Source organism: Desmodus rotundus, chromosome 3 (genome assembly GCF_022682495.2).
Source record: "Desmodus rotundus isolate HL8 chromosome 3, HLdesRot8A.1, whole genome shotgun sequence".
Taxonomy (NCBI): domain Eukaryota; kingdom Metazoa; phylum Chordata; class Mammalia; order Chiroptera; family Phyllostomidae; genus Desmodus; species Desmodus rotundus.
The window spans coordinates 35,915,519-36,147,811 of NC_071389.1; the positions used below are offsets into that span (position 1 = coordinate 35,915,519).

Sequence of the window (232,293 nt, forward strand, 5' to 3'; positions counted from 1 at the left end):
TTACTAATCCAAGGACTATATTCTGGTTGGTCTCTTTTTCTCATACTTTCACCATTTGCTGGAATTAATAATTGCCTTGTTTCTCGTTTCTCTAGTTTTCTATGTTTCTGTTGCCAGTTCTCCCCAAACCCTTCAGATGGCCAAGTGCAGCACCTCCCTCTGTCTCTGCGTCACTGTGTACACGGCCAAGTGCACCCGAGTCCCTGGTGCAGCCCTCGGCTCCCCTGTCCCGGGTGTACAGCTGTCCGCTTGGCCTCTCCTTGACCTCTCCTGCCCTGGACTCTTTGTCGGCAGGGTCAGGTGTCTTCCTTTTTCTTGCTTTAGTCCCTCAGTTTAGTGGAGCTCACCCTTTAGTAGCTTTTTGAAAAATAGTGCACAGAAAATACTTCTGGCATGTCCAAAACTCTTTTTATTCTATACCTACCCTTGATTAATAGTTTAGCTGGGCATAGAATTCCAGGTTGAAAATTGTTTTCATTCAGATTTTTTTAATCCTCACCAGAGAACATGCTTATTGATTTTAGAGTGTGGGGAAGGGAGAGAGGGAGAGAAACATCATTGTGAGACACAAATATTGACTAGCTGCCTCCCGTACTCGCCCTGACCAGGGATCGAACTTGCAGCCTAGGTATGTGCCCTGACCGGGGATCAAACATGCAGCCTTTTGTTGTATGGGGTGGTGAGGTGATCGTGCTCCAACCCACGGAGCCACCCGGCCAGGGCTCATTCAGAGTTTTCAAGACTTTGGCTGTACAGTTGTCTACCTTTCTGCGTTGCTCTGAGGAATTCAGTGACAGTTTGGTCCATGTCTTTGTAGGGGCTTCCTGTTTCTTTTTCTCCTTCCCGCCTCCTTCTCTTTTTAGGCTTCTGGTCTTCTGGAGTTTTCAAATGGTGTGCCATGGTGAGTCTTTCGGAGAGGGCGCTCGGTGAGCCCTTTCAAACTGGATGCTCACATCCTTCTGTTTGGAATTTTTTTCTTATAATATTTCTTTGATAACTTCCTTCATTTACTGTTTCTGGAACTTTTATGTCAGATATATTGACTTTCTGGGTTGATCCTCAATCCTTATTTATTTTTCCCTGCTCTCTCCTCTGTTTGCCTGCTCTCTGAGACATGTCCTCAGCGTTGCCAGGCACACTTTCTGTCACAGGTGTCAGCTCCCTTGTTGGTTGCTTGGTTTCTGTTTCATTCAGCTGCCTGCATGGCCTCTGTTTCCCCAGGTTTTTTTCCATTGGCTCCTGGTGACTCTCACAGGCCCTAACAACCAATGGGAAGCTGTGCACCCAGTTGGTGCGGGGTGGGCACCACTTGCTGGCTGTGGGCTTCCCTGCGGTGATCGGGTGGCAAGTCAGCTTTCTGGCGGCGGCTCCCAATGCCTGTTTCCAGAGGTCTGTTGTTCCATCCTCCTGTCCTGCTCAGGGTTTGTGGGTCAGAATCCCTTCTGCTCCTGTCTCCTAGCGGGGGAGGGGAGTGGTAGGGGAGGACTAGTTGTCGGTATGGGTTGGGAAAGGGGTACCAGGGCATCTATCCGCTCCCACGCCGATTTTCCACTAGCCCCCTATTTTTAATCCACTCCCTGCCCCCACCTTCCTTAATATCTGGTGCCCTTGAGACCTGAGCACTTCTGGGCTCCGCGGGAGACCCTGCTCACATGCCACAGAGTGCCCTCCACAGACATGGAGCCGCTTCTGCCCCGCTAGCTCAGGCGCCACTCCCCCGTGAGCCCCGGCTCGCGTTGGCTCCTCTCCTGTTCTCAGGGCTGTTTTCAGTTCTGCACTGTCGCCCTAATGGAGTTTCAGGAGGAGATGAGATCAACGCTCACGTCCGGTCTCTCTCTACCATTTCAGTTAGACTGCGCTTGTGTCAGGCGGTCTGGGGCAGCCAAAGAAACATCATCCTCATTACAACAGCCAGTATTTATCCAGTGCTTGCTCCATTCCAAGCGCCCCGTTAAGCACGTCACAATGTATCATCCTCATGGGATTCTCATTACCGCCCTGTGAGGGCAGATACAGATGTGGAATTGGGCTCAGAAAGATGTGGAATTGGGCCACTTGCTCAGGGTCACCCATCATGACCACCCAGCCCGGTCACAGTCCTGGATGGTCCTGGCCCATGGCTGTCTCCCACCTTTCTCTCTCTCTCTCCCTCCCCTCCCGTCCCCTCCCCGTGGCATGGGATTGAACTGCCCTCTGTGCTCCCTCGCCCCGGGTTCTCGCTCTCAGTCCACACCTTCGCACGGACTGTGCCCCTGGAGAAGGAACAAGAGCCACTGGGGAAAAGCGTGCTCGTAAGCACGAAGACGGTCCCGGGCCCCAGGGCAGCGGTGAGAGCCTCAGCTCACCTCCCACCAGCCCTTTCTCTAAGAACCCCTTTCCAGGGGGTTTCTTTGGGGTTTCTCTAGACATAAAACCCTTTCCCTTAATTGTTTTGGTTTGTATAAAAGGTTTGCTTCAGCCTGTGCCTGAGATGTACACATTTCCCAGCCACTATTTTTTTTTTTTTTTTTTTACTCAAAGAGGACTGGGTTTAAAAAAATATATATATATATATATATATATAATTAGTGCCCAAGCTGTTAGTTTCCGGTCTCTTGGGTGGGACAGCTGACCCAGCGAGGGGCAGGGCTGCTGCACACCGACGGGAACCCCGCCTGTGGGAAAAACAAGAGACTAGGCATTGGGTGCTGCAGCCAAAGCCGGCCACTTTGCTAGGCTGCGTGGGTTCTGTCATCACGGGGGCAAATTCAGCGTCAGACTGTTTGTTTCAAAGTGATGGCTTTATTGAGATGTAGTTTGCATGTCATGCAATTCACCAGTTTAAAGCATACAATTCGATTGCTTCTAGCTCGTGCGCAGAAACCGCACGCCCATCAGCAGAGACTCCCATTCCCCTCGCGCTCCCGCCCCTGGACCAGCAGTGGTCTATCTCTGCCTCTGCGGGTTTGCCCACTCCGGCCCTTTCACAGAAAGGCATTATTTGGCCATTTGTGAATTGTCTTTGGAGCGATGTCGATTCGGGTCTTTGGCCCATTTTTTAATTGGGTTGTCTTTTTATTATTGGGTTGTAAAAATTCTTTTATCTAGATACGAACTCCTTATCAGATGAATGATTTGCAAATAGTTTCTCCCATTCTGTAGACTGTCTTTTCACTTGCTTGATGGTGTCCTTTGAAGCACAAATTTTTTAATTTTAGTGGAATTCAATTTACCTTGTTGCTGCTGCCTGTGCGCTTCGTGTCACGTTTAAGAAAATGTTGCCTAATCCAAGATCATGAAGATTTTTCTCATGTATTTTTTTCTCAGAGTTTTATAGTTTTAACCCTTTTATTTAGGTCTCTAGTTCTTTTATTTTAAAGATTTTATTTATTTGTTTTTAGAGAGAGGGAAAGGAGGGAGAGAGAGAGGGAGAGAAACATCAATGTGTGGTTGCCTCTCGAGCGCCCCCCACTGGGGACCTGGCCCATAACCCAGGCAGGTGCCCTGGTTGGAAATCGAACCCAGGACCCTTTGGTTCGCAGACCATAGCTCAATCCACTGAGCCACATCAGCCAGGGCTGGTTCATTTTGACTTAACTTTTATATGATATGAGATAGAGGTTCATTCTTTTGCATGTGGCTGCCCAGCTGTCCTAGCACCATTTGTTAAAAAGCCATTATTTCCCCATTTGATAGTCTTGGCATTGTTGTCAAAAATCAACCGACCGTAAATGTAAAGGTCTAGGTCTGAACTCTCGGCTCTACCGCATTTACCTGTGTCTGTCTTATGTCAGTGCCGCACGTCTCAGTAGTGGGCTTTGAAATCAGAGAGTGTGAGTCCTCCAGCTTCGTTCTTCTTTTTCGAGTGTTTTGATTTTTCTGGATTCCTTGAATTTCCATATGAGTGTTACGATCAGGTTGTCAATTTCTGCGAAGAATCCAATTGGGATTCTGTAGGGAACCGTTCCACGCGTGGGAAATGTGGCCCAGCCTCCACTCGGAAAAGCCAGTGGGGAGCGAGGTTCGAGGTTCGGCAGGCAGGACCCATGCCCACAGATAGGTTCTCCCGTGGGGAATCAGGCCTGCATTGTACCTAGACCGCTATGAGGCTTGCTCTTGCTAAAACTCCCTCACCCTGAATTGAGGCAGCAAATGATTACTGAGTATCTTTAACTTCCTAAAATCTGAGCTAAACCTCCCAAGTATGGAGTGTAACCAGTTCAGCCACTTTTCGCTTTACATTTGCAAATATCCTTCTTCTTTGATGTGATCAGCAACATCCTCTCCTTTGTTGTCTGTAAAAGGTAACCATCCAAAAGAAACCTGTGCATAGTAAATGAGGACCATCCTTGATGTAATGTGCCTAGAAAAACAATAAAAGCCCGCCCAGGCGGGGTCTCAGGCCCTCTCTCTGACTTAGAGAGCGGCCGCACAGCCCCTTTTTCTCCACAGGACTCGGTAGTCCACGTGTATTTGTCTATTGCTGCCACAGCACAGGATCCTGCGGGCCGGGATCCGCATCCGGATTCTGATAGGGATTGTGTTGAATCTGTAGATGAACTCGGGGAGTATTGCTATGATAACAATATTGAATATTCTAAGACATGGGATGTCTTTCCATTTAACTAGGTCTTCCATTTTTTTCTAAAGTGTTTTTATAGTGTCTGGAGTATAAGTTTTGTACTTTTGTTAAATTTGTTACTAAGTATTTTATTCTCTTTAATATTACCATAAATGGATTTTTTCTTCATTTCTTTTTAGGATTGTTTATTGCATAGAAATTCAATTAATTTTGTGTATTGATCATATCCTGTGGCCTTGCTATATTTATTAGCTGTAATAGTTTCATTGTGGGTGTCTTAAGATTTTTCTTTATACAAGATCATATCATCTGCAAATAGAAATAGTTTTACTTCTTTTCCAAAATGGATGCCTTTTATTTAATTTCTTTGCCTAATTGCCTCACATTTTTTGAGAGCCGCAGGCATCCTGAGCCTCAGTTGCTTCATCAGTAAGAATAGAGCGCTGTGTGCCTGTCACATTCTGGCCTCTCTGGGGTACGGAACTGCTTGCAGAGCCAGGCTCCATGGAGGCGGCTGCACAGCACCCAGGGTCCTGCTCGGCAGGGACTGTACACAGGTACAGAGAAGAGTATAACACCCCCTGGAGACTAGTGTGATGGACCTGTCCTCCAGTTTCAGCATTTCCAACTCCAGGTGTAGCCGGTTTCCACCCTCTCTTCTCCCCACCGCCTGCCTCCTACCCCCCACCCCCCACAGCTCCAAGTTAAGCTGAAGCCTGGCTGGCTGCTCCAGTTCTTTGCTCTGCCCTAGAAATTGCCCACTGGAGCCAAGTCCAATACCAGCCTGGCACTCCCCGGCCTGGGGGGGCTCAGGCAGCCCCACCCTCGGCACAGATAGAAATCTCCCAGCGGCAAAGCCCAGCTCAGGACTCTCTGCAGGCCTGTTTCCTCGCTGGCCTCTGCCTTGACGGCCCTTCTGCAGGGCCCCGTTGCACCACTGGGCCCCTGGGAATGAACCGAAGAGCTTTGGCTCCGCAGCCGCAGGGCTGACAGGGCTGGCAATTGCTTCCCGGTTCACGTTCCACTTGCATTTTCCCCCAGAGACACGATCACTTAGAAACCTATAAATCCCTGGCAGGGCTGACGGGCCAGGCAAGTATATAAATTGGGACTTGTAAAAGCCTAATGGTCCCCTCCGGACAGTGGGGGAGAAGGGTGTGTGCCAAAACTCCTGCGGACCAGTCCTGGCCACGTGTCGCAGACCCTTGGGGGCAGGGCGGGCACCCGAGCCCTGCAATTCCAGCTCCGCCCTGACGCTCCCTGCGGTTTCTGACAATTCATCTCTCTGAGCCTCAGTTCTATCCTCTGCGAAATGGGGTCATCACACGGACCTTTCGGATGTTGTAACAACATCACGTACGTCTCTAGGAGTCATAAGCGTGGGACGTAGTAGTTCTTCAGGAGACTGCCAGGCCGGATAGGGTGTGGCTGGGGACAGGAGGCCTGGGTTCTCCACTGTTGGCCACTGACCCGCTCGGTAACTGTGGGCCTGTCTTCTTTGGAAAACGAGGGGTTGGGTGGGGTGACCCGCCCACGAGTACTTGTTGTGGCCCTGCTGTGCACAAGGTTCTGTGCGGACAGGTCCTTGTTTCCCTGCTCCCATGTCTCCAGCTCCCTTGAGGTGTTTGCCAAGCGGGTATCGAGCACCTGCTGTGTTCTAGGAGCTGGGCAGTCAGCAGTGAGGACAGGTCAGGACCTGCCTTCGTGGGGTGTACGTTCTAGGGGGAGCTTCCCCCACCCATGCCCTCCACAGCGGGCGGGAGGGGGCATCCTCACGTATAAACCTGCTGTGCCACCCCCTCTAGTCCCTTGCTGGGCCCTCCCATCTCCAAGGGTTTCCTCATCTGTGACGTGAGCGGGGGACTGGTGGCCTCTGTGGGTCCCCTCAGCCCTGGCGGCCTGGGTCAGGAAAACAAGGGCCAGAGGGAATAGAATTGAGAGGCAGAGGGAGTCTCTGGGGGGCAGGTCCAGGTGAGCCATGCATCAAGGGGACCTGGGGCCTGGCCACGCAGGGCAGAAGCAGAGGTCCCCCACCCGTTCACCATGAGACCCGTGGCAGATGGAATTCAGGTGGAGGCGGGGTCACCCTGCGCCGAGGCCTCTCCCACCAGCACTCTTCTAGGATTCCCCCTCTCCCGCCCTCCGTGGCCCCTGCCACCAACACTCTGTGTTGTCTTGGGTGAGGCACTGTCTGCCTCTGGGCCACGGAGAATTAGGGAGACTGAGCCAGGAGGAAGCAGAGAGAGCAGAGTAAGGGGAGAGAGAAGAAAGATGTCCTCATCTTGGATGAGACCTTGCAAGAGAAAGAGAAAATGGAGGAAAAAGAGACAAAGGGAATGGACTGGGAGGGGTGGGGAGAGGGAGGGAGGAGAGAATTGGGACTAAAGGGTACCAGCAGAGAAATGGGGAGACAGACAAGGAGGGTGGAGAGACCGAGAGAAGTGCAGGGAATGAGGGGGAGCAGTAAAGAAAGGCAGGGAGGGACAGGGGGACGGAGAAACAGGGAGACAGAGACGAGGCAGTGGGGATGTGACTGAACGCAGGTCCAGCTGCCTGCTGCTACGAGAGCCCGTACTCGAGAAGCAGGTGCTGATGGAAAGGAAAGTGGTTTATTAGATGACGGCCATCGGGAAGATGGGGGACCCACGTCTCAAAGCCCACCTCCACCTCTCAGTGGAGGCAGAGGTTTTTGTAAGGGGCGAGAGGGAAACGGAACAAAGAGGTCAAGGGCGGGGGTTGCAAAGTTCTTCACATGCAGATGAGCACAGTCCATTCCGATAAGGCAAGTGGCGGTCTGGTGTGCATCATCCTGGCTTCCTGTCGTCCTGTCTCCACAGGTGAAGGTCAGCAAACCTCCCCGAACTGGGAGGCTTGCAGGTGGAAGTCTGTGTCTTTTGAAGTTGGTTCCTAGGATTCTCCTACAAACGCGCTGTTCCTCTACAAGCTGCACATTAGTCAGAGTCAGCACTTACAGAAACATGTCCAAAGAATGGTGGGTGGGCTACAACTCCCCACCATTACAGGGAGAAGGGCCGATCTCAGCCCGGACTGCAGATGGGCTGGGCTGCAGGGCCAGCTGCAGCGGCTGGCTGGCTGGGCAGGGCGGCGTGGTCACCTGGTGGGCCTGGGTACTGTCCCTGTACCTGGGTCCCCATGGGGTCCCCTGGGCAGACTCAGCTCCACCACCCTACAGGCCCCACAGGACCCCCCAGCCTCGGCCAACTCCCAGCAGCTCCCCAGATGAAAAACACCAATGTCTCCACTAGGCTCCACCCCCGTCTGTGTGAGGGGGCACAGGTGCCCCTCCTGCCAGTTAGCAGCAGCAATCACCATGCCCCTGGCATGGTGTGGACTCCCACTGGCCATGGTCCAAGCTTGGGAGGGGCAGCGGTGCTTTCTGAACAACGGACAAAGCAAGCCCTGGCTGGGGAGGGGCAGGCTGTCCAGTCTGTCCACAGCTCCTGCCCCAGGCACCTGGCCACTGATGAGCTCACCTCGGACTAGGAAGCAGACCTGGTGGGTGTCGGGGCATCAGGGCAGGAGGGCCCAGAGGAGGAGAGGAGGCTCAGAGGAGACCCTGAGGGAGGGGGCACAATCTCGTTCACAGCTCAGGGTCATGAGGAAAGCCAAGGCTGACTGAGCCCATGGTGTGCTGGGCCCCAGGCTAGGTGCCCACCTTCACCTCGAGTCACTCGTCTGTCTTTGCTCTCCCTGTTTCTCTCTGCTGTTTACTCCTTTTCTTCCTTTTGCGTTCTGCCATTAAATGGGACCCAACTGCTGGCCCTGTGTGTTCCACTTGTGGCTCAGCCCTTCCCGTCACTGACAGAGACGTGCCCTCATCGCACAGCTCGCTCTGCTTCTCTGGGGTGGGGGAGCCCTCACAGCGACATGCGGTGTTGATTCTGAGCGTCCCTGTTGCAGGAATTTTGCCACGACCTGATCCGTCCCATCACACCAGTGGGGGATGAGGCGAGGCAGCAAGGGAGCCTGCGTGGGAGTCAGAAGCCCGATCCTCCTCCTAGACCTGAGGTTCTAAGTGACACTGGGCTAGTCCCACCCCTGGGGGCTTGCACAGGGCCTGCTCTGGGAGGCTGGGGCCAGGAGAGGTGGGGCCAGGCTGCCCAGAGACCAGGGTTCGAATCTCAGCTCCATTCCTTGCTGGCTGTGCCTTAACTTCACCCTCTCGCCCTCTGCATCTGTGAAATGGGGTGACTCTCAGGCTCCTGCAGGAAACAGACAGCCCTCCGACTGGGGCCATTGAAGAGGGTGAGAAATGAAGGAACTACGCACCTGATGTGAACAGGGTGTCGGCGAATGAGGGACAGCACAGAACCCTGACTTCCCTAAGAGTGGGCTGTGCGGAGAGGGCCCCTTGACCTTCAGTGGGGGGCGTGGCCACCTGGGGAACCGTCTTCCCTCTCCCCCTCCCTCCCATGCTAAGCTCCTCAAAGGCTGCAGCCAGCCAGAAGCCAGAGGGAAGGGGGCCCCTGACACAGCCTCACAGGTGGGTGGGGACACAGAGCCGTGGACCATGCACCTGGTGGGGAGGGGACAGGCATGGGAGAGTGGAGTCGCTGGCAGCACACCCAGGACTGGCACAGAGCTGCACACACATGGTTAGTGCAGTCACGGCCGAGACTATGGGGCGGGCCAGGCACAGGTCGTAAGTTCTGTCACCACACAGCTGGGCAGCCTTTCTGAACCTCGGGCCCCTCTCCATGAGAAGGGTTGACGAGATCTTTCCTTCTCACTTTGCTCACCTATCCCGGCACGGGCTGCCGAGAGGAGATGAAAAACCTCTCATGGGGCCGTCAGGGGCACAGGTGAGGGCCCGGCACACAGTAGGTGCTCAGTAACATGCTCTCCCTTGCCTGTTTCACTTCGGCAGTTACGAGGCAGGAATTTTCCTTGAGGAATTTTTTTTTGACCAGGTGACTTTCAGGGTGACAGAGTGGGGCACAGGACGCTGTCCAGGGTATCTGCACAGGCCTGGATAGTGGGCCTGTCCCCAGTGCTGGGTGGCAGGAGAGAGACAGGTGGCCTGTGTGCACAGAATGGGCCTCCTCTCCTCACCCTCCGGCCATTCAAGGTAGGGTGGGGCTCTCAGCACCCCGGCCCGCCTGCAGGAGCCCTGCCTCTGCCCCTCGCCTTCCCTGCCTGCTTTACCCAAAGCCGCACCAGACGCAGCACGCTTTTCCACCCACTGAGAAGTCAGTGCAGATAGCAAAGGTCTGGGCCAGGCGGATCTGGGTTCCAGTCCCAGGCCCCGCCTTGGCCCTCTTGCAGGCCTGTCGGGTTAAGCCTGCCTTTCACTGAGGTCCCCAGGCCAGTGACTGAGGCGCCCACCCCCATGGGGCGGGGTGGGGGAGAACCCAAGGCCCTAGACGCCCGTGTGGCTGTCTGAGCCCCTGCCCACTAAGACCCCTCTTTGTCCTCCTGATCTCAGCCTTGAGGCTCCATCACTAAAACAGAGCCAGGCCCCACGTCTCATTTCCAGTTTTTAATGTTTTTCTTGTAAAACCCAAAGTATAAAACTGGCAGGGGATGGAAAACAAATTCTGTACACTTTATATACATGAGGTCTGTGATTTTAAAACTGTTGGGGAGAGAAAAGGAAGACATAGTGAAGGGTACGTCACAGGTCGCGGATCATGCGGGCACCGCGGAGCCCCCAGCTGGGCTCGGACGACTGCTCCCAGCCAGCGCAGGGCGGCCACCGCAGAGCCAGCGCCCCGAGTGTGTGGGGGCCTCCATGTGGCTGCTCAGGCTGGGCGCATGGAGGGTGGGAGCACACGGTGGGTGGGCAAGGTGGCATCTGAGGTGGAGGGCGGACGGCTGTGGGTCAGGCCTCTCTTCAGGTGTCCGTGTAGATGGAGGGGATGTGACTCAGGCAGTGGTCAAAGGCCCCATTGGGGAAGAAGCTGCAGTCCTCGGGGCCGCCGGGCACGACGTCTGCAGAGGGCTGTGGCGGCAGCGCGGTGGGGCCTGGGGCCTCGACCAGAGCCTCGTAGCCTGTGTGGGGCACAGGGTCCCGATGGAAAACTCAGGGGTTATGGCTCGTCACCTTTTCCCAATTCCCAGACGCCACTCTCCTGCCTAGTGTCCCCTTAATGAGCCTTGCTCTGACCCCTCTGCCCTTCCAGGTAAGGAGGGGAGGGGCTAGGCAGAAGGTGCCCTAGGCCTTGCATTCCCAATGGGCCCAGGGCAGTTGGGGAGGTAGGCACAGGCTGGCTTGGGGCGTCCATCACCCAGCGCTATGCTGTGGGGCAGAATGTGGGGGACAGGGGGTGTGGGGGTGGGTTATCACAGCTCTTGCCTGCAGGGGCTGGGCCCCTCCTGGCAGAAGGACCGCAGTCCATCCACCCTTTCAGGTTCCTCCACCCCACCAAACACCAGAAACCCAAAGGAGGGATCAGCACTCCCTGGGCGCTGACTAGGGGCTCGGTGAAGCCACATCTCACTTAAGCCTCACCACAACCCTGGGAGATGGGACTCATGACCCCGTCGTCGGGCTGAAGACGTGGCTCAGAGAGGGCAGTACACTTGCCTAGGTTCAGTGGGAGAGGTGAGCTTTGAACCCAGGCCCATCCAGCTCCAAGACACCTGGCCCTTCCACTGGACACACTGTCTCCAGGTGGGGTTAGTGCTTAGAGGCCCCTGGGAGGGGCGTGGAGAGGCCGCCTTGCCCAGGCCTTTGTGTCCGAACTATTGTCCTGAACTTCCGTAGCCTCAGGCAGCTGGGCCTCAGTCTTCCCATCCATGCAATGGGACCAGGCTGAACTACCTCGAGGCCCCTTGGCTCCACCTTGTTCAGTCTGGCGTGCCTAGTCTCAGCTTGGCAGAGGAGCTGTGGGTAGCGGAGCAGGGCCTGGAATAGGCACTGGATGCTGGGCTAAAGGAGGCCAGAAGGAGGCCAGAAGAAGCCCTACCTTGGTGCGAGGGCATGGGACCTGCCTCATGACCCCTCAGAACTACTTATTTCAGGCCTTACAGCTAAACCAAGAAATCCCACCCTGGGCTGGCTGGGAGCTGGGGCAGGGGGGATGGCTCGGTGAGAGCTAGCAGTGCTGGGGACAGTGGCCGGTGCCTAATCGCACACCAATCCAGGTCCGTGCAAACGTGGAACATGCCCGCCCTGTGACTGGGCATGCATCTGTCTATGGTGCATGCATGTGACGTGACCCCCCCCAGACATGCTTACACTGTACTTGAACACAGTCTGAGCACACAGATGGGGTTACATGGGGTGGGGAACATGTGTGTGCACACACAGATGGGTCACAGGGTGGGGACACAGGTATGTGCGCACAGGTGGGGCATGAACATCAGCACAAGCATGACGTGAGCACGTGTGTGCAGACAAAAGCATGTGTGCCCTGCAAGCTCCTTACACACTCATGGGGCTCATGCTGCCTGGACTGGCTCTGCCGGCCCCACATGCGTGTGCACACTGCAGTGCTCCTCAGACACAGGAAGAAAGAACATACACAGACACAGGAGCATGTGTGTGAACAGGAAACAGGGACCCACCGTTTTGCATGTGGTCCGTGGCCTCGGTACTTGTCCCTATGTCTTTATGCCTCCACCTCCAGCTTTGAGCACCCAGAGCTGCCCAAGGGTCCCCTGGGACAGGTCCTCAGGCTCCCCTCTGTCTGGGGTCCCATCCTGCCCAGGCCTGGTAGCTTCCAGCTGGCCCCGGGCCCTGGGACTGACCTGGGGTGGGGCTTGGCTTGGAGCACTCAGGGCGGGCCCACCTTACCCGTCTGGGCCCCTGCTCTGATCAGGACTGGCCCTGCTCTGAGCCTGACTCTGTCCGGGGCCTTGCCCAGCCTTCCCCTCTCGCAGGGCTTCTCCGCCCCAGCCCAGGGCCCTGCCGGGGAAGGCCCGGAGCCCTATTGGGGCACAGAAGCAGCACAAGAACAAGCGTGACCGCCAGGCTCTGTCCCTTCCTAGCAGTGTGGCCCTTCTGGGCCTCGGTTTCCTCATCTGTTAAATGGAGATCAGTATCTGTCTCAGGCTCTGCTGGATCCTCAGGTCTGTGACTGTGCCTGCACATAGTAGGTGTGCAGTGCATTTTCAAAGGGCACATCACCTAGGCTGTGAACTCCAGTCTGATCCTTGTCTGTACCTTCAGACACCTGCCAGAATCCAGGCACATACAAGCCGTGAGAGACTGGAGACAGGCAGGGTGCACATCCCCATTCTGCGGCCTCCTGGGGCCTCTCTGAGCCTTTAACTTCCGCTCTGTCAAGTGGGAGTGACCCTGCCTCATGGGGCTGTCCCAAGGCTGCTGGACAACAGGTATAAAGCACTCAGCTTTATTGGGTTGGGCCTTGGTGGGCGTTCAGGGAAGGGAGTCACGCAGGTGGGGCTTACCTGTGGCAGGTAAAGGTGCACTGAGGCTGTGGTAGCCATTGGGCCGCAGGGGGTTGAAACTGTGGGCCTCCCCAGCCAGTCCGTCCCCACCGGCTGCCGGCTCGGCCACCCGGTAGCAGTCGCCGTAGGGGAAGCAGTTCTGGATGGAGTGGAAACTGCCCTGGTACCCTGCGGAGGGGGGCGGCAGGGCCGGGTTAACAAAGGGGAAGTGCCCAGGGGCCCCCACACTGTCCTGTCCAGGCCTGGTGGGCGTGGCCGAGGAGAGCCCAGGGTGCAAAGGTGTGGGAGGGGCAGGGGGGGCCTCTCCCACCCCTGCCCTGCACCAGAGGGAGGGGGTGACACGGCCTCCTGTGGCTGCACCTGCCTCGAGTCATTTGTGGCGATGCTGGTGTGCTCTGGGGAAAGAACAATTGGCCCTCCACCCCCTCCCCCTCTGAGATACCCAATCACTTCTCTTTCTTCAAGCAGCAGGCTGTTCCCTGCCATTGCCGATGCTATTCCCTCCTGCAAGAGCCTTCAACACCTTATTGGTGGAACAAACTCTTTTTCACCCGCAGGAAGAATTTCCTCCAGGAAGTGCCTCTGACTAGGCATGTTGGGTCACCTGACTCTGGCTTCTCCTAGTTCGGCCCTCCGTGCCTACTGTCACTCCGTTACCCACGTGCCTCCCTCAGGGTGGTGTCCCGTGTCCCTTGGGCACCCTAATAGGTGTCAGCGTGTGTACAGGAGAGGCCCCCAGACAGAGCTTACCTTGTGGGCTGGGCAGAGGTGGGGGTGGAGGACTCTGGAAGGGCGGGTAGGGTGGCTTGCTGGGGAGTGTGGGGAAGGACTGGCCCCCTGGAGAATGGCTCTGGGAGGACGGTGGCAGTGGTGGTGGCCCAAGCCCCTTCAGTGGGCTCACCATGGGCGAGAGGAGGCTGGGTCCCAACCTGGAGAGAAGAGGGACAGCTGTAAGGAGGATGGGCTCTGGGAGAGGTGAGGGCCAGAGGCATGGCTACTGCTGCTTGTTTCTCTCCAGCAATGGGGGGCTCACTAGCTGGCCTGCTCTAACTTACAACAGTGCAGTTAGAAGAGGAAGATTTAATGTCTATGTTAAAACTGGAATTAAAAATTTAAAATCTTGTAAGTATTAGAGCCCCAAAGGAATCAGTGAAGAAAAACTTCCATCTGGTATTTAGAACTGACAGCAAGAAACACTGTTGATAAGCACATACTCCAGGGTTGAGAGAACTGCGTTAGAAACCCCGTCGACTCTCATTGGCCACGTGACTTCGGGCAAGATGCTAAATGTCTCTGAGCCTGGTTTCCTTGCTGGGTGGTTGTGTTCTCTACCTGACACACGGCAGCTCTCATTACCCAGGGCTGACTGCCAGCCTCCCCTGCCGGTCGGACACTGCCTGGGCGTGCCACTCTGGCCAGCTGGAGGACGGGCCCGGGGCAGCTCCTCGCCGGCGAGTGTCTCGCAGCACCGGGGGCCACCGTTCAGGGAGCCTCTGCCTACACCTGCGCCTGTGAGAGAGGTTCTGGTGTCCTTCTCACAGGTCGGGAAACCAAGTTCAGAGAGGTTGCCTCAGTTAGCCCGGCCACACAGCACCGACATGCAGTTATGGTGAGGGTAAAATAAATAAAGCAACGCAGACTAAGGACCAGTGGGAGGTCAGCACGTTCTTAGCCGCTCTGTGAGTCACTGTCGTCAAGATGAAGGGAAGGAAAACTGGCAGGCAGTCTGATGTCCCAGTCTGATATGGCCTTCACTGCGCTGCCCCCTGCGCCTTTAGTGGCCTCTGTCTCTGTCCCTGGCCATCTCTCCTCCACTTGAATCCATCCTGCGATGGGGCCTTCATCACCTCCCACTGAGTGGGCCGCCTACCTGGACCAAACGTCCCTGTAGACCAGGCGGTGGCCTGTTATCAGGCCGAAGGCTCCCAGTCTATGTGGCATTTACGCGCATTGCAGAAGGAGGGAGAGAGCGAGAGCTCGGTCTCCATTTTCTTGTTTGCACTTGTGGATTTTTTGGACCATCGATTAAAATACACTGCAAATTCAATGTCACAGCTCCGGGTGACCTTTGCAGGCAAGGCGTGTTCCCCGGGCCCACCCTCCAAGACACGAGGTAGTAACGGGACAGATCGGTGTCTCTCCGGGGAAGCAGGACTATCCTGAAACGGGAAGCAGGGATTTGGGGAGAGCACGGTGGGCTCCATGTCTATGGCTCTGCCGGTCCCACTCTGCTTCCTCCAGGCTGTGCACCCTGCTGTCTCCCCACCCCCCTCCCCCGCACACTGCGCAGTCACCATCCATATGTCTGGGACCCCAGCACTGCGCGTGCTCTGAAGGCAGCAGAAGGGGGCACTCCGCACTGCGTCCCAGCTCCCTAGCCCAGCATCTAACACCCTGCAGGCACGCTTCAGCCCCATTGAGTTAACAAACTGAATCCTCGTGAACGCGCCACAAACGAATCATCATCACTGACTACATTAACGTTTTTAGGCCTTTCTCACGGGGCCGTCGGGCAGGCCAGGGTCTTCTGCCATGCTCCATACGTGGTGGGGCGCTGCGCACAAGCCGCGTGCCCTCATAGCCAGTTCTCCTGGCCGAGGCCGGACCGAGGCGTGGCCAGGAGGGTAGATCCTCCTTTGGGCCTGCTGGGTGGTGCCCACCTGCCTTATGACCTTCCCGGCCTGGCACCCACCACACTCCAGCTCTCGCCCGGTTTCCTGCTGGCCCCTGCCCACAGGGAGGGCCTGGTCTCGGTCCTCTCAGTCCCACGGTGCCCAGCCCTGGGCCTGGCCCCCAGCAAACAGCTGATAAATACTAACCAACTGGTTTCTGAATTGTTTAGCTACAACACCCAGAAATTAACGGCACTGCAGAATTAAGAAGAACCCGATCTGAAGGGGAAAAAACATGCATTTCCAAAGTTTGTTTTTCCTGTCTCAAACCTGCCATAAACTCACATTTGCCACCTTCACAGCCAGTGAAATTAAACAGAACACGGCCCTCTCTGCAGCAGACGTGAAGGCTGAGCTTACGCTGCTCTACCTGAACCCTTTAAAGGGAAGAAAGCTCATCTGGAGCGCCTCTTCTGAGTCATGCAAATGACTCCTAAATCAAATATTTTTGCTCCAATTGGAACCTATAAAAATTAATATAAAACCTCACTGGCCTGGCAGACTCAGGGCTTCATACCTCGTACGGGGCCAGGGTAAAATACCACCCTATTCAGCGTCTTCTCGGAGCCAGAATAAATAAATTTGGTCATGAAGTCAGGCCCTCTTAGCATATTTTTGAGTGAATCAGATAATTCTGTCAAGCCATTTAAACGTCCCAGCAAACCACTGGGGAGCCTGGAGCGGCCTTCCCTGTTGACTTTGGCTAGAAGGGGAGGCTCAAGGCCTTTCCCCCACCTCTTCTCAGGGGCTGAAAAAAGAAACCCATTCAGGCTGGGCCCGGTGTCAGGCGTGAGGGCCCCTCTGTCCCGCAGCCCGGAGGAGCCCGGGCGCCTGGTGGTTGGGATGACTCGAGCCCGGCTCCTGCAGGCACGGGTGGGCGGGCGAGCCGGGGGTCCGTCTCGATCTTGTCATCACTCTGCCTCTCGTTGTGGGAATTCCTGACGGGCACTTACGCAGGCGGCAGGCAGGTGATGAATGAGGCAGAGCAGAGTGCACAAGCCCAAGTGGGGAAAGGCCTTGGTGGTTTATTTTTCTTTGGTTGGAGATGTTTGGGGCTGGCTGGTGGGTGAGCAGGTGGCCTGAGCCGGTGGGTGGGGGGCTGGTGTCCATGGAAGCTGTACCAGGTGACACGTGCAGAGTCGGGCACGAGCAGGGCCTCACTGCCTTCCTCCAGGAGGGGACTGTAACGCTCACTTCACAGAGGGGGACCTCAGGCTCGGTTTTCTGGGTTCCCCTTGCACCCCGTCAGGCTGCCTCTTTGTGGCTCTCCACGGCCTCCCACCATAGCCGCCCCTGCTCCCTGAACCCATGAACGGCACTTCTGCCCACCCACGGGCTCCCCCTGACGGCCCCTCCCCTCTCCGCAGCCAGAGTTTCCCTAAATCCTTCTTGTTCCAGGTCACTAGTGCCTTCTGGGGGTTCTTCCTGCCCGCCCACCAGCCCTGGCTCAGGCTGGCACCTACCCTCCATTCTGTGCTGTCCCTGGCAATCTCGGCCCTCGAACAGGCCTCGAATTCGCATCCCCAAGCCTGACCACGTGACAGCTCAGACAGAGTTCCATCACAGGCTTCCCGATCTGGCCTTGGTGACCTCTCTCTGGAGCTTGTCAACGCACGTGAAGATTCCAGTTTCCCAGAACGCACCAGGCTCTCACCACACTGCCTTTACTCTTGCTTCTTCCTTCCTCCCAACCTCTCCACTCAGCCGACTCCTACTTAACCGTGGAGGCCTGGCTTAGCATCCCTTCCAGGAAGCTTTTCCTGCCACCCTCCCCCACCGCACTGGGTTCTCCTCTGGGCTTCTACTTTCTTCTGCTTCCTCCCCTCAGAGCACATCTGTGTCGTCAACCCCTGCAGGTCTGTCCCTCTCCCCTCCTCACGGGGAGCTTCCCTGGGGCTGGGGGTCGTGTGTGGCACAGGCCTGCCCACACCAGGGGCTTAGCTGGACTTTGAATAAAGGAGGAGCAGAGCTAGGGGCCCTGGATGACAAATTTGATGAGAAAGCCAGGTGGGCCCCAGGCAGAGGCAGGCCAAGGCTTCACTTGGGGAGGAGGAAGGCTCTGGAGATAGGCCTTAGGGGACAAATTTGATCAAATCCTGCTGGTGGTAAGTGAAGGTGGCCGGGAGGGCAGGAGGCAGGGCAAGGAAACAGATTTTGGCAGCATAAGCGGCTGGCAATTAGCACATTCACCATTTACAGCCAATTAAGTGACCACAATGGGAACCACATTGAACGCAGGAAGAGGCTACCCCTCCCTGCAGTGACCCACAGCAAGGGCTCCTGGACAGCCCCGCAGGCCTGGCAGTGGGGCACAGCTGCAGCAGCAGAGTGCGGGTGAGGCCCAGGTGGGCAGTCCGCTCACCAAATGCAGTGTGAACCAAGGAGAAGCCAGAGTGTGGCTCCCGAGGGGGCCTGGGCGTGGCGGCCCAGAATGCAGGGGTCGGGTGAGGACACAGCGTTCCCAGGGCCACCCTCACAGGAGAGGAGAGGGTGCTCGAGGTGGGGTGTCAAGAAGCCCAGGGGCCAATACCATCTACCAGGTAGGGGTGCTGTGAGGCCCCAGTGAAATTGTGCACAGAAAGAGTCTGGTACAGACGCAGTACCTAGTTAAGTGCTGCCTAAACTCTGGCTATTTTCATGATCAGTAACAAGCATTTAGTGTGAGAGACGCCTGCCTTCCTCTGCCTCCCATGCAGGTCCCCGCTTAGTTCCCTGCAGGAGGGCTGGCTTGCTGTACATACCCATCCCTGGTGCTCTCAGCCGTGGGCAGAGGGGACAGATGGTGGGGACCTGTGGTGGCGTCCAGTGGGTGGTGCCTGGAAGGGACATCGTGCGTGGGGGGCAGAATGCCTGATGCGAGCCCATTATGGGGGGTGATGGAGCCAGGATACACACCTGCAGGGAAGCAAACAGATATTGCTGGGCTTTGGCTACTCTCTAGAGATGGGTGTGGACGACCCAGGAGCTGTACGCCTGCTTACAAGAAAGGTAACACAGGGAACCAGCAACGCTGTGTTAATAGAAGGTTAGGGGCCCAAACAGGGAGATGACAGTTCTGCTCTGCTTTGTCCGTGGCTTGGCCGAAGGGCTGTGTGCAGAGCCGAGGTCTACCCTGGCCTCAGAGGCCAGGCGAGGGCCGTCAGAGGCATAGTGCGGTCAGGCCTCGTGTGTGGGTCTTGATTGGGATGAGGGGACTGTATGGAAAAGGCTGCCTCAGACCTCTGGGGCTGTTCTGGGGAAGACGTGGCTGGCTTTGTGTATCTGCGCAGCCCCAGAAGCAGACGGGGATCGCGGAATGGAGAGAAGCAGACTGTGGCTCAGGGCAGGGCTGTACCCTCTACCAGGCCAAGCTGCCGTGGGGTAATGGGCTGCCTTTGGGGAAAATGAACGACCCGTCATCCTGGAGATGGGAAGCAGAACCCGCATGTCCACTGTGAGGCGCCCCAAAGAGAGCATGACCGAGGTAGCTGATGGCAGGCTGGCCTGGGAGACCTCCAAGAAAGGATGTCACAGGGGGCTGTACCCCCTACGAGCGTCCCAACTGAGGACAATGGTCAGCCATGCTCTTGTCTCAGCTTCCAAACCCCGCAGGTTGGTACCCCTTCTCACCTTTACCCCAACAGTCTTGCCTTCATGGGGAGAGTAAGTGGGTTAATGAATCAAATGGGCACTAGGTCATCAGATGTCACTCCAGCAGCCCACCTGAGGGTCTGAGTGTAGTTACCGAGGACAGTGATTCACGGAGAAACCCCAGCTAAAAAGGAGAATGAACCTTTCTGGGACTGGAGCCTGAGAGGGACAGAGAGGGTTGCACATTTTTGACATTTCTATTTTATCTGAAAAAATAATGGGGCCAATTTCGCACTCTTTTAAACCTGGCCACCTTTATTTGACTTTTAATAGAAATTGGCATCATTTTCTCAGAAATCAACTCATCGATGTCCTGGGAGGACTCTGTGGACCTGGGGGTCAGGCCCAGAGCTGCGCTGATGGTCCGCTCCAACCGGGCAGAGCTCACCCTGGGCCAGCTGCTACCTTTCAAACATCGTTCCGGTCATAATTGAGATAGACGCAAGGCTCTTTATCGCATCCCGAGGACCGTCTGAGAACACGTCACACTCTCTCATGGATGGGGTAGAGGACGGACTTTTACCTCCTCAGACGTTTTGGGCTCCAAGGCTCGCCCATCCCGGACTGGCCCGGACGGCCCAGGCCTGCAATTCGGGGAGCGACTGCAAGGAGCTGAGCAGGGCTGCGGCAGGGATGGCAAGCTCAGCACCTTAGGTGGCAGGGCAGGGAGCAACAGAGTGAAACTGTGGAGCTGACAACAGGGAGCAGTGGGGACAGTGGCAAAGTGGAGACTGTACCCCTTTAAGGCCTTTCCAATGAAACTGTTAAAAGACAAAACAAAAATGAAATACTGTGCCTCTGAGATCAAACAGTTTACAACACCAGGCCTGGAGCTGGAGCAGCAGACATCCTAGGGATGGGCTATACTAGCTGGCATTCCACACTCACAATGGATGTGCGTAATTAGTAACAGTTACTGTTAATTAAGAATATACTATGTGTGAGCTATTTTTCCACACTCTTTCCACACTATGTTTAACCACCTCAACAGCTGTCAATAGGGGGAGATAATTGATCCCATTTTAAGAACTTTAATGATTCTCTGAAAGTTACACAGTGGGCAGCTAATCAGGTCTCCCGAGTAATACCAAACCGAAGTCCACTGAAAGCCGGTCCAGGAAACGGCACGGGGCTCCAGACCAGGTTAGGGCCTGGATGTCTTGCTAGAGGCTCTGGTTCAGGCTTTGTGTGGGCTGGCTGGGAGACCCCAGGGCTCCGAATGGGTGCTGGAGGGCCCTCTGCCTCTTGGCCCCAGTCCTTACCCCCGCCTGGCTGAGGGACCTCTGCTCACAGGGCAGCACCGCCCGTCCCACCCGCCCCATCCACTGCTCCCTCAGCCGCATGTCTTTCCCCAGCTCGGTCAGGGAGGCCCTGGGTGGGATTTCTGTGGATGGAGCTGGCTCGGCACTGTTCCCGCTTGCTCCACTCACTGCTCTTGCTAGCACCACCTCACCTGCCACCTTGCACCAATGTGGGGACCTGACAGCTCGGAAGGCCTAGAGTCCTGATAAATCCTGTGCCTCCCCCTCAGTCATGCTGACCGCATGCCTCTGACGTCCTCACTGCCGTGGGTCGGCTGGAGGAGGCCTGCCAGGGAAGCTGCTGAGGGCTTCTTGTGCAGACAGCACATCCTTCCTGATGGGAAACAAGCCCACAAGAGCTTCCTAGAGTCAGACAATGAAAGTTCAATGTCACCCTCACCAGCTCCTCTCTCGCCCCCGCCCCCCCCCCCCTCTTCAGGACTCTTCCACCCTAACGCTGCTCGAATTTACCCCAGCTCTCCCCAGCCTTTGCTCCGCCCGATCCAGGTCTCCGTCTGTCCTGTCCGCTGAGGACGAACACATGGTGGGCGTCTGAGTGTGTGAATGGGGCTTGTTGTAAGTGTGAACAGACAGTGGGTGGAAATGAGGGAATCACTGCATCGTGAGGGGCAGCGGGAATGGGGACACAATGGGGCCTGCCAGCCTCTCCCCAAATCGTTCCACATTAGGCTGTAAATCAGCATCATCAATTACCAGCCGTGAGCGCTTCACCTCTGGCCCTAACATCTGTTCCCAACTGTGCCTCAGGCCTGTGCCCGGTGGCCCACAGCAGAATCTGGTGGCCGAAGCTTAGGGGACCCAGGTCTCCTGCGTTGTGGGCTGGGCCTTCCCTCCTTGCTGTGTGAGAAGCTGCTCGATGTCAGGGACCAGCACGGGGCCTGGCACACAGTAGGTGCTCAGTTTGGTGAAGTGTAGCCTTAGCAGCCGGGAGGCAGACTATTTGGTCAAGGGCACAGCCAGCAAGCAAATGGCCTGGGCCCAGATCGGGCCTCTGCCATTTTCCTGGCTGTGGAACCTCAGCAAAAAGTGGCCTGACCTCTCAGAAACCAAGTCCCCTCATCCAGGAAGGGAAGGGTGTACTGGCCCGTGCTTTTGGAGGGTTACGTTAGTTGCCACATGCTTGTATAGTACCTAGATCAGGTCCTGCACACGCTCAGTCCGTGTTGGCTGTGGCATTACTCTGAGACGGTAAGTAAATAGTGACTCTTCTCATTCACCATGAGCCACAACAATAACAATAGCGATGACACAATCATCAGTCACATTGGGTCTCTATAAGTGATCTCATCCACAATCACATCTGTCATCACAGAAGGTCTGGAGCTCACGGCAGGAAGACACCGCTCACTGTCTGTCCAAGTGGGCCTGGCCAGTGAGTGCCCTGTGCTGCCTCACCGTGGTGCTGCCTCAGCGCCTCCGCTTCTCATCTGCAGCCTGGGCTCCCGGGGGACGACCAAGATGATGTTTGCAAAGTGACCGGCCCAAATGAGTGCTCAAGAGGTGGTCGTTGCTGGCCCTGGCCCTTCTCCCTGAGATGAGCCCTGGGCGGGCAGCTGGGGGAAGAAGCTTCCCAGCTGGATCTGCTAAGGACTTCTGATGATCTTGGGTCCGTCCTCCTCTGGCCCGGGCCTGAGTCCCCGCAGGGGAAAAAGAGCGGGCCTACAGGACCTCTGCTGCAGGGCAGCCATTGCTAATAGTCACAGCCCTCTTTCCTGCTGAGCCTCAGAATCCCGCTCATCACAGAGTGCCACGTAGCAAACCTTCATCCCCGGGCTGGGTCATCCCTAAGGCACCTTCTTGCCCTGCTATTTCAGCAACTCTGACCCTGTGAGAAGCAGCCGCTGGCTGGAGGGAGAAGGGTGTAGACCAGTCCTCCTAGGGGTCCTCGCCCTGGTGGGCCTGTCTGCACTCACACCCAGAGAAAGGGTAAACACCTCCTCTTCTCAAGGCTGTTTTGGTAAGTGCTTTGGCAGTTTTAAATCTGCTGCTACTTCAATGCTGAGAGGAAAGAATAAAAAATTGGAAAATAAAAAATGTTTAAAATGGTTGGAGTAATTCAAGAAATCCCAGAGGGTGGGAAGAGCTTTCTGCTCCGATACTGCGGTTTCTTTGGGGGGGAGGAGGGAGAGAGCAGCTTCGTGGGGCTAGAATCCACAGGCCCCGTTGCCCTGATCCGGGTCGGATTCCTAGGCCAAGCAGCCAGGAACTGTCAGGCCTGAGACTGGCCCCAGGGCTCGTGGTGGTGGCCGGGACTTACAGGCTGCCTTGGCTGGACCAGAGGCTCAGAGTGTCTGGCTGGATGGGCTTTCAGGGACTCAGAGGTTGGGGGTGGGGGGTGTCTCTGGGCCACAGAGTTTAGCACATGAGCTGGAGGTGGTTATGGCCAAGCTGCTCACCCTCTTAGAGCCTATGTTTTCTCCTCTGAGGCGAGGAATGATGGTGCAGAGTCCACGGGGCCAAGCTGAGGCCCATGCCTGAACCCCAAGGCAGGTTCTGAAGGAAGTGAAGGAGCTGCCTCAGCGACGAGGAGGAGACAGGGAGGGGGCTGGCGAGGTATGAACAGAGGCTGGGAGGAAAGAGGGAGCACAGGCAGTTCAGGGAACTGCGTTCAATGTGCCGACGAGGGTGGGCCAGGAGGCCACCACGACTGCCTAGGCCTGGCGAGGCCCGGGGGCCAGGTGGAGAGGAGCCTGGACTTCAGCCTATGGCCCGCAGGGAGCCACAGGAGAGTGTGAAGGAGGGCATCCTTCAGCAAGTCTTGCTGACGTGAGCCCTGATGGCCCACAGAGCATCCCTGTCTTCATGCGGGGTGGGCAGAGTAAAAGGCCCTCCAGGGTGTGGGCCTGGCCCTGCCTCTGCGTGCCTACCTGGGAGCAGCTCCTGGCCCAGGGCTCGGCCACCCTTCCCGTCTCCGTCAGTCATCTGTGTGGATGCCTGGAGCTGCTGCAGGGCCAGACACTCGGTCAGGACGTCGGCCTCAGTATCGGGGCCCGCGTGCAGCTGGGGAGCAAGGACAGAGGGGTGTTGTTAGCACAAGGCCATCTGCCCTCCAGCGACCCTGGCTTTAGGGGACAGGGCGGGACGGGCAGTGGCCCCAGGGCTGGCCTTTCACCTCACGGTGCCTCAGGTCCCTCCTTTGTAAAATGGAGCCCACTGTGTACCCTGTGAAGGCAGCATCAGTTCAGGTGGGAGGAGCAGATGCTGAGATTGGATGTCCAGGGATTTTAAGGGGAACGTTTACGTGCGAGGGCTGGGCAGGCTGGGAGAGCCGTCAGACCACATGGCCGGTCTGACCCCATGGGAAGGAGGCAGGGAAAGGGGGTTGGTGGGTGGCCAGAGGGTCCTCAGGGAGCCAAAGTCTGCCAGCAGTCAGTAGGGGGGAGTCCTATGTCTGTCTCTTGGGAAGGGGTCTTGCCTCAGCATGCCTGCAGGCCACAGACATTAAGGTGGGTGTCATAGGGCAGCTGGGGCCTCCCAGAGGTAGCTGGAGCCCTGTGAGGCCTGTTCTCATGGCTGCCACAGAGGTGAATGGATGCAGTGGGAGGAAAACCAGTAAGTAAGTACACAGAGTCTTTCCCTCCTTCCTCCACTAGCCCCTACCCGCTCTCTTCCTGGCACAGGTGCAGCGGAAATAAGTGCAGGGCTAGGGACAGAAGACCTGGGTTCAAATCCTACTCCATCTCCTCTTACCCCCCTGTGTGACATTGGACAAATAATTTAACCTCTCTGGCTCTCCTCCCCCTGCCTGTGATAACAATAATCCCCTCGCCCCAGGCTGCCATGCGGAGTAACCAGTGATGGGCTGGTGTGAAGGGTTGGCTGATGCCAGCTGGCCGAGTCTCACACGGTCCCAGGACAGCGGGCCCACTTGATCAGCACAAGGCTGTGCTGGCAAATCTTTGTCCTGTGAACCTCAGCTGTCCCTCAAAGACAGACCAAAGCCTGGCACCTCCGAATGTCTTCACCTCTCCAAGTGGGGCCAGATGGGGACAGGGAGGGGCTGATTGGGGCCCTTGGGACAGTGGGTGATGAGGGGCATGCACCTAGATGGGAAGGGCCCCTTCTCCCAAGGAAATCCCGAAGCCTGACTACTAGAGCCCTGAAGTGGACTCGTCCAAATCCTCGTTTTACGTGGGACAAAACCAACCCATAGAAGGCGAGAGCCTTGTCCCATGTCACACAGCCGCTGAGGGTCAGCCCCAGGGGTTTTTCCACCCTCTCGGGCCAGGAGGGCGGCACCCAGGCTTGGGGCAGGCGTGCCCAGCCTCCCAATGGGCTCGTGGCTCCCTGACCCAGCAGCTGTTTTCCATGTAAATTAAGTTTCTGGCAAAAGAGGGCCAAGGCATGCCTTGCAGACCGCAATGTCGATCGGATTAGGAGCAGCAGGAGAGGAGAATTAAGGAAGAAAAGCATTTCTAATTCTCTCTGAAACGCAGCAGGGCTGCCAAGGAGCTGTCATAATACAAGGGTCGCTTTACCCAGAAAGATACATCATCCCCGATGGCTCTTAATGGATGCTTATTGTTGGGAAGTTTGCAGATCTGCGGCTCCAGGTCCCTGGGGCTCAGTGTGAGCCAAGCATGGGGCCTGGGAAAACCAGGGCAGGATTCTGGTCCTCAGGCACCAGTCCGCTGGGGACAGAAGCATCCCTGGCAGGGAGCCTGGGCCATTCCCTCCCTGTCCCCACTCAGGCCCCTCAACCTGAGGGCAGTGGAGAGAGCTCGGGCGCTAAAGACAGCTGGGTCTGGAATGGGACCTGGCTCTGTCACCTCCGCGCTGCGCCACTCTGCGCAGACTGGTGAGCTCTCCGAGCCTTGGTTCCTCCATCGCTCCAATGGGAAAAAATAGTGCTACTCCCTAGGGTTATAGTGAGGACTAGATAAGGTACCGTCAGTGAAGCAGCAGACAGGGCTGAGGTTAAGGCTCGGCCCTCCATCCTCAGGGATGTGGTGTTTTTACCGGGGAGCTCCTGGTGCCTGCTTTGCCTGCCCTCGGCTCTGCTGCTTCCCACATGCCCCGCTGTCTGCAGGATGAAGACCACGGTCTCAAACCTGGCTGTCTCCCCACCATCGTCTTTCCCCAGAAGCCTCCTTGCTCTGTCACCCGGTCTCTGCGAAGCCCATCCCCGAGGCTAACGTGGTCTGCTTTCCTCAGCCCCTAGGCCTTTCTCTGCTTTATTCACAGCTGTATCCACAGTTGTGTAAACAGTGCTTGAAGATTGGAGGTATTCTGTAAATCTTGCTCTTCCCCCTTTGTCCTCCTCTGTCATGCCAGTGCCCCCGGACTGGGCCCTGATTTTTCTCTTCACCCCCATGCCCTCCCCGACACTTAAGCATGCCCAGTCCTGTGGCCCCAGGGGCCCTCTGGGGATGTGGGTCAAACCCAGCCAGTTCGCCTTTCCTCCAAGCTGCAGTCCCATCCCTCCCATTGCACTGGGTCCCTTAGCAGCTCACATACTCCTTGTCCCAAACAGAACCAGCTTTCTCCTGCAAATCTGCTTCTTTCTTAAATTCCCTGTTCTGGTGAGGGGGACCACCATCCATCCTGCCCCCAAAGTCTGACCCTAGTGCTCCTCTACCACTCCCCCACCCCGCCCAGCGGTCACCATGCCCAGTCCCTCCCTGCCCCTGCTCCGCTCCAGGCCAGACCCCACCACCTCTCCTGCTCCCCAGCAGTGGCTTCCCTGCCTCGAATTTCCCTCCAACCACCCCCAACCCATTCTCCAAGTGCGCCCAGGGCCTTCCTTCAAGGTGACATGTCCCTTCTCTGCTTAAGACCCCTTGACGGCACCCACTGTCCTCAGGACAGCCCGAACTCCTCGGCAGGGCTTCGGGCCTCTCCCATCCGCCCCGCCCACCCGCCCCTCCTCCTTGCCCACTGGCCCTCACGCACAGTGTTTCAAGCTTCACTCTCTGGGATGCACTCTCTGTCTTTGCCTGCCCGACACTTTCTTCTTCTTCAAGACTTAATGACAAAATGCACCACCTTCTGCTCTTTTACTTTTGGACCAAGTGTTCTTCCATACCCTTAACATAGATTTGCTCACTGAATCCTCATGACAACCCTTTAAAGCAAGTCCTCGATTGCTGCCCCCCCCCCCCCCCACCGCCCCAGACAGCTGAGGGATGTGAAGAACAAAGGCACCAAGAGGCGTGCCCCAGGCCACCCGGCAGTGGTGGTGAGTCCGGCAGACCGGCCCGAGGGCACACCACGGTGCTCTCCTGCTGCTGGTGCCCTGCCTCCCACGGCCCTCCTGTTTGTGCTCTGCACGCCTCTATCGCAGCCGTTTTTTGTATTACACTGAACTAGCTCTCTGGGCCTGTCTCTCAGCGGCCAGGTCCCCGTGGAAGGTTTTCCATTTCTGCATCTTTGAGGCCTACGCACTGCCTGACATCAAATGTTCAATAAGTGAGCTGCAGCGAGTGGGCAGATGGATGAGAGAGGAGTTGGGGGCCCTGCCCGGTGGGCTGTGGGTGAGGAAGTGCACTAGGGGATGGGTGGGGGGCAGATGGTGGACGGCAGAGAGCAGCATCCTCAGGGTGTGGAAGGGAGAATGTATGCAAGGAGTGCGGGTGTCGGGCTTGACGCTGGACGTGGGGCTGGGAGGCCAGGGTGTGGGGTGTCTAAGAGGCGACCCTGGGACACAGGCTATCTTACCTTCTTACGCACCTGCTGCTCTTTGGCTGAATGGGCCTTCACGTGCTTGCGGAGGGAGCTGGGGTCGGTGTAGCGCTTGGAGCAGCCGGGGATCTGACAGGCGTACGGTTTCTGCAACATCAGAGGGGCAGGGGTGGGGTGAGTGGGAGGCCACCTGCCAGGTCTACAGTCCAGCGGTGTGGTCTGTGGTGGGGGCGACGGCTGGGCGAGGGGCAGGCTGCAGGCTCACGCCCTGTCCCTCCCTCCATGTCCCTGCCAGGGGGGTCTTGACTAAGCCAGCCCTGCCCGCAGGTGTGGGAAGGTGTTTGGCCTGGTAACGAAGGAGGGGGTCTGTCTCTATTCCACCCTCATGCTGGGACCCCAGGTAAGTTGCTTCTCCTCTCTGGGTCTCCCTTTTCTCCTCTGTGAAATGGGGCCCACTGGAGATTCTCCAGCTGGGTCTGAGAAAGCTCACCCTTGGCAGACCAGAGCAACAGCGAAGCAGCAAGGGGGCAAGGAGTGAAGCCTTGCAGAGGAGGAGGAGAGGGGAACAGAGTGGGAGAGTATGGGGCAGAGGGGCATGAATATGGGGTTAGGCTGGAGTATGGCGGGCCCCCTGGCTAGGGGCAGCTGACACCCCTGGCAGCAGCGCCAGGGTCCCCAGACAGCGCTCTGGTCCTTGCCCCAACAACCACGGGATGCCAGACAGGAACTGCGTCTCAGGCACAGACCTGGGTGGCCGGGCATCTGTGCCCTCTGTGTCCCTTACCCTCGGGGCCCCCGTTGCTCTTCTAGAACAAATCCATGCCCATTGCCTCCCTTGGTTCCTGCCTGGGCCCTGCCCTTCTCTCTGTGCCTCCCATCTCCCCTGGCACTCACAGAGCTGGCCACCCTCTCCCAAACCCTCCATGACTCCCCAGCACCCTTGGATACAGCCCATCTCTGGCCAACAAAGGCCCTTTTGTGACTTGGGCCCTGCTTAAGTCTTTGCCCCTCCTCCTGCCCCTGCCTCAAGCTCTTACCATCTCCTCTCCAAGCCCTCTTCGAGCCTTCTTCCCACCTCTCCCCACTGGGCTTCCCCTCCGCAGCCCTGTCTACCCTGCCCTGCTGGGTCTGTGCAGGCTCCTGCTCCAGCGGGGGGTGAGTCTTCCTCAGGGGAGGGTCCCTGGTGCCTTCCTCCCAGGTCTCAGCAGGGCAGGGGCTCCGTGGGTGTAACTGGACTCTGAGCTCTCCCACGCAGGCTTCCACAACACCCTGCCTGGGGACTGCAGCTGGGACTGGGCCTCGAAACCCTCCCCATTTCCCCTTTTTGAACACGTCCAGTGGTTCCGGTTCCTCAGGGGCCCAGCCTCCAGGCACTGTAGGGTCAGGAGCACGTTTGGAGGGGTGGCACCTCTTGGATTACTAGGGGTGGCTGTCTCCCCGTCCGCCGTGCCCAAGTGGAACTGCCCCCTAACCACAAGGTCACTCCGCCCTCTGGACTGAGGCAAGGTTAGTTGACCGGACTCAGGAACCTCATGGAGGAAGGGATGCGGAAAGAGACAACCGTACCTTGGTGCTGCCACGGAGAGTTGTCAGGTTAGAGAAACGGTGAGCAAAAAGAGAGAGACAGAGCAGTGAGAGGCTTGTCTCGCTGAAGGGAAGGGGGGGAGGGACGCAGTGCTCCTTGGACCCACCCCACCCGACCACAGAGGTGCAGACAGACGTGCCTGTAGACAGACAGACACACACGCACAGGACCCCTCTCCCATAGGCTTGACCCCCGCAGCCAACATCTGCGCAGATACACACACACAGCCCTCACCCCATCCCGTCTCTCTCTGCCCTGCCCTGGGCCCTGTCCCTTGGGGACGCATAGAAATCCACGTGCTCTTGTCAAAAAGCAGACAGAGCTCTGAGTGAGCAGGCACGCTTGCCCGCACGAGGGCACAAGGCCCAGCTCTGTGTTTGTCTTCCGGGGCCCGATGTGTGTAGAGCATTCCTCCGGCCTGGCTCCCCCACAAGCCCTGGGCAAACCCTGGGGGTGGCCCAGCAGCAGTCAAGTCCCAGGCCTGGAGTCACAGCGCCGGCTCCAAAGCCCTCTCACTAACGAGGGCCCTCCTGGGCATGTGTGAGAACTGCCTGCACAGCCCTCCAGCCGGGGCTCCAGAACTGTGCTCACGCAGGCTTGGCACGAGTGCCTGCGTGCCCGTCTTTCGGTCTCACACCCACCCTGGGGGAAGCATCTCCACTTTGCAGGTGAAGTCAAAGTGGATGCTTTGCCCGGGACTTCGAAGGAAGAATGCCCATGGCGTCCTACTAGGGTGCCTCCTCTCTGGTCTGCTGCCCTGAGTGGTCCAGCGAAGTGGGCAAAGGAGAGATCGTCAGGCCCATCTTGCCGATGGGGAAACAGGCCAGAGCAGGACAGTGGCCCATTTAGGGAGTTGGTGCAGTCAAGACTTGAACCCTGCACTGAGCGCCGGAGACACAGCCGGGTTTGGTCAGCATTCTGTCCTTGGGTCAGAGGACAGAAAAGGAGGGACTCGCATGTGCTATGTCAGGCCTCTGTGTACGTCATCACAGCCAATTCCCATCTCTCTCTCGTGAGGTAAGTGTTTGAGGAAACTGAGGCCTGGAGAGGGCAGGTGGCATTCCTAAACATCTGGGACCAAGTGCAGGGCCAGGGTTAGGACCCGGCTGGTCCTCTCCAGTCTGTTTCACCACTTTCCTGCCCGTGGAGAGAATCCCATGTTCTCTGGTGCCAGAGGGGAGCTGGGGACATGACCGGGTTCCCTCTGGAAAACAAGGCCCAGAGTACATGGGGCGATAACCCTCTGGGCCTCTGAACCTCGGGTGCTGGGAAAGCAACCTAGCCACGCAGAGCTGTCCGTGATGTTTGTGTGCAGATGGGCGCAGCAGGGTTGGGCTTGGCCGCTGTGCCTCCTGGGCTTCACCAGGACCTTCTGGGGCAAGGAAGGCCTGAGATAACCCTGCAGGCTCATTCTGGGCCTGACCCGACCTAACCCTGGAGCTCTGTTCACACACCAAGTGGGGGCCGGAGGTCTGTTGCTTTGGGGCTGGGGCCAGGAAATGCAGAAAGAAGCGGGGAAAGGGAGTAAGTCAGGGTGGGTGGCCCTGAGAGGCCTGGTGCTGTTGGTGCTGCCTGTAGCCTCTGGCAGACTCGACCAGGGGGCCGGGGCACCAACTGCCTCTCAGGGCCTGGGCTGGGTCCCAAGGGCAAGAGCTGGGTGTATGAGAAGATAATGCAAACAGGGATTTGTTGGCACACCACGTCACTGAGTGTCCCCAACACAGCCTGTGTTAGCACAGCCTGAGAGGGGGGAGGTGGTGGCAGGGGTTGGGTTCAGGTGGGGGACGGGGCTCTTTCTTTGTACCCTTGTCCCCTCTGCTCAGTTCCAGCCCTCCAGGGTGGCCAGCACACTGCTTTTCCAACAAAGGCCCTGGATTTAGAGTCAGACAGGCCCAGGTTTGCATCCCAGCTCTGCCACTCATCAACTGGGTTACAGTCAATGACTTCATCGGAGTCTCAGTTTCTCTGTTTGCAAAATGGGGATAAGGGTCCCTACCTCGTGGGCTGTGACCAAGACTAAACTGGGGGAGGGTTTGTGTGATATGGGGCAGGGGTAGGGGAGATGTGTAGAACATTCTGCCCAGGGCCTCACCTGGACCCAAACATGACCTCCCTTCTCTTTTCTGCCATCCCCTCAGGCCTCGAGCCCCCACCTGTGGAGTTCCCCAGACATCTGCATGAAGAGCAGAGACACGGGCAGGCTGCAGGCCCAGGTGTGGACTCTGGCTGCAGACCCATATGCTGTGGCATACAGGGACTGGGGTCCCCCCAGGCCAAATGTACCCCTTACACAGGCCCTTGAGATTGGTGTGAGGCCCACCTCTGAGGCAGCTCTGCCACTTTCCAGCTGAGCAGGCTCTGAAACTCCCAGAGCCCTGCTTTCCTCATCTGTCAAAGGGGTCAGTGACCCCCTGACCAGCAGAGTTGGCGTGAGATCATGGGAAACCGCAGGAGCGCTCTGTTAACCACGAGATCTGTATGCAGAGAGAATGCTTGGACAGCCTGTGGGAAGCTGCGGGTTATCTCATTGTCTGGCACAAACGAGGGAAAGGCGGTGGCACACAGGCACCTGGGGCCAGGTCCCTATTCCAGGGGCCTTGAGTCTTAGGCCCTGCTCACCTCATCTCCTCACCCATTGGACTCAAGGGGTAAAGAACAGCCTGAAGAGCCTCCGGCCTATCTCCGTGGAGGGGGTGGGGTGGAAGAGCAGGGAGGGCCTGTTCTGGGACTGGCTGACCACTCAGGCCTGGGGAGAGGACTCGAGATGACAAGCCCACCCTCTCCATGGGGAGATGCAAGGACGCTGTGCCCTGGCAGCACCCACGGGCTAACGCAGCGCTTCCCAACTGAGGGAGACTTTCCTATCTCCTCCCCAGACCTTTGGCAACGTGCGGAGAAATTCTGGGCTGTCGCAGTGGGAGATGGGAAATCACTGTCTAGGGGACAGAGACCAGGACTGTGCTAAACATCCTCTAATGGCAGGACTTCCCTCTCTCTCCAAACAGTCATTCTGCCGAAAATGTCCACAGGCTCCAGGACGAGGGCAGCATTTCTGTGAGGACCCTGGCTTCCGCCCTGCATTAGACGAGGCGGGAGTGTGCATGTCCTCCGCCCCCTTCCCCTTGGCCTCCACCCTCGGGCCTACCGTGTCAAGGTGGGTGCGCTGGTGCTTGGCGCGGTCGCTGGAGTTGCTGAAGGCCTTCTGACAGCCTGGGTGCTGGCACAGGTATGGCTTCTCGCCCGTGTGGCTCCGCAGGTGGATCTTGAGGTTCTCCAGCCGCGAGAAGGCCTTGCTGCAGCCTTCAAACTGTGGGAGAGGCTGGTGAGGGGTGCTCTGCAGCCCCTGGAGGGCCCAGCACCCAGCGGGGACATGGCCTCCAACATCCTCTGCCCTCCCCACCCCCACACCCCATCCAGCGCACGGTCTCCGGGCACCCTGGTTAGCTCCCCATGAAGTACTCAGCGCACAGACTCTATCTGGGAAGCCCTGGTAGGTCCAGAAAAAATGCACCCCTGGCTTAGAAATGGCCACTAGGGCTGGAGAGGACAGTGGTCTTTCCACCTGTGGGTCTGGAAAGATCGCCTCTCCAATGACATCTGGACAAAAACGGTTGCTCACAGCAGCCCCGCCCAGGACAGACGGGAGGCAGGTGTACCTTGAAGGCAGACAGCCCTGGATTGGACAGCCTTTGACCTGCCCATGCCTCACTTCCTTGCCTATAAACATGGGCCTGTGTGGCCACCCCTCCGGGCCGACATGAGGCCCCGGGGTAGGACGCTGACTGCCCCAGGGCTCTGTCCACCTGAAGCGCAGCGTCAGTGCTGATGCTGTCTGAACAGTGACCACGCTTGTAAACTCAGGGTCTTCGACTGGCCGTTTAGCTGTCCAATGCCCACCATGTACCAGGCCCCATGCTGGGCAGCACACGCAGCACAGACACGTGATGCCTCTGGTCAGAGAGCAACAGACACAGCGCCCTCCTCCTGTGGCCCCGGGCTGCCCTGATCTTGGCAGCCTCTGCCCAGCTCCAGCCTCTCTCGCTGGAGCCCCCTAACTTCTAGCCCTCCCTCCCTATTCTCCACACGGCTGCCCAGAGGAAGCCTCTGATGCAGAGACGCATCCTGCCGCTCTCTGCTTAAAGCCCTCCGGGCCTGGCATGCGGCCCTCCGCCCAACCCGCTCCCACACACGCCTTCCTGCCCCTCCTGCCTCCCACCGCACACTCCAGAAACAGCACAGGTCCACCAGGCAAGTTCAAGCCTTTGTTCACGCTAGTCACTCAGCAAGGAATGTCCTCTCTCTCGTAATAATCCATCCAGTTCTCCTCAGCCTTCAAAGTCCAGCTTGAATGCTGCCCGGTGGAGGCAGCCATGCCCAGTCCCCTTGTGGGGCTGGCTGCTCCTTCCTGCTTGTCCCACTGTCTGGCTGTGTTCCCTGTGGATGTGCTGTGGGTGAGGAAAGCGCCAACGCTGACCAGCAACTGCCCCTCCGTCCGGGCCTGGTGCTGGTGTTTAGCCACAGAACGGCCTGTGAAGTGTGTGGTCTCAGTGTGCCCACCTCAGGGATGCAGGCTTCCCGTGTGGTCACAGGACAGTGACAAGTCAGAGACAGGACGAAGGCCACATCTGATGCCAAAGCCCAGGTGGCTTTCTCTGCTACCAGCTGCCTTCTTGGGGCAGGTGGGCAGGGGGAAGTGGCCCTTGAGGAGAAAGAGGCCAGAGGAGGCCAGTTCCCTCTTCGGAGCCTCCGGTTCCATCCCCCAGGCGAGGGCGGAAGTGCCCACCAGGTCAGTGCCACATGCCCCACGCCTCCAGGCCAGTTCATGTGTGTCCCCGAGGGCTAGCGCTCCCACAGGGGCTCTTCCCACCCCCTCTGGGCTGACCTGCAGGGGGAGACAGGAGCTAACAGCCCCTGCCGTGTCTACGCTTGGAAGATGTGACTTTTCTCTTTCCTGATCAGGGCACTGGGTTCCTTTCTGCCCCAACCTCCCAACTTTAAAGATACCTTATCTGTTAGTGCATTCGTGGGCAGAGGCCAGAGGGGACTGTGAGCAGATGCAGACCCAGTGGTCCACCCAGCTTCCTTTCTCAGCCCTGAGGGGTCAACGTCCCCATCCAGGGCAGTTCAGCACACGTGGTCATTTTTAGTGTGGGCTATTCAGTTGGATAAATTGGCTGCAGCTCTGTGCTGGGTGAGGCACAGACGGAGGGAGAACCCAGATGCGGGTCCTACTCTCCAGGAGTGCAGAGCCTACGGGGAGGCACATGTGCCATCAGAACAAAACGCCGCGGCCGGAGCGGGGCCGGAGGGAAAAACAGGAGGGCCGTGGCAGCAGAGGCGGCACCCCACGCAGCCTGAGGAAGGGGAGGCGCCACAGAGTGGGGGACTGGGTAGGCCTGGAGAGACATGCCATCAGTCACACCAACACTGATGCGTTCGCTTCATTCGGTCGCTGGCCCAGCTGAGCCCTGAGCAATGACCAGGACACCAAAGAAGAATGGAGCAACCCACACTGAAGGCCGAGGGGAGGTCTATGGGCACTGCAGTGCGGGCAGGGCACAGCCCCTGCAGAGGCCTCTGTGGTTGCGTGAGGGCCGTGAAGTGGGCCCTAGTGGGTGAGGAGCCTCCAGGCAGAACACAGGCCAGAGAGTGGGGTGCTCATACAGCAGGCTGAAGAGTCTGAACGCCACCCTGAAGACAGGGGACCATAAAAGGACCTTACCAAGGGAGGGCACAGGGTCAGATATGCGCTTGAGGAAGACACCCCTCCCCTACTTTGGCTGCTGGTGACAGCTAGGGCTGGGGGAGAAGATTGGGGGGACAGGTGAGCAGAAGGCAGGTGCAGTGTCACAGATGAGGGCCACTGAGCCTGGACCCAAAGCAGAGGTGGTGGGTGGGGTGGAAGCCAGGCCAGAATTCCCCAGCCAGACGTGAGGACAGGACCCAGAGACAACCACCAGTTTGGGGCGGGCTCCCTTCGCACCTCGCCCTTGCAGGCCCGGCCACAACTGCGGGTTGAGCTCTGCTGGGGCAGGTCCAAGGCAAGCAGCCCACAGCTGGATTTTAGAGGCTGTTCTCCTTCCCGCCTCCAGATGCTGTGCCTTTTCCATGCATCAAAACCAGAAGGAGATCCTTTTGGGGAAGTGTACAGGCCACAAGCAGCTCCCCTTGCTCTCCTGCAGTGGCCTTGCGCCAAGCTCACCCCACACCGGGGTGGAGGAGCCTCAGCTGCAGAGTGGGCTGCCGCTCGGCACCCGGCTGGTCCCTTTGATCCTCTCTGGCCTGAGGCAGGAGGGTGGACCTCTGAAGCCGAAGGGCAGTAGCTCCTCACATGCTGCATGATTTTCCTGAGTCTGGAGGGTCCACTGGGCTCTGAATGCTGGCATGCATCTCCTCCCCACGAGGGTCTGTAAGCCTGTCTGGCCCACCCTGTCTCAGCACCATTGCTCCCAGACGCCTCGGCTGGGCCCCTTCTTCCCTTCCAACTCATTGACTATTTAATTGGTACATTTTTCAAAAGTCTGGGTCTGTAGCTCGGTGTTCACAGTCTTCCAGCATGGCCCCAAAGCCCCTCTCATCTGCGTACACCCATGTCACACTGTCACCAGGGGAGTGACTGACTGAGCCCGTCCAGAGTTTTCATCCCCCAGGCCTTCGCTGGAGCTGCTCCCTCAGCCTGGACAGCCTACCCTTCCATCATTTAGGGGACATCTACTAACTGTGCCCAAGCCCGCCCCAACCTCCTTGGCCCCCCCTCAGTCACACCCTGAGCCTGTGCGCTAGGTTTTCACTGCAACCCACTGCGGTCTCTCTCCATGCCTCCGGGCTCAGGGTTCCTTGAAGGCAGGGCTGGCATCTTTATTCAGGGGGCAAAGGGTGGGTTAGAAACGTGACTGAATGGGGGTAAGGAGGGGGGTTCTGGGGCCCGGCCGTGCACATGCCCCAGTGAGCTCACTTCCTCCCCGGTGTTCAAGTTACTGCACACCTGTGCATGTGCCCTGCCCTGTGCCCGTGCTGCGACCTGCCTCGTCCCACCCCTCAAAACTGTCCAGAGCTGTGGTGCGGGTACAACAAGCAGGTTGACCTGACTTGGGGGACTGTCTCTGTAGGTGGAACCAGAGGTAGCAGCAGGTGGAGGAGGGGTGCTGCCTATCAGGACTGCTCTGGGGTGAGGATGCTGCAGGGGCCCCTGACACAGCAGTACCCCCATCAGGGCCAGGATCCTGCTGTGTCAGGGACCCAGCGGTGTGTGGGCTCTGCCCATAGCTGCCTGCCAGGGTCCTGCAGTTGTCCCACTCGACCACTGCACAGATGGGCTAACGGAGGTGGAGAGAGGAGGACAGGAACATTTGGGTTCAGCACCCATGTGTGCTCACTCTGCTGGGCCAGATGCTGTCACTAGTGCGGTCTCCATCTTCTCCTGTGTGACAAATACTCTCCCCAATGGCCGGGAGCTGAGGCCGGGGAACGCACAGCCACCGGCACAGCGGTTACAGACACGGACTCTGGCGTGGGATGACCTGGGCTTGGGTCTGGGCTGCTCCGCTTAGGACCGATCCGAAGTGAGTCCCTCCGGTTACACTCTAGGTTTCCTCACGTGTAACACTGGGAGAGTTTTCCCAAACCCGGGCGTGGCTGTGAGGACTGAATGAGCTAATGCACGTTAAGTGCTTATCTTGACACCAGGTTCCTGTCCATATCGTCACTGTAACTATCATTTAAGGTCACAGAGCAGCTAAGTAGTGGGGTGGCATTCTGCCTCGGGTGGCACCTCCCAGGCCTGCTGCCCCTCTGCAGAGTTGGAGGGTGTGTGCGTGTGAGATGTCCCACTGGGCACGACGGGCTCCCTGTCCTCCATGTCCTGTTTCCAAATCTTACTCCTCACACCCTCTCTCTGTCCCCAGGTAACCCTGGGCTGTCCTAGCTCCGCCTCTGATGAGCAGGCTTTTGGAGTTCATTTCTAAGCTGTCAGTCTAACCCGGTCAGCCCCACTCAGGACCCTCCCGGGCTCACTGTGCCCCCTGACAGAATGGAAATATGGGTCTTGTTAGAGCAGAAGTGAAGTCAGTAGGCACATACCTGGCTTTGGACCTCAGTTTCCCTGAGAGGTGGAGGATGACCCCAAAGGCAATGCCACTATGACCCAAGGATGTAATGATGCTTCCAAGTGGTCTCAGGCCAGGGGGCAGGGTCTCAGGCCAGGGGGCAGGGCCTTCCTGACATTCTTCTCCTATCCTCCAGCCCCTGAGGTTCTAGGGCAGATTTTTCCCTGGACAGATGCCTTCCTTCCTGCTGTCAGAGTCCAGGTGAACAACTGTGCGGAGCAGACCTCCTGGGATGCCCCCCACCCAATCGCAAGGGTCGGGTATCTGTATGGAGGAGGCAGGGAGGGGAAATTGCTCCCACTGTGCCAGAAGGCATGAAGCCTGGACTAAGGCGCAGTGAGAACTGCCATCTCTTCTAGAAAGAAGTGACTCATCCATCCATCCACCCCCAACCTCGGCACACACCCTCATCTCTCCTGTCACGCATCCCTCCATCCTTCCACCGCCCACTTCTTTGATTCACTCGTTCAGCCTCTCATCTCTCTGCCCATTGATGCATATCCCCTTGCCCTGCTCAGCTGCCCCTGTGTGTGCAGGCGGCATATTGGGGGCTGAGACTTCAGGGCAATGAAGACCAAAAAACAAGAGAGAATATTAAGTCCTAGGAAGGGGCTGATCACCAGGGATCCCAGCTGGGGAGGACCCAGGGGTTGCTAAAACCTTTCTGGAGGAGCTGGGCCTTGAAGCCTAGGCAGAGTTTAGACAAACCAACTCGGGTGGAGGGCACAGGGAGACAGGGAGGGGTGGGGCATGTTCTGGAGATAGCTAAGGATCTGCTGGGCCGGAATGAAGGGAAGTAGGGAAAGGAGAGGTGGGGGTAGGAGTGGGAGTTCTGGAGGCTCCCTCCATTTGAACCCATGGGTGGCGGTTCCTTAAGACTCCCCAGAAACCACCCTGGACAATCAGTGATGTGGCCCAGCAAGTGGGGTGACCTGAGGCTTTTACCTGGGGGGCTGCAGTGCCGGACCCTCCCAGGTCTCTGCATCCAACCAGCCACCAAGCCAGGGAAATGCCACCTTGTAAATGTCGTTCACGTCTGCCCTCTTCTCATCCGCCCCACTGTCCTGAGCCGCTCCCAGGGCACTGCCCACCCAGGGGACTGCATCCGCGCTGCCTGCCTCTCACCCTGTCCTGTCCCACCCCTTCCGACTCATTCCCACATGGAATCTGGTATCCAGACCTAGGACTTACGCCTATGGGTCCAAGTACCTCTCGGGCTGGTGTGACCTGTCCCCTCCTACTCCCACACCGCTGTGTTTCAGCATCAGAGGGGTCTGGATGCAAATCTGGCCTCCACACTTCCCAGCTGGATGACCTTGGGCAAGTTCAGCTCCCTTGTTGGAGCCCGTATTTCTCCTCTTTAACGGGCACGTGTGGGCACAGGTGTGTGTGGGGGGTGCTCTCTGTGGCCCAGGGCCTAATGCTGTCTGTGTCCACCCACAGAATCACCTGGATACCTCTTATTCAGGTGAGTTTGAGACGCCCTGACTGCACTACCCAAACACACAACACACTGATCTGGCCAGAAGCCAAGGCTCACACACCATGGGTAACAGGGTGGCTACTGTGGGTAGGGGGCACACAGAGAGGGGAACAGAAACAAAAGGGACTTCAACAGTCTAGAAGAAATCTAAGAATGGCTGTCAGGTTTTTTAATTCACCTTAAAATTCATAAACACGAAAATACATCCTAAGATGAAACCGGGATGAATTCAGAGCAGTGTGAAGGGCTGGGGGCCACCCCCTCGGGACCTGTCAGTGTGGGGGGCTGTGTGTGCCGCACGTATCACATCCACACTCCCCGCTGACGAGGCTCTTTCCCAGCCACATTCTGCAGGTGAGGAAGCTGAGGCTCAGAAAGGTGGTATCACTGGCCCCAGGGCACCCAGCCAGCAAGTCAGAGCTGGGATCTGGTGGCAGGTCTGACTGATGTGCAAGGCTATCTGTGTGCATCCCTGGCCATGTTGGCCACTGCCTTGGGGCCCCTAGAGAAAGCACCAGAAACAGGGCTACGCTCAGGAGCTCTGGCTGGCCCATCTGATGCAGAGCCAGTGCAGGAAGGCAGGATGCCCTCCTCCTGCCTGGCCCCACCGAGAGCGGCGATGCCACCGCCCCGAAAGGAAATTCAAGGCGGCACAGTGGAGAAGAAAGAGCCCCGCCAATGCACAGAGCGAAGAGGCTTAAAAGGCCCAGTTCCCACATGTGGGGCGTGTTACCCAAGAAGATTAAAATAACGGGGGAAAAATACCCTGGGAACCGTGAAGCCCTAGACCATCTGGAGTTTTATAGTAACAGGCAGGGGGAAATCAGAACCTAATTGAAAAAAGTCCACTGCAATCCATTACTGCTGCGTGCAGCTCACAGAACCAAGGGCAGGAGATGAAAGACAGGGGAACCATCCGGAGCGGGGGAGCGGGTACCCTCTTTCCCTCCAAGCCATGCCCCGAGGACCCTTCAGGCTCTGGCTGGGGGAGGAGGGGGCACTGGGTCAGAGGTCAGACTCTGCAGGGCTGGGCTCCCCTCCTCGGCAAGCTGCGCTCTCTGAGTCTTTCCCTCATGGCTAGAAGGGCTAAGCAAGATCAGTCAGGGAAACTCCCGCTCCGTGACAGCTGGTGCAAGGCATGACTGCGCTCTGCCTCCGGGCCCTGGGGAAGGATGAGGGCCCTGCTTCACAGTGAGGTGTGGGACACCGTGCTGCTGTGAACTGGTCACGGAGTCATGCTGAGGTTTGTGCTGCCGCGCCCCCATGGCCACAAACTCGGGCAGGGCATCTCCCATCTCTGTCCTCATTTTTCTGCTCTCTAAAATGGGGGCCACCGCACACAGCTGCTAGGAGCAAATAAAAGAACGTGTCCAGCGAAGAAACTGGCACCTGGTGGGCGCCTGATGAACATCAAGTTTCTTCCCCGCGGCGGACATGGCCTGCAGAGAAGGCGGGCCCCAGCTTCTCATGCTCTGGCTATGGATCCCGACACAAAGGGCAAGGAGGGGGCTCGGGGGAGCAGGGCACGGGCGGGGGCAGTGGAGGAAATGCCTCCACTTTTGGCAGTGGCCAGTGACTTGCTTCTAAACAAACACATTTCTGGTTTAAGGGTAAAATATATTGGGTTACAACAGTCTGGCAGGCCACTCGGGGATCAGCTTCTCATTTTGTGCAAACTTTTAACTTACTTTGCAACAATGATTTGGATGAGAGAACTTTGTGGTGCCAGACCCTTCTCCGAGATGTCAAAAAATTCTATGTTTGGCCAGCTCGAAAGGCCAGCCAGCCGGGAGCTGAGGTCCATTCCTCACCCCACACCCTGGGAGGGGACTCTGGTTCTTGTCCAGTGGGCCCCCACAGGGTTTCAGTGAAGGTCTCCTCGGAGCCTTGTGCTTCGCCAGTCCTCAGGGGGGAGGTCAAGGCAGGAAGGGGACGGACAATTGTAGAGAGAGTCCTGGGAGGGGAGGCTGGAAGGTGCTGGCCTAGACTCTGCTCGGGGAGGGCCTTAAGGGTCCGGTCTGGTTTCGGGTGCACGGTGCCACCGAGTAAGTGAATGACGGGGCAGATGTGTGCCGGAGGGAGATGGGCCTGTAGCATCACAGTTGCTGTGTACCTGAGCCTGGGCCAAACTCTCCCCTAACTCAATCTGCTCGGTCCCATTAGGCCAGCACAGCAACCCCCTGCTTACAGAGGCAGAACGCAAGGCCCACGCATCTCTGTGTGGGAGCCCCAGAGCTCAGGAGGGATGGAGCCTGGGTTTGCCCCCAGGGCCCCAGCTCTGTGCCCTGCGCCACACTAGTGTCCTTGCAGCCACGACCAAGGGGGTGCCGTGAGATGCAAGGCCGGCGTGTGGAGCTCTCTGCATCTGCTTAACTCTTTGGGCCTTCGTGCCATCTAGAGAAGCTGGAGGCCGAGGGGAGGGGTGGGGACACACAAGAGGAAAGGGAGAAGGGGCAGAGGCATGGACACAGACATGCCTCCCTCCCAGAACTGGGCAGGTTGCGCCTGCCCCTGGAAGAGGTTCCCAAGAGTGGTGGGGCGGGGCTGCACACCCCTTGTCCCTTCCTCACCAGACCACACTAAAGGTTCTGGGCTGGTCCTGTCCGGGCAAGAAATGGGTTCCTGTTCCTGGCCAGCAAGGCCCAGGCCACCATTCCAGGGGAGTGGAGCTCCCCATCCAAAGTAGGAGGTGCAAGTGGGGGCTGAGTCTGCTCGCCGAGCAGCCAGGTGGGCTTCAGGGGAGCTCCCAGGCTGAGCGGTGGCTAGACATCATTTGCAATGTGCAGAGAAGCTCGGCTCGCAGCCAGGGCCCAGCAGAAAGCAGGCTGCACAGGATGGCTGATGATGCGCACACGACGCCACCAGCCACAGACCCGGAAACGCAGACACACATAGTCTGACCCCTCCCCTCCCTGCCAAGCCACATGTCAAAGACACAGTCCTAGGGTCCCAGGATTCCAGTTCACAGCACGGATTCACACACACACACACACACACACACACACACACACACACACACAGACTCATGTTGCAGAGACACACAGGCCAACACACACATGCGCAAGCACACACCCAAGGACACTCACGCCCAGGCCACACCATAGGCACAAACACACAAACTCCCTGACCCGGACACACCGACGCACAGCCTGAGACACACAGCCTGAGGCACCACACAGCACAGCACATGCCAGAAACTGGCCAAGGGCTCGGCACAACGACAGCCTCACGCTGGCATGGGTGCACGTGGGAGAAGACATTCACCCGGAGATGACATCCAGAAAAGGCTTCCAGCAGGTCAGTGGATAAAGACACGTCCTCACACCAATATCTCAACACCCAATACAGCCAGGTCTGTGGATGGTCATGCTCCCGTGTACCCCTCCCCATCTCCAGGGGGCCCTAGGGGAGGCTCTGAGGCTGTAGGCCCGAGCACTGGGCCCACTGTACCTCCCGACTTTCCTGGGCTGGCTTGGCTTCAGGGAGGGCACACACGGCCTGAGACAACACCAAGACAGGGCTGCAGGTCACCCTTTGGCCCCACTGACCTCTAGCCTAACGCCCACTCACCCTCGCCATGCTCCTGTCACAGGCCATGCTTTCCCACCTCCAGGCCTTTGCCAGGCTGTGTCCTCTGCTTACAAAGCCCTCTGTTCACCTGTCCAGTCCTCCCTTTCTGTCTAGGCTTCGCTGAGTCCTCAGCAGCCCCTACATTCCCCACTGCAGACCTCCTGGTTCTGCCGGAACCACACCCTGGTGCGGAGGCCAGACTGCCCATCTCTCACTGCTTGCCCTCCATGCAGACCCTGCCCACTCCCTGGGGCCTTGCCTGGGGCCCGGCCCGGCCTCCAGGAGCTCACCCCCAGGAGGGAAGGTAGGCACAGGCAGGAGAGCCACACGACAGCTACTCCACCTCCGCAGCTACTCCATTTCCACAGCCAACCCAGAAGAACCACTGGGTCTTACTTTCTGAGGAGACACTTCTCTAGATGGTGCAACGTCCAACCCTAAGAGCTGAGGGTGAGATGGTGAGCACTGTTTCAGGAGGAGGGGGAAGAGGGACCCTGAGGAACAAAAGGGTCCTCTCCAGCCTCCATCTTCCACCCTCCCCCAAATAAGAGTCCCCCACCCACAGCCTGGGCAGGGCGTCTCCCCACACCGGCACAGCCGGGGCTCACGTCCATGTCCTCCTCTTCCTGGCCCCTGTGAACCTCTGTGTTCTCACTGCAAAATGGGGCGACACTCCTGGCTTCAGACACCTGTTACGGACATCGGGGTGTGGCCTTGGTCCTAGGCCCAGGAGAGTTAGTCCCCTTTTCAGCTCACCTCCTGCATTCCCAGAAGAAGCAGCAGGGGACAGGTCCATGACGCACCAAACACCAGGGTTGGAAGGCCTGATTCCAGCCCTGGCTCAGTCACAGGCTGCTGTGTGACCTCAACCAGTCACCTGCCTTTCCTGGGCTTAATTTTCCCAGGGTCATCTGCTCGAAATGGGGCGGGGGGGTGGTGCCAGGGGGAGAATGTGCACCAGGGTGGAGCAGGTGGCAGCGCATTGATGCCCAGCGCTGCACGACCCACAGTGTCCTGGGGCTTCCAGAGGGGGAAACAGATCTGAGACGTTCTGCCCATCACATGAAAGGAGCCTCACATCAGCTGCTGGGAGTCATTACAGATGCACAACATGCAAAGCTCCCGTCCGAGGCCATGAGTGGGAGGGAGCACCCTGCCCTGCTGTGCACCTGACGCTCAGATCCCACCAGGACGTCCTGGGAGGCTCTGCGCCCCAACCTGGCGAGGGGGCAGTGTTCAGAACCAGGCCTGTGAAGGGCAGGGCCAGACCACCAGTGTGGGCTGCTCAGGGGCAGTGGGGAACTGTGGAGGTCATGGTGGGGTCACAGAGCCTGTGCTCAGTGCCAGGAGGCACGCTATGGGCGTGAAGGAGGTGAGTGACCCGTTCCTAGGTGCTCAGGCGCACAGCCAGGTGACTGCATGTTCATCAGGGCAGCTTGGAGGGGGTAAGATGGTTTCTAAGTGACCTTCACGGACATCCGACGGGTCTAAATCGGGTTGGACCTACCACCTGGGCCCAGTGGGATAAACAGGCCAGAGTGACCTGCTTCGGCACTGCCCCCACTCCCTCGCCCACCGCAGATTGACTAAGGGGCCCCAGGGTGGGCTGCCACGGGGCCAGTGACTGCACTCATGGTGGGTGCTCGGTCACAGTCAATGGCGGGAATGGTGGCAGCCCAGCTGTCACACTCGACCTAGCGAGGGAAGGTCAACTGCAATTAGGAAGGTCAACCAATTACTCAGACAGGAAGACCAAATGAAATCCAACCCATGGAGAGGATGAGAAGCTGGGAAGAGACAGAGGCAAACCTCTCCGGTAAGTGCCCCAGTCTGTGGAACACCCCTCTTCCCGCCCACCAGCCTCACGGCAACCCCAAGAGAGGCAGGACTGGGTCACAGAGGCTCACTCTGGGGCATCTCAGCAGCTGGAACCTGCTGCCAATGTCCCTCTGCCCCCAGCTGCCCCACTGTGCAAATGACATCAAGCTATAAGCGAGCACCTGGCCGATTGGGCCACGGAGGAGACCCCTGGGCCAGGTGTGCTGGGAAAGCCCCTTTCCCACTGGGCCTCAGTCCTCATCTGTCCAGTGGGTGCATACAGAATCACACTGTGCCTCTGCCCAGGTGCCAGAGGGAAGACATAACTTAGCAGAAAGCAGAGCAGATAGGAGCGGGTGAGTTCCTGGCTTGTGGGTTTCAAAATCCCACGCCCAAGGCCAAATGGAAAGAACTTTGGAGACAGGAATGAGTCACGCACAGTTAATATTTCAACAATTTTTCTGCCATAAACCCATCTGAGAATGCCCAACACTTGGCCTGGACAGAGCAGACTCTTGTGAATATCTGTTAGTGAGAGAAAGTACCAAGCAACAAACCAGCCAACCTTGAGGGAAGTGTGGGGCAGGGCAGGGAGACCTTCGATTTACTGGAGGCCAGGAGAGGCCTTGTGGGGAGGAGAGGCCAGGCTTCCTGGGCTCCTGCCCCTAGAATGATGCTCCAGTTAGGGTAGGGACACCCAGTGGAAGGAGGGCATGTGTAGATGGCAAGGGTGTCTAAAAATGGGGACGCTCTGAGCTCTGCCCTTTCACCCCTGGGACCTTGAAGCAGGGCTACCCCCAGGTAGGGCCCAGGCCCCTTGCAGGAGGGGCCCCAGATGTCTCTGGAGGCCCCGTGGTCAGAGCAATGGGGGAGATGGTGAGTCCCTCCTGCCCCGAGGCGACTGTGCAGATGGATGGGAGACAGTGAACTCTGGGGACCCCTGGGTTCAGTGTAAGCCTCCCACACCCCAGAACTTAGATGTAACTCAGAGAAGAGGTGGACACTGGTCTGTGACCTGCCTGTGATTTGCTTTTGCTGCCCAGCATCTGGGTGCTCAGAACAGGAAGAGGGTTGAGGAAAATGCTGTATTTACATTTCATTTCTCTCCCACTTGAGTGTGTGGATGTCAGGTCCAGACACGACATAAATAAAGAGACACCACTGTCTGTCCCCCTCATGGGGACATGGAAAAGAGAGAAGGGAGGAAAGCTGCCGCTGCAAGCTCTGAGTCAGCCTGTGCAGCACCCACCTGTGCACAGCCTCACCGACTCTCGGGGTGCCCTGGACAGAGGGGCTGTATCACCCTCTTTCACACAGAGGAAACAGAGGCTCCCACAGAGCCCGGGCTCGGGGCCCTGAGGAGTAGGGGCAGCATCTGGACTGGAAGCAGGGCTGGCTGACACCAAAGCCCTTGCCCCTGTTCTTAATCACGGTCAACAGAAAGCAGAGTGGAGTGGTATACAGATTTAGGGAACATTAGGCCAAGGGAAAGAAATTACTAGAATGAAAGAATTCAATGGTTCACGTCACCAGAAAGTAACAGCACTGGCTATAACCGCCACTATACCGTTTTTCAGATTCCCTGTGAGTGTATTTCCCTTAAGACCTAACTTCTCCAGCTGTCCAGCTCAACACAGGCTAGAAAACTCTGGGAGGGTCTTGGGGAGGTGTCCCAGCCCTCACCTGAACCCAGGACTCCCCAGAGTCTGAAGGGAAGCTGTTCCTCCTGCTGGGATAAACAGGCTCTCTGGTCTGCGCGGGAGCCTTCCATCCCTTGGGCAACGCGGAAATACCCTGTGGTCACCACACGAGAGAAGAGCCATGTAAAATGAAAAATATATATAACTGGATGATAAAGCGGGAAGGGGTCCTTAGGGAAAAGCACGCTGCAAGGCGCTTCTCTGAGAACCACGAAGGCGGCAGGGGGCGCTCTGGGGAGCAGGCCTGGCTCCACTACACTGGGACTCAGAGGGACACCTGGAACCCATCAGCATATGTCAGGAATAATGTAAAATTAAAACATTTAGCTTTGGCTTCTAAAATTAAGGAGGACAAAAAGAGAGGGATGCTGTTGTGCTGAGCCACTCAACTATGACTTGGGCGCCAATAATTTAGAGAATAAATCGCTGCTTTGCACTGGTCCAGCCAGGGCCCTTGGTTGCCAGCAGAGGCTGACCACTGAGAATGAGTCCACAGCTCCATCCTGGGCGAAGCAAGTTGGGGACCTGAGGGGGCTGGGGGCCCTGGGCCCTGGGCCTTCCACTGGCTCACTGCCCATGGCAGTGCCAGTTATATGCCCATCCTGCCCCTCACCTCGCTGGCTTCCCTGTTTCCACCCTGGCCATTGCCCCCAAATCATCTACCCTGCAGCTAGAGAGATTTCCTAAGTTACCAACCTGTCCTTGTCACTGCTCAAAGCCCACCGATGGCTCCCTGTTGCCCCCAGCCTGGGGTTTCTAGCCTCCCACTGCCTGAATCTGTGGGCCTTCCAGCTGTGGCTGGCTCCCCAAGTTCTCTTTCTCCTCTCGAGGCTCCAGTTACAAACTGACTTCTTGGGCTCTCGGAACTCCCTGTGCTCTGTGTACTTGCATATGCTGTCCCCTCAGCCCGGAGTTCCCTCAGGTGTCAGGGCTCAGCTCCAGTAGTGACTCCTCTGCGGAGGCTCTGGGCTTTGGGGCAGATCCGGGGCTGGGCTCCTCTCTGGGTCTATTCTGGCCTTGGGGCAAAAGCAGGGTGGTTGGGTCAGGCTGCATGGGGACCTGAGACTCACACCATGTCAGAACTGGCTGGCTCTCAGAGACCCTCGTGTTACATAGGTGGGGACACTGAGGCAGCCCGGGAGGGCAGGACTAATTAAGGTTTCTCCTGTGCCCCCAACTTTGGCTCCCTTCATAGGGCAGGCTCTTTCTGCTCTTGCATCTGGCGTACAGATGCTCCAGAGTCACCCAGGCCCGAATTCAAATCCCAGCACCCTCCAACCTGGGGACTGGCAGAAACCACCTCACTTCCCTGGGAGTCGGTGAATTCACTGGCATTACAGGGACGGTAGGAGGGTAGTGTTCGCCCTCCCGGGGCTGTGGAGAGCCAGCATCAGGCAACCACAACCCCTGGTGCAGACGGAGAAACAGGGCCAAGGCTACAGAGGACAGGGAGTCAGTGACAGGACAGAGAGAGAGGCTCCCGGTTCAGGGAGGGCAGTCTGGGCGGTCCCCAAAGCCTGACTGGTCCAGTGGGACACGAGAGCAGACTGCAGTTCACTCAGTCATTCACTAGCCACTCATTCATTTCCTCACTCACTCACTCACTCACTCAGCTAGGTGCACACTGCTAGATGCCCACAGCACAGTTAGTGAAAAAAGCAAGTTACCAAACAGTCCATGTGTTATGATTCCACTCTAGGAAAGAGTGTAATTATCATACACACAGAGAGAAGTCTGGGAAAAATACTCTAAAATGTTCAACAGTGGTCATTTCTGAGTGCTATAGGTAAGGGTAACTTCTTCCTTGTTATACTGTGCTCACTACTTTTCACTTCTTGATCCATTATACTTACTGCTCTATATTTTTTACTACTCTGTTTAAAGCTGAAGTTTAAAGAACAGTCACAGGGGGCAGTGTAATACTTCACAGACAGATCTAGGTTGCAGAACCACATTTCCTTCTTAGCTCTGCGTGACTCCGGGCGCACTGTCCTACGCAGCAGGCCCGCGGGACGCCCCCACCCTCCATGTGGGACCAGAGACGCTCACTCCCGTCCTATGTGATGCGAGCGAAGGAGTTCCCTCTGAACTCAGCTTCTGTGGAAATACATGGGGACAATATGGTGGCCTCCACGGGGGATCTGAAAATCAAAACAGACGTGGATGGTGACCAACCTTCAAAAACATCCAGGCGGGAAGCCCATGGTGATGGCTGCTGTGTACCTGCTTCAGGGAACCTGAGCCCCACCGCACTGGAAGCACCGGAGGACACAGCTGACCCCTCACGGGGCGGTATGACTGAGGAGTTCCACATGTGGTGGCCAGTGATGACTGAGGAGTCTCAGGGGACAGAGTGGCTGGTTTAATTAAATAGTGGTGACAGACGGGCCCCCTCCTAGGGCAGAGGGCATACAGGCAAGTCTGAGCCACAAGTGTGGACAGGGGAGGGCAAGGCTGCATTTTAATTTTACTCCTCAGCAGCAGCCACCAGCACAGAGTGCCAGGAAGGAGCAACTGCTCCTTTAACGTCCATCTCTACAGCCTCAGCCAAATGTCTGGGGCCGCATCTCTGAACCAGCTGGATGGGGTGTGTTTGGGCTTTGGATCAGGCAGAACTGGGTTCAAGTCCCAGCTCTGCTGCTTACTGGCTGTGTCCTTACACATTTTACATAGCTTTTCCTATCTACTGTTATCTTCTGGAAAACAGAGTTAACACTCCTTCCTTGCAGGTTTATTAGAAGGGCCAAATGAGTTAAGAGATGGCAGGGCCCACCACCTCTGGGGTTGGGACAGGGCTTCACCCAGCAATACGACATGCCGGTGATGGGTGTCACACTCATGCAGCTGACACCCTCTGCCTCTGCTCCCATCACTCTCTACCTCAGGTGCCCTTCTCCTGCTACTTCACCTGGCAAAATCCTGCTCATCCTCCAAGTTTTAGCTCATATACCACCTCTTCCAGGGAGGCTTCCTTGATTTCCCTACTTTTAGAGCTAGGCTCCTCAGGGATCTCACAGCCCTGTCCTTCCCTTATCACAGCCCCTAGGTCTTAGGATTCTAAGTGTTGGCATCTGTGTCCTTTTCTCCCACCTGCTAGGGGCGTGTCAGACACAGGATGGAACAGGTCCTACGGACTGGCCCCTCACTCCAGGGCCCAGCAGTGAACTGGAGACTCAGTAGGGACTCAGGGCACATTTGCTGATTAGAGCAACCTGCTCAATCAGGGTTAGCCACCCTGTCCCATTCCTCCCTTAGGTAGGGGAAAGGCTCCTTTCTTCTAAAATCAAAGAAGGTCTGAATTGGAAGGGGTGTTTAGGGAAGTCTGCCCACTTTACAGATGGGGAGACTGGGGCTGGGGAAGGAGAAGAGACTGGCTCGAGGCTTCCCATTAAGTCACTGGGGATGCTAAGACAGGGAGCCAGGTCTCAGACCCCCCCCTCCCACCCCGTGCTCCCTGACCTGTGTCCTTGGGGGCACACTCTCCTCCCACGTCCAGGGAAAGGGCAGTAGAGCCACCTCCTCCTGCATCCTCACAAAAGTAGCTCTTGACTTCTAGGTCCTGAGCATTTCGATTTTTCACTGCCTATTATTGCCTTCAATGAACAGAAGATATTACTTATCTCTGTGAGGTCCTATTTCTCAGGCCTTGACCCAGGCAAAATCCCCCTAACACACCTGGCCTCCCAGAACCTCACCAATAGCCACGGCCCTCTGGTGGGCTCTGCAGGCGCAGGGAGCACAGGGCTGGAAGCACAGGGCTCTGCTTTAAAATGCATTTCCTAACTGCGAGCACCACAGTGGGTTTTCATCATCTTTGGAACGACTGTAGTTTCTGGAACACAGACTTGGTGAACAGGGCTCAGACCAGGTCTGACAAATTCTATTTCCCTGCCTCTCCCTTCATGCTGAGCCAAACCTGGGCTGCCAGGGACTGCCAGAGAGGGACGACGATCATTACTCACTAGAACAATGTTCATAAAGTCCATTTCTATCTTACTATAGGAGCCAGAAGCAGCCCTAAGAGGTCCAACTCGAGGCTCTCTTTGTGAGCGGGCAGTAGGAAGGACTTTTGTTTTCTTATAAATCTATGCTTATTGTGTTTTCCATGTTTACTGCAATAAGCATATACAACTTCTACAAATATTTATATTTTCAAAGACTCAAGAACAGACTCTTCCTGCTTTTCTGACTCCTCCCTGCTGGCCCGCCTCTCTCTGCTTCTTTGCACAGGGGAGGTTTCTGCTGCACATGGACTGACTCTGTCCCCTCCAGCTGCCAACTCTAACTGGACCCTGGGCCTGCACACTTTACCTTCTCAGCAACTCCACATTTTAAAGACAGCTCTTGCCCAAGGCCACCCCAGGGGTCCTAGCTTACTGGGACCTGAATGAAAGTCTGTCTGATTCCAATGTACTTCCTCTTTTCTCCTATACCTCCCTGGGCCTCAGTTTCCCCATCTGTAAAGAGGAGAGGACTGAAGATGATTCCACAGGTCCCTTCTGGCTCTGGCGTGGCACACCTAGCATGACTGGCTTCTTTCACTTAGCACAATGACTTCAAGATTCATCCATGTTGTATAGCATGTATCCATACCTCATTCTTTTTTATGGCTGAGTAATATGCCACTGTATGGATATGACACATTTTATTTATCCATTCCCCAGTTTAGAGGCATTTAGTTTGTTTTCACTTTTTGTCTATTATGAATAAGGCTACAATAAACATTCATGTGCAAAACTCTATGTAGAGACATGTTTTCATTTGTTTTGAATATATACCTAGTAGCGGAATTGCTAAATCGTGTAAGTCTATGTTTAATTGTTTGCAGGTCTGTCAGACTATTTCCCAAAGCCACTGCACCATTTTACAATCCTGTCATCAGTGTACGAGGGTTCCAATCTTTCCACATCCTTGCCAACACTTCCTACAGATCTTTTTATACAAAAGCCACCCTAGTGGGCATGGAGCAGTATTTCACTATGGTTCTGATCTGCATCTCCCTGACTGCTAACGAGGTTGAACATCTTTCTATGTGCTTTTGGCCATGATTTTTCAAGGGAGAAATGTCTATTCAAATCCTTTGCCCTTTTTAAAATTGGGTTATTTTCCTTTTATTATTAAAATGTAAAGAGTTCTTCACATTTTCTGGGTACAAGTCCATTATCAGAAATGTGATTACAAAAATAAATTCATCTTTCAGCTAAAAATAACAACAGCCAACACTTATTGAGTGCTTGCTGTATGTTGGGCCCTGTTTTCAGTGCTTTACGTGTAGTAAGTGTTTTAATGCCCATGACAACTCTGCAAGGTAGGCATCCTTACTGCTGTAGTTGTTGTTTTTACCACCCCACATTACAGACACCTACGTGGACTCACAGAGCAGCACCCCGCTCAGGTCATACCCTGCGCAGGTCAACCATCTAGGAAGGGGCAAAGTGGACGCCCTGGGAATGTCGCGTGGCCTCCTGGGGCTACTATGGGGCACAGCAGCAAAACCCCTCAAAGGGGACCAGACAGGAGCCAGGGCCCCCAGGATGAGCCCATCTCACGAGGTTTTCTGTCTCCTTTGCCAACCTCAGGGAATCTGGGCTCTATTTATTCAGGAAGGATTCGGTTCCCGTACAGCCATACATGCTCAATTGGGTGAAAAGGGAATTTTCTCCCAGGAGATTCCAGACTCTGGCTCAGGAACTGGCCCCCTGCAAATCATGGAGGATGATGTTTTCAGCCGACAGTCCCAGAGGAGCCCTGCCCATTAACACATTAGCAAGTGAGTATCTCCGGCCTTTCTCTGCAGTCAGCCTGGGCCAGGAGGCAGAAGGCAGTGCTGGGGGAACACCAGGCCCAGAGGGGAGAAAGTCTTGCCATGAGGGTTTGAGGGTTAGGTGTGACTGTACCTAGAGCAAATGGGATCACACAGAGCCAAGTTCAAATCACCATTTGACATCTCAGTTGTAGGCGACCATCCAGGCTGACGATCAGGGAAGCTTTGTGCAAGAAGACGGCTAATGAAATATTTTTGCTATCAACAAGGATTAGTGGAAGTTCAGAACAACCTAAATATCCAAGAGTGTGAGCACAGCTGAGTACATTGTGCCCCAATCTGCATGATGGACTATAACACTGCTCCGAAAAATGATGGTTCCAATGCCAGGAAGTTTCTTAGACATACCGCTCAATTTATCAATGCTAATTATTTTCAGTAATTCTCTCTACAACCCCATTGGGAACTTGAAGCATAGAGAAGTGAACACCTCACCCAAGATGAGGGATGGGCCAGGATTCAGACTCTTCTCACTCTAAAGTCCTGGCAATGACTTTGAAGTCACCCCAGGCTAAGCACTTACTATGCTCCAGAGACCATGCTCAGCCTTGTCACACGGGGCAGGAACCAGCCCAAAGAAAACTTTCCTCCCTAGTGGGTTAGAGTCTTCTGTTCTTCTTGGTTTTGCAAAATTTCTAGAACATTCCCCATTTATACAAAGAAATTCAAAACATCCATACTTGGGGTGACAGTGAAGCCTGGGGACACTAGGAGGCAGCCCTTTGGGAACTGTGGGGGTCCACCTGCACTCAGCACCCCGTGAGCAGGACAGAGGCCTCTCTCAGATGGCAGGAGACACCCAGGTTGAGGAGGAGGAGTCCTCCTCTGAGGCCCAAGCCTCAGGCTGCTTCCTCCCTCTGGTCCAGCATTCTCATCTGTCAAATGGGGTAACAATCCCTGCCATGGCCACCCCAAGTGCTGGGAGAATGCCGGGTCAAAGGGTCACTCGACTGCAGGCAGCTCAGAGCCTGGGGACCAACGAAGCCTCATAGGCTGCCTTATCCAGGGGCCCTGAGCACCCATAGGCAATACTGCCAGCACTACGGCCTCTTCCATTTGTGAGCTCTGCAGTCTGGCCTGTTCCAGCTCTTCCTCCCTTGGCCTGCAGAACCAGGTCCCGCTCCTTGGCCTGACACTCAGTCGCATGTCATGACCCAAGCCCCACTTTGCTCTGATCGCCCTCCCCTACCCTCTGCTCTCCACGTCACAGCTGTCCTGAGGTCTCCTGCCTCCTGGCCCCTCTGCCTGGAATGTCCTTTGACACCAGTCCTCTCTTCACTCCTCCAGGCCCTGCTCACTCTCATTCCTTTCCGGGAATGTTCCCAGATGGCCCCCTGACTCGAGGAGAAGGTAGTGGGGGCTACAGGCTCCTGGGTTCAAATCATAGCATGGGTCGGCCTAAAGACTCATCTCCCCTGGCCAGTGTGAGCTCTGCTCTAACACCCCTACACCCAGCACACACCCCCACATCCAGCATCCCACCCACACCTACACACACACACAAACCCAATGCCAACACGCATTCCCATGCCCAATACCCATGCACATACAGAAAAGACTCTCCAAAATACTCCTCCAAACACTTGCATGCCTTCACCACCCCCCCCAACATACACATAACCGACACCCAGTGCAACGCCATCCACCCAACACACACACTGCACGTACCACACACATCCAGACACCCAACCTCGCCCTCAAACCACGCTCTCCTCTATAGGCACATATCATGTGTCCCCCAACTCCGATTCCAGCACATGCACACACACTCACTCAACCAATCACACGCACAGGTGCATATTGGAAAGGTATGTCTGAGAGTGCGTCATGGGACTATATACTGGGTGTGGGGTGTTCACTGGGTGTTGAGTGTGTGTCTGGGCGTGGGGTGGGGGTGTCTGGGTATGGTTTAGGTGTTGCTGTGTATAGTGGTCTGTGGGATATTCAATGCTATATGTCCATCTTCACCACATACCCCCCAACCACACCCCCAATAACACACATACCAGCTGTATAAACTCCCCATCTCACTCCCAACCCACACATGCCCCACTGCCAGTCCTAGACATGTACTCTGCAACTGTACACATTCCGATCACACTGCAAACAACTCCATGCATGCCCTCACAGGGTTAATCACACAAACACACATACCCACTCTCTCCCAACCCCCCAACGTTTAACACACACACAGGCATCAACTACACACACCCACACCCCCCACACACTCACTGCACCCCTTCCGTGCCCAAAGATGAATCCCCCTGAACACTCCTCTACCAGTTCCCCAGGCCTCACCGCATACCCCAGCCTTAAAGTTCATGGGTGGAGAGTGTATCCCCATGGGAGTGTGATGGGGCAGATCCCTGTGATTCTGCACACAAGCCCTGTGTATGGGCTGCCTCTGCATGGGGCACCCAGGTGGCAGGTGGCCGGGTAGCCCCCACTGGGCCTTCCTTCTCAGGTCCCCTGGCCACATTCCTGCCTGCTCCAGCGGTTTATTCTTCCCTTGTTCATTGGTGATTAAAATACTTTTAAGCCAACCACAAAGATTGTTGTCTTTCTTTCTTTCTTCCTTTTTTTTAATAAAAACCAACAGATGCATTTGGGGACCCTCTGATTTTCCTCCAGGGTGATTTACATGACCACAACCAGTTCTTGGAGAAGAAAAGCAAACATTCCCATGGCCTAATGGGAACAATTCCCCCTCCACCTTCCGTCCTCTCAGCCCCTGGGCTCATTCCCAGGCACGGCTCCGCAGGCTCCCCTCCATCCCGCCTGAAGGCCGAGGGCAGGAGGAGGATCTGGCTGGGCCATGGCTGCAGCCTCACGTGAGACTATGTCTAGGAGAGGTTTTCTATTTTTATTTTTATCATCAACCTTGGAGGAGGGAGTTGGCTGGGCAGAGACCGACTACCACAACGATGGAAAAGGAGACTCCCATTTAATCAGCCATTTGACACACTTAACGACCCTGGGGGGTAGGTACTAGCATTATCTCCATTTTATATACAAAGAAACTGAGCTTAGAGGGAATAAGCAACTTGTTCAGGTCTTCAACTTGTGGCAAGTCCCAACCAAGTCAACACAGAGCTGGCTTTCAAGCTGATTCCACAGCCCGAGCAGGAAGACTACCAGCTTTCTCTGCTTTTCTTCTCTGTTTTCTTTACCCAACCCAGCTGGTCCACACTGGCTGGTCTGGCCCATACAGCCGGTACCCCAACCCAGGGAAGCCTCGGAGAACACAGGTTGTGCTTCAGATCTAGGCACATCAGGAAAGGCCAACCAGGTCTGGAGGGACTTGCGGGGCTCCTCTCCCACAGGAGAGGAATCCAGTCCATGGCCCCAGCCAGGGATCATTCCCCTTGACTTACACGCCTGCTGAGACGGTGCCCCCTCGTGAGGCAGTCTTTCCTACCCATCCACCACCTCTCCATCCGACTGCGACCTAACCATCCATACACTCACCCATCCATCATCCATCCGATGTGGAGTGCCTACAAGATGCCGGGCACCAGCTGCTGGGGATGGAGTGGTGAATAAGACACATGTGGCCTCTGCCCTTGTGCAGCTCACGTGCTGGGGTGGCACGGATACCAACCGAGTGAGCAAATAAGATAATGTCTGACTATGTGAGTGCTATGGGGAACAGCACTCGGCCCTGCGATGTGGCCAAGGAAAGTTAGCTTCAGGAGTGTCATTGGAGCTGAGATCTCAAGGATGACAGCTTCCTTTTGTCAGATGAGGAAACTGAGGCACAAGGAGGTGGAACAATCACGTGGTGAGTAGGACTTGAACCCAAGCCCTTTCTTCGGGGTTTCCAGAGAACTCCCACCAACCCCTGTGGGGTAGCTTAACTGGGGTCCTGGCAGGCACTAGGGGCCAGGCTATTTACACAGCTTGCAAAAGCAGGGGACCAAAGCTCGCACGGGGTAGCTGACCTGCCCGGCCACACAGCACATCTGGGGAGGAGCCAGGGCTCGACTCAAGTCAGACACCAGAGGACCAATCAAGCAGCTCATTAGATCGGGAAAGTTTCCTCTTCTGATGCCAGTTTGCACTCAGGTTTGAGCCTGTTGGTGACAGGGACACTGGGTGAAAGGTGTGGGTATGGGTGGGTCACATCAGGGAAGCAGTGACATAAGCCCCACCAACCCTGACCTGTCACCAAGCCCCAGGAGCCCAGCTGTGAGAAGCTGGGGACACTTTCCTGAGAGCCACTGCCTCAAGGTGGGGAGCTGAGGAAGGCTCCCCACCCTGACAACCCTGCTGAAGCCACCGCTGAAGGACACTGTGCCATCCTCCCAGCCTCCATCAGGGCCTGTGAGGCTTGAAGGGGACACTCTCTGGGGTGCAGAATGGAAAATAAGACAGGGGACCTGGGGATTGGAGAAGGACTGGCAGCTCCCAGGCCCCTGAAGCTGTCTCTCTGGGCCATCTTGAATGCTGCCTACTGGTGGCTTCTCTAGCCTCAGCGATCCGCAGGGCTAGCATGTTCCAGAAAGCTCCACAGGGACTCTTAGATCCAAACGCTGCCTGTCCTTTCTTCCCCCTCAGGTGACTCGGTCACTCCCTCCCCTGCAGAGCAGGGTGTTGTGGTAAGGTGGTCTCCTGGGCCACTCTGATTCTGCACACCCTCTCCCTCAGAGCCTGGCTGTGGCCCTGAAGGCTGCAGAAAGAGACAGGGCATGGCCGCCCTGACTGCGGCACAGAGCAGGGACTGATGGAGACCATAGGGGGCTGTGCGGGTGCACTGTGCATGCAGATGCATTGTGGGTGGGTGTGTGCATGCGGGCTGTGGGACTGTGGCTGTGTGGCTGCGCTTCAGGAGACGCCCGAGAAAGAAAAGCCCTTGACCTGCTGGGCCGCTCACACTCAACTCCTGAGCCGGGCCCACTGGGAAGGAGCGCTCGCTCCTCGTGGAGGAGGGGCTAAGCTGCAGGCCATGCTCATGCAGCACCCACAGCCATGTCGACCACCCCGAGACAGTACCTGGAGCTCGGCGTGCTGTGTGCCCAGCACAGGACAGCCCCACCACCCTGCTCACCTCCCTAAATGACAAGGCGATCCTGCGGGCCGGGACTGGGACCAGAACCAAGCGAATCTGCTCAGCCACACTTGTGCCTCATTTGCTGGACACCCTGGATACTCTGTACATTCTGTCATCAAGTCCCCAGAACAGCCCCAGTGGTGGCATTATCATCAGGACCCCCGTTTTACAGATGAAGAAGCACAGAGCATTAAGTAACTGCCACATCGTGTGGCTACGCGGCGGTAGTAGCAGTGGGATCCGACTCAAGCAACCTGGCTCAAGAGACAGGATGAGGAGGCCAGGTCACTGGCACTTGGTGACCAACTAGATGGAAGCAAGCGAGGATGAGTTCACAAAGCCTCTTGGGTTTCTGGAGGAATGGGGTGGGGGTGGCAGCCCGTACCCAGATGCAGAGCAGCCACACCCTGTGGCTGAGGCTGGCTGGGGAAGGACGGCCCGCTGACCCCTTGAAACAGACAAAGTGCAGATCCCGGGGGTCAAGCAGCTACCATAACATATCCTGTCACTCCAACTTCATTTCTTAATACCTCCCCTAATTCACTTCCTGTAGGATCAGACAGACTAGGTAAATATATATATCTTTTTTTAAATGAAGCACGTTATAGAACCTAAATGGTTTTTATCAAGTTCTTTCCAGTATCTTGAAAAATTTCTGATTTCTAAATAATCCCTTATCTGTTCCATATGCCTCTCTGAAGCCTTTGTTAACAGAACAGCAGAAAACACATAAATAATCTTCCCTTTTGCATGAGCTTATGGTTGACTCCAGTTACTGCCAATCAAAGATCCTTAGAAGAGCCTCAAATCAAAGCAGGATGGAGACAAAAATGAGATGGGGATGGGGGATCTGGATGATGAGGGCCGGGCTGGGGGGCTGGCAGTGCCAGGCCCTGCATGGGCACTGCTGGTCAGGCTAGAAGGGCGCCCTGTCGAAGGCATGTGATGTGTCAATGATGTGACGGGAGTCTGGGTTCAGGAAGTGTACAGCATGTGGAGGGTGGTCAGCCAAAGGGCCCGGCATAGAGAGGGTAGCTCAGTGACCCCTGGAGGAAGGCCCAGGGTCCTGCAGAGTGCCATCCCCTGGGGTTCAGCCTCCTTCTGCCGCTTACTATCAGTGATCTTTCTAAAAAAGCCACTGATGGGAGCACCTCTTTGTGGATCTCCAACCAATGCCCCAGTTCTGCTGCGAGTGATCTGGGCTCTGAGTGCTCTAGCCCCAGCAGGCCTTTCCAGTCTCCTATCTGCTGCTCTCCACCCCAGGCCATCTGCTCTAGCCCAGCAGACTGCTAGTCATTCCCAGAACAAAACACTCATTCCCTCACACGGTCCCACCTCTCTTCCTAACAAACTCCTACTCCTTGGGCCAAACCACATGTCGACTTCCCTTGCTTTAGTGTATGGCTTCCCTATCAGACTTGGGGCAAAGTCAAGAAGGGAGTCCTATTCCTGAAGTGGTGCCCAGCACCAGCCCAGAGCCTGGCCCAGAGGCGCTCTTGGTAAAGGCTGAGTGAGCAAGAGGATGAACAGCCACCTTCCCCTGGGGTGAACCATTCAGTTACCGTGGTCCATTCAGGACCCTGATTGCGCAAGACATCCTCAGTGTGTATTTCTTTACTTTTCTGTCCTGGGTCACGAATCCTCTGGAGGCACCCAGCCTGTTCCCCACCTAAGTGACAGGAGCTCACTCCCTGCTTATGGAACAGAGTTTCCACTAGTGGACAGTTCTGGTCGTCAGAAACCTGTCTATACACTTGTACGTCATCAGCTTCCCTCCAGCGCCTACCAATTAACCCTGCCCCCCCCACCCCCCCCCACCCCCCACCCCCGCCCCCGAGGGTTGAAGTTGCAGTGAGGATGGGAGGGGCCATAGGAAAGACTGGAGACAGGATCTGGGTTTGTCTGTTTGGCCCTGGCACATGAGCGTAATTGGCTTTACCATGACTCAGCCAGTTCTGGGGAGTTCAGCACTGTGCTAGGCACTGGGGCAGTGGTGCACACAGCCGGTGCGTTAAGAAGGCCTCAACCATACGGCCTGTTCAGTAGGAGCACCCACCCAGCCCACCCAGCACCCACTCCAGGCCCTGCTGCCCAAAGGCCGCAAGCAATATACTACATTCTACTGCCCACCCCTGTTTCTGCCCCGGCCAGGCAGCCAGGCAGAGTACCAGCAAAGAGGCCAGTTCCCAACTGGATTTCTGTTCCTTTCAGAAACTCCAACATACATGACATTATTGAGTACCTACTGTGTGCCAGGACTTGTGAGGGGTACCTGCAGCCATTCTCCAGTTTGATTCCCACAAAGCAGTGTCTGCTATTCGTCCCAAGTCACATTCTGCTGTACTGGTCAGGTTATCGATGACGAAATTTAGGCTCAGAGAGGCTCCAGGGGTGTCCAAACTTTTGGTGTCCCCAGAAGAAGAGTTGTCTTGGGCCACACATTAAATACATTGTGACACGTGATCACAAAAAAAATCTCATAATGATTTAAGTAAATTTACAATTTTGTATTGTTACACATTCAAAGCCATCCGCAGGCTACATGCAGCCCACGAGCCACAGGTTGGACGCCCCTGGAAACAATTTGCCTGAGGTCCCATAGCGAGTGGTCGAGGGCCAGGATTGAAACCAGGTCTCCCTTCCCAGTAATTTCCTAGGGTCACTTTAATGAAGAGCTGGGCCACAGGGGCTCCAGGCCTTGTAGGTAAGCTGAGCATTGGGGCAGTTAAGAATATACCGCATTTATAAACGGTGAACGACTTTACAAGCCTCCAGCTATAATTTCATCATAGCCCAGGCCCTGGAAAGTCTGCATAATCCTGGAAGGCGCTGGGTTTCAGCTAAAAGAAGGCTGTGAACGCTAATTGGATCCTCGGTTACACTGTAAATCAGACCAAAGTGTGGGCACCTAAATGCAATCTTTTTTCAAACAGGCACTGTATGTCTTTACATTACTGTTGGCCAACCAGGGCCTTAAATAGTTTCTGTGTGACCGAGTTCATAAATCTGCCCTCGCTCCATGGCTGGCAAAAGCTGCCCGAGAGGAGACCATGCTCCCAAGGTAAACAGTGGGCTGGCAGCTGCCTCCCAGCCAGCCAACAACTAGAGCAATGGACGGGGGGTAGGGGCCTGCCCTGCCCTAGGGAAGCCTAAGAAAACGCTGGGCTTGGGAGAGACTGAAGGGAGCTGGTGCACCCAGCAGTCCATGGAGTTGTCACCCTAAGGTGCGGAGCCAAAGGAGCTCAGGCCCTTGGGAGCCAGTGGGTAGAACATGCTGGCAAACACAGCAAGGCTGGAGGCTGGCCAGGGACACTGGGAGGAACTCACCCCCACCGCGGACCTACTTAGAGCATGCAAATCTCTCCATACCCCTGGGAGGGTGGCTTCACTCTCCTCATTTTAGAAATAGGGAGACCGAGGCTTGCAGAGGTTATCCATTTGTCTCCAGAGACAGCAAGTGGAAAAGCCACAGTGTGGATCCAGGGCTGCCTAGTTCCAAAGGCTTTCTCCATGTCACACATGAAGAGAGGATGGGGTTACAGAGACCTTATGTGCCTAACCAATCTGTCCACCAGGCATGACAAGAACAGGCATGGTTATGAGGGCAACACAACAGTTTGAAGGTGGGATGAAGCCAGAACACAATGCTGGGGAAGGACTGAGCTTCCCAGATGAACGAGCAGAGGTAGCGGAGATGCTGGTGGTGCGGATCCTGCATGATGTGGTGAAGAAGACCCATTGTTTAGTCCTGTATTCATCATCTATCGGACACAGAGGATGGCGTGCCAGCCCTTACCAGGTGACAGAGCCGAGAAGAGTCAAGTGCCTGCCTTCAGGGAGCTAAGTAGTGAACAGAAAACAGGCACCAAGATTCCACCACACAGAGTTGAAACACAGAAGGAACCTGAAGACCTCAGAGAATGTAACCTACTAGGGAAATGATTGGGGCTGCACCTCCATGGTGATTCACGATGTACAGAAACACACTCCTGAGCCCACAGCTCACTCCTCTGCTCCTGAGAGATGAGCAGACTGAAATTCCTGCAGCCAGCACCCCAGACCATGAGCTGAGTGGCTCAAGATCACCCAGCAAGAACCTGCCAGAGTCACAACCCTACCCTTTCTCCTGAGCACCAGCCCAGCCCTCCCTACACTGCTCCTCAACCAACGGGCAGGCCCCCGACTCCACTCCCTTACACCCTGGTACGCCCACAGGTATTCTCATTTCCACCTCCTCCAACAACAACATAGCGATAATGATCATCCTAACTGTGATGCAAGATGAGCCTTTACCACTTAAAACCTCCATTTCCTAATTTGTAAAATGGAGGACTGATAGCACCAGATGTGGTGGAGGATTAAATGATATATTGCGTGTAAAGAACTCAGCACTATGAAATATCAACAGCATATGGCAATTATTCTTAAAATAACACTCTTGTGATGCTTTGCCATATATAATTTCCTAGGATTCTCATGACTACTTGTGGGGTAGTTGTTATTACTGTTCTTATTATTGGAGACTATTTTACAGATGAGGAAACTGAGGTCTTGTTTCTGGGCTCTTATGCTGCAAAATGACCAGATTATGCATAAAATATAGTTTTTGTTGAGTTGCTTGTGTCCTAAAAGGTAAGCTAAATCTGAGGCGAGGCAAGAAATGAAAGGAGGAAGCCATGAGCTAAAACTAGACTGGTGAGGAGGTAGAGGGGTTGCCCCGGAGCTGGTGTTGACATCAGGGCTGTATCAAGGTGTGGGGGCTGGCCCTGCATCTCCTAGACTGAGCTTGGGGACCTGGCCAGGGTTTGGGATGAGCTGGTGCTGAGTGCTCCCTGGCTTCTGGCAAAAGCCAACACTAGTCCTCTAGGGAGAAGAGCCTGTTCAATTCAGGCCTCCCACATGCCTGGAGACAAGGATCAAACCATCTCCTCACACTCAGAATTACCCAGCACACAAGGAGACAAGCAGAGGGGGAACCTGAAGAAACAACAAAACACAAAATTAGATGCCCCCCTTCAAGGAATTCCAATTTGAAGACTATCAGACTTAGAATACAAACTAACATGGGCAAAGTGTCTAAAGAAATTATGGAATCACAAAACATGAACAAGCAATAAGAGACCCTCAAAAACAACCAATGAAATTTGAAAAGAATCAAACAAATTTCAAAAGTTAAAAATGTAATTATTGAAATAAATTTAAAAAACCCAGCAGTTTAGACACAGCTGAACTGGAAGAGCTAAAATAATAATAATAATAATAATAATAATAATAATAATAATAAATAAAATGAACAATAAAATAAAATAAAAATAAAATTGCACAGAATTAAGACCAGAGAGACAAGCATCCAGAAAATAAGAGATAAGGAGTCCAGAATAAGAAGGTATACTATACTTTTAATCAAAGCCTCAAAAGCAACAAAGAAAGAGTGGAAAAGAAGTAATATTTCAAGAGATAATGGCTGATAATTTTCCAGGGCTGCAAGGAGGAAGAGGAAAAAGAAATTCACACTTACAGAACAGTGAAAATTCAGAACACCAAAGCAGAAGAGCATGAAAGAAATATGGAGAAAACAGATATCCTACAAAGAATGACAATTATATCAACAGGCTTCTCTAGAACAGAATGGAAGCCAGAGACAATGGAATAATATTTTCAAAGTACTGACAAAAATAACTGTCAGCCTAGAGCTGGGTATTTTAAGAACTGTCTTTCAAAATAAGGATGAAAGAAAAGATATTTTCAGATACAGAAACAGAGAGAGGAGGAGAGAGATACTAAAGAAACTTCAAAAGTATAAACTTCGGGAAAAAGAAAAATTCCAGAAGGAAAGTGTAAAATGCAAGAACTAATGATGGCCAAATATAGTTGTAAATATGTAGGAAGAAATAAATAAACATTGTCTTATTAAATGATAAAGCTCTCTAGTTTATGGTTGAAACGAGGACAGAACTAGAATCCTGCACGACAGTAGGATGTGAGTCTGGATGGAGGAACTAGAGACAGTGTTCTAAGGCTCTTGCATTGCTGGGGAAGGGGTTGGGGGGTTAACTTTAGGCTACTTTGGGTTAACAATGTATGATAAAATCCTAAAAATGCACCACTCTCGTGGGGGATATTGATAACGGGGCAGGCCATGTGTAGGGCCAGAGCGTATATGAAAACCTCTAAACCTTCTTCCCAATTCTGCTTTGAACTTAAAGTGCTCTGAAAAACAAAGTCTCTAAAAAGAAAAAAAAAATCAAAGGTTATTATTGAAACAAATGAAATAAGAGTGCACAGTTTCCAAACCAGCAGAAGGGGAAAAGTAATAAGGAGAGGGAAAAAACGTTTCCCTTAATCGATCATAAGAGCAAAACAAAACAAACAATGACAATACTAAACAAAAATAAAGAAATAAAAAAGGAAGCATGGAAAAAGCAAAAGTAGAAAGCAAAGTGTAAGCCATCAGAAACCCATCCAAACACACTGCAATCACAGTAATTGAAAAGGGACTAAACTCTAATTAAAAGAGAGCTCGTCAGAACGAACTACAGTAACAAGACAAACCACACCCCACACTATTTGCTAGTTATAATGAACACACCTAAAACATACGGGCATGAGAATGTTGAAAGTTAAAGAATAGAGTAAGACATGCCATGCAAATGAGATCCCAAACCAAGCTGGCATAATGGTGTTATTATTAGATAAGGTAGGATTGAAACAAAAAATGATTAGAGATGGAGTTGTCTAGTGATAAAAGTTTAAAACTTCTGGGAACCTAGTGATATCACAAATATATACAGAAATGCAAAGCCTTCCACCTTGGTGGGAGATTTCAACAACCTTCTCTCAATTATTAATAGGTCAAATGAAGAAAAAATTAATAAAGCTAAAAAAATTTTGAATAATACAAGACTTGTGATCTGTTGAATAAAATAAAATGTACACATTCTTCTCAACCACATATGGAACATTCACCAAATGCTTTACATAGTCATAAAGACTGATATTATGTAAATAAATGTTTCCAAGTAGAATGAAATTAAATTAGAAATCAGTAACAAGAAGGGAAAAATAATTCCCTATGTTTATAAATTAAAGACTCACTGAGTCAATCAAAGCACCATAATGGATATTTAAAATAGTTACTTAGAACTGAACAGTAATGTCAACATCACATGTAAAAAATTCTGAGATGCAGTAAAAGTAGCATTGAAAGAGAAATTTATTTTGTCAATGATTACACTAGAACAGAGAAAGTCTAAAACTTAATATGCTAGGTGATATATTAAGAAATTTCAGAACTTAGAAATGGGACAGAAAAATAAAATTGAAAAATATAAAAGGAAGAGAATAATAAACGTAAAAGTAGAAATTAATGCAGCACAAAGCAAAGATACAATAGCGAGAAACAACAAAGCCAGGCAAAGTTCTCGGAAAGACGAATCGAGACAGACCTTCTGGTGAAGTGAGTTTTAAAAAAATTGAGAGAAGGCACAAAACAAGTATAATATTAGGGGCAAAAAGGAAGACATAACTACAGATCCAGCAAAGATCTAAAAATTTTTTTAAAACCACTATGAATAATTTTATGCCAATATATTTGAAAACACACAAAATGGAGACATTCCTAGGATAGGGGGGTCAGACTTCAGAAGAAGTAGAAAGTCTTAAGAGTTCTATGCCAATTAAGGAAATTGGAACAGTAGTTCAAATTTTTTTTCACAAAGATAACATCGGACTCAGTTTTAAAGAACATGTCATTCCAATGTTATACAAACTCTTCAAGGAACATAAAAAAGAGGAATACTCCTTGACTCAACCTATGAGGCCAATAGAATCCTGATACCAAAATCAAATGAGCAAAGTATGTTAGAGTAGAACTATAGGCAAATGTCACTCATGAATAAAGATGTAAAAATCCTGAACTCAGTTATATAAACCAAGTTGGGTAGATTTTGAGAACATGAGAATGACTAACATCAGGGAAGTCCATAAATTTAACTCACCATATTTACGAATTGAAGTAAACTATATATGTTATAACCTCAATAGGCTCAGAAAGACCATTTGATAAAATTCATGGCTCATATATTCTAAAGTGCTTAGAAAATTAGGAATAAAAAGGAATGACTTGAGCAAAATAACAGTATCTCCTTCCACCACTCCTTTTCAACACTGAACTGGAAGTCCTAGCTAATGCAGTAAGACAAGAAAAAGAAATAAAAAGAACACAGATTAAAAAGGAAGGAATGAAAGTTTTCTTCCCACAGGTGACATGATTGTCTACGTAGAAAATCCAAAAGAACCAACACAAACATTACTGGGACTGACAGGCAATTAACGAGGTTAGTATACAGAAGTCAGTTACCTTCCTCCATGTCAGCAAAGAAAAATGGAATTGGAAACACAATACCGTTTACGTTAGCACTCCATGCAAATGAAATACTTAGGTGGAAATCTAACAAAATATGCACAAGACGTATATAAGGAAAACCATAAAACTGTGATGAAAGGAATTAAAGAAGAACTAAATAAGTGGAGAGATATTTCATGTCTATGGATAGAAAAACTCAGTATTGCCACAAAGCCAGCTCTTCTCAGCTTAATCTATACATTCAACACAACCCCAATCCAATACCAGGAAGGAAGTTATTTTGTGGATATGAATACCCAGAATAACCAACACGATACTGAAGCAGAGGGACAAAGTTGGAGGACTGATGCTTACTATAAAGATACAGTAATTAAGTCAGTGTGGTCTTGGCAAAACAATAGACAAATAGATCAATGGAACAAAATAGAAAGCCCAGCAGTAGACCCCCACAGATATAATCAACTGATTATTGGCAAAGGAGAAAAGTTAGTGCAATAGCAAAACATCTTCCAAAACTGGACATCCACATGCAAAAAACAAAGCTACATACAGACCTTACACTCTTCACAAAAATTAACTGTAACAGATCATGCACTTAAATGCAAAATGTAAAACTACAGAACTCCCAGGATATAACAGAGGAGAAAATTCTGATTACTTTGGGTTTGGCAATGATTCTCTAGATACAACACCAAAGCATGATCCACAAAAGAAATAATTGAAAAACTGGACTTAAAATTCAAAAAACTCCTGCTCTGCCAAAGACACTGTCAAGAGAATGGGAAGACAAGCCACAGACAGGGAGAAAATATTTGCAAAAGACATACCTGACAAAGGACTATTATCCACAATATATAAAGAGCTCTTAAACTCAACAATAAGAAAATGATCAACCTGATTTAAAAATGGGCCAAAGATCTGAACAGATACCTCATCAGATGGCAAGTAAACATATGGAAAGATGTCTCACGTCATGTCATTAGGGAACTGCAGGCTAAAGCAATAAGGACGTAGCACTACATGTCCGTTAAGATGGCTAAAATCCAAAACACTGAACACCAAAGGCTGGAGAGGAGGTGGAGCAACAGGAACTTTCATTTATTGCTGATGGGAACGGAAAATGGTATAGTCACTGTAGAAGACAGCTGGGTAATTTCTTACAAAATGGAACATCCTCTTACCATTTGATCCAGAAATTGGGCTTCTCGGTACTTACCCAAGTGAGTTGAAAACTTACGTCCACACAAAACCTGCAGGTGGACGTTTATAGGAACTGTATCACAACTGCCCAACCTTGAAAGCAACCAAGATGTCCTTTAACAGACGATGAGTAAATAAAACTTTCCCTGGTACGTCTAGACAATGGTATATTACTCAGTTTTAAAAAGAAATGAGCCACCAAACCATGAAAAGACATGGAGAAACTTTAAATGCATATTACTAAGTGAATAAAAGGCTACTTATAGTGTGGTTCCAACTGTATGACACTCTGGAAGAGGGAAAACTGTAGAGGTCAGTGGTTGCCTGGGGTCGGGGGAGGGTGGGTGAACAGGCAGAGCACCGAGAAGTTTTAGGGCAGTGAAATGACTCTGCCTGGTACTGTAGTGGTGGGTACCTGTCATCACACATTTGTTAAGCTCACAGATGTACAACACCAAGAGTGAATGCTAACGTAAACTGTGGACTTTGGACGATAACGATATCAGTGCAGGGTCACCGACGGTGGTGGCTGTGCTGCTCCAGCACAAGCTGCTGGTAGGAGAGGCCATGTGTTTAGGGGCAGAGGATACATGGGAACTCTTTGTACTTTCCACTCAATTTTTCTGAAAAACCAAAAATGCTCCAAAAATAAAACCTTTTATTTTTTTTTTAAAGGAATGCCTTTCAACTGATAGAGGGAATCTATAGAAAATCCTACAGGAAATGTTATATTTAATGGTAAAATGTTAGAAGCATTTAAAATCAGCAGTAAGACAAGGATGTCAACTATCACTGCTTCTTTTCAAAGAGAAAAAAGAAAAAGTATAAGGATTGTAAAGAAAGAAATAAAATCATCATTATTTGCATACATGAGAGTTTGTATAGAAATCCCCAAAAGAGCCTAGAAAGAGACTCTTCTTGATAAGAGAATCTGTCAAGATGGCTGGTTCTGAGATAAACATACAAAAAGCAATTGTATTTCTATTCACCAGGAACAAACAATAAAGTAACTTAAAAAGAGATACTCTTTAGCAACGAAAACAAAATAAACCTATGAATAAGTATTTAAAAGAAACGTATGTAATACGTGTATGAAGAAACATAAAATCTTGCAGAAAATCACTAACAAAGACCGTGTTTATAGATGGGAAGAACTAAAATCATAAAGAGGCCCATTTCCCCTAACTGATCTATAGTAAGTAGAATTCTAACCAAAGTCTCAAGAGATGTTACAGAAATTTTAAAGTTGACTCTAAGATACACATGGAAAAGTAAAGCCCCAAGAATAGCCAAGGAACACCTAAAAAAGACTGGAATGGGAGCAGGGAAATGGCCTTTCCTATTAGATATGAGCAAAAACTTGGTTTAAAACTGTGGTAATTAAGATAGTGTGATACTGACAGAGAGAAAGGAAAATTGACTTATGAAGCAGAAGCACCTAGAAACAGACTCGTAAAAGGTACAGAAAGTGATGTGTGAGAGAGAGAGAGAGGCACTGCAGATCGCTGGAGACAGGGTAGGCAACTAGATGGACGGTAATCCAGATGGAAGAAATTAAATTAGGGCCCTACCTCCCACCATACACTCTAATTCCGATGGATTAAAACCTCAAATGACAGTAACACTTTAAAAACCTTAAAATAAACCCTCCCATTATGATAGAAGAGGAACCATCTTATATCATAATGGAAGGATGTATTTCTGATATCAAAGTAGAGGAGGACTTCTTACAACAGACACAAAAGATACAAACAAGTAGAGAATAAATTGATACATTCAATTCATTAAAATTCGGACCTTCTAAATGTGAAGAAAAGGGAACCCTCGTGCACTGCTGGTGGGAATGCAGACTGGTGCAGCCACTGTGGAAAACAGTATGGAGGGTCCTCAAAAAATTAAAAATAGAACTGCCTTATGACCCAGAGATTCCACTTCGGGGAATACATCTGAAGAACCAATTCAAAAGCATATATGCACTCACGTTCATGGCAGCGTTATTTACAACAGCCAAAATTTGGAAGCAGCTCAGGTGTCCATCATTAGATGAGTGGGTTAAAAAGCTGTGGTACATTTACACAGTGGAATACTACTCGGCTGTAAAAAAGGAAGGAAATCTTACCATTGCCAACAGCATGGATGGACCTAGAGGGTATTATGGTAAGTGAAATAAGTTAGTCACAGAAAGACAAATACCATATGATTTCACTTATGTGTGGAGTCTAAAGAACAAAATAAATAAACAAAAAAATTGAAACAGACTTACAGATACAGAGAACAGACTGATAGTTGCCAGAGGGGCGGGGGGTTAGGGGTCTGGGTTAAAAAGGTGAGGGGATTAAGAAGTACAAATTGGCAGAAACTAATAGCCACAGGGATGTGAAGGGCAGCACAGGGAATACAGTCAATCATATTGTAATGGCTGTGCACGGTGCCAGGTGGGGACTGGAAACATCAGGGGAATATTGTGTAAAGGGTATGACTGACTAACCACAATGCTGCACACCTGAGACTAATTCAAGATAATATTAAATGTAACAAAAATTAAGATCTATTCCAGAAAAGCATCATAAAGAAAGACAATGTAAGTCACAAACTGGCAGAAAACATCAAGAATCCCTGTAAATCAATAAGAAAAAGACCAACAACTGATAGAAAAATTGGCAAAGGACATTAAAGCCATTTCACTGAAGAGGAAACAGGAATGGCCTACAAACTATGGAAAGGTGGTCAATCTCATTAGCAATCAGCCAAATGAAAATTAAGACCACCGCCAGATACCATTTCACACCCCCCCGGACTGGCAAAGCTGTGTAACAGTTTGGAGGAGGTGGAACAACAGAACTTCTGTGCACTGTGGATGGGGGTGTAAATTGGTACAGCCACTTAAAAAAAAAATTGGCTCTCTTACATTCTCTGAGCCAGCAATTCCATTTCTAGGAACACATTCTAGTGAAACTCTTCCCTTGGCCCAAGAAGACACATGAAGAATTTTCACAGCAGCATTGTGAACTAGCAAAAGCTCGAACAACCCAAAGGTCCGTCAACAAGAAAATGATTAAAGTTTAGATGATTCACACAATGTAATATTACACAGCAATAAAAATGAATGAATTAATAGCTATACACAATAATATAAACTCTTCAAAACTCTTCGCTTCGTTAAGTAAAAAAGTTACAAAGACCACATACAGTAAGGAACTGAAAACAATACATTGTTTATGGAGATGCAGGTGTAGCGAAAGGCCATGCTAAGGAGAGCAGAGAATGCTGGAAGAAAGTGAGCAGCGGTTTGAGAAATTCACGAACGTTCATTTTGCTGTGCTTTATTACTTATGTATATTTGCGTGTATTCTTTTGAATGTATCAAATATGACATACTTTTGAAAAATGTAAACATAAAACATAAGTAACGGCTCTGGGTCTAAACGGCACTGGTTCAAATCCCTGCATCTTTACTTCCCAGTGTGCGACCTGGCAAGTCTCTTTCCTTTCCTCAGCTTCCGCTTCTTTGTCCATAAAACGGGGATAGTGACACCTCCCTCCTGGGGTGTGGGGAGCCAATCCTACCTTAGCACCACATCTGGCATGTATGAAGCACTCAGTAATGTTCGCCGGTTTCATTATTACTATTAATAATGATAAACACAGGGGCAGGGCGGGGACCCACGCCACCCCCACCTCTCAATCTGGCGCTCCTCCTATGCTGCCTTTTCTACCTGACACCCCTGGGGGGGGGGCAGAAGCAGGGTGACTCTTTCTGGCTTTGGCAGAGGAGCAACTGCATGAGGTGGCACCGTGGTTGACAGCCCCCACGTAGTCAGGAGACGCTTACGTTCCTGGTGGATTCAAACCCTCAGAGGGCACTGCCATGGCCTCTGGCCCTTGGCGACCAATAACCCGGCCTGGTGCTGAGAGCTGTCGGAGGATGGCTGCCAGGGGACAGGCCGCAGGGCACGGCACCTCTTGGATGCACATGAGCTCTGGGACAGAGAAGAGTCTCTTCCAGGCCCTGTCGGCACCCTAGCCTGGAGCTGGGACAAGGGAGGGAGGAGTGCAGGTCAAGTCCTCCCGACTCAGGGATGGGGTTCCACTTTGAGTCTTGCCTCTGCTTGCTTTAGGGGACCCAGGCAAGCTGCTTCGGTCTCAATTTGTAAAACATATTAGTGAACTGAGATCAGTGCCCACCGCAGTACGAGCTCCGTCCCTCTTAGCCATTACTATTCCCTTGGGGACCCAGGCTCAGGGGTCATCGTCATTCATTTATGGGCCCTGCAACCCAACATAAATCATGTCTGTGTTCCAGGGCCCAGAGCAAGGCCTGATACAGAATAAGAAGCTTTAGGGATTGTTTGCTGAATAAAATTGCCAGGTAGCAGCCACACTTTGGGATGAGAACCTCATCCCTTCCCTTCACGGGGGAGGGAAGGTTCTGCCTGTTGGAAAGTCCTTCCTGGCACTGAGCTGACCCGGCTTCCTGACAGCTTCCTCCCTCTGAGTTTTGGGAATAGAGGAAGGAAAGTGGGAAAGAGAAGCCCACCCGCCCCCATTTGTTCCCACTCTCCAGGGCCCAAATCCAGCTCGCCCTTCTCAGTGGTGCTCCCCTGGCCCCCCTGGCCGGGGGGAATGATGGCTTCCTCCAGCTCGTAGAACCCACATTCACAGACACATGCCGTACAGACCCACAGAGATGTGCAGTCACACGGTCACACAGTCACACAGTCACAAACCAACACTCACAGCAACACACATGGCACCGTGGCTCCTGGAGACACGTTCAACCAGACAAAAGTGCCCACAGGTACTAGCATGCTGACATACACACGTTTGTGCGTATGCACACCCCCCACACACAACCCCACACACAACCCCGCGAGCAGATATAGTTAGAGACATGGGGATGAGCACCCAGACAGGCAAATGCATACAAACACGGGTCTTCAGAGGCACACAGGAACTCCAGTAGCCCGGGAGCCAGGCAGAGCTTCTCAAGCATAATCTCTGCTCCACCCATGCCATGCAAATTACCGTGCAAACTGCAAGACAAGGACAACCAGAGCGGCCATTGTGGAAGGCCAGTTGCTTGCACAGAGACCTCGCCACCCCCCACGCCACCCTGTAGCCTGCTCCAAGCATTCCCGACAGCAGGGTGCTGTGATCCTGGACAGGCCTCACCCTCCCCAGACCATCTGCCCTTCATCCTGCAGTCCTTGCTGTGAATTCCATCGAGGTCACTCTCCAGGAGGCCCTGCTCAAGCACAGCTCCGAGCCTCAGTTTCCCCAGATGTCACTGGACCTTTGGTCAATTTCCTTTGCAACTTCCCCACCCACCCTGCCTTTTCCCAGGTCCCATTCACCTCTGTCCCCAGCACTCACACATTGCTGGCCGTATTCCAGGGACTCAATAAGGAACTGTTGAAAGAATGACTGAACACCCTCCCCACCCCGGAAGACACCTGTGACAGACCCTCCTTTCTGGTCTCCCCTGGGAGGCCACCTGTACACAAATCCTCCTCTCAGGGTCCGCTTCTGGGACACCCACCAAAACACCCTTTCACAGGTGAGGAAACAGAAGCTTCAGAAAGGTAAAGTAACTTTCCCAATGTCACACAGCACAGCCTGCCCCTGGGGGTTAGTTCTGGGGAGGCAGCTCCCCCACCCCTCCTCTGGGGACGCAGGTGAGACGCCGATGTCCACTGGTTTCTAATATGGGTAAAGGAAGCAGCGCTGCTTTGCTGTCATGTCCAAGCCGCATTCATGGCTCTAGCTGTACCATTAACGACAGGCACTGGCGTCCTCACCTAGCCGTGGGGTCTAGGTGTGAATACAGTTAAGAGGAGGGGGGCTGAGATCTGCCAGGGTTTGAGACCACCCTGCCCAAATCTTGGGCTCCCAACCCTCTCAACAAATGGTGCGATCAGCCTGGGACAGAGTGGGTGTCCCCGTCTGGACCTGACATCATGTCAGGGGCCCTCATTGGACACCCTGGCCCAGCACAGAGGATTCTTGGGCCAAGTTGGAAAACTGCACAGCGCTCTCCAGCAACCTATATAAATCTGGAGGAAAGGGGTTGTTAAACCCTGGGAAACTGCAACCAGAGACACTAACCATGTTCTTGGAAAGGCCTCTAGAATCAAGTCATTACCTGTTAGTTAACACGAGGGGGCAGAGATTCTAAGTGATCCCTTGGCACGAAAATGTGCACGCTGGCCCTCTTGAGGCGCAGGAAGCACACACACCTACTTTCACACACACTGACACCCTCCCCCTCTCCTGCAGCTCGACCTTGGGTCTCAGTAGCCCCACAGACAAAGCCCAGGCTCCTCCCTCTGACAGAGGATGGAGAGGCGACCAGTCCCGCTCACCTCCCCACCACTCTGCATCACTGGCGATTCTGAGCCACTCACAGCTCGCACCTCCAGGCCTTTTCTTATGCTGTTTCCTCTCCTCTGGGTCCCCGTTTATTTTCCTTCAGGGCATTCACGACATTTTGTAACTCAGATCCTTGGGTCTATCGCTGCACTAGACCATGAGCGTCTCCAGGGCAGGGCTCCTTGCTGCACGGCCTACCCTCGGCACCAGGGAGGCACAGAGCAGGTATGCGGCAGTGCATGGGCACGGGCACACAGGTGCACGCACGGCCTAGGGCACTGGGCGTGGTGCAGCACCCGCCCACTGGAGGGCTTTGTCAGGGGATGAGAGTCCAAGAGGGCGGGGCGGGGGGGGCGGGTGAACAGCCTGAACTGCCCCTACTCTGCAACTCAGTGGGTCCACTGGGAAAGGACCATCCAAATTGTCACCCCGCACTGCCCTGACTGCGTCTGTTAGAAGTATGCTCTCCTCCAGATTCCGTGCTCAGCCCTTGGTTTGTGTTTCCTCAGTGAATCTTCTGATGCTGGCATGATTATCCATTTTATGGATGAGGAGACCGAGGCTCAGAGAAATGCTGGATTCCAAACCCCGGCCTCCCACTGCTTCAGGACACTCCCGTAGGGTTCGGTATCCAGACAAAGAATGTCACGATGGGGCCCTGCTCACGTTCCCCACCCCACCAGTGAGTACCGGAAGCTCCTACTCGTCACCTGTGGGCTTCCTGGGGGCCCTAGCCCACTCTGCACCTTCCTCTCTGACAGGATCGGAAGTAGGAAGTGGGGCCTTGCCAGGTGAATCTAATTTACACCCTGCAGTAACCACCTCAGACAGGTCTTGAAAAGCTGAAACCAGGGCCCGACTGTGAGAGGGGATCCCCTGGCTGATTTTGCCAACCAGTTGTCAGGACCAGCCTTCTTGGGCTCGTGCAATGTGGAGACAATTAGAGAGCCGGAGCTTTGAAGGCACGAGCCGAGAACTCCCTGACGGAGGTGTTGACTGCGAGCAGCAGACCCTCCTCTGTTCCTCACGGCTGAAGACCACACCTCATCTTCCTCGAGCGGGGCTCACTGTTGGCGCAGAATGGGAGCAGAGCTAGCTGGAGGAACACCACGCCACCCAGGAACAAGTGGCATCAGAACTAAGAGGAGAAGTGTGGCAGGGGAATGGGCCGCCCTAGGCATCACTACTGACCCTGAGTGACCCAGGGCATCACTGCTGACCCTTTGTGTGACCTTCTGCTGGCTACCCTACCTCTGCAGGCCCCTGTGTCCTCACTGGCAAGATGGGGCAATGGTCCCAAAGACATGAGGTTGTCGTGAGGATGATGTGGAGTAAAGGGCAGGAAACAACTCCAGGCATGTGAGGCAGGATTATAATTCCTACTGTACAGATGAAGAAACAGACCAGCCAAGGTCCTGGTGAGCAAGGGCTCAGGCCAGGCCTTGGACACAGCCCTGGATCCAGAAGCCCAGAGGGCAGGGTCCAGGTCTTCCTGAGGACTGGCTCCACCTCAGGCTTACTGGGATCCGAGTTCCGACCCAGCTCTTACTGGCTGTGGGACCTCCCCGCGTTCTGTCTTCTGCCTAGCATATGCAGACACAAGCCACAGAGCCCCTCCATCTGGGCCTGGTTCCCTAGCCCCTGGAGGCCTGGGCAACTGTCCCTAAACTCCTCCTTTCCCCTGCCTTCCCCAATCTGTGAGGTGAGGTATCTCCCTGCACACAGAAGTCAGGGAAGTGAGGCATGAGGATGCCTGCGGCTTAGGGTGCAGAGTCGGGATTCAGCAACTCCCACCTGGTGCAGGCTAAGTGGAAGAATGGGCTCCTAAGAAACCCAGATTACATGGTATCGCTCTAAGGAGTCATGGTAACTAGTGAAGGTGCCTTGTCAGGGGTCCGCCTGGGTGAGCTCGATGAAAACGGAGTCATCAGTGCCTGCTCCATTACAGAGACGCACACAGATACAGAGTATCCTGAGGCCAGGGTTTTGAATCCCAGTACTTAACTTTTTTCTGAGTCTTGGTTTCCTCATCCATCAACTGGGAGAGTAATACCAACATCACAAGATTCACTAAGACAACCTGGACCAAAGAGAGCACAGTCCTAACTAATGCCATGTTCTTCCCTTCCCCGCACTTTAAAGTAGCTGCTTGGGGTAGTTTAATCATTTCCCCTGCTGCATTCTTGGCCGTAATAGTCCTTTCGTTGTCACTTAATGCAAAATTGTACTCCTGCTCTCTCTTTGGGCCACAGTCGTAAAAACAGTCTGTGGAGACAGGATTAATGATAAACAGCTGCAGAGACAGCAGCTAATTACTGAACATCTATGTGGAGAACTTGTCTGTGAACTTCTTTCCAGGCCCCAGAAATAGTGTGGGAACCTGGATGAGAACTCCTTTCGGGGCCTCGGTTTCCAAATTCATAAACAATTGAGGCAGATGGTTGCTAAGTGCTTATCTGGGTTTGAGGTTCCATGAGCTGGTGGACACGGGGTGAGGCCTCTCCTTTACCCTGACACTGAAGATTGAGGAGGAAGGGAAAGCAGGGCAAGGGATAGGTGGGAGTAGTGAACAACCTGTGCTGAGCACCCACTGGGCACCAGGTGCTGTGCCAGGCTCTCTGGGCACACTACCCACCTTGTGTAACCCAGAAATGCCTCTTGGACAGCAACCTGCGCGATTCTCACCACAGCCCTGTGAGCTTGTTGCAAAAAACCCTCCCAGCACACCCCATCACTTCTGCCCCACCGAGCCAGACTCCCTCTCCCCTTTTTCATTCAATCATTTAGCAAACAGCTGTTGATCATATTACTTCCAGACAGTGAAGATGCAGCAGGGAACAAAAAACTCAAAACATTTAGACTTCATAGAGCTTACATTTGAGTGGAGGAAACAGATCACAGACAAACATAGGTCAGGTGGTATGAGGGGCAGAAAGTGGCTGAAGGTGCTAGACAGGTAGTCAGGAAAGGCTTCCTGGAGGTGGTGACATGAACTTCCATGAAAACCTCTATGGGCCTGAGTGAACAGAGTGGGGCTGGGCCAAGAGCATTCCAAGCAGAGAGAGTAGCCAGAGCCTGAGGTGGGAACAAACTTAGTGTGTTTGAGGAACAGCCTGGATCCATTGAGGCTGGAGCAAGAGAGGAGAATATGGAAGGAACTGAGGTCAGAGAGCTCTGCGTGCATCCTGCCCCTGCCCCTTCCTGTCTCCATGTCCTTCGTCCTGCCATGGGCCATGCTGGGAATGCAGGAAGATAGGTGTGGGTGTCTGAACATCTGAGTTCAAAGGCTAGAGGGCATCCTGGAGTCCATGCCTCTGTCTTGTATAGATGAGAAAACTGAGGCCCCCAAGGGATCTGATGACTTTCCTCGAACCACAAGGCAGTCTGAGTGCAGACCTGGGGAGGGAACTGAGCTCTGAATCCCTGGCCCATGCTCTTTATTAAGGCTGACTGAAGCAGGGCTGTGAGACTCAAAGTCCTCATTGCACTCATGAAGAAACAGGGGCCCCATGCCCTGCGGCTCTGGGTGCAGGGAGACAGTAAGGGGCTGGGGCGGGCAGGGGAAGTGAAGACTCAGGTCGGCGCATGTCTGCGTGGGCCCTTGCCCAGCAATCCATCATCGCGCTTTTCTCGTGCATGTAAGGAGGTGTGAGGTTTGAGCCCTGCCACAGTTAGGGTCTCCAGGAGTCTGCTGGGCGTGGCTTCGTGAGGCAGACCCTGCTGGGAGGGGAGGCGATTCTGACACGCGTGGACTGCACAAGCCACCAGCCATCTCCTGCCACATGACCTCCAGGGGGTCATCTCTCCACCCTGTGCCTCAGGTGCCCATCTCTCAAAGGGTGTAGCCGGGTTTGGGAGCAGCATCAGATGAGATTTCCTGAAAGGCTCTTCCTTGGTGCACACCCAGCACCAGCCAGGGCTCGTCAGAATTTGGGAGGCAGGGATGGCACAGATGGGGCCTGGCACACAGTCACTGCTCAACAGACGGGCGCTCTGCTGGTGGGAAGGGTACTGGGCTAGGAGGCAAGGGACTGGGCTCAGTTTTTTAGACTCCTTTTGCTCCATAATTTTCCATGAGCCAGGTCCTCTCTATAGGCCTCGGTTTCCACATCGGCAAAAAGCAAAAGTGCAAACAAGGCATTCACACTTGTGGCTCCCATGGGCCCCATCACCCCATCATCCCGTCCCGGGTACCTGGTGAGACGGGATGGGAGCTGGCGGTGGGGTTGGGAGGGGAGAAGGATCTTGAGGAAGGACCTGAGGCACAGTAAGCTGGTTTTCTCGCTGGGGCCAAACTCTCTTGACTTCCAATTGCTATGTTGGCAACTACACCATGTCAGAAATGACCCCATAGGCCAAACTGACTCCCAAAACTTGGAGTTCAGCAGATTCTGGAAATCACAGACTCGTGGTTAAATGAGGGAGGGGGGGGCAGTAGGACAATCACAGGGCAGGGAGCCAGGGCCATGAAGTCAAGTCCCGGGTGACACCTAGACAGGTAGCTTCCACTCTGTGGATTTAAGTGACCCTACTATAAAACAGGGATCCTGCCTCCTTCCCATGCATCCCTGGAGCACAGGAACCACCCATCAGAACTCTGCATCCTGGGCCCTGCCCAAGGCCTGACCTCTCCTGATTAGGTGCCAATGTTACTTTCAGTTCAAAAACCTATGCATTTTGGCTCTGATAAAACACAAAGAGGCTGGTGGATGGTTCCTCAGTTGAACCTACACTCACTTGGTCCATGTGCAGCAGATGCCTCCCAGTCTCACCCCCAGAAATGCAGTCCTGCAGAGACCTCCAGTCCCAGCATCCCATCTGCAAGAAATGCACAGCCCAGCACAACCCTGCCATCTGCCTTCTGAGGCTTATGCCCCCAACACACAGACTAACCAAGGGAGTCTGAGGTTATGTGGAGGGGACAAGAGCAGGCTGTGCTTCTTCAGGCAGCCACCCCCCGCAGCTCTTTGGAATCTGCCACTTGCCAGGTCAGAGTCCCAGGGATGGACTCTCATTTTATCGTTAGCCCTGCCAGAAGAATGCACGGCGAGGAGGCAGCACTGCACGAGTCAGTGCCGTAATCACTTACAGACCATGCTGGCCCCAGTCCTGGCAGAGGACGAAGATTTATTGTGGGGATGAATGGAAAACAAAGAACAGTTGTGCAAACTTTACGGAGCTACATTATGGGAACTGCCTTTCCGTTTCCCCTGGTAAATGTGCCGGACACTGTTTCCAAAGGGAACTGGGCTCCGCTACCCAACTGGGTGCAGACATAGCCTCGGCACGGCTTGCTGGGCTGAGCTGGTCTGGCCCGTGGTGCCCAGGCCCCGGCTGACAGCCAACCCCTGTCCTCTGGGGGCACAGCCAACCTGGGATGCTCTGGTGAATCTGGGGAAGAAGGCTCGGTCCTGGGCCTCCATGTCCTCATCTGCCTACTGTCATTCCCTCGCCAACATACCTGCCACACGACCGATATTCTCAATATTAACACTGATGGTGTCGCTCTCCTGTTCAAAACCCTTCCACCACTCTCCCCATGGCCCTCAGGGTAGAGTCCAAGCTCCTCCTACTGGATGGACTTTGAGGCCTTTTAAGGTCCAGTTCCAACCCATTTTTGTTCCCAGCTCCAATGCATGTAACGTACTCCAAGCACAAGAGGACACCTATGCTCCCCCCATGGGTCAACACTGTCACATCTCAAAACTTTTACATGTGCTGTTCCCTTTCCTTGTGGCCTGCACCTAAAAAGCTCCTACCCTCCCCTCAAAGGCCAGCTCTGATGGCATCCTAGGGAAAGTCTATTCCCTCCTCTGTGTCTCTGCAGCCCTGGACCAATGCCCTCGCCACCAGACCCTTCCCCACTTGATGCTGCACTCACCCCCTGCTTCTAGCATCGAACCTGGCACAGCGCGTGTCAATAAAGCTGTGCTGAAAAATGGGCCGGAGGGAGGGGGAGACAAACAGAGGAGCTCAAGGTTGTCTCCTAGGAGGGAGAGGGACACAGGTATAACCGAGGCCACAGGGGTTATTGGACACGTCACCCACTTAACAGATGAGGCCAGGACACAGGTCTGTCACTGCAACAGTCCATGTGACTCACGTGAAGTGGGCTCAGCTCACCCACGTGCCATCGGCGGAGATAGAGCCTGTTAGTTCTCAATCATGCAGCTCACCGTTTCCAGGATGTCCCTCTTGGAAAACATGGTCCGGACCCTTCTTAGAGTCACTATTGATTGTATCTGACTTTCTCAATCATTTCAATTCCATTTACATTTAATTCAAAAGCTTTCCCCCCCTTGTGTTATTTTAAATCCAATTCAGAGGTTTGTGTTTTTATCCTTAATTTTTTAATATTCCATAAAGCAGCATTCACAAACCTTGGCCAGCATTCACTAAGTGTGGTGTTCCCAGGAATTCTCATCTCTGGTTTGATGACTCAAAAAAAAAAAAAAAGAAAGAAAGAAAGAAAAAGAACAAGTGCTCCTGTTTTCAAGCACCAAGTATTTGCCAGGCATGAGGTAAACACTCCGTATAACTGATCTCATTTAATTCCCGCAACACTCCCCCCTTTACACAGACGGGACACTGAGGCTCAGAGAGGCCTTGCGACTTATGTGGATTTCACAGCTGGTTAAGGGGTAGATAGGAGATTTGAAATCCAGTGGTTATCCTATGTGCTTGGCTATTGATCCACCCAGGCTCGTAATTTAAATAAGATGGGAAGAGAGATGAGGTAGGAGTGGGGGTCACGGGGTGAATAGGAATGGGGTAAGCTGTGGGGCAGGGACGGAGAAGAGCACAGGAGAGCTGCAGGCAGAGGTCTAAAGACCAGAAACTGCCTTAGGGGGAACCTGAGGCTAACCGTTATATGCCTGGTGGGGAACCCATCTGGGAGGAACACGCCAGAGAGGGTGACTGGGTACCGAGGCAGGAACACTGGACTGGGAGTTGGGAACTCAGCTTGACCCCCTCTACGGAGCACTCTGAAGTTTGCAGATCCCAGCCCCTCCATCCGTTGAAAAGACACTTCTGGGGTGAGCAGCACAGGTCCCATCTCGTAGATGCACACACTGAGACTCAGGAGTGAGCGACTCATCTGAGACTGCAGAGCTAGCGAGCAGCAGAGCTGGGACGAGTCTCCAGCTCCACTGTCTCCAGTTCCTCTGCCCTTCCACAGGCACATCATCTCCATCTAGGTGTTCAGTTCCCCCCCTGTACACTGACGAGAGGGACCCTCGGGGCTCGGACCTGATGGTAAGGCTGGGGCTTCAAAAAGCCTGAGTTTGCTTTTTAAAAACGAGGGTCAAGAGGAAGGCATCCCACCTCAGGGTGCTACACTTTATCCCATTTCACAGCTCAGGAAACTGAGGCTCAGAACAGCCAAGTCCCCTCAAGGTCACACAGCCTGTCTGCGGAGCTGGGACTTAACGACAGTCTTTTCTGTTCCTTTGGAGACACTGGTGACCACATGGCCACTATCCATTTTAGACTCCCCTTTTCCTCTTTCCTAATGCAAACTGCTCGGAACAGTCATATCCATTTGCTGTGCTCTTACCGCATGCCAGGCACTGCGTAAGCACTTCATGCATAGCATCTCATGGAAGGCTGACCACAGTTCCATTCCCTCTACTTTACAGGTAAGAAGACAGTAGCTTGCAGAAGCCAAGTTATTTGCACACAATCACAGGGAGATAGATGGCAAGGCCAGGTTTTAAGGGGAAGCTTTTTTTTTTGCAGAAAAACTTCAAGCACCAGATTAGGGAGTGGACACGACCATCTTTAAGTCCCTCTAATCGTGTGACTTCACAGGAAACTGCTCTGGAGGACAGTGTCCAGGCAACCTTACACGGCCTTGGAGCAGAGGGGTTGGGTGGTCTCTACTAGGGAGCAGGCTCAGCTCCTCTGCCTCCAAAGCTGGGTCAGGTGTCAAAGAGCACATGGTCCCCAAGACACTCAACCATACCGGGAAACACTTCAATACAAGGGGCAACACGTTCTGAAAGGGCAGGAGACACAGAGAAAGAGGGAGCAAAGCAGGGTGACACTGGACCCGGTTGTGGAGGATAGTTAGGGATTTCCTGTTCTGGGAAAGGCATTCCAGTCGAAAGGACAAGCAAAAGCCAAGGCCCAGAGGACTGAAAGAAGCTCGAGTGTGCAAAGGCTCTCTAGGAGTCTGGGAGGAGAGGAAGCCTGGGGCCGGGAGAAATAAAGCAGGCATTCCAGGGCTACTGTTAACTTCCTGGGTGACAGGGGGCTATGGACGCCACCTCTCTGGGCTTCAGCTTGCCCGTCTAATAATAAGTAGACATGAGAACTGATGTGATCCCAGGAGGGACCCCAGAAGGGCTGTTAACGAGGCACATCTGGATGCCGACTTGAAGGCTGACTTTGCCCAGAAAGGTTTTCCTACCCAGACCCTCCTTCCCTGGAACCAGGAGAGACTCAGACCCCCATTTCCAAAGTGGTGGACTTGACAGACAACCTGAACTGGTTGGGCCAGCTTGGCCTCTCTGGGCTCATTTACAGCAGGCTTCTCCAGGGCTTTTAAACCATGTCCACTTTGTGGTATTTTTAATCTCTCCAGCAACCCCAGCCTCCACAAAGCAAGCTTGTTTTCAGGTGACTTATCTATTTTTAACATGAAATGCCTTACTCCTCATCCCATGAACACTCTTCCCAGACAGAACAAAGACCTGTCATGTCAGCAGGACCTGCAACAGGCCCCCAAGGTGCCTGGAGCACTGGCTTGGGAAAAGGAGTTAAGTACAAATGTCCTCCAGCAGGACTCCCGGAGGCCAGACTGGCTTTGATTTCCTTGTGTGACCCCAACTCCCTCTTCCTTCCCCACCCCTCCCAGCACCCAGGGTTTTGGTTCTCGGGACTGGTAAGCACTAAGGCAAAGCAACAAGAAGAAGCCAGAAGCCCCAGGGCCTGGCGCGCAGGTGATTCTTGGTGATGACTTGCTCAATGAGTTTCAGAACTGGAGATTCTCTCGATATTGGTAAGCAGACTGATGACTCTCTGCCTGGAGAGTGGCTTGGGGTCTTGGTGGGCACACAGTCTTTGGAGTCAGGCTGAGACCTGGGCTCAAATCAGATATACTTGGGCCCGAGCTTGAGCATGAAATGGACACACCTTCCCCATCTGTAAAATGGGGATAATATTCTAGTCTTCATGAATGTTTTGAGAGGAAGGCCTATATAAACTGAGAAACACCCAGCGAGCACCAGTGTTTCAACAATGTTCCTGTCCCCCTTGACCGACTTGGGCAAGGTTATGCAGCCAGGCCTCAAATCCTCAGCTCCTGGCTCCCCTCCCTCCCTCCATCGCTCAGCAATAATAGCACAAGAGTCAAGGGCAGTGTCCTTCCCACGGAGCCAGAAGTCTTGCATCACGTCATCTGGTCTCTGGGCCCCCAGCCTCCAGCTCCCAGCACAAGGCCCTGCACATGGGCAGCCTGCCCCTCGGGTGAAGCAAGTGTTTCGGGGTCTTCCCTTATTCATGGGCCACTTGCCCAGTGTGACCTTCCTCACCTGCTGGTGACCAGCCCTTTCAGGACACTCCCCGACCATGGAAGCCCATTTGCTGTGTGCTGCCCAGCCCCTCACCACCTCTCAGGGTCTGTCTTCTCTGGTAGACCTGCCTGCTCAGGTGTTTCAGGCTTCCAAATAATTCCCAGAATTGAGCCTGAGATGTTGAGGTGAGTCAGGGCTGGCTGCTGCCGAGAAACATGCCCAGCACACAAGACTGGTTGCAGGCCGTGAGGGGCAGGGAAGGAGCAGACGCCCAGGGACTCACCCACTGTGAGGAAAAGCACAGAGGACTCTACTCTTCGGAAGGAAGAGGCTGGGCAGAGGTGGGTTGGTGGAAGGCAGCATGGCCTGGGGAACGGTCCAGGCAGTTGAGCCAAGAGACAGATAAGGCCATTCCATCTCCTCTGTGAAATGGGTATGACAACTCATGGGTGGGCACAGCATGTCTCGAAATGCGTTCCGGCTCTCCCCTCACAGGACTTCCCGTGAGATACGATCCTAGACCGCCAGTCAAGCCTCTCCCTGGGTCTCAGCTCACAGCCTGGCTGGGCAGATGTGGTCAGGATCTATCCCCTGCCAGGCAGCAGACTGTGTGACCTTGGGAAATAACGTGGCCTCTCTGGGCCCCAGAGTTTGGTCAGTTCTGTTCTGAAGATGGAATATAGAATAGCCAGAATACAAGAGGCTCTGCATCTCAATAAGTAGAAACTCTCCCTCTACCTCTTCCACCCCCTCCCAGCACCCAGGGCTTTGTTTCTCGGGGTGGGGCAGGGTGGGGCTGAGGCAGAGTAAAAAGGAGGAAGCCAGGAGCTCCAGGATTATGGGAAATGAAAGTAAGTTTGGCCTGGGCTGGCCCCTCTGGGAAATGAGCAAGGCCCCTCGAGGAGGTCCAGTCAGGTGGCTGGTGTTCCGAGTATCTTGGCTGGTTAAGGCTAATCAGTAATGCTCAGCTTTTGGTTGGAAGCATTTCTCTGGCCCCAGGTCCAATGGCACCAGAGACAGAGTGGCAAATAACAGGGATGGGGACCAGTGGGCAATGCGGCTGCAGCTGCTAAAGGAACCCGGGCAGGACGGAAGTCCAGCCTGGAGGCTGTAGCTGTGCATCGGGACTACAAGGCCTCAGACCAGAACCTTGTCCCTGTGCCCCTGCCCCAGAACCCACTTCTGCCCCAGCCGCCCTGGAGAGACACACTGGCGCAGAGCAGGTGCTCTGCGTCACAGGCAGGCACGGGACAACAAGGCCAGCGGCATGTGTGGCAGCCCTGCCCGCCTCACCAACAGCTGAAGCTGCTGGAATTAGCTGACCTCACGTACTGACTGCCTACTGAGCCTCAGTTTCCTCATCTGTAAAAGAGCCATAAAGGATCCTGTCCTAAGTCCTAGGGCTACCGCACGGACCTCCAGAGGCGATCAGTGCAATGCAGGGGGCGGGGAGGGGGGGCGGGGGGGGATTAGCCAAGCACTTCCCTGGGTCATCTCTTTTAATCCTAAAACAGTAATCCTCAAAGGCAGATGCTATTATTGCCCCATTTTATAACCAAGTGTGCTTCAGAAAAGCCAAGTCACCTGCCTGAGCCATACAGCTGGTAAGTGGCAGGGCCAGGCAGGAACCTAGGTCTTGTGACTCCACACCTGGGCTTTTCACCTGTCTACCCACGGTTTCCACACGGCACTCACAGCTTCGGGTTACTGCTCTTCACGAGAGTCAGGGACCGTTGTCGTTCTTATCTCTTACAAACCCAAGGCTATGAGAGGTTTTCCTTTACGCTCTGTCTCTCTTTTTCCTGATGTGGAGAAAAGCAAACTACACAGTCTGCTAATTTCTGCAGTCTCAGACAATCAGAATTCCAACCGTCTGGGAGAGCCAACCTAAGAAAGCAAGAAATTAATCTTTTCAAAGTTAACGTCTTCGAGGCGTCGCGGCAGTATTTGGGTTGGACGTAACCTTGCTGTCGCAACACGGATGAAACTCCAAATTTAATAAGGCTAAGACAACTCGGACAACTCAAAAAACATAACAGGATATTGCAAAGAGATGAGCGGGCTTCCTCTGGATGGCGTGGACAGCCAAGGAGAGGGCAGGGTGGGGGAGGAATGGTGTGGTCTCCCCTGGCGGCCAGCAAGGTGGGTCCCGGTCCCAGGCCCGGCCTGGAGACTGAGAGGCCTGGGCCGAGGGGAGTGGGGCTCCTCCAGACACCTCAAGGCTGGCCTGGGGCGGGAGCAGAGGCTTCACAGTTAGGTTAAATGTAAACCAGCTGCAAGGACGGGAGTGTTACAGTTGAATGGGGTGGGGAAGGCTTACCTCATGAAAGAACCGTGGAAACGGCTGCTGGAAAGATAATAAAAGGATTAACTGCTATTTTAGTGGGCCATTTACTCTTCAATCAAAGTGTCTCATCTATTTCCTGTTCTCCAGAGGCTCTGGGTCCAAAATTCCTTTGTCTATTACAGCACATGGTAGCAGAGGCCTGTCATGAGAAATTAATAATTTTACAGGGAAGGGTGATTTTATTTATGTAGGTGCGGGCTGGAGACCGCCCCTTCCGAGGGGTTGCCTGCTGCGCCAGCATCTCAGGAAGGGGGAGCAGTCCCGCAGTGGGCAGGGGCAGCTCGGAGGAGACCTCTGCTACCAGCTCCAGATGGCGGGACCCAGTGGGGCGGGACCTATGACCCCAGAGAATCATCAGTTAGGCAGGAGAAAAGTCTACACGAAAAAGAGCACCACCGTTTAGAAAGATGTGGGTTCAGATTCCACTCCAGTGGTCACTAACTGTAAAATCCTGGGCTGGTTGTATTTATCTATTGTTGTTACTATTATCACTAGCATCACTAGCCTTTATTATTATTGCTGTTATTGTCCATCTCTAGCTGTGTGACCTGCATCAAATTATGTCATCTCTCTGAGCCTCAGTCTCCTCATCTGTAAAATGGGGGTTCTCGTAGTATCTACCCCATGGGGCAGTTGTGAGGGCCGCATAGAGTTACTGATCAGAATAGTCCCCCCTCATGTGGTCAGCACTCAGAAGCTGCTTGCCAGTGTTATCGCCGCAATCCCAAACCCCCGAAGAGGCAGGGTGAAGTGTGCTTACAGCAGCAAGTGGATGGCCAGCTGGAACCCATCGAACCTTTGTTTCTTCTCCTATAAACACTGTTAGTTTTACAGGATTCTTGTGAAGATTAAAGGGGTGAATATAGACACAGCGTTAACATCACCTCCTCCTTGAAGCCCTTCTGGGCCTCCTCTCCTTGAGCCTATGCAACCTCCATCCCAGAACTCATCACGGATCTCTACCCCCATCTCCCACTCATCCCTGACCGAGTGCCCCCAAGGCAAGGACCGTGGCAGGTCAGGGTCTGGGTTCCCAGAGTCACGCATGAGCCAGGTGTAAGCCAGTGTGTCCCGTGGAGTCCGCTGAACCAAACGAGATCCTAGCAGGAGAAAGAACTCTAAGAAGGTGCTGAGACCACACTGAGTTATCTGGGTTTCTCGGACCCTCTTGCTGGTCCTCTATCTACCAAACTGGAAGATGGGCAGGGAGAGCCCCAGTTATCTCCAAAGGCCCGATGTGCAACACAGATGCTCCTGGGTACTGTGATCCCACACGGGAAGCCCTAGTGGGAGAAGGGCACTGACCGCACCACGCCAGGGGTCAGGCTATGCAGCCACCACGCAGGCCCCCACAGACACCAGTGAGATCACCCACAGGGGAGAAGACATGAAAGAGAACTGTGGCTCAGCAGCTGGCAGCTCTGGGGTCTCTTGGGGAGACAGGGCCCCCGCGTCCTCCAGTGGCCCTGCCCTGTGATGTCTACTGCTCATCTCCTTCCAAGCAGGGACATGCCTTTCAGCAAGCCAGGTGTCACAACACCCCAAGTGAACTGGGGCATCCCCAGAGAGTAGCCCAGGCACCCGCTCTCCCTATAGCATACTCGAGGGCCAAAGGCATGTGATAAATGCAAATTCTCAGTCTGCTCCCTCCAGCCTCTCTCCCCGCAACACCAGCCACAGACTGTTCACTGCCCCTGACTTGTCTGTAAAGTGAACTCCCTCTCATCCTCAACACCCAGCCTCCTTGAAGCTGAATAGATGGGGCCAGTGGACGCCCAGCTCACAGCAGCACAAGCAGATGGGGACCCAAGGGCGAAGACCTGGCCCCTGCAGGGTAGAGTTTATGCTGCCAGTTGCCAGTGCTTCCTGCCCCTTCCCTGGCCCCTACAAATGCTGCCCTGGGCTTAGAGCAGGGACAGATGCATGCCCTGTTCCCGCTGTACCCCTTCCCAGGCTGAGCGCTCCATGAGGTGGGACCCAGTGACAGTGACAGCATACCAGTGGGAAGAACTCAACCTTGGCTATGACACTCGCCTATGGACCAGACACTGCTTTCTTCCTCTGCCTCATCAATGTCCTAATGGGTGGGCATTAATGGCTCCACCAGCCCTTCTACTGCAGGCAGGCGCCTCTCCTGGTGGGCTAGCTGGGCTTTGGTGGTAGGCATGGTGGCTCAGATGAGGGTATCAGGGACTAAGCCTATATTCCTCTGATTCGGATTTCTGCCACAGTGAGTGCAAACACAGAAATGTCAGAATGGCCAGAGGCTCGGGTGCCTAAAACACTGCAGGTGCTACCCAGGGCCTTATTTTAACCCTTAGTCATACCCCAAAGCCTGCCCCGGGGACCTACAACTCTCAGGCTGGATGCCTGTGAGGACCCGGTGCCCCTTACAGGAAGCCAGCCAAGCCTGTGGGCTTCTCCCGGAGGCCCAGGGAGCCTCCCTGGGAAGGTGAAGACCCAGCAGAACAGCCTGTTCCCCACAATTCATTGGGCCACCAGTCAGTGGGACACTGAGCGTGTGTGTGTAAGAGAGAACATGCAGAGGGAAGGCTGGCAGAGCCTACTTTGACCCCAGAGCACCTGTGTCACCTCCTCACCATGTGTGTGTAACACCAGGCCACGTAGTATACCTTGGGGTGAGAGATGGGGCACATGGCAAGTATGAGGGGCCCTCTGCCAACGTTCCCAGTGACAGGGGCACTGACCATCTTGACCAGTAGGCCACATCCATAGCATTCTTCCTTCCCTCCTCAACCACAGGGGATCTCAGCCAGCCCCAAGGGAAGGAGGCCTGGGTATGCCTCTCAGCCAGTGATGTGGGTGCTGCTCTGCCAGGGTGGGTCTGCACATGGCCTGGTGGCCGTGGGAACTCACCATGCACTTGTTGGGCTTCTCGCCCGAGTGCACCCTCATGTGGATGAGCAGCTTGTAGCGGGCGTTGAAGGGCTTGTAGCGGCGCACGCAGCCCGCCCAGAAGCAGGTGAAGTCCTCACCCTTGCGCTGGTCTATGTGGCTCTTCTCGATGTGCCGTACCAGCTCCTCCTGCTGCTCGTAGGCTGCACAGCAGTCCACCCAACGGCACGCCTGCCGCCCAGCCCCCCTCCCTGACAGGCCCAGGCCCAGGCCTCCAAGGCCAGGGCCTGAGGGCAACTGAGGCAAAGGATAGGGGGGCGGCAGGCCAGGCTGGTGAGGCCCGAAGAGCTCTGAGAACTCATCGGCAGGCTCCTGCTTCAGGAAGCCCGCCTTCCGGCAGGAATCAAGTTGCAAACTGCCCTCGTGACTCTCAGTGGTTGCAGGGCCGGGCTGGGCCCTTTTGTGGGGTGCCCCCAGGTCTCCTGGTAGAGGGGGGCTCCGGAGTCCATTTATGCAGGTGACGAGAGCAGTCTGGGAGGAGCGGATAATGGATGTGATGTCAGAGGAGGCACGAGGTGAGGAGGAGGCTGAGGAGGTGGGGGGCAGGCCCAGGAGGCAGCAGTGCTTCAGACCGCCCTCAGGCAGGTGGGCCTCAGGTTGGGGGCCCAGGCCGGAGCTGGGTTCGCTGCCCAGAAGGTAGCAGGAAGGTACTGGGTTGGTGAGGCCTCGGCCCGGGAGGTCCAGGTCTGTGCGTGGGCCGGTGGCCGGTGGGGCCCGGCAGTGGGTGGATAGGGGTGCCCGAGCTTCCATCATAGCCCGATAGACAGGCAGGGACTCCTGCTTGATATGCTGTGTGGCCGGGAGGCTGCCATTCATATACGTGGCTTGAGGTCTGGGTGACCTGGAAGACAGTGGCCAGAGAGGCCATGAGAGGGTGGGCACTCCACAGGGGGGAGGCCCAGGCAGGGGATGGCGAGGAACCTGAGGCTGAGGGCTGGGGAAGCCCAGAGCAGAAGAGGGAGGACGGGGGGGATGGAAGAGGGGCTTGCAGGGAAGGGAAAGAGAGGAGGGAGGGAAAGGGAAGAGAGTAGATATTGTAGTCTGGTCAACAAGGAAGAGTGTGGAGGGAAAGGGGGAGTGAGAGAAAGAGGAGTGGGCCGGGGAGAGACTCAAAAGAGGTGGAGGTCTGAAGAGGAGAATGCCAGAAAAGGCACCATTTCATCTCGTTACCAAGTGCAGCCCACCCCAGCCCCGGATGCTGTCCGGCCCTGCCTTGGAGGCCTCCCTAGGGTCTGCCCCGACTCCCTCCCTCTGACCTTCTAGTGAGTTTTGGAGGGAGAAGGCTGAGGCTGATCTTTTGTGGGACACCTAGGTTTGGTTTTTAAAATTCTGCTTACGTGTCCCTTGAATCTGTTCATTTTTGTTACCTTTCACAATTTCTAAGAATGCCAATAGTGTGATGTGTTGCCCCAAGCAGTCTGTCTTTTACAGTGTGAACGTCTGTGGGCGGGGTTTCTGAAACTCGCTCTTGGTGAGGGCACACCCTAGGAGTGACTGAGGGAAAGCTCCGTGGGTGGGGATGTCCCAGAATTTCAAGCCCAGACCCGGTGACCACAGAAAACAAAACTTTGGGGAGAAGCCATGGATGGGCAGGCAGGCCAGGTAGAACAGCACAGAGGAGGCAGGGGCCTTGGGTTCAAGGCCAGGTTCAGCCATTCCCAGCTGTGCACACGTGAACAAGGTGGCCTGGGCCTTGCTCCTCATCCCAACAGCAGAATGGCTCCACTGCTGTGGGTGAGGGTGGTGTGATGGGCAGGGCTGGGCTGGCTGAGGTGGTGACTTCATCACGCACATGGTACATGTATTTCTGGAGAGGGCACCTCCCCAATTTGGGAACATAAGTGCAGGTAGAGACACCAGGGTCTGTTGGTCCAGAGGACTCTGAGAAGGGGAGAGACTGGCAAGCCAACGCTGGGCCTTGGGTCAGAGAAGCCCCCACTGGCTGGCTAGGCAGAACAGGAAGCCTGCTTCTGTAACCAAACTCTGAGTAGGACACCCCGTCTGTCCTCAGACTTTGCCTTCTCTGAGCCTCCGTTACTTTGCCTGTGAAATGAGGACCTACCCTCTCGGCCTCAGAGGGTAGCTGCCAGGATCAAGTGAGAGGACAGATGCCACAACAGCCACCTGGAAAGGATGGCAGAACAAATGGTGCCATCGTTACTGCCGATATTACTGCCACTATTACCGCTGCTGACCTGGGGCTCTCTGCAGCCAGGCCTGTGGGGCTGTGGGGCCATCGTCTGCCCCTCCGTTCCCAGTGTCACTTCCTGTAGCTCCAACCCGTCCCTCTCTGGCTCTGCAGCTGTGGCATCCCCAGCTTCAACCACGGTGGAGGGGAGAGGGAAGGACAGAGGAGAAGGAAAGTCAGAGCCCAGAGCACTCAGAGAGCGTCGCCTCCAACCCCATCACTACAGGGTCAGGGAAAGGGCCAAGAGGGCACGGGTCTCACCCCTGGGCACAAGCAGCAAGCAGAGACAGGGCTGGGCCAGAACCCAGGCTCCCCTTCTGCCCTCTGTGCACCTCTCTCCTCCGCAGAACTGACCTGAAGCACTCCCTGGGTAAAGGCTTGGGGGAGGGGCTCTTCTGTTTATTTCCCAACAGCTCTTGAACAATTCTCAGGCTAGCTCACCAGAGACCTCTGTTCCCACCTGGGAACTCTGCTGACCTGAGAACGATCAGTGGAACCAGAGAGAGCTTGCATTCCGAGGTAGACAGCAAACCCTAACCCCCTCTCCAGGGCTGGGGATGCTGGGTCCACCATGGCTAGCAGAAAGCTCCAAGTAGCTTAAAGATCTGATTTCCAGGTTGTGATTGTGGAGCTTAACAAAATAAGTAAAAGCACCACTAGCGGCTCCTCACATGGTCGTAACCCTGGGGCCTGCAGAGGTGGGCACAGGCAGGGACGGGCAGCCAGGCAAGCCTTTGTTTCAAGCAATCCCTTTAAAACACAGTGCCAGGTTAAAGCAACCCCCACTAGGAAAAGAGAACAGCTGTAGCTTTCTGTGACTGAGTCACCCAAATAATCGACCAATCAACAGCAAAATCTCGAATGACAGGCATCAAGATGGGGAATGGGTAGCTCTGCTCCTGGTGTCCCACAGCTCCAAATGCCAGCTGACACAGCCCCTACTTGCCTTTGCTGTCCCTGTGCGACCAGGCAGCAGTTCAGGTTCTGCTCTGCCACTGAGCCCTGTGCACCCCAGGCAACTCCCATCACACCTCTACAAATTGTGAGCATGAGTCCCAGACAGAGCAAACGACTGCGGAGCAGCCGCTTGCGCCAGGTGCTTTCCCGAGGGCCGGCTGGCGCAGTCTGAGCGTAGCAGAACAATGCGTGGTATCTGCTGAGTGCATGAGCAGGTTCTTCAAGGGAGAGACCACCATCTGTTTTACACTTAGCGAAACTGAAGCAACTTGCCCAAGCTGTCAAAGGCAGTCAGTGATAGAGTAGGAATTTGAACCTGGATCTGTTTAAATAAGAGCCTGGGATTTTCCCACAACACTCTACTGCCCGGGGCCCCTGCTTCCTCATCTGTAAAATGATCTAATTTAATAACTATTATGTTTCCCAGCAGCCTCAACGTTCTGAGTCCCGAGGACTCTATGTGCTCTATCATTCTGGACCCTGGAAGGGAGCTGCCAGAATTGGGAAAATCAACGTTTTTCCAGCAGAGGCTCTAGAGGAGAAGAGGGTGATGTCAGACCTCATGAGGTCAGCATACCCGATGGTTCAAGGGCTGCAGCCTGGGCTGGGGGTCAACGCGCTCTCTCCATAGGCTATTTGCACGGTGCTGGGTGATGCTGGGGACTCGAGACAGTGAGAAGCCCAGGCAGGTCCCTGCCCTTAAGAATCTCCCCTTCCAATGGGGAAACTGAGGAGCAGCCCCTGAGGGAATGTTAAACTCTGCTGAGGGGTGGGTGGAGTAGTGGCAACAGAAGAGAGCGCAGGGGATCCGGAGGCCAACTACGTGGCAGATTCAAAGCAAGGCCAGGAGGCTGGTGGTGGGCAGGAAGGGGCCCGATCACAGGCCTGCACACCGTGTTTGCGCCCTCATCTTACAGGTAAGGACATGAGGCCTGGACAGGGTCCGCATCTTGCCCAGAGAGCCAGTCGTGGAGCTAGGACTCGAGCTGCGATTAACAATACATTCTGCTGCCCAGGGTGGTGGTAGGTAGTCATTTTAAGCACAGAAATGACAAAATCAGGACATTGCTAAAGTTTCTTAAAACTCCTCACCACTTGCTGGGTGACCTCCAGCTAGTTTTATAGTCCCTCTGGTCTCAGTGTCCCCACCCTAAGGCAGTTGTGGGTTGAATGAGTTAACACATACGAAGTGCTTGGCCCGGGTGTGGCAAATAGTAAGCGCTCCAGGATGGCCGCTTATTTAGCAGTAGGACCTGGGCTTCCTGGGACTGTGCGGATTAAGTGAGAGAACGTGCACAGGCAGCACTCACTTGGAAAGTGGGGGCTGTTTTACTGGTATTAGAAAGCTGGTCTGGAGACAAGGAGGTGGCTGACGTGGCTGCCACAGGAACCCAGGCGGTGGGTCAGGGTGCCACGGATGAGGAGGGGACAGCAAGAATGGAGAGGAGGATCCCTAAACACAAGGCAGTCCAGTGGGAGGGAGAGGGACCGGGATCTGCCTGGCCTGGGAGAGGGGCTGGGCCCTCTTTTTCTGTAGGAAAACAGGGGAGTCTAAAAGTGCCAGGTCAAATTCAACCACCCGGTGGCAGAGGTGGCAGCAACTTAGATTGATACTGGTGTAGGGTTCTGGGTACAGACTCTCCTGTGTCCTAACCTGTCAAAATGACATTCAAAATGACAAGTGATATTTCTGAAGGTCTCTATCAAAAACAAAACCCCCCACAATACTCACTTAGCTTTCCCTAGGTTTGCATAGCTTCCACCCTGAGGCAGAAAGAACTTCCCTGGAGAGAATGGATACTGCTGGGAGCCGCAGTGAATAATCAAGCAGATACCTGCGCTTGACCATTGCCAAACGAGGCACAACCTGGAAACTAAAGGAACTTTGGTCCTGTTATGTACTGAATTGATGTTCTCCTAAAATCCGTGTGTTGAAACCAGAACCCTCAACGTTGACCTATTTGGAGACAGAGCATTTAAGGATGTGATTAAGGTTAAATAAGGTCAGAGGGTGGGGCCCTAATCCTAAGGACTGGTGTCCTTGTAAGAGAAGAGACACCAAGGGCGTGCACACAGAGAAAAGGCCATGTGAGGACACAGTGAGAAGGCGGCTGGCCGTCTGCAAGCCAAGAGAGGCCTCAGGAGAAACCAAACCTTCTGACATCTTGATCTTGGACCCCCAGCTCAGAGAACTGGGAGAAAATAAATGTCTGTTGTGGAAGCCACTGATCTGTGGTGGTTCGTCACGGCAGCCAGGCAGACTAATACACTCCTATAAATCAGAGGTCTCGTTAACACCAAGGAAGGCCAGGGGGAACCTCGATTCTCCGAGAAAAATGGTTCCGCATAAAGGAGAAGCCATTTGATAATACCTCCCACTGGAAAGTAAGCACCATCAGGGAGATCTCGGCCTCCTTCATCAAGACAGCCCCAGCACCCCACAGTGCCTGGCTTATAGGAGGTGCTGGATACACGGTGAGTGAAGGGATAAATTGTGGCAACGGGGCCAGTTTTTAGCATCCCTCATCTGTGAACAGGTCTTAGGTCAGCAGCTCCAAGCACTGGGGTGAGGGCCCTCGGGGCCAAGGGGGTGGGTACAGAGACCTGTCTGCGGTTGACCTACGCCTGTCAGCAAACTTGGAGGGCACAGAGGCATGGGTGAGAATCTGCAGGAGGCAGATTTCAGCCCAGCGTGCAATCTAACAAAACAGTTTGCAGAGGTGGACATCGCTGGAAGTGCGCAAGCACTGAATGTGATGGTTACTTGCAGGTTCTGTGGATCGATGGCTTCTTTGGTCAGGAGATGGCCCCTCTCTGCTCTATGAGTAGCCCAAGGTATGACAGTATGAACCCTAAACTGAGTTTTCCTTCCCCAATGTACTCCAAATCTTCCTCTTCCTCTGTGGAAAGCCATCTCAGCTGCTGCTGCTGCAACAGGGAAACACACCTCAGTAACACCACCTTCGTCTCTCATGAGGCCCTGTAATGTAGGAGGTGCGAGGTCCACACCAGGCCGCCTCCATTGCGCTACTGGGCTCTGGCTGGTCCCTGGCAATTCTGTGCCTCGGTTTCCCTGTGAATCCCACAAGCCAGGCAGACTAGGTGAGGTCTGGAGGCCCTTGGTCCTTGGTTTCCAGGGAGTGTCCACGGAGGGCAGCTGATGGTGGGAATGGAGCACATACCTGCTGGGGTGGGGGAAATGGAGCAGCCTGTCACAGGCTGGGGGGAGGCCTCGGGGTGGTGGGGTTCCTGCTGGGAGGAACAGGCCCTGGCGGCAGGTGGGGCCAAGGCCCTCGGCAAGGTCCAGGTCCAGCAGGCTCTTCTCCGAGCCTGGGGTGCAGTGGCCGTAGCTCCCGTTCACTAGGTAGAGAAAGACAGGAAGAGGAGACAAAGTAAGTAGGGACAGCCTGCAGGGGGAGCAGGGAGAGGGCAGTCATCGGGTACAGCATGAAACAGAGCACCCTTGAGCCGACACTAACTGAACCCCTGCTACATCGAGGCACAGAGATGCCTCGTTTAATTCCCATAATCACCCGCAGGATCAATAACAGTACCAGACATTACTCTAGGTGCAGCAAGCACTTGGGGACTAGACAGACAAGCTCCCGTCTCTGGGAAGCTCAGAGTCTGTGATCCTCTCATCGATCACCTATTGCTCATTTGACAAGGTGCACGACCCTGTGCTAGAGCTGGTGGTCTAGAGCTTGGCTGCCCAGCAGGCTGAGTGACATTCAATGTCAAGGAGCAGGTGCTTACTGAACAGCACCTGTTGCTGTTACCACCAAAGAACAAGAACCTGTTCTTGTTCAATCTTTGTTGTTTTCCAAATTGCGTTATACCACAGAAATACAGCATACGGTTATTCACCCTCAGTGTCCTCCATGGTTCCTTGACAGCCTAACTACCTGCCTGGCCCAGCTACTGGGTTTCTGTGAAGACTAAGTGAGGCAGCAGATTGAGAGCCCTTGAAAAGCTCCAACACATGTAATAAAAATGTTAGGCATGGTTGTTGAATTACTTCCACTCCCTGGGCCTCAGTTTTCTCATCTATAGTGTGAGAAGGGTTAATTAAGAAACTATTTCTTCCTTGGGCTTTCTGCCCTGTCACCTGGCCAGCTTATGCAAGGAGAAAAGGACACACATGGGCTTGGGGGCCCTATGGACCTTGGTGTAAGCCTCTACTGCCCCCAACCAAGCCTGTGACTCAAACAAGTCCCTCCCCAGGCTGAACCTCAGCTCCCTGGTATACGATGGAGAGAGCCACGCCAGCTCTCCCGAGACACTGTGAGGTTTCGAGCACTGCGGTGCAGAGCCCCTACCACAGTGCTGGCACCTAGTAGGTGCGCCAGGAGTAGAAAGTGTCCTTATTGTCATATAGCACTTTGAAAAGCATGAAGTACTCTGGAGAGGTAATAAACGTTATTAACAGGCCCAAGCACTGAGAAAAGTAGTGGCACCAGAGCAGCCCTAACGTAAGGATGAGGAGAACAACAGAGCGCCGTTTGCTGAGCAGTGTGTGCAGCCCTGGGCGCCGGTCCACTGTAGCAGTGAAGCCTCCCCGCCGGCCTCTGAGGGAGGTACGCATATTATCAACCCCAGTGTACAGAAGAGAAAATAGGGGCCCAGGGAGTTAAATTATTCGCCCAAGACGACACAGCTAGTAAGAGTCTGCGCCTGGTCTCTGGCTCAGGTCTGCCAGACCCAAACCCCACATAGTAATCACTATGTAATAAAAAGTGGCCTCTGAGCCAAAAATCCAACCTCACCCTAATTCTAGCCCACCCCCAAGGCAAGACACTCTGAGCTAACTCGCCATGTGACCACGGCTCTAGACAGGCACCAGGCAGGCACCTGCCGGCACTTTACAGTTTGCAGATGAGAGTGCAGCGCTCTCAAGGTCCCAGGGCAGGTGAGAGGCGCAGACAAGTTTCAAGGTTCCCAGGCACAGGCAAGCCTGCTCTGGGGGGGTGGGGGGGGGGGCTTCCCATGCACGTTTGCTCAGAAGCTGCCCTCTGCATCACCTTCTCAGGCGGAGCCTGGGCCCGTGTCCTGCTGCGAGGAACACTTGCCCCCTCTGGCTTTGGCTGCTGAGCGGCCAGCCCTTCACAAGCTTATTTTTTAATAACTTGGTTGTTTTTTAATTAAAAAGAAATCCCTGGTAACAAATGCGAATGGCCTGAGCTAATGAGAGCAGGCTGCTGCTCGTTTAACCCTGTCTCTGCTTGGCGGCCTTTGCCTTTTCCCACTGTTTCTGCACGCGATTTTATTATCCCGCTGAGGCAAACTGTGGGACTGGGCCTCAGAAAACTGTGGATGATTTTACGACCACTAACAGCATTTGGAGCGGAGAGTGCTTAATCATCACACAGGGCTGTCCAGCAGGGTCTTTCTCCCAGAGTCTTCAGACTGGGGAGGCAGTTCTGAGCTTCCTTTAAGGACCCACCAGGCCCATGGAGGACCTCGGAGTCACTTACCCCGCTTCACTGAGGGGGATGTGTGCAGCCGTGGATGGTGGGCCCTGGGAAAGGCGCCGGGAAGTCCAGCATTTCTGAAGCCCTTGCTCATCCAGCACTTCCCAGGCGCCAGGCACAGTCAGTACTTTCCAGTGTCCACCCCGTGAGACGTTCTCATTACAGCCATTTTCCAGATTGTGAAAGCTGAAGTTTGGAGACATTAGGGGCCTTTCACTGGGCCCAGGGGTCTAGGTTTGACTCGTGGCCCCACCCAGATCTCTCAGGCTTCAAAGCCCAAGTTCAGTCCTGCTGCCTCTCAGCCAACTGATGAACCACTGGGGGCCCCCGAACAAGCATCCCCACCTGTGACTCCGATGAAGATCATGTTGGGTCACAGGGAAGCCAAAGTACCACTAGGACAACGGCTCTTAAACTCAGCCAGGTGGTAGGATCACCCCATCTACAGACAAGCACACAAGGGCTCAGGGAGGGGTTTGCCCGAAGTCACACAGGCAGAGGGGCCAAGGGGAGATGTGGGAAGGGATCGCAATTACTCTGACAATTCGGGCCTGAGGGCTTCTTCCCTGCTGGATACTTTAAGAGGTTTTCCTATAATAAATAGGCAAGCCAGCTCTGGGAGGGAGTAAGGAAGGAGCCCCTCGGGTCATAGTCTGGCACTGCTTCGGGCCCCAAGCCCATCCAGACATTGTCTGTGTAACCCTCACAGACCCTGGATGAAAGTGTGGGCCTTCCCACCTTGTGGGGACACATGCACAAGAGCTGGCAAGAAGCTGCCCAAGATCATGTGCCCACTGCTGGCATAGCCAGGGCCTATGCCAGACCCTACCCTAGGCCACCTGCTTTCTCAAAAGCTGAAAATTAAACCTGACTGTAATATGTTTCCCAGAGATGCTGCCACCACTGGGCAGAGCGGGTACTATCATTGTTGCCCACCCTGTTGCGCACCCTAAGCCCAAGTCCGCCGGGAGACCTCCCACTGCTCCCTGCCGGTTGGGGTGTTGCCTCTCTGTCACCAAGTGCAGCACAGGGCCCACCCTGCTCACTCTCCATGTCCAGGGAGTAAAGGTGGAGTCTCTCTCAAGAGAGAGAGTGAGTGAGAGGGCATAGCAGCCCTGCTGGCCTGAGGCGGGTGGGGATCCCCTGGGAAAGGGCTGCACCCAGCAGCCTTGTCTCCCACTGTGCCACAGGGGCCCAACCCTGGACCTGGCTTTCCCCACGTAAGTAAACTCTGGGGAAGGATTGGAGGGTGAGGGGGTCCTGTGTTCATTCTCACAAGTTGGTGAGAAAATCTAGCACAGCAGGGCTGGGACGGACTGACCGTCTATTTCATTATTAGATGAAGAAGCTGAGGCTCGGAGGGGAAAGGACCTCTTGGTCACATAGCAAATCCGTAACAGAGTGTGCACCGCTACCTCTGGGGCTGGGTAAGCGTTTGCTCTTCAAGTCTCAGTTTTCTTTTCTGTAAAATGGTGCAAACACCTACTTCACAAGGGTCTGGTGATAGTTAACAGATGATGAACACAATGCATTTTGCACGGTGCCTAGCTTACAGCAAGCACTTGAAAAGTAATGGTGATGATAATAATTATCTCTTCCATTTATCCCTGAGCTTGGGATGAGACCAGGATGCAGGGCCCTGTACAAGAAGCATTCTATCCCCAGAAAGGTCATGTCTACATGACCTTGAGACCTGATTCAAAAGGACAAGCCCCCAAGGCTCAGGGGTCACCAAATGCACGACCTGGCAGTCTGAATGAGCAAATATGAAGCAAATGTCTCCAGTTATACACCACAGAGCTTTGCAAATTACCGCAATGACTTGGCTATAAAGTGGTACCACATATAAGGTGACTCCCCACAGGAATTTTAATGCAAGCCGAAACCTGCCAAGTCTGCATGAGGGGACAATGATGCATTCAGCATCTCAGGCCCAGAGGCTGCCTCCCTGCAGTCCCAGGAGCAGCCAGCAGCTGGGTCTAGGGCAGCCACACGACTGCTCCTCGTTCACGGACCAGCAGAGCAGACTTGCAGTGTCCACCAAGCACCAGACCGGTGGCAGGACACTGCGCTGCACCGTCTACTACACATTGTGCGGCCATCACCTGTGAGCTTCATCGCAACTCTCAGGACTACGGCTGGGCAGACTTGGGCGGGGAGCGTGAGGGGCAGAAGGGCAAACAATTTGCCCAAATCACTCAGAAAACGTAGGGCTCAGACTCACACTGAATCTCCTGACTCAGCCATCTTGTCGGCAAACTTTTTCTGTAAAGGGCAAGACAGTAAATGTTATAGGCTTCGTGGGCCATACAGTCCACTGTCACGACTATTCAACTTGGACCATAGAAAGCGGCCATAGGTAATGGGTAAACAAATGAATGGGGCTGTGTTCCAATAAAACTTTATTTAGAAAAACAGCCCACTTGTTCTTGGACTGTAACTTGCCAACCCCTGAGCTAGGGCAGCAATTAGAGACAGGGATTTGCAGTTAGATTTTTTTTTTGTATCTGTAAAATGGGGAGAATTTTATGGGGTGGAGTTGATGATATGAAAACCACTGTCAAATACTGAATGCAGGGCTGGCCCCTGGTGGACATTCTATAAACAGAAGTGCCTGAACCTGTCTCGGGGGCCCACCCCCCTAGCCTGAGCTCACTCCTCCACCTGGGCGTTACCTCACACTCCCGAAGTGCTTTGCTGCTGTGCCGCACAGTCCTCACCCATCCAGTCAGGGTGGCCTGACACCTTCCAAGCCTTCTGAGCCCTCAGAGCTCGACAGAAGTGCACCCCGGTTTGCAATGTTCCCTGGTCTCTCCTGCCCTCCCTGAGCTCCCCCACCTCAGCTCACAGCAGTCCCGGTGAATAGCTGCCATGTGAATACCTTCTTTCCACACACCCAGCAGATGCCAAATACTCTTGAGCTCCACATCTCCACGACATCACCACAAAGTTGGGACTAGAATACTCTGTGCTGGCACGTGGATGCTTTTATCTGCAATTACATTCCTGCCTCCCCCACGAGTCTGTGAAGTCAGTCCTTCAGGACAAGGGTCTTGGGCCCCCAGAGCTGCTGAATGTCAGAGCATCCAGAGACATGATTTTGTCCAATTTACTTCACACACAAAAAACGGGGGCCCAGATGGGGAAGAGGCTCATCCTAGTCGCACAGCAAGCAGATTCTCTGGACACCTGGGCCCCACTGGGGGTACTCCCCTCACTCCTAGCACACGGTTAGACCCAGATGAAGTACCTGGGGACACTGGGGAAGGTGGATGGCTGAAAGGACTGTCCAAAGTTCACTTTCATGCCTACTATGTGCCAGATGCTGCCACTTAGGAAAACAGACCAAGCTTTTGTCACACACATACTTACCTAGGTTGAAGCCCTGGCTCCACCATTAACTTTCTGACTATCTGACCCTAAATGAGGGCCACCCTTCTGAGCCTTAGTTTCTTCATCTGTAAAATGAGAATAAGACACCCAGCTCCAGGGGGTAGCTGTGAGGATTAAATGCAGAAGTATGGTGACTGGCAGAGCCAGCACTGTGGTAAAGACCCCTCCTTTTTACCATCTTCACAGGCTGGGGAGACAGGGTCACGGACTACCTGGCTGATCTGTGTCTCTGGGAACGAAGAAGACCTGCTTTCCCAGGAAGTGAGCACCAGGGGCCAGAGAAAGTGGCCTTGGCCTCATGGGGTCTTGAGCCTGAGCCTGGGCTCTGCAGGCTCAGTCTGGTGCCAGGGTAGCCCGGGCACTAGACATCCCAGAGAGCAGGAGACACAGGGTCCCACTTCTCAGGCCCAGGGAGAGTGAGCAGCTCTCTAAGGATATATAACAGAGGCTGAGCCCAGGCTGCAACCATACTCCAAGCTCCTTCTGCCTCATCACACTGCCTTATCATCCCCTCTCCCCTCCCCACCAAGACCAAAGCCCTGGTGATCACAGTCCGGGGGTTCACGGTCACTGGAGGGGGGTGGGCTGTAAGCTTGGCAGGGCCTTTGGAGCTACAGAGCCTGATGCTCAAGGCCTCATGCCAGGTTTATGGTCACCTGTCGTCTCTTATCCCATATCACAAAAACTCCATAAATCCCCCTTTAAAGCTAAGCTAGATTTACAGGGAGTCAGGCCAGTAAAACCTGAGCAGGCCCACCTCAGGAAGGCATCACAAAGAAACCTGAATGAGTGAGCTCTCCACTCTGCCCCTGTCCAGGGCCAGGGAGTGAGCAGCGCCGGGCTGGTTTCACAGGTAGGTGCTGGCATCTCCGTATATAAACACATACATCGGCCAGGTTTTTCTCGGTCTCTCGTACTGCCACCAAACTAGCACAATAATTTGTTGGATGAAAAAATCAGAAAATATACCTAGACAACTATCAGAAAATAAATGACGCCTATAAGGCCAACGACCAGAGACAGCCACAGCATACATGGCAACACATGAACCTCTGTGGGATTTCCATATGCATTTCCATATATCGTTGACCAAAGAAACAAAACAAAACAAAAACAAAAACCCACAGGAAGATATACTTGTTTTCTTGTATTCTGCTTTTTTTTTTAATGTAATGTATCATAAATACTAAAGTGCACAGAGTGCCTGCCACATGCCAGGCCCAGTACTAGGCTCTTTCCATGCCAGTGTTGCTAATGCCATTTTCCAGAGGAAGAGTGACTTGTCCAAGGTCACGCAGCTGGTAAATGGTGCAAGCCCAGCTCTCTCGGACTAGAGGGCAATGCTGGCCCAGACAGGTCTCCACATCCTCAAGGGATTCAGAGTCAGTGCTGATTACTTTCCTGGAGTACTGGTCAGCCCAGGCTGTCATCACAAAATGCCACAGGCTAGGTGGCCTGGACGACGTATTTACTTTCTCATATTTCTGGAGGCTAGGAGTTTAAAATGAAGGCTCCTGCTGATTGTGTTTCTGGTGAGAACTCTCCTTCTGGCTTGCAGGTGGCCACCTGCTCATCATGTCCCTCATACAGCTTTCCTCGTGTGTGCAGACAGAGAGCAAGCGCGAGGGTGTGATGTACTCTGGCGTCTCTTTTTACAAGGACACTGATCCTATTGGAGGATCAGGTCCCCACCCTTTGCCTCATTTAAACCCAATTATTTCCTTATAGGTCCTATCTCCAAAAAAAGCCGCACTGGAGGTTAAGCTTCAGCATATGAATTTGGTGGGCAGGGTGGGGCACGATCCACGAACATCCAGTCCATGACGGCTGGTATCCATTCCCTTCCTCCCCTATAACAGGGTCCTGCATTTCCGTATCTACCTGTGGGACCTGAGATGAAGAGACAGTGTCTCACAGCAGATAAGAGTGCGGATTCGGGGGTCCAGCCAACGAGGTCCGAATTCTGGTTGTTAGCTGTGACCTTGTTAAGGCACGTGACTTAGCTTCTCTGTAGCACAGTTTATTGAAATGGGCTCAGGTACCATGTATGAAGTACCCCAAACAGCACATCTGGCACACAGTATAAGCACTGTGTAAATGTTGGCTCTTGCGGTTGTTCTTATTAATCCCACACCAGTGGGCTGCGGAAGCCTGAACTGATCAACACAACCTCGTCTCCCCAGCCACAGTGCCACAGTGACTGGCTCTGAGACAGGCAGGTGACACGAGTAAGTTTAGTTCGATAGAGGCCTGGAACTTCTGCTTGATGACTGAGGTAAGAACAGCCTTTTCTCCTCTATTTGTGAATGAGCAAGCATGTCGCCCTGGTAGCTAGTACAGCCTCCTTGGAAGTCGGTTGGTTGGAAGGCAATGTCAATGAAACAGGGCATCTCAACCAGGGCAGTGGAGAAGCTAAGCCACAGCACTGGTCGCACCAAGAACCAAGTAAAATTCCTATAGTGTATTACGCTTGTCTCAGATGTACTTTCTGCCACTCACATGCTTGTTAATGTAATATAAAGCATCCTTATTAATATAATATTCTTCCATAAAATAATTTCTATCTGCTCTGATAATCTTTGTTTTTAATTTGAGTATTTAGTCCATTTATACCCATTTTTAATTTTTTTTACTGTTGTTCAAGTACAGTTGTCTCCATTTTCCCACCACCACTCCCCCCCAACCCCCAGCTCCCACCCACAATCCTACCCTCCTTTGGCTTTGTCCATGGGTCTTTTACACATGTTCCTTGACAACCCTTCCTATCCTTTCCCCCAGTTATATTATTTACCTTTAAATTAACTTATATTTGGGTTGAAATCCACAACCTTACTACCTGCTTTTTATTTGTCCCACCTATTCCATACGCTTTTTCTCTCCTTTTCTTCCTTCTTTCAGATCAATCAAGCATTTCTTACTTTATTTTATCTCTCTATTAGCTTGCTAAATACATGTTTTTTTTATTGTAAGTGGTTATCTTAGCACTTACAGCATCTGTCCTTGACTTAATATCACCGTCTAATATAGAATAGTAGACTTGCTACTTTCTGAAAAGTGCAAGAATCTCAGGACTCTTTAACTCTTCTCTCTCCCTCTCTCCCCACCTTCCCCCCAGACTATTGTTGCATGTTTTAGTTCTCTATATATCTTTAGACCTTACCACATATTGTCAATGTTTTGTAGAGTCAATATTTATTTAAATATTTTCCTTCCTCCTACTTCCATACAGAGTCACCTTCCTTCTTTATGAAGGTTTTTTTAAACCTATGAGTCTGCTGGCGGGGAACTCTCTCGGCTTTTGTTTGACTCTGTTATTCTTTCACCTGTACTTCTGAAGGACACATCCACTGGGTATAGAAGTCTAGGTTGGCAGTTATAGTCTTTCAGTCTATTACAGATTTCTTCCACCGTCTTCTGGATTTCATCATTGTTATTGGAAAGTTATCTGCAAGGCTTTCCAAGATACTGTATCACTCTCCTCACTCCTGGCTATTTCCAAAATGTTCTCGTTGCGTTTAGTTTGCAGTACACTGACTATGACCATGCTGTGCCTAGTCGTGATTTTCTTTGTATTTATTCTGCCTGCGGTTCCTACGGCTTCATAAATAAGTGGCTTGATGTCTTCTGTCAGTTTGGGGAAATTGCTGGCTGTTATCACTTCAGACATTACGTCTGCCCATGATCTGTCCCCTATCTTTCTTGAGCAACAATGTGCATTAGACTCTTTCACCATGTCCTGTATATCTCTTACGCGGTTTCCTTAATTTCCCATCCTTTTTAAACTTTTATGCTTCAGTCTAGACATTGTCTACTAACCTACTTTCCTATTCATTAATCTTCTCTTCAGTAAGCTATTAGGAGGAAGGGTACCCAGGGGTCACCGCTGTCCTGAAGGAGACAGACACATTCACACGAGATAAGGCAGCTGACAGGAGGGAGGCTCTACCCAGTGCATCTCAGGACCCAGGGCTCCTTGTCCTCAGTGAGGGTCTGAGAGAGCCTCTGCCCTCCCCCTCTCCTACTGCAGCCTCCCATGCCTCTCCCCAATCCCCAGCTCCTTCTCTGGAAAGACTGCTCCCAGACCAGGTGCAAATGACTACTAGTGTGCCTCTGGGGCGGCGGCGGGGGCGGGGGGGGGTCTGCAAAATTCTAGGTTGAACCAGGAAGCGAACAACATATGCAGGGGCCCAAGGGCTGGCAAAAGAAAGCACTGCCCGTATTTCGTTGATTTAATTATATCCCAGGGGTGGAGGAGGGGTGGCCTCATGAAGAAACTCTGATATCCCTTAAAATTCTCAGACTCTGTTTCATCATACTGAGCAATCGTGATTCCAAAATTCAACATTAGAAATGTCCATGCATCTGGGACTCTAAAATTCTGTGATTCTCTCATTCTGAAACGATGCGACTTTATAAAGCTAAGCATTTACATTACTATGGCTCTAAGATTCTCTTATGTCGTGGATTAGACATAAAAAGATTCTCTGATTCTGAGGTTGCAAAACCCCAGACTTCTCTGATCAAAGGCCCATCACTTCCTGGGGTGCCCTGAGCCCCTCAGGAGCCCCTGCCTGGCCCGGATTACCAGGGAACAATAGTGATGGTCACCAAAACCCTTTGTTTTTGTTCAAGCCCCAAACAGCCAGGAGAGTAATGGGTGACAAGAAATCCAGAGGAAATGGCTGTTGAAATCTATAAAAACTTCTCAAACACAAACATTTCCATCTGTGTTTTTTCAGTAAATACAGAACCATAAATGTTTATGTCAGGCATGTATTTATTATTTCATGTTTGCCCCCCCACTTTTTTCACATCCTCCACTTAAATCAAGCTAATTAGTTAACTCCTATTCATGTCCGTGTTGTTCACCCCACCCCCACCTCCCAACTGCTAAAAAATATCTAAAGGAAGAAGGAAGACATGAGGGCAAGGAGGGAAAGGCACAGCTCCAGGCAGCTGGGCAGAGGGAGGGACATGAGATGCCAACATATTAAAATCCCCTCCCTCCACCTCGGGTCTCTCTGGGAAGGATCAGTTGTTCTGAGTGAGAAAATACCACCATTCTTCGGAAAGACACCTCGACCTCCAGAAAAGGGCACTATCAGAAATACAACGCAGAGCAGGTCCTCAAGAGACTCAGAGTTCATAGACACTGAAAAAGATGACTTGTTCCACAGTATGGGCAGAAAGGCAAAGCCTACTGGAGAAGTCATAGAAGTTGCTTTGGCTCCTGAAAAATCCCTCTTCCAGCTCTAAAAACACTCAGTTCCCAGGGCCCCTCCTCCAGGAAGCCCTCCCTGACCAACCCTGTCTCAAAGAGCTTTTTGTTGTATTTCTCTGCCCTCCCTGAGGACCCATAGCCAGTGCTCCAGTCTGCACCCTCACCTGCTGGGGCACAAGAGGCATAAGGTAGCAGGGATTCTCCAGGGTTGGGATTCTAACCCAGGGGACATACTGAAAATCACTGAGGGAGGGAAATTCTGGTGGTCACGATTACTGGGAGCCACTCATTTAGTGGGGAGGAGCCAGAAATGGACAGCTCATGGCCAAGGGTGGGTCAGCCCTACACTAACTTTTGAATATCTTGCCAGATATTCAAAATAACCATAAACAAGCAACCTGGTCATTTAAGCCTGAATACGGCTCCATTTTATAAATAAACACAAAGTGCTTTTTTCATGGCTTTACCATACACTGAATTTTCCAGGAATGGAACTGCCATGTAAATTGAGGAGAGGCTGCGCTGTGTTTTGTTTGGAACTTAAACAGGCGGTGTTCACCATTTTAAAAAATCACATCACCTTTGGTCACTCTGCTTGTGACGTTTGTGTGTCTGTAGCTGTCAAGCCCGGGGACGCTGTGACTTCTGGCCGGGTCACGCCTGAGTGCGTGTATGGGGAACACGCGTTACCTATGAGTTACTTCCCTTGCACTTCTCTGTTATAATGCGATGAAACAGTATATGGAGTCTTTAAGAGTTCTGGTACATGCCGGTTACGCTATCTATGAACTTTATTTCAGGAGGATAGAGGAGGCCCTGTTCGGAAAAGGAAGCGCTCTGAGAACCAGCGGTGGAGGCTAGCTCCTCATTTTCCACATGGGAAAAGCACGGTGTCCTCCAAAGCCCCACCGTGGGTGAAATGGGAGCCAGGATTTGGCCAAGTGCATCTGACTCGACAGTGCTGGGACACTGAAAGGACAGGCCTGTGTCTTTTTCTTTTTTCATTAAAAAAAAATCTTTAAGTTCCAGTCGGCATTCAGATGAACAGCACAGCAGTTAGACATTTCTGTAACTTATGAAGGGACCCCCCCACCACACCCCACCGCCCTAAGCCTAGTACCCGTGTGGGCTGGCCCGTGTCTTTGTATCTCTGAATCCCAGGGTCTGTTTCTGGATTCGGAAAGAGAGTTCTGCGTCCTGTTCTGCACCCAGAAGGACCCATGAGAAGGCAGACACATGATACCCAAGCGGGCTCCCCAGGCCCCACCATGTACTGGGGCCACAAGGTGGGGTGTGCCAGGTTGACTCTGGAAAGCCCCAGAGGAGTCTCAGACAGGTGCAGCTTCCTGGCACCGGCTGATCAGCCGAGACTGGGGGTTGAGACCCTGAGATGGAGCTCACCTCTCCACTCCCTTCCTCCCTCACCCAAACCTCCTTCTTCTACTGTGCTCCTTGTCTCAGCTCCTTCCTTGCCTTCAGACCCCATTTCCCCTCTGAACAGCTCTCAGTCCCTCCCCACTCCCCATCCACAGTCGTTGCCTCGGTTCAAACCACCAACAAACCTGAAAACAGTTTCTTCTCCTCCCTGAACACGATCATCCATTCGACCACAGCCAGGGTGATATTTCCAAAGCACAAAACTCTCACCCATCTGCCCTGTTCCTCACCCACCATGGCTCCCACCACCCACGAGATACCCTTTGAACTCCCGCACCAGGCAAACAAGACCCTGCACCCTGTCTGTTCCCACTACCCCATCCCTCTCCTGATGGTTTCCAACACTCCCCACCCTGCAGCTGGGCCCTGCTGCTCACGGCTCCACCCTGTTCGCCCCCTCTACCCCCACGCCCTTGCTGTTGCCCCCACCAAGCATGCCCTACTTCTTCCTCTGTGCATCCCCAGCCCTGTGCGTGTCCCCCGTCAAGCACCACTTGCACTGTACAGTGTGGCTCATGTGTAACTGTGTCAACTACCAGTTTGAAGGACAAAAGCAGAGAAGAACACACCAGGTGAGAGTTGAGCAAGGCCTTGAATGACACTTGAACCTCTGCTGCCAGGAAGGATGAACCTAGAAAGACAGAAGCCTTGTCTCTAAGATGCAGCCTCTGGGTGGGTCCACCAGGCCAAAGACCCCACCCCAGCCATTATGGCTGTATTGGCCGAACCCAGCAACTTCCCTGGAGAGCTGGGGGTGGGAACATAACGAACATTTCTACAAGCGTCTCCGAGGGAACATTAAGCAGCACTGAGCAGCATTTGCTTTCTAAACAGGAGCCTCTGGAAGGCGGGAGACTGCAGACTTAGCCTGGTGCGGCCTGGGCGCTGCTCTGGGCTGCACCAGCCCAAACAGGACCACACTGCCCTAACTTCTGAGGCTGCAAAGGAGGGTTTCGAGGCAAATACAGCTGATGGGGCACCGCACTCAGGGACACTCATGCTGGGCCACTGCAGAGGAGAAAGCCTGACCACAGGTCACATTTTGCCTCCATGGAGAGGGAGTCTGGTTCTCACCAAAATAAATGAATCAGTACTCATGTATTTTGGTCCAGTAGTCCCCACAGCCAGTCCCAACCTGCTTTCTCATACTTCTGTGTGAGAGTCCCAGGAAAGGTGCCCCTAGGTGGGGAAGCAGAGCCCCACATTCTAGGCTCCCCTGAAGACTCACTGCATGCCTTGGTTAGCCTCCAGCCCTCGGGACTCAGTTTCCATGGCCATATGACAAAGGAAATGGGCCAGAGGTGTGGCTAAATGTGCTCTCTTCTAGCCCCAGAGAGCCCTCACGAATCCCCTGCCAAAGGCTTCATGGTCCAGAGGAAGATGGGTACTGCACAGGACCTGGACCCCTCCCTCCCCAGGCCCAACATTTGGGATGCCTTGCTACCTGACAGGCCTGCTACTTCCCACAGGAACCCAATACTTTCTCTGACAGAGCCGAAGACTACCCACGCTGCACCCCCAAGCTCCGACCCTGTGCCTGGCCTGGGCTCTGGGACACAGAGATGAGCCAGGCACCAGTGCCATTCTCAAAAGCCCATAAACAGAAAAGGCTGCCAGATCAATCAGGGCCAGGACTGAAACTCCCCCGCCCCCGAGGACAAGGGAGCATACCTCCCTTCCCTTATCCTTCTTCCAGTGCAGTCACTGTCTCATGAAGCCTTCCCTGACCGTGCCACCCTCTCCTCTTGGGGTTGGTCACTCCCGGGCATGCTGGAATCCCTCCCCTGGAGCCCTTACCATGGGATGTAAGTGCTGTGTCTGTACCACGGAGGGCAGAGCTCTGTGCTCTATGTTTCAGCTAAGCCTCTCAACAGTCTTGCTAGATAGATCGAGTAGCCCATTTTACAGAAGAGAAAACTGAGGCCCAAGAAGGTGAAATGACTTCTCCTGAATAACACACACAGGAAGCAGACCTGGCATTCAATCCCAGGGCCAGTCACTCCAGACTACAGTCCTTGGCTGGGGTTACAGTGATCATCCCCTGCCCCACCCACAGGGCTGACGAAGGCCCAGGTTCCTAGGGAAACAACACGCTTCCTGAGGAGCATCCCTCAGTCATTCTATTGTAAGATGTCAGGGCTAACATGGCCCTAAAAGATAATCTAGTCTCAGCTTCCTATTTTACAGAAAAAGAATACTGAGGCCCACAAAGAGCAAAAGGCTTGTTCAAGGTCACACAGCCAGTAGCCAAATCAGGACCAGACCCAGGTGTCAGGATTCCCCAGTAGGCATTCACTCTGCAACACCCTGCTGGTGCCTCTTAAAGGCAGTACCCTCTCTGTAACACTCTCCTTGGCATCCTGGAGGAGATGGGACACTTATAGGGACAACTTAGTTTATGAGTTTCTCAAAGGTTCTCCATCATCTCTGCAAGGCAGAGGTCATCGTTAACGCCGCTGGAGAAAAGAGGCAACTGGGTCTGGGAGGTGACGGGGCCAGGCCAGGGGTCAAGCTGGGTCTGTCTGGGGTAAAGACAGGCTCTCTCCAGGCTGGGCTGCCAAACCTCATGACACTCCACATGGACTACATGCTCTATCTCATCAGTCCTCACCAAGGCCTGTGGGCAGCCCTGACCTGTGCCTCTGATGCCAGTCCAGTGCCCAGCATCTTTCCTCGGACCAACCCTGACGTCACAGTGCACCACCTTAATGGATGCATCTGGTTAGAGACTAGGCTGATTAGAAAATGCGCCAGAGGGCCGCCTGGGCTCAGGGCGTGATTTCCCTGAAGTCTGCCTGCGTTCTTCCCGCTGCCAGGTTTTGCCGAGTGAGCTGTGGCAGCTCACTGCCAAGCACGGGGACCCTGTCAGCGGTCTGGCCATGAATGAGTCCAGTGTTTGGGACCAGTCAACAAGATGGATGTTGTTTCGTTTCGGCTCCGCGCACCGTAAACATTCTGTGGCAGACGCAGCTCCAGGTGGCTCTCTGGCTCGCGCTCGGCAGCTGGGCCGGCTTGCAAAGGCCCATTAACAGGGACATAAACATGGAGAGCTGGGGGCTGGAAGGCAGGGAGGCCACTAGGATCTGTCCCGCTTTTGGAGACAAGAACACAAAGGCAGAAATCCAGGAGCCAGGCCGGAAGCAGAGGAAGGAGGAACAAGGCCCTACCTGGTTCCAATCCTAGCTCTTACACAGATCCCATGGGACCTTTGACAAATCTCACGCCTAGCCCTGGCCTCAGTTTCCTCGTCTAGAGAAACAGGAAAGGGCTCCACTGCCAAGCTGCAAGCAATGAGCCAACGGCATCAGCAGTTGCCCGAGTACAAGGACTGCATCTGATCCGTTTAGGGCCCAGCAGTTAACAGTATGGACTTCAGAGAGAGACACCTACCTGGTCTGGAATCTGGACTTTGCCATGCACCCTCTGGCAGGTAACCTAACCTCTCCAAGCCTCACTTCTCTTATCTGTAAAATGCAAACCGATCGGATTTATTGCACAGGGTTGATGTGAGGGTCAAATGAGATAATGCCCAGAGGTGCTTTGCCCAGTGCCCAGCACACAGCCAATAGAAGTCTCTCTCATTCTGTTAGTATTTGTATACCCCAAATCTCACACAGCCTCTCCCAGAGGAGCAGGCTCTCAGGATGGAGCGGGTGGCCAAGGCTGGGCAACAGCCAGGCCTGCTGGGATTCTCCCTTCCTGGTCTAAGATGATCTTTGAGTCCAGCACCAATAACTCGGCCTGCCAGGCGCCCATGTGTGCCTCAGCCTGGCCCCAGACATCAAGCCCCAGGCCCATGTGGGAGGCAGTCCAACTAGACAAACATCAAGTTTCCAAGAGCCAGTTGGCTAAAAATCAATGTGTCAAATGACCAATTCATCAAAAGCCAATTAGCCACAGATTACCTCGCCAAATGGCTACATTCCCAAATTAGCCAAACAGTTACCCAAACTTGTTTATTTGAACCATTTATAAAGATGACAACAATTTGTGTTGCAGGAGATGGCGCTAGTTTTAGTGAATTGGGAAAAGGTGTCTTTGCCGACGTGATGAAGTTAAGGGTCTTGGAATGAGGAGATCTTCCTGGATTATCCTCGATGGGCCCTAAATCCAATGAGGAGGGTCCTTATGAGAGACACAGTCAGAGAGGAGGAGACAACACGCGTACAGAGGCAGAGAACGGAGCGACGCGGGCCCGAGTCATGGAATGCCAACAAGCAGCAGACGCTGGAAGAGCAAAGAATGGGCTCTTCCCTGAAGCCCCCAAAGCCAGCCCCTTGATGCCGGACTTCTTGGGCGTCTGTTGTTGCCAAGCCACCAGGTTTGTGGTCACCTACAACAGCAGCCCCAGGAAACGGGTATATATTTTTAAATGACTGTTTTATGCCCTTTTCTGTTTTGCCAACTCTTACCCTTTTAAGGACTTTTTTGCTAATTTCTCAAGAAACTGATTAACTTTAGCTTGTTTATTTCTAGCAATTACCACACAACAGGGACACAGCTACTTAGCTACTTGTAAGTTTACACGCTCCTTTACCCGTCCTCTCAGACTCTTCACGGCTCACAGCCAACTTTTTTATTCTCTTTTTACGATTTCATATTTATGGTTAAAGTATATAAAATTTTATATCTATACTTTTTTTAATACGGTATAGTTGACATACAATGTTAGATTAGTTTCAGGTGTACAACACAGTGACTCGACATTTATATACCTTCTGAAGTGATCGCCATGGAAAATCCAGGATCCATCTGTCCCTGTACAAAGTTATTGCAATAGTATTGCTTATATTTCCTGTGCTGTGCATTAGATCCCCACAACTTACTTATTTTACAACTGGGCATTTGTACCTTTAAAAAAAATTAATAAAATGTAGCAATATATAAAAAGGATAATTCATCTTGACCAAGTGAGGTTTACCCTCAGAATGCTAAAGTTCTTGATTTATCAATATAATTCACTAATGCAAAAGAATAAAGGAGAGGAGCCATATGATCAGCTCAATAGATACAAAATAAGCAGTATCTATTTATGACAAAAATTCTCAGCATAGTAAGAATAAAAAATAATTTTTTCAGTATAGTTAAAGCACATCGGTGATAAACTACAGTTAATATCATGCTTAATGGTGAAAACGGACTGCTTCCCCTCAGACTGGAAACAAAGGAAGGGTGTCCATACTCACCACTCTATTCAGTGTTATGTTAGAGGCCCTACTAGTATACTTAAGCAAAGAAAAAAAAAGGCATGAAAATAGGAAAAAGAAGTAAAACTATTCTCAGACGACATAACTGTTTACATGAAAGTCCTAGGGAATCCCCAAAACCAAAAATATGAAGGAAATAAATTGATTTAGCAACGTGGCAGGACATAAAGTCAACATACAAATCAATTGCAATTCTATGCACTAGAGGAAATAATGGGAAATGGAACTCAAAGGACAGTATCACATGAAATAGCACCAAAAAACATAAAAACACTTAGGAACAAAGTTAAGAAAAGTTATTGAAGACCTTTACAACGAAAACTGCTGAACACTGCGGAGAGAAAGTCAAGAAGGCCTAAGGGAAGGGGGGAGATGTCATGTTGTTCATGGATGGTGGTTCAGCCCCGTTAGGGTGTTAGCTCTATCCAAATCAATCTTTACATTACTGCCATCCCAACCAAATTGCCAGCAGGCTTTTTGGAAAACTTGACAGGTTGACTCCAAAATATATGTGAAAATATTAAGTACTCAGAATAGCCAAAACAATATCGAAAACGAAGTTGGGGACTTACGCTGCCTGGTTTCACAATTTCCTGTGAAACTACGGTAATGAAGACAGTGTGGTGTTGGCATAAGAACAGGCACGTAGATCAATGGGACAAAAGTCTACAAATAAACCCGTGCTAATATGGTCAATCATTTTTTTTAGAAAGACGCAAAGACAAAACAATGAAGGAAAGAAGTCTTTTCAACAACTGTCGCTAGAACACTAGATCACTGTGTGGAAAAGATGAACCTCGACCCGTACCTCACACCACACACAAAAATCAGTTCACAAAGCATCATCAACTTAAACTTAGAGCTAAAACCATAAAGCTTCTAAAAGAGAGCACGCCGGAGGACAGGCAAAGTCTTCTTAGGTAGAACGCAAGACAGCAGGAAATACAAAAGAAAAAGTTGTTAAAATTGGACTGATTCAAAATTTAAAATCTTTGTTCTTTGAAAAACACCATTTAGAAAATGAAAAGGCAAGGCAGAGAATGAGAGAAAATATTCCCCATACATCTATCTAATGAGACTTGTATCCAGAATATATAAAAAACTCTTACAACTCATAATAAAAAGATAAATCACTCAACAGAAAAATGGGCAAAGGACTTGATTAGATGCTTCTCAAAGAAAAATATGTACACACCAGTATGCCCGTGAGAAAATGCAAAAATACTCTCCATCTTCAGTCATCAGGAAGACAATACAACACTAGCGCCTGAGATGTGAGTAACTGAACACCCGCGTCAGGGCTGGTCATTGCTGTTGTCACGGAGGCCGTCCTGCTGGCCTGCTCTGAAGAGAACACAAAGTGCACGTCCTCCTCTGGCAGCGCCAGGTCTCGAGGACACACCTGGCTTCACTGGACCTCCTTTTCTCACTTCCGAGCAGGAAGAAGCCAGAAAGAAACTCCTACAGGAGATGACACATGAGCTAAATCCTGAAACACTATTTGCCAGGAAGGCAGGGCAAAAAGAACATCAAAAATACAAGGACCAGCACTCAGCCCAAGACATGCAATGGCAGGCAGTGTTTGGGAGCTTGGAGTATTTCAGCCCTGCGACCTGGAATCCCAGAAAGATGGGCAGGAGCTAGGGCAGGTGAGGCCTGGTGGGCCACACTAGTAACCCTGGACTTCATCCTCTGTCATGATTGAGTCACAGATTCTCTCACTCGGCCCAAGTTTAAACCAAATCCCAACATGCAAACTACATCCATTCACTCAGTCAGTCCCTCTTCATTTAGTCACGTATTCATTCAACACTTACTGCACACCTGTCATAAACACTGTTGTCTCCCCAGCCTACACCGCATCCCCATTCCTAGCCTGGCACTTTCTCTGGGATGTACAGCCACCATAGAGTGAGCTCTTTCATGTGCCAGGAGCCAGGCCTGATGCTACATATGCAAAATCTTATTTAATCCTCATGTTTTCACCACTTTGCAGATGAAGAAATGAGAAGCTTGGAGAATAAGCTGATTCAAGTTCAGGCCTATCTGACTCTGACCCCCCACTCAGACCTACCAATCCATCTGTGCAGAAACATGCCCAAGGGCAGGCTGTGGGCCAGGCCTGTGACCCACACGGGGCACAGGTTGGAGACACAGGTGGTCACAATGCTGCCCTTGAGGAGTTCACACCTGCCTGCTTGTGACTGTCTCTCCCATTACTAGTGGAGCCACCTTTCCTCACAGTGGTCCAGGCAGGCCCCCAGGTACCCAGGCTGAGTGACCTTGGACTTGGTCTCACTGACTCCCTTCTGTAGGGCTGATGACAATAGATTCCCTGTCCTTTCACCTCCTGGTTGAACCACCAGGCCCAGAGTGGGGCAGCTCTTGGGAATGGCCCTTGCTAAGGTCCAGCCCCTCCCCTTCAAACCTGCACCTTTCTTTGGCATAACCAGACCCCTGCCAAACATTAAAGTTCCCATTATCGCAGCTAGTGGGGTCATTAATCCAGTTAGAGGCAAGTCAAATAAACAAACAGCAGATACAACCCGTAACTTCCCCAGGAGGCAGCCTCCCTACACCCCTCTCTGGAACTCCTGCCAAGTCTATCCTCAATAGTCTGCCAATCACAGGCTCTGCACGGTGCCACCTCACTCCAGGGACCCCCATCTCTGCTCCAAACACTCCTCAGTGGCCCTCACTGCCCAGGCCTGATGGCCCCCACCTACATCCAGGGGATCCCGGAGCTGGCTGAGCTAAGTTCTCTGCCTCCTTATCAGCCCTGAATTGCTCTGCCTCTACCACACTCACTGTTATGGACTGAATGTTTGTGTCCCCCCAAAATTCATATGTTAAACTTTACCCCCAATATGATGATATTTGAAGGTGGGGCCTTTGATGAGGGCATCAGGGTGGAGCCCTCATAAATGGGATTAGTGCCCTAAGAGTAAGGAGAGCTTGCGGCTCCCTGCTCTGCCCAATGTGAGGACACAGTGAGAAGGTGGTTGTCTGCAAACCAGGAAGCATGTCCTCCCCAGACACTGGGGTCCAGGTGCCCTGACCTGAGGGACTTCCAGCCACCGTTAACTGGGGAAACAAATGTGTGTGGTATTTCTATTGTAGCAGCCTGAGAAGGCTAAGACCCCTGCCTCGTCCTCAAACACTCCTCAGAAGCTTTGTATCTTCTAGTCTCTGGCCCCTTCTCCCAGGTCTGCACAGCTCCTTGTCACCTGGTCAAGTCTGGGGGTGAACGCTGCCTCATCAGGGAGGCCTCCCCGGACCGACACTCTGGGTATCTCACCATCACGGCTTCCTGCTTGACAACCTTCACAGCACTCAGCATTACTTAAAAACATCTTGCTTGTCTGTCCACATCTGTATCTCTGCTCTGTAAAAGGGGCATGGTAGTGGTCTGTTTTGACTACCACCCAGATCCCAGAACATTGCCAGGTCATAATAGGAATTCAATGAACCTGTGTCCCATGCACGAATCCTCAAGGCCACACTTAAATGACACGGCCTCAGTGAGACCTTCCTGGACACCCTTGCTTGGCTCCCTCAGAGATGCAGACCTCACCATCCCCCCACCTCCCCCTGGTGCTCGAGGGCAAGGCCATGGCTGATTCATCTCCACAACAGGGTCCTAACACAGGCACTGGCCTGCCACGGGCCTAATACATTTACACTGAATAAAATCAATGAATGCAATTCAGCTTCCCCACCTGCATTAAATGTGGAAAGGCTTCATAAACTGTGGAGTACATGCACACACACGCACACACACTCCAGGGCCTGACGGTCACAGGGCCTTACCACAAGTCTGCTGAACTGAATCCCCACAACCACAGCCACACGTTGGAACTGTGCAGCCACAGTTGGTGTGAGCCTTAACCACTCATTCATTACCTGAGCGGACCAGGAGGCAGAGGTTAAAAAAACCACAGAGTTGAGTGCCCCCAGTCCTGGGAGGGGGAGGTGCAGGGAGCTGCCGGAACATGTGAGCAGCAGATGGTCAGCCCTGCGATCGGGAGGGTTCTATTTCAGTGACAATTCATTTTCAGTAATTATCCCTCTCTCCTTTAAAGTCACCTAAGGCAGCTCTCGTGGGCACAGCGGACCTCTTCCCTGGGCGAACTTTCAAGTTATTTGCACTTTTGGAGATGCGTAGAATTAAAAGCAGATGTGCCAAATTGAGCCTCCTGCTTGCCGCTCCATCTCTGACTTTTTTCCCTGCTGGCCCACTGTAAATGTTTTTAAAATGGGACCCCGGTACTAGACATGTCAAACAGCTGAATTCAAGGTAGAGGAGGCTGCCAGCAAGGAAGACGGATGAAATTTAAAATCCCTTTCGACAGATTAACTAGAGACACTTTGAAGCCATAAATCATGCAGACAGTCTAGAAGAAGCTAATAATGGATTTCAGTTTTGTTCGTATTTATTATCTCGCAGAGATAGCAGAATGCAGGGCCACTGCGCCTGGCTGGGAAATCCACTGGGGACTTCCTAAGGCTGATTATCAGCCAGAGAGGAGCTGGGACAGGATGGGAGGAGGGACATAAGAACTTGCATCAGTTATGTTCCTGCTGTGTGCCAGGTACTGAGCTTGGCACAATTTGTTTTGTTTAAGCCACAATGCCAACCATGTGAAGAAGACAACACCATCCCCATTTTAAGGATGAGGACTTAAGATGCTATAACATAACTTGTACAAGGCCATGGAGTTCCTGGACCCTAATACTCTTCTCTCTCCACCAAGAAATATGGAAAAAGAGCCCAACATGAGAGCCCAGAGGACCTGAGAGAGTCAGACACACAGTGAGCACCTGAGCTCCTGCACCCACCTGTTCACCTCCCCCCCACTGGTCCTTTAGCCTTGCTGTGTGCTCTACCTGGGGTGCCTCCAGTGGGCATCTTCTGAGCTCATGCTGGAACCTGGCCTGGTCACCGCCTTGAGACGTGCCCTGAATTCCAGCATGTTTGTGTCTGTCTTATCCCCAAATGTGTTTGCCTTAAATAAGTACGACCATATCCATCCCTATGTCCTCCCACGGCGACACAGAAAATGCTCAGTGTTGCCACGTGAATCCTCTGCTGTCCCAGTACCCCGAACACCTGCATCACATCTACCAAGGGCAGGGGAGTGGCCAGGGGAGGAAACTAATATTTACGCAGTAGTCGCTGATTCATTCAACTCACGTGTTTTGTTTTTTTTAGAGAATGGGATTTTTAAAAAGATTTTATTTATTTATTTTTAGACAAAGGGGAAGGGAGGGAGAAAGAGAGGAAAAGAAACATCAATGTGTGGCTGCCTCTCACGCACCCCACACTAGGTTCCCAGCTCACAACCCAGGCATGGGGCCTGACCGGGAATTGAACCGGCGACCCCTTGGCACACAGGCCAGCACTCAATCCACAGAGCCACCCCAGCCAAGGCTCAACTCACGTGTTTTGAGTGCCCACTCTGTACCAGCACCATGGATAGAACCATGAACCGGAAATAGTGCCCACACGGACCTTACACCCCAGTACCAGGCACTTTATAAAACACTAATTCAACCTTATCAGCCCTGGGGGGAGGAACAGCTACAGCCACATACCAGACAAGGAACCTGAGGCTCACGGTGAAGCAACTAGGCCATGACCGAGTGAGAGGCACACCCAGGCCACCCACTGCCATGCTGCCTCTCTGCCAAAGGCCATCCCTGCACCATCACAGCCCTGTCCCACTCACCAACTCAGCAGGTCTAAGTGCACCTACTGTGTGCTGAGCATCAGGTAGTCAGTGGTACAAAATGCAGGATGGGTTTAGGATGGATTTAGTGACCAAAGGCTCAAATACAAGGACAGGAAATAACCTCCTGAGAAGCCAGAAGGGACAACCATCAGGGAGGATGACAAAGCAGAGGCCAAAGTCCTGTTTGCAATTCTCAATGGTTCTTTGTCCACAGCAGTGGACCCTGGACTCTAACACATCGGGATCACCTGGGGAACTGTTGAAAAATGGATTGGGCCCTACCCTAGATACACATCAATCAGAACCTGGGGGGTACGGGCTGGGAAGCTGCACCCTTATGAGTGCTCGAGACTATCCTGCTGAGGCCTGCCTGCTGCCAGCCCTACATATTATGTGGCCACCACCAAACTCCCAGAGAAAGTCTCACCCCTTTGGCCTGGCAGTGGCACATTCAATGCCCTTCACAGCCTGGCTCCCAACCACCACCTCTCTGGTCTGATCTGCCAGGGCTGCACGCATGTGTACACACACACACATACACACACACACACACACCCCATAGGATCTAACAGTCCAGGCCTAACGGCTATTTACCACTGGCCCAATATGCCGGAATGTGCAGCCCCACCCTCACCCTGTGCTTTATGCTCTTCCCTCTCCTGAAATACCTTTCTACCAGCTTCAACCTGCTAAACTCATGCCTACTTATCCTTCAAGGCCCAGCTCAAATGTTTCCTCCCTGAAGCCCTCCCAGTTCTCCTCTGTACTTCACAGCCCCAGGCATAAGCCCCCACTGAGCCCCAGCTGTCCCTGTCACTGGCTGGTTGGCTCCTCAGGGTCTCTCTCTAGCCCTCCCTCTAGCCTGACTTTCTGGTCCAGCAGCTGGCCCAGAGGCTAGCCCAGAATGGCGCTCTGGAAATGAATGGGGCATGAATGATGGTCATGGAGTACAGATCTTGACCCAAAGACAAAGAGGGGAAGGGCAAGTCTCACTGGGCTCCATTCTCCCCACCACGTTGCAGCCACACTGGCCTCGGCCCACACCGGGAGCTTGCTTCTCCTGCTGGGCCTCCACCCTAGCTGTTTCCTCTGCCTAATGTGCTTTGCCCCAGACAGTTCATCGGGACGGCTGCTTCTGGTCATTCAGATCCTCACGTCCTGTGAGAGGCCTCCCCTTGACCTCCCAGAGCCCCTCACTCACCATTCCCTCATCTGCTTCATTTTTCTACTGCTTGCTCATGGCCTGTCCGCACCACTGGAACATAAGCTCCATAAGGGCAGGGAGTCCCTTGGACTCAATAGATAATTGCTAAATCAACTGAACTTGATCATTCCTGCCTGGACAAACACACGCACAGGCCTGATACCTGAGCCTTGGGTTTTCCTTTCTGAGGTTCATACAGGGGTAGGCAAAAGTAGGTTTACAGTTTTGAGTACGCAGAATAGTTAGAGGCATCGTAATAATCACAACCTGCATGTCTTTTTCCATATGAACAACTGTTAACCTACTTTTGCTAACCTCTGTATATGGCTGACTATACATGTTCATTTGTGCTGCATTTTAGAAAAAAAAACTCCGCAAAATTTTAAAATCCCCTAATTCCATCTCTCAGATTGCTTAGATTTTGATATGTTCATTTTTTCATTACACCGATGTGTATGATTATGTCTGTGTATATATGCATATACATATATACATGTACAAATATTTAGCACTTACTACATAATGATGTTTGTTTAGTATTTGTCACACTCAATATCAATCACAAGCATTTTTCCCTTGTCACCAAGGACTCTTCAAAAGCCCCCTTTTGAACGGCCGCATAGTATTCTGTCACAGGGTGGCACCACAATGTATTTAATATCCCCTACTGTTAGACATTCAGGTTGTTTCCTGGGTTTTGCTATTACAAATAACGCTGTGGTGAGCACCCTTGAACATAAATCACTGTCTGCAACTCCAAATGTTTCCTCAGGATCACTTCCAAGAAGAGGAATTCCTGGGTCAAAGGGATTGAATATTTTCCAGGCTCACGGAACAGATGGTCAGACTGCCCTCCAGAAAGACTGTCCGGGCTTCCACTCCCCCCAGCGACTGGCGAGAGGGCCAACTTCACTGCACACGGCGGCAACGAGCGATGGGCTTTCCTTCATCTTTGCGGATCTGTGAGCCTGAACAGATACGTCGTTTTCATTTGGATTTTATTACTAGGTGGGAGCGGCACAGATTCGAAAGTATTTTTGGCTATCTGTATGTCTTCTGTCAACTGCCTATTCCTGTCCTTTCTTACCATTTTGGGGTTGCTCTTTTAATGTATTGAAGATACCAGTCTTGCTCTCTGTAGCAAACACTTCTCAGTTTGTTCATTGCCCTTTATTGATATTTATAAATTGTTACGTGTAAAAGTGCTCTAAAATCTCGCGTAGTTGTATCTAACAGTCTCTAGTTGAGATCACTTCTATGGGCTTTATGTAAAGCTAGTCCTTTTCCAAGCAGACACAAGATAAATATTTCCCTATAATGCCTTCTAATTTTTTTTGTGTGTGGCTTCATTTTTCACTCCTAACTCCTTAATCCAGCTGGAATGTATTTTGCAGGATAATGTAGGTGAAGATTTAACTTTATTTTCCCCCCAATAGTTAACCAATTGTCCCCATCTGTGTTATTTTTTTTCAAGACCCTTATGGCAGGGTTTCTACCATCTCCCTTAGTAGCACCATAGTGTGATAATAATCACAAGTAGCACGTGTATGTACTTATGCTTTATGAGACATTATTCATTCATCATTCATTCATCACATTTTGGTTGAGCGCCTGCTATGCACTAGGGATTATTCTAACTGCTAGGAAGACAGCAGTGAATAGAAGAGATAATAATCTCTGCTCTCGTGGAGCTCCCCTTCTGATGAGGGCTGTGAAATAAACAAAATAAGTAAGTAAAGTATACAGAATGTTAGTGATAAGAAAAAGATAAAACATGAAGGGGGACAGGAAGTATTTGTGGGAAGGAAGTACTTCTACATGGGATGCTCGGGGGAACACCCTCCCTGAGAAATGTCACTTGGGTAAAGACCTGAAGCAGGTGAGGGATTGAACCAGGTGGATGTCTGGGCTTTGGGGGAGGACATTCCAGTCAGAGGGAACAGCCAGTTCCAAGGTCCTGAGGTGGCAGGAGAACTAACATGTTCTAGGATCTGCAAGATGCCAGGGTGGTCCTGGCAGGGGGCTCAGTTGGTTGGAGCATCGTCCCACATGCCAAAAAATTTCAGGTTCGATTCCTGGTCAGGGCATGCATATACCTGGGTTGTGGGTTTGATCCCCAGTCAGGGTACATACAAGACTCAAACTATCAATGTTTCTCTCTCACATCTCTCTTTCTTTCTCTCTCTCAAATCAATAATAAAACACATCCTCAGGTGAGGTTTAAAAAAAAAGCAGCAGCAGCCAGTGTGGCTGGAGTGGAGTGAGCCTGAGTGAACGAACGAAGAGCGAAGACCAGAAGAAGAATAAGGGAGGGAGGGGTATGTGTGTGATGCACGCAGGGCCTCATGGGCCTTTGCACAGATGTTGCTTTTACCTCCACATCTGGATGAGATGAGGAGTTCTGGTGAGTTTTAAGCAGAAGAGCAACATTATTTATGTTTTAATACAGGGTTTGTTTGACCCCAGCACCACTGACGTCTTTGGGAATGGAGAACTCTTTGTTCTGGTGTCTGTCTTGTATATTGCAGGGTGTCTCGCAGCAGGAGCTCACGTGCACACACACACGGAGTTGTAATAATTAAGAATGTCTCCGGACACTGTCAAACGTCCTCTGAAGAGGGGCACAATGGCCCCCAGCTGAGAGCCCTGCTTCAACAGTATCACTCTGGTCCCTGTGTTGATGGGAGCAAAGGCAGAGACAGAGAAGCCAGCTAAGGAGCTACTGCAGTCAATCAGTGAGAGAAAATGGTGGCTTCAGCCAGGGTGGCGAGAAGTGGCTGGATGGTGGATACACTGTGAGAGTGAAGGCCTCTTGGATTCATTGACACATCAGCTATAAAGAGCGAGAGAAAAAGTCAAGGGTGACAACAAGTTTTCAGCCTGAGAATCTATTAGGATAGAGTTGCCATTTACCAAGACGGGGACCACAGGAGAAGGACCAGGTGTAGGAGACACTATAAGGAACTCAGCTGTGGTCGGTCATGTACAAGTAATACACTTTTTAGACATAAATGGAAATGCTGAATAGCAACTGGACTTACAGGTCTAGAGTTTAGGGGCCAGATCAGGGCCAGAAACATAACTTTGGAGCAATAGCACTGATGGTACTTGAAATACAGTGATATAGGATGAGACCACCAAGGGAGGAATATAAATAGAGAAAAGAGTCCAAGGACTCAGTTTAAAGGTCAGGGAGCTGAAGAGGAGGGGCCAGAGGAGTAGAAGGAAACGCAGGCATGAAGCTGGGGGAAGGAAGCGTTACAAGTGGAGTGATCAGCTGTGTTCAAGGCTGCTGACAGGACAACTACCATGAGGACCGAGAGTTACCCACTGTCCTTGGCAACATGGAAGTCACTACAAACCTTAACCGGACTTCCTGGGGGTGAGGACAGAGTGAGGGCCTGACTGGAGTCCACTCAGGAGGGCTGAGAGGAGAGGAACTTGAGACATTGGACAATGGCGGCCCTTTTGTTTGCTATAATGCATTCTCAGACTCCTCCTGAGCTCTTCTGCCAGCCTCTTGGCTGGCCTCTTATTGCTGTCAGTGCCACAGCAGACATTGTAGGCAGGCTTCCCTGCTTCAGGTAGGGGTGGCCTGACTGCACTTCCTACAAAGCAAGCACTTGATACAACCCCACACACCCAACCCTAAGGTGGGTGGGACTCAGTGCTTCTGGAGCAACCCTGACCAAGGGGTATGGGCACCCCTGAATGATACTTCCCCTTTGGCAGCACTCTGAGGTGCATTTTAAAAGCCAGCCCCTCAAAAGGTATAGCAGCTTGATAGTGCTCTCCTGATGGGCTCTCCCTCTCCATGCCATGTTTCATGCACCCATCTCTCATTTCCGCTGCCTGGGATCACCTCCCAAGGAAACTACCTGCACCAGAGGACGAAAATCTCTGACTTCAGGGGAGCCGGGCTAAGACAAACAGCAAGGAGAGATATGAGAAGGAAGTTGGAGGTAGACATGGAGTTAAGAGAGGGTTTGGGTTCAGGTTGTTTTTTTTTAAGATGATAGAAATAATAACAGGCTTGTATATATGCTGATGGGAATGGTCCAGGAGGAAGGCAGAAATTGATACAGGACAGAGAAGTGAGACTGCTGGGGTAGTGGCGTCCCTGAGTAAGTGAGAGGAGGATCCACAGTCCTATTTACAAAACTGACCATATGCTGGGCCACAAAACAAGTCTCAATAATTTCAAAGGACTGAAATGAACAGAGCATGCTATTCGACCACATTGTAAAAGATAATTAGGAACCTTATATGTTTGGGAATTAAGATACATGTCCCATAACCATGGGTCAAAAATATGGAATTTAGAAGATATTTTGTCTTGATTGATAATGAAACTTCTACATAGCAGAGCTTGTGCAATGCTGCTAAATCAGTACTTAAGAAAAGTTTGTGGTTTTTAATGTCTTTGATACCTTGTTAGAAAAGAAGTGTTCAGATTTAAGGAGTTAAACATTCATTTCAAGACATTAAAAAAAGAAGAGCAAAATAAAACAGAAAGAAAGAAACTGTACAGATATGGACAGAAACCAATAATACAAAAAGTATATATTCGATAGAAAAGATGGATAAATTAGCCTAAAACTGGTTCTTTGAAAAGACAAATAAGATTAACAAACAACTGACAGGACAGGTGACAAGAAAGGAAGAAGAACAAACAACTAAAATCAGGAATAAAAATAAGCTAACACTTGATGCTACAGGCAATAAAAAATGTTCAGAGAATATTATGAATAATATCTTTATGCCAGTAATTTTGAAATGTAGTCAAAATGGATGAATTCCAAGGAAAACAAATTTACCAAAACTGATTAGAGAAGAAATAGAAAACCAGAGTAGTCCTATAGACATTAAAGTATATAAATAAATGGTCTAAAATCTTCCCACAAAGAAAACTCCAAGCCCACATGGTTTTTCCAGTGATTTCTACCCAAAATTGAAGGAAGAAGTAAGTCTAATCTTATACTCACTCTTCCAGAGACTAGAAGAGAGAATATGCCCCAAGTTGTTATATACGGCTAATAAAACTCCAATATTAACCTCAAAAAGTACAGTATGAGAAAGGGAAATTACAAGTTAATTTCATCCATGAACACAGATGCAAAAATTCTTAAAAAGTACATGACCAAGTTGAATCCAGCTGTATGTAAATGGGAAAAATACATCATGGACAGGTTGGGTATATCCAAGGAATTCAAAGTTGATTTAACATTAGAAAATCACCTAATGCCATTCATCACATTAGTAGATTTAGAGAGAAAATAATATGAACATGTTTATAATTGCAGAGAAAACATTTGATATCATTCAACATCAATTCATGATTTGAAAAGAAAACTGTGAGCCAACATGAAAAAGAAAAGAACTTCCTTAATGTGATGAAGAGAGTCTACAAAAAGCCAACAGTAAATGTCACAGTTAGTGGGAAAATGTTGAAAGATTTCCTTTTGATGCCAGGAGCAAGACAAGGATGCCCTCCATCCTCCACTTTTATTATGTTCTATGTAGTAATACTGGATATTACATTCTGCAGGACCTAGCCAGCACAGAAGGCAATAAAAAAAGATTAAGGATGTATGAATAGAGCTGACATCCACACTCAGGTTTCTCTGATTCTAGGCCACACAGAGCACTCCCACCTCTGATTCCAGCCCAAGCTTAACCTTCCTTCAATCCTCCCCCTACTCCCTCACTCAGTCACTCAGTGAATGCCTGCTGGGCCTTCTGAGAACCAGACAATTTCTGCCTCACACTGCTCTGCACCTCTGGCGTGTTTCTGACTTCCCTTCCTCATAGACGGCATTGTCAGGGTAGGGACCACTCTGGTATTGCTCTGCAAGCTGCACTGTCCCAACCTCAGCTCCTTCATTTCCTTGCGGTCAGGACCAGGGTAGCTTCATCTGTGCCACAGCCCCTCACATACACCAGGGCCCAGCAAGGGCTTGCTGACTGATGAGTCAACCGAGTGTGATGGAGGCAGCAGGATCCTATCTCCAAGGCAGGGCCTTCCTACTTCACCACCACTTATCGGCTTCTTCCTTTCTTCCCTAAGAGAACATTCCTGCTGCTCTGCACTGGCTCTCTGCTGGGCTATGGGGAGAACACATAGCAGCACACTGAGACCCTGCCCCTCCCTGGTGGGCTGACGATGGCCAACCACGGTAGTGGGGGCAAGAAGGTGCCTGACCCAGCCTATAAGGTCAGGAGAGGCTTCCAGGAGGAGGGGCTTCTAAACTGAGCTCTAGACAACAAGTGGATGTTAGTGTTGAAAGAGGTGGAGGTAGGAGGAGGTCTGGGGCTGGGGAGCTCAGGTGGGTCCCTGAGGGTGGAGCACTGTGAGAGTCAGCAGGGAGCAATGAGACCAGAGAAGTGGCTCCCATAATGTGTGAAACTGTGGGCCCTCCCCCACCCCCAGAAAAATGCATGAACACAAACCCTGAAGCCCACCCTGGACCCCTAGGTTCTCTAGACTATGTCCTGAGAATGGCAAAATCAAACTGTTGCAGGTTTAGGGAGAAAAAGTACAACTGAAGTTCATTTGCTGTCCACTTTTACCTGGTTATTTTTCACTGGGATCCAAGATAACTGTTTCTAACCCCAGGGCAAAGGCTGACCCCCTAGCTGGAAAATACACCCCACTTCCACTGTGCAAGGGTTCCATAGGCCTTGGCTCATAGCATTGTGCAGAGCACTCCCGACAGAGGCCTCACAGTGACTCCATCTCCAGGAGAGAATGTCACCATCCCCCTTGTGAGCCCCACCATAACTCCTGGAACTGCTGAGCACTCACCATGTGTGAAACAGTGATGGACAGACATGTGCCAAACAGACAGGGGAGAGAAGGGTGACCCTGAAACAGGGCACGTGTGAGCAGAGGACATGGGTGGTATTTCAGGGGCCCATCTGCAGGGTCCTATGCCAGGACACTGACTGGACGTGCTTGGGAGAAGCTGGCCCCTGGGACAGACCGCAGAGTGCAGATGCTGTCTTGAGGGCAGGAGAGGCCCAGGACCCAATGCAGGCTCAGAGAGATCGCTTGTGGATGTGAGATGGACCAACAACCGTGCTGTTGGCTGCCATGATGTTCAAGGGGAGCCGGACCCGAGAAAGGTGATATAAAAGGGAGGGGGACTGGGCAGGGCATCTCTGGGGAAAGGGGGGTTACGTGTTTATTTTCATTTTGACAGATAATAACCATAGGCCTCCTTGTGCTGGACATTAAAAATGTAAAAAGGCAAGGGTGCCACCCGCTCATTACCAACACAGCCCCCCAGATGGGCATTGGCTGCAGGAAGGAAAGACTGAACAAAATAGTTATTGGCCCAGTGGAAGGGCTGCATCCAGGTCAGCCCAGGCCCAGAGCCTCAGGAGTCCAGGCTGCAACCTCAGCTGACAGATGAGGCTAGATCTGCACAGCATTAACCAGGGGCCATTGCAGAGTCCAGAAGTGGCCACGACTGTCCTGAACCTGGTCTATCCTCCCTCCTTCCCCAGTCTGACTGCCTCCCTACCTCAGAGAGTCACTGAGGCAGCACGGAGCAGCTGCAAGGGCCCAGGAGTCCTGTATCCATATCCCAGCAGCACAGCTCCCCTTGCTGCCGCTTCAGACCAGACAGCTGCCAATAAGCCCCCTTCTAACCCCAAATTTCACACACCCGGAGGACAAAGGAGGAGGCCAAAAGGAGTCAATGGACATAACACTGGGAGTGACCTTGGAAGGGAGAGGCCAGGGAGGCCAACCAGGGGGCTAGAAAACAGCAAGACCAGTGGGAAGGGAGCCACTGGGGTCCTGGGGTCTGCCTCAACCCAGGGGAGTCCTCAGGCAAGTCACAACCCCTCTTCGTGTGTGGACTTCCTCACCCACAAATTGGAGGCAGGGAGTGGGGGTGAGGGAGAGAGTTGGACCACATGCTCCTGAGGCCTTTCAGCTTCGCATCAACAGCACAAATCTCCACATGAAAGGATTAAAACCAGGACTTGCCACTGGGAACTGTGCGGCTTTATGCAAATCTTCACTGTCTCTTAGCCTTAGTTTCCTCATGTATAACATGGAGATAACAACACCATCTCCTTAAGATTGTTCTAGAGATGAAACTTCACCAGGTGACACAGAGCAGCCACATGAGGATGACGGCACTGTGCAGCATTACATGGAAGAAGCTGGGGATGGGGGGGGGGGAGGGTGTGGCTACTGGGCTCCACCAGGCCTGGCTGCCGCTCCCGGCTGAACCAAGACTGCTGCCCTCACGCCAAGCTGGGGAAACCTCTCGGGCTGCGGCCAGCTTCCCCCTTCATTCAGAGTTCTCCTTGGCCCCTGAGGGCTGCTCTTCTTCCCCACTCCCCTTGACTCTCAGGGTGACAGCTCTGAGACGGTCTGTCCATCTCTCATGGCTGGCAGGACCGCCCTATAAATCAATCAATAAATTCCAAGCAGACGTGCACAAGTTGTTTGGGTTGGAAGCCTGGTCCTTTTCTGCGGTTGCCGTGAAACCAGACCCTCTCAGGTGATTCACAATTTGACGGGGCTGGGCCTGGATCCACCAGAGGGTGACGATAATATTTTCTTTCCTGTCTTACCTCGGAGACAGGGTGGGGTTTTTTTCCAGCCCACTATCCTGAGCTGACAGCAAACCCAGCTTTACTCAGTGCGTATTTATAGACCCCCGGGCTTGGGGAAGCCGGTCGCAGGGACAGCCGGCAACGATGTGGGCTTCGCAGCCTGCAAATGCCCTCGGCCACAGGACTCCATTTTCCTCACAGCCACCCCCAAAGCCCTGCCCAAGGAAACCAGGAGCGTGTGCATGTTTTAAAAGCTGTGACTTTACTGCTGATGGTCCTAGGTTCAAATCCCAGGTCTGACACCTCACTGAGCCTCAATTATACTTTTGCTTTGTAAACAGAGATAATCTACAATACTTGACAAATCATAATGAAGTGAGGTTTAAGTGAAAATAAAATACACGACTAGCTTACACAGGGCCAGCGCATTTTAGGTATTTGATAAATTGTCACAATTAGTGTTAAAATATGAGTGCTCAAGAGAAGGGGCACAGCTAGTCCTATGACAGGGTCACCGCACAGTCCGAGGTTCAGACATCCGATTCCAGAGCCCGTGCTCATTCTCGGCTTTCTGCATAGTCGATGGGATGGATAGGCCCTCCCCTCACACAGAGGGCACCAGGGCAGCCAGACAAGGAGAAGAAAAGGAAAGAAAAATGCACCACAATGGGAGTGCCTGTGTGCTGGGCTCTGCCCTGTGAAGCAGGATGCGACACCCCAAAGTCGGAGTCGGGCTGCCGTGCCCAGCCCCAGTCAGCTGGCTCCCCAGGCAGCCAGGCTTCAGACAGGGCAAACACTGACTCACCTTTCTAAGGTCCCACAAACCCCCTTTATGAAGAATGTCCAGAAAGAAAGAAAAATATTTGAGTCTGCATCCAGAATAAGGTAGCAATTTTGACTACTTTTCATTGTAACCAAATAGGAAGAATATAAAAAAGGCCATGAGCCTGGTTTGAAAATACGTCAGTTACTCCACACTTTTTTAGCTAAAATCCTGACCTGCTCTTCCCTTGGTCTCGGTTTTTCATCTGCTGGCACGATGTCTGAGGTCCCCGGTGCTCTGCCCTTCCCAGGGGCCTGGATCTGAACCTGCCTGCCAGGCCGGGGCGTGAAATCCAGCAACCACAGCCATTGCTGAGCACTTACCAGGTGTAGGCACCATGCTGCACACTTACTCGGAAGGCCGCTCCCTCCCCACCACCGCCCTGTGAAGCAGGAAGCACCCTCACCATGCCCACTGCACTGGGGAGGAAAGTGAGCTTACAGAAAAGTTGAGCACCTGGCCCAAAGTCACCAGAGAGGTAACAGCTGGATTGAAACCCAGGCGGTCTGGGCCCTGAGTCACTCTGCTGCCCCTGCCTTGTCTCCCTGCACACACATACACAGGTGCAGACCCATACACACACTCACTCCCGCCTGTGCTGAGGCAGCGCCCAGAGATTGGCCTAGGGTTGTCCTAGTGAGTAAACTACACCAGATGACACAGTGTCAGAGGTGAGGCTGACACTGCCTCCCCAGCCTTAGGACAGACAGTGGAGAAGCTGCTGAGATGCAGACAGCGCAGGTCTCAGCCTGGCGCTCAAGGCCCTCTGCAGTCTGACCTCAGCCCACCTCTCACCAGACCTGCTCTCAGGGTACAGTCACACCCCAGCACCTACAGAGCAAACTGGCTCTTTGCTGCCCCTGGGCTTTCGCTCTCTGAGCCCTCTCTGCCAGGAATGTCCTTCCTCCCCCCTTTCCTTGGCAAAGTCCTACTCACCCTTCAGAACTCAGCTCAACAGCCACCTCCTCCAGGAAGCCTTTTCTGACTGCTACAGGCTATGTCAGTACCTCTTCTGGCTCTGGCCACCCTCGGCCTCTCTCCATCCCAGCCCTGATCACCCTGGGTTGACAGCTGTTACACACTCCCCCCTAGTAGACCAGGCTCTTCCAGGGCAGATATTGTATCTGTTCACCTGCGGTCCCCAGCATAGGGCCGGCCCAGAGCAAGCGTTCAGTGGGTATTTAAGGCTTGAATGAGTCAGTAACTCGAAAGATGGATGAAGCAGGGACGGGTGGCCAGAACACCTCCCTGAAGACCTGGCTCTGTGCCTTCCTCACTATGAAGCTCTCTGCACTCCCTGACAGTATTTTACTCACCCATCTTCCTTACATGTCTCCTTAAGAACACTTGTACCGACACGTTCTCTGGGCTGGGCACAGGGAACATGGAAATAACCCAGAGGGACTCAGATGGGCCGTAAATTGCAGGTAATAGTATTCTGTTTCGTTCCCCATCAACCACCAGGGCTAGAAGGGTGGGCCTGTGACTCGCACTGGCCACCTGCTCAGCCACAACAGTGTGGCCAGGTCAGGTAGGCCGGGCTGCCAGAGCTGACTTGGAGAAGAGATAAAAGCCCAGGAAACATGAGTGCACAAGGGAGTGAAGAGCAAGGGGGGGAGGGAAAAACATAATAAAAAAGGGTTCTTTTGGTATTTGTTTTCAAAGTCACTGACAAAAACCAGATTTGAAGTTTGGGGGGAAAAAAAGGGATTTGGGCCTTTCAAATTCCACTCTCCACTAATTGAGTGCAGTTTCCTTTGAAAGAGCCCCCAGCTCTTCTGAACAATCAGCAGCCCAGCTGGGACTCGACAGCCAGTGGCATCCAGGCCTCCTGGCTCCAGAGGGTCGCCCAGCTGTGTGAGCTCTGGGCGGAGGAACAGACAAACCGGCACTGGGACCGGCAAAATGAGCACCTGGAGGCAGACCCTGTGCAGTGCTCCTCCCGTGGAAAGGGGACAGACCGGGACTCGCACCCACGTCTGTCCGACACCAGTGCTTATCATTTCGCCATTGCACTGCCTCCCTCTCAAGGCGCGTATGGCTTATCTGAGGCAGTAGGGAGCCACAGCAGGTTCAAGTACAAAACTCCTGGAGGCTATGTTTTCTGAGAGGAGCAGTAAATTGCCTGATCCAACATCCTTGAGGCTCTGAGAATGAAAATCTTTACAGGGTTAGTTACTCATGTCAACACACACACACACACACACACACACACCAGCACTCCCTCCCCACTCAGCCAGTGACACTGCTCTGTTCCCTGTTCTTCTTCTCCCAACAAAGTCAGGAGTGCCTCCCAACTGAAGTCCTGTTAATCCCCTGCTTCCCCTTGCCAGGTCTCGGAGTATTTGGTCTTCGCTTCTCTTTGGGGCAGTTCATAAGCAAACGTCCCTACTCCCACTTCATATTTTGAGAAACCTAAACCCAAAGGCTGGAGAATCCCAGAGACCCAGGCCTGAGAAAATCCAGGGGCCTCACACCACAGCAGCTCAGACCAGTAACAACCCTACCTCACGTCTCACACAGAGGTCCAGAGGGGCAGAGGGACTTGCCCAAAGGCACATGTCAGTCCTAGTGTCAGTGGGATCTAAACCCAGACCTGCCTGTGAACCCCACCCCCTTTGCCCTGGTCCAGCCCATCCACCCTGACAGAGCCCCACTTGCTTTCCTGAGTCATTGCTCAAAAAGGATCTATGAGCAGCAAAACCAGAATGTCCTGGAAATGTCAGCTATACTACCACAAATGAATAGGGCTGCCATCCTTCAGCAAAGCTAGGCCTCCTGGCGTTTGCACATGCTATTCCCGCTGTCTGGAAAGCCCTTCCTTCAGAGAACTCGTACGAGGAGGTTTGCTCCAGCGCTCACCTCCTCCAGCACGTACTCGCTGCCCTCTCTTGTGCCCTGCGTGGCACAGTGTGGAATGACTCTGTCCATCTGTTGACGCCCATGGACTAGCTCCTCTGGGGCAGGGACGGTTTTCCTATGGCCATTTCCTGGTGCTCACAGAAGCTCCAGCAGCGTCTGGTGAAAGAGGAAGGCAGGGAGGGCCCGAGGAGCCGAGCACTCTAGGAAGAGTCCTGGGTGCGAGTCCTTAATCCATAACTTACCTACTGTGTGACCTTGGGAACTTACTTCTCCTCTCTGGAACTTGGGCTCCTCACCTGAAAAAATGTGGGTAACAAACTCTGCCCTGTGGGGTTGTCACACATACGGAATAAGACTGAGAGTATGGAGCTACTTTGCAAATTACAAAGCTTTAAATAGATAATGACAATAAAGGGTAGTGATGGTGATGGGGAACCTCAATGGCAGAGTGAGGGTGACAGTCCTAACCTGTCTTCCCGACACATCTACCTCTCCGCAAGCTTCTTGAGAAGGAGCGGTCTGCCTGTCCGTCTGTGCTGGGCATTGCCACAGCTAGCACCTCGGTTAATCCTCCAGCCCTGTGGAAGGGTGGCTGCCTAATAACCCCCTTTACTGAGGGAGCCACTGAAGCCAAGGAGTAAGGTGCTTGGCCCAAGTCTCACACTTAGGGCCTCGTCCCAGACCTTGTACTTTTCTGTGCCTCCCACCCTAGACTGAGCCCAAAACTGTCAGGCATGGGGCTTCACAGGCTGCTCCTGGGGCCAGCTGGCCAGAGCCAGGACATCTCAGTGGCCCAGCAGGTCCAGAGCCCCTTGGGCCAGGCCACACCCACCATGGTGAATCCCCGGGCAGCACACTGCCCACTTCTGTTCCCTATTATGATCTAGGACCAGTGCCCGTCAAATAAATCAGGCTTATGAAGTCTGATGAACAAAGATTCTGATGGTGGGATGCTGTAATTATAAACATCAGCAGCTCAGCAATCTGGAATCAGGGGAGCGTCTTGCTTTAATGGGGGCAAGCAGCAGAGCAGCTCGATTCAGATTGTTCTGCACATCGCAGACAGGAGGAGCCAGGGTCCTCTGCACCAACTTCCACTAGGAAGGTCAGCACTCCACTAGGAAGGTCAGGTTGCTGCCTGGCCTTCCTCCAATGGGCACCCCCCAACCTCCCCAGCCCCTGCCTTTCTAACACCCCACTGGGACTGCTCATTGCTACCCTTGCTCACCATGCAGTTTCACATTTCCAGGCCTTTGCAGAGGTTATTCAATGGCTGATGAAGTCCTATCCATCCTGTAGCACCCAGCTCAAATGCCACCTCCCCCAGGAAGCTTTCTGAGCATCCCACACAGTAAAGCATTCCCACTTCCTGCTATCAGGCTTGTCTTTCCAGCCTCACAGGAGCTAAGCTTCATCTTTTCTCGTGTCTTTGCATATGCCCTTCCCTCTGCCTTCCCTACAGTTCTAATTCCAACTCACTTTTCTCATCTCAAAGTAGATGTCATCTCCTCTGGGAAGCCCTCCCTGATCTGCCACCTGCCTGTATTGGGCACTGTCCTGGCCCCCAACTCCCTGCATTTGTTCCTGGACTCCAGTTGTCAGTTTGCATGTTTGTACCCATCCAAACCTGGAAGTTCTCTGTCCCTGGTGCCCAGCAAAGGCCTGGCACCAGTGGGTGCTCAGGGAATGCATGCTAAAGAAAGGTGTTCAATCCCCAACAAACACCAAGGGGGTAGGACAATCCAAGACCCAAAGACTGGGTCCCCAGTGTTCTGTCTTCTCAGACTGACAGGAAGACCCAGCTTCTAGTGACTAAATGCATGAAATGACTAAGAACTGCCAAGACCCAAACGTAAGGGGCTTCATATGGAAGGAATCAAGAGGACTAAGGAATGAAGTATCAATTGGAACGGATGCTTTATTATCCAAGCCATAAACCTGATTTACATTCAGGTTCCTTCTTTCCAGAAGCTCTGTAAAGCTTTACCTTTGCCCCAGCAAGCCTTGGGAACAACCTTCAGAGCAACAGGAAATCGCCCATTTAACTGGGGTTGATATCTGGGGGAGGAGTAGGGGGCAACCCGATGCTCCTGTCCTCTGGGTAGCCCTGTAGGTCAAGTCACCCGAACAAGGTGCAATGGGTGGGACCTGGAGACGTGGGTTTAAGTACAGACTCTGCCACACACATGGGTGTGGCTTTGACGAGCTACTCCCCCATCTGGACTTCAGTTTCCCCATCTTTGCAATGACCACAGGTAAGGAGGCGCTTAGGCCAGATCTAGTGCTTATGTTCAAGGAAGCAACATAGCACAGCAGCTGTGGGTTCGAATCTTACTAGCTGCCCGACTTGGGCAAGTTGTTGAAGCTCTCTCTGCCTCACTGCACATCTCAAACATGGGGAACGGTGTCAGGATGGCATCTACCTCCGAGGGCTGCTGTGAGCACTGAGGGGTTTCACGTTGAAGAAGAGTGTAGACCAGGTGTGGCACATGACGGCGAGCTTTCTCCACTCTGCTCCTGTGGGTCTTCCACCACCCTCAGCCGTCAAATGCTGACAAGTAGAGACAAGGTCCTTCCAAATCCATTGTCCAAATTCATCCCTCAGATGAGCTTGGAGGTACACAATGCTACCTCCACATTAGAGGTGAGGGTATGAGGCTCAGGGAGGGGCCTTAACTTGCCTGTAATTCAATGAACTGGGAGCCTGACCCTGGACTCCTAATGCCAAGTCTAGTGTTCTTTCCCTGATGGAAAATGTTCTAGACCGACTTGTTTTAAAAAGGAGGAGGGCAAAGTGGAGGTGTGAGGATCCCTCTTAGGGTCCATTCACATATACTGGAAAACATGTCTGAAAGGCACCGTTAGGGTCAGCTGACTTGCCTCTATTTCTCTCTGTCCACCCACCCCAATCAGCAGCTCCCACTGCAGGCATGCCGCCTGCACACCCTCCCTCACTGCGCCCAGGCCTCTACTCAGATGATATCACCCCGGAGAGCCCTCCCCATACAGCTAAAGGAGCACCCCACCCCTCAGTTTCCAGCCTCTCACCCTGCTTTTTAAAAAATCACCATATACTTTACTATCAGACACAATACCCAATTTTTCCTTCATTAAACAAATATTTATAGAGCACCTGTTCTGTACCAGAAACTGCTGTAGATGTTTGGGAAACGATAGTGACCAACACAGACAAAAACCCCTGTCCTCCTGGAGCTTACATACCAGAAGGGGAGATAAATCATAACTAATAATCATGACAAATATATGAAGTATATAGTATGGAAGAATGTGAAAATTACTTGAAAAAGTTGAGCAGTATAATACGATTAGGTGTGCCAGGGTGGGCCAGGTACAGCACTTTTAAATACAGTGTTTGGGTGGGTACCATAGATAAGGACAGGAGTTGGTCCAGCAGACACCTGGGGGAAGGGCATTCCAGGCAGAGGGCACAGACAGGGTGAGGGCCTGGAAGAGGGAGTGCACTTGGTGGAGCACAGGAAGGAGAGAAGCAAACAACGCTGTGGTGAGAGGGGTCCCGGGCCCGGGACCACCCTGTAGGCGCCTGCTCTGAGTGAACTGGGGAGTCACCTCGCAGTGGTAAGTATTGATGGCAGAAGAGTGGCAGATCGATTCAGTATGAAAAGATTATTCAGGCTGCTGTGTTAGAACAGACTGCCTTGCTTGTTTGCTGGTTTATGGTTTATCTGCTCCACAAAAATATGAAGGCAGCACTTGATCTGTGTTGATCACTGTTGATCTTCTCAGAGCCTAAAACGAGACTTGGCACATACAGGTGTTCAGAAAACTTCTGTGAAATGACCAGCTAAACAAAAAAACATGCACTCAATCACACTGGCCCTTTGGCTATTCCTCATACATGCTGAGCGCACTCTGGCCTCAGGGCCTTTGCACCTACTGTGCATTCTACCCAGAATGCTCTTCCTCCAGGTATCTTCATAGTTTATCTCCACACTTTGGATCTTTACTCAAGCATCATGTGAACAGTCAGGCCTTTCCTGGAAATGTTATTGAAGAGGAGTGTACCAACTGTCCCTCTCCTATACTTCCTATCTCTCTTCTCTGCTCAATTTTTCTCTGTTGCACTTGTTACCAAATGATGTACTCTATTTTCCTTTCTTACTATTTGTCTCCACCCACTATAAAATAAGCTATTGAGAGACAGAGATTTTATCTATTTCATTCACCAATTAATCTCCAGTATCTAGGACACTTGGTAACACAAAGCGAGAGCCCAGAAAATGCTTGCTGAATGAGCGAACAGCTCCTCCTGTTGGCTCTTTGATCAAGCCTCAGTGAACAGGGCAGACGACCAGGGCAGCCAAGGACTCCCTGCCCAATAGTAAGCCCCTATGGAAACCACAGCCCAGCAAGCAGAGGCCAGCGCAGAAGGAAGGGCCATGCCATCCGTGGTAAGCTGTGTCACACAGCAAGTTGTCTCATGGAAGCCACACAAACTAAGTATTGTCATCTCCATTTTACTCGAGGAAAACCTGAAGCTCAGAGAAGCTAGAATTTAGGAGGTGACAGATCTTGGATTTGAACTCAAGCCTATTTGATTCCTTCCAGTTCTCAGTCAATCAAAGCTTTCTGACCTGCCATGCCATGGTTGACCCTGCATTTGGTCCTGAGGAATACAGCAGTGAACAAGGGGGCCAGGGGCCGAGGTGGAAAGGAGGATTTTGTGGAGGGAACAGCACGTACAAAGGCCTGGAGGTGAGTGGTTCAGTCTGGATGAAGACCTGAAATAGGAGGTAGGAGTCAGAGCATGTCAGACTTTCCTCATGAGACACATTAGGAAGCTAGGACCTGGAGAAATGCCAGCAACGACCACAGTGAGGTACCATTTTGTGCCCACTTGACAGGCAAAAACTAGTGAGTCTGATAGTACCAATCAGAGGAGAGGCTATGAGCAACAGTATCTCTCATGCAGTGTTATGGGGATGTTACTGGTCCATTACTCTGGAAACCCAGTGAGCATTGTCTTTTAAAAAGAACTTATATACCATTCAGCCCATAGGTTCCATACCTTGGTGATCTTCAAGAGCAGGGGTTACTGAATTGGGATCTGCAGACCACAGAGATCAGCAAATGCTACAACCACAGCTTTTTTTCCCCTCAGAGATAAACATTTATCTGCACACTACTGGATATAACCCACATAAGCAAAGGGTCTTGGAAACCCTCAATAATTTTTAAGAGTACAAAGGGGTCCTCAGGCCAAAATCTTCTGAGAGCCGCTGCCCTAGAGAAACCTTTGCATACGTGCACCAGGAGATGCATACAAGAGTCTGCATAGCCGCACCACTGGCAATACCAAAAAGGAAAACAAAACTGGAACCAACCCCAACACCCACCCAATGGAGTAGATAACAGCAAGTATAGGATGGATTGTCAGTCATACAGTAGAATATTACATAGCAGTGAAAATGAATCAATTAGAGGCACCTGCAAAGATCAGTAAAATAATGCTGAATTGAAAAAGTGAATCCCAGGTCCAGTGCCAGTTCCAGCCAAGATGCAGGCATAGGGAGAAATGCTTCTCTTCCTCACACAGCCAAAAGAGGGATAACAACCAATTTAAAAACAACAGAACTCCAGAATATCAAACTGCATGGTACTCCAACAACCAAGGAGTTAAAGAAACATTCATCCAGGCCTATAGGAGGGGCAGAGATGGGCAACCGGGTGGGCAGAGAGGATCCATGCAAGGCGGCAGACTGCGAGGAGGGGCTGGCCGGCTGGATGACCAGGAAATTAAAGACTCAAAAGCTCTAGCTGTAAAATACTGTGAGGGTTGTGATGGCAGGAGAAACTCACAGTCTCACAGGAGAGTTGGTTGGAAAGTGAGGCTATAGCAGAGCGAGTGAGCAGCATTTTTCCCTCTCTCACCCCTCTCCCACAGAGAGTGCCACAATGCAGGAAAGAGGCATGCCCCACTCTAGCAAATACCTAAGGCTCTGCCCCCTTGTAACATAATGGGTGTGCCAAAACAAAGAAATATAGCCCGAATGGAAGAACAGATCAAAACTCCAGAGAAAGAGCTAAGCGACGAGGAGACAGACAACCTATCTGATGCAGAGTTTAAAACACTGGTAATCAGGATGTTCACAGAACTGACTGAGCTCGGTCGCAAAATGAAGAAATGAAGGCTACCCAAAGTAAAATAAATCAAAATATACAGGGAACCAATAGTGAAGGAAAGGAAACCAGGACCTAAATCAACAATTTGGAACAAAAGGAAAAAATAAACATCCAACAGGTGCAGAATGAAGAAACAAGAACTCAAAAAAACGAGGAGAGGCTTAGGAACCTCTGGGACAACTTTAAGCACTCCAACATCCAAATAGGGCTGCCGAAGAGGAAGAGCAAAACGTAGAAAACTTATTTGAACAAATAATGAAGGAAAACTTTCCCAATCTGGTGAAGGAAATAGACTTCCAGGAAGTCCAGGAAGCTCATCAGAGAGTCTCAAAGAAATTGGACCCAAGGAAGAACACACCAAGGCACATCAAAATTAAGTTACCCAAGATTAAAGATAGGGAGAGAATTTTAAAAGCAGCAAGAGAAAATGAGACAGTTACCTACAAAAGAGTGCCCATTAGACTATCAGCTGATTTCTCAAGAGAAACCTTGTAGGCAAGAAGGGGCTGGGAAGAAGTATTCAAGTCATGAAAGGCAAGGACCTGCATCCAATACTACTCTACCCAGCAAAGCTATCATTTAGAATGGAAGGGCAGATAAAGTGCTTCCCAGATAAGGTCAAGTTAAAGGAGTTCATCATCACCAAGCCCTTATTATATGAAATGTTAAAGGGACTTATTTAAGAAATAGAAGATCAAAAACTATGAACAGTAAAATGACAATAAACTCACAACTATCAACAACTGAACCTAAAAAACAAAAACAAAAACTAAGCAAACAACTAGAACAGGAACAGAATCACAGAAATGGAGATCACATGGAGGGTTATGGGTGGGGGGAAGAATGTGGGGGGAAGGTACAGGGAATAAGAAGCATAATTGGTAGGTACAAAATAGACTGGGGGAGGTTAAGAACAGGATAGGAAATAGAGAAGTGAAAGAACTTATATGTACAACCCATGGACATGAACTAAGAGGGGGTGCTACAGAGTGGGGGAGGGTGCAGGGAGAGGGGGAATAAAGGGGAGGAAAAAACTGGGACAAATGTAATAGCATAATCAATAAAATATACTTAAAAATAAAATAAAAAGTTCCAGTGCCTTAGCTCCATTATGTGTATGTTTTTTGTAGATACTCCTAAAGATTTTAATTGGAGAAATGGCCATATCTCAGAAGCACTATCAGAAAATAAATAAGTAAATAAATAAATAAAACAAAATAAATAGTCCTAGAATATAAAGTCAAAAATCAACCGAAACTGTATGTGTTTAAGCACAGACATATTAACTGTAAAAATATTGTTTTTTGATAAAAACTACTTTAAAGAAATAGAATGACAAACATAGAATTACCTCTACATGTAGGTAAGGATGAAAGAAATAAAACATAAAATAATTTAAAAGAGAGACAGAAAACTGTTATTATTCACAAATGACGATCAGGTCAAAAGAATCTAGAAATGAATGAACATTAATAAACAGATTTGACAAGGTCAGTGTATATAGGGTGAAAACTCCAAAATCGACTGCAAGTCTTTCTATAGTAGACAGAAAAGGAAAATTTTAAGATATGCAAGACCTCTACCTAGAAAATCACAAAACACGAAGACCTAAATGAATTGAGAGATATACATATCCATGGGTCAAAAGATCCCAAAAGTGAATCTGGAAATTCCAAATTTATTTTCCCAAATGTATCTAGATATTCAAAGCAATCCAACTCAAAATCCCAGCAGGCTTTTCATCTGTGGAAATTACCAGTCTAATTCCAAAATTTGTATTAAAATCCAAACAGCCAAGGCTAGCCAGGGTAATCCTGAAGAAGAATAAAGTCAAAGAGCTTTCACTGCTAAATATCAAGACTAACTGTAAAACTGCCATAATTAAGACTGTGAAGTTGGCACAAAGATAAATAAATATACCAATAAACAGAATAGAGAATTCAGAAATAGACCTGCTCACCGAACTAATTTATGGGCAAGGGAGAGTGAAGAAAAGAGCAGTGTGTTCGATAAAAGGTGCTGGCTAAATCAGATTTCTATGTTAAAAAAAAAAACAAAAACGCTTGACCTCTACCGCACACCATACACAAAAATCAAATCCAGATGGATTACAGATCTGAATACAAAATGTAAAACAAGCAAGCTTCAAGAGGAAACTATTTTCATAATTTGAGGCAGGCAAAGACTTCTTAAATAGGATACAAAAAACACTAATCATAAAAATAAGGATTAATAAAGTAGACTGTTTTAAAACTAAAAGCTTCTACTCCTCATAAGGCACCATGAAGAGAAGGAAGGACAGGCCACAGAGAGGGGACCGGTGTTTGTAGCACAGCTGACTAACAGAGCACTTAGATCTCTAGAACAAAGACCTTGCACACATCAAAAGGCAAATCCAAAAAAAAAAATTTAAGAATTTAAGGGCTTGAAGAGGCATTTCACAGAAGATACTATTCAATGGTCAAAAAAACATATGAATTGGTGCTCCCTATAATCGACCATCAGAAAAAATGCAAATCCAAACCGCAGCAGTACCGCCACACACCAGCAGAGTGGCCAAAATCTAAAAGACGAGCAACATCAAGTGTGAGCGAGGATGACGAGCAACAGAACTCTGCGGCTCCACTGGTGGGAGCGTTACGACAGTGCAGTCACTTTGGAAAACCGCATGGCGGACATGCTCCAAACAAGCAGAGCCGTAGCACACAGCTCAGCGATTCCACGCCTACACAGACACCCTACGGAAGTGCGGGGGGAGATGTATTCATAGGAATGTTAGTTGTAATGGTCAAAAACTGGAAGCAACCCAAACATCCACCTGCAGAGGAAAAGACCCATAAACCCGAACACTACACATCAGTGAGAACCAATAAGCCATAGCTATACAACAACCGAACAGGTCTCAGAAACACAATGTTGGGTGAAAGAGCGAGACTCACAGAGTATGCGCAGTACGACCCTAGCTATACAAAGTTCAAAATCAAGCAAAGCCACTCTGCGGGGCTCGAAGGCCCGAGGTGACCCTGGGGAAGGAGGCAGGGAGTGGACAGTGGGAGGAGGTGTGAGCTCAGCTGTTTGGGTGACAGTAATGTTCCTTCCTGGATCTAAGTATCGGTCTCACAGCTATGTTCACATAGTGATGTTCCCCAGGCTGGACACTTATGAGTTACGTGCTTTCTATATGTAAGATTTATTTGAAGGGAAAGTACAATTAAAACAGCATAACAGGAACAAAAGTTGGCTAAGTGATTATCTCTGGCCTGCAGGCGGGAACCCAGACAGGGGAGAGCACCTAGGAAAACGTATTTTCTCCTTAGTGTCCCCATGAAGGGGAGGTGGAGGGACAGGGAGAGGTGGGCACAGTAATGGACCAAAGAAGACAGCGAACACAAACTAGTAACTGTGCTTAATGCAATTCTATGCATTATTAAAAACACAGATACACAAAAAGGACTGTCCTCAAGGAAGAAATCATCGGCATCAGGACACCGCTACCCACCTCAGAGAGCCATGAGGCAAGTACGTGGGATAGCGCTCTGCCAAAGCGGGAACAAAAAAAATACTATTTTCTTGATTTTTATTCAGCTTCTAGAACAAGGCAGATCTCCAATTAATAATTACTGAATAAAGAGATGTTTTTTCCAGTTATAAAGTTAATGAGCCCTCGGGATGTCACGTTCATATGGTGACTACAGTTAACAATACCATACTGTATGTTTGAAAGTTGCTAAGAGATGAGATCTTAAAAGTTCTCATCACCAAAAACAAAACAAAACTTGTAACTATGTGTTGGATGTTAACTAAATTTGGTAATCATTTCATAACATATACTTATATCACATCATTGTGCTGTACACTTAAAACAAACACAACTTTATGTCACTCATATGCCTCAGTAAAACCAGAAAAAACAGATAGAGAAATGAATAGGTGAAGCCGGACATGCCCCTCGGCGCCTGTCTCGCCCCGCCCACCCACCAGCATCCTCCCCCCATGCTTACGTTTCTTTCTGGCTGGCACTGGTCTAATTAGCGCAGCTTCTAGTAAAACCCCCTCAGCACCCGCTCTCCAGCATCACACACTGGCCCAGGGAGCCGTGGACGTTGGGCCAAATGAGTTAACAATTTCCTTTCAGCCCTATGGCGTTTCTCAACCGTGAGTCCACTTTTTCACAGCCTGCAAGAGCCAGAGACTTTTTTAACAGTCCGGTTCTGGGCTGGATCTGTCACCACGACAGTAAAAAAACAAAAATTTTTTTTAAAGTTTAAGTGTATCATGTTCTTATAATAAATAGTTCGCCCAAAATTATTCATTCCACAAATGGGCAGAGCGATGCCTTTAATGCGCACATTGCGGAGGGCCTGTAACCAAGGCTGTTACTGGGCAGAATGTGGAAGTTGTTTTCTACTATTAAATAAAGGAAACAAGGTTCTCATTTTTAAATTAATTCAATGAAAACTATTAAGCAGTTGGCAGTAAATGCCTCACTATGTTTTTCCAAACTGATAACAATAAGAGCTCCCACTCCCAGTCCTGTCTAAACAAAAACACAAAATTAACCACATAATCTCCAAGAACGTTTTCCTTGGTGGTGGTGTTCAGAAACACGTGACCAAGAGGAGCATGCAGATCCAACCAAAAACTGAGACCCAAGTCACCGGAACACCATCTCTGGGTGAGTTTGGGTGAGGCGGTTGCTTCTTGGTGCCAAGGGGCTGGTGAGTGGAGTGCTGTGCTCTCTTTGTTCAACCATCTGTGGACACGAAGGGTGTGCTAGGTCCTGGGCTCCACCTGAGCACTGAGGGTGGGAGAGAATCAGCGTGCATGAGACAAATGCAAGTCCCCAAGGCCTTCCTGAGAAACGCAGTCAGCCAGTGCTGCCGGGGTACCACTCGTGGAGCACCTGGTGAAAGGAAAGGACTGCAGGCCTAGAAGTCCAGTACATGGATTTCAATCTCAGATATGCCAACTTTGTAGGTCGGTGGTCTCGGCGTCTTTATCTGTAAAATGGGGCTGTTCTGTGAATTTGATATGTCCCTGCTTGTAAAGAATCCAGCACATGCTTGGCGCATAGCAGGTGGTCCTCCGACACTGGGCCCCTTTGTCCCCTTCTGTGCCAACTCTGCACCGAGATGCAGTGACCAGAGTCAGCCTCTGCTCCCAGCGAGCAGACGTGCGGCATACAGTGGGAGCTCGGGGCAGGGGAGGCTGGATCCGAGGCTCGGGAGTGAGACCCACATGTGCCCTTCCTGAAGCGGGGAAGGGGTCCTTAGCTGCCAGCCACTCAGACCAGTGCTGACCAGGAAAGGGGTGGCAGGAAGAGCTGAGGAGGCCAGGCCAAGACAACATGGCCAAGGACTCTCTGGGATCCCCAGACCATTCTGGGGTGGATAGTTTATTCATCTGTGTCCCCCAGGCCCTATGACCATCAGTCCCCTGACGGCAGGGTTAATGTCTGACTCATCTCTGAGTCCTCAGTGTCCAGCCAGTCTGGGAACAGACCAAAACTCAGTGAAGGTTATCGATAAACAAACAAGGCCTAGACAACATCTTCTGTATGTTTCCTGTGGTTCACAAGGGAGGTCACCTAAGTAGAAGCCTTGATTCCTGTGTAATGCCGGCCTCCCACATCTCCCCTCTTAAAACTGAGATCCAGGGAGTCATGGGGGGTATGGGGGGGGACCTCTGGACCACAATGACATAAGGACAGGCTATGCCACCAAAAAGGAGGAAGGGGCGTCAACGAGCTTCCACTTCCTCACCTGTGAGTGGGGTGATGACAGAGCAGTCCTGCCTCCCGGGGTTGTGGAGAGGATCACATGACAGAACAGGAGGGAATGACAGGTGCTGGACAGGAGCGAGGCTCGCCATTTCCCTCTCCGCCATCTCTGTCTCCATCTCTCAGCAGATCTGATGGCGCACCGACTGAGGGCAAGGCCCTGGGGCCCAGAGGGCAGAGCCCAGGCTGGAGGTCGGACTGGAGGTGAGTGTCAGGGTCTAAAGAGGAGGAGAGGAAAGAAACAGACACGCAGTGCCTGGCACAAATGGGAGCTCAGTAAACACTGGATTGACAGACAAACAAATGGGAACGAATGGATGGGAACGAAGGAATGAAAGAAGAGATTCGAACCCCTAGTTTTCGGTTCCTCCTTCTCCCGTGAGGTGGTACACTGTGCCACACTCTTCTTGTAAAACTCACCACCCCCTCAAGTGTCTGTAAACAGCATTCATTACACTGAAGACACCCCCCTCGAGTCTCTGTCCTCATTCTGTCTCTATTTGTCTCTTCCTGGAGGTCTCTCTCTTCTGTCTCTGGTCTCTTTCTCTGGGTCTCTAATTTTCTCTGTCTTATTTTGTTTTTCTCTGCAGGCGGGTATCTCTCTCCTCTCTTGGTGCCTCTGCCTCTTTTTGGCCTTTCTTCCCTTTTTGTTTCCTCTCTCCTTCCCCTCGCCCCATCACCTGCCTGTCTTCCCAATTCCCCTGTGACAGCCTTGCTTCCCCCAGGCACAGGTGTGCCTGCAGATGTTTTATCCAGAGAGACCCTGCTTGTAAGCAGTGAGAGAAGATGGGGTGCGAGAGACACCCCTGTTGACAGGGGCATGGCCCAAAGCCCCGCTGCAAGCCAGGTCACAGTCAGGGGGAGACTGGGTGTCCCTGCCATGCACCCTCCACCCGTGCATCCCACCTCCTCCCCACCCCTGTGTCTCCCTTGACCCAGCCCTCCTGGGTGCCAGCAGTGGGTGAGGAAGAAGAGCACCCAAGGGAGAGGTCCCCACCTGGACCAGACCCTAATGAACAGGTGCTATGGGATCTAGGTTTTCCCTAAGCCAAAGTACTGCCACCTGGCCATGGGGCAGAAGCAGAGGGCTCTCTCTGTGAGGGACAGCACCAAATTCCACCTGGCTTGGGACTGAAACCAAGACATGCAAACACCCCAGCACGACAGCAGTGCTGGCCACCTGCACGTGTGAGCCCGGCACTTCTGTTTCCAAGGTCCTGACAGCCCAGCCAGCCACTTGACACTTACTGAGCATTCCTCTGTGCCAGGTGCAGCTCAGTAAGATGGACAAAAGCCCCTGCCCACGTGGAGCTGGCATTCTGATGGGGAAAATGGACAAAAAGGGATGTACATAACCAGAATATGCAGGGCGGTGGTGATGGGGCTGCCATTACTGTGAAAGGGGTGGGTCTGGGGCCACAGTATCCCCAGCTTGGTTTTGACCACATTAAATCTGGGGTGCTGCCCAACATGCAGATGTCCAGGGATATCAGCTTGATGTACAAGTCTGAGCCCCAGGGGAAGGTCTGGGCTGAGTGTACAAATTTGGGAATCATCAACAAATGGATGTTCTTCAAAGTCACAGCCAGAATGAGATCACTGGGAGAGTGAGAAGGTCAGTGAGAGGAGGTGGACCCACGGAAGGGTGGGAGGAGCAGAGAGGTGGGGAGATGGGGAGAGTGTGGTGTCAGGGAGGGGGGGGAGTGGGCAGAGGCTGAGAGATGACGGTGGCCTGGGTGACACAAAGGCCACTAAACCTTTATAGGAGCAGCGTCAGAGCAGTTGTAGACATGAAAGCCTAGCGTGGGCTCAGAAGAAAAACAGGACATAAAGTACAGCCACTATTCCGAGGAGCGTTGCTCTAAAGGAAAGGAAAGAATGAGGCGGTATCTGAAGAGGGAAGTGGGTCGAGAGGTTTGTTTTGTAATGTGGTAGAAATAACAGCTTGCTTATGTGGGGACCGCGGTGACTCAGCAGAAAGGAAGCACTGATGCTGCAGGAGCAGGCGGGCTGCTGGGGCCGTGCCCTTGAGCAGGTGAGCGGCGTCGGGTGCCTGGTCCCTTAGACACCCACACCCCACAGAGGCTGGTGGGTCGGGGGACCTGTGTTCGTTTTTCACATAAGGATGCTAAGGCTGAAAATGTTAACCTGTACCTCCACAATAGTCACCCGTAGTTCCCTGCCCCACCTGCCGCCTGCTTAAAACCCTCTTTTACCCCTAAGGCAGAGCAGGAATCTATATTTCAGCCTGATCCTTACATTTTTCTCATGCACACTAAAGTTTGACAATCATTACTCGAGACTAGTAGTCTCCAAACTTGTTTTACCTCATATTCCTATCAAGAGAAAACGTATTCATTTATAAATCACAGATACAAACTACTATTCTTATATATGAAGTCTGTCCACAAGAAGTCTAGCCATTGTTAATATAAAAAGAACTGTTTGCACAACATCGATGTAACCTGGCAGCCAAGGAGAGTGGACTCGAATGCACATGCGTGAACAATGACAACTTCACTGTACTCGTCAGTGAGGGCAGTACATGCTGTTGAGTGCGCATGTGTACTGTGTGGCTGTCACTTTAAAAATGACTGAGGGAGTAGAGCAATGAATCTGCATCAAATTTTGTGCTAAGCTTGAACATTCCTCCATGGAAACTATTCGGATGATTCAGAAGGCTTTCGGGGATGATGCAATCAGTGCAGCACAAATAAAAGTGTGGCACAAACGATTCAAAGATGGTTGAGAATCTGTTGAAAGTGATCCACGTTCTGGAAGGCCCGCCATGAGCAGAACACTGAGAATGTGGAACGTGCATGGGCTGTAATCAACAAAGATGGGCGACTAACAGTGTGACAACTAGAAGCTGATCCGGGGATTCCAAAATCTACCGTGTCTGAGATTTTGACACAGGATCTTGGCACGAAACGTGTCCTGGCAAAATTCGTTCTGCAGCTTCCGCTACAAGAGCAGGAGGGACACAGTGCTGAGTTGCCAGTGATGCTGGGAGAGCGGTGTGAGGTCCCGAGGTGCCAGCTCTGAAGGGGACTCAGGCATCATTGTCCTGTGTGCAATGTTTCTTGTATCTTCTTCAATAAATGTCTGGTTTTCATAGCATGTGGCTGGCTACTTTCTGGACAGGCAGCATATATATTATCAGAAACACTCTACCACATGCTAGGTGTATGGCCTTGGGCCATATAGTAACCACCTGTGTCTCAGTTTTTCCCATTCATAAAATGGGCCGTAATAAGAGCACCCACTTCACGGGGCTGTTGTGAAGACCACATGAATGAAAAACACGTGCAGTGCTCAGAACAGTGCCTGACACGTAAGATCATCGCCATCGCCGTCACACCAAAAATGAGACAGGCCATAAACATAAAGCGCGTCCTAATGTTCCTCCTCACCCCATACATGGTCTTGTTGCTCCAGCTTAGTGAAGGCTGGTCCACCCAGTGACGTCCTCCAAGGCAAGGACCACGTGTTTCTCATTCACCCTCTATCTGCCCAGCCAAGGGGCTGGCACACGGCAGGTGGTCTAAAGAACTGGTGCTGGAATAAAGAACCACCACTTGCTGAGGCCCAGCCACAAGCTGCCCATCACTCCGTCCTTGCAACAACCACCGAGGTGAGGATCGATATTCCACATCACAATGGGAGAAGCCGAGGCTCTGAGGGGTAACGTGCTTTATCTAAGGTCACAGAGCAAATTACAGCAGGGCCAGGGCCCACAGCGGGGCGGCTGGGTGCCTAGTCTCACAGCTAATGGCCTCTCCCTGTCACCAAGGGTGCAGGCAGGATACACTGCTGGGATGCGGCTGCTTCGGGGACAGGCACTGACTCTCAGCCTGATTGTCCTCCTGCCCCCAGCAGAAGAGGGAGGCATAGTTGGACAGATGTACAACGCCTCATAATCAGCAGAAGCACAGAGGAAAACAAAGCCTGGGCATAGGCAGAAAAGGCAGGAGGGTCAGAGAACCTACCCCGGCGGACCCACCCTACTCTACCCCAACCCCAGCGCGGAGCCCAGCCTGAGCCAGAGAAGCATCACTGCCATTTGGGAATCTGCGCCGTCCCTTCGCCTCACGCCTCCCTCCCAGCCAAGCAGCAGATCAGCCGGCAAGGCTACATTAACGGATTTCTGAAATGTCACCAAGAACAAAGCTCCCCTTTCTGCCAGCCCCTAGTATTTACAAGCAAGCACAAATCTGTGAGAAAATTCAATTGAACGCAGATGGCAGGAAATTCCTCTAAAATGACAGTGGCCAAATTCAAACCACAAGACATGAAAATAACCCAACATACTAGACATGAAGAACATATCTTATAGACTTCTCCTCGTGCGATTTGCAATCTGTGATTGATTACCAGGAAGACAGACTGCAGATTTATTGGACTTCTGTAGAACACGGATTCCATTTGCAACAATTAAACCTTCCGTGGTTGAGAAAGGGGTCGGAGGGGGCTAACGGGAGATGGTGAAGTTAAGGAATGTGGTGTGAGGCTGATAACGGCGGATGTTAGCACCTAGGGCTGGGTGTCTGCGGCTCAGGTACTGGCTGGCAGGGAGGGTGCAGGACGCTGTGCATCTGAAACCCAGGCACACGCCACTGGGTTGGATGTCCAGCTTGCGGCCCTGGGTTGGGAGCAGAGGCATGCTGACAGGTTTCTGAAGGGATAAGAACATGCAGATCTGTTGACCCTCTGGGTATATATGGCTATAGGGCTAGACCAGAGCTGTGGAGTCGTCCTCATAAAGGCAGTGGTCCTGGAGGTGCTAAGGGGAAAATGGACAACAGAATCAGTGAGCCGAGGGACAGTGACAACACCTCTCCCCATGCCTTGGACAAAAGACATCACTCATTTCACCATCTCTTTCCTGCTAAGCTTGAAATCCTTCTCATCAACACAATTCTCCAAGCAGCACTAGTAAATAGCCAAGCTGGGCTAAGGGCAGAAACCTGTTTGCCAGCCCTGGGTTGGGCTCAGGCCCTAGGGGGGGTGGGGGGGCCTCATGGTGTGTGTTGGGGGCTGGAGCACCAGCAGTGTGCATTAAACTCTTAATGATCTCTATTATCCTACAAGCTAGAGGCTCAGGTGTGTGTAGTGGGTCAGCAGTTGAGGTGAGTGCTAACAGTTCAGAGATTCAAATCCGTGCTACAGAGCTAAGTTTCTTTAGCACGTGGCTGATACCCACCATCTGGAAGATTCCACCTCCCAATCCTCGGAGGGGCTCTGACCTCTCCGAGGCAGATGGGGCAGGCGTTGCACGTGGACTAAAGATGGCCACAAATTCTTTCACAATCCTCCCATTAAAAGGTGAGTCTGCGCCCCTCTCTGAATCTGAGCTGGCTTGCAGCTGCCCTGACAAATGGAGCAGGTGGGAGCGAGGCTGTGCCTATTCATAAGCCTGCCTTTCTCAAGACAAGCGGCTTCCCTCTTGGCCTCCTGTTGCCCAGAGCTGCTGCATAAGTTGTCTGACTAAGTGGAACAACAAATCAATGTTTCTCTCTTTTTCTCTCTCTCTCTTTCCCTCTAAAAATCAATAAACTAAGAAAGTTTCTAAAACAAAAAAAATAAGGAAGTCTGACTACGCTGCTGGAGACACCCCACGGAGACTACATGGAGAGGGAGAGGGGCCCAGCTGAGCCCAGCCTCCAGGCCCCCCCCTCCCCCGCCCCGTGAACTAGCCTACAATCAATCTGTGCTGGACTCTCCACTCAGAACAGCCGCCAACTGAATACTGCCGTTGTGACCCCAGTTGATGTCCCATGGAGCAGAGGGGTCACCAGAAGAGCCTTGCTCCAAATTCCTGACCCACAAAATTGTGAGACATAGTGAAATATTTAGTGACTTAAGCTGCAAAGTTTTAGAGTAGTTATAATTTGGATCATCCACCCCTGTCCCCTTCCTCCATGTCCTCACTGTTCCCTCCCTCTCAGCCTCATCACCTCAGCCTGGAGGACCAACCTGGCCTGGTTTCCAGCTTCCCATCTGGTCCCCTACTAGCCACACTCTCCCTGGCTACCAGAGACCTTGTGAAGCCGAGGCTCTGATCACACTCAACCTCAAAGTCCTGTGGGGTCTGGACCACCTCTCCAGCCACCTGGCCCACCCCTGTGCTCACCATTCCCCAGATGGAGCACACTCTTGAAAAGGCTCCTATGCTGTTGTGTATGCTGTTCCCTCTGCCTAATGCTCTGCTCCCTATTGTCTGCTTGGCAAACTCCTATTCAACCTTCGGTGCCCAGGGCATTTGTTGGTGCCTCTGGGCTTTTTTAGCCTTCATTACCCTGTACTGTCTTTCTACACTAGGTGGGGAAGCAACTTGAGGAGAGGACAGAAGCTCTTGGGTTTTAGTCGTCCCAGTGCTAACACAGTACCTGGCATAGAACCCCATAGAGTTTCACTGAATAAGCTAATAAAAGAACAAATTTTGTTATTTGTTGTGCAGGTCTTGGCACCAAGCCATCCATAGGAAAGGAAAACATGAAAAGTTGAATTCCAACAAACATTTCTGATAAGCAGCACAGCGGTGATATGGAACCAAGGTCAGAGAGGGGAGAAGCCACGGAGGCTCGAGTTGTCGGGGAGGAGGAGGAGGAGAACCATGTGCTGTCCTAGTCTCCTCCTCCAGGAGCTGTCCCAGAGAGTCCTCTGGGCTGAGGCTGTGGCTTGCACTCCCAGTAGCTGCGCGCGCCTAACTGCACCATGGGGACTGCTCCCTTTCCCCACTCCCCACCCGGGGCTGCACCCACAGTGCCCAGCCAGGGGGCATCGTAACTAGGTTCTGGCTCTCCTCCTTCTGACACCTAGATAGGGATCAGCCCAGGGCCTCACCCAGAGCAGGTACGAAGAGGCTGGTTGTTGAAATGAATGAGGGGGAGGTTAAGGAAGCAATATGAGCAGAAGGAAGTTCAGGCCCAAAGAATGAACCTAGCCACCGTGGGGCACTGATCATGCACCACCGTCCTGGCTTTGCAACCCCCCAGCTTCCCCTGTGAACAGGGATGGTGGCAGGGCCAGTATGATAAGTGCCAGGCACAGAGTAGTGGGTACTCTGATAAACAGGAGGCTGGGCCTCAGGGATGACCCCAGGCCCTGAAGGCTTCCTGGTGCTCTGACCCTAGAAGAGGTCTCCAGAAAGGCCCAGGAAAAAGAAAATATTTCCAAACCAACAGCCAAAGGCCAGGCCTGGGCTTGGCTGCCACACTCAGGGAAGGAGCACTGGAGCAGGAGACCCAGGAGAACAGGTGACAGAGAAACTCTTGAGCACTCTTGAGCTTGTTGGAAACCCTTGTGCAGTTTGGCTCCATGCGGAGAACTGCCCAGCATGGGATGGGCTGATGAGACAGATAGTGAGTGATGGGCCCACGACAAGGCATTCAGCAACTGGGTCACCTCTTAAATTGAGAACGTTAGAGCGGGAGGGTCTTTCAGTCTTCCTCATGTAGCACCTGGGAAAACTGAGGCCCAGAGAAGCAAAAGAACTTGCTCAAGGCGACACGTTAAGTTGATGACAGAGCAAGACTTGCACCCTGGTCTCCCCACTCCCAGTCCAGACAGCACTCCACACAGGCCCTCCTCAGCTGACTCAGAGCCAGTGGCGTTTATGAGCAGGTCTCTAGACAAACTCCACCCCCAGGTCCCCCAGGTCCCTTCCCACTGACGCTGAATCCTTACTCCAAGGCTCTGCAGTACTGAGAAAACTGTGCCACCCTGGGAAAGTTTTTCAGTTACTTCAAGCCTCAGTTTGCTCATCTGTAAAATGGAAATAACAGGTCCTACCTCAAAGGTTTTATGTGAGGATTAACAAGCCGAAATGTGCTCAGAACAGGCCCAGAAGGTTTCAAGGGCTCAGTAAATGTGAGTTGTTAACTTTTTCTTTTTAACTGTTTGAGGCCCTGAAACAGAAGGGGCACAGCTCTGCTCCCTTCTGACTGGGTAGCCCAGGGAAGGCCTCTTTCACTCTCAGCCCTTTTGCCTCCTCCAAAGTGAGTGCAAAGGTCCTGGCCACCCCAAAAGTTCCTCACATCTACTTAGGCTGTCCTAGATACCCTCTAAGTTGGGGAGCTATCTCATTAGCCTGTGAGAAGCCTCACCCTTTTTCAGACACCTCAACATCCGAAAGGCATCAGGGCCTGCCTTGGGAGGCCAGGGATCCACTGCCTCATTTCTGTCTCCCAGATAGAAGGTCTTTCTTGGCTCACTTAGCCACCCCTCCACCCCCAATACCTCTCTTGCCCCCAGTCACCCTCCCTTCTCCGCAAAGAAGGGGCTTACTCTCATCCATAGAGTAAGAAGAGCTAATGCATTTAGCATGTACTATGTGCCAGGTAGGGCACCAGGCCCTTCACCTACGTAATTTTACCCAATTGTCACAGCAACTCAGGGATGAGGCTAGCATGCTCCATCTGTGCCCAAGGAAGCCAGTGTAAGGCAGGGGAAGTAACTGGCCCTGGTCTCCCTGGTATGTGGCAGAAAAGGGGGTGGAGCTCAAGTAAACATTCCACCCTCTGGTGCCTTCCAGAAACCCTAAGCTGGGTAGGGGTATAAGAGGGAGAGAGCTTGGAGCACTGTCTCCCTGACCCCTGGCCTGGGGTGGGGGAAAGGGGAGAAACTGTGTGGTTCTGGAGTGGAGCAGGGAGAGAGGAAAAGCACAGCCCCAGGGGCTGCGTGCATATTGGGACCCCTGAGCCCAGCCCAGCCTGGACATGCCTCTCATCTTCTCATCTGGCTGGATGGGGGAGGTGGGGGCTCTCTGCTGTGCTCAGGTTTACAGGAATGTGTCCCCTAGGGCTCAGTGGGGAGGAGCAACTACAAAGAGAGCAGTGGGTCACTGCAAATCAAAGCACAGTCCACCAGCAAGCCCGCTCCCCCAGCTGGACGGGGTGGGTGGGGGGCCCGGTTGGGTGGAATGTACGTTGGCAGACTCACGTTTGAACTGTGGCTCTACAATCCATCTACTGAGTGGCCTTGGCACAGGGTTGTATGATTAGGCAAAGAGATGCATACATATGTGTACATACATGTGTATTTTAGCACTGCCTGGCTTGTAGGACACAATCAGGAGAGGTACAAAGTGAGAACTGCTAACTGCTTGGGGATGAGGGACAGGGCTGAGTTCCATGCATGTTAGGAAGACAGGAAAGCAAATGGTTGGTAGAGATGCTTGAGGATTCTAGGAGCCCAGTAAAGGCCCCTCCTTTATACAGTCAAGAAAGTCAGAGAAGGCTTCCTGGAGGAAGGGGTATTTGAGCCAGGCAAGAGGTTGGGGGCTGGCGAGACTGAGGGCAGCACATTTGAAGCAGAGGGCAGAGGATGAGTTGAGGAGGCAGGCCAGGCCCGCCATGGAGGGCTTGTTTGATCATCTATGCATTTGGCCTTTGTCCTAGAACAAAATTCCCCAAAACCCTAATTTGCTTTCATCAAAAACAATCCTCCAACATTGAAACCCCCCCAAATGCATGGTCTTCTAAGTTCCTCTAGACTACTCTACAGAGACCCACACAGTCAGAGGACCTTAAAGGCAAGGAGCTGGGGAGGACATGACTGAGTGTCCAGGAGGCTAGGAAGACTACTGAGGGACTTTAAAGACCTTCTGATTTGAGGAGGCCCAGGAAGGTGCTGAGTTGTCAAGGTCAGACTGAGCCCAGACCCCTAGATGCCCAGCCCAAGGCTGCTTCTCACCATCACTCCCCACATGGTCTCTATTCTGCCCCCCTCTCTGAGGAAGCCCCAGGATACGCCCCAATGAGGGGCAAGAGAGTAGAGACAGTGGGGCAGACACAGCACAGAGATAAAAACTAAGCTGGGGAGGGGAAGCCCAGATATCACCTGCCATTTGAAAGTCCATTCAGCATAGGCTGAACATCAGAGGGGACAAACCTCCTGTCCGGATGTCTCAGCTAGGCTGTGCATTGCCAGACCACACTGCCAGGAACAGCAGGAGGGAAGGAGAGCCATATGTTGGGAGACAGACCTCTGCTCAATCAGGTAATGAGCTTCCCATTTCTGTAATCAAGTGGCCGAGCTGCTGCTACAGAAGCGAGGCCTGTCCTGCATGGAAGACTGAATTAAAAATGAAGATGCCATAAGGTCCCCACTCCTATTCTACTACGTAAGTCCCAGCCTCACAAGGTGGGACACCTCAAGCAAGTCACTGGAATTCTTGGGATCTCAGATTTTCTTGTCCACTGGGATGTCCATTCCCGGCCCTGTGAGGAGCCCTAGTGAGGGCGGAACGCAAGCACGGACATGAGGGCACTTTGCAAAGCACAAAGCACTATAAAAATGTGCAGCATTATCATCATTTAAAACAGACTTCCAGAGGAGTGAGCCCCACAGGACCCCAGAGAAATGCATCCTTCGCCTTCTATTGGAACCATGTGTTCCCAGGGAGGTAATGGGTGAGAAAGCACTTTGTAAAAGCAAATCCGCACACAAATGGTAGTTGTTATCATTGCCATTATCACGATGATGGGGTGATGACGATCGCTGTTCTCCCATCTCCTGGCTCAGGGACCCCAAGGGGCCCAAGGTAATCAACCTGTAGGTCCTGAAGGCAGACCTGTCACCTGTGCGGCGCCATCAGCCTCCTGGTTTGGAGGTGGCTGGGGGGCAGTTTCTGGCAGTCCCTAGAAGGGCCTCGTCGCCTCCAGGGGTGCCCCACAGGCACCCTGGATTCAGTCAAGCTCCTCTCCTCGCTGCCCCTATGCCTGCTCCTTCTTTCCCATCTCCACACACCCAGATCATCACCCCAGACTCCTCCCTCTGCCCCAGCCCCCCATCTGCCAGTCACCCAGAACAGTAATAATGACAACTACTACTTACTGGGCACTGCACATGTGCTGAGATTGGTCTGAGCCCCCTTCATGGCTGTCTCCCCCAGCCCACGAAGAAAATACTGTAAACGCCGCCATTGTATAGATGAGGAAACTGGAGCACAGAAAGGGTAAATAACCTGCCCAAGGTCACAGAGCTGGTAGATACTGGAGCCAGGGTCTGAACCTGGGCAATCTACAGCCAACAAATTGCCTCTTCCACCTCACGAATGTCTCTCACATCTCCGCTCTGCTCCATGACGACTGCCACCACCCTGGTTCAGGCCGCCGGCACCTCTCATTGTGGCCCATGTGACCACCTGTCTGGCACGTCCACGGTGAGTAACGCAAGTACTTGGACCTGGCTGGCTCTCTTCTAGGCTCCTGAATTCTGGCATAGGGCTGGGCCCAAAGCAGGCAGGCATGTGAGTCCGGAGTACACACAACCAAACCAAACCCGCTCTGGAGGACCGGGGGCTGCCGAGGCTGATGAGGGAGGGGCAGACAGCTCATGGATGGCTCCTGGGCGTCAGGCAAGGACTGAGCGCTGTCCACGCATCATCACACTTCATTCTCACAAGGACCCTCCAGGTACAATTGTGCTCTTGACCGATCAAGGCTCCTCCCACTCCACCAGCTGGAGACCTCTCCTCTAGACCACAGGGGTGAGTGACAGGCATGACTTAACAATGAGAGATGAGGCTGACCTGTGTTCCCCTCATTGCCCTTCACTGCTCTGTGCTCAGTTTCCTCATCTGCCCTGTGGGGTGGTCGGGGCAGCCAGAGGAGTGAACATCAGTGAATCACAGGCCGGCTCTCCTTCGTACCCTCTGTCCCTTTGCCTCCTCCTGTCCAACTGATTGGGAAAGGAGCAGAGAACCCGACTCAGAAAAAGAGGGGCAACCCAGAACGTGCTCTTCACCTTGTCAAGCCCCTGCCAGCCCAGGAGTCTGACATAACCCTGAAGGGGCCTGCCCAGTGCCTGTGCCAGGGGAGAGCCCCAGCCCACCAGAGACTCTGCTGTGCGGCCACTGGAGGGCTCTGAGCAGAGCAGTGACATCACTGGGCTTCTGTCAGAACAGGACAAGGCTGCAGGCAGGCCAAGTGGGAGCAGGGAGCCAGCCCAGAGGCGATCCAACAATACAAACGAGAACGATGGAGATGTGGACCAGGATGACAGCAGAGACAGGGTGAGAGGGCTCAGATTCTCCCGTGTGGTGAAGAGAACCCAACGAGATCTGGGGATGGATTCGATGTCGCTTTTGGAGAGAGAAAAGAGAATGGGACTCCAAGGATTTAGGCCGGAACAACTGGTAGGACAGTGGGGGAGCCTGGGACTATGGCTGTGGGGTGTTACCAGGAGTTCAGCTCTGGATGTGCTAAGTTTAAGATAGCTATTGGACATCCGGTTGAAAAGTAGAGCTAAGAGGCGAGGTCCCAGCTGGAAGTATAAATCTGGACTTTATCAGATGATGGTCAAAGCCGTGAGTGGGATGAGAGCACCAAAAGAGTGAACACAAACGAAGACTAGAACCCTGGAGCACATGAACAGCTAGAAGTCGGGGGGAGCAGGAACCAGCCAAGGCCAGTGAGAAGCAGATGCCAGGGAGGTAAGAGAACCAGGCGGTGTCCTCAAAGCAAATGCAGAAAGTGTTTTAAGGAGGGAGGAGTGAGCAACTGCGTCAGACACTGCTGAACGGTCAGGACTCTCACGACCTCCGTGAAGGGGATGGGAGTCTCAGTGGAGTAGATTTAAGAGAGAACGAGAAGAGAGAAAGTGGGTATTATACTCAGGACAATCCTGTGAGGTCAATATGACTTTTCTCATGGTTACAAATTAAAAACAACAAAACAAAAGAGACAGGACTAACCAGAGGGTCCAAGGTCACCCAGCCATCAAGCGGTAAAGCCAGGCTTTGAACTTGGGTAGGCTGGCCCTAGGGTCCCTGGTCTCAACCGCTGTGCTCTGCTGTCCCTTACTTTATGCACATATAGCCACCTGTTTATTGAGCCCCTGCTGTATGCCAGGGCTAGCTCTCTACAATCACCATCCCACAGCCCTGCATCTCCCCTCCTCCTGCTGCAGGTCACATCTTATTTCCCTACTGTGTAGATGGGAAACCCAGGCTCTGAGTTAGCCAGAGGTGAGACCAGTGTTTAAACCCAGGTCAAGCTGATTCCAACGCCTGTGCCCGTAACTGATAGCTTTCGAGATGGCATCTTGGGCCCCACTGGATCAGACACTCTGCTCGGGCAAGGACCAAGCCAACTGCCCCGACCTGAGGCCCCAAATCCCACCGGTTCACAAAGAGTCCAAGCACCATGGACAGCTAGGTCTTGGGTCCCTTCGAGATCTGGCCTGCCTCCTCTCCAGCCTCATCCTCTGCCCCACCTCCCAGTTGACTGTAGCCATCTCTGGGGATCCAAGCCCCAGCCTGGCAGACTTAAAGGCCAACACAGACAGGCATGAGTCCAAGCATAGCCCTGGATGGTGGAATACCCACATTCACCTCCGTGTCCTCTGCAGCCCTTTATCAAACCCCTTCCTTGCTGCTGGTCTTGGGCCAGACTGGGGAGCCAGCAGGCAGGGGTGGTGAAGTTGGACTCGGCCTTGCTCCAATGCCTTCATCCTACTAATCCTGCCCCTCTCCGCAGTCTCAGTCTGTCCCAGAGGCAGGGACCAGACCTCTCCCAAGATGTGACTCAGCTTTGTCTTTGTCCTTGGAGCACGTCACCTCCTCTCACGCACCTGGTGAACACTGACCGCGCTGCTCATCCCTACACTGCCCTTCCGTCCATTCTCTGCGGGAAACTCCTTCCCCTGGACTCAGAGACTGGGGCCCAGTTTCTCACTGGGAAGGTGTAGATAATGATTAATGTACACTTCTGAGCGCCGTAGTGAGGATAAAGGAGATTAAAGGGCTAAAAGCACTTGGGGAACTATAAACACTCTGCACATATGTGTGCCATCTCGAGCCTACCCATGAGTCAGTGGGGCCTGCCCACCCACAATGACACTTTTCAACCACAGCCCTCCCTAAACATGAGCTTCCTGATGGCCAGGATCCCATCCAAACCACCTCTGTCCCTCGCTTTTGCACGGCCACTACAGTTTACATACCACTTCCACGACTCTCGAGGTAGGCTCAGGGCTCTCATGTTGCCGTTGGAGACACTGAGGCCCCAGACCAAGGCAGTGCATGCCCAGGGTCTCCCAGCAGGTCGGCACTGGAGCTCTACCGTGGTTCAGGCCCTGACGTCTCTGGCCTGGCCCCCGGTCCTGCTGTTCTGGTGCCATCATCCATTCTCACCCGTGATCCCTGATCGAGGCTTCAAAACACCTTCTCACCTGCCTTCCCAGACTCCCATGCCTCTTTTGGTGGCTCTCTACTGCCCTTGCGTAAAAATCTAACTCATCACCATGGCTCTTGTGGCCCCACCAAGCTCTGTAGCTTCATCTCCCTCCAGACCCACCCCCTCCCTACCTAGCCCTGCTTCTCACCAGTGTCTTCTCCATGGTGTCACACAGAGAAAAAATAACCTATCCCACCAATTAAACTTTTCTGTTACACCTGGGTTTCTCAACCCCAGACTACTGATATTTGGGGCCACAGAATTCTTTGTTGTGGACTTTGTCCTGTGCATTGCAGAATCTAAGCACCACCAAAATTCTCTATATATGTTTGTATGCATACATATCACACATACATACATATATACACATATGATGAAAGCCAGGATCGGGTCTGGGTCCCTCTACCCCCCACTTCCGAAAGGCACACTGCATTTTACAAGGTGCTTCCACACCCACTGTCCCCTCTGACCCCCTTGCACTGCACACTGTGGATGGGGAGAGTGACCTGTCCAGGGTCACACAGCTGGTCCGGGGAAAGGGCTAGGCGTAGGTACTCTCTCAGCCAGTCTTCAGTTAGCACTAGTCCTTCTTTGCTTGTCTGGCCCTCCTCTCACATGTCCGCGACAGTCCTTGAACATGTTCTCTGTGCCTGGCCCTATGTGGGGGTCCTTCCCTGTCCTGGAGGAGCTCTAGGTGGAAGGCATGGACACAGAGATGTGCACTGAAGTGTCATGGGGGCCGTGATGGAGGACCCCCAGAAATGGGGTGTGAACAGAGCTCCATATCCTCCTCCCTGAGAGCCCAAGAGCCCCACTCTCCATACCTGTTACCAGCATGGGGCCTGAATCCCAGCAAGCGCACAGCAAGGGATAGCTTGGAGAAAGAAAAAGACAAAGGGAGGGACGCAAGATTGTTTCCTACCAAGTAAGACTGTGTCATGACTGATTCCCGCCCCCCCCCCACCCACACACACCCAGGCCCAGACTACGGTTGGGCACTTACCTAGGCTTTCATTTCCCAAACACTTATTGAGCATCTACTCCGTCCCAGGCAGCATGCTCGGTGCTGGACGCACTGTAGCGAACAGGCCAGACACCGCCCAGGCTCTGTGGGTCCTACAGGCTGCCAGGATGTCTGGGCTCCACAGCCCTCCTCCTGCTTTTCTCGCCCCACCCCCACCCCACAGTCACAGCATCTGTCCCTCGTAGACTGAGAGTTCCCTGAAAACAGAGGCCAGTCTAACTCCCCCGTGTCCCCACACCCAGCATCCAGCACGAGCCTGGCCCTGAGTGGACGGACCATTTACTGGTAGAACCCACAAGGGGTACACCCAAGCCTTGGGGGAGGGCTAGTCGGTGTGCTTTAGAGAGGACTCCTGGCCGGGCAGCTTGCAGCCCGGCCTTGTTTGTCAGACCAGCAGCAGACAGACACTTGAGGTCACACAGCCTCCACGACAGCACATGGAGATGACTGGGGTGGCTTTTTATCGGCTTTATCTAAGTAGCCCAAAGCATAAAACAAAAAGTGGCTCAGCAGCCACAGCTCAGGCAAGAATCCTATTTCTGGACTGTAGTCTCTCTCTCTGGATTCAATATTGAGCCAGCTCTGCCCAAGAAGAGCATGTCTGATGGGGACTGAGCGCTCTCCCAGCCCCAGCCCACATCTGCAGCAAAGGGAGACGGCTTCCCAAGTCACATAGCCCCCGGCCAGAGACGGACAGAATAACTTGGGCAACATAGGTTTTTCAAATGAGGCAACAATCCTTTAGACCAGCAATTTTTAACCAATGTGCCACAAAAATTTTTCAAACATGCAGTACCTGACTATTTAGTCAGGGGCACTGCCCTGTCTTCCCCTAGGTTGTCAAATGAAAAACTGACAACAGCCAGCATAACAATAGCTGTCTGCTGTGAATGAATCAAAACTATACCTATTTTTTTTGTCAGATTGGCAAAAAATATACTTTTTGGTGTGACGCAGAATTTTAGCAATTAGTTTGCGTGTGCCATGAGATGAAAAAGGTAGAAAATCACTGCTTTAGACTGTGAATCCCCAGAAAGTGAGACTCCTTTCCCCACAGCTCAATCCGATGCCTCCCTTTTCTAAGCCCTCTAACATCTGAATAAGTCATTTTAGACAACTACCTCGTTTTACTAATAAGACTGTTACAAAGACAGAGGTGAGTCTCGTTCAGTTCTTTTCTGCTCCAGGTCCTCGTATACAGAAGTGCTTAATAAAAATTTATGGTTTCCACATCTTAGCGATTCTCTCAAAGGAAGATACCACCCATCCAACCCCCAGACACCAGCCAGATGAAAATCCAAAGGGATAAACATCAAGTGCCACAGGAGCTTCCAGTTGCTACGTGCTGGGCCTCCGAGGCCTCCAAGCAGAGATCCAGCCTCCGTGAACGCTCCCAGGAGGGAACAGGTGCGAGGGGACATGCACCTGTTGCCACGTTCGTCCCCAACTCTGCTCCTCCCAGGAGATGAGCCTTGCTCGTCTCTGCTCCCCAGCACCCAGCACATCGCCTGGCCCACAGGAAGAGCTTCCTGGTTCTTTTTTAAATGAAGATGTTGGTCACACTATTCTACACAATAGTGAGTGAAGAGCAGGAAATGACCTGAATGTCCAGCAACAGAGGAAATATTCCACATATCGGGGTATGTCCCGGTCCTGAATCACTGCGGCCATTATTTTGAGAGGATGTAGCTCAGGAAGAAAGATTTGGGGAAGAATCATTGATGCCACGATTCAAAGTTTCTAAACCGTGCACTGTGGACAGAGGTCAGAAAGGATCAAGGAGTAGGGGAAACTGGTGATTTTGGGTGGGGGTGAATTTGTAAAAGAACGCATCTCATTTTGAACTAGTTATTGCTATAGTGTTATCAGTGAAGAACTGTTTTAAAATAATTTACAGAAAGAGAGGATGGTGGAAACTTGTCTAATAGCAGAGGGTGTAGAGGATGGAGGGTTTTGAAGGGTGGGGATGTTTGTATACACCAAGTCCACAAGCCAATGAAATCCGAAGCTGTATCGGCTGGAAAGGTTCGGGTGTAAAGACTGTCCGCCTGGCTGGGCCCAGGCGGGTCACCTGGGGCACGAGGCTCTGCTCCAGGCCCCATATTCTACAAGGAGCTGGGGTGCTTCCTTTCTGAGAAGAGCCCGGGATGTGGGAATGTTCACTGGCCTCCAGTGCCTGAGGCCTTACCAGTATCAATGGGAAAAGCTACAAGGGGTCAGAATTCACTCAGTGTAAGAACTAAGTATATTTGTTTTCAAGTACAGTCCACATACTATATTATATCGGTTTCAGGTATACAAGTAGTGATGAGACAGTGATGTAACTTCCGAAGTGACCCTCCCGTAAGTCTAGCGCCCACCTGACACCACACATAGTTACTTCAGTAACATTAACTGTATTCCCTGTGCTGTACTTTACATCCCACGACTGTTTTGTAACTGCCAATTTGTACTTCTTTTTTTAATTAAATTTACTGGGGTTACATTGGTTAATAAAACTATATAGGTTTCAAGTGTACAATTCTATAACACATCATCTGTATATTATTTTGTGGGTTCACCACCCCAAGTCAAGTCTCCTTCCACCACCATTTATCCCCCCCTTTACCCTCTTCTACCTCCCCTACCCGCTTTCCCTCTGGCAATCACCACACTGTTGTCTGTGTCTGTGAAGGTTTTTTTTGGTTAATCCAACACCTCTTTCCCCCAGCCTCCCCACCCCCTCTCCTCTGACAGCTGTCAGTCTGCTCTGTACCTATGAGTCTGTTTCTGTTTTGTTTGTTAGTTTATTTGGTTCATTAGATTTCACATATGTGTGAAATTACCATATTTTGCTGTGTTATAATGCGCACCTTTTTGCCCAAATTTTTGAGGGAAAAATAAGGATGAGCATTATACATGGGTATAGTGATTGCACACCATGGGTATAATAATCCTGTGTATAACACACACAAAATGTGGGTGCACATAACACAGGGGAGCGCAGTGAACATGGCAAACACGGTACCTGGTACGTGTCCCTCTGACCGGCTTATTTCACTTAGCATGATGCTCTCCAGGTCTGTCCGTGCTGTCACAAAAGGTAAAGTTTCCTTCTTTTTTACGGCCAAGTAGTATTCCATTGTGAAACACTAGTTCGAAAGAATATATGTACCCCTATGTTCATTGTGGGGTTACTCACAATGGCCCAGATTTGGAAGCTTCCATCAGTAGGTGAGCAGTTTCAAAAAAGCTGTGGTACATTTACTCAATTTGTACTTCTTAATTCCTTCACTGTTTTCACCCAGCCCCCCAACCCCCTCCCATCTGACAACTATCAACTTGTTCAGTATAAAAACTGTCTTGCAGGTAGCGAGCTCCCTATCACTAGTGTTCAGAGACAGAAGAACGCCCTTCCATCAAGAGTATTTTAGGGAGACAGGCAGACGAAATGTCATATATGCTATGGAAAATAAACATATGTATTGAGCACCTATATAAATTGGAATGTACTTTAAATATGTTTATATCATGGAATCTTCTTAAGATTTTCACAGAAGAGTAAACGAAGGCTTAAGAAGGTGAAATGATTTGCTCAAGCTTTCCAAGCCAGCCAAAGCAAAGCTGGAATTCAAGCCCAGATCTGCCAACTCCAAAGCTCCTTTCCCTCACTCCCAACTGGTAACTTCTTAAGTATTGCATTCCTTAGCAAGAAGAGACTCTAAATCCTTACTCAGACTTCCTCCTACTGTAAGATGAGGAAATTTTCAACTTCTCTGTCTGTGAGCTGTGGCCTGGAGAAAACAGTGGACCCTGGCCCAGCTGCAGAGGCCCCTCTGGGGGGTAGGAGGGCCCAGGCCAATGGCGTCAAGCCCTGCCTCCAGGCAAGTCTGACACCACCCTGCTATGCCATTCCTGCTAGTCCAGGTGCTAAAACAGAACAGTAGCCCACAGCGCATCCTGAGCAGTGTGGGGCAGTGGGGCAGAGCACCAGCTGAGTAATCCGGAGAAGGTCTGGCACCCATCACCTCGGACAAGCCACCCCACCTTCCCAAACCCTGCTTTTCCTCTGTGCAAAACAGAACCATTCTGCCCACCTGGCCCATCTCAGAGCTGCATGGGGTTCTGCCTGCAATGCCCTCTCACTACCCCGTCTGAGAATTCCCACTCATCATTGGAGACCCAGCCCCAATGTCACTTACTCTGCAAAGCCTTCCCTGATCACCTCCTATCCAGAGTGAGCCACTCTGTGCTTCTCTGATATTCAGAACATCCCCTATCCTTGGACTATTAATGTGACTATGGGCCTTGGAGCAGCTGCCACGTGCCGCACACACTGGTGAGCTAGACTGACAACAAGGCCTCTCTGCCAACTCAAAACCAACACGGCCTTTAAGATCTTGTGTTTTCAGATCTCTGTGAAGTCCACCTGCAGCCTCCGAGAGCAGGTGTCCCACCTGCTCCTCTTATCCCACCATGCCCTGTCACCTACCTCTTCCACACAAGCCCCGGTTTCCTCTCTCCTTCCTGTGCCACACACTAGCCAGCCTAGGGCTAGCCACCTAATGGGGCCATGCCTCCCCAAAGCTATCTGTCCACTAGCAGCAAGGGTGCCCCAGAGCTACTGCAGCCCACCCTACTCTCTGCTGGGACTGGCTGCCTGGCCCTCCCAGCTCCTCACCCCACCCACCAGGTAGAGGCGGTGTAGGCCTTCCCCCAGGCCCTGCCTAGACAGCCTGTCCCCGGGTGTCTGCCCAGCCAGGTCGCTCCAGTGTCTGGTGCATTCTTCCCTGGGCTGGCAAGCACGCCATGTTCCCCACAGTCTCGTGCCTATAAAGGCCAGAGTGGCGCCAGTGGTCATGGAAGCCTGGTTCCAGTCTGCATCCCCATGAGGCCCCCTCTGTCTCCCGGAGACCACGTTCAAATTTTCAGCCATAAGTATTATGTTTTTAACTTCCTATCCATACTGTCCCCACAGAACTTTTTTTATTAGTGGAACATTCGAGTGGTTTAGAGAGATAGTGGTGATAAAATGACTCTGAAAGTGCCTGGATTAACATTAGGGCCTCTTGCCCAGGAAAAACCCAGCCCTAGATACAAAGGAAAAACAAAACAAATCCATGCCTCCAGGTATACCACGTTGAGAAAATGAGCCAGCATGGAGAGGCAGCATAGTGCAGGGGAGACCTGGCTTCAAGCCCTTATTCTATCCTTATTCTATCCTTATCCTTGGTCTTGGGCAAGTCACCTCCAGGGAGACTTCCCTGATTCCCCTCATTGACCCCTATCTGTGGGTAACCATTACTCCTGGGCTTCCCCTACATCTCTTATTATACTGGGATTTCTTCCCAGTCAGGGACACGCAGCTCAAGGCTGGGGCAGAGGAGCACCAGTGGGCATTTGCTGGATGAACAGATGGTTAGATGGACAGAAAAGCAAAAGGACAAAATTCAACTCTCCGGGCCTATTTTTCATCTTTAGAACAAGAATTAAGCCTGTGTCTACTATATCCCCAGTGCCAAGCACAACGCCTGGTGTGAGGTGGATGCTAATGACCAAATGAAGGCAAGAATAAACAGAAGCCTGTGTGGCCTGGCTCTCAGGGCTGTGGCAAGGATCAGCTGAGACGGGGGTAAAAACACTGCAAATGCCTATAGGAGGGTGGCTGGATCGGGGCTGCCCAAAGTGTGGGCCACAGCCCAGCAGCATCGGCACAACTTGGGTACTTGCCAGAAATGCAAACTCCCAGGTCCCACCTCAGATCCACTGAAACAGATTCTCTGGGTACAGGGCCCAGGAATCTGGATTTTAACAAACCTGTCTGGTGACTTTTCCTCACAGGAAAGTTAGAGAAACACTGGTTTCGATCGTAGGTCTAAGTCCCTTATGTGTTCTGTGTCCCTATTTCCATCTCGGCAATATGAGGACAACATGTGCACACATGCTTGGGAGTCACGGGCATGCTGTTTTCATGAGGGTTGCACCGGGAGACCGGCCCCCAGGAGGCGCAGGAGGGGCACGAACCAGCGGACACAGCTCAGGCCCAGGAGAAAGGCATGTCACATCTGAGCAGGTATAACGACATGCTCAACGGTGTGGCCGGGGTCACGTGAGTGACACCGAGCTGCAGCTGGCCGGGGTCACGTGAGTGACACCGAGCTGCAGCTGTCCCCACAAGGGGTACTAGGAACCTACAGGAACCTGGAAGCTTCATTTTACATAGGGGGAAACTGAGGGCAGAGAGGGGCAAGACTGGCCTGAGGTCACCCAGCCAGCGTGGGTGAGCCAAGCCTGGGATACTGGCTTCTCAGGAGATTTCAAGCAGATTTCAAACTCACCTCAGCCCAAGAGCAGTGGGGACAGGCTGCCTGCACACAGTAGGGGCCAACTCAGCACCCCCAACCCACTCCTGGCCGGGAGCCTCACATGGGCTGATATGCAAGGTCTCATCTGGCAAAGGCTGGTTCTCTCGGGCCCCTGCTTTGCTTGGTAGGGGGTTAACGGTAGGAGTCTGGACACTCCAGCAACATGGAATTCCTCCAAATAGCTTCTTTCCCCAACCCTGACTCTTAAAAATCCCATTCATTCATTTACTCATTTGACAGTTATTCTGAGCATTTCCTGGGTGTCAGGCTCTGCACAAATGGCTTTAATCCCAGCGAAGACCAGGAAATTGCTCATATGGGATTATTATTCTGCCTTTAGAGATGAGGCTCAGAGAGGTTATGTGGCCTGCCTGTGGTTGCACAGCTCGAGAGAGGCAGAATAGGGTGGGCTGACACAGAAGCTCGTTCTCCACCTGTGTTCTTGCTGCTTCCCTGACTTAGAAGGTTGGGTTCGTGCCTGGCTGAGCCCCACATGAGTTCCTAGATGAGGCTCACTCTGAGTGAGCCCAGATTCCCCAAAGCCAGCTGGGAAAATACCTATCACTTAGGCTTGTCTGGAGAGACCGAACAAGAAGATGGAAACAAGGGAATTGCAGACTGCGGGTGTCGTTGTCTGCTCACTGCTCGCTACCGGCTACAAGACAGAGACCACCTTCTCAGGGGCCACCTCCTCACACCCCGTTGGCAAGGGGATTGTTTCCCTCGTTTTAACAGAGGTTTGGAGAAATGTAGCTCTCACAGAGGCACACAAAAGGAAAGCCTGGACTCGAATCCAAGTCTTCTGGCTCCCGGGTCAGCACCCCTTTCATCATACTGTCTTGTCACCTCGTTCACTGAACCTCCTCTCACAACCAACCCCGGAACAGCAGCCCTCATCACCCCTACTCCACGCCACCTCTTCTCTCTACCTGGCCCGGAGAGTCCAGCCTGGAGCCAGCAGCCACCAGGACCCTGTCCAAGAATCCCCAGGCAAAAGCAGAGGGAAAAAGAGGCACAGTTAATATTTAAAATTTCTTGAACAGAACCTTTTATTTTGAGGAAGAAATCATCGACTTGGTTCACAGTTCAAAAAATAATAATTCTTGGGTTTGGTTTGGGATTCAGCAAATTAACACCATTTGCTCTGGTTTGGGGTTTGAGGTTTTGGTTGAGTCTGTGGGAAGCAACAATTGGGGAACCTCATTCCACAGGCCCCAGAGGCGTTGGTCTCAGTGGCTCCATTTGAGGGAGAGGGAATGAGAAAAAAACATTCAGTCAGGAGTTCTGGTTCTCCTTAGACACAGTGGGCCCAGGCCTGGATGGAGAAGCACCCCTCCTTGCTCAGCTCTTATGTCCTCCTAGAGCCTGGCTATGCTGGACCAGCCCCCAGCTGCTGGGGGACTGCCCGGTGCCACTCCTCCCCACACTCTGGCACCTCCAAGCCTGAGAGTTCCAACCACTTCCCCTCAGTCTGCCCTGGGTCTTCCCCAATGATCCTTCCACCTCCCCTCTGCACTGGGGCCCCTGCGGGCAGGTCCCCATGCCAGGCACAGGCATGGCCATAGTAGGTCTGCAGCCAGATATCACCTACCCACTGGGCCTGTCGCAGACACACTCCTTAAGGAAAATCAGGCAGAAACAAGCAAGGCACCCAGTCCTTCTCCAATCCTCAGGCTGAGCCTTCCAGGGTTCAATGTTTGTGTCCCGGGGCCAGAAGCATCACCCATCCCAACCTCCCAGGGTGCCCTGTGGCACTCCCTAGAGCTGAGCCATGCCTGTGCCCCTCTCCTCAGCCTCACTGAGGAGCTGGGAGCTTTAATAACTACTTGAAGTTATTAAAAGTTCTCTCTCACTCTTGCCTCATACCAGAAGGAGTATGGGCTCTGGATGAACATACCTTCGAATCCCTACTAAACAGTCATGCAGCCTTGAGTGGGGCTCCTGGCCTCTCTGAGCTTTATCTGTGAAATAGGAGTATTAATATCTTTTTTTCCCCAGGCCTTTGGGATTAAGTGATGTGACACCAATCTCAAGGATTAAGTGATGCACACAGTAGGTCCCCAAGAAACCCATGCTCTCCTGCCTCCCCTCCCCTCTCCCAGAGTGCTGTGCGGTGTCTGCCTGTGAGGACAAGGCACACCGCCATGCACAGCTCACAATTACAAACACACGTGAGGGGTGTACTAACTTTCACAATGGGGCTGACAGTGCCATCCACAGGGAGCAGTTTGGAGATTAGTCATGAAGGGAGCAATGACTCCTGAACCTGCTTTTCACCAGTGAACCAGACCGGTGGCACCAGAGAGGCTCCTTCCATGCAGGACACGTGGTCTTCCCCACCTCCCAGGTGAGAAAATGGAGGCACAAAGGAGCCAGACAACACGCCAAAGTTGCCCTGCCAGTGGTGACAGAGCTGGGGCTGGAATCCGGGTCTGCTGGCCCCAGGGGCCCCCGGGGAGAGACACCCTGTAATGACAGCCTTGCCTCATCAGCACCTCAGCATGTTCCCCAAGTTCTGCTCCTGAGCCTGGCAGCTCAACACAGCACACCAGGGGAGGAAAAACAGCTCAAGTTTGGAAGGCAATAAAAATGTGTTTTTTCTCACTAAACAAATTAGTTTACATCTGGTGATGTACAAATAAATAGAGGGGCCATGTCCAGGCCCAGACCAGACATCTCCCAGGCCCTGGGCCCCGCTCTGGCAGGATCTGGCCCCCCGACCCCGCGAGGGACACCCTCACTTCTCACTTGCTTACACCTGTCTCTGGGACCTGTGTGCCTCCTCGCCTCCTCTCCCCTTCTCTGTCATCACTTTGAGAACTGCCCTTCTGCGGGAGGCTCCCCAAGTCCTTCTCCCAGCCAGGGGGGGAGCAAGGCCTCAGGGTGGCCCCTCCTGCTGTGAGGCCTCAGGCTCAGGGCATTGGTTTCCCCTCTGACCCTCAGTCTCCCTCTGTGTAAAATGGGGATGATGGCGTCTTCCTGCCAGAGCGATTGCGAGAATAAAAACACCTGAAGTCCCGACCACAGAGCCTGCCAGTTGGAAACCAGCCCCAAACGTGGGACTCCTCCACTGCACTGGGGCACCACAGGCTCCTGGGGAACACACTGTCTGTGGACAGCCCCGAGGTCAGCTGGGCTTGGGCCCCCCATGCTCCTGAGGCAGTGAGGGTCCCCACCAATCTGACAGTGCTCCCCACCCTATCAGTCCCTGGAAATGCCCTCCGCCCCTTCCCGGAGGCCCACACCGTGCACCAGCACATCACACTCCTGAGAGAGCCTGTTGACAGGAGCCTCGTGACAGGGTTGTCTCTAGGACGAAGAGACAAAGTGACAGCTTGAGAGGTACACTGACCTGAAGTGGTCAGAGGCTGTTCAGCTCCCCACAGGGTGAAGAACTGAAGCCCAGGAAGCTTAGATCAGTTGCCTGGCATCACACAGAGAGCCAGGTCTCCAGACTCCCAGCCCCAATGCCTTCTAAGTCACACCCATGAGACAGAGCTGGTGCCTGCCACCCAAGCCGTGATGGGGAAGCCTCCGTGGGGACGCACTAGCGGCACAGAAACATCAGCCCACAGCCTGTCCAAGCACCCACATCCACCAGGAGTGCCCAGGTCCCTTCAGATGTAAGGGTTACTTCTGGAGGTAAGGCTTCTGACCGCCAGAGCCCGCGATTTAAATGCACATCACTAAGGGGTGTGTGTGTGCATGTGTGTGCATGTGTGTGCGCGTGTGTAGTCATACCTGGTGCTATCAGCCAGGACACAGACGGGATTAGCTGGGGGCAGAGCGAGAGTGAAGCCTCAGGGTCTGGGGCAGTGAGAAGGGGCAGTGGCCCCTCCCTCCCTGGGCCTGTCTCTGTAATTGTAAAAGGAGCACACTGGACAACATCACCCCCAGGGTCATTTTCCTCACCAGAAACTCTGACTTGTTAGGGTCCCACTTTGCAGCCCTTTTCAGCCGTGCGGCAGGGTGTGCCTGAGGTCCTGGTAACCGGCATGAATCTGCAGCCAGGCCCGCTGCTCCTTTCCTAGTGACCCCTCCTCAGCCTAAGAGGTGATGCCCCCGCCTCTGTGTCTCCCTGTCACCCAGCCCACACCTAAAGCTGGCCTTTGGCCACTGCAGCCCTCAGGTTCTTAGACACAGTGGCCAGACCTGGGCGGTAGTGGCCTTACACCTCATTCTATCTCCCTCCCAACCCTAGGCCACCCTGGGCCTCTGGTGGGAGGGGACAGGGTCCACAAGGCGGGGAGGCGGCAGCCACAAATGCCCCCAGCAGCAGCTGGATGACTGTGGGAGCTGGGCCTGCAATTAAAATAAACCCCCAAACAGCCTTAAAATAACTACAAGGCATTTCAAGAAGATTGTATTGTTGAATTTACTGTTTGTTTACTGAGACAACCCGAGCCGGGTTTCACATGAAAGGAGGGGGAGACCAGATGTGAGGCTGAACATCTGACCTGCAGCATCTGCTGCTCCGGCAGGAGCCTGGCATGCCTGGGGGGAAGGGGCTGCCCATAAACGAAGACCCAGAGACCCAGACCCCTGCCCCAAGCCACAGGGGATGTGTGCCCAGCTCTGAATAACTGGTCTCAGTGATAGGCACAGGGCACACTCTTTGCCAGCCTCCCCGGGTCAGAGCCCAGAAAGCCTGCATTCTCCCTCCATTTGTCTTCTCCCCCCATTTATGCAGAACCTCAGGAGGGCTACTCAGAGTCAAGGGGTCCCAGAAAGAAGTCAAAATCACAGCGACGGAAGTTCCATGCCAGCTGCGCAACCCTGGACAAGGCACTGAGCTGCTCGGAGCGATTCCCTCAGCTGTAAGATTGGGACGGCACGTGGCCGCCTCCTGCACTACTGCGAGGAGGGAGCGGGAGGAGGTCTGGAAAGCCCCTGGCACCGAGCTGGCCCCGGTGCCGCGCCAGGAGGGCCGTGCCGGGCCCTCTTCTCTGCTTCTCCCCACAGCTTATCAGTCTTTTCTAGTAATGAGTGGCACCCAAGCTGCCCACCTGAGGGAGCCTGGCCTGGGGAGGGCTACCACCACATTCTGTGAACTCCTCAAGGTCCGGTACCAGGCCAGAGTCCCTGAGTCCCCAGTGCCCAACCCAGAGCTGGACACGGAGCAGTGTGGTTCCCAGATACCTGCTGAACGAAGGAGAGAGGGGGCAGGGAAGGAGGAACAGAAGGGGCCTCCACCAGCTCCAAGAAGGGTCTAATGGATTAACTGTCCATCATGTCTCAGCTACTAAAATCTGTTGGTATCAAATAAAGCTTTTGTCCTTAATGTCCTCACAAGGGAAGGCAAGGAGAGGCATTTCTGCCACACCGATTTCATAGGTTGGTACACTGTGAGACTCAGAGAGATTAAGGAAACTTAGTTCCCTTTCTCCAAATCCCTGTTCTTTGGCAGAAGGCGGATGCTCTCCACGTCACAAGCACGGGCCTGCTACCCACGGCACTGGTGCCAGATTTCAGCACTGCAGGGAGAGGAGACAGCCACAGACTCTGTTCCTGACAGAGCTGTGTCACCTTGGGCAAGGTACTTAACCTCTCTGAGCCTCCGTTTCCTTCTCTCATAAAGCAGAGGTAAATTCCATGACCTCATGAACATTAGAGGAAATGACGGAAGAAAGCCTGTCTGTGACCTGTAAAGAACATGGAAACCTGAGGGCTTACCACCCTTTACAATCACAGAAGGTTTTAAAACTCACATGGTCGGAAAGCAGATCGATCCTGTGTGGGGAGGGGTTGGGTATAGGCAAGTGTGTGTGATGCCCCTGGTAAGGTGCCGAATAAATGCGCAAAGGCCATTCCCAAACCAAAGCTGTTTAGGCCGTGTGAATGTATGCTGAGACGAATTTGCCCTAACAAGTAAGCAACAGGAACCAGATAGCAGCTCCAATGCCACTGCTGTCTATGAGCAGGTGAGCCATGTCTGAAGACTTGAAGATGACCATGGGCGACAGCTTTACCTCTTTCCATGTCCAAGGAGAATGTCTCCAACAGATGATGACACAGGCACCTGCCACGATCTGACACTCCACTGCAGCAGACGCCGGCCAGGTAGTCTCCACCCTGGACACGGCTGGGTAAATAAAGGCTTCCTGGGCCTGGGCCCAGCTACTCTGATACCATCTGCCGGGGTCAGAGGAAGGCCCTTCTTGCCCAGCCCCGGGCCCATACAAGCCTCCCAGTCCCCAAAATTAAGTCAGAGAGAAAACCTGAAGCACTCCTCTGGCTGCCCTGGGGTCCACACTTGCACTGGGGGAGCAGGGTTCTCTTCCGAGTTCGTGGCCACATGCAGATGTGCACCCAGCTCGGAGTAAACGGACCGGGTGCTGGGCACATGGCACACTCTTCATCGGAACCAGGGGTACAGCCCCTGGTGGGCGAAGACCATCAAGGCAGGGCTCCCGGGCCTCATATCTTCTGGTCTGGGCTGCTGCTCACTGCTCCAGGGATGATGCCAAGTGGGGTGGGACATGCTGGTCAGAGGCCAGGGAGGGGTCTGGGCCCAGCAGAAAAGACTTGGGGAAAATTCAGTGAAACTGTGAGCAAAAGGAGAGAAGTGGACGCTGCCAGGCTGGGTAAGTGTGTCAAGTCGAAAGCAGCCCAGAAAGAGAACACCTACATTCTCTCTGTGCTGACAAAGCGAAGGACTGGGCTTCCCAAACCTCCACAGCTCCAGGCTGATGACAGCTGTTCAAGGGCTACCAGGAAGGGGCAGGAGAAAGGGCCTGAGCCCACCAGGGACCATCCACCCCCCACACACGTGTGGGTGCCCGGGACAGAGAGAGAACCCAGACATGGCCCCTGCCCTCAGGGAGGTTACGACGAATGTCCCCCCTTCTCCCACATGGCTCAGAGGCTGAATGATGTGCTATGGGCCACACGGCTGCTAGGTGGTGGGCCTGGGACCCGTTCTCTGATCTCCCTTCATCTCCTTCTGTAGAGCCACAAGCACCCAGTCAGCCATTTGTTCCTGGTCTCAGGGACCTTCCCTGACCCCCACTCCCCCCACTCCCACACACTCTTGTGCTGAGTTTATACTACACTAACTTAAACCACTTTGTCAGCTACTTTGCAAGTGTTCTTAATCTCTCAACTAATTCATCGGTTCTTGGAGAATAAAGGAAATTTGAAATTGCTGTGCTGCATGCAATAAACTCTTGGCATCTGGCCGGCCAGGGCCATTCCAGGCGGATTCGGCACCAGCCCTGCACAGATGCTTCCTGTTGTAAAGGTGAGGAGCCTCTCTCCCTCTCCGCAGCCCCTTCCACAACCCCTAACCCGAGACCCACTCGGCAGCCATTCATTCTCGCCTCCAGCTGTTCAGCAGTCACTGACAGGGCTGACACCTGGCGGCAGGCCCTGGGCTGGGCCGGAGGGTGGGAGGTCAATCAGTCACAGTCCCGGTGTCCCTGTGTGAGGAGCCCACAGGCTGGTGGGGCCAAGGGCCATTTAGATGTGACTGAAATAAAGTGAATGTCATCAGAACAGGGCCTTTCTCTGTGGGTTACCTCTCCTCATGGGTTCCCATAAGCATGCAGGGACACCAAATGCTCAGGACCCTGGCTGGGGCCCTGCGTGTTGGCGCAAAAGGCTGGCAACTTTTCACAAGGGTGGATTTGGCATCACTCTTTAGCACCCATCCACGCTCCTGTCTGAAATGATTCTTGGTGAGCAATGATTTCAGTGCCAGAGAGGACAGGCAAGGAGGAAAAGAATTAGGAAAGGTCCTTTACCATCAGTCAATCTAGGAGCATCTGTCTTTCAGCAACAACAACAAATAGGGCCAAGGTAATATGTGAAATCACATGACCAGAGTGGAAAGGGACCGCAAGATCTCCTCCAACAACTCTGCCATTTTACAGATAGGGACACTGAGGCCCAGAAAAGAGAAGGGACGGCCCCAGGCCTCACAGAGAGGCAGGATCAAGACTCGGACAGGAAGCCAAGTGCAGTGTCCAGCAGAAAGACTGTCTTTATTAGTCCACACTGCCCTTGCCTCCTAGAGAGAGGTCCTGGAGGCTGAAGGAGGATGTCGGCCAAAAAGACATCCATACCCGGTGAGCTTCCCAGCCACATCTCACAATGAAGAGGAACTGTTGCAGGGAGGGTCCCTGAAAATGCTGACCACCTTGACACCCAGGCCAGGTCTACTGGAATCTCTTCTTCCCCCCGCAAAGCCCCCAAGTACCTTGCCTTTCTTTCCTTTGAACTTTCATTCAACAAAGATTTGCTATGGGCCTGTTATGTGCTGGGCACCATGGACATAATGATGAGTTGAAGAGATGTGCCTGCCTTGAGCTTAGAACCTAGTGAGGGTGCTAAATAAATGCATAATGAACTCTGTTAGTGGCATGAGGGGAGTACAAAAGGAGCTATGAGAACACAGGAGAGAAGTCAGGGAAGGCTTCCTTGCAGAAGTGGCACTTAAACTCAGAATTATGAGTAAATATTAAGTGAGCAGAGGGAGGAAGAGCATTCCAGGTCAAGGGAATAGCCTGTGCAAAGGCCTCAAGACAGAGGTAACTGCTTTGGTGGGGAAGGAAAGAAGACTAGTGTGACTAGGGTATGGAGCATGGGCAGCCTCACAGCACAAAGCCAAAGGGGAGTCAGGGGCCAGATCGTGCAGAAGGTGGGCCAAGGTATAAAACATGAGTGTTGTTCTGAAAACAGCAACAAACTAGTAAAGTCCTAAGCAGGGTAGGGGTATGTGATAGGATCAGATTTGTGTTACAAAAAGGTCACCTTAACTACAGTGTAGGAAACAGCCTAAAGAGAAAACAGGCAAACCAGCTGGGAGGTCAGTGCAGGTGGACTGGGGGGTGACAGTGGAGACAGAAAGAAGTGAGATCCAGGTCAGAATGACAGGGCTTGCAGACGGCCCGGAAGTAGGAAGTCGGAGAGAGGCCATCCTTCCCTGAGCCTGGGGTGCCAGTGAGGCTCAGTCCAGGCATGTGGAGTCTGGGGTCCCACCTCCTCACTCCCCCACCTCCCTGCCAGTGTACACTGCTAACAACCCCTGAGCGTGTAAGAAAGGCAGGACTCTGCTCTGCGCCCTGACAGCCATTAACTCTGTTATGACAGTCCTCATATTCCGTGGACATGACTCTGAACCCAAGCAGGCAATCTCTAGAGCCTTAGTGCCTCTCCAAAGGCCCCTTCCCACCAAGCCATGGAACCGGTGACCACGAGAAAAGACCATGGGTAGGAGTCCTGGGTTCAAGTCCCAGCTCTGCTTCTTATTTCCTGCGTGACCCTGGGTGAGTTGCACTATCTCTGTGGGCTCCACCTGTGAAATGAGACTATGATGGTACACCTACCATGAAGAGTCCTTGTGTAAATTAAATGTGATCGGGTGGTACAAATGAGTCAGCACCTGGCTGGCAGTGAGCACAGAAGATGGAAGCCAGTACTCGCCTTAGCAAACCTGTTTCCAGCACTGGCGGAACACCACGCAGAGGGCAGGTGTGTGGAATGAAGGAACAGCCCAGGTACCCAGTAAATGCACGTCAGGCAATGAGTATTACAGTCCTGAAGGGGTACACGGGAGAGGTAGTGAGAACCCGCCCCAGAGATACTCAAGCATGCCCAGGGTGGTCACTTGCTGGAGATGCTGCAGAAGGGTCGAGTGCTGGAGGGCCTGGATTAGAAGGATGAGGGCTTTGTATAGTCCTTCCCAAGCCTGAGGTTCCGTGGCTCTCTCAACCACCAGCCTGCCAGAGTGCAGACAATTTTTATGGCGCTCAGTTTCTTAATCAACCTTATTCTGCTGGAGCTGAAAGCTGACTCCTTTCTCCAAACTGGACATTTATGGGGCTGGAGGAGGGTCAGAAGAGTAGTCTGGATGAAGTATCCACATTCCAGCTGGGAGGTTAAGGGCTTTTGTGTTCCTTCCCTCTAAACCCCCAATGTTCCCAGCCAGGCCCGGAGGCATCCATGTCTCCCTCGATGGGCGCCCTCCCTTCCCAGACCTCTGTAGCCCAGCTCCTCCCCCCATCTCCAGTGGGAGCCAGAACCCCAGAGCATAACCAGGGCTTAGCACAGAGCTGGCACACAGTAGGCATATGTTTGTGGAGTATGTAAACCAAGTTCAGCCTGATTTCAGGCTAGCCCAGTCCTGCTCCCTCTCACTCCTGGGCTGATGTGGCCCCTCCATGGCCAGCCTGGGCCCTCTGGGGTCATGTATGGGGAGGACCAGTGCAGGTGAAGCAGCTAATCCAGGTCAGATCTACCAGGACAGCTGGTTGTCCAGAGAGATCCCATTCTCACAGAAGAAACAGCTCTGTTTCTGTCAGTGCCCCAAATCAAGAACCTTCTGTGGCTCCCCAGTGCCCAGATCACCAAGTCCACACTCTTCAGCCTGGGACTCCCATCTTCCCTTCCAGCAACTCTCCTTCATGCAGTCCAGCCTGGTGGAGCCAACTGCCTCTCCTCAGCTGGGCAGAAGGCAAGATGCCTGGAGACTCCTTATGCTAGCTGACAGACTCCGGGCACCACACCCCCGCCCACCAGCTCCTCTCAGTTAAAGTCCTGGGGCTGTTCCCAGGGTGGGCAAGCAGAGCCTGACCCTGCTTTGCTCTTTTCAGCCATGTGGCTTCAGGGACTTGGCTCTGCCCAGATCAGTGAACACAGCCTGACTTCTGCTCTGTGCCTGGACCTGAGCTGCACACACAGGACATGGAGAGGCGCACTGCCAGCGAGGGACACATGGTCAGGAGAGGGCCGGGGGACACACGTGGAAATAGACCATGACAACTCCTGTGGGAACTTAGAGGAGATAACTACCTGACCCAGGCTGGGGGTCAGGGAAGACTTCCTGGAGGAGGTGTAAGCAAGCAGTGTCCTGGAGGGAAACAGAAGACAGAAGAGGGTGAGGGAGGCATTTAACACAGCAGGAAGGGCATGAGCAAGCACACAAAGGTGGGAAATAGTGACCTCAGTGGATGCCAGCTTGCAGGAGCAGTCCTGTCCACGGAGGTTGTGGAGAAGGAGACAGAGGCCACAAAGAGGGGACCAGACTTCGACACACACCCCCTGCCACCTTCATTCCCATCAAAGCCCGTGGACATACCATTCCTTGCGGCTGCCCCACTGCAGAGCACCGCATCCCCAGAGCGCCGTGGTGTCTGCGCTGCCGGGTGCGATCTGTTATTATCCCCCGTCAGGGCTGCCGGCCTGTGTACATTCCTGGGTAATGACTCTGACCCTCCTCGGCAATGTTTAATCAGAGCCTAATCGACCCTGGCTTTGATCTGCTTCATTTTCTGCAAAAACCCCAGTACCTGATTTTAACAATCTGATTACCAGGGCTGGCTCTCCAAAGCCAAAATTACCCTTAGTTGCAGAGAGCCCTGCTGAGTTCTTTGTGTTTTTCTCCTCTCTTCCAATGAGTTATTTCCTGAGACAACTGTCACTTCCCCACTTGTCCGTGACTGTTTCCCTGACCCTCATCTTTCACATCCAGTCAGTCGCCAAGTCTCAAATAGCAGGCCCTGACCTACTCCTCCTCTCCCTGCTGCTGCCACCACCGCAGCCAGATCTGATCAGAGCAAACTCTGTCCCCAGCTATCTGGCAAGAGGAATACTGACCCTTCCAGCCTGACCTATGACCCCTCACCCCACCATGGACAGACACACCAACTCTCATCTACAGGTTCTGTCAGAAACATGCCCATTCCTCTGCCCCAACCCTTCATCTAGCTCACATCTCTCCATCATCCACATGCCCAACTCAGACTCATTCACCCCGCGCTGCTGGGCTGGCTCCTTTCAGCTCTCAGGTCCTTGGCTTCCCTCCATCGTCTCAGCCACCCCATCCACGGTCACTGTTTCCTCCATCTCCCCCACCAGGCTGCGAGCCCCTTCAGGCAGGGTCTCTCTCTTATTCCCCACTGTTTATTGAGGACTAGAGCAATACTTAACATGAAGCTGGGTTCTCACTATATGATGAATGGACAGACAGGCAGACAGAAAAAAAAAAAAAAAGAAGATTCCCTTGCAGCCCATTTTGGAGGCAGCACAGTAGAGGGTCAGTTCCCCCTGGCTCAGACCCATTCCACCTTCCATCAGCTCCTCGGCCTCTCCAACAGAGGATGCTGCTTTGTTCCCACCCACAGTACTGTCTTTTCCCTCCAACATGGGAAAGAAGAGCAGGTGGGAAATGGAGCTAAGTTCAAGCATAGGAAATGATCCTGGCTTGGTCTGTGCCAGACCCTGAGCTGGAACCCTTGGGAAACTCAGAGTGGGGAGCAGATAACCTAGAGCACAGGGTAAAAATGCTGGTGCCTGGTCAAGGCAACTGACTCTACTTGAAAGAGATGGGAAGGATTCAGAGAGGGAACATCTGAGCTGGGTTTTGAGAGATCAGTAGGAGCTCTCCAGCCACACACACACACACACACACACACACACACACACACGAGCAACCATACAAAGGCATAGATAAGAGCACATGGTGTGTTTAGAGGATGAAAAAGGTCAGGATTGCCAAAAGGGAAGCAGGAAAGAAGCTGTAAGTATACTGGAGCCAGATCATCAAGGACCCTGTCCACTTGCTAGGGAGGTCAGACCATCCTACAGGGTCACTGTGTCTGTCACCTAACTGAACTTTCTGACAGTGTTGAGCACTACTGTGGCTTTGATATGCAAAAGATTCCAGCACTGTGTGTAGGAGGCTCCAGAGAGCTATTCCAATGCCAGGATTTTTCCTGTGAGGATATAGGCTCAGAGAGGTCAAGTGATTTGAGCAAGGTCACACAGCCTCTGAAAGGCACAGCCTGGGCTGGAACCCAGCATTTCTTGAGTTAAGAGAAGATTTTCACAGGGAGGAAACAAATGAGCAAAGGGAGGTGGGAGCCAGAACCAGAGGCAGGCAGGAAAGCTGGCCTTGGGAGGGGCCACTCATGTCTTCTGCAGTGGTGGGGGGAGTGGGTCTCAGCTCCCAACACCTCTTATACCCTTCAAGCTGCTGCCCCTGTGACTCTCAGACACTCGCTTGACTAAGGGGTAACAGGCAGGAGCACAGAAAGTAAAGGTCTTCTGAGGGCTTCGATGGAGTTCTTTAATACTTACGTATTCCCAGGAATGGCAAGACTTTGAGGCAACGTCAACCACCTGGTACAACCATCCAATGCTTGTTTTACCAAAATGTAAAGCACGGAGCTCCTGTGTCAGGCCTCGTATAATTTAATCCTCATAATGATACCTCCTGGGAGATACTACTCTATCCTGTTACCCTTTCCTTCCTAAAGGTCACCTGGTAGGGAGTGTATGTTTATTTTCTTCCTCAGTTTGTAAGAACTGCTCAACCAGTGATGGGTCCACCAGCTAGGAAGTGACAGGGCTGGACCGAAGTTCTGCCTCGGGCCACCCATTGCAGGAGCCTTTCCTAGACCAGCTGGCCACCTCCGCCACACTATGAGGACAATGAAGCAGGAATTCTGAGTAAAGGGGCTTCCAGTAAACTGGGATTATCAGCCCCAGACCCTAACGGCAGCCCCATGTCACCCGGCGATAGGGACAACTGCCCCCATATGTGAAGGTCCCCAGGAGCAGGCTCTGGGCCAGCTGCTTTCCTCCCTGTATCTGCCTCTTGCTCCAGCTCAGGAGGCAAGTGGTATCTGTCTGTCACAGGCCAGGAAACGGTCACAAAGGTAAACTAGGCCACCAGCAGCCACACAGCCCGACCAACCTTGAGTGTGTGGGACCCCTGCCCTCCCTCATGGCATCAGGACCATTGTTGAGGCTGAGGACCGGGGGCCACCCCCCGGGAGGCTGGACTGTCCCCACTGCTAAGCAGTGTTTCCTGCGCCCACCCATGTGTGCAGCAGGTGACGCCTGCTCCGCCCCTGGCTCACGGCAAGCACCTCATCAGACTCTCATTAGGCTCTGTTTTCTCTGCAAACTTCTCCACAGGCCGCGCCCCTCCTGTGCCCAGGAATGCGACCATGGGCTCACAGGGGATAAATCCATCTGAGTCTCTATTCTACTAGTCTCTAGGGCACAGCACTGCTTGTACTCTGAGCAATTAGCAAAAGAAAGGTGGGGAAGAGAGAAGAGGTGGGGAAGTGGGAGGGCAGGAGGGTTAGAGGGGAGAAGGATCTCTTTCCTTCCCGGGCAGATGTGCCAGCTCCTGCTGAAGCAAGTGAGCAGGTAGCGGTGCTCCTCCACGCCTGCCTTTCCCACCTCCCTCTTCGCTCTCCCTCCCATCACCACCACTAAAACCCTTCCCATTCTTCAGTGTCCAGGACAAAGGCCCCCTCCTCCAGGATGTCTTTCCTGGTTTGCCCCCTCTGGGGACAAGGCCTTCTTTCCCTGAGCTTCCAAAACATGTGCTTCCTCCCTTGTCTGACACTTGCTTTACCCACTAAACCATAAGCTCCCCAAGAGCGGGCCCACAGCACCCATAAAGTATCATGTACCAGAGTAGGTGCTGAAGAAAAATCTGCTAAATGAGTAAGTCAATAAATAAATGTTCTCACTTTGACCATTTTCAAGTTTTACTGAGTGGTGGGGAATTCACTGGGTGAGCCCTTTGAGAACTCTAGAGGGGCCCCTGCTGGTGGAGTCCCCCAAAGCCCAGGAGTTGGGCAGATCTGGCGCCAGCCATATCCCTCCAGGTCAGAGGCTGACTATGCTAGGTGTTGATTGGGGGGGAGGGTAGATAAAAAACAATGACGGTAATTTTAGAAATGGTAGCAGTGCCTTAGCTTTAATGGTGCTTTGTGGATAACTGAGCACTTTCTCTAAGGTTATTTGCTTGTCTCCATAGACACCACCCTTGTGAGATGAGGGAGGTTAACAGACCAGCTCAAAGTTACAGTCCGTCCATTCATCTAATCATTCACTCAACAGAGCAAAGTAGAAATACAGACGCAGAGAAAGGACAGGGGGCGCTGGGAGCAGACTGGCCACAGGCCCCATTGGAGGGAAGAAGGTCCTAGGGAAGGCTTCACAGAAGTGACATCTGAACTGAATTTGGAAAGGCAGGTAGGAAACACGCACAGACATAAAGAAGGGCAGCCCAGACAGAGGGAACAGCAGGTGCGAAGGCACAGTGATGTGAGGAAAGCGCTCATGGTTCAGTGTGGCTGGAGTTAAGGCAGCGAGACAGACATGGCAGAGGACAGTGGCCCTGTGTGACAGGCCCAGTCCTTGTCCTGAGTGGGAGGGGCAGGGGGGAGCTGGGAGGTGCAGAGCGGGCAGGAGGGGGAGGGCAGGAGGAGGTTCCTGGCAGTCCAGGCATCACACTTCATTGGGAATAAAGCTCCCTCTGGGCTTCCTGACCCTGAGTGACACTGTGTGGTCACTATCTCATACCCAGCTGCCTGACCCCTCAGCTGCGAGCTCCTGGAGACAGACCTGGACCCGATTTCTCTCTTGGTCCCCAGCATCCAGCACTGGCCAAAAGGAGTACAAAGTAGGAATCAAACAGCAGTGGTCTAGCCCAAGCCTGAACCAGGTGCTATAATGAAGGCATCACACAGGTGAGCCTCACCCCTCAGCACCCACTCAGTACCATGGTGGGGCATCTTCAGGGCCAGGGACAGAGATGAACTGTCAGTCACTTCACACACACACACACACTCCCAGCTCCGGCTCCCATCAGCACCATCATGGGGAACCAGCCAAACACCAAGGCCCTGTGAAGGTCTGTGATGCAAGACACAGCCGGGAGAGCTTCGGCCGGCCAATCTCACATGGGGCACAGCAGAGTCCCCTCCCAGAGCCGGACACCAGGTGGCCTCTGCCTGAACTAACTGGCTAGGCCCTGGATGGAGAAAGGACTCTCACAAGAAGTACTTCTCAGCCTCAACCTCTACATCTTAAAATGGACACAATAAAACAAGTAAAAGGCTGCAGAGAAGCTCACAATGTACGCTGCTGTCCAGGGTGCCAAGGCTGTCTCTTTTTCCCTTTGTCACCAGAGAGGCAGGCAGGGCAGAAATGATTAACCCCTTTTACAGCTAAAAAAATGAGTCAGACGGCAACATGCTTGAATTGGGCCTTAACGGGCAAAGAAGGGAGGAAAGGGCATTCTGACAAAGGAAATGGCGTCAGCAGGAACAAAGGCTGATGACAGCACGTGGCAGGGACTGTCCAAGGGTGTGGAGCCAGAATAATAGAATCCAGGTGCCGTTCTAACCACTCTGCCTGGATTTAGACATTTAATCATCATGACAACCCCTTGAGGTGGGTGCAATTCTTCCCCCCTTTTCACAGATGAAACACAAAGATTAAGTACCTTTCCCAGGCTGCCCAGCAAGCAGGTGAAGGACCAGGGAGATGCAACCCCAGGCTCCGGGGCCCCACTCTTCCTTAACCACCAGGCAGCACTGCCCCCGAAAAGGAAGGGAGAGAAAGCTGCCTGTTCAGCGCCTGGCCCTTAATTCATATTTGATGAGCAAACAGTGGGTGACTGAATGGAGAGTCTGGGCATCTCTCTCCACCTGTAACACTAGCTCCCTGGTCTACAGCCATCACCAGTGCTGGGACCACTTACCCCTTCACAGCACAGCGTGCTTATCCCCAGCCAGCCTCTGGGGCCTCCCCAGTTGCCCTCTGGAAGATCTGAGAGGGTTTCCAGGAATCCAAAGTGAGGCTCTCCGGGAAGTTACTGGTCCTGCTCTGACCTCAGCCCTCTCTCTCTGAGCAGGGTCCACTGTACCCTCACCACCCACACCATCTTCAGACTTGCTCTGGCCCTCCTTCGTCTCCCTAGCTGTGCTCCCCTACTTCTGACCTCTTGGTCTGATTCCCAGGACTGGCCCCCTGTCCAATCCCCACCCAGCTCGTGGATCCCCCATACTTGCCCTCAATTTTACCATCAGTCAAGACCAGCTTCTAAACAAGGTTCTCCAAAAACACACTCTCACCTCTGCCCAGGCCAGGGTCTCCCACCTCTGCCCAGGCTAGGGCCTACTTCCTTGCCTTCTTCCTCCACCAGCTACATCCCCTCATGCAAGGCCCCGCCCCTCTACCACCTGCTACATATTGCTTCATCCCTTCTACCCACCGTGGCAGCTGGAGGTGGACCTAAATCAGTGTTCTCAGAGCCTGCTTCTTTGCCTTCTAGCCAGGGACTCTTGTTTAAAATGCAGATTTCTGGGTCCACCCTGGACTCCTTGAGTCAGAATCACTGCAGATGAAGCGTGGGAAGAGCCCTGGGCCCAGGATCCCAAATGCACAGGCATTTGGAGGAGCCAAGTGCCCTACTTACCCACACCCCCATCTTCCTGAACTTGCCTCCTTTGCCAGCTTCTCCTCCCTCCCCTCTTCCTCTACCCGCCTCCACCACCTCCCAGCACCCCCACTAGCTTTTCCAGTGGCCACTCCCTGCAGCAGCTCAGCCAGCATCAAATCATATACTGGCTGGGCTCCGGATTTGCTAAAAAAGGGTCCTTCATCCCTGCACAGCTCCACTGTATCAAACTTCCAGTTTCTCTAAATGGCTTCTGTCCTTTCATGGTCAACCCCAACTTCACTTCCCCTGCCCCCACCCCAACCCAGAGTCACGCCCACCAGCAAAGCAGCCCCGCCCTGGAGTCGGCCTCAAGGAAGGCTCAGAGATAACCCACGGCGTGATCATCCCCAAGTCTGACAGGGATGGATGGCAGTGCTGGGATGAGGGCATTTCCTCACCCACAACCCGACCTCCGCACACTGGCAAGCCCAGGCCTGGCGCGCAGCCCGCTCAGCAGTGCTTCCTATCTCCTTAAATACCTTACCCCCTCCAACGGCCCCCTCCTTCCTTAACACAAGCTTTTTCTTCCTTCTCATCCAACCTCTCTTTTCCCTCCAACTAAAGAGGAAAAGAATTGAAAAGTTATTTTTTAAAATCCCATGAACAATAAATCCCTTTTTGAGCTAACCATACCTCCTAATGAGGCTGAAACCTATTGCAGATTAATCATCCCAGAGCCCAGCTCTATGCCATCCCCTTACTCAAAAGCCCTCCATGGCTCCCCACTGCCTGAAGGATAAAAGTATTCAGCACAACCATAAAGCAGCAAGTGGTACCCAAAGTACTCAGGAAGTATGGGGAAGGAACGTAGTAACAATGTGAAGAATGTAACAGTAACAATAAAAAGATCATCTAACAATGACCAAGCACGTCTCACATACTAACACATATTGCTAATATCACCGCACAGGGTGATATTCACTCTCATCCCAACCTGCCGCTGGGTACTATCATCGTCCCTGGGGTTGTGGGGAGGTACAGGGCTGAGAAGTTAGAGAACTCCAGCGTCCCCCCTCCCCCACCTTCGGCCTCCTTTCTCCTTACTGGGCTGGAACTACACACTGGCCTGGGCCCCCTGCAGGCCTGGTTCTCTGGACCAGGATGACCACCCTCAGGGAATCCCATAGCTCTTCCTGGGCCCCTCTGACTACTCACCTGCTCTGGCTGGAGATGCTCAGGCTTCGCTGCCCGGACTGGCCCATTTGTCAGCCTGGCCCTGGGTTGGCTTCTGGGGGCCTATCCTCCCTAGGAAGCAGCTCAAGAGCCAAGCTCTGTCCTCTGCATCCACCTCCCTTCTTTCTGAGACAAGAGAGGTGCCAGCACTTCCCAGTATGCAGACTGCTGCATCTGGACCGCCCATCAGCCCAGGGAGATTAGCATGGTAGGGTACAACTCCACTTCACAGAGACAGAAATAATTGTGGTACTCGGTTTGTTACAGGCTCTGTTTAATGATGTAATCCTCCCTACTCCTCTAGGAGGCTATTATTATCCTCCTTTTATAGACAGAAAACTGAGGCACAAAGAAGGGAAGTGACTTGCATGGCCCCATGTCAAGTCAGTGGCATTAGTGACCAGGCAGGATTTGAACCCAGGTCTCCCTGCGTGCAGTGAGTCTCTGGAGCCACCACCATAGCCAACTTAACCTCCACAGGCTGGAGTAGTTAGATCCATCTTCCTCGCTGCTGTTGGCCATTCCCAATCTTCTGAATACCCAGACGCATGGGGCAGGTGTTTGGCGAACCAATCAGGGTGGTTTTCAGTGGCTCCCAGAGCCGGAGTCCAAAACCACTGTTTGGTTCTAACATGTTCGCCCAACCCCACCACCCCATTGGGTCCCTCAGCACCCCCACCTAGAGCTGCATCTGCCTCCCCAACCCAGCCCCTCACCCCCACCCACTGATTCAAATTTCTATTCCCTCAGCAGCATGAGCTCAATGGGGAGGAAGGCCACCTGATTACAAGCAGTCCTGGCCTCAGGACTGCCAAAGGTGTGGCTGCCATAAGCAGGTCAGCAGCATCTCGCAGGTGGTGGCAGGAGACAGCACAGTAAGTCTTGGACTTGAACACCCGGCTCTATCACCATCATGCTGTTCAGCTTCCTCAGCCTCAGTTTCCTCCCCTTATCACCCTGCCTTACCTAACTCTCCGACCATCGTGCAGATAGTGACAATGGGTGTGAACACGCTTTGGGAGACGGACAGTATAGGTCAAACATGAGGGGGCTCTATCATTACCAATCAAATTGGAAAAGCTTTCCCTGAGCATGCCAGGCCTGAGGAGAGGCCCTGGGGGCACAGAGGAGTAAAAACAGTCCTGGTCCCCAAGACCTACTGCCTGGTGGGAGAGACGGACAGAGAGCAGGAGACCACCACACAGGTGGGTGGTCAGTGCTGTACAGAGGGATGTTCAAGAAACTGTGGGGTCAGGGGTCTTGTAGGGTCGGCCTTGAAATGAGTCCTGAAAGATCAACAGGAGTTAGCCAAATAAAGACAGGCGCGAGCACAGAGAGAAGAGTGGGGGACAGCATGGGTACGAGTGGCAGGTGGCACTCACATGGTTAGGTGTAGCTGGGTACCAGGCACAGGGCAGCAGGGAGAGGTGACGTGGCACACGGCACACAGCAGGTGCACAGAACATGGTTGTTCTCTTCGCAGCCCCACACCCCCCCGTGGACTCAGGTCCAAGCGTAGGACTCCACCCTCCCCGCTTTCTGCCAGCCAGCTGACCCTGGTCTGGATCCTTTCTGCCTTCTCTGCTCCATGGGCTGGGCCCACTGGTCCAGGATAGCCCCACTGAACTGACCTGGGCTCCAACCTGGGGCGGGGCTGAGGGGAGACCCCTGAGGCAGGAGCGCCACCCAGGAAGAAAGCCCAGGCTGGACAGATGCTGCCTCCAGCTCCACCTCTTAACAGCTGTGTGACCTTGGGCAAGTCGCTCCAGGGCTGAGCCTGGACTTGAGGTAGAAGAAGTTACTGTAGACAAGGCACACAAGGCTCTCTGCACAGACCCGCACACCGTGAAGTAGTCAGCGGTAGGCGCTAAATTCTTGCTAGCACAGTGCATTGAGGCTATCTCCAAAGATCCTGGTCACAGGGTCATTCAGTGAGCGTGGAATGTTGCGCAGGCAACAGCGCAGATGCAGAAGGTGGCCACTCAGGAGAGCCATTAGGGCGGGGAGCGGGACTGGGCAGCCTCGGCGCAAGGCTGCTCAGGGCCGTTCTGAAAAACCTGGCTCACCGCCTCCCCTGGTCACTCAAGGGACCGGGGCCAGGCTGCAAGTGGTTCCTAAACCGTCAAAGGGGAGTCCATGAAAATGTGATGACCACAGTAGGCCCACACCTGTTTAAAAAGCTCTCCATGTGGTCTGCAGCAGCAGGGTCTGCTGCTCTCTGCCGGACATTAGCCAGGACCCCCGCTAGGTGACGTCCCACCTGTGAAAGGGGGTGATAAGTCTCCAAGGTGCTGGTTAAAGTGTGTATAAAACGCCAGCTATGGATGAAGGGTGAAGGAGTGGGTGAGGGAGGAAGCGAAGGTCAAGAAGAGTCACCGCAGGGCTGGGAGAGCTGAGACCCTCCGGCCAGCAGAAGTGGCTGACAGGGCTCTGTGACTTCAGCAGATAAGGCGGTTTCCCTGGTGAGCTCATTCCTCCTAATCCCTCAGAACTGCCCCCAGCACCTGTCTATACCATATACAAGCCTTCCCCAGTCCCCCAGGTGGGCAAGATGCCCCTCCTGGCCGCTCCTCACCATCTCAGTTCAGTCACCTGTCTTCATCCCTCCCTCGGGGAGCTCCCTGAGGGCAGGGGCCTGTCTAAGGCACAAGGCCACAGTGCCAGCACACAGCAGAGACGGAAGCAGCAACAAGAAGTGAACTGTCCGGCACTGTGGAGGGGTCAGGCTGAGCGGGGCCTCTCCCCTCTGCACGGTTGCACAGGTAGTGGGGTGGGGCTGGCCCTTAAGGGCAGGGTCGCAATAGGCAAGGGTTTGGAGCCTGGAGCCAGAACAAAGGAGGGTACCAGGACTGATTAACTGGCATTTATCAAGCACCTACTGAATAGCAGGGTATTCAGTTTACAAGCAGAGTCTCATTTAGCCCTAGAAACTACCCCTAGAAATGAAAACTCCCCATCTGTAAAACAGGAGGTTAAGCAATGCAGTCAAGTTCACTCATCTTAGAAGAGATTCAGGCTTGACCCAGGCACAGTGTCCTTTCCTCAGGGTGGTGGGGGTGGGGGGAGGGGACAGAATGGGAACAGAACCCACCGTCAAGTACAAGGATGTCTGAAATTCAAGTATCCCCAGGGCCGCTCAGATCCCACCTTGTAACCATGCTTTACAAGGTGGGACTATTCTGAGGGTTTTCGTCCCCTCAGGTAGCTGGCGAGCTCCAAGTGGCTAATGCTGTGCTCGGCAGAGGGTTGAGTTTAATAAAACTAGAAGCAGCTAATGGCTAACAATAAAAAATAATATTTTTCCTTCAAGCAATTAAATTGTAATATAGAGCTCACTAATTCTTTCCTGTTCTTTCCCAAGGGATCTCAGATCAAGCACCAGGAGAAATAAATTATGTCGCTATTCCCTGCTTGAAACCCAAGTTTTAAAGAATCTACAGGAGAAAAATTGCCTCCTTCATTAAGGCAGAAATCTCCAAGGATTTTTATAATGGCTTCATAATAAGTTACCTTTCTGCAAACACAGGATCCACAACCCACCCCCATCTTAAAGACTGATCAATTCACTTTGTGCCCCCTCTCCGAAGACCCAGTGTGTAAAAATCAAGGGTACCACAACACAGCTGAAAGCTGACAGGGAAACAAACAAAACTCCCCTGCTCCCTGCCCTTCCTGGCCTGGCCCTCCAGGCCCCTCCCCGCCAACCTTATTTCTCTGTATTCCCTCCACCCACCCTTTGCTCCAGTGAAGCAGAACTCAGTGCTGCTCCTCACGCGTGCCCTCTGCTTTCCCACCTCTGGGCCTTTGTCCATGCTGATGGTGCTGACTGGAATCCCCTTCCCACCCGTGCTCCAAGGCCCATCTCCTCCACTAGCCTGGCCTGGCTCCCCAGCTGGAACAGGTTGTCCACTTGTAGAACTGTGTCTCAGCCTTCCGACCTTGAGTGACGGCCCCTTGGGAGAGCCACTTGGACTAGGAACAGAATACCTTCAACATGGTATTGCCACACAACCCTTGCTTGTGCGCCCTGTGCCTAGCGTGGTACCCAGGGTTTTACAGGAGGCGGATCCAGATTGTTAGGTAAATTAATAAATGAACTCAAGAGCTCCTGAGCCTGCTTCCCTCAAGACTGGGAAAGGCAGCTGGGATGAAGCAGGACACAGACCTGGACACTAACAAGGTAGTGGGGAAGGGAGTCACATTTCATGCAACCCCGAGAATGATGCAATGACAGGTTCTGTAAGAAAACTGGGGGGCAAACAGTGCCCAAAACCTCCCAATTGTTCCCCCTGTCTACTGGGCAGAGTTTGGACCCCCTTCAGCTTGGCATTCAAGGCCCTTTGCGAGCAGGTCACCAGCCTTGTTACCCCATTCTCCACTTCCCACTCTAGTTGCCGTATACGTGCGATTGCTCTGGACCACTCTGCCTAAGGAACGCCTATTTATCCTTCAAAACACAGTCCAGGCCTGCCTTTCTGATCCCGCTCCCCAACCCCGGGTGGCCACTGTCTGTTCTTGAGAACTCCCTTGCCCAGGCTGTGAGTATTCCAGGGACAGGCTCAGAGGGTTGGACCCACTCCCAGCAGAGGGATCGGCTGTACAAAGGGCTCAGTGAGCGTCAGTAGAGCTAAAGGAGAAACAGTTCTACTGGGAGGACCTACCTGTCCTCCATGCCACTTGCTAACATTTATTTAGTCCAGCCAACAGTTATTTAACACCTACTCCGTGCTGGACACTGTTCTAATTGCTTTTCCATGTTATCGCCTCCCTTCATCTTAACTACAACCTATGAGGTAGGTGCTACTATTATTATTTCACACGCGAGCAAATGGAGGCAGAGACGGTTAAGAAACTTGCTGAGGTCACGGCGCCCATCAGGAGTGGAACTGGGCTCAGACCCAGTGGTTCTAACCACAGCAGCCAACGCACCTCTCTGAAATCCACAGGCCTGTGGGGTGGGGTCAGACCACAGCTATTCCAGCAACTAACCCCGTACTCTTCACGTTTGAAAACCTCCCTGTCTCCACGTCCGTTTTCTGACTTCTGCCCTCCTCTGCCCCAGAGAGGCCTTCTATGCTGCTCAGGCCAACATTCCGAGGACTCCCCACCCCACCACCCCAGACCAGACAGCAAACAAACACAACGCGATTAAAGAACCAACCAGAAAATCCCATAAAATCTCCCGGAACACACCCCTCCCTCCACTCCTGTAAGGGATGTCTGAGCAGGGGGAGGACGACCTCAGCCCACAGCTCCGAAGACAAACGCAACAGGCAACGGCCCCTTTGGGACACACACCAGAGAATGACGCAAAGAGTTCCAGACGGTGATTTTCCATCGGAGACTTCCGAGTCCCTGATGTCACAGAGCAGGAATAGGAGCTGACTGGAATCGTGCTTCTAGGTCTCCTCATCTACCCAAGGGCAGCTATTGGCCATAGGTTTCTGTTACCAAAGGCTCTTCCTCACTTAGGATGCAGCATCGCCGAAAGGCAAGATCATGAGCTGTCTGCAGGCTGTCCTCCCCCTCCCACATCTGAGCACACAGCTGCCTGTGGGCCCTGGCCCTGCTTCCTGTTCCTCTCCGCTTGGCCCTCCATTCAGTGATGAGACACTTGTAAGCCCAGCTCATGGGGTCAAGCCCACCCATGGCACTTCTGTTCAGCTACTGCCACCTGGGCACAGGTAGACAGGTGCTTCCACCAGTAACTTCTTGGAAGGGCCACATGGAGAGCTTCCCAGCCAGGAGTGTCCTCCAAACTCACTGTCATCGCCACGGTGCTGCTCACACTTAGGCCACATTTCTCTGTAGGGCTCCCCACCACTTCCATGCCGTCCACACTGGCCCCTTCTGCAGGCACGCCGTTTCAGTTTACAAGGGCCTCGACCTAGATTATCTCCTCTGACCCTTGGTGCAGCCCCATGTGGGCAGCATCTTGACCTCATTTTACAGAGGATGAAAGAGCTCAGAAAGCGAAGTGACACACCCAAGGTCCCACAACTACTAATGACCATCGCAGTCATAAAAGGAGCCACCTAATAGTAGTATCAGGTGTGTTTAGCACATACCACGCACTGTGCTCCAAGCTTTGCATCCACTATTGTTTTTAATGCCGTGTCTAAGCCTGCGCTGCCACAGCAAACTGCCACAGACTGCGGGGCTCAAACAACAGACATTTATTTCTCACTGTTCTGGAGGCTGGACGTCTGAGATCAGGTGACACTTAGTCAGTTTCTGGTGAGGGCTCCCTTCCTGGTTTGTAGATGGTCACCTTCTCAATGCATCTTCATATGGCAGAGAGAGAGAGAGAGAGAGAGAGAGCTTTCGGGTGTCTCTTCTTATAAGGGCACTAATCTCCTCATGAGGGCCCCACAGTCATGACCTCATCTAACCCTAATTAGGTCCCAAAGGCCTCATCTCCAACTAAATACCATCACACTGAGGGTAGGGCTTCAACGTAAATGGAGGGACACAATTCGGTCCACAGCATGCCAACTACAACCCGTGTCTACTACAGATGACACTGAAGCACAGAGAGGGTGAGTGATCTGCAAAGGTCACTCAGCTAGAAGGAGAGGAGCTGGGGTCCAAATGCAGGCCCCCCTGACTCACATCCAGGACTCTGAACTGGGCTGCCTCTACCAGGTAACGGCAGAGCTCAGCTACATGTTCAGTCAGCCCTGGGCCCCACTACCCCAAACACTCTGGAACACCTGCAGCGTGCAAGGCACCCGGCCCGGAGGAACGAAGGCAGGCACACTGCAGAACTCGGATGCTTGTGCTCTTAATACCCATCCCAGGCCCCTGCCTGCCCTCATTCGCCCTCACAACCGTCCTACACTAGGTTTTCAGGTACAAAAATGGAAACTCAGCGGAAGGAGCAGGAATGGAAGAATGCAAGGCTCAGTGGCTGCAAAGCTCCAGGGTTCTTCCTGAAATATCATCTATGATATGTGGGTTCTTGGCCCCAGACAGCAGCCTAGGAAGCACAGGACAGAGACACACATGAGCACAGGCTTGGCTACACCAGGTGTGACCACCTGAAGCACAGAGGGGGATGCACGTCTCTAGGGAGGTGGAGGGGTCACATCAGGCAGGACTTTGGTTTTTCTTAATTTTGTTTTTAAACTTCACCCAAGGATATATTTTTTATTCATTTTAGAGAGAGAGGAAGGGAGAACAAGAGAGAGAGAAACATTGACATGACAGAGAAACATTGATCAGTTGCCTCCTGTACACACCCTGACTGGGGATCAAACCCATGACCCTTTGATATATGGGACAATGCTCCAAACAACTTAGCCACCCAGCCAGGGCTCTTAATTTTTTAAATTGAGTCATAATTCCAATACTACAAGACTCGCTCTTTTAAAGTGTACTATTTAGTGGTTTTTAGTGTATTCACAGAGCTCTACACCCATCACCACTCCCTAATTACAGAACATTTTCATCAGCCTCAAAATAAACTCCATACCTGTTAGCACTCTTTATTTTCCCCTCTCCCCCAGGCCCTGGCAACCACTGACCTACTTTCTGTCTCTATAGAGTTGCCTACTCTGGGCATTTTATATAAACAGAATCATGTAATATGTGGCCTTTTGGGTCAGGAATCTTCTACTAAGCATAATGTTTTTAAGGTTCATCGTGTTATACATCAATATTTCACTCCTTTTCATGGCTGAATAATACTCCATCGTGCAGATAAACTACATTTTGAACTCCAGACTCAGGATATTCTTCTTCTCCCATAAAGAAGAACTTTGGGATTCAGACCCGACAGTCGGTTCCACCTCCTGTCCCTTCTGTCCCACGCCCTCTTCTCCCGTCGAAAGGAACACTTACTGAGAGGACTCATCATGTGTCAGGTGCTGGTCTAAGCCCTATTATTATCCCCATTTTATGAGCGCAGAAACTGAGGCACAGAAAGACGTGACTGCCCCCAAGCTGGTAAGCAGTAGAGTCAGGGTTCACACCTTGGAGTCTGGTTCCAGATCCTGGCTCTTGACCACCAGAACCTTCTGCCTCTGAGTCAAAAAAGATAATGGTGGGAACACACAGTGTCTGAAAACTGAAGGACCACCGCCGTCAGTGACTACTGCCATCAGCGATCCCAGCTTCCTCCCCCCGTCAGCTCAGTGCCCCACCCCCTGGCACAACGCCCAGCAAACAGTAAGCATTTAATGAATGTTTACAGGAGGCAGGCAGGCAGGCTTCACATATTTCTCCCTCCCTGCATTTGTTCACACAGATGACTTCCGCCTCAAATCCTTTCTGTCCATCAGGGGCAGCTGGGCACTGCAGGGTCCAGATAGGGCTGGGGCTGGAGCTCCAGCCCTGGCTCCAAGGTCAGTGCTCCTCCCCCTCGCCAAGGCTGTTCCCTCACCTGTAAAATGGAGATAATTATAGCACCCACTTTGTAGAGTTAAGGTGAGGCTTAAGTGAGTTAACAGAAAGGAAGAGCTCAGAGGAATGCCAAGTGCAGGGTAAGTGACAGTAAACATCAGCTCCCATGAGGGGCCTTCCCCTTGCATCTGTCCCCTTGCCAAAATGCAGGGAAGCACAGATCTGTGGCCTGTGGCACGGGGTAGCAGAGCTTCCTGGCGGGGAAGAACAAGGGAGAGAGATGGCTGACCCTGAGCCACTCGGCTGTGGGCCAGAGCTTTCTTCTCACCCTCCCAAGTCACACTCACAGCCCAGGCCCAGTGCACCCCTGCCGGCCACCCCAGGTGACAGGGGTTCAAGGGTGGGGGCTGCTCTCCAGGGCTGCAGTAACTGCCACTAGGCAGTCTGTCCCAAAACTAAACTCAGCCCAACTAATGAGGAACAATTGTGTTAGCAAGGGACTTCAGCCACAGAAGATTCTGGCCACGTTCTCTGCATGGCCATGCAATCCTAATCCAAGAGCCACCCTGGCCAGTCTGCTAAACCTGCCACAGGCCTCGGGATCCTGTCCTCCTCAGAAGCCTGACTTGTCCATGAGGCTGATGGGGAAAGTGGCCTTGGAGACCACTGCAGCTTGTGCCCTGGCGGGGACGCGCCTGGTGCCTGAAGGGTTTTGTGGTATACAGGCTCTTGTCTCTTCACAGACCCTCTCTGGCTTTAAACCCAGCTGGACCCAGACTCGAACCCCTGCTCTGCCACTCAGAGGTGCGGGCGAGTGCCTATCTGGAAGCCTCGGTCATGTTCAACATAAAAAGCAATTCCACCCCTTCCTGGCAGGGTCCTCATGGGAGCTGACGTTTACTGTGCATTCCCCTGTGCCTGGCCCTGTCCTAGGCTCTTCCTATGTATTTCTTTCACTTTACTGTCATCACTGCCCTGTGAAGCAGGCACTGTCGTTATCCCCACGTTACAGAGGTGGGAAGAGAACACAGAGGTGTAGAGGAGACACCTACGCAGGGTGCCTGGCCAAACCTCTGGCACCCACAACTGCTGAAAAGCATGAGTCCTCCATCCCGAGCAGATGGGAGCAGGGCGTAGGGGCTCTGAGAGTAACAGGACAGCCTTTGTCCCAAAGAATCCCTGGAACAAACTGATCCCCACGCAGGTCTTAACGCAAACCTCCCAACCCTAGGCTGGTGGAGCCGGGGGAGGCACTCTGGACTCTGCCTGCCCAGGCAGGAAGGCTTTGCAGCTCCACACTGGTAAAACGAGGTGCTGGATGGGCCGGTCACGGCCACAGGCCCTCTGTGGCCTCACAAGTCTATAACCACAGCCCGGGAGATGGAGGGCAGAGCAAAGCACTCCAGATCCCTCCACAACCCTGACCGCACACATTTAAGCCTCTTAGATTTTCTGATTTTAATCAAGCCTAGCCCCAAGCAACATTCTTCAATAAGGGGGCATTTGTTTAGCTTGTTCTGAGAATCAGCGTTACCTACTAAAGAAACAAAACCCTCTCCCTCAGCCCCACTTGTGCTTTTAAGACTGTATGTGGCTTCAGAAATCACTCTCTCCTCACTTGGAAGAAACGTTTGCTCGTGGCTGAGGCTGTAGAGCACAGGGCCTTCTCCCAGACCACGTGCTCACAACAGCCCCTTGCCTGGCAGCGCTGTTCACTGAGTGCCACCTGCTCACTCTCAGCACTGCTTTTAATCCCTTGTAATCAATTTGTGGCAGGGATAAGGCAGGTGTTATCGATCCTGTCTTATTGTTGGAGAAATCAGGCACAGAGAGGGAAAGTGACTTGCCCAAAGACACAGAGTTAGTGGGGGGTCATTCACTCCTTCAGTCACAGAGCTGTTACCTCAGTGCACCGTCCATCTTGCACCACACGCCCATGCCACCCTGAGCCCCAGCGAGCGGGTAAACTGTAGAGAAGGAGGGGGTGAGAAAAGGAAGGGCGAAGAGGAAAGAGGGCAGGAAGAGCGTTCACTGAAGACAGCTAGTTGAGCCTCCTGCCCCATGAGCCACCTGACTCCAGAAGTCAAGGGTCTCTCAGAGAGTGGGGGGCATCAGGGCAGGCACGGAGCAGGCCTGACCTGCAGTGGGACAGACCTCAGTTCAAATCCTGGCTCTGCAGGACTGAGTAGCCTCCAAATCTTGAGCGAGTCACCGCCCCTCCCAGCACTGCATCATAGTGAGGAAGGTGGCAGCCACCCCACAGAGGCGCTGTGAGGTTGGAGGCAGCAACGCTCTTTGTCACCCTCCGCGTGAAGCATGGCCACTGCTCTCGTTACTGTGACCTGCGTGGTGTGCAGTTCCGAGTGGTTTCACGCCCACCAACTGCCTCATGGTTGGTGGAAAAGGCCTTCCTCCTTTTACAGACGAGTTCAAGGAAAGCCAGGGAAGAGGTGAAAGCAGGGGGAACTCACACCCACTCCCAACATGCACCTAACAGGACACCAGGCAATGAAGAAGGAGGCCTTTGGTTCTTAGGGCTTTTCCTTGGCCCTGTGCTACCTCCTGGGAAAGGGTGGCAGATTCTAGGTCGTGGGGACCCCGGTCTAGAACCTTTGCATCTATTCCCTTCACATATGACTTCCATGGCAACACTCGATCATATGAGGACACCGAGGCCCAAAGGGAGAGCGACCTGCCCCAGGTGCCAAAATGGTAAGTGGAAGAGCCAGGGAGTGAATCCAAGCTGGCTGACTCCAAAGCCAGCCTCCCCACAACCCCACAGAATTCTGCCTTACCCCTGCCACCCGATGAAAATCAGATGTCCTATCTCCAGGGAAATGGCCCATGACAGCCAGTGAAGTGTCTTCCACACAGAGGAAGTCAGTGTTTCTGAAAGCAACCTTTACCTTGGGGGAGGGTGGGGGGGCATCTCTCCTCTTCTTTGTCAGTCTCTGCTCCTATAATGTTGCTAAGCTAGTTAGAAGTCCTAAAGAAAAATTTTAAACATAAAAAAGCAGTCCAATGTGTTCCCATTAGTTCTTAGGTCACCTGCCACCAGGTGCTGGAAAAAAGGAAAACAGGTGAGTCTTCTGGTTATGCTCAGTCCCATGGGTCAACGGCACCCACAGACACCTTCGGAGACCACAGGGGGCAAAAGCGGGGAGGGAGAGAGAGGAGGAGGGAAAGAGGGGAGGGGAGGAGAGGGGAAGCCTTCCATCCCAAGCTGTTTCCACTTTTTATATTTACCCAAATCCTTTAATTGACCTCCATGGAAAGACTCCCGATTAAACTAATCCTGCCTACCGAGCTTTCCCATTAATGCTCCCGGGAAGTCAGAGGAAGGCCTAGGGAACACGCCGCATCCCAGTGCCGGCATCAGCAGGCCGCCCTCACTGGCGGTTGGCTGCCCAGCACAGCCACACGGGAGCAGCCTGAGCAGCATCAGGGAAGGGTTTGGAAGCTGAAGACCTGGGTTCTGGTCATAACCCACCATGGGCAGTGACCTTAGCAAGTTACCCAGCCTTTCTGTTCTTTCATTTCATAGTGAAAAGAACCTTGGCTAGCTTACTGTGGAGCACAGAAATTAATAGACATTATTATTACCCCCATTTTACAGGGGAAGGGACCAAGACTTAGTGAGGTTAAGTAACTTGCCCAGAGGCACAGACATTGAATGGCAGAGCCAGCCCACCAGGACCTGAAAGTCTCCCTGTGCATGAAGTCAGCGTTCCTAACCCCACACCACTCCGACTCCCCTCAGGAAGGTAACAACCTCAGGTTGTTGCGAGGTTCAGCTAGACTCTGTAGGAAAGCACTTAAGTGACAGAGCCTGGCACACAGTAGGTGCTCTAAAAAGGAGAGTTCTTTCCCTTCCCTCTTCCTCGGGCGGTTGAGAGTAAGAAGGGCTCTTCGTGTCCATTTTTTCAGACCTCTCTGCAGCCTAGGCCCAGTGGCCAGTGGGTCCCACACAAGCAAAGGAATGGCCGGCCACCTTCCGCATTTCCTGCAGCCAGCTAGGGGCAACTCCACTGTCGAGGCCCCACCAGGGACTGCCTCCTTCTCTCTGAACCTGGCCTTTCAAAGGGCCTTTCATTTATCGGGCTTTAATGTCTCACATGATTTAATCGGAAACACGTGCCTTGTAAATATCGTCTGTCATGTTCCATTAGGTTCACAGGGAAAAGTACAAGTCAATAAACAAAGGTTGTAGCATAAATCTACCTTGAACACATAATACCTCAAATAAGAAAATCAAAACATGTGTGGCCTCTGACCTGGGGAGTTTCACAAGCGGGAACGCTGGGTATAGTCGGGAACATTTCTAAATGTTCGTAATTAATAGGGAGGCTGGAGCCGGTCCCATTCGCGCAGCGCGAGTGCACGCGGAGCCCTTCAACAAAGGAGTCGGCCTCTGCAGCACCTGTCAAGTCACAAAGCACGCCTCACTGGGCCAAAAACGGGCTCTTTCCACAGCACCAAAGCTCGGCAAGCCCAAGAGGCTTCTTTTTCTTTTTTTTTAAAGAGGAGGCATTTCCCCCCATTTTCCTCATATAGAGGATGCAGGAGAGGAGAGTACGATAAAAGCCTTCCCTCTTCCCTGTAAGTCTCCTTCCCTGGCACTCTCCCAGGCCACTTAGAGAGCCCTGAAACAGAGGCAGGGAAAGAGGATAAGGATGTTTGAGGAGACTGAGAGCCTTGGGTTCAAGTCCCAGTTCTGCTATTTAGGACCAAGTGGTTGCTGCCAGAGTCTTGTCTGACCCTCATTTAAAAGGAGAGCAGTTAATGACAGTATGTTCTGTCCCAATGTTCCTGCTATTAAAGACATCAAAACCATTTATTGAGTTTTTTCCTCAAAAAGAAATGAAAATAAATATTTACTATTTTAGGTGGACAAAGACAGGGCTCACATACCCCTAATGTGCACCCAGCGCAGGGCTGGTGCCTTCAAATACCACCTCCGTCCACCTCCAGAGAGGCTCTCCCCAGAGCTTTGGAAGGAAAGCAAAGGCTGAAGGCAGCTTGACGGAATGGGAAGACTCAGTCTTCTCATCTGCAAAATCGGGGTAGTACCGCCTCTCTCACAAGACAGTTACTCAAAATGGTACATTCAAGAATGCCACTTTAAACCATGGTATAAACATGTCTCCCCTTTTAATTACATTCATAGATCTTATGGCCCAGGAGACTTTACAGCTCATCTAGTCCAACTCCTTCGTTCTGTGGTTCTGGGACAGGGGCTCAGAGTGTGCAAGGGACTGGCTTCACCCAGCAAGTTGGGAGCCCAGGCACTGGGAAGGCACTCAGGGTCAGAAGGCACTTTGCATGTTTCAGCAGGTCACCTGGTACTGTGACCTCCTAGGCTGAACTCCGGCTCTCCTTCCCCAGGAAGCCCTCTGAGGCTGCCCCTCTGACCACCTGCAGTCCCTGCTGTGTAAGCGCACTCCAGTCTGGAACACAGCGCACATGCACAGAGCCTGGCAGTGCTCTCTTTGCCTGCCTCACGTACCACTGGACTGGAGGCCCGCTGAGGGAGCCCAGCTCAGTCTGGCCCACGGAGACATACTATCATCTCTGTTTGTTCACAAGTTGCTTTCTGTCTCCCCCACCCAAACGTAAACTCTGCAAGGTCAAGGACCATCTGTCTTGCTCACCACGCTATCCCAAGCGTTTAGAAAGGTGTTGAAATGCGAGTAGGATCCCTGTCTTATGCTTCTGTGTATTACAGAGTGTCCAAGCTTTAAAATCAAGTTCCAGTAACTCAACTGCCCCAGGTCATCTCTCAGGCCAGTATTCCAGAATCGAATACATGCCTCATACATATTGTGATCTTAAAAATATACAGAATTTATTGACGTTGTGAAGGCGAATAAGCTGGTGGGTGGTTGCATAATAAGCCAAATAGGTAGCAGGGTAGTTGGGTGGTTCCCGGCAGTCACATGGCTTCATGGTTGGTTATATGGATGGGTGTGGGGCTAGGTGGGTGGGTGGATAGACGGTTAGGTGGACAGACACATGAATGGATAAATGGGTGAATGGGTAGATGTACAAGTAAATAGAAGGGAAAGGGAAGACTCATTCAGATTTACTCTCTGATCTGATTCATCTTTAAAGGAAGAGTCAGCGTTTATGGCCCTCTTTGATGTCAAAGACAGAACGCCACACCCACCCCAATGAACCCGCACACACTGGCAGCTCTGACTCATCTCAGTGTCATTGAGGGCAGACCAAGAGCAAGAGCAGGCGACATCATGGGGCCGGTGAGTGTTGGCTGATGGCTGACTGGCTGGCTGGATGAAAACACAGATGGGAGTTCATTCAAACGGGCATGCAGATGGGTGTGGGGCTGGGTGGGCTACAGAACAGTGGACATCTATATGGGTGAAAGCTTTGTCGTTGGGGGATACTGTGCGACCAGACACAGAGGTACACAAGAGTACCCACAGAGACACAGAGGACAGGAGGGAAATCCTTGGACAGAACAACAGGGGGGTTGGGCGGGAAAGCACAAGGCACAAGAGAACTTTATCTATGTCATAATTTTCCTAAGGATGGCATACCCTTCATCCAAGCCTACAGGAGTGGGGAGACACCGACAGTCCACACGCTGCACAACCCCACTGGGTCAGCCCAGTCAGCTCAGACGAGGGCTCCTTCTTCCTGAAGCTCCAGAGTCCTGGGAGCTGCCCTGTGCCCAGCCAGGCCCCCCAGATGCCATCCCTGTCCCTCCCCAGGGCCCAAGGGCGTCTCCCCCACAAGACTGGACATGAAATCAGCAGCCCACAGCCGTTCGCATCTCACGTGCAGGAGCGTGTGCAGCTGCAGCGCCGGCGCACCGATACTGCGGGTGGAGCGTGCGCACGGCAGCCCCGGTCACACAACCCTCCAGGCCCCGCACACGACACTTTCTCGTTTGATGGTCACAACAAGCCTGAGAGCCAGGCGGTCTTAGACTAATGAAGAAACCAAGGCCCAAAGAGGTGAGGGCACTTGTCCAAGGTCACAGAGTGAGAGGACCAGTCCAGCTGACTCCAAATCCCCGCTCTGGTACTGGCACCTTCCTTTGAGGCTTGGCATCATTCCTCATGGGGACAAGACCACCTACTTCACAGGGAGGGTGAGAGGTTCTAAACAAGCTCTCTTCGACAAGCAAGTGCCCATACCCATAGGCCCGCTGGGCCTCGGGAAGAACTCCCTGACCTTGCCCCGCAGCACCCTCTGACCCGGGTGGCTGTGGAGCTCCAATACAGTGCCGGTCACGCTCGTGCAAACACAGTGCCTCCCCGCAGACCCCCAGCACATGTGGGAAGCCAGTGTCAGGCACCCTCCCACGCATGTGAATGTTCCTAAACAGAGTAATTAGAGTTGTGTTTAGGTAACTTTGACACAGGCCCCCTAATCAGAATCACATGTGGGATGGAGTCAGCCATGGTGGCCAAGCTGGAGGGGCTGGTCAGTCTCCTCCCCCAACAACTGCTGCCCCTTCTGCCTTCTTTAAGTGGTGTTTCTCTGACTACACACCCTCCACCTCCCACCTCAGGACTGAAACTACCCCACCCTCTTACAGACCAACTGGAAAACATTTGTGGGACCAGGACCACACCACCCACCAGCAGCTCTGCCATCACAGCATGACATACACAAAGCCAGACTCAGGATGGACCGAGACCCTCTACTACAGCAACCATGGAAGCCCAGCAGGTGACAAAACTGAGAAGGAGCCTTCTCACCCAAGGCCACTCAGAGAGTTTAGTGATCATTGCACCAGGCTAATCTTCCAAACACCCTAGTCTGACCAAGTCCTTTCCCTGCTCGAAAGCCTCCCATGGCTTCCCAGAGCCTCTAGGATAAAGCTGGCATTTCTCTGCCTGTCCTTCAGGTGGGCAGAGCACAGCAGGCCTGGAGTCAGCCATATGTAAGTTCTGAGCCCAACTCTGTTCTCAAATCACCTGTCCTCAGGCAAGTGACTTGACCTCTCAGCCTTAGTTTCCTGTCTGGCAAATGCACATCGCAATAGGGAAATTACCTATTTCATTGGTCCTGTCGGAAGTGCTTGGTTTCGTGCGGGGGTCTATAGTGAGATCTTAATAAGTAGCAACCACTCTTATCACGAACAAACACATTTCCAAAAGGGCAGCAGCTGTGCAGTCAGAGAGCCATGTTTTTTAATCCCACCCCTCCTATTTGCAGCGCGACTATCTGTAAGCAAGTCACTTAGGGTCTCTGGGCTTCAGGTTCCACATTCAGCTCATGAGAAGACAAGGCCTGATGACCCCAAGGGGTCTTCGCTGACAAGGTGGCTCATGGGTCTGTGTGTCTGGCAGGGACTGGGAAGCAGCAGGCAGGGCCCCAGCTCTGTTCTTGTCCTTAGAGGATCATTCAAGGTCCAGCACAGTTTGAGTTCCACCTTCGTTTCTAGCTTCATTCCAGCCACTTTCAGCCCCATTACCGCACCTGCAACACCAAATTCCTCCCCACTGCCTGATACAGGCTTTGCCTAGACCAGTGCTCCTCCAGCTTCAGTATGCAAGTGAATCCCCCGGCAATCTTGTCGAAAAGCGGACTCTGATACAGTGGGTCTGGGTGGGACTGAGATTCTGTGTGTCTAACAGGCCCCCAGGAGATGCCCACACTTTGGATACTGAGGGCCTAGTTCAGTAGTAAAGGGCCTCCTCATCCTTCAAAGCCTGACTCAGGCCTTGCTATAATGCTAAATAATGACAAGGGCTCTGAGTGGGGTTCATAAAGCCCCTGCAGGTCTCCTGTGGGTGGAACTGGTAGTCTCCTGCCCCGCGCTGCTCACAACAAGCAGTTTCCAAGTCCATGTCCCTATGGAGAGCCCCTGAGGGCGGGGCAGTGGCCCAGTGCCCCGTACAGAACCTGCACAGAGGGAGGGTCAGCGAGCGTCCAAAAGCAGGGCAACAGATGGCAACAGGAAGTGCGCTGGTACAGAGAGACAGAGATAGCATATGCTAAAGGACGAGGGAGAAGGAAAGAAGAGAGATGGGAAGAAGGAAAGGGGGGAGGGGGCAGCCCCCAAGACAGCAATGAACTCATCCTGAGAGGCATTCATCCACAGGGTGGATGACAGCCTCCCCACAAAATGTCACCCTGGTCCCCTGAGGGCCTCAGCCTCTTCATGCTGTGTCTGCCACCTCCACCCCCGGTCTGGGGTATGTCGCTGGACAGCAGGTCCTCAGCCCCTTTCCCAACTTCCCTCTCCCTCCCCCATAAAGTTACTAAATGAAGGAAGACAAGAAAGAAACTGGAAACATCATTTTGGATTGGCGGGGAGGGGTAGGGGCATAGTCTAAAGACAAACTAGGCCCAAAACTTGCAGAAGACGGAGCTGAGCCTAAGAAAACAGGCACCCCAAGCCCCACAGATTACCAGCAAGTCGTTCATCTCCTCCAAGTCTCATCAGCTCCCTCGGGTGCAAAATCACCAGGAGCCTCACAAGAGTGTTGAAAAGATTTAAATGAGTTATGCAAACGTGAGAACAGCACCTTGTAGCACAGGGTAGGTGTGTCCTAAACGGTCACTTTATTTGAGCTGCAGGGATGGGTTACACAAACACCCTCTTCGTTAGTTTATTTTCCGAAGTCCTTTCCTACCCTGTATCTCCCCTTAAGCCTCACAGGAGCCTGGGCACAGGCTATCATCCCGCTTTACAACAGAGAAAACTGAGAGATTTTAGGTGGCAGCTCAGTGCTCAAGACAGTGTAGGAAACCCGGTCCACTGTGCCCACCCCCACTTTTTCTACTACACTCGCTGCAGGCAGCACCAAAACTAAGGTCCACACAAGATTAACAAAAAATGCACTCGTTCCTACAAGAAGTAACCACGCCTCTGCTGGCACTGTGCAGGGCTCTGTGCGGAGATGGGCACTGAGACAGACGAAGCCTCCCTGGGGAGACAGACAACTCGGTGTGGCCACTGCTGAGAGGGACAGAACAGTGGGAGGGCATGCCACCCTCCCGGGCTCAGGGGCCTACTCTTTGCAAGCACTGTTCTAGGCCCTGGAGAGATCGTGCTTCTCACAGAGTTTTCACTCTTAAGAGGAAAAGATGGATGTGAACCAAAAAATGCTAAATAATGACAAGTGCTCCAATGAAAATTCAACACAGCAAAATGGCACAAATTAACCGGGTGATCGGGGAATGCTTCTCTGAGAGGTGACACGTAAGCAGCCACGTGGGGCTGCGTGCAAAGGTGAGCTGGAAAAGCCCACCGGGCCATGCAAAGACCCCAACAAGAGGACAGGCTGACTGTGCTCACAGGACAGAAAGTGTCATCTGCACGGCCGAAGCACAGTAAGGGAGGCGCAGAGGGATGGAGAGGACGGGGACATCACATCGGCCACTGCAGAGAGGCGGCCCCGGAGAACCAGGAGCAGTCACTGCGTCGGACACTGCCGCCAGGGCACTGAAATGAAGATGGACATGCTGGCTAGATCTGGCCATGCAGAGGCCACGGGACCTTGACAAGAGCAGTCTATGGATGGGGGAGGACACAGACTGGAACTAAGGCCCCTCCTGGAAGAAGCAGAGAAATGGAGCAGGACCAGGAGGGAGTGTGAGCTCGAGGAGGAGATGCTGACTCGTAGGTTCTGCAGCACGTGCGGATGCTGATGGGAATGTCCCCTAGAGAGGGCAAGACTTCCGCTGCAGGAGAGGTAACTGCGAGGTAAAGTCTTTAAAACAAAGAAAGAGGTTTGGGATAATAAGCACCTTTGACGAAAGCAGGGGCACTGCGAACACAGTGAGGAGGGGGAGGCCCACGGGAGCTCTGAGTTGAGCAATGCAGACCCAGCTTGTTCAGCAAGCTGTGTTTCCAGCACCATTCCATAGGCAGGCTGGGCGTGTGGGTCTTCATCAGGGCTGGGGCCTGACAACGAGAAGGGTGGCTGTTTGGAAAGGAGTGACCACAATGCTGGACTCTAAGCCGGGTAAGAAGCGCAGCAAGGACAGGAGGGGCAATGGTGTAGACGTGACGTCTTTGTAAGGTTGGATCACTGTCTCTGGCATGTGAGGAAAGCCCTCACCCTGAAAGGGTGACACCAATCAGCAAATGGAAAACGGGAACACAGGAAATAAGACAAAAGATGGTTTCAAAGCCAAAATCTCCTCAGAGAGGTACGATGAGGTTTCGCATCCATAAAGAGAGCATGCATGAGAAGGAGCCATTAGAGACCGAGAAGGTACTTTTATAAGCTAAAAATGACTTACAGATTTTTTAAAATGGGAGAGAAACTCAAGGACAGTCTCAGGAAACTGATCAAAAGACAAAGACAATAAGAAAATTAGAAGATCAATGCAGAAAGTAAAACATGCAACTAGTGGAGTTTCCAGAAAAAGACAGTGGAGAGGTGGTAAGCAAAGAAATTCCAAGAACTAACACACAAAAATGTCTAGAACTGAAGGTCAAGAGTCTCCAGAAACAAAGGGGCCGCCAAGCAGCCAGTCCAATTGGTGGGGAAAAAATCCACATTAAGGCCCATCACTAGGAATTTTTGGAAAACCAGGGATGGAGAGAACATCCAGATTATTCTAGAAAATAGAGGGAAGGGGGCCAAGAATCTCTGCAAAGTATCAAGAACCAGCATGGCATTGAACTTCACAACAGCAGTGAGGGAAGCTCAAAGACAATGGAACAATATTCTTAAAATTATTAACGAGATCAGCTCTGAAGCCAGACAGCCTGAGTTCAAATCCTGCCCTGCCAATTAAGGTCTGTGTGACTATGGCCAAGTTCCTTAACCTCACTGGGTCTCAATCTCCTCTGCAAAATGAACGTAGGAATAGTCTCTGGCACCCACTGCGATGCGCTGCGAGGAGGCATGAATCTGTGTAAAGCACTTAGAACTGCGTCTGACCTGAGGTAATAAGCACTATAATTATTAAAATTCCCCAGCCAAAGTATTAATCAGCAATTAGACACTTTTCAGACAAACATCCCTACTTAACTTTCTTGCACAGTCATTGGAGGATGTGCTCCAGCAAATTATAGGGGTAAACCAAGAAAAAGGGAAATACAATGCAGAGGACATGTGTCTTTCTGTCTGTGGGCCCAGCACCTGAACACCTTCTTTCAAACAGGAAAATGTACTCGCCTTATACGGCAACTTCCCCCCACCCCAACTGCACCCAACACCACCCGACATACACACACAGGCTGAAAACGCACAGAGAGGTACAAAAAGGTCAGGTCCTCACATTTTTGGTCTTTGCTCATGACCACGTTATAAACAGCACCCCCAACACCGCTTTTTCTCCGTAGTGTGCACCATCACTTGTAAACTAACCTACTCGTTCGATGACTGTGCCTTCCTCCTCTAGAAGGTAAGCTTCCTGAGTACTGAAGTTGTGGCCTGTTTGCTCGTTCTCTCGGCCTCTAGCAGAGTGCCTAGCTCACAGCAGGTGTTCAACGAAACGTTCTGGAATAAAGGAACTGTATGGTTTCCCGCTTCTGGCCTCGGCTCTGCCTGTTAGAAGTATCCACCCAGAACGTGATTCTAGGAGGGTGGCTCAAGTCCATCTGCAGAGGTAAAAACAGAGAAGCTGACGACAGGCGGTGGTGACCAGGGGTGGTGGCTCCATGGCCAGTGTCTGGCACCCACTGTCACCGTGCGTTTTCACCACACATCCCTGTGGCGGGATTTGAGGTAAAGTTCTAGGCTATGTAGCTTCCAAGCCTGGTTCTGTTACTAGGAAATCTGAGAGCCATTCAGCACCCTTGTAATAATATCTCTGTTCTGCTTAAATCAGCCAGAGTAAGTGATACACGTATGAGCCAGGAAACAGGGAATTCTACAAGACAGCGTCAAAAAGAAATCTCCGGAGGTCAGCTGTGCAGGAGAAATGTCTCCTCCTTGTTTGGGATGCAGGAGACACAGAACTAAGATGACCTGATGCATCTGAGCATTTAGAAAACTGAAGACAGGCATTTGACAAAACTTATGGGATATTTAGGAGGAAATGGTAATAGCTACATAAATACAAAATTATGCAAATTTTAAAAGAGGTCATATTTAATCCCAGAAAACAAAAGGTTGTACCTCTAAGGAAAGTTCCTATAGTGCATGACTTGCTTCATCATCCTGCTCCAATCGCAATCACTGTGCTGAAAAAGTGGACTCCAGAGGGTGCTGCAGAAACAATTTATCATTACCCCACTCCCATCCCGCCCGCTCTGTCCCTTTTAAAACCCAGTCTGCAGACTTGCTGACCTGTGAAGTCCATGGCAGTTCCTTTAACTCTTTGGCTCACTCTTAGATCATAAAACGCCTTCCAGACAGTTTTCATCCCGAGAACAGTCTCGGTTTAATAATTAAGATGTCCCATCCAGATTAATAATCTCAACTCCAAACGTCATGTGCAGTCAAGTCTCTCCCATCCCCCAGCTCTGGCCTGCCTCAAGCTGGGGGCCCTGGGCAGGGCGGAAGGGCAATGTCTCCAGTCCCCTTACTCTGTCCACTGGAGTGGCAGGAAGGAGCTCACTTGCCAGGTACCATGGCAGCTCTCTGGACTCAGATGTCGAACCCACTTCCAGGTCCTGGGAGAGATCCCCCCATTGTCAGGCACCCCCCCCCCCACTGCATCCTATGGGACACCTTCAATCTCTCTTACCCCTGCCTGGAAGCCCTCTTAGGCAGGGTGGGTAGCTTTGAAAACAGCTGCCAGGCGGGCCCCTTGGGACACAGCCCACTGCCCCATCACTGTGCAACAGTGCAGCTGCGTCTCTGCATTCTGCCATGGGGCAGGGGCTCTGGCCACAGCTTTCAGCTCTGACTCCTGCAGCATCAGGGGCTATGCCCAGCTCTCCGGGTGGGCCTCTTAGAGCCACTCTCGCTTGAGTGAAGAGAAGGCACTACTGGTAGGGTGGAACCCGCAGCCTGCTCACAGCCCTCTCTTTGGTCTCTCCCATCTCAACCTTTTTATGCCCTCAAAATGTATGCTGAGTAAAGATCTCAAAAACAGAGTTTAGTTTAGGCACCTAAGGTCCCATTTAGAAGGCGGCATTCAATGCCTATTGTCAATACCCACCATCTTGGGGCCCAGCCAAGAGAGCAAATCCCCACAGTGGCATCCTGTTACACAGTCCGGCCAGCGCACTGGCCTAAGCAAAAACCTGTGCTGCAACCAGAACAGGAAGGAGGGGAGGAGCAGTGCCTGGGAATAAGAGCTGGGGTGCAGGTAGGGTTTATCCTAACAAGGAGCCAGTACACAGTGAGTGCAACTGGCCCAGAAACAGCAGCAGAGGTCTTGCTCAGAGCCCAGGTAGCACGGTGGGTAAGGCTTCACCACCACCAGCAAGTCACTTGCATCCTCTGGTCTGTTTCCTCATCTGCAATCTGGGAGTAACAGTAACTCATTCATAAGTTGTTGGAGGATTACAGCAACTATGTTATGATGTGCTTGGAGCATGACTGGGCCACTGTAAGCACCATGTTTAGCTATTATTGTTTGTATCTTTGTAACTGAGACTGGCGGGAAAACAATACGAGGAAGAGACAACTAAATGGCGTGAAGGCAGGGCCCCCAAGCTGCACGAGTCCAGCACAGAAGGGGCAGAGCTGTGCCCCCTGGAGGAGGGCATCCTGGGAGTCCTGGCTGAAGGTGGCTGCCTTTGGTGCGACAATGGAGGAGTGACTCTCTTTAAAGTATTATAGCACAGATGATTTAAAAACCGAGTTTGGCATTATTTTGCTAAAAATAAGGATTTATTTTTAGAATGTTAATAAAACAAGCTCCCTGAAATAGTAACAAGAGAAAAAACACAAGACCTGGTGAACGACAAAAAGCAATAAAGGAAATGACAAAGGAAAAATGTTGGAAACATGATTATATAAATTTTTTTAGTTTTTGCTTCAAAATCATGATTAAAAACTTGTTTAAACAGTAGATTCATAAAAATATTAGCAACAAATATGATGAACGGAGCATTAATAGCCCTTACTTAATTGAGCACTTTAAAAGATGTAAATTTTTAATTGTATAAGTAAAATATTCAGACCCCAACATAAACACCAGGGTGCAAAAGAAGACCTATGAACTCCGAATCATCACGCACCCTGTACCCGTATACATCCAACTACACTAATGCAGAAACGTAAAACGGCATGACAACCAGATGCCATTTCCACCTTCAAACCAGGAAGCTACTTTGGAACACTGGTGAAGATGCAGCAGAGCAAACCCTCTACGACTGCCTGCAGCTGTGAAAATGTGTGCAGCCGTCTAAAGAGCTATTTGATAACGTGTCAAGTGTCACTACCCTTTAGCCCAGTAATTATCATTCCTGGAAATCTACCCTAAGAAATAATCAGAGATGCAAATAAAGGTTACTGCGTGAAGAGAGTCCCTGCAGCATTATCAATACTAGGGGAAAGGCTGAAAAATCCTAAGCGTTATGCACGTACAAGTTATTTACATATACATATCCGCTTGTGTGAGCATAAACGATCCCGAGAGGCCAGACACAAACACAAGCTTCACTGGTTGCCTCCACAATGGGAACCGGAGACAGGGGAACGAAAAGAAGAGGAAGACTTTTGGGGTCTTCTCAATTTTGAACCATTTTAATGTATCGCCTATTCCTAGTAATTTAACAAATTTAATAAAATGTGGTGTATTTCTGAATGGTTACAAATAATTTTAATGACTTTGAAAAGTTTATTATGCTAGAATATTAAGTTTAAAAATAAGTACACAAGACTTTATATTCAGAATGATCTCAATGATATAAAAAATATGTTAATATAGTACAGATAAGCACAGAAAAAAGACTGAAATGAAATATACCAAATTTTCGGTACTGGGGGCTGAAATTATGAGCAAATACTATTTCCATCTTTATATGTTTCTATACTTCCCAAATTTTCTACAGAAAGTATGTAACACTGACATAAGTGGAAAAAAGAAAGATTATTAAATTAAATTATCTTTAAAGGATCAGCCTCCTCATAGAAGAAGGATTCGGAGTGAGACCAAGAACTTTGAATTCAGGAATCGGGGAACCCACTCCTGTCTAAGCAGTTGGGCAGGGCACTGTTGGGAGCCCGGAGCGCGGTGCCAGTCGCAGAGCTGCGCCTGCGTGATCCGTCTACCCTCCCCGGGCTGCTGCGCTGGGGAGCCAGCAGAACCCACTCCCCAGGGCCGGGCCATCCAAGGTCGCCTCTCAAGGAAGCCTGCCCTGATCTCTCTCATGAGTGTTGGAACGGGAGCTGTCAGAGAGCAGGTCAGACCCTAGGACTCATGTCTGTGTCCCTAACAGGAGCCAGGCCTGGTAACCAGCATGCTGGCCTCACCTCCCAGCTGGTATGTCTGTCTGCCTACCCCCTCAATTGGATGCTCCCCAAGGAAGAGGCCAGGCCTGGGCTACACTTACTTCCCGAGACTGGCATATATAGAACCTAGCATAAGATAGGGCTCCAGGAAAAGTTCACTGAACAAATGAATAAATTAAGGAATGATATTCCAGACTAGCGCTAGAATATCATTCTTTAATTTGACTAGACTAGTTCAACCAAACTTCCTATGGCGGAAAAAAAAAATGTTCTATATTCGCTCTGTCCAATATGGTAACCACTGGGCCACATGCCAGTATGACTAGTATGACATGCTAGTATTGTGAACTAATTAACTGTAATTGATTTAAATGTAAATAGCTATAAGTTCTTCCATAGAACAGTACATCACAGGAAGATCATAGTATTACACAAGAGGATCAATTTAAAAAAAGAAATGATCCAGTGTCTTGCAGGCCTCAACAGAGGATCACTGCAGGATACTAAAAATGAAGAGGGGGAGAGGGGGGAGAAGGAGCTCCCTCTCCACCCCACCCCCACACTTGGCCAGTATCACACAATGGGAATTTACCTGTCTCCTGAATCCCTAGCAAATTGGCAAATAGCTCTGCGGTATTCTGAGTGCATAAGCAACCAGAGCCATGGAGAGAATGAAAGTTTGGGAAAAGAGGAAAGAGAGGAGTGGGAGGCCGGGACAGGAGAGACTCAGAAGATTTTGCACAAGGAAAGCTTTTGACCTATATTGCCAGAGACAAGGAGAGAGGGCACCCCCTCCGGGAGGGAAGCTTAAGCAAGCAGGAACAAGCTGGCGACAGGTACAGGAGAAGGGCTGACTAACCCAAGCGGCTCCACCAGCAGTGTCCTGCAGAGGACTGCTACACACACCCGAGTCCCCACTGTCCCAGCAGCCCAGAAGTCAGCCCGTTCCCACCTGACCTCACTGATTCTCTCACTAGCCTCTCAAGAGACGCTACTAGCAGATATTTCCATTTTATAAGCTGGCAAGCCAAGGCTCGGTGAGGTTGTCTGAGGTCACGAGACTTTGACTGGCTGGAGCCCAGGCGTCTGCTTCGGACAGTGAGCCAGGTGGTAAGGTGCTGAAGCTGCACAGAGGAGGGTGAGGACCCCGCCAGGCTGTGAGCACTCTCCCAGCATCACCTGCCCTCCAGACTGCAAGCTCTGTGCAGATGAGCTCTGTTGTCAACCCATGTCCCAGGGCCTGGCCCAGTACCTGGGACGCAGCAGCCATTCAGTACATGATGAATAAACCAAGCAACAACCACACCAGGGGTAGCCCTAACCATTTTCAGATATTTTCCCACACTTCCTCCCATAGGCTCCTGACAAGTGGCTGAGCAGGCACTGTCCTCACCACTCTACAAACGGGAAACCGAGGCTCAGAAGTACAGGGCCACTCTGGGTTGCCGTCCTGAAAATCTGCTTGGGGAACTCACCCAGGAAGCACACCCTGCCTGGAGAGGGACAGACTGATTCTGCTGGGGCCCTGTGTTCATTCTGTTCTCTGGGCCACACCCCGCGCCAGTCAGGGATTCATGCATCATAGACCCTGCTCCAAAGAGCCCACAGTCTCGTTGGGGAGAAACACATGGAGCCAAGCATCTCTCATACTGACTGCTCAGTGAGAGAAGAGGAACAAAGAGCAGTCAGAAGACGAAGGAGGGAAATGATAATTTCTTGACTATGATAAATGGATAACATTGGACCCAAGGCCAGAGGTGCAGAGCACCTGAAGGAAGGCCCACAGAGGAGGTGGGAAAGGGCAGGTTCTTGGAGTCAGACAGGCCTGCAGCTCCCACCTATCGGCTCTAGAACCGTGGGCAGGTTATTTAGCCTCTCTGGGCCTCAGTTTTTCTCATCTGTAAAATGAGGCTGATGATACTCCCCCACATACAGAGAAGGTAAATACAGGAAGAATTAAATGGTTTGACAGGGTATCTACACACAGCAAGGTCCAACAAATGGAAGTCACTGTGGTACCACAGAGGGCCACCAGCATGGGGAAGTGGGAAGCTGAACGGAAATGGCATCATATACTTGGAAGGTACAATCGAGATAATTCAGCTGGATATTAAAGTCAGAAGGCAAGTCCCAACGCAATAAACCAGGGATGGGAGAGGGAGGTCTGTGCCACAAACAACCCCTCCTGCTGGGCACCAGAGTCATCACAGGCTAAGTGAGGGCCCTGCACTGACCCCAGGGCCAGGGCCTGCCAGAGAGTTGTGCTGAGGCAGCCCACACCCCCCTCGGCGAGGGACATGGTTCCTCACCTTTCCCCAGCCCTAAGCCAAGATGCCAGCCAGTCAAACTTGTGTCCTGCAGAGCTGGGATTAGAACCTCAGTCTCTCTGACTCCAAACTATTTATTCTTCTAATTACACCAAGAAAAGAAAAAATAAATCAGAGTAAGAGAACAGGGCACTGCAGTGGAGAGGCGAAATAGCACCAGAGGAAGTCAGGTCTAGAGACCTAGCTCCAGCTCTGCACTCAGTCAGACCAGCAGCAACAGTTCATCTTTGTCACACACCCACTACACGCTGGCCCCCGAGCCAGGTGCTCTACAGACTTCTCCTCCTGCTCCCCACAGCCACCCTACGAGATAGCAATTCTCTCCATTTTATGAATTTCCTCCAATGAGGAAAACAGGACTGAGTTCAGTGAACTTGCCCAAGGTCCAACAAGTAGTGTAATTAGGATCTGAAATCAGTTCTGACTCCAAAAGCCCTGTGGCCACCTTTGCACAAGTACCAAGGCCTCGCTGAACCTTAGTCTTCCCATCTGTTAAAAGGGAGACTGGATGAACAATGATGATGCGGGTGGAGCTTTCAGCTCACAGAGCTCAAACCACACAGTGCCTGAAGAGGAGACAGGAGGCCAATAGGATCCCCGCCAGGGGCTCTGTCTAGCCTGTCCTAGAGGGGGTATCTGGACTGTGTACCCCAATCTCCCCCCCAGGAGGGCTGCCAAGAGCTGGCCCCTGGCTCTCAGTTCCAATACTTGGTCCAAGGTTCTTCATCTTAAAGAAGTCTGGGTCAGATGTGTTACAACCACCAATGTCTGCTCTTTAAACCACAAGATGAGACACATTTTGCAGCTCCTGAGACTTCGCCTGGAAGAGAGGGCAGGTGTGCAGTCACGCTGGGACAGCCATCAGGCCCCAGCTCCAGCAGGGCCTGGTCTGGCAGCTCTGAAGGTTTGCAACCAAGAACAGTCCATGATCACTGAAGCCAACTCTTCCTGGGAGGGGAGGGGAGAGGAAGGGAAGGAAGGGGAGGGGTGGGGTGAGGAGGTCTAAATAGGTGAGAAGACTTGTCCACAGTCACCTCACAAGCAAGCCTCAGACCTCATTTGTGAAGAGCCCCAAGGTGACGCCAGAAAGAAAACATGACTGCGTCTGCGCCTGAGCGCTCACTGCGAATTTGTTGGAGTCTTGTGTGTGCTGAGAGCTTACTGTGTGTTCAACCTTGTGAAAAAAAGAACATAAAACTCAGCTCCTCCTTTGCAGGCTACATGTTCCTTAACACCCACTCTGAGCCGGGCCTTGTACTGGGCACATGGAGTGCAGGGAGAATGAGACTCTGTCCCTGTCCTCAAGGACACTTAAGTAAACGGAAAACCACCACAGACAGTGACCAGTGCTACAGAGGAAGGAAGGATATGGGTTGTGGGTTCCAGAGCTCCAGCAAAACCTGGCCTAGGAAGAAAGGGAAGGCATCTGGGAGGAGGTGGCACTTGAGCTGGGTCTTAAAGAATAAGTAGGAGTCTGGTGGACAGGAAGGCAAGAAAGACCCTTCCAAGGGCTCCGTTTACCAAACATTTACAGGGTAGCAATAACAACAACAAAAACCCCAACATTAATTGGGCATCTTATCAGGTGCCGGTCTCTGTATCTAAGCACGTATATGTACATGAAGTAACTCATTTCATCCTCGCAACAGCCTTCGGAGATCATTACCATTATTGCCCCCATTTTACAGATAGGGATATTGAGACCCACAGAGCTCAATTATTTGCCCAAGATCCCCAAGTTAGTACCGGGAGCCAGAATTTGAACCGAGGGGCCTGTTTCCACACCCACAGCCTCAGCGAGCACCCTATATACTCTGATCTGTGTCCTTTGTGCCAAACCTGATACTGGGCACAAGGGTACAAACACGAATGCCTGAACATTCACTATTTTCCAACTTATTCTAAAAATGATTTAAGGAGACACGGAGATGAACAAAAAGAAGCTCACAGAATATAAGCACAGAAGGAGAAGTAAAGAGAAAATTCCAGGTCTGGAGCTGCATAAGGAAAAGTCCCGTGCTGCCTGAGAACAAGCTAAACGGGCATTAGCTGGAGCGGGAAAGCCTTGACTGCCAGATAGAACGGCTCTGATTGTCGCCCTTGACCAAGGGGTTGCCCATCTGCGAGCCAAGCTGTGGTTCAGGGGAGAGCAGTAAGGCTTGCACCAAGACTGTCTGTGGAACAGCCCCTGTCTCTACAGATGTGAGAGTAGTTGATAAAATACAAATCTATTTAAAAGCGCTCTTAAAACTACTAACCTTATTATGCTAAAAATGTAACTTCTATGATGTAGACAAGAGAAATATTTCTGTCCTTGCATTTAGAAAACTCTTAGACCCCTGCTGTCAGGGATGGGGAGTAACAGAAAGGTTGTAAGTGAGGAATTCCTAGGATTTAAGGTCTGTTGCTCTCCAGCCATCTCTATACCCGCCCTCTGCAAGCCCCTGGATCTGTTGGAAATCAACCATTTAAAGGCCCGAAGATGAGCCTGCCCTGGCGAGAAGCTCCAAAGCAGAGCTATTCTCACAAAGAGCGCTACATAAGTACAAATGACTGATCAATCATTTGGCCTCAGCGTGGGATTTGGTTAGAATTAAAGCCATCTGGCTGGGGGGTGGTGGGGGTGATGGGGGAGGAGACAAGCAGGCGGGAAAATGACCCACTCCCTCCCTCAAAAGCATTGTTAAAATATAACGGGGGAAAACAGTAAAGTCTCTGCTGTTATTTCAGCCTAAGCCACTTAATCCTTCAGCACATAAAGCAACTTATTTTATGACCTTTTCCCTTTAAAAAGTAAATCAGAAGACACTGCCTTGAATTCAGATATCTCTGAAACACACGACTCATCCCTCCCAGAGAAATATCTTGTTTCATAAACCTTCTTCGAGATACTTGAAACGGCAGATCATTAAATGCCTAGCTTTAGGCATCTGACATTCCAGAGAATTAATATTTAAACTTATTATGGGGGAAAAAAAGAATTGAGTTTGGTTGAAGCATAAAATATTTAATAGTGTTCTCCAAATTAGAAAGCCGATTTTGTTTCACACTGGAAATGCCAATGTTATTACCTGGGCTTTGCACTCAAATAAGATAAAACACACGGGCAGTCTGGAGATTAAATACACAATTACAGCCGATTCCTCCAGAGAGAAGGGGAGTGAGACAGGTTTGGGGAGTGGAAGCGATTGAGTTTCATTTTTACGATATACTTAAAATTATATTATCACTCTCTGCCTGGAGGGCTGGACTTGAGAGCACCGAAGCTACTTAACCACTGAGAACTGTGTCCAGATGGATGAGTCCACGGAGGCCTGCTCACGGGCGCAGGGGGCCGTCTACTCTTGAAACGGGCCTGCTGCCGGGCAGAGCCCAGTACCGTTCTCTGCTCGCTAGGACAAAAGTATTAAGTGGTTTGGGATAAAAATTAAGCTTCATTTGACACAGTGGAACCTGGCAGCCTTTGCCGGCACGTGTAATTTATTTACAGGGTTGGAAAGTCGGCGAAATACATCATCAGCTCTTACACAAACGTCTACTAGGTATTAAATACCCAAGCCTCAGAGAAGTAATTCATATAGTCCAGCCACGTTCCAAAATAAACCCAATCTCCAGCCCTCCCGAGAGCTTAAAACAGCAAATGGGATCTGTATTTTGTTAAGTCGGGTTTATAATACTCCCTGGTTTCTTGCTACAGCCTTATTTTCCATCAAACCTGTTATTTAAAAACAAAAGTAACAATATCTGAAAGAGTAATCTTGTTGCTCAAAAGACACAAATAGGAAGAGACTGGGCCACATCGCAACCAGGGGCATCCTGATACTTATCCCTACTGTCTCTTTCAGCCCCGGCCTACACACCCACAGGCAGAGAAGCCTCAGGCAATCAAGACTCCTGCAATCCCACCTTCAGGATATGTGGGATTTCTTGAGAATGTCCACACTTACACACCTGCCCTCACGCAAGGCCACAAACACAAACAAGCAAGGAGGCCTTTTCCTTCCAAAGGGGGTCATTTGGTTCATTCATCATTGGATGCAAAAGACCCATTTCCCACAAACTCTCATGGTCACTCTGATCTCTGGCCTATTCTCCCTCCCAAACCCTTCTCCATTCTACCAAGGTTTCAACACGAAATTATTACTTAGTAGATCTCAAACAACCATGCACAGGGAAGCATGCAGATCTACAGGCCAGGTGTGCCGGGGATCATGAGAAACTCTCTCCAAACAGATGTCTTCAGAAGTAGTGGAAGGGAGGCTGCAATCAGGGCCTGGGCCAGGAACCTCCACAAACTACATGAAAGCCTCAAATAGGGACTAGAACTCACCTTAACCAATGGGGGCATTGTGTGCCACGGCTTCTGAGAAGGGGTGTTTCTAGGGGGCTCCTCCATAGGCTCAGAGAGTATACTTGCCAGAGAACCCCATGTCACAACTGGGAACCACTGTCCTTCCCCATTTCTCTAGTAGGGCAGTGGGGAGAGCCCTAACAGAGTTAGAGTCCCCCTAAGAGTCACACCTAGGCCTGCAAGCTGAAACTCAGGAAGTGCTACTTCGCGGAATGGCTATCTGGTCCAGCCTGTGGCCTTCTCCTGCCTTTCTGCCCATTTGGGGGCCCACTCAACAACCACAGAGACTTCTTGCCACTCTTGGATTTTAAAGGCTATCCTCACTTAACCACACTGTGCTCTAGGGAGAAGTACCAGCTTTGCTGTCAGAGAGAGCTGGGTTCAAATTCCAGCCTCTACCACTTAACTGCCCACATAGTGAGTGGCTACAAAGTAAATAGTGGCTCGTTATTAGGACAAATCACTTAACCTTTCCAAGCCTCAGTTCCCCATCTGTAAAATTACCCTACGGACTTCTGTCCTCATAGGGTTGTTATTATTCAATGCAGTCACAGCTATAAAGTAGCTGGCTTGGCACAGAGCAGGTACTCAGTAAGGGTTAGCTGACTTCCCTTGTTCTGTTCCTTCTGTGGTCAGCTTCAGGAGTCAAGAGTTCCAAGGAGAGGTCAAGTCTATAACCTGGCCTGAGACAACGGTAGCCTCTGCCCATGCCCCAGGTCCTTACCAGTCTTCCCAGCCTAGTTCCTGTGGAATCCTGGAGCCTCAGAGCAGGAAGGCACTCTGGATCATCCGATCAAACTGCTTCCCATTTTACAGATGCAGAAACCAAGGCTCAAAGGAAAGGGCATGGCCCACATGCACTGAGGCTGTACAATGGCACATGTGTTTGCTCCAGCCAGGCTCAACCATAACCACCAAATAAATTCAGGCCATACAGGAAATGCATTATTCAGTTAGCAGGCTGAAGGTCTCCTCTCAGTGCATCTGACTCAAATGCTGACTTTAAAAACATAGCTCATAATGCTAACACAATCCACCTCAACCCGCCAGAAACCTTCTGAAGGAAGAACCCTTTGGAGCTGAGGGGGAAGGGTGGCGGGGGAGAAAAAAACAGATGCTTTAAGTGACTTTAAACAGTACGACCATGGGGTTAGGGTTGTATTCTCCCCACCCTCACCCCACCCCAAGCCTCTGTTTTCTTTCAGTTTCTTACAAATAAAGTTTTGGGAGAACAAAACAGCCACAAAACAACCCCCCATTTTGTTTGTTTGTTTGTTTGTTTGTTTGTTTTTGGTTTGGTGGGGGGTCGAGGGTGTTTTTGGTGGTTTGTGTGTTCTGGACTTTTTTTTTTTGGTTTATTTGTTTGTTTTGTTTTTTTGCTTTTCTTACTCAGTAACTCAACTTTCAGTCCTGAACTTTGCTTCGAATGACGAAAGCATTTTTTTTCTCATTGTAAACTATTAATTTGGGCAGCAGCTGTTGATAAACAAGAAATCCGTTTTTAAACTGCTAGAATCATTAGCACAGGGAAGGCGAGCGGCACAAATATTTCAGAGTGCGCTCTTTTTCCTGGCCCTGGCACTCCAGCTGCGCTCTCCGGGTTAGGCGGCTGAGTTTCTCAGAGCCCACTGCAGAGTTTGTTTCATTTCTTCTCCCCCTCGCACTAAGTTTCTTTGTTTCTTTAAACACAAAAATAAACTACCCCCTACCGAAGGAAACAACACAACTTTCTAGGTCTGAACTAATGGTAACTAAAATCTGTATTAGGAAAAATGATTAGCAAACCACATGCTATAATTTAACTTTGAATATAATGACATATATAAGGTGAAATGGTTGAAATACCACCATATGGCTGTCAATACAGGGAATTATTTTCCAAGAAAATGGAGAGAAAGAAGGAAAATTACCCTCTCTACACAAAAGCTACAGCTAGCGAGAATCACTGGTCAGCTTACAAATAAAGTTGGTATTTATTTGCTTGTTGTTTTTTTCCTCTAATTTTACCCAAAAAGGGATGGCAAATCCTATTTCAAACTTCAGTTTCTCCCCTTTTCTCGGATGCTGGCCAAACTCCACAGAATAAAACCAAAGAAAATGATGATAATTATGCAACATTCAGAACAAAGAACATAAGAATATATTTTTTTAAATGATTCATTGTGCACTTATGCCTGTAATGGGACTTTAACGCACTGTAAAAATAAGTGTGCTGGCTCACTGAGCTTCTCACGCAAATGTAACGCAGGGAGATGAATAACTCAAAGATGGGGTGGGTTTTAGTTTGTTTTCAGGAGAAGAAGTGTGAGGGGAAACCATGAAGTATAAAGAAACGTATGTTTTTGAATCACAGACAGAGCAACACAGTCTATCATTATGACTCCACAGCTGAGAGGGTCCTGAGACCTCAGAAACAACTAAGCCTAAATTAAGTTATGATCACATAGGGTGGATGGTCCCTTTTCCATTTTGCACGCCAAGGCTCAGCTTCTAGAGAGCGGGGACGGCAAGACAAGGAAAGACATTGTAGCCGAACAAGATTCTTCGGGCATCTTTGGGAATTACATCTCCACCATCTGCCGATAAAAGATTTGTCGGAGATGTAACTCTTAACGACCGTCGGCGTAACACGTTGCTATCTCACATGTGTACACACACATACATGTTTCTTTGTCTCGCTGAGCCTGACATTTGGCCAGCAGGTTTCTCTCCCCCTTATTTGAAATCTCAAGCACTGAAAAAATTTGGATCTGATTATTTCCGGATCACAGGACCAGCACTTTAAAATGGATGAAATGCAAGCAAATTGCCCACCAGAGCCAGAGGGGGTAAATGCTTTCAAAATAACTCGTACCTTTCCGTTACGGGTGTGCGCTCCCCTCCGCGGCTTCCCCAGAGCATCATGGTGGCTTCTGATTCAGACGCAGCAGCTCTACCAGGTAACGCCACCAAACCAGCACGTCTACTCGCCACCGGCAGCCCCTGATGCCCATGCACACAACCTACAACTGCTTTCCCTCTTTGTGTTCCTTCAAGCGGGCGTGTGTGTGTGTGTTCGTGTTCTAGCTTTATTCTTTTAAGTTACGAAGTTGACTCCTTTTTGGCATTTACAGCCATGTAGTGACAGCTGGTTACTAATGGCAGAGTCCACATTTGTCATATTATCAGCACCCTTTTTATTACTCAGACGTGTCCCGTCTCAGTGCACGCAGTGAAACGGGCCCAGCGAGTCTCTGAATTAAAGTGTGCTTACTCTCTGGTTTGGTCTAAGCACAGCAACTCTGGACAAACAGTATTATCTGGTAAACTAAGATGTTTCCTAATGATGGCATAGATACAACTTACCAATTTGCAAAGATTCAAGACAGAAAAAAAATACCAAAAGCAAAAATATTCTAAATTCTCTGGGAATGACTGGGAGGCCCTGGTGAACACCAGCTCTCAGCCGACAACACACACACAGAAGGTGCAAGTTGTAGAACCAGAAACGTGTATTTGGAATAGGCCACCTTGAAAACTGCCACTTACTGTCTGTAGCTTTGAGCACGGCCTTGAACCTTCATGTCTTCATCCATAAAATGGGAATTGCAGTAGTGACGGCCAGTATTCGCCCAGCACTCTATATATAGCCTGCGAAGCACTCCCATGTCTGCTCCCCAAAATCAGCCCACGGGGCAGGCGGAGCACAGCCGACGCGAGGGCCGATGAGACAGTGTGTGGGAACACACACCGAACACCGTAAAGCTCCGCTCACGGGAAACAAGAGTCATCAGGCCACCACCACAAAGCTGACCGCCTCCACGAAGCCTAGATGTTTACCTTCTTTCCTCGTCAGGACTTCCAAAAGCAGAGTGTCGGGTGTTTAATAGTAAAAAAGAAAAACACAGCATCTGGTAATTTGGCCTTTCCAGCTGTTTGGAATCTGGATAAACGGGACTCTGCCATAAACAGATCGTGATTCTTACTGTAAATGATGATAATGTTAGTCCATGACGCTGCACCGTCCCCAGTGCCTCCTGACTCCAGATCTGGAAACACAGAGGACCTCAACATTTATGGACAAACACCGGGATTCAAGACCTTGCTCCCTTCCTCAGCTTGGGGTCTGCCCATGGCAGAAGGCAGATCATCTGAAATCTGATTCCAGACCAAGCAATACTGTCTTCTCTCCGCTCACTGGGCAGCGGTGGCCACAAAAGACCTGGAGCTTGGCTCCTCTCAGCTTCCCCTGGCTAGCACACCAGTTAGTGCTCTTCACAGTCAACATTTTAAAAATCAAACCTTTCTCCCTTTTTGCCCTATCCCCTTTATCTCACGTAACATTGACTCTAGCACGGTGCCCTGCATGAATTGCTTTTTTAAAAAACCCTTCTACCTTTTTAAGAAAGCATTCCTACAACCATTGCCTCATTCACCCTAGGAGGTAAGCGTTACTACCTCTCATGCAAATAAAAAAACAGAAGTTGACCCGATGCACCAAGGTTGTGGGTTCCATCCCTGGTCAGGGCACATACAAGAATCAACCAATGAATGCATCAATAAGTAGAACAACAAATTAATATTTCTCTCTCCCTCCCTTCCTCTCTCACTCTCTCTAAAATCAATAAATAAAAAATATTTTTTAAAGAGGTTCAGAACATTTAACACATTACAAGAGTAAATCCCCCAAATATTCAGGCACTGAGGCAGGCCTTCCACACTGTATCGCTAACGCTCTCCTCAGTCTTTGAAAGTAAGTCTCCCGGTAGACTAACAAATGAGGAAACTAAGGCTCAGAGAGTGAAAGAACTTCCCCCAAGGTCCCACAGACCATCCGTGGCGGGGTCTGACAATTTCCAGCACAGTCAATAAATACTTTTCAATTGGTATTTCTATCTGTCTGTTTCCAATAAGCTTCAGATTTGAAGCTAAACACCAAACATTCAACGGGTTATATGGTCTGGGGAATATTCTGGTGGGAATAAGGGCAATAGCAAGGTGCCCTTTCCTTATGGCACTCGAACCAAAGCTCTGGTTTCCTCTCAGGCCACTGGTGAGGAAGAAGTTGCCCAGACAGACAGAGGCCGGGTCACAAACCTCTAGAAGCCTCTTTAAGCCCAAGTCCATGAGTAATGGGTTGGCTAGAAAACCCGACCCAGACCTACTGGGTAGCCTTTTACATACAAGACACTTCTCCACCCTCAGCCTCAGTTTCTTCATCTTTCAAATGGGTGTGATCAATCCTACCCCACCAGCCTGGCCAAAGGCTCTGAAGAAAACCATTTAGAAGCCTCTTACAAAAAGCATAACCAGAAAGATCATCTTATGGTACAAAGAAAAAGGCTCCTTCTCTCAACTCTTTATCCTCTCTGTCCTTTCCAAATACCACCCTAACTTAAAGATATATCTCAGACACTGGGGGAAAGTGTATGGATAAAAATAATTGGGGTCTGAAGGAATGGAAATGGAAAATCGTACACTAAGCATCTAGACGAAAGGTCTCTAACCACAGCTTGGAACAAAGGCTATGTTTGACAGGCATTCGCCAGGTCTGCGGAGACTCCGTCTGCAGAGGACAACCACGATGTCTTCTAAACCCAAAGCACTGCAAGAGCATGTGTGTGTAAGGGAGGACTGTGTATGAAGAGGGCAAGCCAGGGAGCTGAGGGCAGCAAGCATTACTCACGTCTTGCTGCCCAGCATTCCCGTCTCTCTCTCTCCAGGACAAGAGAGCCTCACGTGTGTGATCCAGCAACAACACTCCAAAGGTGGTTTTCTGTGTCTTTCCTCTAAAATACAATCTCTGTGTCTTGGAAAAGAGACTGACATTTAAAACAATAGGAAATAGCTCCCTCCTACAAAGTCAGGTGTTTTCATTAAAAAGGAAAAAAAAAAAAAAAAACACAACTTTATATCTATTTCATCTTGCTAGTCCCTGAATTGGGAAGTTGGGTATTTTTTACCCAGAAGGAGCTCTCTAAAAGTAAGCTGCCCTGCCTGTTCTAAGTCGCTGGAGCTGATGCTAAAGGCATGATAAGAGAAACTGTTTTTGTCTTCCTTGAGAAGCCTCTGGAAATAGACCCAAGAGGTCTCAAACACCAAACTAAGGAAAGCCCAAAGCCTTGGTTTTTTTCTCCCAGAGGGAAAAAAAGAGTGGATGGGGAGCAGGGGCACAATGCCTTAACAATTTCCCCAATTTCTAGTTAATTATCTGTCAGCATGAAACTTTTAAATAATGGCTCAATAATAATTAACTGTGATGAAAACATTTTTAAGAGAACCCTGCCATCATCGCTGACTTGCAGCCCATCAACCATACTGAGGCCTGTACCTTCTACCCACTGGCACTCATGGGGCAGAGAGAGACTATTGCAAAGGAACTTTCTACCAAAGACTGTGCCTCTGAAACTTCAAGTACAGAAAAGCCATTTTTCAAGTCAGAACTTGACTCAGGCCATATCATAGATTAATAAAATTTTCCATCAGGAATCCAGAAATCATCTGGTATAACTAATTCCTTTCTCAACAGACAGGGAAACTGAGATTCCCAAGAGGGAAATGATCTTGCTGAAGACCCTTCTGGTTTTTGTTATTTAGGAAAATTGGAATACTTCAAAAAATGCCTTTAGCCAGCTCAGACAGAGAGACACTTCAGTGGCTGGCATCTCAACCCAATAATAAGATTTTGACAAATTTCACACAACTTTTATCAGAAACAACATAAGCAAAATTATGTAATCTGACTTTTCTAGGCACACTTCCCCAAAATAGGCTTACTGAGTTTAAATTAGATGCTTCCTAAACAGGCTTCCCTTTAGAATGGCAAGCTAATACCAAACAAATGGAGAGAAATTTATGACTTCGGAGAAAGTTCCACCAAGTTCTCTGGCGGATTCCTACAAAGGCGGAGGTGGCGATACCAGGCAACCAAATCTCTCTCCACACTCGCTGCCCCGCACATTGGCAGGGCCAGACTTACCCTTTCCCGCGGCGGCCTTGGGCGGACCATAGTCTCGGGGGCTCCGGGGCCGGAGGAGGTCGTGAGCGCGAAGGGGTGGCACCGTTGGCCGGGGCAGCAGGTCACGAAGATCCACATCTCCGCAGCCACCACCGCTCACGGTGACCCTAAAGGCCATGCGTGCGCCGAGGCCTGTGGGCCCACGGCCGGGACCGGGAGCACTGGGTGCCTCCTTTGGCCTCTTGTCTGAGTGCGCTTCGGCCACCTCGCAGTGCATGGCGCTGGAGCGGGGCGCACAGATAGGGGTCACGTCGGGCTCCTGGGGAGAGAAAACAGCAGAAGAGCATTAGAATGAGAGGAGCAGCGCCCTTCTCGTCCTGGGGCCGAGGTTTGGGCAGATCACCACTACGCCTTGGTTTACTCCTCCCGGTAAAATGGGCCAGCTCCACACACTTCGCCTAACCTGACAAACCCACCCGGTCCTACGCAGGAGCGGCTCGCACTTTCTTCCCTGGCAAGCAGAGGGTCCCAGCGTGCAGCCGCCACAGATTATTCTCGGAAGCCCCTACACCTCACATCCAAATACGCCCCCACCAAGACCAGCCCTCCTAAGGCGAATGGGGAAACAGAGGCACGGAGAAGGGAGAGCGCCTGTGCGGCACCCGGTGAGACTGCGAGTGCCTGAAAGGAGGATCCCCGGGGCAGGGCTCTGGCCCCGGGGCGTTCCGCGACCAGGCTGTGCGCAGGGATCGCCGGGCTGCGCACGCACGGGTCCCTGGTGCAGACCCTCCGAGACTCACCTACCACCACCGAAGACTGGGAAACCCCGACCTCGGGAATCCGGATGGGAGTCCGAAGATGGGCACTCGCTCCCGCGAGGCAAACCCATCACAGGCACACCGAGATTCGCACACTCCTACACGCAGCCGAGAACTGAGCCCATCGCGCTCACAAACTCGCACAGTCAGTAGCGCCCATGCACGCACACTCCCACGCACACCACGCACCCCAGCAACTGCACATTCGGTGACACAACTATCACACAAACTACTCTCTCATTCATCCTCTCAGACACTGAGCAACACTAGCAGCCGCGCTGTCTCACACTCCACTCACGCGCTCTGGGTCCCACAGTCTCCTGGAACGAGGGCCCGGGAACCCCCAAACTCTCCTTTCCCCTTTGGCGCTACCCACGCCACCCCAAAGCTCTTCAGATTTGAGCGTCGCTGGGACAGCAGCCCCCCGATCTCTGGCCCAGGCGTTCGCCCCCTCCTCGTGCCACGGGCCGCGCCTCCTCTCACCTCGCACCGGCAGCTGCAGCTCGCGGGGCTCACGGCTTGCAGAGCCTCTACTGACGCCGCAACCCCCGCAGCAGCCGCTGCCGCAGCGCAGCGTCCAGCGGGGCGGTACCCCGGGGTGGGGAGGGGGGCGGGACCAAGGTCTGCCCGACAGCCACTCTGGCCACTGTCTCGTTGAGGGTGCCCCACGAGACCAATCGTACCTCGAGGGTGGGGTCTTCTCGCTTTGTGGGGGGGGCCCTGGGCGGGGCTCCGCAGAGCGTTTGACAGGCCTTAGCAACCAGAGCCCAGCTCCGCCCGCCGCCAGAGAGTGGGCCAGGCCGGTGGGGCGGCGCCACTAGTGACAGAGTCTAGGCTCTGTCGTTGGGACTGGCCCGGCCTGGGCGGTGGAGAGAATTGGGCCTCAGGAGAACCAGCTCAGCCCGGCTCTGCCTCCATCTCCTGTCCCCAGTCAGTTTTCTTCTAAAATGGGAAGGTTGAAACCTAAGGGGGAGGTAATAGATGTAAAAGCTCTTTAAAAGTTTTCTCGCAGAACCCAACCTACTCACTTGAGAGCTCGCACAGATTTCACAACGAGTTAGAAGCAAAATTGGGGCCCGAACCCAGAGCTCTCAGGTCACTTCTTACGTTTCTGTTTTTGTGGTGTTTCTCACCAGAAAAAGCTCTGGGTAGAAGGTCTCAAACTCCAAGGAAAAAGGGCAAACAAGCAAAAACAGAACCCAGGATCCCGACTAGAAAATATTCCAACTGAATCTGCGAATCCGTCTACGCACAGCCAAGAATTTTACTGCATACACGCTTCACACACGTGGAGCCCCAGCAGGGATGGTGGGGCCCTGGCGCCTAGAATTTTAGTGAGGTCCTAGGAGAGGCTTACAGCCCTGGGGGTTGAGACCCACCCGTTTAAGTTGTTCCTGAGCCTGAAACCCGGTTCCCCTGCATTCTGGGCTCCCCTCACAGACAGCAGTGTCTCCGTGATCCCTGCCCAATCTGTGGAAAGAACACGGGACAAAGAGCAAGGCTTCAGGGCAACTGGAAGCAGTGGCTCAGTTCCCTTCTCTGAGCCTCAGTTTCCTCCTGTGCAAAACGACGTTGTTCACCCAGACCCAGCATATCTGCCAAGGTTACTGGAGGATGGAGCAAGGTCTCTGAGACAGTCCCTGCATTTCACCCTGGCCTGCCTCCTTGCATTGCACTCTTTGCTGGTGATTTGTGAGGGCTCCAAGGTCCTGTCTGGCTTCATGCTCTTGGAAGGAAGGGGTCTCTCTGTTTGCCCTGGTCTGAAATTGAAAAATGTATATGGACAGGTCTCACAACATAGGATTCTGCAGAGTAGTATACCTTAAGTAGCATCCCCAGAGTCTCCAAAAACCAGGATTTTATAATCACAGAATCCTAAAATCTGATTTCCTGTAGTTGATTAACCATAGCATCTTACCTTAGACAGCAGTAGTGATAGGAAGGACCCTGGAGATCGAGTTAGACCCACCCCACATGCAGAGGATAGAGGATGTGCCTGGCGCACAGCAGTACGGCAGGTGTGGCAGAGCCGGTGCTGGAACCTAGGCCTCCAGACTCCCAGTCCAGTGCTCTTCCTCTCTGCCAACCACGATGCCCCTAATGGGTACGAGATATCAATCAACCCCACCCATACGCAGGCCAAGGGTTAAGGTCTGCCTGCATAGGGCATCTGAAAGACCTTGCCTCAGTCTGGGGATTTAGAGTTGGAGATGGTTGCTACTTTTATGGCAGGAGGGGAACAAGTAGAAAGAAGCAGGTAGCTTACCAACCCCTCCAACATGTCACCAGGTGCTCCTCCCTCTCCCCCCACACGCTTCTGAAGTTGCAAGTGCTGGCTTGTATACTTCATAGCTTTGTATATGATGTTTCCTACGCTGCCACTTTTCCTTCTTACTTATATTCATACTCCTTCCTATGAATCATTCAAGTCCTTGTGGCTTTAGGCAAATCATAACCTCAACTTGGACCTCAGTTTTCCCCTCACAGAGTGAGAAGGTGGAAGAAGATCACTGGCCTTTCCAGTTCCACCGTTCAGTGAGCCCAGGAGCTGAGTCCTCTGTCCTTCCTCCCTTGCTACACACATACGCTCACAGCACTGGACACTTAGGACTCTGAAAACATTTGCTGAATAAGTCACTTAGCCAACTGGAACTGCAGGTGAAGGCCTCCAAGTTTCCAAGACGCAGGAACAGCTCATTCAGTTATTCTTTACTGGACACCTACCCTGAGCCAGCCCCCGTATCTTAGCTAGGGATATGGAGGCCCTGTCTTCCCCCAGTGAATAGTACACAGACCCTTGGGTTAGTGAAGCCTGGCAAAGCAATGGGAAAGTTAACCTGCTCAATAAAATGGACTTCTTAAACACTGTATATCATGGGACCCTTTGGGGATATACAGAATCCAGTGGGTATATGCATTTTGTTTTCCTAGAAGGAAACACAAGAAAGTGTTAATAGTGGTTAAGGGAATAGAGGACTGGGGGTAGCCTGTACTTTTCATTTTATACTTTTCTGAACGGTGTGTATTTTTTGAACATATATATTATCTGCCCTCCCTTTCAACAGGGGTTATTTAAGTAGTGGGATTATAAGCTTTATTTTTCTTTAAACTTTTGGTATTAAAATAAAACTCAGTAATATTTTAATTGTCAAGAACAAAACAAATAAAACCCACTCCTCCCTTTGGCAGACCAGACAATAATGTGTGCTTTTTTACACGCCCATGTTCCAGCTCAAGCTGTCCTCTGCCCTCCAGTCCTACACACAGTCCAGTCTGTCTACAGGATGCCTCCATCTGGGTCCATCCGCAAAAGCAAGCATCATGCTTTCTTCTCTGACTTTGCTCCCCCATCCCGATGTCTCTGCCTGGGTGAATGGCCCCACAGTCAAGTCCCCCAGGTCAGAAATCTGAGAATCATCCAAGGCCCCTGCTCTCCCACACTCCCATATCTGATTTGCCATAAATCCACTTACTGAGCACCCCCCTTTTATCCTCTCTACTACATTTCTTCCCAACTCTTCTTCCCACCTCCAGCGTCATCCTCCTCCTCCTGCCAGCCTCATCTTACTCTCCATCATTCAGTTTCCATTCTGGTCTCCCTAGTATCTCTAAACCATAGATCTGACTATGATGTCACTTCCCTGTTTAGGCCAATGATCCCAGTAGCCATCTAAATAAAGTCAAATCATTTTCTCACCCTACCACTTAGCCCAAGCCTATGTTCCAAGCAACGTGGAATATTTTTACATCTCCTAGAAGCCAGAACATACATTCATGCCTTCAAAGCTTTGTATATGGTATGTCCGGTACTAACACTTTTCCCTCTCATCCATCTTCATCCTCTTCCCTGTGAATCATTTAATACCAGCTCAAGTGTCACTTTTTCACAGAAGCTTTCCCTGAATGCACTGGCTGGAATTATTTTCTTCCTACACCCTCTCACAGTAATCTCTGCTTCATTCTATCTCAGAACTTCTTACACTGTTTTATAAATACCTATTTAACAGTTTGTCTCTCTTCTAGACTGAGAGCTCTCTAAAAACAGAGGCAGCCTTTTGTCTTTGTAGCTTCATAACTAGAACAGATTCTGGCACAAAGTCAGCACCAGATAAATGTTTATTGAATGCTGATTGAATTATTAAAGACTGGCCAGTACTTCATTTGCTTGCCTGAATTTCTAGCTAAGTACTTTTTCACCCTAACATGTTCTGTCTCCACACCATTGTGAAAATGTCAAAAATAGACATTTCTGTGAGTCTAGAGTCTTCAGTGGCCTAGAGACACGAGGAAGGAGAGGAAGTGGAGGTGACGAATGTCATACTGCTCACCCTGCCCTACTCCCCGCAGCAAGGAAAGAACTGACATTCACTGGGGAAGCTACTATCCGCCAGGCCGTATGGCCTCGCACTCTCTAGGTGACTTCATTTTATCCTGACATCTTGATAGGAGGTGTTCCCCCCATCTTACAGGTGAGAAAATAAAAGCTCAAAATCAAGTGACTTGCTAAAGTTCTCAGTCAGGGGTGCCTGCCTTCCCTACATCTACGGCCAACAGAATTTTGGTAAGAATCCCAAGACTGCTCATGGAGGAAAGAATAATCTCTTCAGCAAAGACAACGGGATATCCACAGTTAGATGAAGTTGGACCCCTATTTCATACCATATTAAAAAAAACCCAAAAAACTCAAAATGGATCAACTTCATAAAAACAAGATCTAAAAAACCATAAACACTTAGAAGAAAATATAGGGGTGCCCTGGCTGGTGTAGCTCAGTGGATTGAGCGTGGGCTGCGAAGCAAAAGGTTGCAGGTTCAATTCCCAGTCAGGGCACATGCCTGGGTTGCAGGCCAGGTCCTCAGTGGGGGCCATGTGAGAGGCAACCACACATTGATGTTTCTCTCCCTCTCTTTCTCTCTCCCTTCCCCTCTCTCTAAAATAAATAAATAAATAAATAAATAAAATCTTTACAAAAAAAGAAAATATAGGGGTAATCTTTGTGACATTGGATTTGGCAATAGATTCTTGGATGTGACACCAAAAACAAAAGCAACAAAAGAAAAAAATAGGACTTCATCAACATTAAAGCCTTTTGTGCATCGAAGGACAATATGAAGATAGTGAAAAGATAACCTACGGGATGGGAGAGGACACTGCAACTCGTGCATCTGACAAGCGTCTAGTATTCGGAATATACAGAACTCTTACAACTCAACAATAAAAGGACAAACAACCCAACCAAAAAATGGGCAAGGGGCTCACATACACACTTCTCCAGAGAAGATACACAAATGGCCACAAGTGCAAGAAAAGACACTTGCCATTATTAGTCAATAGGGAACTGCAAATCAAAACTACAATGAGATATTCATACCCACTTGGATGGCTATCCTATTTTAAAAAAACAGAAAATGACAAGTGCTGGCAAGGATGTGAAAAAATCGGAACCCTCGTACACTGCTGGTGGGAATATAAAATGTTTCAGACACTGTGGAAAACAGTTTGATGGTTCCTCAAAAAATAAACCCAGAATTACCATACGACCCAGCAATTCTTCTCCTAGGTATATACCGAAAGAACACTGCTGTGGAAACAGCCCATGTGTTCACCAATGGATGAATGGATGAACAGATTTGGGTGTACATATCCAGTGGAACATTTTTCAGTCATAAAAATGAATGAAGTACTGATACATGCTATAACATGGACGAACCTCAAAAACATTATGCTGTGTGAAAAAAGCTAGGCACAAAAGTTCACATATTGTATGATTCCACTTATATGGACTTAATAGGTAAAGCCAGAGAGACAGAAAGCAGCCTGGAGGTTGCCAGGGGCTAGGGGAGGGACCGATGGGGAGTATCCATTTAATGGGGGTAGATTTCCTAGAGGAAATGTAAATTTGCGGGGAGTTAGATAGAGACGGTGGGTACGCAGCATTTTGTGTATACTAAATGCCACTGAACTGTCTACTTTTAAATGGTTAATTTTATGTTAGGTGAATTTCACTGCAATAAAAAAGTTTAATTAAAATTAAAAAGATTGCCTACCTGGTCCAAAGCCCGGGCTCCCTTCACTGGACTTCAGGGCTTTCATTAAGGGAGCTCCATAGACTTCCGTAATGGTGCGACTCTGATACTATCACACTGAGGGACGTGAGCAAGTCATCACCCCTGGTTCCTCAGCACTTCACCTGCCAATAAAAGACGATGGTGCCTGACCCACCAGGACTTGGGGAGACTCAATTAAAATGTGGAAAAAGATAAAATCACCAGAAAATGAGAGGTGATGACAATGATCAGTGAAATACCCAACTTACTTCTCCCACCATTTCTAGAGTTTATCTTATAACTCAAAGATGCTCTTTTTTAAAACAAAACAAACAAGAGCCCAAAGAATCCCAGTATGACACGCAGGCACAAAAAGCAAGTAAAGATGCTGAGATAAAACTTCAATGTGATGGCAAAATACGAACCAACTTAAACTAGGGGTAGAAAGGAACTTTCTTGCTAGATGAAGAGTATCTACAAAACAAAAGCCAGCTAAGACACACATCTCCCCTACACTTAGCGGTGAAAATGGCACACTTTTCCCCTAAGGCAAAGAACAAGGTAAGGATATCTGCTTTCATATTCTTTTATTAACATCACACTGGAAGTCCTAGCAAATGCCGTAGGGAAAGAAAAAAAAAGACATAAGGAAGAAATAAAACTTTCTATTGACAGGCAACACGATCATCTACGTAGAAAATTCCATGAAATCGACTCCCCCGCAAAAGCCCCTAGAACTAACCAATGAGTTTATCAAGATTGCAGGATACAAGGTTAATATTTTAAAATTCATGGTAATTATATATTCTAGCAATAAACCATTATAAATTTTAATTTTTTTCCTGGGGGGGGGGAGCTTCCGGCCAAGATGGAGGCGTAGGTAGACACACTGTGCCTCCTCGCACAACCAAAGGAAGGACAACGACAATTTAAAAACAAAAAACAACCAGAACTGACAGAAAATCAAACCGCACGGAAGTCCGATGAACAAGGGGATAAAGAAGAAACATTCATCCAGACAGTAGGAGAGGTGGAGATGGGCAACGAGGGTGGAGAGGACTCGCGGCAAGGCAGTGGCCGGCAGACCCAGCGAGGTGGCGGATTGTGGAACGGGGCAGGCCAGGCTGCAGCTGGCAGACCCCGTGGCCCCACATGCGTGCATAGATAAACGGGGAGGAACAGCAGGGGAGCGAAACAGTCTGAACAACCCAGGGCTCCCACTCGGGAAAATAAAGCCTCAAACCTCTGAGTGAAAACACCTGTGGGGGTTGAGGCGGCAGTGGTGGAAACTCCCAGCCTCACAGGAGAGGTCGTTGGAGGGACCCACAGGGGCCTAGAGCATGCACAAGCCCACCCACTTGGGAACCAGCACCAGAAGGTCCCAATTTGATTGTAGGTAGCGGAGGGAGTAACTGAAATCCAGCAGAGAGTGGAGCAGGCGCCATTGCTCCCTCTCAGCCCCTCCCCCACATACAGTGTCACAGCGCAGCGACCAGCATTACCCCGCCCCGGGAACACCTAAGGCTCCGCCCCTTTACATAACAGGCACACCGAGACCAAAAAAAAAAAAAATGGCTCAAATGAAAGAACAGATCAAAGCTCCAGAAAAAATACAACTAAGCAATTAAGAGATAGGCAACTATCAGATGCACAGTTCAAAACACTGGTAATCAGCAAGTTCACACAATTGGTTGAATTTGGTCACAAATTAGATGAAAAAATGAAGGCTATGCTAAGAGAAACAAAGGAAAATGTACAGAGAACCAATAGTGATGGGAAAGAAACTGGGACTCAAATCAATGGTGTGGACCAGAAGGAACAAAAGGAACAAAGAAACATCCAACCAGAAAAGAATGAAGAAACAAGAATTCAGAAAAATGAGGAGAGGCTTAGGAACCTCCAGGACATCTTGAAACGTTCCAACATCCAAATCATAGGGATACCAGAAGGAGAAGAGGAAGATCAAAAAATTGAAAACTTATGTGAACAAATAATGAAGGAGAACTTCCCTACTCTGGCAAAGGAAATAGACTTCCAGGAAGTCCAGGAAGCTCAGAGAGTCCCAAGGAAGCTGGACCCAAGGAGGAACACACCAAGGCACATCATCATTACATTACCCAAGATTAAAGAGAAGGAGAGAATCTTAGAAGCAGCAAGAGAAAAGGACACAGTCACCTACAAAGGGGTTCCCATAAGACTGTCAGCTGATTTCTCCAAAGAGACCTTACAGGCAAGAAGGGGCTAGAAAGAAGTATTCCAAGTCATGAAAGCCAAGGACCTACATCCAAGATTACTCTATCCAGCAGTTATCATTTAGAATGGAAGGGCAGATAAAGTGCTTCTCAGATAAGGTCAAGTTAAAGGAGTTCATCATCACCAAGCCCTTATTATATGAAATGTTAAAGGGATTTATCTAAGAAAAAGAAGATAAAAAATATGAACAGTAAAAATGACAGCAAACTCACAGTTATTAACAACCACACCTAAAACAAAAACAAAAGCAAACTAAGCAAACAACTAGAACAGGAACAGAACCGCAGAAATGGAGATCACATGGAGGGTTATCAATAGAGGAGTGGGAGGGGGAAAGAGGGGGGAAAGGTACAGAGAATAAGTAGCATAAATGGTAGGTAGAAAATAGACAGGGGGAGGGTAAGAATGGTGTAGGAAATGTAGAAGCCAAAGAACTTATATGTATGACCCATGGACATGAACTATAGGGGGGGAATGTGGGAGGGGGGGGCAGGATGGAGTGGAGTGAAGGGGGAAATGGGACAACTGTAATAGCATAATCAATAAATATATTTTTTAAAATTTTAAATTTTAAAAATATTTTATTTATTTATTTTTAGAGAGAGGGGAAGGGAGAGAGAAAGAAAGGCAGAGAAACATCAATGTGTGGTTGCCTCTTCTGCCTCCCCTACTGTGGACCTGGCCCACAACCCAAGCATGTGCCCTGACTGGGAATCAAACCAGAGACCCTTTGCTTCACAGTCCGGTGCTCAATCCACTCAGCCACACCAGCCAGGACATAAATTTTAAATTTTTAAGTACCATTTATAACAGCATTTAAAATGATATAGTTCATATAAATCTAAAAAAATATGTGCAGAACCTACATGTTGAAAATAACAAAGCTCTGATGAAAGAAATCAAAGAAGATCTAAATAAGTGAACAGGAGTAGCATGTTCACGGTTTGGAAGACTGAAAATTATTAAGATGTCAACTCTCCCCAAATCAACCTATAAGTGCAACACAACTTCAATCGAATCCCAGATTTTTTTCAATAGAAACCAACAAGCTGATTCTCAATTTTGTTTGGAAAGGCAAAGGAACTACAATATGCAAAAACAATTTGAAAAAGAAAAAAGTTAGAGGACTCACTACTTGATTTTAAAACTCACTGTAAGCACCCCGGCTGGTGTGGCTCAGTTGCTTGGAGTATTGTCCCTTGACCAAAAGGTCGTGGGTTCAATCTCCAGTTCTGGTGTGTACAATTCCTGGTCCGAGCACGTACGAGAGGCAGCCAATTGACGTTTCTCTCCTGCATCGATGTTTCTCTCTCTCCCTTCCTCCCTCTCTAACAGCAAGGGAAAAAAATTTCCTCGGGTGAGGATAAAAAATAAATAAAATAAAAATAAAATTCACTGTAAAGCTAGACAGTGTGATATTGGTGAAAGGATATAAACATAGATCAATGGAACGGAATGTTCCCTAATATATAGAAACCCACATAAGGCCAATAGATTTTGTCAAAGTTACATCTATCAACAAATGGTACTAGAACAGCTGCACATACAGATGCAAAAAAAGAGAACTTTGACCTATACTTCACATGTTACATAAAAATTAACTCAAAATAGCTCATACTGCAAAGCTACACCTTCTAGAAAAAGGCCTAAAAGAACATTTTTGTGATATCAGGTTCATTAAAGAGAAATTAGATATGATACCAAAAGTGCAATCCATAAAAAAAATTGTTAAATTGGAATTCATGAAAAATTAAAAACTTTTGCTCTGCAAAAGCCACTGACTGTTGCCCTGGCTGGTGTAGCTCAGTGGGTTGGGTGTCATCCTGCAAAGCCAAACGTCGCCGGTTTGATTCCCAGTCAGGGCACATGCCTGTGTTGCAGGCCTGGTCCCCAGTCAGGGCGCATACAAGAGGCAATTGATCAATGTTTCTCTCACACATCAATGTTTCTCTCCCTCTCTTTCTTTCTCCCTTCCTCTCTCTAAAAATAAATAAATACATAAATACAAAAATTTATTTTAAAAAGATATTGTTAAGAGAATGAAAAAACTGGAAGAAAATACTTGCAAATCATATATCCAACAAGTGACTTGTATTCAGAACATATAATGACATTTTATAACTTAATAAAAAGAAAGTAACCAAAATTTTAAATGGGCAAGAGATTTGGACAGAAACTTTGCCAAAAAATACGCAGATGAAAAATAAGTGTGTGAAAAGATGAGCAGCAGCGGTAGTCACTAGGGAATGCAAACTTAAAGCACAGTGAGATACCACTGCACACCTATTAGAGTGGTGAAAATTTAAAAATAAAAAACTATCAAATGCTGGCAAGAATGTGGAGTAACTCTCAACATTGCTGGTAGAAATGCAAACAGGTACAACCACTTTGGAAAACAGTTTGATATTTTTCTCATAAAGTTAAACACAATACTTACGATACAGCCATACAAGCCAGCAATCCCACTCCCAGTATTTACCGTAGTAAATGGAAATCTATGTTTATACAAAAATCTGTACATAATGAACTTTATTTGTAATCCTCAAAAATGGGAAGCCAAATGCCCCTCAAGGGCAGAATGGGTAAACTGTGGTAAATCCACAGAATGGAATACTGCTCAGCAAGATACCGACTTAGCTATTGATACACATAACAACATGGGTGAATCAAACGCATTATGGCAACTAAAAGCCAGACTCAAAAGACTACACACTGCATAACCCTATTGATGCAATACTCTGGAAAAGGCAAAATTTTAGAGAACAGACCAATGGTTGCCAGAAGTTAAGGACTGGAAAAGAACTGACGTCAAAGGAATTGAGGGAATAGTGGGGAGCTAGGGGCCATGACCAAATTGTTCTGTATCTTGATTCAATGCATTTTTCAAAACTCAGAGATCTGCACATAGTGGATTTTA

General features: G+C 51.6%; 1 protein-coding gene across 2 annotated transcripts; it reads right to left on the reverse strand.

Moving 5' to 3' along the window:
* Nucleotides 1-9,374: 9,374 nt before the first annotated feature.
* Nucleotides 9,375-221,629, reverse strand: GLIS1 (GLIS family zinc finger 1). 2 transcript variants are annotated; one of them, XM_053921732.1, is made up of 11 exons: nucleotides 221,560-221,629; nucleotides 220,280-220,577; nucleotides 93,360-93,537; nucleotides 86,994-87,873; nucleotides 31,913-32,074; nucleotides 27,231-27,329; nucleotides 23,429-23,561; nucleotides 18,351-18,504; nucleotides 13,688-13,866; nucleotides 12,938-13,105; nucleotides 9,375-10,573 (listed from the first exon to the last, which is right to left on the reverse strand). In XM_053921732.1, exons 2-11 carry the CDS (start codon nucleotides 220,533-220,535, stop codon nucleotides 10,416-10,418), a joined length of 2,367 nt encoding a protein of 788 aa, XP_053777707.1. In that variant the 5' UTR covers nucleotides 220,536-220,577; nucleotides 221,560-221,629; the 3' UTR covers nucleotides 9,375-10,415. The 2 variants fall into 2 exon arrangements, with proteins under 2 accessions (XP_053777707.1, XP_024427004.2); XM_024571236.3 differs by having other exon boundaries at nucleotides 27,219-27,329.
* Nucleotides 221,630-232,293: the final 10,664 nt, after the last annotated feature.

What these genes read in the sequence shown, in the direction of transcription:
- GLIS1 (XM_024571236.3), bottom strand. Translation starts at nt 220,535, where the DNA reads ATGCACTGCGAGGTGGCCGAAGCGCACTCAGACAAGAGGCCAAAGGAG. An exon ending in AGCGCACCCACCTTGACACG is followed by an intron (nt 27,330 to 31,912) that starts GTAGGCCCGAGG and finishes CTGATGTTGCAG; the next exon opens with AAACCGTACGCCTGTCAGAT. An exon ending in GCTGAGAGCACCAGGGATGG is followed by an intron (nt 13,867 to 18,350) that starts GTATGTACAGCA and finishes TCTTCTCTCCAG; the next exon opens with GTTGGGACCCAGCCTCCTCT.